Raw genomic sequence first — 211,283 nt, 5'->3', positions numbered from 1 at the left:
AAAACATTTTTTGTTATTATGCATTTAGTTCAGTTTTTTTGTTCTTGCTTTTTACATTCACTCTCAGTTACTGGTTGGTGTTTTGGCACTGAAAAGTAGAAGCAGTCGTGAAAATAGCATTTTCTATGCCTTCGTAATGAGAACAGCCCGGAAATTTACAAGAAAATAAAGTCAATGCAGAAGTGGCAAAAAGTGCAGTTCTATTGACCACTTGAGGCTGGCTTTTTAAGTGACTCATGTTAAAATGCCCTGTTTTACAAAAATCAAAAAGCATTTTTACAGCCTACTAACTAATTTTCCCCTGGCAACTTGCTGTTGGGTTTAGCAATTGAATTCACAGTGACTGTCAGCAACGTTCAGCAACCAGTGGCAACCAGTTGGGGAGTACTCATTTTCCACTAGTAACTAGTGGTTGCCAGGTTACAGCCAAATGGTTACTAGGTCTGTGTGACTGGGCCAAATGTAGACTGACTAGTCAATAAGACAAAAAAAAAAAGTCATTTACCATTCAAGTAGGATTGTTAACTGACACAGAGGAGCACTGGTAATAGTAAGTAGTTTTTTAGTTTTAGTAGAAATATTACTAGGTACAAGTTTGTTGTTGCTGGATATTTCTAAGGACTTGTCCCTGATCTTGCATGAAATGACTTTCAGACTGCCATTTGAGTTCTGTGGAACAACAGTAATATTCTTCCTGTTCTCCAAATTGTAATTGTTTTCAATTTCTGAATGTATTCAATATCAGCCTAAATATGAAGAGGAAGAAAACAAAGAAGGGTATGGTCATTGTCACAGTACGGCTGTGTGCAGGCAAAAGTAGGACCCAAACGCAAACTCACAGAGACAAAAGGTAAACTCAAAAAACACAGCTTTATTGCTGGCGTGGAGTGGGACACGAAAAACAATACAAAATAAACTAAACTGGGAAAAACTAAAGCACAAGGAGCCACAGGGAAAAATCACACAGCTATGATGGAGGACGCAACACTGACAAAGAGAAACATGGGGCTTAAATACACTGAGGGATAACGAGGGGGAATGAGCCACAGGAGGAGAGCACAGCTGAGAGTAATTAAGCAGGACGAGGCAAGGGAAGCAAAACTAGAAACATTAACATAGAACAGACTGTGAAAGTAAAACAGGAAACACACTGACGGAACTCAAGACATGTGGACTTAACAGACTGGGGGAGACAGAACATAGGGATCTGAAACATGGAACAGAAAGGCACAGTAGATCAACATGAACATAACAACGCCACAGGGGAAGAGTAAAACTGAACACGATGAACACAGAAACACCAGACCTCTTCACAATAAAACAGGAAACATAATGAGACGTAGACATGACAACCCAAACTTCACAATGTAAGACACAGACATGAAAGACATGAAGAGCAGGGGAGATTTACCATAGTTGGAAACACGAGGGGAAAATAATAAGAACTAGAAACACTTAAGCATGATAACAAATGAACTTAGGAACCTGAAGGGCTTACATAAACTAAAACATCAAAATGAACTAAAAACTCAAAACACTGGGTCATAAGACCCAGGATCGTGACAGCCATAAAATAAAGGCAAGTACAGCAATACACCTGGGGATATATTAAACAAATACTTTTGAAATCTCAGCTAAGGGCATATCATACAGTAGGTGCGCGATGCTACTCGCTGGCTACCTAAGCTAATCCACAAAATACCTATCAATCAAAAAGCTTTCTTGCTTCCAGTCACTTATGCATAATGACGATTAGATTTGAACTTTATGATTGGAACAGTCTTGATGAAAACATGCAGTCTGTGGATGTCAGTCAGGCTGTTGTGTCCTGCTGAGGTTGTTAATATTTACACGCTTGCATCCATGTGGAGCTGGGTAAAAGCTAATCTAAAGGTCTTCCTCCAACACCGGAGATACACACTGAGAGCAAAATGGAGATCCTGCTGAGACACGTTCAGCACACACACACACACACACACACACACACACACACACACACACACACACACACACACACACACACACACCCGGACACATGCATAATCCCAGTGGAAGTGAGGTAAGAGCAACTAAATAGGTGTCATGTTGAGATATTGAAACAGGAATCTTTCCCTCTGTCATTTAACCAATTGAAACCTTTTTACTTCAGCCAGTATAACTTGCTTATTTAAAAATATTGTAAACGTTCTGTAACGTGTGTGCAGACACACTGAAGTTGAAATGTCTTTGGAAGCTATTGTTTCAAATTGAATTTGACTCTGTAGCAAAACATTGTTCTTGTTACATGAATTTTGAAGACCCTTTGTTATCCATTATACTCATGTCTTGTTCTATAATGTTTTATGGACTGTTTCCTTTTTATTATATAATGATGTAGCTATTCTAAGTAACCTGTAATATGTACCACTGACGTCTTTTATGAACATCTTCTATCTCATATATGTCTCTTATTCCTGGGTCATTATATCACTTTTAAAAGGAGTGACTGATTCCTCTGACCTTACCAGTTTGTATTCTTCTGTCCAGTTCATGGATCTTATAGGTCCTACCATAAACTGCAAAAACTAGAAGATGGTATCACTAGTCCACTTATTATATTATTTTCCATGCAACTTGTGAATATGTCATCCATGAGAGTGGCACAGTACAATTTTTGGTAATTTTAGGGTATAAGCTCATAAGGTATATTATGTTTGGACTATTTAATATATTTTGATATAGTGTTTACCAGGGTTTGGTCTTTTGTGTTTCTAGCGTCCTCGGTTCTTTAGTTTTTTGTGATTCTCAGTTCTTAGCTTTTTCATTTTTTGCCTTTCATGCTTAGTTACTCTTGTCTCCATGTTTCATGTCACTCTAGTAGTCATGTCGTTTGTTTTCCGGTTCTGTGTTCTTTGTCTCAGGTTTTTATGTTTTGTGTTCTGGGTTTCTCATCCCAGGGTTTTTGTTCCTTAGAATCTTTTTTAGTTTCTCACAGTTTAGGTTTTACTTTAGTCTTGTTCTGGGGCATTGGTTTCCATGGGTTTGGAGGTGCTGAAAGAAAAAGGACAGGCTGGTAGTGGAGGAATACAGGGAGTGCAGAATTATTAGGCAAGTTGTATTTTTGAGGAATAATTTTATTATTGAACAACAACCATGTTCTCAATGAACCCAAAAAACTCATTAATATCAAAGCTGAATGTTTTTGGAAGTAGTTTTTAGTTTGTTTTTACTTTTAGCTATTTTAGGGGGATATCTGTGTGTGCAGGTGACTATTACTGTGCATAATTATTAGGCAACTTAACAAAAAACAAATATATACCCATTTCAATTATTTATTTTTACCAGTGAAACCAATATAACATCTCCACATTCACAAATATACATTTCTGACATTCAAAAACAAAACAAAAACAAATCAGTGACCAATATAGCCACCTTTCTTTGCAAGGACACTCAAAAGCCTGCCATCCATGGATTCTGTCAGTGTTTTGATCTGTTCACCATCAACATTGCGTGCAGCAGCAATCACAGCCTCCCCAGACACTGTTCAGAGAGGTGTACTGTTTTCCCTCCTTGTAAATCTCACATTTGATGATGGACCACAGGTTCTCAATGGGGTTCAGATCAGGTGAACAAAGAGGCCATGTCATTAGTTTTTCTTCTTTTATACCCTTTCTTGCCAGCCACGCTGTGGAGTACTTGGACGCGTGTGATGGAGCATTGTCCTGCATGAAAATCATGTTTTTCTTGAAGGATGCAGACTTCTTCCTGTACCACTGCTTGAAGAAGGTGTCTTCCAGAAACTGGCAGTAGGACTGGGAGTTGAGCTTGACTCCATCCTCAACCCGAAAAGGCCCCACAAGCTCATCTTTGATGATACCAGCCCAAACCAGTACTCCACCTCCACCTTGCTGGCGTCTGAGTCGGACTGGAGCTCTCTGCCCTTTGCAGAAAAAGCATGGAAGAGCCTTATTTCCACACTATATGGAGAGAAGGTGGTTCTTAAGCACCCTAGGGGTGATTAACAGAATGAGGGTCGGGAGATGGTGGCAGATGAGCTGGGTTGGGTAGATATGGCTAACAAAAAATACAAAATGTAAACAAACACATACAAAACCATTAGGGAAGTAGATTTTTAACGCCATTGACTTCCTCAGCTGTTGTCCCCATTGGCTACATTTAACCCAGTTTCACCAGTGTGCAAGCTCAGATAGCTGTTTACTGGTCAGCTGTTACGTTCTGCCAGCCAGTTCAGCTGTTGGTCAAGCAGCTTGTTGGCTAATCATTAATTGCCTCTAAAATTCTAGCTTGTGTGACTTTAAGAACACGGACCAAAATTTTTGAAGTTTTAAACGACTTTGGAGTTTTGAAAAATTAAAGCTTCAGACCAGGTGAGTCCGCGGTGGAGAGTGGGCAGGCAGGTAAATAACTGTAGGTATTTCCCCAGGCACATTACGACCAGCTTGAGAATGCAGGTAAGTTGAAGAAACTGTCTTTTCACAGAAGAGTTTCATGCCCTCTAAAAATTCGAAAATTTGACACATGTGTCAAGAGAGAACACAAGTGAGCCCAATTACCACAATTGAGGGGGAATGACAAAATCAGCATCTAGTGTTTAGGCCTCAGGGTGTTCTTTAGGATTGGGCCACAGAGTGCTTTGCACTCCATCTTCTGAAGCCTTATTTGACAGCAATGTTTGACTGTAACATTGGACTGGAAGCCCTTTTATGGAAAAAATTTTTATATTTTCCAGACCGGAAGCTACAACAAGGAATTGATTCATTCATTCAATTCATGGCTGGAAGAAGAAAAAACATCACCTTAATTTTGTAATCACAGCATTGTCATTTTATAATGAGGGTATATTGCTACATTACACACTTACATGTGTCTTGGGTGAAGTTACATGCTAACAGAATTTGGGGAAAAATATAAAACATAACCAGCTTTTGAAATGTGACTCTGTGATCCCAACATATTGCTCTTTCTGCACTTCAGACACACATCTAACCATTACATGGTTACAAGCTGCAGGGCTTCTGCAGCATGGCTAACACAAAGAAAATGTTTCTGTTTTGGGCAAATCAGCTTTTGAAATCACTGTGTGATTCCACCACTGTTACACCTCTGATACACTGAAGTCCCCCCCCCCCCAACACACACAGAATTAAATCTATGCCTGTGAGAACAAAATGTTTGGAAAGTTGACACAGTCATTATTGACCTCTGGTCAACAGGCAGCTTTTTCCAAAGAGCAGGACCACTGTAACTGAAACTCTAGGTTTTCTAATATATTGCCAATATTTCCAGATGCTTGGGGGCTCCCCGAGCCTAGTTTTGCCAAATTACCTGGAACCCTAACAGATCAAAAAAAAACAAAACAAAACCCCAAACAAACAAGTTTTCCAGTTTAATTTAGTAACTTGGTGCTTGTGTAGAAAATAAACCGATGCAACATCCAGCAAATAAACTCTAAAATGAAAATGAACTGCAGTCATTTCTATTGTTTCAAATTGCTACACTGTTTTTTTTTTTTTACTGTATCATTTACATAAAAACTAAAAGGCATATAAGGGGGGGGGGGGGGGGGGGGATTTGCTGACCTTGTGGCTGGTAGATGACCCGCTCTACCTCCTGAGCTGAACAAGCAGCCACTGTTTTTACTTAGGCAAGCGTTAAAAAAGTCAATAATTAATGTAATGACTGATAATAATGTATTTGGATAATTGTTGTCCTTTTAGAATTATATTTTATATTCAAAGCATTTAAAATGTGGTAGTTTGTGTGCCAACAACAAGCTATCAGTCTGAGTCATGGTGTAATAAGTAAGAGCAAAAGAGTTGTTTACACACACACACACACACACACACACACACACACAATAGAAGAGAGATTTATGTGAATGAAAGCACTGAGATATTTATTTATTGCTAGTGGGGGATTTTTTTTGTCGTTCTTTTTAAACCACACAAGCAGAGTTGTTTTCTTTGTGCACTTGCTTTGACTCCAGCTACTGAGGACTGTTGTATTTACTTAGCAACTGAAAAATAAAAGCAAACACGCACCATTCAGCTCAGTGTGACTTCTTAATCTGTCCCTTTTCTCAACAAACAGGAGAAGCCACAAGAACAACAACCTTACAAACCTTACAATTTTGTACAGTGTTGAAAAACATCTCATTTTTATTCACTACATAAATCCGTGTAATTCTTTATAATAACCATCCTTTGCAACCATAGACTGTAAAAATAAATCATCATCATCGTTTATTTATATAGCACTTTAAAAACACACAAGGCTGACCAAAGTGCTGAACAACAGAAACATAATAGATACCATAAGAATAATAAATACGATAAAATAATAAACATAGCGAAAACAATAAAATACAAGTCAGTCAACCACTGAATCAAAAGCCAGTGAATAATAATGCGTTTTCAATCTGGATTTAAAAACCATCACTGATGTCGATTGCCTAATGTGAAGAGGAAGATTATTCCAAAGCTTAGGAGCCACAATTGAGAACGCTCCGTCTCCTCTCAGTTTCAACCGTGATTTGGGGAGTGAGAGCAACAGCTGCTCAGCTGACTGGAGCGAACGAGTGGGGACATAGGGCTTCAGCAAATCAGACAAATACGTAGGTGCCAGACCATTTAAAGATTTAAAAACCTATAAAAGAACTTTTAAAATGAATCCTAAATTCAATTGGAAGCCAGGGCAGGGAGGCCAGAACCGGAGTAATGTGCTCAAATTTCCTTTTACCATATAAAAACCGTGCTGCAGCATTCTGTACTAGTTGCAGGCGTTTCAGAGTGCCCGGTCCAACCCCTATTAAAAGGGAGTGTGATGCCTCAAAGCCATTTATGTCATTTATCTTTAATGTTTGCTTTAAAATAATTCTTTTGTATGTATTTAAGTTAAAAAGAACACTACAGTGAAAAGGCGGCACTTGATGGTCCTACGTGTTCGTGATGGCAGCAAGCAACAAGTCATCGGTATCAAATACCAGGAGCAACGTGACATCAGCATCATCTGTAAGTGCGGCTCGCGCCAGAGCTAAAGCAGAAGCTGCTAAGGTACGAGCATCATATGCTAGCCAGGAGGCTAAATTAAAATTGGAAAAGGCTGCTAGAGAAGCAGAGAGGAAAACTAGAGAAGCTCAAAATCAGTTGGAAGCAGCTAGAATTGATACAGAGCTGGAAGTGCTAACATTAAATCGTGAAGCAGATGCAGCCATCGCTGAAGCACAGGTGTTAGAAGATGTAGCAGAAATGCATGGAAATGTAGAAAATGTGAAATCTGAGTCAGAAGACAGGCTTAGATTGCAACGTACTAGTGAATATGTTTGCTCTCAAAATGATCAGAATCAGTCTACCTTCGCACCAGTATCTGTCCCACCTGTTAAATCTGTAGACCGTGCAGAATCACAAGACAGTTTCAGAACATGGCATCCACCTGTAAGCTTAGCGGAATTCCAACATAGCAATAGCAAGCCCAAGCCTGAAGTGGATAATGGGACGCATCCACCCACAACAAACCTGTCTAAACTGACCAGAGCTGAATTGAAGACCGACGTCGAAAGAACAAACCCTCGCACGTATATAGGTGCTCAATCACAAACACCCCGGCATATGCTTCCAGTGAGCGTGTCACAACCACCAGACCCTCTGGCACAATATTTGGCGCGACATGATCTCGTTACGTCAGGACTGTACCAATTTGATGATAAGCCAGAGAATTTCCGTGCATGGCGGTCCTCATTCACTAATGCTGTGGCTGAGGTTCAACTTACAGAAACACAAGAATTAGACCTCATGACCAAATGGTTAGGAAAAGAGTCTGGACAGCAAATAAGATGCATACGCTCAGTGCATGTGAGTAATGCTGGTTTGGCTCTGCGCAAGGCATGGGAGAGGCTGAATGACTGCTATGGTGCCCCTGAGATGATCGAGCAGTCACTGTTTCAGAGACTTGACAGTTTTCCAAAAATTGCAGCCAAAGATCACATCAGATTACGTGAACTTGGGGATTTGCTTATGGAGATACAAGGCGCCAAGGAGGATGGATACCTCACTGGGCTGTCATATCTAGACACCTCCAGAGGTATTGGACCCATAGTAGACAAGCTCCCATATGGGCTCCAGGAGAAGTGGGTGTCATCTGGGTCGTGGTACAAAGAAGAGAATAAGGGCTGCTTCCCTCCCTTTAGTTACTTTTGTAACTTTGTCTGTCATGAGGCAAAGAAGCGAAATGACCCCAGCTTTATTCGTCAAAGCAACGGCGCAAACCCCACAAAACCAGAAAGATTACCTATGAAGAGCTTTAACACCAACAAGTCTATCGCGGTTCACAAAACAGATGTCTCTACAATCAACAACGACCCTAACAAGAACTGCCCATTGCACAATAAACCTCACCCACTTAAAAAATGCAGGATATTCAGAAACAAGTCCATCGATGACAGGAAGGCCTTTCTAAAACAGAAAGGAATATGCTTCAAGTGTTGTTCTTCAACTTCACATGTTGCCAAAGACTGCAAATCTTCCGTGAAATGCTTAGAGTGTGAAAGCATCTATCATGATGCAGCCATGCACCCTGGCCCACAACCTCAACTCACCAAGGCTCCTCCACCACCACAAGAGAACGGCGGGGAGGGAGAAGATGGCTCTAATGTAACTGATGTTAGAACCAGCTGCACAGAGGTTTGTGGCCCCGGCCAGTAGGGTCGTTCTTGCTCTAAGATCTGCCTTGCAAAGGTCTACCCCAAACATTCAAAACACAAAGCCATTAAAACTTATGTAATTCTGGACGACCAGAGCAATCGCTCATTAGCCAGGCCAGAGTTCTTTGAGCTGTTTGGTGTGGAGAACAAACCACTCTTATACCATCTCAGAACATGCTCCGGCGTCATCGAAACGTATGGCAGGAAGGCAGAAGGATTCCAGATAGAGTCGTTGAACGGCAACGTTCTCATACCTCTTCCACCACTCCTTGAGTGCCCTGAAATCCCTAACAATCGAGCTGAAATCCCAACACCAGGTGCAGTTTTGCATCATCCTCATCTCCACCATATAGATCATCCCTGATCTAGACCCAGAAGCAGAGATACTCCTGCTGCTCGGGAGAGACGTGCTTAGAGCACACAAGGTCAGGCAGCAAGTTAACGGGCCACACAACGCTCCCTTTGCACAACGTCTCGATCTAGGCTGGGTGGTGATAGGGGAGGTGTGCCTAGGTAATGTGCATAAGCCAACAGTTGACACATTCAAGACCCATGTGCTAGACAGCGGTCGCCATTCCATATTTCAGCCCTGTGCAAGTTTCATGCAGGTCAAAGAAACACAGCCAAGCTTCAACAAGTCTAACAAAATGCCAGAGAGGATGCTAGGACACACAGTGTTTAACCAATCTGAACATGATAACAAACCTGCCCCATCAATAAAAGACATCCTCTTCCTAGAGATCATGGATACAAATGTCCACAGAGATGACACTGGTAGTTGGGTTGCTCCATTGCCGTTCAAAGAACCACGGCAACGTTTGCCAAATAATAAAGAGCATGCGGTTAAGAGGTTTGAATCCTTGCAACGCCAATTCAGGAAGAAACCCGAGATGCAGAAGCAATATGTGGCATTCATGGAGAAGATCATTGCCAACGGTCACGCAGAGGTGGCACCACCCTTGAGGGAAGATGAAGAGTGCTGGTTTCTTCCATCATTCGGGGTATACAACCCACAAAAGCCCAACCAAATCAGGGTGGTTTTTGATTCCAGCGCTCAGTACTGCGGGGTCTCCCTCAATGACGTGCTTCTGACTGGTCCCGACCTCAACAATTCTCTCTTGGGTGTCCTTCTACGCTTTCGAAGGGAGAGAGTAGCTATCCTCGCCGACATCCAACAAATGTTTCACTGTTTTTTGGTCCATGAAAGGCACTGCAACTTCCTCCGGTTTTTGTGGTATGAGGACAACGACCTCACCAAGGCAGTTATCGACTATCGCATGAGGGTTCATGTCTTTGGCAACTCACCATCTCCGGCTGTGGCCATCTATGGTCTGTGAAGAGCCATTGCTGAAGGTGCCCAGAAGTACGGTGCCGACACAGTGATTTGTGGAAAGGCACTTTTACGTGGATGATGGCTTGGTGTCTCTCCCATCTGAAGCAGAAGCAATCAACCTTCTCCAACGGACTCAGGCTTCACTTGCTGAATCAAACCTCCGCTTGCACAAGTTTGTGTCGAACAGTCCAGCAGTCACTGGAGCTTTCCTGCCAGAAGATTGTGTCCCGCTCATCAAGGATCTGGATTTGAGCGGAGAGACAGCATCCATGCAGCACAGCCTGGGTTTGCTTTGGGAGATCAGAAAAGACACATTCACATTCTCTGCATCAACTATTATCAAACCTTTCACCCGACGTGGAGTCCTCTCTACCGTCAATAGTGTTTTTGATCCAATGGGTATGCTGGCACCCGTCACAATCCAGGGACGAGCTCTTCTTAGGGAACTTAGTTCGGAACTGACTGACTGGGATGCACCTCTCCCAGAAGACAAGCTGAAGAAATGGGAAACCTGGAGAGATTCTCTTCAAGTCCTAAAGGAGCTTCATGTGCCACGTGCATACACATCAACCTCGCTCACCAAAGCTGTGCGCACAGAGTTGTTTGTATTCTCAGATGCCTCAACTATGGCCATTGGGGCTATTGCTTACTTGAGAGCCATCCAGGAGGATGGAAAAGTGGAAGTAGGATTTGTTATGGGCAAAGCCAAATTAGCACCCCAGTCTGAACCAACAATCCCGAGGCTCGAACTCTGCGCTGCTGTCCTTGCAGTAGAAATGGCGGATCTCATCCGGGAGGAGCTGGATCTGAAATTGGATGCTGTCAGGTTCTACACGGACAGTAAGGTGGTACTCGGGTACATTTGTAACACGACAAAACGCTTCTACACATATGTCCATAACAGAGTCCAACGTATCCGACGATCTACCAGACCAGAACAATGGCATTATGTGTGCACGGAAGCAAACCCTGCGGACCATGCATCCAGATCTTTGCCTGCATCCCATCTGACACAGAGTTCTTGGTTCACCGGACCTTCATTCCTGCATCAGTTATCTGCAGAAACAACACAAACCAGTGAGACGTTTGAGCTCATCGACCCGGGAAATGACTCAGAGATTCGACCACAGGTACGCACCTACACTACTCATCTGAAGGAACCTGTACTTACCCCTGATCGCTTTCGCCGTTTCTCCACCTTTACCTCTCTACTGCGAGCAGTGGCTTTCCTTATCCATGTGGCAAGATCTCACAAACATTCAAACCAAAACAGCAGGTGTACAGGATGGCACACATGTCGCTTACCTCGTACTGTGGATGAAATAGCTCAAGCAAAACATGTCATTCTGCAAGCAGCACAAATGCCAGCCTTTGCCAAGGAACTGTCAGCCCTCCAAGCAAAGAAAGTGGTGCCCACAAACAGCCCGTTGCATAAACTCAGTCCAACTTTGGAGAGTAGTCTCATCTGCGTTGGAGGCAGACTGAAACATTCTCAACTAACGTGTGAAGAAAAGAACCCAGTAATCCTACCCAAGGACAGCTACGTTTCCTTACTGCTCGTACGACATCACCGTGAGACATCAGGGTTGACATCTCACAGAAGGTGCAGTAAGGGCAGCTGGACTGTGGATTTTGGGTGGGAAGCGACTAATCAATTCAGTCCTACACAAATGCGTAATCTGCCGGAAGCTGCGTGGGAGACTGGAAGAACAACGTATGGCTGACTTACCGCCGGAACGTCTCAAGGTTTGCCCTCCCTTCACATACAGTGGGGCAAAAAAGTATTTAGTCAGCCACCGATTGTGCAAGTTCCCCCACCTAAAATGATGACAGAGGTCAGTAATTTGCACCTCTCAACTGTGAGAGACAGAATGTGAAAAAAAAATCCATGAATCCACATGGTAGGATTTGTAAAGAATTTATTCGTAAATTAGGGTGGAAAATAAGTATTTGGTCAATAACAAAAATACAACTCAATACTTTGTAACATAACCTTTGTTGGCAATAACAGAGGTCAAACGTTTACTATAGGTCTTTACCAGGTTTGCACACACAGTAGCTGGTATTTTGGCCCATTCCTCCATGCAGATCTTCTCGAGAGCAGTGATGTTTTGGGGCTGTCGCCGAGCAACATGGACTTTCAACTCCCGCCACAGATTTTCTATGGGGTTGAGGTCTGGAGACTGGCTAGGCCACTCCAGGACTTTCAAATGCTTCTTACGGAGCCACTCCTTTGTTGCCCGGGCGGTGTGTTTTGGATCATTGTCATGTTGGAAGACCTAGCCTCGTTTCATCTTCAAAGTTCTCACTGATGGAAGGAGGTTTTGGCTCAAAATCTCACGATACATGGCCCCATTCATTCTGTCCTTAACACGGATCAGTCGTCCTGTCCCCTTGGCAGAAAAACAGCCCCATAGCATGATGTTTCCACCCCCATGCTTCACAGTAGGTATGGTGTTCTTGGGATGCAACTCAGTATTCTTCTTCCTCCAAACACGACGAGTTGAGTTTATACCAAAAAGTTCTACTTTGGTTTCATCTGACCACATGACATTCTCCCAATCCTCTGCTGTATCATCCATGTGCTCTCTGGCAAACTTCAGACGGGCCTGGACATGCACTGGCTTCAGCAGCGGAACACGTCTGGCACTGCGGGATTTGATTCCCTGCCGTTGTAGTGTGTTACTGATGGTGACCTTTGTTACTTTGGTCCCAGCTCTCTGCAGGTCATTCACCAGGTCCCCCAGTGTGGTTCTGGGATCTTTGCTCACCATTCTCATGATCATTTTGACCCCACGGAATGAGATCTTGCGTGGAGCCCCAGATCGAGGGAGATTATCAGTGGTCTTGTATGTCTTCCATTTTCTGATGATTGCTCCCACAGTTGATTTTTTCACACCAAGCTGCTTGCCTATTGTAGATTCACTCTTCCCAGTCTGGTGCAGGTCTACAATACTTTTCCTGGTGTCCTTCGAAAGCTCTTTGGTCTTGGCCATGGTGGAGTTTGGAGTCTGACTGTTTGAGGCTGTGGACAGGTGTCTTTTATACAGATGATGAGTTCAAACAGGTGCCATTCATACAGGTAACGAGTGGGGGACAGAAAAGCTTCTTACAGAGGACGTTACAGGTCTGTGAGAGCCAGAGATTTTCCTTGTTTGAGGTGACCAAATACTTATTTTCCACCCTAATTTACGAATAAATTCTTTACAAATCCTACCATGTGAATTCATGGATTTTTTTTTCACATTCTGTCTCTCACAGTTGAAGTGTACCTCTGGTGCAAATTACTGACCTCTGTCATCATTTTAGGTGGGGGAACTTGCACAATCGGTGGCTGACTAAATACTTTTTTGCCCCACTGTACGTGGGGCTTGACGTCTTTGGAACTTGGTCTGTTGTAACCAGACGCACCAGAGGAGGACAGGCAGAGAGCAAACGGTGGGCCATGATGTTTAGTTGTTTGAGTTCAAGGGCCGTCCACATTGAGCTGATTAAGTCTATGGACACATCTAGCTGTATAAATGCTCTCAGGCGGTTCTTCGCTCTCAGAGGCCCTGCAAAAGAACTTCAGTCTGATTGTGGGACCAACTTCATTGGAGCTAGCAAGGAGTTGGAGATGGATAATACTGTACAGGGGTACCTCAGTAAGCAAGGATGTAGCTGGAACTTCAGACCTCCACATGCTTCCCACATGGGAGGCTCATGGGAACGGATGATTGGTGTTGCCAGGAGAATCCTTGATTCAATGCTCTTGCAGCAAAAGAGTCGCCTGACCCATGAAGTGCTGTCAACACTAATGGCAGAAATTACAGCCATCATCAATGCACGTCCACTCCTACCTGTGTCTACAGACCAACACCAACCTTTCATTCTTTCACCAGCCATGCTCCTCACACAGAAATCAGGAGTTCCACCTCCTCCAGGAGATTTCACAGATAAGGACCTCTTCACAAAACAATGGAGGCAAGTTCAAACACTCGCGAACCAGTTTTGGGCCTGTTGGAGCAAAGAATACTTACCATCCTTACAACAAAGACAAAAATGGACAGTGACACGCAGAAACCTTCAAGTTGGGGATCTGGTCCTCCTCAGGGACAAGCAGACCATCCGCAACTACTGGCCCATGGCCATAATCACAGCAACCTTTCCTGGGAAGGATGGACATGTGAGAAAGGTTGAAGTAAAAACGACCGACCAAGGTGACACAAGAACCTCCCTTAGTCCAAGTTCAAGTTCAAGGTTCTCTATTTGTCACATGCATAGTTATACAAGTATAACACACAGTGAAATGTAGCCTGACACGCTCCTCGACATGTGCAAAAAAATTGAGATTAACGAGATTAACCTGAAAGCACTAGTGGGAACACAACGAATATGACTGCACATTTACGCCGACATCATCCTAGTGCAAAGACAAAAACAACAAGCATGCTACTAACTTTAGCCGAGTCATTTAGACAGCTGTTAGCACATGATTCTCCTTATGCTGCTGAGAATATAGCCCAGAAGAAGCGGATAGTATAGCTTTTATTTTGGAAAGAGACATTTCTCTGTAATAAACTCTCTTTTCCAAAGATGAGTGATTCCTCAATCAGATACAGGGCTTGCAATATCGCTAGCCTGACATCCTGGGGCTAGCGATTTTTTCAGTCGGGCTACCCTGCCCGTCGGGCTATTGTAGGAAGGAAAAATATATGTCAATGCTTTTGCATTCTTTCAGAAATGTAGCTGGGTAATTATGTCATTTGCATCGGTGAGCCACTGTCAATATGTGACATATTGAAATCGCGTTTGAATTTGCGCTTGTTTTTTTGCTTTCACTTTGCAATCGTGCGAACTGTGTATAGAGAGCGACAGCACTGATCTGTGAGTGATGATAATTTGTGCACCAATTCCTCTGACATCGTCTTATTAATCGTTAGCTTACTATGCAAACATGACAAGTGAAATCTCCCGCAGCAAGCTTAAACATGTGAGAGGCAGAGAATCGCTGAGCTTATGTGAGTGCGTGTGTAAAAGCATTTCAGTTCTGCTGAGCCAAACAAGACAGGTCAGGGTGAAGAAGTGACAGCCAAACAAAAGCTTACCACAAAACGGAGAAGTTATGACAAATCAGACTATAAGGCAAAAAGAAAGTGCAGCTTTATGGTTTCATGGACAAAATAATTTCTGTGGCTGCAATATGACGAGCTAAATAACCAGGGCTGCACATAAGTGGTCCGCAGGTGCGCATTCGCTGTCAAAATAAAAAACACGCACAAGGGTTAGGGTTAAATTTAAAAACTGTACTTTTGAGTTAAAATATATATTTATAATTTTAATAAATGACAAATTAAAAATGCATGAACATTTTTTTGTATCGAAAAAATATCGAACCGTGACACCAAAGTATCGAACCGAACCGAACCGTGAATTTTGTGTATCGTTGCACCCCTAATATATATATATATATATATATATATATATATATATATATATATATAGTGCGGGATCTACCAAGGAGATGCTCTGTCCCCACTGCTGTTCTGCATAGGCCTGAACCCCCTCAGTGAGATCATTAACAAGGCTGGCTACGGATACCGACTACGGAACGGAGCAGTTGTCAGCCACCTCCTGTACATGGATGACATCAAGCTGTATGCCAAGAGTGAACGAGACATCGATTCACTGATCCACACTACCAGGCTATACAGCAATGACATTGGAATGTCGTTCGGACTGGAGAAGTGTAGTCGGATGGTAACAAAGAGAGGGAAGGTAGTCAGAACTGAGGGGATTGAACTACCAGAAGGCAACATTGCAGACATAGAGGACAGTTACAAGTACCTGGGGATCCCGCAGGCGAATGGGAACCATGAAGAGACCGCTAGAAAAGCTGCAACCACCAAGTACCTGCAGAGGGTCAAGCAAGTCCTGAGGAGTCAGATGAATGGTAAGAACAAGATCCGGGCCATCAACACGTACGCCCTGCCCGTGATCAGGTACCCTGCTGGGGTAATAGGCTGGCCAAAGGAGGAGATAGAAGCCACTGACATAAAGACAAGAAAGCTCCTTACCATGCATGGAGGGTTTCACCCCAAGTCCAGCACCCTGAGGCTGTACGCCAAGCGGAAGGAAGGGGGCCGGGGACTGGTGAGTGTCAGCACCACAGTCCAGGATGAGACAAGGAACATCCAAGAATACATTGGGAAGATGGCCCCAACTGACCGAGTGCTCAGTGAATACCTCAGGCAGCAGAAACCCAAGAAAGAGGAGGGAGACGAGGAACCATCATGGAAGGACAGGCCCCTGCATGGTATGTACCACCGGCAGATAGAGGAGGTGGCTGATATCCAGAAATCCTACCAGTGGCTGGACAAAGCTGGACTGAAAGACAGCACAGAGGCACTAATCATGGCAGCACAAGAACAAGCTCTGAGCACAAGATCCATAGAGGCTGGGGTCTATCACACCAGGCAAGACCCCAGGTGCAGGCTGTGTAAAGATGCCCCAGAGACAATCCAGCACATAACAGCAGGGTGCAAGATGCTAGCAGGCAAGGCATACATGGAACGCCATAACCAAGTGGCCGGCATAGTGTACAGGAACATCTGTGCCGAGTATAACCTGGAAGTCCCGAGGTCAAAATGGGAGATGCCCCCAAGGGTGGTGGAGAATGACCGAGCTAAGATCCTGTGGGACTTCCAGATACAGACGGACAAAATGGTGGTGGCTAACCAACCGGACATAGTGGTGGTAGACAAACAGAAGAAGACGGCCGTAGTGATCGATGTAGCGGTTCCGAATGACAGCAATATCAGGAAGAAGGAACACGAGAAGCTGGAGAAATACCAAGGGCTCAGAGAAGAGCTCGAGAGGATGTGGAGGGTGAAGGTAACGGTGGTCCCCGTGGTAATTGGAGCACTAGGTGCGGTGACTCCCAAGCTAGGCGAGTGGCTCCAGCAGATCCCGGGAACAACATCGGAGATCTCTGTCCAGAAGAGCGCAGTCCTGGGAACAGCTAAGATACTGCGCAGGACCCTCAAGCTCCCAGGCCTCTGGTAGAGGACCCGAGCGTGAAGGATAAACCGCCCGCAGGGGCGTGCTGGGTGTTTTTTTTTTATTTTTATATATATATATATATATATATATATATATATATGAACTTCCTCAGTTGTCGTAGGTGATACAGGCGCTGCCTAGCCTTTTTGGTCTGGACCTGAATGTGGGCAGCCCATGTCAGGTCTGAGGAGATGTGGACACCAAGATACTTGAAGGACTGCACCCTCTCCACTGGAGCTCCATTGATGATAATGGGCTTGTAGTCTCTGTGCTGACCCCTTCTGAAGTCCACCACCAGCTCCTTGGTCTTGCTGACGTTCAGCTGGAGGTGGTTGTCCTGGGACCACGATGCCAGATTCTTCACTTCATCCATGTAGGCCGTCTCATCGTTGTTGGAGATGGCACCCAACACCACTGTGTCGTCAGCAAACTTCACAATGGTGTTGGAGCCATGGGTGGCCACACAGTCTGAAGTGTAGAGGGAGTAGAGCAGTGGCGAGAGGACACATCCCTGAGGTGCTCCTGTGTTGATGGTGATGCTGTTGGAGAAGCACCTGCCCACCCTCACCACCTGAGTTCTGCCAGTGAGGAAGTCCAACACCCATGCACACAGACGGCTGTTAAGTCCCAGATCCCTCAGCTTTGTGAACAGTCTGCAGGGCACTATTGTGTTAAACACTGAACTGTAATCAACAAACAGCATTCGCACATAGTTACCCTGTTTCTTGTCCACGTGGCTGAGAGTGGTGTGTAGGACGTGGGCGATGGCATCCTCTGTGGATCTGTTGGATCTGTAGGCGAACTGCAGCGGATCTGTGGTGTCTGGGATGGAGGAGGAGATGATGTTCTTCAGCAGCCTCTCAAACACCTTCATTACTACCGAGGTCAGTGCAACTGGCCGGTAATCGTTCAGGGATGAGGGTTTGCTGTTCTTGGGCACAGGGATGATGGTGGATGTTTTGAAGCATGTGGGGACCACAGACTTCGCCAGGGACTCGTTGAAGATGTAAGTGAACACACCTGCTAGCTGGTCAGCAAAGCAGCGCAGCAGACGGCCGGTGATGCCGTCTGGCCCCGCCACTTTCCTTGTGTTCACTCTCCTCAGTGCCGCTCGGACGTCATGCTCCGCGATGCTGGTCACCGGTCTCTCGCTGATGACGTCACTGTCCTCGGTAGTCAGGCGATAGATAGCATTAGCCGCCTGGCTAACCTCGAAACGGGCGTAGAACTGATTCAGCTCGTTGGTGAATGCAGAGTCAGCGTTGATCAGCGCAGTGTCCCTGGCTTGGCCAGTTGCAGAAGTAGTTCTTCTTCTGCCTAAGGACTGATTTAAGGACTGTTGTTTGGACTCATTCAAGTTCATAGTGGCCTCACATAGGCCAGGCGGGGAGTGTGATGCCTCAAAGCCATTTATGTCATTTATCTTTAATGTTTGCTTTAAAATAATTATTTTGTATGTATTTAAGTTAAAAAGAACACTACAGGAAGTTACAATAATCCAAGCGTGAGGTTATAAAAGCGTGGATAACATCACCAAGTCACGCCTTGAAAGAAAAGATTTAACCTTCGACAGACGCCTGAGTTGATAGAATGACGATTTCACCACCCCATTCACGTGGCCATCAAAGGTAAGTGCAGAGTCGATTTTTAACCCAAGATTGGTAATTGAGCTCTTCAGGTGAGGGGTCAGAGCAGCAAGGTCAACATCAGGGATATCAGAGGAACGATTCGGGCCAAACAGAATTGCTTCCGTTTTACGTTCGTTAAAATTTAAAAGGTTTTGAGCCATCCATGGCTTAACATCACTAAGGCAATCAAGCAGGAGTCTAATTTGGGAGCTATCAGAATGACTGAAAGGAAAATAAAGCTGGCAATCATCAGCATATAGATGAAATGAAACTTTATGTTTACGAAAGACCGCACCCAGTGGCAGGAGAAACAATGAAAACAGTAATGGCCCAAGAATAGATCCCTGTGGTACACCCCATGGCAGAGGGGCCACAGAGGACGATGACGAGCCCAACTTAACACAGAAGCTCTTGTTTGAGAGATATGATTTTATCCACAAGAGTGCAAAGCCAGAAATGCCCACACAATGCTGTAATCGAGAGATCAGCAGGTCGTGATCCACCGTGTCAAATGCAGCAGTAATAGTAGTATAAGCACTACGTGTTTACCACAGTCCGTCGCTACTAGAATATCGTTCATAACCATAACCACCGAGAGCTGTCTCTGTGCTATGAAACGGCCTAAAGCCGGACTGAAAAACTTCAAACATATGAGAGTTGTTTAGATAATCCATCAGCTGAGTGTGAACAACCTTTTCCAAGATCTTACTCAGAAAAGGAAGTTTAGAGATGGGTCTAAAATTTGACATTACTGAAATATCTGAGCCTGGCTTCTTAAGCTTCTCTAGTTCAGGTAGAACAATTGGTTGGACAGCAATAAGCAAATTTAAACAGGGAACATGCACAGCCTGGCCAACAGAAGATAAAGTGGAGGGTCTCAACTGGCAACCTTATCCACAAAGAAATTAAGAAACCTATTACACATAACCTCAGAAGATTGCAAAAGAACATGATCCTCTGCATTCAGTAGAGAATTAATGGTATTATACAGAACACAAGGGTTATGTGAATTAATAGCAATAAGTTGTGAAAAATAGGAGTTTTTGGCGGTCTTTACTGCCCTCTGATAAGCTTTCCAACTCGTCTTAAGAGCTTCCAGAGAAACGCACAGCCTGTCCTTTTTCCATCGTGTTTCACATCTCCTACATTCTCTTCTAATGGCTCGAGTAAAATCGGTTAGCCAAGGGCTGGCCTTGGGTGTACACTGCCTGAGTCTTAGAGGTGCAACAACATCAAGGGAAGATTTACAAACAGAGTCCAGATGAGAGAGTAATACATCTACGGAGGACGACTCAGAGGGACTGGACACAAGTTGTTCAAATAGTGTTGAAAAATCCTCAGCAGTATCTGAGCCGAAGGCACGATAGCATCGCATAGGTGCAGCCCGTTTAACAACAGGACTAAGAGGAACAACGTCAAATAAAATGGGCATATGGTCAGAGAATACAGCATCCTCCACATGTAAGGTACAGACATATAACCCATATGATAACACCAAATCCAATGTGTAACCACGTTCTTGAGTGGCACCTTTAACAGATTGAACAAGATTAAAAGAGTTCACCAGGTCCATGAATTCCTTAGCCAGGGGCTTCCCTGGGCAACAGACGTGTATTTTAAAATCACCGAGTAGCAGGACCTGGTCATACCGGGATGCACAGTCAGCGAGAAACTCTGAAAACTCAGATAAAAACTCCTTGTAATATTTAGGAGGCCGATAAACTATTGCACACAGCAATGAAGGCGAATGGCCCAGTTCACACAGGCAAAGTTCAAAGCTGGTGTGGCGTGTCCATGAGGATAGTTGCTTAAACTCAAAGTGTGATTTAAAAACAACAGCTAAACCCCCGCCACGACCAGAAGCTCTCGGAGCGCTAAAATAAGCACAGCTGGCGGGCAGCAGTTCAGAAAAAACGCTTAACTCACCGGGTGAACTCCAGGTTTCAGTCAAACAGAGGAAATCCAATGCATGGGAAGAAAAGAAATCCTTCAGGATGAAGGTCTTATTCGCCACAGATCTGGCATTTATTAAACCCAACCTGAGGGGAGCTGGTTCGGAGACCTCCACGGCCGTGACAACCAGATCCACCGATCGAAGGTTTGATTGGTCCATTCCCCTCCAACGCAGATGCCGAAGAGGGAATGATTTAACAGGGCTGCTCCCGATAGAGCCGACAACGGGGACCAACCAGGAATCCACAGGATCCAGTGCACGCGATGGTACCAAGAGTCGTGGAAAAGATTGATGAATGGAGCGTAGATCGTGAGGAAGGTAAGAAATCCGGATTCTCAGCTTAACGACGCGACCTCCACCTTCCGCATATCTGGTGGCAGTGGTAGGGGATGCCAGCGCAATGGTACTGCTTCCAGGTAGGGAGGGAGAAAACCCTGGCCATCTTTACCAAACCAAACTGAAACTTATGGTGGATAACCCCATTTCCAATAAAGTCTGGCGATCATACGACAGTGTTGAACTGACATGTTGCACAACATTAGCTAAAAACAATAAAATCAAACAAATAAAAAAGAGTGGTTGACAGCATGCCAAACACACAGGCGCCATCTTCAATTAGCTGTAGAGCTTCTGAGACTTAAAAGTGATACTGGTGGTCAAGTGCCCTAAATCTTTCTAATGTCCTGCAGGGAGTGACTCCTCTGGTTGCAAAAGTAAGTCTGGTTCTAAGTTATTTTTGTTTTGTTTTTTTGTTTTGTTTGTTTCTACAGGCCTCAAGACCTATTTTCAGGTCTTTTGTAAATTGTCTCATTTACAAGCAGCATTAGAGTGGGCCTACTTTGTGAGTGACAAGTTGGTATCCTCTGAGCGTGGAGTGTACCTCATATTCTCAGTCAGATCCCTTACTTGACACACCAACAGAGAAATGCTCAGGTTGAAGCTTCAAAACTATGATAACTATCATAAGCTAACAGGTTACATCACTGTAGCTGCATTTATCTTGTATATAGACAGTCTTGTTGAATTAACCCTAGCAACAACAAGGCCATATAAACCATAGCTTATGTTTATTCATTTCAGAGTTATAAGACAAAAATTTAAGAAAAGAAAAGACAAGAAAAAAGTTTGCCTTATTAGATTTATTTAGCCTTTGAAAAAATGTCTAGGTAGACTTGTACAGATGTTTCTGCACACTATCACAGGCTGGTTGAGCCTGTCAGTGCACACTATCCCACCCTGCACCTTTCATCCCGTTGGATAGTTTCTGGGGCATCTTTGCACCATCTGTAACATGGGTCCTGTATACATCTGGTGCTTAGGGCGTGCAACCTTCATAGACATATCTAGTCACTGGTAGGATTTCTTTTCTTTAGATGCTGACAGCTTGTCTTGGAGGCCTATCTTCCTGATCCATTGATGGATGCATAGATATTTATATACTGTGTGTGCACGTGTACGCTCACCACAATAAATCTACATACGTTACTGGTGTTAAAAACTAATAAAGGAGTCTGTTTGATAACTAATGCAAAGCACAACCTCATGTTTGAAGGTGTTTTTTTTCCCCCTGTGAAATTCAAGAGAAACAGAATCTGTAACAGTAGCATAGAAATGTAGAATAAGCATGAACAGTTTTAGCACTACTCTATGGAACTATAATATATCTTAGGCACAGCAGGGAGCTGACATGAACAACCTCAACCTTATGCTTATGGCCGCTGAGCAGCTTAACAGCAGGTTAAGAGTCTCAGCTGCAGCTGAGGGAGGACCACTTCACGCTGCCCGCCCAGATTATTAATAGGGTTCTGAGATATCTTATGGTATTACAGCTTGAGAAAATATCTAATTATTGAAGTGTAATTCCTTCACAGCAACAATGCTTGCTTAATTGAATGTGTCAGTGGTGCCAGAGGATGAAGTAGGTTGTGAAAGACTGCTGAGGGTAAGGTGCTGCAATAGCTTCCAGCAAACCATTGGGTCGAGTGGCAGAAGAGAGGTCGCTGACTGTGACGCATTACCCAAACACAAAGACACAATTCAATACTCGAGGGCTGGGAAATTGATCGGCAACTCTCTCAGAGGAGGCTTTGTTCCCGGCTCCATTGTATTAGATGACAGAGAAAATACGAGAAAATGATAGGAAAGAGAGAAAAAAGGGCTAGGCAGGATTGGATAGCAGGGAAGAGAGAGAGATGGGCAGAAGAAAAGGACAAAGAGGTTAAGGTACCGCTCAATAGTAGTTTGTGTATGGTAAGTTTGTGTATTAAGATACAATCAGTTCATAAGTAGAACAAATGGCTATCTCATGATATCCTCAACAAGATAACTGAAATTATGGCCCTGAAGTCCTGAGAACGATACCTTAAGTCTTTAATTGTGACTATGGCTCAGACAGCTGACATTAAAGTCACATAGCAAGTGTTTCTTGTGACTGAAAACTTGGAGCGGGAAGAATTATTTCTGAGGTTTTATAAGACAAAAAAATGACTGACCTGCTCCATAATTTCAGGGCAAAGACACACCCTCTCTCAGACCTCTACGCTTGATGCAGTAGAGCTAATGTTTTCAAATGAAAAAGGTGATGCCTAATAAAAAAGTCTGAAATGTTGACTTTTTTCTCCCTGAAGCTCATGATGAAATTCTGCTTCCATTTGGAAACAAGATTTTGACACTGGAAAGAGTAACTGCAAAAATATCATGCAATTCCATGGGGATGATATGGATTCAACTACATCATGATGCATCATGATGTCTCAGTTACAGTAGACTAGCCATTCCTAAAGTCAAGAGTAAAGTGGCCAATTTAAAAACAAAACAAAACAAAAACCCCAAAAAACAGAAAATCCCATGGGGCCCAACCAATATTAAATCTTCACTGTAATCAAAATACACGGGAAAGTGATGTACTGCCTTGAAAATCTTATTTAAAAACCCATAAAAAAACACAGGCTGTTGTCTATAAATTACTAATTTACCCAGCCATATACAAAGTGTTGCTGTAACAAGAGACACTTTACCTTAAGACAGTGGTTCCCAAACATTTTTTTTTGCTAGGCTTGTTTTTGCTTGTTTTACAAGAAAAATCTTTGCCCCCACGCACAAAAACATCCTCCAGCCACACACACACCCATATTTTGTTTTCAAACTCCATTGCAGTTTATTTCACACCTCAAACATTTAGTAAACAATTAAACAAATAAAAGTAAATTGCAATAAATTACAGGTAGCAATAAAATACACTACTAACTCTTTTATGCTATGTCCACATCTACATGGGCATTTTTGAAAATGTAGCTGTTTCTATGCGAAAACTGAGATTTTTTAAAACTCCACTTTTGCGTTTACGTGTGGATGAGGAATACAGAGTTCGTCACGCAATGTCAAAGGTATGTGCCTTTTTTCACATCACACTGTGCGCCACGTTATTGTTTACATGAGATAAATTTCTGCAATGGCAGATAGAGACAAAGTACTGTTATTGTTAATCTTACTATCTGCAGTTTTTACACGCTTACATATACACACGCAATTACTGTCCCTCCATTTAGAAAGGCAGAGGCATAATGCTGTAATTATTTTAGGTGTAGTTGTTTTTTCCTGTGTTATAATATTCAACATTGTTATTAATACATTTTTCAAAAAATGCCTCTCTGTGCAAAATGGGTTTAAAAACATAAACAGCTGTGGGATACTGTTTGTCCGTGATTTGAACCGGGGAACAAATGACGGCAGGATAAGCCTGATATTATTTGTATCCCACTGTAACTTTACTGTTTAAAGACCTAACATCTCCTGACATTTTGGAGAAGTGTTTGTGAACTAAAAATCAAGAATGTAGGATCCTGTTTGTCTGTGATTTGGAGAGCCCAGCAGCAGGGAAAACCAATTCTGCAGGGGAGACCAACCTTGGCACTTGTGCAGGTGAAGCCAAAGGGAAGATATGCTTCACCATGTCTTCTAGTCTTTGGCTTGGAAGGAAGTTGGTTTGGAAACATATTTGGCAATGCTATGCTTCATCTCCTGCTTTGCGTTTGTGTGGGAGCCCCGTCAAAAACCTGTCCATTATGCTAGCAGTGTCCAAGCGTTCTTTTTTTTTTCCATACCACCCCCCTGCAATGGCTCCGCATCCCTCCCCTAGGGGGCGGGCCCTACACTTTGGGAACCTCTGCCTTAAGAAGTAGATTAATTGTAATTGTGTGGTGGCCCACCAGAGGGCTCCACTCACACCCAGGTCGGGAGGAGTGGTTCTGCTGGTTGTTGGCGCAATGTGTCCAGTTGGAGTTTGGAGATGAATAAAGTCACAATGGAAAGTTACAGCTCCTGTGTCGTCTGTACAATACCTCCACAACTGTGTAACTCTGATGTGTTTTTCTGTTAATCAGACCTGTAGTAGTGTCAGATATGGTGGTAATGGACTTTTGTTGTAGTTTGTACTTGAAATTATTTGTATTGGCATTTTCACTAAATAATCTGTTGACATTTCTTATCACGTTCAACTTATGTGGTGCCTCATAAGTTAAAATGTTCATGTCCAATCAGATCTGTTGGCTTGTGAACATCTTTGGAGCTGTGGAGTAGGTGGCTTTGGGAGCATGAATTCAGAACCCACTGGCAGAAACATGTTGTGCTATTTGCTGAACAAGTCGTTGCCACCTGTCAGTAGTATGATGTTGCTGCAATATTATGATGAACTGAGCTGACGGTAATACTGCACTCTTATTTATCTTATGTGTCAGCTGAGCTTGCATAATGCCATCAAGGTTTAGGTGGCCCATTTAAACTAAAGTTTCAAACTCGGTTGCATAATATATTTTCAAGGCTGTAAAAATAGCCACACCACCACTGATTGATGTCACCTTTAAATGATGGTGGCATGGATCCAAGCTTAAAGCCTATAAAAACAGAAAAATAATAACCCTGGATCTGAATACTTCAGCATGGGGTGTACTAGTCAGATGTCAAACCACCTCAACTGGTTCATTTTGAGTAGTGGCTCTGACTTGAGTCTCTCTCAAATGAATGAATGTATTATACTGTACCTATTGCTAAGGGAGGAAATTCATTTCTACAGTTTTCATCGATAATCTCATTCTTCCCAGTAACCATCCAGAGCCCGTGACCATGGGTCACCTAATGAAGCCAACAAAACCACATCATCCACAAAAAGCACAAAGACACTGAATTGTAAACATTGTACCACTTTCCTGTGCCTAGAAATTCTGTCCATCAAAAAACATGAATAAATAAGTTGCCCTTGCTATAAGTTCAGCAGCGTATAGAAACAGGTTATAGGCTGCTGAAACTATAGCAACAGACCTTGTTGCTATATAAGGGGACTTCCCATGATGCAGCGCCTTTTACCCACCATGTGTTCACCATTTGCCACTACTGCACATCATTAACTCTGTAAACTAGTATACGCTCTTCCAGTTTGTGTTTTGTCCAGTTTGTTGACTTGGTGAAACACACAGAGATGAACTAAATGATATTATGTGGTTTTGCCATGGTCTGGGTGAGCTCCAGTGTTTTCCTATGCCCTCCCTGTGTTCCCCGGTATTCGCCACCTGCTCAGCTCACCTATTCCTGATCCACAAGGTGACAGTATTCAAGATCATCGTCCCCATCTCTCTTTCGCCAGTTTGACAGCTAACCTTATGCTGGTATCAGGCCACCTCATTTCATGTTCCTTGTGAAAGACTCCTACTTACCTTATCTTCTCTGTGCTTCTAGTCGCTACATTTCTCCATCATTCTACTACAAGCAGCTCAGGATTTTCTGGACGCTGATCTCCACGACAATGCATCGCTTTGTTGCCGCACCCCTTAGGTTTGCATTGTTCATCATCTCTCCCTCTGCCCACAGTTTAGATCCGCTCTCCTCGTGCCAAGAATCCCTCCTTTTTGTGGCCATTATTTCCTGTGTTTCAGTAAAATAAACTCGTTGAAACCTTACCATTACATCCTGTACTTGAATCTGCTTCAGGTCCAAGTTCTCCCCCTAACCTCTGGGTTCAAGTGACAGGTTTAAGAGGTGTTTACGATAAGAAGGGTCCAAGCTTTGTTGTCATCTAGTGTTATCTGAAAAAGTGTGTGTATACATATGTGTGTATTTGTCTGTGCATGTGAATGCAGAAGGCATAAGTCTGAATGTTCTTGTTATTTTAGACTACCCAGAGGCGAGGTACTTCACACTCAGGCTGCCCAACAATGTGACATGTACACTAGTATGCCTGGAGATGTATATACCTGTTTGTACTATACATATCAGTCTAGAACTACACAATTCAATTCAATTCAATTTTATTTATATAGCGCCAAATCACAACAAAAGTCGCCTCAAGGCGCTTCATAGATACAGAGAAAAACCCAACAATCATATGACCCCCTATGAGCAAGCACTTTGGCGACAGTGGGAAGGAAAAACTCCCTTTTAACAGGAAGAAACCTCCGGCAGAACCAGGCTCAGGGAGGGGCGGCCATCTGCTGCGACCGGTTGGAAGGAAGGAAGACAGGATAAAGACATGCTGTGGAAGAGAGACAGAGGTTAATAACAGATATGATTCAATGCACAGAGGTCTATTAATACATAGTGAGTGAGAAAGGTGACTGGAAAGGAAAAACTCAATGCATCATGGGAATCCCCGGCAGCCTACGTCTATTGCAGCATAACTAAGGGAGGATTCAGGGTCACCTGGTCCAGCCCTAACTATATGCTTTAGCAAAAAGGAAAGTTTTAAGCCTAATCTTAAAAGTAGAGATAGTGTCTGTCTCCCGAATCCAAACTGGAAGCTGGTTCCACAGAAGAGGGGCCTGAAAACTGAAGACTCTCCCTCCCATTCTACTTTTAAATACTCTAGGAACAACAAGTAGTTCTGCAGAGCGAGAGCGAAGTGCTCTAATAGGGTGATATGGTACTACAAGGTCATTAAGATAAGAGGGGACTGATTATTTAAGACGTGTATGTGAGGAGCAGGATTTTGAATTCAATTCTGGATTTAACAGGAAACCAATGAAGGGAAGCCAAAACAGGAGAAATATGCTCTCTCTTTCTAGTCCCTGTCAGGACTCTTGCTGCAGCATTTTGGATTAGCTGAAGGCTTTTCAGTGAGTTTTTTGGACATCCTGATAATAATGAATTACAGTAGTCCAGCCTGGAAGTAATAAATGCATGAACTACTTTTTCAGCGTCACCCTGAGACAGGATATTTCTAATTTTAGAGATGTTGGAAGAACGCAGTCTTACATATTTGTTTAATATGTGCGTTGAAGGACATATCCTGGTCAAAAATGACTCCAAGGTTCCTCACAGCATTACTGGAGGCCAAGGTAATGCCATCCAGAGTAAGAATCTGGTTAGATACCATATTTCTAAGCTTTTCAGGGCCAAGTACAATAACCTCAGTTTTATCTGAATTAAGAAGCAGAAAGTTAGCGGCCATCCAGGTCTTTATGTCTTTAAGACATTCCTGCAGTTTAACTAATTGGTGTGTGTTATCTGGCTTCATGGACAGATAGAGCTGGGTGTCATCTGCATAGCAGTGAAAATGTATGCTATGTCTCCTAATGATGGTGCCTAACATGGATAATGTAAACAGAATTGGTCCTAGCACTGAACCCTGTGGAACTCCATAATTAACCTCAGTGTGTGAAGAGGACTCTCCATTTACATGTACAAATTGGAGACTATTAGATAGATATGATACAAACCACTGCAGCACAGTACCTGTAAAACCTACAGCATGTTCTAATCGCTCTAATAGGATATTATGGTCAACAGTATCGAATGCTGCACTAAGGTCTAGCAGGACAAGCACAGAGATGAGTCCACTGTCAGAGGCCATAAGAAGATCATTTGTGACCTTCACTAAAGCTGTTTCTGTGCTGTGATGAACTCTGAAACCTGACTGAAACTCTTCAAATAAACCATTCCTCTGCAGATGATCAGTTAGCTGTTTGACAACTACTCTTTCAAGGATTTTTGATATGAAAGGAAGGTTGGAGATTGGCCTATAATTAGCTAAGACTGCTGAGTCTAGAGATGGCTTTTTGAGTAAAGGTTTAACTAAAGCCAGCTTGAAGGCCTGTGGTACATAGCCGATCATTAGAGATAGGTTGATCATATTTAAGATCGAAGAATTAATTAATGGCAGGACTTCTTTGAGCAGTTTTGTAGGAATGGGGTCTAAAAGACACGTTGATGGTTTGGAGGAAGTAATTATTGAAGTTAAAGATCAATTGGAGAAAAAGAGTCTAACTTAACATCAATGGTACTAAGAGTAGCGGTAGATAATATTACATCTGTGGGATGATTATTGGTAATTTTTTCTCTAATGCTAAAAATTTTATTTGTGAAGAAGTTCATGAAGTCATTACCAGTTAACGTTAAAGGGATGGTTGGCTCAAAAGAGCTCTGACTTTTTGTCAGCCTGGCTACAGTGCTGAAGAGAAACCTGGGGTTGTTCATATTTTCTTCAATCAGTGATAAGAGATAAGAGATAAGATAAGATAGAACTTTATTAATCCCTCGGGTGGGTTCCTCTGGGAAATTCGACTTCCAAAAAAAGCACAGCAACGACCGAAGTTACAGTTACAGAATTGTTATATATATATATATACACACACACACACATATATAAATACAGAGACAAATATAAATAAAATATACAAAGGGGATAAATAGAATAAATAGGAATAAAAAATAAAAATACAAGTGAATTGCACATTTCAAGTATTGAGTCTATTGCACTGTTGACTATTTACAAAAAGTATTGCACAAGGTATTGTACAGTGAGGTGAAGAGGCACTACAGCTTAGTTGTTCCCCCCTCCTTTGTTCCTTTGTCCTCCTGTTTCCCCTCCCTCTCCCCTCCAGAGAGGAGTTAAACAGTCTGATGGCGTGTGGGACAAAGGAGTTTTTAAGTCTGTTAGTTCTTGTCTTGGGGAGAAGCAACCTGTCACTGAACAGACTCTTCTGATTGTTTATGGCCGTGTGCAGAGGATGCCCAGCATGATGAATAGTAAGATGTTCTGGCTTTGCGGAGGGCTTTCTTATAAAGCAGCAAACTATTTCTCCAGGCTAAATGATGATCCTCTAAATTTGTGACACGCCATTTCCTCTCCAGATTACGAGTCATCTGCTTTAGGTTACCTGTTTGAGAATTATACCGCGGAGTCAGGTACTTCTGATTAGAGACCTTAGTTTTCACTGGAGCTACAGTATCCAGAGTCGTACGTAGTGAGGAGGTGAAATTATTAACAAGATAATCGACCTCTGTTGGGGTAGCGCTCAGATAGCTGCTCTGCTCTGTGTTGGTACAGGGCATTGAAGATGATAACAGTGGGTGGATTATATTCTTAAACTTAGTTACAGCACTTTCAGAAAGACATCTACTTTGATAAAGTCTACTCTCCACCGCTGTGTAATCAATTATTGTAAACATAAATGTTATCAGGAAATGATCAGACAGGAGAGGGTTTTCAGGAAACTGTTAAATGTTCAGTTTCTATGCCATATGTTAAAACAAGATCTAGAGTGTGATTAAAGTGGTGGGTGGGTTCTTTTACATTTTGAGAGAAACCAATTGAGTCTAATAACAGATTAAATGCCATGTTGAGGCTGTCATTTTTAGCATCTACATGGATGTTAAAATCACCCACAATAATTATTTTATCTGAGCTCAGAACTAAATTAGATATAAAGTCTGAGAAATCAGACAGAAACTCTGTGTAAGGCCCAGGTGGAAGATAGATGATAATAAGTAAGACTGGTTTCTGAGTTTCACAGCTGGGGTGGACAATGTTAAGCATCAGGCTTTCAAATGAATTAAAAGTCTGTCTTGGTCTTTCATTAATTAATACGCTGGTGTGAAAAATTGCTGCCACACTGCCCCCTCGGCCTGTGCTTGAGATTTCTGGTAGTTATCTCGAAGCATGAACACACATACTGTATATATCAGCGGTCCCCAACCTTTTTTGCGCCACGGACCGGTTTGTGCCCGACAATATTTTCACGGACCGGCCTTTAAGGTGTCGCGGATAAATACAACAAAATAAAACTAGTACCGGTACCGAAAAAAAAGAATATTTATTCATAACACACGTGAAAAGACCAAGGAAAACAGAGTTAACGAAAAAAAAATGATAACAAAATAACGATAAAAACCGATAAAAACCCTGAAAACCATACATTTCACACCCGAGTCTCACTCTCGCGGCCAGGTACCAAATGACTCACGGACCGGTACCGTATTGTCTTCACTAGAACTGAGCCAAACACTCAATAAACACTTTGATCAGATGATGGATGAAGCAGTACTTAAGCAGAGTTCTGTTCACAGTTGTAACTATATAGGAAATTCTCTCCTAATAATGGTGAATCAATAACAACACTGTAGCCATACAAAGTGTGGCTTATAAAGCTTGGCACACACCCAGCAAAGCACACTTCTAATAATACATGCGCTTCTCATGGAAAATCATAATAGTGTCCTGTGTGGGTGTGTGTGAATGTGTATGAATTTGTGTTTGAGGAATTTATAAACAAAGAATCTAATCCAACTGGCAACTTTAATTTAAATAGGATGAAAACCAACTGTTATTACATTAACTGGAGTCAGCATCATCAACCACGTAAATCAAATTAGTGTACCTTTTATTGAACTCTCTTTATTGAACACCCTTTATAGGAACAAACATGTACGTCCTGTAATATTTTTAGTTAGCTCTGATCAGTCAATGTCATCAGACTAAGAATTTTTGGTTTTTCAGGAAACATACGCTAATAGTTAACCTCTTAAAATCCAGGCGTGGATTGGGTTTGCATTTTTGCCATATGCTAAAAAAAAAAAGAAAAGTTAATGATATTAGAAGATGTAAGTTCTCAAATCACGTCTCTTACATGCACTAGTGTGACACGGAGGACCAACACATACACACTGTTTTATTTTCAGCTTTTCCAAATTTGCTCTCTGCAGCTTTTCAGCTTTGTTCCTGGCGCCACTCTCTGCCCCAATCCCAGATGGCCACTGAAATAGCATGAATGATCACCAAATCAGTCCCAGCTCCTCTGCCAGCCTCCTGGCACTGCCCCCCGGACCCTACTGCACTGCCAGTCCTCTGCAGCAAAGCCATAGACCACACCCATGCCACATACCTCCACCGCCCAACTATGGCCGGGAAGTAATCCAGCCTAGCCTACTCCCTTCGTCCCGACCTGAGGGGGGGGGAATCAGCCACGAGCATTTGCGCTACTGGCCTATGGACCACCTTGAACTTAATGTATTATCATCAATGGAGCTCCAGTGGAGAGGGTACAGTCCTTCAAGTATCTTGGTGTCCACATCTCCTCAGACCTGACATGGGCTGCCCACATTCAGGTCCAGACCAAAAAGGCTAGGCAGCACTTGTATCACCTACGACAACTGAGGAAGTTCAGGGTCTCTCCAAAGATCCTCAGGATTTTCTATACAGGCGCTGTGGAGAGCATCCTCACACAGAACATGACATCGTGGTTTGGGACCAGCTGTGTGAAGGACCAAAAAGCTCTCCAGAGAGTGATCCGTACAGCAGAATGCTGCTGCAGGATTGCTCTCCCCCCGCTTCAGGACACCTACACCAGGAGATGCCGTGCTAGAGCAGCGCAGATACTGAAGGACCCGTCCCATCCTGGCAACAAACTGTTCCAACTTCTGCAATCTGCTAGAAGGTTCTGCATCATCCGGGCAAGGACAGAGAGACTCAAGAGGAGCTTCTATCCCCAAGCCATCCGGGCCCTAAACACCCACACACCCGCCCTCTCACATCATCTATAATTGTCTGAGACAGGACTCTCTTCCAGACACTCTAAACCCAGACACAATGTACATTTCAAATTCCTTTAATTTTAAATATGTTTATATAGTCAGATGTCTATTCTTATTAATGTACAGAATTCACCTGCTTGCTGCTACTACTGCACATTCACCCAATGTATATACTATATATATATATATATATATATATATATATATATATATATATATATATATATATACACTCAACAAAAATATAAACGCAACACCTTTGTTTTTGCTCCCATTCCCCATGGGATGGACGTAGAGACCTAAAATTCATTCCAGATACACAATATAACCATCCCTCCCAAACAGTGGTCACAAATCAGTCCAAATGTGTGGTAGTGGGCACATCTGCTACATTGAGATAATCCATCCCACCTCACAGGTGTGCCACATCAGGATGCTGATCTGACATCATGAGTAGTGCACAGGTGTACCTCAGACTGCCCACAACAAAAGGCCACCCTGGAATGTGCAGTTTTTTGCGCTATTGGGGGTCTGGGGACCCAGAACCGGTCAGTATCCGGTGTGACCACCATTTGCCTCATGCAGTGCAACACATCGTCGCATGGAGTCTATCAGATTGTCAATTGTGGCCTGTGGAATGTTGGTCCACTCCACTTCAATGGCTGTGCGAGGTTGTTGGATATTCGTGGGAACTGGTACACGCTGTCGTATACGCCGGTCAGGCACATCCCGAACATGCTCAATGGGTGACATATCCGGTGAGTATGCTGGCCATGCAAGAACTGGGACATTCTCAGCTGCCATCTGCCCTGAACAATGTGAACCATGATTCATCCGTGAAGCGCACACCTCTCCAACGTGCCAGACGCCATCGAATGTGTATATATATATATAATGTTCTTCCTCTACCCCCCCCATTTTTGCACATGTCGAGGAGCGTGTCAGGTTACATTTCACTGTGTGTTATAAATGGTAAATGGTAAATGGCCTGTATTTATATAGCGCTTTTCTAGTCCCTAAGGACCCCAAAGCGCTTTACATATCCAGTCATCCACCCATTCACGCACACATTCACACACTGGTGATGGCAAGCTACATTGTAGCCACAGCCACCCTGGGGCGCACTGACAGAGGCGAGGCTGCCGGACACTGGCGCCACCGGGCCCTCTGACCACCACCAGTAGGCAACGGGTGAAGTGTCTTGCCAAAGGACACAACGACCGAGACTGTCCAAGCCGGGGCTCGAACCGGCAACCTTCCGATTACAAGGCGAACGCCCAACTCTTGAGCCACGATCGCCCCTATACTTGTATAACTATGCATGTGACAAATAAGGAACCTTGAATCTTGAACCTTGAATGTGACAAAATGGTACAAACTGTACAGAGTGGTGAACTCCAGAGATTGAGGTGATATACCTGTGTGGCCCCTCCCCTATCCTGACCACTTCATAATTGACATCCCCCACTCACCGAGTGACCACAAAGTGTCCTTGCTACTTAGTGAGTAACTTTGACCCAGAAGAAAAGAGTTATACAATCACTTTGTCTCCCGGTGAAAACTGAATGAGCCTAGCCCATCTATTGTACTGGTGACATTCCGGGACCTGGAGCTAATTCTCTCTTGATAACCTCCCCAATTTGTGTAATGTTTCTCTCAGGTCCAGAATGTACTGAATTTCATTTTTAGCTGGGCTTGGACCTTCTCACAGTTGTCTTCAATTAGGATGGGGCACATCCCACACTGCAAATACAGAGGATCTAGCCAGTGATCCCAATTGCTACATCCTGGTGAATGAGCTTATGAATCATGGACTTTAAAGTCTTTAAAGTCCATGATTCTTTAAAGACTTTAAAGTTATTCAGCTGCTCAACCAGCCCGTCAGTCTGAGGGTGGTAGACAATGGTCTGAACAGATTCAGTGCCCAGTAATTTGTACAGTTCTTTTAATGTGCAAGACATGAACGATGTGCTGTGGTCAGTCAGTATTTCCTTCGGGATGCTGACTCAGTAGACGATCTGCAACAGCGCTTGTGCAACACTCTTTGCAGAAATGATGTGCAGCAGTGCTTCGGGAAATCGCATAAAATACCTTGGTGGAAGACAATGTCATATTTTTGTTATTGGGTTCTTGGATAATAGACAGATAATTTCAGCAATAGAAACACTAGTGCAGCTAGTTTGGCTGTCCTGTGTAACTCTGTTACTTGATATTGACCCAATTACTCTCCCTCCCCCTGCACACTGTGCACAAAGTGAAGTGAGTGAGGGAGTTGACTGAAAAATTCAGGGCTCCCAGTCTGGAAGCAGTAACACAGACTGGGTTAGTATATTATTATTTTTTTTCAATTTGACATTTCAAAGAGTTTAAAGCATTTTACCATAGTACAGTGTCAAGGGTGACGACCACCCACCACAACAGAGAAACCCATATACTTGGGTTAGTGAGCAGTTGAACCATATATATAATCAGCTAATCAGATGTTGGCAACTCAGTTATTTAGTCATGTAGCCATGGTCAAAACAACCTGCTGAAGTTTAAACTGTGCATCTGAGTAGGAAAGAAAGGTAATTTAAATGACTTTGATAAACTGCTGATTTTTCCAAAGAACTATCTGTAGGGTTTACGGAGAATTGCCCAAAAAAGAAAAAATAACTAAAAAGCCACAGTTCTGTGAACAAAGATTCCTTGTTGACACAGAGCTCAGAGGAGTCCAGACTACTTCAAGCTAATAGGAAGACAACACTAACTAAAGTAAACTCTTGTTACAGCCAAGGTACGCCGAAGAGCATCTCAGAATGCACACCATAACCCACCTTGAAGTAGATGGGCTACAGCAGCAGAAGATCACACTGAGTGTCACTTCTGTCAGCAAGAAACAGAGCTGCAATTTGCATGAGAACAGAAGAAAAAATCTGCCTGGTCTGATGAAGTCTCAGTTTCTGGTGTGACATTCAGATGGTAAGGTCATTGCTGACCAAGTCCATGCTGCTATGAGCTCCCCACGAGGACTAAATAAATAAACTCTGAATAAATAAATAAATAAATAAATAAATAAATAAATAAATAAATAACACCCCTCAGCCTGTAAGGAAGGAGCCTGTTTATAGGGGTCAGCAGTTCAGTGACTTTTATATTAAGTGTATGCGAGAGCATAAAAATACTAACCTGGAATACCCCCATTCTCCTGAGACATTACTCAGCTACAGTCTGGTCAAAAGAAAAAGGAAGAGCGTGAAAACGAGATTCATGCCGATTCATTTTTGAGTATGGGACACTTTCAAAATCAAATAAACAAATCAGGCACCTGCAATTCCACAGGTTTTCAAGTATAATTTAGTATAGTTCTGAGACATTTATAATGCTTTAAAATAATTATTCTCCACTTTACTCATTTAAAATAATCCCTGCTGAGTCAGCACATGAACATTTCCGTGTGGAGTTTTCATGTTCTCCCCGTGTTCGCGTGGGTTCTCTCTGGGTACTCTGGCTTCGTCACACAGTCCAAAGACAGCAGTTAGTGGGGTTAGTTTAATTGGTAGCACTAAATCTGACAGTACCATATACCAAAGGCATCAAAGTCCCTAACACCACTGGCTGAAATGCAGCTCCAAATCTCGAAAAATCCTCCACCATGTTTTAGAGATGGCTGTGGACACTCACTAGGGATGGGTATCGTTTAGGTTTTATCCGATACCAGTACCAAACCGGTACTTTTGAAACGGTTCCGGAGCTTAAACGGTGCTTGAACAGTGATTAAAGAATGGAGAACACAAAATTGGTCCAAAAACCTCTCATGTTTAGCTGTTTTTTTGTAAAAAGATAACAATGTTAGCCTTTTCTGCAGCTATAGGGGATTTATGGTATCACTCTTGGCTGGAAGCAGTGCTTAATCAATGGAAAAAACACAAACTTTGTCCAAAAACCTCTCATGTTTAGCTGTTTTCCACTTTTTCTTTGGTCATTTTAGCCTTTTTGGCTAGGGTGAAGGGAGTATCTGCCATCAAACAAGAAGACAGCCGCATGTAACTACGAAGGTGTTTGCTAGTTCACCTTACATGTATTAATTTAATAACGTGGTTAGCTTACACACGAACAACATTAAGCTACTCACACAGAGAAGAATGGCTGCTGCTGCCATCATCATCCGTCATCATTTCTGCTACACTGGCAGGGTTACGGGCCAGGACTCTACTCTTCGGGTTTTTGGGGGATGTTGCTAACTCCGGGTCCGATAACAGGCACCACACCGGCAGTAGATGTGCTCGGTGTGAGGTCTTGCAGCAAGCTATCAAATACGGCGCATTTCTCGGCTTTTAACAAAATGCTATACGTTGCTAGGTGTTTCATCAGATTCGAGGAGTTACCTCCTTTGCACAGTATCACCTTAAAGCACTTATTGCAGACTGCTGAGTTTGCCTCTTCTGCTTTGAAGTACAGCCAGAATTTGACCGCATCGCCTTGGGCATTTTTAATCTGTAGCTCTGCTCTAAAAGAATGTACGTACCTGGGCCCGCCTACTATACTTGGAAAGGTAAAATGATTGGCTAGAATCCAAAGTGTATGACATCTCAGGAAAAAAAAGCACCAAAATAAAGCCCTGAAATGTGCGTTGCTTTTCGGTGTGGTTACTACCGTTTATGTCAGAATCTGTGCCATAATGGCACCGGATACTGGTACCCATCCCTAACACTCACAGGCTTCTCAAATTAAAGTTTGGATTCACCACTCCATAAGACCTGTTGCCAATGATTTTACTCAGGTTCTTGTGTAATTTGACATAGTTTAGCCTTTTCTCCTCGCTTCAGTTGATAGACACCTTTCAAATGAGACCATTCTGGTGAGGCTTCATTACATGGATAAACTGAAAGGACAGATGCAGCTCTCAGGTCCCGTGTCTTGATTTGCTGGATTTCCCCTCTTTTTATTAAGGACAAAACTCCTCAGATTTTCTTAAAGACAAACTCCAAACCATGCTGAGATATGAGACGTTTTCAGCTAAGAGCACTTTGAGAATTACCTTATTGGTGCAAAAATGCTATTTCATGCCTAACAAACTGTGGTATCATCTTTGTGCTGTATTTTTGTGACTAGGAATAAAGTGTGAAATATACAATTTTAAATTTTAAATGCCCAGACATCTTTGAGGTGTCCTTTTATGCCTGAATGATTTGATGAAAAAAAGAGTAAAAAAAGGAGTAAAAAAGTAGCTAATATCCAAATAAAACTTTGAAAGACCTCCTGAAAGCCGGATGAAAAATGACAAGATTTGTATTGTAAATCATTTTTTGACTGATTGGTGGAAATACTTTTAAAAAAAATTAAGATATTTAATTTCTGAAAAAATAAAATAAACAAACACTTAAAATATTTCACTTTATATGTAATGAATATAGAATATATGAAAACATATGAAAATATATTAACTATTCATATTTTTTGAGATATACCATATGTGAAGTATTTGTATCTTGGCAGCATAGGCACTCCTATGTTTATTTTTCCAAAGTGAATCTCTTTGTCACTTTGTGTTTTCAAAAGTACATGTAAATACAAGTAAGCACAAGTAAATGTATTACTAGAGGCAGATGGAGAACAATGACCTGGACATCCAAAGTGTTTCCTGTGTTAGAGGCTACAGACAACCAGCTTCCTAACCAAAGTGGAGAGTAACTATTTCTCAGCAGTGATTGTGTGAGCTCTGCCAGGCTTGTGGTTAATGCAACAATGTTGAAGGTCATCTCAGCTTCAAGGAGAGGAACATATCTGGTAATTAGCACTCCCACAGGGAGCCCAGCATCTGTGTCTAACTAAACTACACTCAACAAAAATATAAACGCAACACCTTTGTTACTGCTCCCATTCCCCATGGGATGGACGTAGAGACCTAAAATTCATTCCAGATACACAATATAACCATCCCTCCCAAACAGTGGTCACAAATCAGTCCAAATGTGTGGTAGTGGGCACATCTGCTATATTGAGAAAATCCATCCCACCTCACAGGTGTGCCACATCAGGATGCTGATCTGACATCATGAGTAGTGCACAGGTGTACCTCAGACTGCCCACAACAAAAGGCCACCCTGGAATGTGCAGTTTTGTCTCACAGCAAAATGCCACAGATGCCACAAGCAATGAGGGAGCGTGCAATTGGCATGCTGACAGCAGGAATGTCAACCAGATCTGTCGCCCGTGCATTGAATGTTCATTTCTCAACCATAAGCCGTCTCCACAGGCGTTTCAGAGAATATGGCAGCACATCCAACCGGCCTCACAACCGCAGACCTTGTGTAACCACACCAGCCCAGGACCTCCATATCCAGCAGGTTCACCTCCAAGATCGTCTGAGACCAGCCACCCAGACAGCTGCTGGAACAATTGGTTTGCACAACCAAACAATTTCTGCACAAACTGTCAGAAACCGTCTCAGGGACGCTCAACTGCATGCCCGTCGTCCTCATCGGGGTCTTGACCTGACTCCAGCTCGTCGCCGTAACAGACTTGTGTGGGCAAATGCTCACATTCGATGGCGTCTGGCACGTTGGAGAGGTGTGCGCTTCACGGATGAATCATGGTTCACATTGTTCAGGGCAGATGGCAGCTGAGAATGTCCCAGTTCTTGCATGGCCAGCATACTCACCGGACATGTCACCCATTGAGCATGTTCGGGATGTGCCTGACCGGCGTATACGACAGCGTGTACCAGTTCCCACGAATATCCAACAACCTCGCACAGCCATTGAAGTGGAGTGGACCAACATTCCACAGGCCACAATTGACAATCTGATAGACTCCATGCGACGATGTGTTGCACTGCATGAGGCAAATGGTGGTCACACCAGATACTGACCGGTTCTGGGTCCCCAGACCCCCAATAGCGCAAAAAACTGCACATTCCAGGGTGGCCTTTTGTTGTGGGCAGTCTGAGGTACACCTGTGCACTACTCATGATGTCAGATCAGCATCCTGATGTGGCACACCTGTGAGGTGGGATGGATTATCTCAATATAGCAGATGTGCCCACTACCACACATTTGGACTGATTTGTGACCACTGTTTGGGAGGGATGGTTATATTGTGTATCTGGAATGAATTTTAGGTCTCTACGTCCATCCCATGGGGAATGGGAGCAGTAACAAAGGTGTTGCGTTTATATTTTTGTTGAGCGTACATTCACTACCAGCACAGGCATTACACAAACTTGTGATGTTATAAAAAAAAAAAGCAAAAACATTTTTTTCTTTTTGTTTTTAGAAATGTAAGAAATATACACTCAACAGTTCATTAGGAACACCTTGCTAGTACTGGATTAGACCCTCTTTCTTTCTTTAAAGGTGTTCTATTGGGTTGAGATCCAATGTTTGTGGAGGTCCCTGTCACCTTATCCATTTTATACTTGGTATACTTGGTTTTGCCACAGTAGATCAATTTCCTCCATCTCACTTTATCCCTAGCATCCTCCTTTGTCGCACCTACCCTGCATACTCCCAAAACGAGAGTTAATTAAATATCTTGTATAAATACAAGCTTAGACAAGACAACAGGAAGTAAAAACAGGAAGAAACCTCTGGCAAAACCAGGCTCAGGGAGGGAGGCTATCTGCTGTGATCTGTTGGCGTTGTTATTTATATTGATATTTTTATTAATATGTACTGCCCCCCCCCCCCACCCCACCCCATATTTATTTTTATTTTTTTACAAATGAAGCAATGAAGAAATTACTTATGACACAAAGCGTTTATATAGAACTATTAAGAGTTACACAGCCGGACACTAGGGGTGGGTGGATTGATTCAAATATCCATAGTATTGATACTAGTGGTGCTATTGATATCAGTTTAGTATTAGCATGACAGGATCAATACTTTACTTTTCTGTCCTCTAAGTTTAGTATGTCGCTCTTGTTCATCAGGAAGTAAACATGTCTGTGGAAACACCTTCTCTCATGCCAGCACACTTTTCTCTGCCCCTCTCTGCTGTGTTTAGTTGTTCTGTGGTCACTTCACTTGGCAGCACTGAGGAGAGACATGCTGCTGTGAGTGAGGAAGCCTAGTATCGGATAGAAGTACGTTATAGCTGTAAATGAAATACTGCATACAATGATGCATGTTGCAAGGAACACATGAAAGACCAAGAAAAAGAGAGCTTTGTCCCCGAATGAGCAGTGAAAGAAATAAAGAGAAGAAGAAGGAAAACCATCGGACAGATCCAGACCTCCAGCACAGAGACAGATCCAGCTTTCACATTCCTTTCATAGTGGCAAAGAATAATGAGGTAGCTGAGTGTCGGAGTGGGTTCTACTGATAAAGAATGGTAAATAGAACAGATTCCCAGTCCCTAAAAATGGTGATGTTCTGTAGAAAACTGGTTACAGGGCTGTGCTCAAGTGACTTTGCATGTCCTCATACTGAACTGACCCCTGATTGTTCTAGAGCGAGCTGTGTGATGTTTTTCTTTTGTGTGTGTGTGTGTGTGTGTGTGTGTGTGTGTGTGTGTGTGTGTGTGTATAAACTGTGGCAGACAGGCCCTGACAGATTGGTGACAGTCTGTCTACCCAGGATGCACCTGGGTGCTGTCCACATCACTGCCATATATTTCATGTTAATTAAACTGGGCACACACTGCTGACCTTTTGGCCCCTCATTGTGTGTACTTCTGTGTGCATCTTTGCAGACTGGGACTGATGTATTTGGATTACCCCCCTCTCCTGCACGTCCTCCTCTCACCTCCCTCTGTTTTTGCTCTCTTCCTCAAATCCTTGCCAGCATTCAGCTCTCCTCTTAAAGCTGTGAAATGACACTGAGCTCTTGTCCTGCGGCTCTGGCACACTGTGCTCAGCCATCTGGAACCTGAGGTTTGTCTGTAAAACTCTGTTTCTTCAACTTTTCACAGCAAGGGAGACAATTTTAATCTTCCTCTGCATGGGACAGAAGCTCACTGATGCATATTGCTGTTTTCTCTTTGAGAGGACTTGGCAGAAAAAACCTGTGTGAGTTCATGGTTTCCAAACTGTGAAGATTGGATGGTGAGTCAGCTTTGGTAGAATGGACTGACAGAGGACGCAAAGGAGCTGTACCTTTTCTAGGTCACTGGTTTTTGAGTGTGACTCCTGAGCCTTGACAGTGCAGGTTTTCTTTGTCATAGATTTCCAACACATCTTCGTCCCAAGGCATGAAGCACTGCCAAAGCAACAGCCACATAAATAATGGGCCCAGAGAACTGGCCTTTATGCAAATCTAAAGTCTGTTAATGAGATGGCTGTGGTTTATAACCCATTTAGACAGTATAACCAACAATTTACCTAAGGGTAGGTGCATTCAAATGTCATGCAAAGCAGTCCTGATCATGTGTCTGATAAGAGTTATCATGTTATATGAAAAACCCATTACCTTAAGATGTCTTTGGCTGATGAACATAAATATTAGTTGTTTTTACTTTAAATATCTTAATTAGGGTCCCTGGGCCACCAATGGACAGCCGGACAGCGTAGACAGGGCCCCCATCGATGAACCTGGGCGGGGGCGGGGCCGGGGAGGGGGGCGCCAGCGGGGACGTAACGCGCCGTTTAAGCTGCGAGATGTGGAAAACCGGATGGACCTTCATGGCGGGCGGAAGCCGAAGACAATAAGATAAGATAAGATAACCTTTATTAGTCCCACACGTGGGAAATTTGTTTTGTCACAGCAGGAGTGGACAGTGCAAAAGTTATGAGGCAAAAATTAGAATACAATAAGAATAAATACAGTACACAACTGTACAGAATAGAATAAAATAAAATACTATATACAGTAGAATAAAATAAATATACAATAAGATAAAAAATAGAATACAAATACAAATACTATATACAACTGAGTAAAAATACAACGATGACAGAAAGGATTATTGCACTTAGTATTATTGCATATGTATGGATGTGTGTGCTTGATCAGTTAAAGTCTTTATTATGGAGTCTGACAGCAGTGGGGAGGAAAGACCTGCGAAATCTCTCCGTCCCACACCGTGGGTGCCGCAGTCTCCCACTGAAGGAGCTGCTCAGTGCTGTCACAGTCTGCTGCATGGGGTGGGAGATGTTGTCCATCAGGGATGACAGCTTAGCCGCCATTCTCCTGTCACTCACCACCTCCAATAAGTCACGGGGTTGAGCCGGGCAGTGATCTTGTACGGGCCAACGAACCGGGGAGTGAGCTTCCTGGACTCGGTGCGGAGCCGCAGGTGCCTTGTGGAGAGCCAGACGCGATCCCCCGACTGAAAAGGATGACCCGGGCGGTGGCGGCGACGATGCTGCTTGGTGTACAGAGCGTTGGCTCGGGAAATGGCAGCTCGCGCCTTGATCCAGGCCTGACGACAGCGACGGACCATCCGTTCAGCAGCAGGCACGTCGACCTCCGCCTCCTGATGGCTGAAGATAGGAGGATGAAAACCATGGCAGACTTCAAAGGGCGAGAGACCGGTGGCAGAAGAGACGTGAAGGTTATGAGACAGCTCAGCCCACAACAGGTAACGAGGCCAAAGCGACGGTTGGGCGGAGACAAAGCACCTCAGGAAGCGCCCCAGCTATTGATTGGTCCGTTCAACCTGCCCGTTAGTCTGAGGGTGATAGCCGGATGAGAGGCTGGGAGACGCACCGATCAGGCGGCAAAAGGCTTTCCAGAACCTGGCAGTGAACTGGGGCCCCCTGTCCGAGACTATGTCCTTGGGGAACCCGTGAAGCCGGACGACATGGTCCAAGAAGAGCTCGGCCGTCCGTTTAGCGGAAGGGAGGCCGGACAGAGCGACCAGGTGCACTGCCTTTGAAAACCGGTCTACAAAGGTGAGGATGGTGTCAAGACCATCCACGGATGGGAGGCCGGTAACGAAGTCAAGGCCAACATGGGACCAGGGACATCCCAGCACAGGGAGAGGGCGGAGGTAGACTTGGCCCGAGCACAGGTGTCACAGGCGGAAACGAACTCACGGACGTCCCGAGTCATGGAGGGCCACCAGAAGGCACGACGGAGGAGTTGGAGGGTCCTGTCAGGCCCCGGGTGACCAGAGAGCGGGGAGGAGTGAGCCCAGAGCAAGGCCTCCTGACGGCACCGGGATGGTACATAGAGCCTCCCAGCAGGGGTGTCAGGCGGAGGCAGTTCGGCGGTCAGGGCATCCCGGATGGAGTCCTCCAGGGGCCACCGAAGGGGGGCAGCGAAGCAACAAGAAGGTAGGATAGGACTCGGGTCTGACGTGAGGCCATCCTGGGCGAACTGCCTGGAGAGAGCGTCTGCCTTAGCGTTCTTGGAACCAGGGCGGTAGGCGAGGTGGAAATTGTAAGGCTCAAAGAATAAGGCCCAACGGGTCTGCCTTGGGTTGAGCTGCTTCGCAGAACGAATATGGATCAGGTTCTGATGATCAGTCCAGATCAGAAAAGGGTCTTTTGCTCCCAGGAGCCAATGCCGCCACTCTTCTAAGGCCCACTTAATGGTCAGGAGTTCTCGGTCGCCGACACCGTAGCGTTGCTGCGTGGGAGAAAATTTCCTTGAGAAATAGCAGCATGGGTGCAGTTTTCCATCCGGGCCGTGTTGAGAAAGGACAGCGCCAGCGCCAACATCAGAGGCATCCACCTCCACCACGAAATCTCTGGCAGGATCAGGGTGGAGCAGGACGGGCCCGTAGTGAACCGGTGGATAAGGTCTCGGAATGCCTGTTTTGCACCTGGAGAGAGGCAGAAGGGTTTAGGCAGGTTAGCTGGTTTGGTGAGGGATGTCAGTGGGGCGACAACGGCGCTGAAATTACGGATAAAGCGCCGATAGAAATTGGCAAAGCAAAGGAAGCTCTGTAGTTGCTTAAGGCTGGAGGGCTGAGGCCACTGGGTCATGGCTTGGACCTTTTGCGGGTCCATGGTCAGGCCCTCGGAGGAGATGGTGAAGCCTAGGAAGGTGGTGGACCGCTGATGGAAAGCGCACTTCTCCAGTTTGCAGAACAGCTGGTACTTGAGCAGCCTGCTCAGCACGGCCCTCACATGGCGGATATGGTCCACTTCGGTGCGGGAGTAGATCAAGATGTTGTCTAGATAAGCAAACGCCCACCGGCCTAGCATATCCCGCAAGACATTGTTGATCAGATGTTGGAAGACAGCAGGGCTGTTGCAGAGGCCGAAGGGCATCACCAGGTACTCCCAGTGCCCGTTAGGGGTGATGAAGGCCGTCTTCCATTCGTCCCCTTCCCTGACGCGCACCAAATTGTAGGCGCTGCGCAGGTCCAGTTTGGTGAAGATGCAGGCCTGGGAGAGGGAATCGAGTGCGTTGGATAGCAGAGGAAGAGGATGGTGGTTCTTGATGGTGACTTTGTTCAAGCCCCGATAATCTATGCAAGGGCGGAGCCCGCCATCCTTCTTCTTGACAAAGAAGAACCCAGCAGCAGCAGGAGAGGTAGAAGGGCGAATAAAGCCCTGTTGGAGAGCCTCAGCGACGTACTCCTCCATGGCCTTATTCTCTGCGGGAGACAGAGAGAACAGGCGACCACGGGGAGGGACCGCTCCCGGGAGGAGCTCAATGGCCATGTCGTAGGAGCGATGAGGAGGTAGGGTAGAGGCTCGCCTCTTACTGAAGACCTCAGATAGGTCGTGGTAAGCCGGAGGGATCTTATCCAGATCAATGGGCTCCGGAAGAGAGGCCTCTTCTGACTTAGAGTCCTTTTTGGTCCGAGAGAGAACACTGGGGACCCCAATCCAGGATTTGGCAGGAAGACCAGGAGACGTGGGGGTCATGTTGACGGAACCAGGGGTATCCAAGGATGAGAGGAGAGGACGTGGCCGAGACTACTAGAAACCGGATCTCCTCCTGGTGATCCCCAATAGGCATGCAAACCGGCTGGGTCTGGAACTGGATCGGGTAGGGTTGGAGGGGTCGCCCATCTACTGAGGTCACCGGGAGAAATCGATCAACAGGAGTTAACGGAAAGTCGGGATGCTAGTTTTTGGTCGATGAAGTTCTCAGTGGCTCCGGTGTCCAGGAGGGCTTCAGATGAGAACTGTTGGTGTTTCAGGTGAAATAATACTGGTAACAGAAAACGCGAGGGGTCAGAGGAGTGCGAAGGGCCAGGTGGGACTCCCCCGCAGTCTACCTGGTGTCGTCGTTTCCCGGACGTAGTGGGCACTGGGGACGACGGTGTCGAGCTGATCCACAGTAGGCACAGAGACCCTCACGCCAGCGTCTCGCTTTCTCCTTCTTGGGGAGCCCACCCAGCTGCATGGGCTCCTCGCTGGATGTACTGCTTGGGCTAGCAGCAGCTCCTCCAGAGGGGGGAGGAGGCTGCGAAGACATGGCCCTCTGAGGCTGGAAGGGTTTGAAGGCCCGAGGGGTGTGGCGTGGCCGCGACATCACTCGTTGGTCGATCTTCAGGGCGAGGTCCACGGCCTCATCCAAAGTCTTTGGGGCCTCACGGCCGGCCATCTCATCTCGGATGTAATCAGCCAGTCCCTCCAGAAAAATGGAGCGTAGAGAAGCATCTCCCCATTTTAGCTTACCGGCCAGGGTACGGAATTGGGAGGCAAAGTAACAGACGGGTCGACTGCCCTGGCGTAAATGAAGCAGCTGTGACTCCACTTCCACTTCACTGCTCGGGGGAACAAAAGTCTTTTTTAACTCCTCCACAAACAGGGCATAGTCATTACACGCTGCAGATTTATTGTTGTAGAGAGCCGCGGCCCATTCCTGAGCCTGGCCAGACAAGAGAGAGGTTAACATTGCAACTTTTGCATGGGCGGTGGCGTATTTAGTGGGTTGACATTCAAACAGCATGTCTAAGGTGGCGAGCAACCCATCCGGCCGGCCGTCTACTCCGTTCCACTTATCTGGTAGTCCGATCCGGGGCTCAGCGCTCACCGGCGCTGGCTGATGTTGCAGCGAGGTGACGGAAGAGGAAAGTTGGAGGACAGTTTCGGTGAGAGACTCCATCTTTGTGCTCATCCGATCTATCACACCGTGAAGATATAATACTTCGGCTTTCAGCCGTTCGAATTCCGCTGTTCCGCCATTCGAATTCTGCTGTGACATCCTGTCATGATCGGGCGGATTACACACAGTAATTCGGCGTACCCGTGTGGCGTGCTGGCCAGACCCAAACGCAGCGAAGGCTAGTGGTGGGTTGGAACAGACACGCAGTTATTCTAGTAACGATCAGTGCATGAAGCGGGGCTTCGGAACTGGCGTTACAGACGGAGAGCGAGCGGAGCCGGGATGAGAAAAAGAGTCGAGAGGAAAAACACTCACAGTTGCTGAATCAGGCGGCGACTGATGTCGGCAAGGTTTCGGAGCTCCTGACATGAAGAGAACGATGTCTGAGGGGCGAACAGGTGGGTGACGTCTCTCTTTTAAACCCGGCCCCGTGATCAGCTGATCACCGGCTGACACAAGGATACTTTGGCTGGAGTAAGATAAGATAAGATAAGATAACCTTTATTAGTCCCACACGTGGGAAATTTGTTTTGTCACAGCAGGAAGTGGACAGTGCAAGAGTTATGAGGCAAAAATTAGAATACAATAAGAATAAATACAGTACACAACTGTACAGAATAGAATAAAATAAAATACTATATACAGTAGAATAAAATAGAATAAATATACAATAAGATAAAAATAGAATACAAATACAAATACTATATACAACTGAGTAAAAATACAACGATGACAGAAAGGATTATTGCACTTAGTATTATTGCATATGTATAGATGTGTGCGCTTGATCAGTTAAAGTCTTTATTATGGAGTCTGACAGCAGTGGGGAGGAAAGACCTGCGAAATCTCTCCGTCCCACACCGTGGGTGCCGCAGTCTCCCACTGAAGGAGCTGCTCAGTGCTGTCACAGTCTGCTGCATGGGGTGGGAGATGTTGTCCATCAGGGATGACAGCTTAGCCGCCGTTCTCCTGTCACTCACCACCTCCACTGGGTCCAGAGGGCATCCTAGAACAGAGCTGGCCCTTCGGATCACCCTGTTCAGTCTCTTCCTGTCCCCAGCAGAGATGCTGCCGCCCCAGCAGACCACGCCCAGTAGACAGGGATCGAACCGCAAACCTTCCCACAAGCAGATGAAATGCTGTACCTCCTGAGTTACAGCCACCCAAATTGAGGGACTAAATAAAACTCTACCAATAAGGACGCCGGCTTGCTTAATGAGCTATGCTTCAGATGCTGGGGATCCAGCATATAGCATTGAGAGCTGAGCTACTGGAACAAAACACACATGGAAAAGGACGGACAAAACAGAAGCACTGGAACTATGTCCATGAGTGGAGTGACTCCACTGGAGTCTATGTATTTAAGTTTTGTGCAGATGGGACTTCAAGTGACCTGCAGAATTAACCCCCGAAACCATTATTGAGCTGGCTGTCAAGTGTTGAGCCCATCCTCCAGAAGAATTTTGAATGAATAGATGCCATTTGTACTAAGAAAGGATTCTGACTGGTCCTTGGCTAGATCAATATCTGTTGACCATATTATGCTTACTCTCACTCTAGTGCCACTTGTTCAGATAACAGATGAAAAAGAAGAGAAGGACTGTTCATACTTGTAAAATGCAGTTCAGCCTTTTCTGCTTCCTAAGAAATGTCTCCAACCCAACGGTGCTAACCAGCATTGTGAATTTTTGTATAAAAGCATTTGAGTCAGCTTTTGTTGTTCTTTGAATGCTGTTCTCTGACTCAGCCACTTTGCCCCTGAATTACCTTTTAACAGTTATATCATCTGAACACACCCCTGGGAGGTGGACTCTTGTTTTCCATCTAGTCACACAATTTTCCTCTGTTGTTGTTTTTCTTTTCTTTTCTTTCTCTGCACATCCTTCACCTTTTTTGCTCACTACCTCCTCCTGTGATAGCTTTATCCTCAGACTCAGAGGAAAGGTAGGTGGAGGTGGCTGTTGTACTGTCCTGCAGAGCTGGATGGGCAGTTTGTCATTGCCATATGTGCTTCACAATGTGCAATCCTGTCAAAATGCATTACCCACAAAACCCCTGCTGATACATAGGTTATTCCACGTGCAGTTGACTGTGTGTACACTGAAGAAAAATTATATTTTTTATTTCTAACAGGTCAAATCTCCAGACTCTTTCTACATGTTAAATATGATGCAGACTTATTCTAAACACAGATTAAAATAAATCTGCATGTCTTATGGATTCTTTGAATGCTGACATTTCTGATTACATGTGGCAGGCTTTTTCCTGCTTACTGTCTGTATTTCACATATAAAATTAGCCACCACTCACTTCCTTCTTAATCAGCATTTCTGTATTTTCTGTAGGTATCGTTTAAAAAGTAAAGAGTTGCTTGTCTGTGAAGGTTCTCAGTCATCCAGGTCATCGTAGTCAAAGGAGCTTGCAAAGAAAAGCGTCTGGACTTCTTTAAGTTGCTTGAAGACGTTTCACCTCCCATCCGAGAAGCTTCTTCAGTTCTAAGGTCAAATGGTGGAGAGTCCCAGATATAAACCTAGTGGGAGTAACCCAATGAGAGGACAGATGGTTTGAAAGAGGAGTGAAAGAAGCCATCTATGTCCACTGTGAGCGACCATCTTTGAACAGAGGCGGGGGTTTACGACACCAACTCTCTGCCATCTATAATCCAGTTTTGAGATCCCTTCCCAGACGCCTTAACGCCCACTCACATCCTGGGCCATCTGACCTCAGGAATTCGCATGATAAGGTGGGGTCAGGTTTCACAATGAACACACCCAAAACTCTGGCTGATTGGGACCCACACCCAGTTTCACACCTTGGCTCAGGCGATTAGAGGATCATCAGGGGGTCCTTTTGTCCCTCTGTGGGGGGTTACTCCCACTAGGTTTATATCTGGGACTCTCCACCATTTGACCTTAGAACTGAAGAAGCTTCTCGGATGAGAGGTGAAACATCTTCAAGCAACTTAAAGAAGTCCAGACGCTTTTCTTTGCAAGCTCCTTTGACTACGGAATAGATCCCAACAATGATATGACCCCCTATGAGCAGGCACTTTGGCAACAGTGGGAAGAAAAAACTCCCTTTTAACAGGAAGAAACCTTGAGGAGAAAAAAAAAAGAAAAGAAAATATGACCTCTATATCAGCAGATACACATGTAATTCTAGGCAAGTCAACAGTTTGCCTTCAATGACAACAACCTTTACTTAGACTTAATGTAAATTATTACTATTATCAAATTATCAAATGTTATTATTTGGTGATTTGTATATATTGTACTATTCCTAATATCTTAACATATTGTATTGCTAACAGTCTAGTCTGTTTTTGTTTTTTGTTTCTGTTTTTCTTAATATTACTGTACTGGAGCAACTGTAACCCACATATTTTCCCTAGGGATTAATAAAATATTCTGATTCTGATTCTGAAAAAATATTCACCTTAGCAACTAAACTAAACTAGTTTTGGTTCAAAGAAAGCCACTACTGCTGGAGCCTTTAGACACCAGCACACTGCTGGTGTGCACATTGCACACTGCTTAGAAATGTTTTAGAGGTGAGTCAAGTCTGAAATATCTAAAGCAACAAAATATGCTAAAGGTATGCTACAATCCCAGGACACCGTAATCCTCAAAATGGTTATAGCAATCCTTGAAGAGTCATTAGGTAACACCATCAAAAAATCATTCATGAAGAAGGATTAGGTTGCCAACTCACAGAACATTATTTGGCTGTGATTGTAAAAGACAACAGTGAATATTATTTAGTCTTGGGTAGTTTCCAGAATTGAAAGGCTATAATAGAACACCTGCTGGTAGACGTCACAAGGCTCATTTTTCTTCTTCTTACTTTTGGCAGAAACACGTATAGTGCTGTAACAGGGTTCACAATGGACTAACGTCCCCATGCAATATCCTAATTAATCCAGTCCTTTTTCTGTCTGAGCATCTAGAATAACAATTCTTTATTAATATTCTCAATGAATGAGTTGGATTTATTCTTTAAGAGAGAGAACAGATTAACACTGTTTATAATTCATGGTTTGTTATTTTTGGTTTCCTCTGAAGGGTATCTGGCTACACACATATAGTTACCCTTCCACAATGAAAGGGACAACGTGAGGCGGTACACCTGGAGCAGAACCAAGACACAATAGATCTATCTAAACTATATCTATTTAGTTATAAACGCCTAGAGAGTGGTTGGTGACATGCTGGCAGGCAGCAGCTGCTAAGGAAAAATGTGAAATGTGAAAAATGTCTGACCAATTAGTGAAACAGCAGAACTTCTACTGAGGGATCACAGCTGTACTGAAATGATCCTGAGAAGATGACCTTGAATCTGAGATTTAGTATAAGTTAACTAAGGCTTTGGATTTTTACAACTTGGTCTCAGATTTTGATAATACCCTGTTTATTGAGGTTGTTGCTATTCCCAGGGCATCAAATAATACATTCCTGGCCAAGCCATTTATGGGATATGCATTGGTTTCATGTCACAAATGATACCAATATTGGACATTTTTTTCCCTTTTTTCCCTTGGCAACAAAAACAGAGTACCTTTGTCTTGAGTATTGTTGCACTGCACCTTTTTCTTATTTAAATGCAGGAAATTAAATATTAAATAAGTTATCACTCCGTACAACAAGGTTCTTGTCTTTTCCTCTTTAAAATGTGGTCAGGGAAAAACGAGTGAATTAATGAAAAAATAGAAAGATTAGTGAGTTGTGAAAAGTAATTGTTACATGCTCCCTAATAGAAAACACTGAACTGTTCTCAAGTGACCAACAAAAGAATGTGTGAGCATGAGTAGTGGATATAAATGTGTAAAGTGTTGAGGTGCTTGGGACACCAGAATTTTACTGTTAAATGACTTATACATTAAGGTGATACATTTATTCACCAGAGAGAATTAAGGAGTGTTTATGCATCTTAATTAAATATTTTCTTTCCTTGTTTGTGCTGTTATATGTTAAGGTGCTCACAGTGTTTCTTTGATGAAGGGGGTGGTTTACCGCAGCAAGATGCCAGAAACAGTTTGTTTTATAGTTACGTGCCAGAGATTTTACTGGGAAGGAGGATATTGCTGACTTCAACATTTTTTTTTAAATATTATTATTATTTTCAGTAGAAAAAGAAAATATATCAAGTATCTCCTGTGAACCCAGCCTGGGACACACTCACATAAGCCAGTGTACCCCTTCTGCTATTCCCTGAATAAAATTCAAATTCAAATTCAAATTTTATTTGTCACGTACACAGTCATACACAGTACGATATGCAGTAAAGTGCTTAGACAACTGCTCGTGACCTAAAAAAAAAAGGCTATGAATAAGATAGGAAATAAATAACCATCCATTCGCTTCCGCTTATCCTTTTCAGGGTCGCGGGGGGCACTGGAGCCTATCCCAGGTGTGCAAGTAGGTGAGAGTAGGGACTTTAAATATAGGAACTATGACTGCTAAAGGGAGAAAGCTGTCTAATATTATAGAGAGAGGGAAGGTAGATATATTGTGTACAAGACACCAGGTGAAAGGGAAGCAAGGTCAGGAGCACTGGAGGTCGATTTAAGCTGTTCTACCGTGGTGTATATAGAAAGGAAAAAATGAAGTAGTGATAATCTGGAAAAAGAAGTATGTGAATAGTGTTGTGAAGGTGAAGAGACTGTAAGACGGGATCAGTTGTTTGAAGCTGGAAATCAAAGGAGTTATACTGAAAGTTGTTGGTGTGCATGCCCCACAGGTTGGATGCCAAAGCAAGAATAATTCTAGAGTAAGCTTAATGAAGTGATGCGTCCCCAGGCAGGAGAGAATGGTGATTGAAGCATACTTTTAATGGATACGTAGGTGATAAGGAGGTGTTGGGTGAGTTTGGTGTTAAGGAGAGAAATGCAGAACGACAGAGTGTAGTGGATTTTGCAAAAAGGATGTGGCAAGGAAAAACCTTGGAGAACTTGGTGAAACTTGGAGAAGGAAAAATGCTGCACAGAGTTCAGGAGAAACCCCAGACAGTCTCTGGGTTTTAAGGGAGAGTTATCAGATGAGTGCGAAACTACATCACAAATGGCGAGGGAAACTACTGGGAAGGTGTTTGTTGTATTCTCTGGGAAGAGGTTCGAGGAGAACGAGACTGGTGTGGTGAAATGAGGAAGTGCAGGACAGTATTCAAATGAAGACGTTAGCAAAGAACACATGGGATAGTCGGGGAGATAACGAAAAGAGACAAGCCTGGTGGGAGGTGTACAGGAAAGTGATGTGTAGCAAAGAATAAGGCTTATATATGTATGTGTGGGCTGATTAGCTAGGCATAGATGTTAAGATGGAAAGGATGTGCAGCAGGTTAGGGTGACTAAAGATAAAAAGGGAAATTTGTGTTGAGAAGATGGGAGGAATAGTATTCATCAAGAGCTGAATAAAGCAAATGAGACAGAGGAGAAAAATCAGGAAGTGCAGAGGATTAGGAAGAATGATAAGGCAGATAGTCCAGATGACATACCCATGGAAGTATTAAGGTGTCAAGGAGAGAGTCGGTGGAGGTTTTGACAAAATTGTTCCTCAACCCTGGAGAATGAACAGATGAATAACAAGCATCAAGTGCCAATTTTTAACAACATCCACTAGCTGGGACACATCCTCATTTAAATTTGACAGCATTTCTAGTAGATGATGACAGATGATGTTAGCATGAATTGAGGCCTGGGGAAGGCCTGAGAGGGGACTGGAGGCAGCTCCCTGGCCAGAAGAGGTATCTATGGAGGTGTGGTTCCACTCCTGAAATTCAGGTAAAGGGTGAAGTGCAGAGCTGTAGCAAGAGGGAAAAAGTCATGATACCATGACCATGGCAAAGTTGCTGAATCTAGGTTGAGCAGAGAGGTGATGATTGTTGAGCATTTGTGTGGCTTCATGTTGATAATCTGAACAGATGTGATGTTTTCTTCAAGAGTATTGATGGAGAAGTATAGAAAATATCAGAAGGACTGAGTGTTTGTGCATCCCCCAGGCTATTCGGGGCCTGAACCAGGTGTAGGACTGGACTCTCCCAAGCACGTCACTATAAGACTGGACTCTCACACACGTCACCACACGCACCACCACACATTTCCTATAATCCTATAATTCCTATAATTTATAATCCTTATCTTTATAATCTCTTCTGCTATTTGCACATTCTTTACTGTAAATTCCTAAGTTAATTTGTAAATTTTTGTAGTAAACTGTAAATTGTAAATATTGTAAAACTTTCCTTCTGTCATTTAATGGTCGGGCATTGTACAGCTACAAGCATTTCACCCCCATGTCATACTGCGTATGGTTGTGTGTGTGTGACAAATAAAATTTGAATTTGAATTTGATCCAACTAAGCACAAGCCAAGAGAAGAACAGTTGTACCGCATGAGCAGTTCAGGCGTGGCAGATATGTATGTGAGGGTGGTGCATGACATGTATGAGGGCAAAGAGATTGCGGTGAGGTGTGTAGCTGGAGTAACAGTCAAAATGGAGATGGAATTACATCAGGGATCAGGTCTAAGCCTTTCTTATTTGCAGTGATGATGCAAATAAGGCAGATAAATTCAGACAGGTGTCTCTGTGTAACATGATGCAAATGATACTGATCTGTAGAGAGAGTGGACGAGCAGGTGGACGAGAGCCTGGAGAGGTGGAGGTATGCCCTGGAAAGAAGAGGAAAGAAAGTCAGTAGGAGCAAGACAGAATACATGCGTGTGAATGAGAGGGAGACAGGTGTAACAGCAAAGATGCAACGAGTAGAGTCAGTAAAGGTGGATGAGTTGAAGTACCTAGGGTTGACCACCGGACAGGTTAGAAGAGAGGTTAAGACACTGCCTACAGTCTCTGTAGCCAGTGTGAGTGGATGGAGACAAGTGTCAGGGGTGATTGGTGATAGAAGCATAGCAGCAAGAGTGAAAAAGAAGGTTTATAAGATGCTAGTGAGACCTGCTATAATGTATGGGTTGGAGATGGCACTGATGAAATTATGAAATGTTACGATTTTCATTTGAAGTGAACTAAGTGGATGGAGAGGCAGGGCTCAGACGGATTGGACATGTGCAAAGGTGAGATAGTAGATAAAGGATGTTAAATGAGGAGGAAGATTCATAGATTTGTGAAAGATGACATGTGGAGGATTGGTTTGACACAGGAGGTTGCTAGCGACAGGGAGCAAATCATCTGCTGCTTACACACTCGCAGTGGAGGCAGCCAAAATAGGCATGAGATGGTTAAATCCCTCAATGGTTACCAGTGACATATCTAGGGTTATAACTGAGTTTTGGTATAGTCAGAAGGTAAAATGGTATATTTTCATAAACCAGAACAAATCAAGTGAATTTCTCTGTATTATTGTTTTTCTGATAGAAGGTTTTCATTTGGGTGATCAAACTGGGGTGGGATTCCTGTCCCGATGCAACGAGGCTAAATCAATATGCCAAATGTAACATGATGCAGAGAGGATGCCACAGAAATTATGTTTGAAATAATATTTGAAAACACTGAAACATTGAAAACACTTTAAGTACAATGACTGAGTCTTTAGATTTTAAAATACTTTATTTCATAAACAATATCTAAATTCAACTTGGTTGGTCACATACATACAGGTTACGTTAGAAAACGCTTGACTTAGAAGAAGAGAAAACAACAAGAACGGGGCATTCCTATCTGCTCTTTGCTGCTGCCACTTTACAAAGTGAAGCTCATCAAGCAAAGATGGTGGGGAAGGTTTAACGAGTTTCTTAATAGTTAGAAAACTGTGCTACACATGGATGATGCAGGTTCAACCACCTGCCCTGCTGAATTAATTCTGGTGATTCATGACAGCCTCTTCACAACCTCTTGCCAACATCATTTGCTACAGTTGCTTTCATTCGAACCAGGGAGAAAAACCCAATTAATACCAGGCACCTTTCCCATCTTCTGCTTTGTTTGCTCCTGGCATTAGTTACATTGGAAATTGATGTTTAAAATAAAGCATGGAAATGAGCAGTCACAAAATAAATAAATCCAAATGAAAAAAATACAATATTTTGGTCCAAGGTGTAAAGAGAGCTAGAAAAGATTCACATTGTTTCCCTATCTTCAAATAGGGCTGAAAGGTTCTTTACATGTTGGAAGACCGTCACCTGTGTGGATAGACCATAATAAATGTTCTCTAATATAGCCAAATATTGAGCACATTGTGCAAGATTGAAGACACTAATTGTGTAAAGAATGTGTGCTCCTATCAAAGCTTCGCCAGGTTTCAGTTGTTAGCTTGAGTTTTCGAAAAGTTTACACAATAGAACAACACTAGGACGACACTAAGAAGGCATTGCTGTAAAGAGAATACGTTTGCTGAAGATCAATTTGAAATGCCTTTGTTTAAAGAATACACCAAAATGCACACATCACAAAAGCCATTCACGTATGTTTGAAAGAAAATCCCACAGGCTACGTACAGACCGCGTGTGCTCCTGCTCAACTCCCCCAAAACCCCACCTGCAAGAACTCATCTCTCTTTTCTGTACAGTGTGATCCGTTCATCTATCCCTCGTCCTGAGCTCACCGGTGAAGCTACAGTTGGTGAGGCATCGAAGAGGAGTGACTGAGGGTTTGGTGAGTTGTGCTGGGCCTGACAGTGCTTCACCATGCTGTGCCTGAGACAAACTGTGCAATACTGTGCTCTTCGTCCTCTGGGCTACCATCGCTGTTACCGTACAGCAAGTACAGTAGCACTCCAGAGGAGGCTGTGGCTGTTTGTGTTTGTGTATGTTTGTATTTGTGTGTGTGGTACAAACGTTGGCCAGGCAGTGATTAACTTGGGTCTCGCTATGAGGAGTCAAACTGTAAACAGTAGATTTAGTTTTCAATTTTTATATACAGTTGAGGATAAAGCATGTCCTTTCTTCTTTTGGGTATGAAGCAGAAAACAAGCTTCAACCACGTGTATGTTCGATGTTTGGCTTCACAGCAACAAGGGAAAAAAAGGTTTTTGTTATTCTACTTTGAAATGTATTGTCTTTTAGTGTTCTTTAGTCCTGTCGTATCAAATGCCTCGAAAGGTGTTCCTGTTTCTCCCCAGTTGTTGATAATCAGTTGTTATGAGGTAACCAAGGAGTAGATCATACTGAAACACAAGAGGAAGAAGAAGAGGAAGAAAAAGGACAGGAAGAAATAGGAAGTGAGTCATCATGTTTGTGATTAAACAGGCAGGCAAACAGGAAACTTTCATAAATATTGAAATGATCTAATTTCTTGTTTTGGAATTATTCAGTATTCCAGCATTCCAGTGTGTGAGGGTTTATTAAGCGAGACCACTAATTCTTAATTCTTTTTTCTTACAGCTTACTCTGCTGCTTTTGGATACAATTTGAATTATTTTGGTTGTTTGTCTGAGTTAAGGAGAAAGAGTGTGTTTATTTGTGACCAAAGGTACCTTTTCTAGTCTTCTTTTCAGTTACCTGAACTTTTTTCACCAAAATCTCAAACATCTAAAGAAGACCAACTCAACTGACCATAAATGTTTTATCAATCTCTTAATTTTGTCTTCTGACTTTTGAACGTTTAAGGGCAAAATAACAGTTCTTTTTCAATTTAATGTACACTAAAAAGGACCTAAAAAGATGCAAGTCAATGACAGACTCTTTACTACTGTCTGACTAGCTAATGCCATTAGATGATTTTTGTTGTTTCAATGTTTCTTCCTGAGTTTATGGGCTTAGTCAATCATAGTTGGATAAGGAACGAAACCACTGTCTATTGCTACTGTCTAAATGAGTAGATAGTAGCCTGTGTTTAGCCATGCCTACCCCTCTTGCCACATTTGTTTTTTGTAAACCAAGATACTGATGGTGAAAATGTTAATCATGAAGCTTCAAAATATGACTTCAGAAACTGGATGATGTCACAGTAGCTACGTCCACCTTCTATACTTTCTATGGTTATCAGTCTTTTTATCCACTTTAAGTATGACGTCCTTATTATTTCAACTAAAAAAACTATATAAGGATGACTGTTCTCTCCAGAAAGACTTATGTCCAGGTATTCATACGATGGGGATTTAACAGGTTTAATGGAGTTAGAAAATACCAGCATGGAAAACAGGGTAGACATCTAAAGATCAAGAACAATATTCTGGCTGAAATCTTGAACTTTGGATTAAAACAAAGATGGAAAACTAAATACCAACAATGTTTAGGAGGTTTGTGATTTTGGGCTAGCTGGTATTACATGGGTAGCTACAAAGCTCTGAGTAGGCTAATATAAACAAATACAATTGTGCTTTAGATAACTGGTTATGAAAAAGTCTTGATCTTAAAGGTCCCAGTGAAATTAGACTTTGCCTGAGAGTGGTTGTCTTTTTGAAGTGTTAAATATTTGCTGTCCAGAGACAACGAACCTGAATGCTCTTGTGTACAATGAGTCTCTAAAACTTAGCTCAAAGCTGTGCTATACTTGAATAGTGCTAATAAAAAGCTACACATGGCTAGAATGACAACTGAATACTTTTTGGAGGACCCATTTTCAAAGAAAAACTGACAAATTTAGGAGTTTCTTAAAAAGGCGAAAGCTTTTTGCAGTGTAGGTCCAGGAAATAGGGTTGATATGTCATGACGCAATTAGTAGTGCTAACTGGCCAAAATATATTAGCATTCATCCAAATCCCAGTGAGACCTCCAGTTTGTGTTTCATTAAAATTTGTGCATCGGTTTGAGACCAACACAACACATTTAGTGATAATTAGTGATGTTTAACCTTAATAATGAAATAATAGCAAAAATACATATGTATATTCATGCTATGTAAGAATATCATATTCTGTGGTTTGGGCGTTTTTTTTGTCTTTCAACTACCATCACATAACCTTTAAGAAAAATGGAATTAAAGTATATCTCACAGACAGAAATACAAGAACACATATTTATTTATTTCAAACTGAAAAAAGTAGCTTGTCTTTAAAAGGAGGGGATACATGTTTGACAAAACGCTTCTTGAATGCAGTAATAACATAATGCTTTGCAGTAAATATCACAAATTCACATTTTTAGGTTTTTACCATGACCTAAAAATGTAAAAACAACTATCCTTCCTGGCATGTTTTTTATTATTTCCCAAAAGCCAGCAAAAAAGTTGCCACTGGATGCAAAATAAAAAAACAAAACAAAAACAAAACAGAAGCCAATGAGCATCATGTAATGCAATGAGGATGGGACAAAGAAGCTGTCAAACACACATTTGCAAGAAAGTGGCAAAGTGATTGCACCAAAGTTTTTCTGTAAGTCAGCTAACAACACTGATGAGCTTGTGACCAAATGTAGAGCAGATACAGCACTATGGCCTCATTTGACCACAAAGAAGAAACGCTCTGTTGTGTTTACCTAGAGAAAAGAGAGAGAATAAAGAAGGGCTGAATGACATAACAGCAGCACAAATCACAGATCGGGGGGTTTGACACTTGTCTCATTGAGCTGTGACTTGACAAGAACAGATCAGCACTTTGTTGACAGTAACGAACAACTTGAAACATTTGTGTTCATCTCAGAAGTCTTTGCCAGCTCTCGACACCTCTGTTAATCTCTAGTGGTGAAAAGCAGGCAAGTGTGCTAAATTGACTCATGAATACCCGTGGACAGAGAGAGAAAAAAGTGATTCAGAGAAAACGAGAGACAGGAACAGATATCAAACGTGAAAGGCCTCATTTCTCCTCTTTAATAGTTACCAACTTCCTCCTGTTAAAACCTCTGAGAACTGGCTTCATTATTAATATTTAGACTTTTAGCTCTTTCAATTACAGGTCTTTCCCTTTCACACCCAAAGTAGATGTAAACTGAACATAATGTAAATGATAAAATATGACCTTTTATATTTGTAGCTGCTCACATATGTGTTTTTGGATGATAGATTTACAGTTACATCCCAAATATTTTTTTATACATTTAAATCAATCTGGAAACTCCAGAGCTGAGAAATGAAGCCAATGCTGGAGTGTCAGAAACTGTGTTCCTCTAACAGGTGGGAATCCCCATACGACTACCATGTTAAAATGCCCAGTTTTACAGCATTATATGTTTACAGCCTCGAATACAAAAACTGTTTTGCCCTTTGGAACTATTGTAGACTGGGCGAAAATTTACCCTATATCATTCACTTGGATTTATTTAGGATCAGAATTAAGGGTAGCTGTAGTTTGTAGTGCATTATCACATTAACTTGTGCATTATCACTCGTATTTTCTTTCTCCCATTTTTATTTCTTGCCTCAAAGTTAAAATAAGTTTAATTCCTGGGGGGCAAATCTTCCGTGCTAAAAGTGATTTCACATGAATTTTCACGAGTATTCCATGGACGGTCATTACATACCCCCAGGTCCCTGTCCGTGGGCATCCTTCCAGTTTTTGTTCCAGTCATTGTGCTATACACCATCTGGATATAAGTAGCTTACCAAACTTGATAACTAATCACTAAGCATTCTAATCTAATCTAAAAATGGTAACTTTGGATCAAAAAACAACATCAATGTTCAGAAACCAATTGGCTGCTACATCTAACTTTTACATATAGCCTATGGTTTGTACCTAGAGCAGTGTTTCCCAACCACTGTGCCGAGAAATGATCAGGTGTGCCATGGAAGATTATCTGGTTCCGCTTGATTAGTACTCTAAGCGATCAACGTGAGTAATGGGCAGAACAATTACATTCTCTTCTACTAGGGGGCAGTACTACTAGCTGCTCTAATTAAATTGGTTGCTAACTGCCAGTAAAACAGAAGAAGATGGAAAGAAAATACATAATAGTCATGCTTGTGAGTGAAACAACGCAGCACTTAATAGCAATAGATGAATATTTGAATAAAAAAAAGTAGTCAATCGGACCTGGGTCCTGGAGCAAATTTCGACCCAGATGAAGGCCCTAGTAGGAGTAGTGGTCAGAAGAAAGCAAAAAAGGTATACTGGGGACAAACCGGGCCACTTCTGCTATACCTGGTGGTTTTGTTTGGTGGTGTGCCGTGTGATTTTTCTAATGTGAAATATGGGCCATGATTCCAAAAGTATGGAAAACACTGAGCTAAAGAATAGGAAGAATAATAAGAGTCTAACACTTGCTGTTGGCATATGCTACCGTGCATATGCCAGGAGAGGTGGACTTGTATTATAAATGCCCAATTAATTGGACATTTATAATATAAACTGAATTAGCGGTGAACATGTGCCCTTTGAAAGACGCCTTATTAGACAGGAACAATGTGTGTTAACAAGTTAATGTCCAATTAGTCTGAGTCTAATTAGAGTGTAGAGCAGGTTTGCATATCCTAAGGACAGTTTTATAATAATATTGAAACAGAGATCTCACGCCAAGCTCATTACAAATAGCTGCAATACTTTATTCATATGCACAACATGACTGAACTACTTAACAGGTGACCCCAGAGGTAATTTTTGTAGCAACCTATTATGACCCACAGTTACATTTTACCATTAACTGTTTTAGCAACAAAACACATCTTTTTTCTTGCTGTGAAAATTTAGTGTGACAGGGAAGTCAGTAGATTTAGCTATGTGCCAAGTCAATAAAATGAGGAGGTTGGGATCGATGGATGGCGTCAAGAAAACATCAACAATATGAAAGACCACTTTTTGTTTCACAATTCAAACCAATAATCATTGTTTCTTTGACCTATGACCTTTAACCCTATTGTTCCAACTAGGGCTGTCAGAAAAAAATCCATACTGAGATATTAATCAATACTAAAATTGATTTTTAGTAAAACCATTTTTAAAATATCTTCTTTATTTTAGCATAACTAATACCACAAAAGTTCATTTTTAACTTTTTCATAATGCTTTTCTACTACAAAAATTTCTATGATTTAAATGTGTTATGTATTGTGTTGTTTCATTTCTTTATTAGTTATTACTTATTAGATATTCTGAAGGTAAGATACATTACAGATAAAAATGTCACAGATAATTGATCTAATTTATAATTTTGAAAATTCGTGGAAAATTAACTTATCTTTTTCAAAAAATGGCTTCTTTGCCATTACTTCTCTTGTTGCAGGATGAGGTCAAAAGTTTAGCTGCGATATGAAAAAAAGTACCAATATTAAGTTTGAAATTCTGGTATTGTGACAACTCTACTACTCTAAGTTTCCTTCTCAACCCTCTCAACATTTCTGCGCACAAAGCCCAAACAAGCCATTATTATAGCATTGTTACATCATAAAGGTTACTTATTTATTTATTTTCCAACAGTAATATATAACTGTTGGTGTATGTGCTTTCATGAGTACACTCTTGTGGGTTCAGTTATAAGATAAGATCAAGCTAAAAACATGTTTAGGTTACATAGCATGTCATGCCTCTCTCTAGCATAACAGGAGGTCAAAAAGTCGACTGAGAATGGTATCAGTTAGTTTTCAGCAGTCGGTTCTAATGATATTTGCTACCGAATAGCAAAGACATCACAGCAGCAAACATCAAATCAGTTCTAGTCCACTGGCAGGTACAATTCATTGAACATTGTGACATAAATGTGAATTAACATGTTTTGCTTCTGCTTCATTGAAATGTAGTTTGTTTCCCCGACCTCAAATATCACCCCAGTAGCTAACACAGTAAAAAAAAATACAATATGTAGTTTCTGCTCATCTGCAGTCCTGCAGATAATGGAGTGTTACATCATCTGTGGTAAATTTTCAGTATATTCTCTGTATTAAGGGTTAATATAGTAATATAGTAACAGATGTGGGTCCTATAAAACTCCTACAAACCTGCCATTAATTAATCCTTCAATCTTAAATATGATCAACCTATCTCTAATAATCGACTATGTACCACAGGCCTTCAAGCTGGCTGTAGTTAAAGCTTTACTTAAAAAGCCATCTCTAGACCCAGCAGTCTTAGCTAATTACAGGCCAATCTCCAACCTTCCTTTCATATCAAAAATCCTTGAAAGAATAGTTGTCAAACAGCTAACAGATCATCTGCAGAGGAATGGCTTATTTGAAGAGTTTCAGTCAGGTTTCAGAGTTCATCACAGCACAGAAACAGCTTTAGTGAAGGTTACAAATGATCTTCTTATGGCCTCTGACAGTGGACTCATCTCTGTGCTTGTCCTGCTAGACCTTAGTGCAGCGTTCGATACTGTCGACCATAATATCCTATTAGAGCGATTAGAACATGCTGTAGGTATTACAGGTACTGCACTGCAGTGGTTTGTATCATATCTATCTAATAGACTCCAATTTGTGCATGTAAATGGAGAGTCCTCTTCACACACTAAGGTCAATTATGGTGTTCCACAGGGTTCAGTGCTAGGACCAATTCTGTTTACATTATACATGCTTCCCTTACGCAGTATCATTAGAAGACATAGCATACATTTTCACTGCTATGCAGATGACACCCAGTTCTATCTGTCCATGAAGCCAGATGACACACACCAATTAGTTAAACTGCAGGAATGTCTTAAAGACATAAAGACCTGGATGGCCGCTAACTTTCTGCTTCTTAATTCAGATAAAACTGAGGTTATTTTACTTGGCCCTGAAAATCTTAGAAATATGGTATCTATCCAGATTCTTACTCTGGATGGCATTACCTTGGCCTCCAGTAATACTGTGAGGAACCTTGGAGTCATTTTTGACCAAGACATGTCCTTCAATGCACATATTAAACAAATATGTAAGACTGCTTTCTTCCATTTGCGCAACATCTCTAAAATTAGAAATATCCTGTCTCAGAGTGATGCTGAAAAACTAGTTCATGCATTTATTACTTCCAGGCTGGACTACTGTAATTCATTATTATCAGGATGTCCTAAAAACTCCCTAAAAAGCCTTCAGCTAATCCAAAATGCTGCAGCAAGAGTACTGACAGGGACTAGAAAGAGAGACCGAGTCACGTGGTACGCCCGCCCAAGATGGCAGCATAAGTTGGATGCGCGCACTCCACCCCCCCTAAACCTTGTTAAAAATAAGTTAGAGCCGGTCATTTGTCTTACTTTGGGTCAGCCCTGGCAAATTCTGTGGAAGGAGGCAGAAGAGTCATTACTTTACACGCAACGATCCGACTATGCCGCGAGGGAAAACACACAACACTCAGGCTACTTCGCTAACTACTATGGCGGAGACATCTGATGGTGTGGATGCCAGGTGTCCTTCCCAAGATGGTGTGGCGGCCGAGCTGACTTCTATAAGATCTCTGCTTGAGCAGGTAGCACAAGATATGACGACGGTGAAAGGTGGAATTGAGTCTCTCAAGGAAGCTGGGAATAGCCTAGGCGCGAGGGTGGACGAAACAGAGACAAGAATTTCTCGTTTGGAGGATGAAGAGGCTAAAGCTAGCTCAATAAGTAAGAACTTGAAGATACAGAACCAGCGGCTGCAGGAAAAAGTAACGGTGCTCGAGGGTTTCTCACAGCGCCAGAATATTAGAATATCGGGTATTAGAGACGGAACCGAAGGCCGTAATCTTGAGGATTGCGTGAAGCATCTGTTGTCTGAGGCTCTGGACATTGAGATGGGAGATTACTACGAAATAGATAGAATCCATCGGGTGGGGCCAGCACCTCCGAAGCCAGCTGCAGATTCCAGACCGAGACACATCATTGTTTGCTTCCTATGGGATAAAGCCAAGATGTCCGTACTGGCGGCTGCCAGAAAAAAGAAGCAGATCATTTGGAAAGGCATGAGAGTTTGTTTTTTCCAGGATTATGCACAGGAGGTACAAGAAAAACGCCGGAAGTTTGACGAGGCGCGCCGCTTGCTGCAACAGTGCAATATTGGCTATTCCCTTCGCTTTCCGGCTGTTATGACTTTTTCAGTGGATAACCAGTATCATCAGTTTTCCAACCCAGCAGAGGCTAAGCAATTTCTGAGCGGCCTGGATTCGGCTAACATTCCGGGTGATGTAACTTAAGAGGATTTTATAAGCTAAGGGTTAGTTTACTTCTGTGAGGGTTTTTTTGTTTGGGGGGGGGGGGGGGGGACGTGAGGAGGGATGCCATTATGGGATTTTTGAGTGCCACGGACCAACGATTTCATGGTGTTTTTTTTTCTTCTCTTTTTCTTTTTTTTTTTTTTTTAACTGTGTTTTGTTTTGTTGTTCATTTTGATGGTATGGTGCCAACTGTCCTGTATAGACCTATTTTTTGGACCACTGGGTTGTCTCATGTAACTGGCTTTAAGATTTGTTATATGGGTAAATGGGATTTTCTTCTGGATAAATCTGTACAATAACTTGGCTCGCGTTGTGTTATGGAGTTATATAAAATAATGTTGTGGAATATAGCGGGTTGTCATAATGTTATTAAAAGGAAGAAAATCCTCACATACTTGAAGCAGAAAAAGACAGACATAGCCCTGATTCAGGAGACCCATCTCGATGAGGCGGAATCATTAAAGCTTAAAAGAGATTGGGTGGCGCAAGTTTATTTTAGTGCATTTTCTGCTAGAAAAAGAGGGGTGGTCATATTGATCAGAAGAAACTTGGATTTTCAGGTTTTTAAGCATTATACAGATTAGGAGGGTAGATGGGTGGTTTTGGATGCATGTTTACAGGGGCGGAAAATGACATTGGTCAACATATATGCTCCCAATTCTCCTCAGCCACAATTTTTTCATGAAGTCTGTAACATTGTGCGGACTATAGGTAATACAAATATTGTAATTGGGGGAGATTTTAACCGGGTCAGGGATGTATTGTTGAATAAATCCTCCTGTACTGGACTCAGTAAATGTTGCGGTGGACGTGATGTCAGAGGAATTGAGCCTGGTAGATATATGGAGACTTCTTCATCCTCAAGAAAGAGATTATACTTTTTTTTCACATCCTCACTCAACCTACTCCAGGATAGACTATTTCTTGGTGTCCCGTTCTCTGGTAAGTCAAACTATTGGGTCCTCTATTGGTAATATTGCTGTTTCGGATCATGCTCCCATTGACCTTGTTCTTTCTGGTAGTGATAATATTAAACCGTCACCTAGGTGGCGTTTGAATAACTCATTATTGAAGAATAAGGGTCATTGTGAATGTATAAGGGAAATGATAAAGGAGTTTTGGTTGCACAATGAGGGCTCTATTGATGACGTTGGAATGACCTGGGACGCTTTTAAGGCCTATTTGAGGGGGCGCCTTATCCAGTATTGCTCCTTGATTAAAAAAGTTGAGAGGGACAAGCTGATGAAGCTGGAACAGGATATCAAGGAGCTTGAAAAACAACACATGCTGCACCCAGAGAGGGATTTATGGAACAAATTAATTAAATTTAATTTTGAGATGAATAGTATACTAATGACAAGATGGCGGCGCGCACGGGTGCAGCGGCTCTTAGCTCTCCAGTTTGGTGCTCGTTTTTACTTTTAATGTGGATATTTTTGAATGTTTGCAACGCCGCCATCTCTTACAGTCGCCAGAACCTAATTGACCTAGGTTTTAAATATAGTTTGTCTGTTTCTGGCGACTATCAGCGAACACACAACATCCTGGTGGAGATAGCGAGACCGCCAGGGTAACCGTGGATGGTCTGCCCGCCCAGCAAGCGTAGAAGGCGACGGAGGGAAAGAAAGCAGAAGAGGGGATGCCGGTCGGGCTCAGACGCTAGGCTACGCAAACATCCACACCGGCCAGCACTTCCGAGCCTTTTCCTATCGAACGCCAGATCCATCACCCACAAACTTGACGAATTGGAGCTACAGATAGCCAACACAAGCTTTTCACGTAACTGCAGCATTATTCTTATTACAGAGACGTGGCTTCACCCGCTGATTCCCGACGCTGCAGTCGAGTTAGCAGGCCGCACGCTACACCGGCATGACAGAAACAGCAACAGAAAAAGCAGAGGAGGGGGGCTATGTGTTTACGTGCATAACGAGTGGTGTTGTAACAGCAGGATCATTCACACACACTGTTCTCCTGATTTGGAGGTTCTGGCAGTCTCGTGCAGACCTTTTTACATCCCGAGGGAGTTTACAGTAGTTATTGTGATAGCTGTTTATATACCGCCGGATGCTAACGTTAGCACGGCTCTCAGCCTCTTGCTCAACACCATAAACAAACAACAGCTTGCCCACCCCGATGGGGTTTTTATTGTCGCCGGCGACTTTAACAAAGCGTGCCTAAAGACTGTGCTTCCTAAATTTGTCCAGTTTGTGGACTTTGCTACGAGAGGAGAACACACTTTGGACCATGTCTATTCAAACATCAGGCATGCTTGCAGAGCGACACCCCTCCCCAACCTGGCTGGATCTGACCACCTCTGCATGTCCCTCACCCCCACCTACACCCCCCTGCTGAGAAAAACAAAGCCCCAGACAAAGACAATAAAAACCTGGCCTGAAGGAGCCCTTTCTCAACTGCAGGACTGCTTCTCAACAACTGTATGGGATTTATTCTCCAGCCACAACCTCCAGGAGTACACGGACACTGTACTCTCGTACATCAGGAACTGTGTTGACAATGTCACCGTCAACAAAAGGGTCAGGGTGTTTCCAAATCAAAAACCCTGGATGAATAGCGAAGTGCAATCCCTCCTAAAAAGCCGCAACACTGCCTTCAAGTCAGGGGACAGGGCTGCGTATAGGGCGGCCAGGGCAGACCTGAGTAGAGGCATCAGGAAAGCTAAGGCTGCCTATAGGAGGAGGATTGAAGATCACTTTGCTGACAACGACCCCAGAAAAATGTGGCAGGGGATCAATCACATTACCAACTACAGAAGCAATAACCAGGCAACATCTAGGACTGATGCCTCACTGGCTGAGGATCTAAACCGTTTCTTCGCCCGCTTTGAGACGACCAAGCCCTCAGCTGCCACACCACTTCCACCCGCCCCCAGCACTGGCACACTAACACTTAGGGAGCACCAAGTGAGGTGTGTTCTAAGGTCAGTGAATCCCAGGAAGGCGGCAGGTCCTGATGGAATACATGGAAAGGTTCTCAGAGCATGTGCTGACGAACTGACCGGAGTCTTCACTAAAATATTCAACCTTTCCTTGTCATCAAACACCGTCCCGCCCTGCCTCAAAACCTCCACCATCATCCCCATCGCCAAGAAGACAGCTGTGGCCAGCCCAAATGACTACAGGCCTGTTGCACTTACGCCTGTAGTGATGAAGTGCTTTGAGAGACTGGTCTGTCAGCACATCAGGGCCGGTCTGCCTCCCACTCTGGACCCCCACCAATTTACCTACAGGACAAATCGTTCCACCGAGGACGCTATCACCATAGTGCTCCACACTGCGCTGAGTCACCTGGAGCACCGAGGAAGCTATGTGAGAATGCTCTTTCTGGACTTCAGCTCAGCATTCAATCATATCATCCCGGAGATCCTGGTCCAGAAACTGTCTCACCTGGGACTCTCCACCCCCATCTGCCTCTGGATCAAGGACTTCCTGACAAATAGACCACAGTCTGTCAGACTCGGCCCCCACCGGTCCAGCACCATCACACTCAGCACCGGGTCTCCACAAGGATGTGTTTTGAGTCCCCTCCTGTTTACGCTCTACACATCCGACTGCTCCCCTACCCATCTCTCAAACACCATCATAAAGTTCGCGGATGACACCACAGTGGTTGGACTCATCTCAAGGGGGGATGAGTCGGACTACAGAGATGAGGTCAACAGACTGACTGAGTGGTGTTCAGTTAACAACCTCCAACTGAACACCACGAAAACTAAAGAACTTATCTTGGACTTCGGGAAGGGCAGAGCAGACCCGGCCCCACTTTACATTCACGGGAGCTGTGTGGAGAGGGTACACTCCATGAGGTTTCTGGGCGTGCAGATATCTGATGACCTCTCCTGGACTGCAAATACTACAGCGGTGGTTAAAAAGGCCCAGCAGCGTCTCCACTTTCTGAGAGTGCTCAGGAGGAACAACCTGGAGGAGAGGCTGCTGGTGACATTTTACAGAGCCACCATAGAGAGCATCCTAACGTACGGCATAACAACATGGTATGCAGGGTGCTCAGCTGCAGACAGGAAAGTACTGCAGAGGGTAATCAACACAGCCCAGAAGATCACTGGCTGCTCTCTGCCCAGCCTGGAGGTCACTGCAAACTCTCGGTACCTCAGCAGAGCTGGCAATATCATCAAGGACCACTCTCACCCCAGCAACCAACTGTTTGAACTATTACCGTCAGGCCGACGGTACAGGTCACATAAAACCAGGACAAACAGATTCAGGGATAGGTTCTTTCCCAGAGCTATCACCGTAGTAAATAAGCACAAAAACAATTGAACCTATTCCATACCGTCACTGTCATTATATTATGCTGCTATTCATACTGTCATTATATTAATGCTGCTATCCTGTATATATTGTACATACTATTGTTTGAGTACTTACGATTGTTTTTTTTGTACTTTTTATATTTTACATTTATATTTATTATTGAAACTTGCACCAAGGGAGTGGCACTCCAATTTCGTTGTACTCTGTACAATGACAATAAAGGCTATTCTATTCTATTCTATTCTATACTGGAGAAAAAAGCGGAATATGCAATGTTTTGTCTAAATCAGAAGTATTTTGAACAAGGGGAGAGAACAGGTAAAATGTTGGCACACAGGGTTAAGCAGATAAAATCTAGCAACCTTATACCATCTATTTTTGTTCCTAGTAATAATAATAAGTTGACCACCAGTAAAAAAGAAATTAATGATACTTTTACTAAATTTTATCAGGAGCTTTACACCTCTAATGGATTGGTGGAGGAACAGAGGCTGTCAGATTTCTTCTCTTCTATTAAAATTCCCAGCCTGTCTGAAGATCAAAGAACTGTATTAGAAGGTAAGATTACACTAACTGAAGTTGAGCAGGCAATTGGAAGTCTTAGATTGGGCAAATCTCCAGGCAACGATGGATTTCCATCAGATTTTTATAAGGTGTTCGTGGGCGAATTAGCTCCAAGACTACTGTCGGTATATCAAGATGCATTTCAAAGAGGGAGACTACCATTTAGTATGCGATCGGCAGTGATCACGTTATTACATAAAAAAGGGAAAGACCCACAGTATTGTGGGAATTATTGCCCAATTTCATTAATTAATGTGGACGAAAAAATTATTTCTAAGATACTAGCTTTTAGGCTTGAGAAAGTTCTTCCGTATTTGGTGCATAGGGATCAGGTCGGTTTTGTGAAAAACAGAAGTTCTGCAGATAATCTACGTAGGTTATTGCACATATTCTGGAAGAGCAGGACTAATTTAGACCCTGTCGTCGCGTTCTCCTTAGTTGCAGAGAAGGCCTTTGATAAAGTTGAATATCCCTTTCTGTTTTATACGTTGAAGAGATTCGGTTTTGGTCCCTTTTTTAGGCAGTGGATTCAGGTGGTATACACAGATCCAATGGCTACAGTTACTACCAATGGGATAATGTCACCCTCCTTTTCGTTAAGTCGGGGTACTAGACAAGATTCACCCTTATCACCTCTCATTTTCGCCCTGTTTTTGGAGCCTTTGGCTATTGCATTACGTGAATGTAAGAAAATTAGGGGGGTGGATATGGGTCAAGAAGAACATAAAACTTTTTTGTATGCAGATGACATTTTACTGATCTCAAGTAACCCAGAACAGGCCATTCCTGCAATTTCCTCAATTATTGATTCCTTTTCTGTAATCTCTGGCTACACCATAAATTGGTCTAAGTCGGAAGTTATGCCCATTTCTAAACTGTGTCCGCCAGTTATGAGGAGCTCATGGCATTTCAAGTGGATGCCCGAGGGTTTGACTTACTTAGGGATTAAACTGACCCCTGGTTTAGACAACATAATGCAAGTAAACATCTCCCCAGTGATTCAAAACATTCGTCCGCTGTTGCAGAAGTGGGTTAAAATAAATCTGTCCCTTTTGGGCAGAATTAATTTGGTGAAGATGATTATTGCCCCTAAACTTCAGTACTTTCTTCACATGTTACATAATTTGCTAAAGCTTTATAATACATGTGTGGAGGGTTTTGTGTGGGCAGGCAAAAAGCCATCTTTTAATCGGTCCAAATTATATGCTGCTAAAGAGAGTGGCGGGTTGGCATTGTCCAAGATGGTCTGGTATCATTATGCTTTCTCCCTCTCCATCATGGGTTGCGATTGAGGAAAGTCTTGTGGCTCCTTCGTCTTTAGAGGCCTTCCTTACTCAGAAGGGAAGACCAGTACCGTTTAAAGATCCAGTATTGGCTTTCATGCAAGAGACCTGGTTTAGAGCTCACCAATATACCAACATTAGCCCTTATCTTACCGCTAGAGCCTCTATCTGGTATAATAATAAAATATTAATTGGTAAGAAACCGGTCTGGTGGGAGGCTTGGGCTAGGACAGGTATCAATCAGGTGGGGGATTTATTTGGGCAGACTGGCATGAAATCGTTTGCAGAAATCAGACGAGAATTTAATCTGGATCCAAGGGAAATTTGGAGGTTTTTTCAAATAAGACACTGTATTAAAACCATTTTGAATAATAATCCAGACCCTCCATCTAGTATTCAGAAGATGTTTGCAGCCCCTGGCATTAATAGAATCAGGGCATCCAAATTCTATGGGATCTTCAGAGAGGCACACTCTCCCAATTTGGGGGGACTGAGGCAGTGTTGGGAGAAGGATCTGGGTATCCAGATTTTAGAGGACAGTTGGAAGACGCTGGTTTCATCATGGTATGTTTGCTCACCTGAAACACAGTCTCAACTTATCCAGTACAAGTTGCTTCACAGAAATTACTGTACTCCCAGTAAATTAGTCAGGCTGAAGCTTGTGGATAATGACACCTGTTGGAAATGTCAGGAGGAAGCTGGGACTCTAGTTCATATGTTGTACACATGTCGGAAAAATGATTATTTGTGGGACGGGATCATTAACTTGGTGAATGATATTTTTAAACTTAATCTTTCTAAATCTCCAGCTGTATGTGTCCTGGGCCTGCTACCTGACAATAATATCCTTTCAAAAAAACAGAGACTGTGGATGCGTCTGGCTTTCATAACAGGATGCAGGATAATACTGAGGCACTGGAAGTCATCCAGCCCCTGTTCTCTCAGGGAATGGACTGAACAAATGTCTAAGATGGCATCATATGAACGGGTTATATACAGAATTAAGGGGAGAGAAGATATTTTTGAGCAGGTCTGGGGTCCTTTTTTGTTGTACATCGACAATGTCTCCTAGATATTGTGATAAATGTTCTTTTGGGGGGGGGGGGGGGGGGGTTTCATGTGTCGTTGGTATTTTTGTTGTCTTTTTTTTTTTTACTTTGAAAGTCAGTAGAGGGAAGAAATTGTCTAATGTCATCAGTGGTCAAGGTTATGTTTTGTTTTTAGGCACCCGGGTGTTTTGCCCCCATTGCTTTTGTTTTTGCTGATGTTTCCCAGGAGGCGGTATATTATTTTGTTTCTCCTGGTGTTGTTTGTTTTTTTTGTTTGTTGTTTGTTTTTTTGTCTGTTTGTCTTAGTTATTGTTAGTCCTTATTTGTTGGTTGTTGTTAAGGAACGGACAGAGAACTGACAGTATGATTATTCTAGTTGTATATTTGTTAATGTTTCTGTCCATCCAAAATATGAATAAAAAAAAAGAAAAAAAAAAGAAAGAGAGAGCATATTTCTCCTGTGTCGGCTTCCCTTCATTGGCTCCCTGTTACATCCAGAATTGAATTCAAAATCCTGCTCCTCACATACAAGGTCTTAAATAATCAGGCCCCATCTTATCTTAAGAACCTTGTGGTATCATATCACCCTATTAGAGCACTTCGCTCTCGCAATGCAGGCCTACTTGTTGTTCCTAGAGTATTTAAAAGTAGGATGGGTTTGGGGAGCAGTGGAGAAAGTAGGGTCGCGGAAACAGGTACAAGCTGCACAGATCTGGTTTCAGGCTGTTTCACTTTCAATTCAACCTCATGAATTCTTTATGCAGACCATCACTATAGTTATATAACATTAGAGTTTACTCTTTGAATTTGTTATTTTTAATCATTAAAACAAAGCTGAAGTGTGATTTCTGTTGCAAGGGCCATCCTTTCAACGGGCCACATTGACCTTCCAGTCATCAGCTTTAGCGCTACAGTACTACAAGTATGTAGCAAGAGCTCTAAATGGAAAAAAAATGAAGCTTTATTTGATAAAATTCTCAGACATGAGGAGGAGAGGAGGTAAGTGACGGAAGTGACGGACAAGGTAAGCGACTCATGTTGTAACTGACGTCAGACGCCGGAGATTTTGGCGGAAAATTAAAGCAAATGGTAGTTTAGATTTGAACAAATTCATTTAAGCTTCAGCATTACCAAATACACTTATCAATTGTCTTATAACTAACACTATTTGTCTAAATAATCTCCAACACCCTGGAGAACAACGGGGAGAGTTTAGAGACTCTCCAAGATTATATTGATCAGTGCTTTCAGGATCTCGTGATGAAGAAGACCCCGTGTGCAGCTTCCCCGGCCAAACCTGAGACGCCGTCGTCGAAAAGACAACGCCCGGCAGATTCCCCCGGCTCAACATCGCCAGCCGGCAAAGATATTGCCGACATATTGGAGTCAATCGACAAGCGATTGTCCAGTTTCGACGCAAGGCTGTCCTTGGTGGAGATTCTTCACCGAGAATTTAAATGCTTGCGAGAATCCCTGGAGTACAGCCAGCAGCAGGTGGAAACGCTTGCTGCTGAAAATGCCACGCTAAGGGAGTCGGTGAAATGTCTCACAGATAATGTTACCCAGCTCAATAGAGAAAATAAAAAAATAAAAGAAACAGTTATCGATCTACAAGCTCGTAGCATGCGTGATAATCTTGTATTTTCTGGTATTCCAGAAGCCGCTGGAGAGGACGCGGAGACCACGGTAAAAAGCTTCATCAAAACCCACCTGAAGCTGCCGGAGGACACTGTGAAGAACATCGTCTTCGATCGGGTACATCGCCTCGGCCCAATTCGGGCTACGGCCGGGAGACCACGTCCTATCGTGGCCAAATTCGGCCACTTCAAACAAAAGCAACACGTGAAAAGCCGCGGCAGGGAATTAAAAGGAACGGACTTCAGCGTGAACGACCAGTTCCCCAAAGAGATCTTGGAACGACGCAGGGTCCTCTTCCCAATCCGACGCTGCTTCATCCAGAAGGGCTCCCGCGCTGTCATCGCTGTGGACCGGCTGTACGTGGACGGACAGCTCCACCGAGACCCCAACATCACTCCGTGGCTGTATTAACCTCACACCAGATAAGAATCAGCTACACCATTTCCCTATCCACACACACTAACTTGCATTAACATCTGTTTAACTTACCAGTATCAAATCGCATCTTAAAGTGTGATTTCATAGCAGAATCAACACCGTCACTCTCCGTCAGTGATTTAATTGGAATGTTTACGTTTTGTTTTGTTTTTTTTCTTCTCGTTTTTTTTCTCCTCTCTTCCCCCCCCTCTTGGTTTTATGCTGCTCACCCCTGTCCTTGGTTTCTTTCTTTATTCCTTTCACTGCCTCGATCACCTGCACAACGGCAGCACATTTACATCAGTCAGACAGCGCACACAGTCGTTTAGGATACACACACTTAAGCCAAGCCTACTCATATTAGTAACTATGCATACACAAAGTCAGACCCACGGAGCATCTCGCCACACATTTTTCCTCTCTCTCCTTCTCTTTATTTATGAACAAGTGACGTATTCTCTCCACCTGGCTAAGCGACGCACACAGCATACATCCCTAGTTATACACAAACATCTATGGGTACACTGAGGTTCATTACATGGAATATAAATGGAGCTGGCTCCAGAGTAAAGAGGTTAAAAATATTTAACCAACTCAAAAAACTACAGGCAGATGTTGTCCTTTTACAAGAGACCCACAGACCTCTTAGAGGTTCGAATGAACTTAAAACACCTGAGTTTCCTAATGTGTTCTCAGCTTGTTATAATTCTAGACAAAGGGGAGTAGCAATTTTAATACATAAAAATATTAATTTCACAGTACTCGATACAGTTATAGATCCAGAGGGCAGATTCTTAATCATTAAACTATCTATACTTGATAAAAAGCTATGTATTGCAAGTGTATATGGTCCAAATGTTGATGATCCCTCATTCTTTCACGGTTTTTTCAGTGCACTCTCTGAACACTTAGATGGCACACTTGTTCTTGGAGGCGACCTCAACCTTGGACTAAATGAAGACATGGATAGGCTCAATACAGCGGGAACTCAGCGTAATTGGCAGTCCACAAATATAATCAAACAGTATATGAGCGACTTTGGTCTTTGCGATGCATGGCGCTCCCTTCACCCCACCAGTAAGGAATATACTTTTTTCTCACATGTCCATCACTCCTACTCTCGTCTGGATTATTTTTTGGTCAGCAGCTCACTGCTGAACGACATTTCAGACACTGAGATTCATCCTATAGTTGTCAGCGATCATGGTCCTGTATCTTTAACACTAATGCACAAGAATAATACTACGCCAAGAAAAAACTGGAGATTTAATATATCACTACTTAAAGATGAAGACTTTATTAAATATTTAAAAAAAGAGTGTACTTCATATTTGGACTATAATGACACTCCCGAAACATCAGCTTCTGTTCTATGGGAAGCAGGGAAAGCTGTGATGAGAGGTAAAATAATTTCTTTCTCATCACATAAAAAGAAAAAAGAAAACAAAAATATTCAGGAATTAGAAAAAAACATCAAATCACTAGAAGAAGCCTACGCGTCCCGCCAAGATCAGGAAACATTGAACAAAATACGCAAAACAAAACTAGAATTAAATGAGATAATTGATAAAAAAACAAAATTCTTAGTACAAAGACTACGCCTACAAAATTATGAACATGGTAATAAATCCGGTCAATTTCTAGCAAACCAGCTAAAAATAAATAGAGAAAAAACAACTATATGTGCTGTTCAAGATTCATCTGGGAACACAATATATGATCCGATACAAATAAACAACATTTTCAGGGATTTCTATAAAACGTTGTATTCACCACAAATAAACCCATCTAAAAAAGAAATTGACCAGTTTTTGGACAACATAACTCTTCCAAAATTATTGGACACTCAAGCAATGGCACTGGATTCACCTCTGACACCAGGTGAACTCCAAGAAGCCCTGATAAGTATGCCCAATAATAAGGCTCCAGGTCCAGACGGCTTTCCTGCAGAATTCTACAAAGAATTCTGGTCGATTCTAGCACCAGTTTTCTACAGAACGTTGGTGGAAATTAAAGAAAAGGGCAGACTTCCATCAAATATGAATTCTACAACATTAATCTCCTGCTAAAACCAGGCAAAGACCCTGTATATCCCTCAAGCTATCGTCCAATATCCCTTATAAACGTAGACCTTAAAATAATCTGCAAAGCTCTCTCAAAGAGACTGGAGAAAATAACCCCCCTCTTAATTCATCCTGACCAAACTGGTTTCATAAAAGGTAGGCACTCATCAACAAATACACGTAGATTACTTAATTTGATAGACTACTCATACAGTAAAAACCTAGAAACTACAATATTCTCTTTAGACGCAGAAAAAGCATTTGACAGAGTTAACTGGAAATTTCTATTTGCAACTTTACACAAATTTGGTTTTGGATCCTCTTTCATAAACTGGTTAAAAATATTATATAATTCCCCAACAGCTTGTGTTAGAACAAATGACCAGACATCCTCCAGCTTCTGTCTCTTGAGGGGCACCAGGCAGGGATGCCCACTCTCCCCTTCACTGTTTGCAATTTTTATTGAACCACTAGCAGCAGCAATTAGACAGAATTCAGTAATTAAGGGCATAAAATGCAAGAACGTGGAACATAAAATCAGCCTTTATGCGGATGATGTGTTACTCTTTCTCCAAAATTCACAAACCAATATCTCTGGGGTGATTGAATTGATAAACTCTTTTGCAAGAATATCAGATTACTCAATTAACTGGTCAAAATCTACAGTTCTACTGATTAATTGCTCCCTCCATAATTCCTCTTCTACACCACTGCAATCGGGAAATATAAAATATTTAGGTATTAATGTTTCTCCCAAGCTTGCAGATCTAACTAAATTAAACCATATCCCACTTTTAAAGAAGGTAGAAGATGATCTGGCTAGATGGAAATGTCTACCCATATCACTCATGGGAAGGGTTGCCGCTATAAAAATGATGGTCTTACCAAAAATAAATTATTTATTCTCAATGATCCCAACTAAACCGCCACAAGATTGGTTCAGATCTCTAGATTCATGTATGTCCAAATTCCTTTGGAAAAATAAACCCCCACGTATAAGCTTAAAAACACTACAAAAGACCAAGGATAAAGGAGGACTAGAACTGCCTAACTTTCAGCACTACTTCTTAGCCAACAGGCTTCAGTTTATCTCAGGATGGCTAAAACATACCCTCTTAGATGAACCTTGGCTAGATGTAGAACAAGCACTTTGCAATAATCTAGAGATCTCAGACCTACCATTTATCAGCTCAAACATCCAACGACATGAATGCTTTAAAAGCATCAACATCAGTGCTTCTCTGACAGCATGGTGGGAGTTTCTAAAATTGACAGCGTCTTCATTAATCCCATGCAAACGTACACCTATCTGGAACAACCCTGACATATTACAAAACAATAATATGATAAACTTTTCAGATTGGAGTGGTAAAGGAATCAAATATTTAGAACATATACTAGAAGGAACAGAATTTATTTCATTTGACGGACTAGTTACACAATATGGGATCAACAAGAAAAGATTTTTAGAATATCAACAAATTAAATCCATAGTAAAAAAGAAATTTAAACCGGGTCAAGTTGAACTACAAACACCACCAAGTGTGGTTCAATTTCTTACTCTTAAAACCCCCAAATTACTATCCAAAATATACAGAATGCTTTCTAAAACAGATGAATCAATATCACTTCCTATTGCAATTGAGGCAGAGGCAGCCAGAAGGGGACAGGGGGGGGGGTAGCCTCCTCTGCACCCTGGTGACATACCCCTACTCCAAGGTCCTGCATGTGTGGGTGGTTGTGGTGGAGCGGGAAGAGGGAGGCAGCTGGAGATGGGGAGGGAAGGAAGGGAGCAATTTCCTAATGTTGTAAACCTGCTCAACATTTGGCAATAGACACCATTCTGATTCTGATTCTGATTCTGAAAATGGGAAGCGGATTTATCAGTTAACTTAGACCTAAACATTTGGTCTCAGATTTGCTTAAAAACCTTTAATCTAATTAGAAATCCCAGTCTTCAATTAATTCAATACAAAATATTACATAGAGTGCACTATACAGGTCATCGGATGTTCAAGATGGGCTTTACGTCTACCAACAACTGCTCACACTGCCAAACCAATTCACCGGACAATTATATCCACGCTCTTTGGTTCTGTCCACCAGTTCAGAAGTTTTGGCGCGAGATATGTGAAGACTTATCGAAGTGTCTGAAATGTAACATTCCAACTTCCCCTAGTGTGTTTGTTGGGCAGTTTAGATAATGTCACTTCAGAAAACAATATCGCCCATATGGTTTTCACTGCCCTATGCATAGCCAAGAAAACAGTCCTCATGAACTGGAAAAATAAAAATAATCTTAATTCTAACCAATATAGAAATTATCTATTAGATTACATTAGTCTTGATACAGCCTCTGCCACCACATCAGATCAATTGCTCTGGGCTCCTTTGATCAGCTCCATCACCTAGTGGGGGTGGGGGGTCATAGTCTGGTCCCGCCTTCACTGTTGTGATTGGTGTGGGGGTAGGGACATGCTTAGGGCGTCGGGGGGTTCCCCGGAGGCATCTACCTTGGGGGGCTCAACCCGGGGTAGCGGTCATGTCCCGTTAGGGGCTCTGTTGGCTCTCAGGTGACTGTTTCCTCGCGGCTGCGTACAGCGGGGCTAGGGGAGGGTCTGTGCTGACGGACGTGGGTTACTGACCTGGTAGCCTGGCTGCCCCTGGGTGGGTCCGGGATGGGCGTGAGGTTCTGGGGGCACTCCGTCTCTGGGCTGGGACCTGGACCGGGCCTCGGGGGCTTGGGTCCTGGTTGGTGTGTTGCCGGGGTTGTGGGCGGGTGGGTGCATGGGGGCCCAGCCCTGGAGTGGGGTGCCGCCGGTGCATCGAGCCACCTGGGGGGCTCTTCAACTGGTGGGGGAGATTGTCACATCTTGCAGGAGCTTTCCTCTCTTCAGGAGCTCCCTCTGCAGGAGGGGGAGATACAGGAGAGGTGGAGGAAGATCTCAGCCTGGGTGTTTATTGTCTTATGTAGTCTGGAAGATGAGTGGATGGTGGGGTGGGTGCAGTTTTCTCTGTGGTGGGGTTGGGAGGACTGTCCCGGGCTCTGTGGGGCCGGGAGGCGCTGCTGCACTGGGCCCCGGTCTGGATGGGCCTGGGCCCCCTTTCCCTGGCGGGTCGCGGAGTATGGGGGTGCCTACTGGGGTCAGCGGGGGAGCTGGCCCCAGGGAAGGGTCACTTGCCCCTCCCTTCCTTCCCTCCCCATCTCCAGCTGCCTCCCTCTTCCCGCTCCACCACAACCACCCACACATGCAGGACCTTGGAGTAGGGGTATGTCACCAAGGTGCAGAGGAGGCTACCCCCCCCCCCCCCCCCCCCGTCCCCTTCTGGCTGCCTCTGCCTCAATTTTATCCCGCAACTTAGACATTCACATTACTCACACTCTCATTACACATACATATAGGATCTTGGGGGTGGGCACGATACACGGAGTCCAAAGTACCATCAGGGTGTACACCCCACCCCTGGCATCGTTGCCCACCTCTCAATTTTAAATACACGTAGACATTGAGGGCTAGCAGGAGGGACCATGCGCTTACCTGCTGCTCTCTGGCAGGTAGCTCCATGCCCTCCTGGGTTTTAAATGCACCTTAGAACACACATGCATCAACACTACAATGAGCGGGTGGAGGGAGGTTTGGAGTCTTCTCTCACCCCCATTCTCTGCGACCTGCTGGAGCGGGGGGGCTAGGAGGAGGAGTTGGCCGTCCGACTGCGGTCTGGAGTGTGGGGCCTTCCTGCTGCTGCAGAGTCGGGGCGGTCTGCCTCCCCCCACCGTAGGGAAAAGGGTAACACCACCTGGGTCTGGGTGCAGTTCCCCCCTCCAGGGGCAAGGGCACCTAGACCCGGTTTGTAGAGTACGCTTGGGGAGTGTGATCGTGTGTACGTCTCTTTATGTCTGTCTCCACGTTGGTTGAGTGTGGAGTAAGTGCATATGAGAGCATGAGGGTGGAAATGGATGTTTGTATCTGTGTGTGCCTGTATGTCTGTGTCTATATGTCAGGTTGGGTGTCAGGCGCCACCTCTCTGGGGACATCTCAGGCCCTCCAAGGTATGGAGGCCTATCTCCCCCTACCACCACTTCCCCTGCCAGTGGCGGTCCCCCTCGGACATCGGTGCATTGGTGGTTCTTTGTGTCCGGGGGTGGGCGTCCAGGTACACACCGGCTCACTCCTTGGCGGCCGCTTATCGGGGCCTGGAGCCTGGGGCTCGCTCGGGCCACTTCGGAGGTGGGGTGCCCCCAGGTCACTCAGGCGCGGCTGGCTGCCGGCAGAGCTCACGGGCGCGTCACTGCAACTCCCCCTGGCTTCTGCTCCGCGGCTGCTGGGTGAGCCCTCATCTGGGACTCTCCTCAGCTCTTTCTGGGACAGTGGCGCAGCTGCCCCTCTGTTGGTCTTCCTTGGTCTCTTGTGTTCTGGGGGCCTCTGGATGTCTGGAGTTTTGATCTCCTCCATACCTGCTTCATGCCCTGAAGGACGGGACTGTGGCCCCCCCACACCCTCTAGCAGATTATTACATGAAGGAACCTTTTAAAAAACAAAAAACAAGCGCGTCCATGCTCACAGGTGTACACACGGGTGATCACACCCACAAACTACACCCTTTTTGGCTCCTACCTCAAAGCACACTGTGTTCTGTTGATCTTATGTGCTGCACAATAATGTTTAATATTTAGTATTTACTGTCATATTCCCATATATCATTGTGATGTTGTTTATTCTATTACTCTTGTTCTCTTCTGCTTGTTTTCTTTTTTCTTTCTCAGCAGGTGACCCAGGTGATTGATATATGCATTTTTTTTCCTCTGCCCGTTCTGTTGGTTTTTGTCTTTTGCCCTTCTCCCCCGTCCCTCTTCTCAGCTGTTTCTCTTTCCCTCTTTCTTTCTCCCCTTCTTTCCCCCAGTCAAGTCTGTCCCGTATTCAGTAAGTGAAAATAAAATAAACAATAAAAGGTGAATCAAATAGACCATTACGGCAAGGCTGGGATGGTCAATTTGGTAAAGTAAATCTGTTGGGCATCTTTCTTTGCCTTTAGACAACAATTCTGATGGCAAAAGAGCCAAACGGGACAGGCCAAAAAAAAAAAAAAAAAAAAAAAAGTAGAATGGGTTTGGGGAGCAGTGGAGAAAGTAGGGTCGCGGAAACAGGTACAAGCTGCACAGATCTGGTTTCAGGCTGTTTCACTTTCAATTCAACCTCATGAATTCTTTATGCAGACCATCACTATAGTTATATAACAATAGAGTTTACTCTTTGAATTTGTTATTTTTAATCATTAAAACAAAGCTGAAGTGTGATTTCTGTTGCAAGGGCCATCCTTTCAACGGGCCACATTGACCTTCCAGTCATCAGCTTTAGCGCTACAGTACTACAAGTATGTAGCAAGAGCTCTAAATGGAAAAAAAATGAAGCTTTATTTGATAAAATTCAAACCTCACATAACAAGAAAAAAATTGCAAGATCAAAATAATATTATTGATGTTCTCATTATTGATGTCAGTTCAAGTTAATCCCCTGCTTAGTTTAAGACAGTGTTTCAACATGAGTTTTGCACTTTTTAGTTCATATTTGTGAAAATTTCTCAAGATTATGTATAGGCTTTGCAAATCCCAGCAAGACAATGGTAAACACAATACTGGGTCTATTACAACAGACGAGTCGGTTGCTGAACTAGCCTGCCTACAATCTAGGTTGTCAACCAGTTGAAAACATTTGGGGTATCATGATGTGAAAAATACAACAAAGAAGACACAGGGCTGTTGAGCAGCTAGAATATGATATTGGACCAGAATGAGACACAAGATTCTTCACCCAAAAGTCCAGCAGTCTTCTCAGTTGCCAGATATTTATGGCATTTGTTTAAAATGGTAAATGGTAAATGGCCTGTATTTATATAGCGCTTTACTAGTCCCTAAGGACCCCAAACCGCTTTACATATCCAGTCATCCACCCATTCACACACACATTCACACACTGAGAGTATGTCCTTTTTTTCTGGTAATTTTGAGATTCATAAGTCATAATGAGGAGATAAAACCTTCCTTGGATGGTTTTGTGTGTTGAAATCCTATTTTAAGTGGAAAAAATAAATTTTGTAACATTGTATAAGTCCTGCTTATAGAGTGTTACATGCCACTGTTAAGGCTGTTGACCAGTTAACACCAGCCCTTCTTTTTTGTAACTACAAAAGGGCTGAAAAAAGTCTCCGTTTCAGAATTGCTACTCATCTAATTGACAATGAATTTATGTTACACGCACTCACCTTGTAGGCATGAAGATGTGGAAACTTTATTAGCCTCAAGAATCCGTTGTTGTACTGGGGACTTAAACAAATTAATGTAATAGTTTCGTGAGGTTTTATTCTTTTGGTTGATGCATAATTTGTGCAATTTGATTTCTAATAAGCCAGTGCCATTCAAAATATAGTAACAGATTTCTCCCTCATACATTCCCTCTTAGGCTAGCCATTGGGAAAGGGGTAGCATTTTACCCAAATGCAACCGGATTGAACCTACTCAAATTTGGCTTGCTTTGCTTTCAGCAGAACTTCCTGATGCTGTAACAAACAAACTGTTTAATCCTTGGACCCTTGATCAAGAGTGTAGAAACAGGGAGGATCATAAAGGTCAGCAAGTCGCTACAGAAATCACACAAAAAATCTTGGGCGGAAAAGAGGCAAGGACAAATTCTCTTCAATATGTCTTTGGCTTTAGATTTGAAAGTGAATCCACCATCACCTTGTATTGTAGAATACCTGCTGCTGCTGCAGATCAGTCCAATATGAGCTAGAACAGGACAGGATGAAGTGAGATGAAAAAGCAAGATGATTAAACTTTAAGATGAACACTGTCTTTATAACAATAGGCACCTAATTCAGTTATTTTAAAAATGATGATACATTTTTGATAGCCAACCAATTTTGCTATAAATGTTTGTCCCTATACTGTAATATTATTTAATAAAGACAACCTCTGTTGGTTGAACCTTCCACACAAGTTACTCCATCTACTGACTGATGTAGGCTCTAGTATGAAAATGAATGGGATACATGTGAGCGTAACACATTAGCTCTTTTTCTTTTTCATGCCAGGAGGGAATGCATTACAATCCAACTGCCTTTGTGATCTTGGATATATTTTAAAACTGAAAAAATTTTGAGATTAGCTTTTTCTTATTGGATATAACTAGGTTCATGCCATGTGTCCTGCATTAGGGCAGGAAGGGCAAGAAGTGATATTTAATAATTTCTCCCAAATTAAGCCTGCATTGGCAAAATGCTGCACACGTCCTTAATCCAATTAATCACATGCCTGTGGTATACATTTACCCATTGGTCATGTATTGAAACTTTAAATAGACTGTGTTTAAATAGCTCAATGTGTTTGGAAATTTAAGGACAATAAGTATCGCCTCATATCTCTAAAATATGTTGAGTAATTGCAGCCATTCTCAAAAACAAACATCAGGATTTTGTGCGAGAGTCTAAGTTCAACACTCTCATGATGTTGCTTTTCTACCTGTGTGGTATTGCTGAGATAAACATTGCTGTTAGCAAAGTATTTATACCCCAAGCAGATACATAAATGGCATTTTTCAACAGGATGAGGACCTTACTGCAATGTTAAGTTGCGGCATTATCACACACATACAAGAGCAGCTCCATGTTAAAGTTGCAATCCTTCTTTAGTTGTCATCGAAAACCGTCTTCTGAGTTCTATAACTAGAACTGGAAAAATTTATGTAGTCTGGTCAAAATCATCAAATCCATATAACCACAACAGCCATTCACAGTCCAACATATCAAGATTGAGAAAAGGGCAAATACTGGGGTGGTCATATGGTCAAGATTTCTTCTCAACAATGCTGTTCTGCCTCAATATACTACCATAGAATGAAATATCAAAAAATATAAGGATTGTACCTTTAAGTGTTTCCACTGATAAGACCTATTAGAGGGATATTTCCAGGTTCCACACACTGCAGCACCCACATGACACATGGAACAAGAATCCGTGGTTAATAATAACAGCATCGTTAGACATGAACAAGAAAATTGATTTTAGCAGTAACATCAGGACATGGCAGACAAATTATACAACAATAGACATGTGAATATATCATCAATATTATCAATTATCTTGTTGCACACAAACAACATTTGAACCAGTATGTAGTAGTTTTACCCATCAGCTACACACAGCATTATTGTGGTGCTTGTCAGTGAAGTAAAGAATCAAATTCTCTTAACATCACATGCATTAGCAGTATTACTAGCCTGACATGGCAAACTGGACTTCACAAAGTCATATGAGTACAGGGAGTTGCATGTGATTGCTGGAGAAATGGTTACTTTATTCAGTGATTTGCACTCACATTGCTTCATCAGTTGGGAAATCAAACCAATGTTACATGACCTGCTGATGTTTAGTCTGGGCGGAAGTCAAACACCTCATCAACTGATCCTTTTCTCCCCAAGCTTTTTTAAAAAGTAGCTTCAGTTCAGTTTTACTGCTTATTTATGTGTTGTAATTAGATTAATGCAATCTATTTACATGTAATCCAATTATCTCCCCATACCACCTGCCCTGTGCTCACCAGTAGAGATAGTAGAAGAAGGAAAGGACGAAGAAGGACAGCTTGCACCAGGCCTCCTTCAGGCAGAACTTGAGTGTGTCGCCATTCATCACGGACGCTGGGTCGTACAGCAGCTCCTTAGTGTCCGTTGGGGAATGGAAGTACCTACCACAGAGGGCAAAGACCACACCACGGGTAGTTGACCCATTCCAGACCACGTGAGAAGGGGTGGGACATGTGGGAGAGATGATGGGTGGAAGTGGAGGAGAAGACAGCATGGAAAAAGATGGCATGATGAGTTTTGAGGTACACCATCATGCAGAAGACGTGGGTGAAATTGCAGTTGAATATGTTGATGGAAACAAATCTTTTGATAAACCTTTCCCCTTCATAGTGATTGCTCATGGTTTAACAATTAATTCTAGCTATGAAAAACCTGTCAAGCGTTTGGACTTTATCTGCCCTAATAGCAGCAAATGATACATTCTAGCTTGCTCACAACCTTTAAAAATCAAGGCATTTATCAAAAGGTACCTAAAAGATTAGAAACTAGTCGAGCATGATGGGTCAGAGTTATTTACTGGTCGCATTTTTTCTCTTTTTAATGCTGGAGTTAAATAATAAGATCCTCAAAGTAAAACACATTTATAAATGAGTTTATACAGCTAGCATCCAAAGTTTTTTGAAGAAAACATTAAGAGAATTTTAACAAATGTGCAAATTATCTACTGAGGAAGTCAAAACCACTACTGCTTCAAAAGTCATGTATTTTGCCATTTGGTAATTTTTAAACGACCTCAGAGTGAGCATTTCCAGTGTGATTCATATAGAAATAAAAGATGATTTTTTTTTATAGATATGGCAGAGCTGATACATGATAGTCCAGCACCTAATAATTCAATAAAGAATGCTAACTAGTGTTAATGCTAATAAGCTAGCTAGAAAACAATGATCTGCTATGACGTGATAGTTAACAACATTGACGAAAGCTTAAACGGATGTTCCTAATCACTCTACGCTGGGAAGAAATCTGACCTTGATTTACTATCTGTTATTAATAGTGTTTTTACATATTATTGTAGGAAAGCAGTGCTAGCTGTGAAAGGGAGGCAAGGTTTAGCAGCTACTTGACTCTGGAAATATCCCAGGAAATTTGACTTATCTTGCAGGAATTCCCATTTTCAACAAATGAGCAAAATATGACATCATATTTGAATAGATATCCAAATATATTTTCACCCAGGTCTGTTATGCACTTCTAAAAGTATCAGGGCTGGGGTTTTTCAACTCAGTTACTGTAGCTCATTAAGCTAACAACAAATTCAATAGCAGTAGATTAAATATATGGCAGCACGGTGGCCCGGTGGTTAGCACTGTTGCCGCACAGCAAGAAGGTCCTGAGTTCAATTCCAACATCAGGCCGGGGTCTTTCTGTGTGGAGTTTGCATGTTCTCCCCGTGTTTGCGTGGGTTCCCTCCGGGTACTCCGGCTTCCTCCCACCGTCCAAAGACATGCAGCTTGTGGGGATAGGTTAATTGGATAATCCAAATTGTCACTAGGTGTGAATGTGCGAATGAATGTGAGTGCGAATGGTTGTCTGTCCCTGTGTGTTAGCCCTGTGACAGACTGGCGACCTGTCCAGGGTGTACCCCGCCTCTCGCCCTATGACAGCTGGGATAGGCTTCAGCGCCCCCCGCGACCCTGAAAAGGATAAGCGGAAGCGAATGGATGGATGGATGGATGGATACATAGGTTGGTTTAAGATAGATTAAATATATAAACTTTAATATGAATTTTCCACTAATTTTTCCTTTCTTCAACTGAGACCTACTGACTGATTCACAAAATAAAGAGAAAATTCAACCCAACATCTACACATCCCAATGCTGTGCTTTTAACATAACCAATACTTGTGAACACTAACAGTTCTCTTCCTTAAAGCTATGTACAAAGAAGATGTGCAGTGTAATCAGAACACAAAACTTAGTGTGATAGGGGAATTGTAAGATGTTTCCTGGAGCTTTCCAGTGAGACCTACTTCAGGATGGCTGTTCAAATTATGACATGGAAAAAATATTCTATACAGGAAACGAGACACGAGTAAGGAATTGCTGCCTGTTGCTTTAAGGGAGAGCTATTACTGATGCACATTGTCGATGGGGTAATTTTCCCTTAAACGACACCAGAACTGATATAAATGCACAGCAATCTGTAACATGGAGTGCTGTGTAACAATGCACCAGACCAGTTGCAATAAGAGAGTTGGCTTCAGGTTATTTTTCTGTCTCCTGCTGTGTTTTGCAGGATTTAATGGGAAATGAAGTCCAACCAGGAAGCTGCCATCATTATGTGGCTCAAGAGTTGGGAGTTCGCCTTGTAATCGGAAGGATGCCAGTTCGAGCCCTGGCTTGGACAGTCTCGGTCGTTGTGTCCTTGGGCAAGACACTTCAGCCTTTGTCTACTGGTGGTGGTCAGAGGGCCCGGTGGCGCCAGTGTCCGGCAGCCTCGTCTCTGTCAGTGCGCTGGCTGTGGCTACAATGTAGCTTGCCATCACCTGTGTGTGAATGGGTGGATGACTGGATGTGTAAAGCGCTTTGGGGTCCTTAGGGACTAGAAAAGCGCTATACAAATACAGGCCATTTACCATTTAACTGGTATTTCTGCTTCGAACCAAAGCTAACAGATGGCTTATGTTCATACTTTATGGTAATCCATGTATATTTGCCATTTACAGCTCTGAGATGGTTGTACATTTAGGTGTCAAAATGAATTACATTGTAAATTCACATATTTACATATGTTTGCTGATATGTCATGCATATATGAAATATTCAACAATGCATTTGAAAATGAGCACCACACAAGGGTTCAGTAATGTCCCAACTATACATTACTGAGGATGAGGTGAACATGTCTGGGTAATCATTAAGAGTCTACTAAATAGCTAATTTACATACTAAAAATATCATTAATAATTGAATAATAAATGGAAGTCCCTCGAGTAAAGGTGACAGATGAGACATGAAAACATTTGAGACACACTTCTTCCTTTATGCTAGACATAGAGATGTTTGGTGTTAATAATTTTGTTCACACATAACAAACAGCACTCTCTCGCTTGCTCTCTAACTCACACACACAGACACACTCTTTGGGAAGGATTCAGCTGGCAAGCAAAGAATTTTAACAACAACACTACAGTGGCCAGGCTGTCTTGGAATTCCCTCTACAACTCCCTACATTGATATTATTGCATGCTAAACTAGTTTTTAAATAATCAAGAAAATATCCCTCACGAATGGACAAGTTGTCAGTTACATCACTGCAGGCTGTATGTAATTACGGTTGCTCTACCGAGGCCTTAATGTTCCTTGTAGCATATGTAGATCTACTTTTGTACTGTGACTTTAACATCCAAAGGATAATTTGAAAAGTAGACAGGCAGTCCTACAGATTATTTCAACTAAGTTACAAGAATTCTGACATTTGAAGATTATTTGTTACAAAATTAAACCTTCTCCAGTTATTTCTTTTCTCTCTACAGACTCAGTCCAAGATCCTAGCTAAATACTTTACGCTTTCTGGGGGTTAAATTGCAAATGTTGAAAATTTGTAATTCTCCAACCACGTGACTAGAATAAGATCCAAGATTTTAGAATTTAGATAGACTAATTAGGTTTTGTGAGAATCTCAAAAGAAACTTGAAACTAACTGACATGAAAGTTAACCATGACATGGTTAACTGTTCCAAGCCATCTTTAAGTATTGGTAAATAGCTTACTATCAGCTGTTTTTATGAGAAATCTCATTACAGTAGTTATTAATACATTCACTCCCCCATCCACAGCCTACTGTCCTCTCGCCATCCCTCACTCTCCTCTGAATCACCCTGTCAATAATTGATCTTTCACCCATCACTCACTCACTTTCTCTGTTCTACTTCCTGCCAATCCCTACTTTCTCCCCATCTTCCTTTCCCTGTCTACTCATCTTTCAGCTCACACATCAGTAGCTGGTGGGCATCTGCAAACTCTGCAGTTAATGAGATAGCAAAATGTTTTCTCTTCTTTCCTCCTTTCTTCTGTAACGTCAACCAGCTGAGCACACGAGCTTGAACCAATGATGCTGCCAGCAGTCCATTTCTATCCCACTAACCAGCGGGAGGACCAGCAACAAAAATGACAACAGATAAGAGGGAGCAGCAAAGGAAACATGAAAATCACTGAGTGGTGACTCATCTTTTAGACTCTGCATTTAAGAGTCTTGAAAAGCAAAGAAAAATGTACTTGCAACAAATATGGATTTGCTTATACAAAACCGATGTCCTCAAAAATATGGTCAATTATGCTTAGGCAATATCATGGTATCACGGTATAACATGATTTTTCATTTCTGACTATTAAACTCTGTTCAGGTGATGAAGTGAGGGTTCTGAAGTGTGCTGCAAAAAGCAGTATTTAACCATGGACTAAAATAGAAAGAAAATAGAAAATCTGAACGTAGCAAGCATTATGTTATCCACTAATTTGTGAAGTCCCATACTAGCCATCTCTAAAAATTTGTGACGGTCACTAGCCAATCAGCATACCTTGGTTTACCCTCCTTTCTTACACTCACAATTACCCTTAAAAATCATGCTGTTTTATCAATGACTTAAACTAGCAACTGAGTCGATAAAATCATCAGGAGAGTGTTTAATGTGGTCCAAGAAAAAGGGAGCACAAAGCCGTTTTTTGGCCACAAATCTCAGGCCAGAAATAGCCCCAGTGCAAGTTGGAGGTCATTGCGCAACGAAACCAACATAACCATCTCATCGATAAAGCACAGATATGACCACTGTGATTACTGAACCAGACTCCTTTCACTCATTTTCTGTGTTTAGAAGTTCCATACACAGAAATTATGAATAGAATTAGTGACAGAGAGCAGTCCAATTTCCAGCAGTCCAACTTATTGCTGGCAATACAGCTATAGCTCTGGCCATGGTTGAACAGGGATCGGCTAGCCTGTAGCCATACTCCTGTGACTCCCTCAGGACACCATGGGGGACACAGTTTTATGCATTCTCCACAAAACACATATAAACTGGTTAGGCAAACTCCCAAGCACCCTGAAATATCCTACACAGGATTAAGAACTGGTGCAGTGTTTAATGACCAGCATGCATTGTTCTTCCAGAATTGCTGGTTCAACTAACAGATGGACTCTCCTCACCTGTACCCTAGCATAGACTTTCCCAGTCAAGCTGAGAAGTATGATACACTTAAAGTTGAAACATGCTCTCCAATCCCCCTTCTTGAAGAGGGGAACCACCACCTCAGTCTGCCAATCCAGAGGCACCATCCACACAGTGTTGCAGAGGGGTGTCCGCCCTGACAGTTCACAACATCCAGAGCCTTGGGAAACTCAGGGTTAATCTCATTCACCTTAGGAGTTCATCCACCAAGGAGTTGATTAACTGCATCAGTGACTTCACCTCCAGTGAAGGGTGAATCAGCTTCTTCGTCTCCACACTCTGCTTCCACTACGAAGGAGTGCCAGCGGGATTGAAGAGATGCTCAAGTATTTCTTCAATCATTTGACTATGTTCTTGAGGTTGAGGTTAGCAGAGTCCCATTCCTACTGTATACAGTGTGGATAGGGAGCTCCTTCCCCTTCCCTGAGCTAGTGCCTAACTGGAGTTTTTGCCTTGAGCTGCACTCTGGAATCACATAAGTTGCCATGCTCAACAGGACCACTTCTCCAGCTTGACAGCTCTCTTCACCTCCAGTATCCACCATCTGGAGATTACAGCCAAAACATGGAGCATAACATACAGCCTCAAGTCACCTCTGCAATAGAGGTGCTGAAGATGGTCCATTCAGACTCAACGTACCAAGCTTCTGTCAGAATGCTTTCAAAGTTCTATCAGAGGTGGGAGTTGAAGATCCTGCAGACCGGGGCCAGCACATCCTCACTATTCACATCTGGATGTGTCAGTCCTGTCCAGTATTCTCCCCTGCAGCTGACACCTCTGCTCCTCTCTTCACTCACGTGTCTAGAACATACGCGTGAAGATCTGATAATACAATTACAAACTCGATCATTAACCTTAAGCTTAGGTTCTCCTGGTGCCACGTGCACTTATGAATACTCTTATTTTTGAATGTGGCGTTCATTATAGACAAACTGTGATTACCACAAAAGTCAAACAACAGAACACGATTTGGTTTCAGATCATTGTTAACTGTTTGACTGTTGTTTAAGATTTTTGGGGTATGGGGTTGTGGTTCAAGGTAGTTTTAACTGTGTGGTCAAGGCCACATCTACTTGCTATCATTCCTTACCATAATAATAAGAGGTAAGTTTACTTTTAATTTTTCTTGGATAAATGTATTCGTAATGTGAATTTGCATGGCATTTATTCGGCTCTGGTAGGATGAACTGGCGCTCTGTACTGAGCTGTTAATAAGCAGTCAGGTTTTGAAAACCCTGTATATGTATTTTTTTAATATCCCTGGTGACCATTAAAGCTAAGTTATAGATTTTATGACATTCGTTAGATAGGAGATTTAAAACTGCCCAAACGCTTCACAAAGACATCTACAGAGAAGTACTTTGAGTACATCCAGACAGAAAAAAGGGTTGTAGAATTAAAGTGGTAAACTATAAGACTTCTTCTTAAGCAATGGTTGAAAATTGTGCATTAACATAAAAGAGGTTTATAGCATTAAGTAGCATTTTTATTCATGTTGTATTGCCACTATTGCGCAATACAATTATCATTTATTTTGTTCTCTTTAAAGGCTCGGTATAAGTAGTTTACAGAGAAATTTTGCTCAAATGACAGAAAAAGTACATCTGTTGGTTACTGTTTCCATCTCAGGATTTATACATATATTGTGCAGTAGTAAGTATTTATAACAGCAGGATAAGGGATTCACTTCAAATAGTGCTGAAATAAAACATTAATGTCTGGCTACATACTGTATATTGTATATGTTAGGTGAAAAATTCATTGCTTGAGTCTCTTGCTAACAGATTTTCTTATAAATAAAATAAAATATCTGAATCATAAGCCTCATCTTTTAATGCAAATGTCTTTGGGTCAAAACAACCTTAGCCAATAAGATGCCATCTGAAAAATCAGGGCAAAGTGTACACATTCACACAGATACACACGGGACGATGGATTGGATAGTTACCTCCACGTGTTGTAGAAGAGCAGGGGAATGTTGAGGCCCACAGTCAGCCACTCCTGAGCACACAGGAACATGATGCAGAACAACACATGGATGGAGTACTCTGGCAGCACCAGCTACAGGACAGAGAGAAATAGGAGAAAAATCGATTGCTAAAGTTAAAGACCTTTTCAGCAGGCTTATGTCTCCTTGTTGCATTATTTGGCACCATTGTTATCAGATATTGGGTGAGTGGCATTTGCTTTAAGACAAGGACTGAGTGATAGTCCAGAACTATATTTAATTAAACACAATGGCAGTTGGTGAGCAGATGCCACATTATCATTTTAATTCCCAACAGTGCAGGAAAACACTTCATTGTTAGCATTTAAACCCTAACCCAACATATATTTACCCATTAAAAATCTGCTTATATGCAATTCCCCCAATTCATAATACGGAGAGCTTTGCGTCATAATGGTTATTTCATAGTGATGGCAGAGCTTCGTTGTTATTGTTATTGTCATAATTGTTAAATATTGAAATACATATAAATTTCCTTTTAAATATTAACATGTCAAAGTATCTTTATTTATCCTTTGCTTTTTGTGGTTCAGTTACTTAAGTTACTTTAGGTCAAACTAAACAGATATATATTTGCCTGCCAAAGGAGTTGGCGTGCAATCAGCATGGCTAAAATTGCTTGTCATGCAAATCCCTGTGAACACCTGAATACCCAGTATTTTTGTCCACTGAAATCAGTGGCAGCTTTTTACCACTTTACGAAATATAATTCACAAAGAAAGCCACTTCACTTTTCATGTATATTTAACAGCATACAGGGCGATGAATTCAAAACCGCCTGGCCTTGAACATTGCTCAGTACGCTGCCATAAAGAGGCAGTGTTCAGGATGCATTATTCAGACTGCTACACGTTTCCTAATAAAGGAGAAACACATTTCCATTGAATAGCTCTTTAAGTGCAGGAGACCAGAAATATGCTGCTAAGACAAAACCTAAATATATCGATTCGAGTTCACACATTGGGAAGGGATGCTCCACACAATGCACAACGCACATGCCAATGCAGCATTCATGTTGTACATTGACAACAACACAGACACACACACGCTCCGCTCCCACCTGGGATAACAACATATTAAAATACAAAGAGTGACACTGAGCTGAACAGCAGCCCTCTTGTTCAAATCCTTAATTCATGTTGGTTGACAGCACAGATGACAGTATAAACACAATCCATCAGCGCAGAAGACACGCAGGAAAACTAAGCACTTAAAACTTTTTTCCTGTTCTCTCAATGTTTAAAAGGATTTTAATGTACCTAAAGGCCTTGTTTAATGGTGTGACACTGGTCGCAAAATTGTAAAACAAGAGTAAACTCAGACGAACAAATGTATAAAATATATTATGTGTAATTCTGAATACTCTCAAAGGTATTTAAATGTTTTTTTGTGCGTACAAATGTGTAAATATCTGGGCAAACAGGAATTTGACCACAAGAGGAAAACTACAGGTAACATCAGGAGGGCGTTCTACATGCTGGAAGATTTGTTTGGGATCAAACTTAAGAAAGAGCTCTCTTTCTGGAGAAGGTTGGCAACTAAGTATAAAACTCAGATTTTTCTACTGGGGGAATCCCACTAGAAACCAGTAGCCATGATAGTGTGAACAAGTCTTTTCTTTGGTCTGTTTGTTTTTAATTTCTTTTTCTTACTAGAACACCCTGTTGGCTGCTAAAGTGGCGACATTCTTAAAAAACTGCACAAAAATTGTTTCAGGTGACAACACACATTTAGTTGACCTTCTAACGTCTACAGCTGGAAAAAAAAAACAGCAACCAGGCACTGCAGCATCTGTTTACATTCTTACAAATGGGCATTCAGACAAACAAAAGAGTTAAATCAAATGGTCTGATCACAAACTACTTCGTCAAGGTCAGCTGAGGAGTCAGCTATATTTGTATGAACAGCTGTTTAGGAATTTGTCATCCTAATAAACTACTATTTTTTTTATTGTGTACTGTCACATCCAACTTGGTGACCACATAGTATAGTGGTTTACCCATTTGCATTACAAATAAAAGGTAGTTGGTTCAATTCCAACCAGAGACAGAAATCCCCTCTGGGCCAATGTCAGAAAGGGAAGCAATGACAACTCTGTAGAGCTTCCTGCTGTGATGGTAGCTTCTGCTTTTTCACAATCATAAGTGCATAGAGCTTACTACTGAGATTGCCATTACTGCAACCACATACATGAATCTGTTACAGATTTATAATTTATTTCATGGCTCAGAATGGAAATGCAGAAAAATAACGAGAAATGCAAATAGCGATAATTATTAAACCCATTATAAAGTGTTGGCAACTCTGCTGTGATTAATTTGAATTCAGTGAATGTGTTCACAATACAGAAAGAGTTTGTTTGTATGCCTCAGTGAGGATTATGAACTACACACTGACCCATATCACAGAGGGAGTTTTTCCTTCCCTGTGTCGCCGAAGTGCTTGCTCACTCTCTGTATATATATTATTGTAGGGTCTACCATACAATATAAAGTGCCTGGAGGCGACTGAGGTTGTGATTCAGTGCTGTTTAAATAAAACTGAATTGAATTGAAAAAAAAAAAATCAAGACTATTGCCACCATTTTTGTGTTCGCTATGCACTCAAGGGTTGAGTTTTGTTTAGAATTAGGGTTCAGATATAGAGTTGTGATGGTTAACATTAGGGTACGCTTGAGAACACATTATTCATCAGCCATCGGATGTCTTCACATACACATATAAAAAAAATGTGTGTGTTGGAGCATATGCAATCAAATTACATGCTAATGGGTATCAAACTATATCTTTCTGAAGCTCTGTGTGTCTGTGTATGTGTTGACTGAAAACCCATCTGGGACTGCCTGGCAGGGACTGGAGATCTGTTTCTCTAGCTGTGGAGCCCAGGGGCCACCCTTACAACCATCTGATCCATTGTTTGTCAGTCTTCACATGGGGCTCTAGATTTTACCCCCATGTGAACACTTTGTAGAGCTTCCTCCACACCGAGCAGAGAGCACTCATGACATTTGTACTATGACACTTAATGGATACACAAATGCACGAACATGTTTATTGCTGTGACTAAAATATAACAGGCACAAGTTGAAGATGCAATATGTGACATTACCATTGGTAGGAAACAACACCCCTGTAACACATGTCCAACCAAGCATCCGTCTCCAGGGCTGAAACATGAAGCCATTGTGGAGCTGCCAAGGATTGCACTTCTTCTGATTGCCACTTGAAGTTGTCACCAATAGTGAGTCAGTCACCATGGATTCCCATTTCGAAATGTTTACAGCAGGGGTCCCCAATCCCAGTCCGCAAGGGCCGGTGTCCCTGCAGGTTTTAGATGTGTGCTTGATCCATCACAGCTGATGTAAATGGCTAAATGACCTCTTGAAGTTCTCCAGAGGCCTGGTAATGAACTAATCATGTGATTCAGGCGTGTTGACCCAGGGTGAGATCTAAAACCTGCAGGGACACCGGCCCTTGTGGACTGGGATTGGGGACCCCTGGTTTACAGCATAAAAAAAGCACGTTTGTAGTCTTGTTTAGCCTGGATATTGGAAGTGTTGCCTTTCATGTCAACTATATGTTGTATGTTGATTGATTTTTTTCTTGTATTACTGGAGTTCAGTGTGTAGACACTTTGTTTCACAGGTGTCCTTAAACAGGAAACTGTAGCTGCTAGCTGTTTGCTAGGCCTCACCTTCCACTAACTGGAGCTGCTAACCTGTCCAATACATTTGTGCTGCAGTGTGCGAGAATGCTATCGTAGTATTTGCACAGTTCCTATTAAGCAACGATTTAGCAAGTGTTTGTTGACAGTGCACTGCAACTGTACAGTTTATGAATGATTGCACTAGCAAGCTTCTTAGTCAAGCTCCCTAGAGTTCACTGATAAATCCGCCTACTGTTACTAATAAGGCTGCTTCTAGCGCCAAAAAACCCTAACAGAAAATGTCAAGGTTCAAAATGCTTAGCCATCATGATGCCACCCACTGGTTTCGAAGTTTGTTTTCTATATATACATATACATACATAGAATATCTATGTATATGCAAAGCTACTGCATTGGATTGAATTAGTATGTCAAGAATTCATCATAATTTGCTGCAGCATTTACATCATATTTAGAAAGTTTAAAAACAGCTTTATAGAGTTGCATCAGAAATTACACTCCTTGAAGTTACCACTCAGCTAAACCTCCCCCAGAATGTATAATTATAAACCGTGTGATTTTCATTTCTCAGTTATCCTTAGCTCCAGTATCCCTCACATACTTGTAAAAACATAGGATGAGGATGATCTAAATTAACTCAGATTGATCACATTTTTTCTAGTATCAAAGCGACAGTTATCTATTTATCTATGTAGCTATACATAAAGAGGATTTAGCATGCTTTCTCTGTAGGTGTCAGTCTTATTTTCTAACAGTCAGTACTGAATGACTGTTAAATTAGGGTTGCTGAACCACAAGAAAACTGGTTAAATTGCCACGAAAAAAGATTGTGTTATATCAGGGGTAGGCAACCTTTCTGATGATGAGTGCCATCTAAAATTTCCTCAGAAGTCAATGTGCCATATGATTGCATTAGCAATACATTTAATAACGCTCTATATTAACAGTTACACACTATATAGAACAGCTTTATAGAATTATATTTGTTCGCAGATGTTGGCAGCTATCAGTGAATAGTTATCAGCTATTCTGAAACAAAAAAAGACACTTTTTTATCCATAGCAACTTCATAACAGCAAATTAACTGTACAACAGAAAATGCAAATGCTATTTATGGTCTCCTCACAACAATGATAAGAAAAATAAACTGGGCTAATATGGCATGTTTGTTAATACAGGGATACACGTGTTAATGTGATCTCTGGTCTCCCACTCAGAGACACAGGTCTCCGAGTGTCCAGCATTCAGACGGCTACCTGAGTACACTCATGTGAGAGAAAATCTGCTCACACAGATATGTAGAGCCAAGTACTGTCAATAAGGCCTCTGCAATGTTCTGAAGACAGTTAAACTTGTCAGGTAGTGATGTCCAGCAGGTGAAAAGGCAAGTTCCATGAACACGCACAGCTATGGATTCCAGCTGTGTTCGTAGTTCTGTAAACTTTGACCCCCACAGAGTCGAGCTTTTCAGTTCAATCAGCTGCATTTTGATGTCCTCTTTGTCCAGCCAGTTAATGTGAGACAAACCCAGCTGCTCATTAAAGCTTTCTGGTTTGATCAGTCTCGAGTCTACGGATGTATCAGTGTATTTCTGTGGTGCTGATGCTGCGCTGAGCGGACAGCTCCTGAAGCATTTGAAGGCCGGAATGTAGAAATTTCAACGTCGCTTGAAAAAACTGCCAGCTAGCAACATCCCTCTCATCGGTAGGCTATGTTATTTTTAGCCAATTACAAGTTGAATCTGGTAGTTGGGGTTGTTAGCTAAGATATCGTCATCAAGAAGCGGCATAACTAATGTGTCTATGCGAGCTAATTTGCGATGTGCAACGCTGGCCCGGGTCATTTATTTTTTAATGCACCTTCTCAGATTAATTCACTGCGTGTCGTGCATGCCATCAGTTAACCCAGTCGGCAACCCTGGGCACGCGTGCCGGCTGTGGCACGCGTGCCCAGGGTTGCCGACCCTTGTGTTATATTGATTGTGTAAAAGAGGGATTAAAGGGATTAAAAAAGAATGATAGAAAAATATCATAGGAATAATCACAGTTAGCGGGGTTTTTTTGTAAAGCTTTAGGCTATGTCCACACGTACACGGGTATTTTTGAAAACTGAGATTTTTCGTTTTAAAAAATAATCCCGTCCACACGTAAACGCTGAAATGAAGGAAAACGCTGCTAGGAACATGCCAAAGCAACAGGTGGTGATATATTCCTAACCTGTAGAAATGTTGGCCAATCAGAAGTCTAGAAGCCTCGGTGGGAAATAGTAAACAAGGATGGGGTATAGAAGCAGAACCGAGTCGTGTGGAGGGACAGTAACTGTGTGTGTATATGTAAGCATTTAAACACTGCAGAGAATACAATTAACAGTAACAGAATTGTAGAAATTCATTTCACCGAAACAATAACGTGGCGCACAGTGTGACGTCAAAAAAGGTGCACACCTTTGACGCTGCGTTTTCTCCGTTTTCTCCGTTTTTCTCGTCCACACGTAAATGCAAAAACTGAGTTTTCAAAAATATCCACCCTGGCCGGAGTTTTTAAAAATCTCAGTTTTCAGTGACCAAAAACACCGTTTACGTGTGGACGAAAGGTGCAAACGCATAGAAAAATCTGCATTTTCAAAAATACCCGGGTACGTGTTGACGTAGCCTTAAAGTGGACGTGAAACACTACATGTATAAAGGCAAAGTTACATCATGGAGCCCTGCTCTCAAAAACTAACAGTGATGTAACTCTGTCTGTGGAGCTGGATTTAGGATATAAGGGCTTAAAGTTTTTAAAACAAGTGCCATCTTATATCAGTGGGTTAGTTGGTTGATTGTGGCCAATAGACTTACATTAGTTTATGTCAGCTAATTAGTAACAGACCTAAAAATGAGGACCTAAAAATCAGGGAAAAGTTAACACGCTGGCCACCAAATGCTAATGTTAAATTGAAAAAGGGGAAACAATTGGATTTTATTTATTAACTTTCCAGCACATGAACAACTTTTCGTAAAGACACCACTTGAGTGAACACCACTACTTAGTCGTGGTGATAAACTATGTTGTAGGTTGTGATACGAGTATTATAGCAAAGGTGGTAGTGGTAGTTCTTGCCATCGCTCCAGCTGTTTATTTCTGCATTATTTTCTGTATTGTACTTGTCCTCTTAGAAGTAAGTATTACTGCAAATCAATACTAATCAATGATCTTTATCCTGTGATGAATCATTACTATTCTGATTGGGAGTGGTCTCTTAAAATGGCACCCATTCCCAGGGTACAACTGTCAGTAAATGCTTTGATGAGAATGAATCAAAACACCTATGAGTTCACTGTTCACATCAAATTACCAAATATCTTTGGGAAGAATGGCGAGCCGCTCTTCTCTGGTTTAAGAAACTTGGAGAAACCATGACAAGGTGGAGAGAAGCTGAAACTCTGCTCTGATACAATGTGGTGGCCCAGGGCCTTAACAAGACCTCATGATGTCATTATATTAGAGTGGACATTTGTAAGAAACACATTCATCTTGTGTCTCCATCCATTGTATTTCCATCCACTGTCACTTTGTCCGGAAAACAGCCTATTTTCTTACAGGCGCCATTTCCCTCTCATTACCCCTACGCCGAGGCAAATAGCTCCCAGACGCCTTACTGCATTTTGCCATCCAATGTGGTAAATGCAAACTCCTGCCCACGCTTCTTTCAGAACCCAAGTGGAGCCTGTCAGGGCTCTCTCAAACTCGCCCTCAACCTCTCCTTGTCCAATTAGTGAGGCCACATGCCATGGAGTGTGCTCGCTCACAACAGCTTTTAGAAAATCTGTCTTTTCAGGCAGTCCCACTGAGGGATGCAGGGTAAGAATGCCAGGTCACAGAGCAATACTCACAGCTAATAAGGGAAATAAATCAGAGGATAAAAGACATGAGAACGAGAGGGAAACGATGAAGCTGAGCAAGTATCACCACTCTTCATATCACCTCAGTCATGCTGACGCCTAGTTTGTCACCCGCCTGACTATGCTGAGCAGACTGTCTGAAAGCACACAGAACAGTGCACTTCAATGCGGGGATTTACTCACTGACTGGAATTTGATGCGGTGACTGAGTTCAACCATCTGATCTAGGTAGGTGGGTTGAAAACAGCTCCTGACTCTGATGTTACTTTCACCATATCACATTCTTATATTGTTTTTGCTCTGTTTCACTCTTTGATATTTGACTTTATATAAAAGATGGATGTAGCCACTGTAGCAACACCCATCTGTTAGCAAAAATACTGAAGCAGAAAGATTTAGCTGTTGCCATGTTAGCTTTTTAAAGTCAGTCATCATGAGCATGGAATAGCATGCAATAATGGCACAATAAAACACACTCTACTTTATCATCCAGAAGGGCATGCTTTAAAGCCAATCCAATACAGGTTTATTTTTTACACAATCAAATTACAATAACAGTTGCTTCAAGATGCTTTCCACTGTGAGGTAAAGAGCTTCAATACTGATGGGCACCATAATTTACAAAATACATAATGTTCATTGAATCTAGAGATTAGAGGCAGAAACTCATTAGTAAAATCTTTAATGGGGACAGAGATTAGGGGAGCCAAGAGCTACACTTCCATCTTCAGAAACAGAATGAAAGGAGTGATACAGAACCATGATCATATCAAAAGGGTTATCAGATTTAGTGGAACAGTGAACAGACTCTCAGGCAGTCTACACCAAGGGATCACGGAAGACAGTATGCAGCTATGGAAACTGAAACAGGGGAAATGGCTAAAACCATTTCTTAATTAACCAAAACTCTTTTAATTAGTGATATTTATTATTAAATATTTTTGATATTTCATTTTAATGCAGAACACAAAGGTAACCATTTACTTCCCCCAGCTACCTTTTATGCTGCTTTTTGTCATTCATGACATATTTGGGATTTTTAGTAGGACACATTAAATTTTTGAATAAACACAGCTCAATTTGTACTACAACAGCTCATATACTGTACTTTCCAAAACAAGGGCACAGTAATCAGTTTCTCTACAAACCTACATAACTATGTATACATTTTTGAATGGTGAAATAGTACAAATTCTACTTAACAGTAGCTTATTCATTTGTGACCACTTGGGGCACTTGTACAGTGGGGTGGCTGTAGCTCTGGAGGTAGTGCATAATATATAACTAATGATAAAGGTTGATGGCTCAATCCCTGATTGCCCCAGTTTGCATGAAGGCAGGATAATAACCCCAAGTTACTCTCTCATGCTTCCATCAGTGTGTGATTGTTAGATGTAAAGCACTCACACAGAAAAAGCATTAAAAAAGCGCTTGTGTGAATGAGACATGTTGAGTAAAGTGTTTTGAGTGCTCAGGTAGAGTAGAAAAGTGCTATGTAAGAACAGGGCCATTTCTGACTCCTCATTGAAGAAATTTACACTTTTATTGTTTTCCTCACAATACAATCCATAGAGATGTTCTCCAGTCCAGATGCATTCATTCCTGGATTCATATGATGAAACCAGTACGAAAAAGCTTGCATGAACAGTGCCGAATCATCTCTGCAAGCTCTCGTTCTCCCTCTCTACTGTTGCACAATATGTAATAAAACCACAATTGTGGCATAAAACTGCTTCCATAACACTGAACTATGATAAAGAGACCCATGTTCAGCTGGGTTGGATTATCCAGATGCCATTTTCGGAATATGACCATATAGTATAGTATAGTAAAGTTGGCGGCCCATCCAAGAAGCAAATAGAAAAAAATAAGCATATATTATTCTGAAAACACACAGACACACACGCTCCTTCATTTTCCAGTCAATGTAAGGTTGGCCTACGTGAGAGCAAAGTTTTAATGTGAAGGGTCCTTTTCATATTTTCATTAAGGCACACACACACACACACACACACACACACACACACACACACACACACACATATATATATATATATATATATATATATATGCTCTGTCCCCACTGCTGTTCTGCATAGGCCTGAACCCCCTCAGTGAGATCATTAACAAGACTGGCTACGGATACCGACTCCGGAACAGAGCAGTTGTCAGCCACCTCCTGTACATGGATGACATCAAGCTGTATGCCAAGAGTGAACGAGACATCGATTCACTGATCCACACTACCAGGCTATACAGCGATGACATTGGAATGTCGTTCGGACTGGAGAAGTGTAATCGGATGGTAACAAAGAGAGGGAAGGTAGTCAGAACTGAGGGGATTGAACTACCAGAAGGCAACATTGCAGACATAGAGGACAGTTACAAGTACCTGGGGATCCCGCAGGCGAATGGGAACCATGAAGAGGCCGCTAGAAAAGCTGCAACCACCAAGTACCTGCAGAGGGTCAGGCAAGTCCTGAGGAGTCAGCTGAATGGCAAGAACAAGATCCGGGCCATCAACACGTACGCCCTGCCCGTGATCAGGTACCCTGCTGGGGTAATAGGCTGGCCAAAGGAGGAGATAGAAGCCACTGACATAAAGACAAGAAAGCTCCTTACCATGCATGGAGGGTTTCACCCCAAGTCCAGCACCCTGAGGCTGTACGCTAAGCGGAAAGAAGGGGGCCGGGGACTGGTGAGTGTCAGCACCACAGTCCAGGATGAGACAACGAACATCCAAGAATACATTGGGAAGATGGCCCCAACTGACCGAGTGCTCAGTGAATACCTCAGGCAGCAGAAACCCAAGAAAGAGGAGGGAAACGAGGAACCATCATGGAAGGACAGGCCCCTGCACGGTATGTACCACCGGCAGATAGAGGAGGTGGCTGATATCCAGAAATCCTACCAGTGGCTGGACAAAGCTGGACTGAAAGACAGCACAGAGGCACTAATCATGGCAGCACAAGAACAAGCTCTGAGTACAAGATCCATAGAGGCTGGGGTCTATCACACCAGGCAAGACCCCAGGTGCAGGCTGTGTAAAGATGCCCCAGAGACAATCCAGCACATAACAGCAAGGTGCAAGATGCTAGCAGGCAAGGCATACATGGAACGCCTTAACCAAGTGGCCGGCATAGTGTACAGGAACATCTGTGCCGAGTATAACCTGGAAGTCCCGAGGTCAAAATGGGAGATGCCCCCAAGGGTGGTGGAGAATGACCGAGCTAAGATCCTGTGGGACTTCCAGATACAAACGGACAAAATGGTGGTGGCTAACCAACATAGTGGTGGTAGACAAACAGAAGAAGACGGCCGTAGTGATCGATGTAGCGGTTCCGAATGACAGCAATATCAGGAAGAAGGAACACGAGAAGCTGGAGAAATACCAAGGGCTCAGAGAAGAGCTCGAGAGGATGTGGAGGGTGAAGGTAATGGTGGTCCCCGTGGTAATCGGAGCACTGCGGTGACTCCCAAGCTAGGCGAGTGGCTCCAGCAGATCCCGGGAATAACATTGGAGATCTCTGTCCAGAAGAGCGCAGTCCTGGGAACAGCTAAGATACTGCGTAGGACCCTCAAGCTCCCAGGCCTCTGGTAGAGGACCCGAGCTTGAAGGATAAACCGCCCGCAGGGGCGTGCTGGGTGTTGTGTATATATATATATATATATATATATATATATATATATATATATATACACACACACACACACATAGGGCTGGGCCATATCATACCGTTCACGGTAATACCGGTATAATGTTGGGCAAAGATAAGAAAATGAAATATCGTGATAGAATATGGGTAAAACGCACATGTGCACATGGCGGCGATGGAGAATGAGAAGGGTGAAAGCGGATTGTTGAATGAAACGGATGAACCAGAATTGGTTTGTAAAAATGCTGCAACTTCAGTGGTGTGGAGCTGGTTTAGCTTTCGTCCGTCAGATACACAACAAAGCACTATTTTTGGTAGAGCATGCTAGCGGGCCGTCGTTATTACCATGTTTTTTGGAAAATACGGCACACTTAAAATCAATCCTTTGATTTTTCTGAAAATTGACAGTGTCCCATATAATCCCGTGTGCCTTATCAAGGAATTCTGGTTGTGTTTACTGACCTCGAAACGATTTTATGTGGTACACGGTGCTTGAAAATCTGTCAAATGTTTTAGTACGACTTTGCTAAGCTATGAACCCCCACCGCTTGATAGATTATGGCTATGGTAGGCAGGAACCTCGCGGAGTGATACATACTGTGCTTCAACATAATATTACCGTATTAATAATAATAATAATAATAATAATAAAAATGGATTGGATTTATATAGCACTTTTCAAGGCACCCAAAGTGCTTTACAATGCCACTATTCATTCACTCTCGCATTCACACACTGGTGGAGGCAAGCTACAGTTGTAGCCACAGCTGCCCTGGGGCAGACTGACAGAAGCGAAGCGACCTTCCGGTTAGAGATGCGCTTCCCAACCCCCTGTTCCACGGTCGCCCCCTATTGTACTGTGTGTGCATAACCTCTTTTTAAGTTTTGTGGATATTATACATGGTTATGCTGAGGATATGTCGGCCAATTTCCACTGGAAATGCCTTTTGGTTAAACTGTCAGCAAGGAATTTGCATTTGCACTGTTAAATTTTTATATAACTTTAATGCACATATTAAACAGCTGCTTGTTTAAGTGAAAATACATTGACGGGGCTTTTTTTGCACTAATAAAGTTGTGGAGATGTAAAGTATTTTGTCTAGTGTCAATATATCGTCAGTTATATCACAAATTTTCAAACGTATATCATGATAAATATTTTTGGTCATATCGGCCTGCTCTCTCTCTATATATATATGTAATATATGTTTGCACTGATTGCCAATCACGCTTCAACTGAGTCGTCCTCGGACAGAAGGAATGGTACTCCACAGTGATGTAGTTCAAATAACTTTAATAAGGAGGTGGCAGATGGCATCAACAGGATGAACAGCGTTGGTATGTAGGTAAAAGGGCTGTGAGTGTGTGTATGTGTTTGTGGTCATCTGTAAACAGAAAGAACAAATAGGTGTATTAACCACTATGGATAACCATATACTACTTATACCATACTGTGGGTTTCCAGCTTAATGTTATACAATCTGCCATAACCATATGGCCACTAGATGGCACCGTAAGACCATAACTGAATTGCCGGCCCATATATACATAGGCAAACAGGACGTCTACAACTTACAACTATTCAGATAATAACCATAGTAAAAAGTTACATCCACCTACAACTACAATGCTTGACAGTAAGTTATATATGAAATGAAATCTGGGCTGAAACCAAGGCTGCCTGTAATAGGCCAAAAAAACACATCTTAGCAATAGCAGCGGGACTAGCTTCTTACTTAACAAATAACACGGATAAAGTTAAACAAGCATCACTCTCATCTTACAATACTCACATGGTAAGCACGCACACAGTATTAACTCACACAGGAATGCAAGTAAATACGTTACTCCGCCAACACACCTCTCAACTGTGGAGAACCGCACTGAACACCAACTGGAAGTACAATACAGAGGTGCATCATGGGTAACGTAGTCTAAACAGGTAGAGTAAACAAGCGGATTTTTAACTAATATATATATATATATATATATATATATATATATATATATATATATATTAGGGGTGCAACGATACTCGTATCAATATTGAACCGTTTAATACAGTGCTTTCGGTTCGGTACACATATGTATAGAACAATACAAAACTTTTAATTTATTTTATCAACTTTCCTTCTGATGATGCTGTCTGTGTTGAGCGCTCAGTGGATCTGCGCTCGACAGTGCAGCCTAGGCGGAGCAGATTCACTTAGCTCAGGGCAAGCTAGTGAGACAGAAGTTAAGCTCTCCTTGCAACATGGCAAATTGAACCTCCCCCACCCTCATTCAGAACTGGCGTTCGGAATTATTTTGGTTTTCATGTGACGAATGACCCTGAAGGTAAGCGCGTCATGGACTAAACAACAAGCATGCATGCTACTAACTTTATCCGAGTCATTTAGACAGCCATTAGCACATGATTCTCCTTATGGGGACCTGATATGTTTAATATGCTGCTGAGAATATAGCCCAGAAGAAGCGTATAGTATAGGTTTTATTTTGGAAAGAGACATTTCTCTGTAATAAACTCTCTTTTCCAAAGATGAGTGATTCCTCAATCAGATACAGGGCTCGCAATATCGCTAGCCCGACGTCCTGGGGTTAGTGATTTTTCCAGTCAGGCTACCAAAATCTATCTCTGCCCTGCCCGTAGGGCTATTGTAGGAAGGAAAAATATATGTCAATGCTTTTGCATTCTTTCGGAAATGTAGCTGGGTAATTATGTCATTGGCATCGGTGAGCCACTGTCAATATGTGACATATTGAAATTGCGTTTGAATTTGCGCTTGTTTTTTTGCTTTCACTTTGCAATCGCGCGAACTGTGTATAGAGAGCGACAGTACTGATTGGTGAGTCATGATAATTTGTGCACCAATTCCTCTGACATCGTCTTATTAATCGTTAGCTTACTATGCAAACATGACAAGTGAAATCTCCCGCAGCAAGCTTAAACATGTGAGAGGTTGATCGGGCAGAGAATCGCTGAGCGTTATGTGAGTGTGTGTGTAAAAGCAGCAGGATATATATTTTAGTTCTGCTGAGCCAAATCAGACAGGTCAGGGTGAAGAAGTGACAGCCAAAGAAAAGCTTACCACAAAATGGAGAAGTTATGACAAATCAGACTTTAAGGCAAAAAGAAAGTGCAGCTTTATGGTTTCATGGAAAAAAAAATTTTTGTGGCTGCAATATGATGAGCTATATAACCAGGGGTGCACATAAGTGGTCCGCAGGTGCGCATTCGCTGTCAAAATAAAAAACACGCACAAGGGTTAGGGTTAAATTTAAAAACTGTACTTTTGAGTTAAAATATACTGTATATTTATAATTTTAATAAATGACAAATTAAAAAGGCATGAACATTTTTTTTGTATCGAAAAAATATCGAACCGAACCGTGAATTTTGTGTATCGTTGCACCCCTAACATATATATATATATATATATATATATACATATACATATATATATATATATATATATATATATATATATATATATATATATATGGGTTGGGTTGTCTTAAAGACATAAGAATCAGGCTTTCTGATTCTTAAAAGCCTGGTTTTCCAACAAAGTTGTCTAAATAACTTGTAACTTGATGATCCAGGCATGATTCCTTGCTGCCCTGTCTGCATGGAGCAAGCTGACTGTAGATGAAAACCACAGATGTACAGGAGCTGTCTTGCCAACTGAGAAACATATGGCCTTATCCTTCTTCAATCTGCTACATTCAGCAGCATTACAGTGGGGCAAAAAAGTATTTAGTCAGCCACCGATTGTGCAAGTTCCCCCACTTAAAACGATGACAGTGGTCAGTAATTTGCACCAGAGGTACACTTCAACTGTGAGAGACAGAATGTGAAAAAAAAATCGATGAATTCACATGGTAGGATTTGTAAAAAATTTATTCGTAAATTAGGGTGGAAAATAAGTATTTGGTCACCTCAAACAAGGAAAATCTCTGGCTCTCACAGACCTGTAACGTCTTCTGTAAGAAGCTTTTCTGTCCCCCACTCGTTACCTGTATGAATGGCACCTGTTTGAACTCATCATCTGTATAAAAGACACCTGTCCACAGACTCCAAACGCCGCCATGGCCAAGACCAAAGAGCTTTCGAAGGACACCAGGAAAAGTATTGTAGACCTGCACCAGACTGGGAAGAGTGAATCTACAATAGGCAAGCAGCTTGGTGTGAAAAAATCAACTGTGGGAGCAATCATCAGAAAATGGAAGACATACAAGACCACTGATAATCTCCCTCGATCTGGGGCTCCACGCAAGATCTCATCCCGTGGGGTCAAAATGATCATGAGAACGGTGAGCAAAGATCCCAGAACCACACGGGGGGACCTGGTGAATGACCTGCAGAGAGCTGGGACCAAAGTAACAAATGTCACCATCAGTAACACACTACAACGGCAGGGAATCAAATCCCGCAGTGCCAGACGTGTTCCGCTGCTGAAGCCAGTGCATGTCCAGGCCCGTCTGAAGTTTGCCAGAGAGCACATGGATGATACAGCAGAGGATTGGGAGAATGTCATGTGGTCAGATGAAACCAAAGTAGAATTTTTTGGTATAAACTAAACTCGTCGTGTTTGGAGGAAGAAGAATACTGAGGTGACGGAAGTGACGGACAAGGTAAGCGACTCATGTTGTAACTGACGTCAGATGCCGGAGATTTTGGCGGAAAATTAAAGCAAATGGTAGTTTAGATTTGAACAAATTCATTTAAGCTTCAGTATTACCAAATACACTTATCAATTGTCTTATAAGTAACACTATTTGTCTAAATAATCTCCAACACCCTGGAGAACAACGAGGAGAGTTTAGAGGCTCTCCAAGATTATATTGATCAGTGCTTTCAGGATCTCGTGATGAAGAAGACCCAGTGTGCAGCTTCCCCGGCCAAACCTGAGACGCCGTCGTCGAAAAGACAACGCCCAGCAGATTCCCCCGGCTCAACATCGCCAGCCGGCAAAAATATTGCTGACATACTGGAGTCAATCGACAAGCGATTGTCCAGTTTTGACGCCAGGCTGTCCTTGGTGGAGATTCTTCACCGAGAATTTAAATGCTTGCGAGAATCCCTGGAGTACAGCCAGCAGCAGGTGGAAACGCTTGCTGCTGAAAATGCCACGCTAAGGGAGTCGGTGAAATGTCTCACAGATAATGTTACCCAGCTCAATAGAGAAAATAAAAAAATAAAAGAAACAGTTATCGATCTACAAGCTCGTAGCATGCGTAATAATCTTGTATTTTCTGGTATTCCAGAAGCCGCTGGAGAGGACGCGGAGACCACGGTAAAAAGCTTCATCAAAACCCACCTGAAGCTGCCGGAGGACACTGTGAAGAACATCGTCTTCGATCGGGTACATTGCCTCAGCCCCATTCGGGCGCTGCCGGGAGACCATGTCCTATCGTGGCCAAATTCGGCCACTTCAAACAAAAGCAACATGTGAAAAGCCGCGGCAGGGTATTAAAAGGAACGGACTTCAGTGTGAACGACCAGTTCCCCAACGACGCAGGGTACTCTTCCCAATCCGACGCGGCTTCATCCAGAAGGGCTCCCGCGCTGTCATCGCTGTGGACCGGCTGTACGTGGACGGACAGCTCCACCGAGACCCCAACATCACTCCGTGGCTGTATTAACCTCACACCAGATAAGAATCAGCTACACCATTTCCCTATCCACTCACACTAACTTGCATTAACATCTGTTTAACTTACCAGTATCAAATCGCATCTTAAAGTGTGATTTCATAGCAGAATTAACACCGTCACTCTCCGTCAGTGATTTAATTGGAATGTTTATGTTTTGTTTTTGTTTTTTTTCTTCACGTTTTTTTTTCTCTCTTTTCCCCCTCTTGGTTTTATGCTGCTCACCCCTGTCCTTGGTTTCTTTCTTTATTCCTTTCACTGCCTCGATCACCTGTTTCGACACTCATCCACAAACATCCTTTATTTCGACACATACGCACCATGCGCTCAAGGTTAAGGGTAAGGTTAAGGTTCTTTATTTGTCACATGCATAGTTATACAAGTATAACACACAGTGGAATGTAGCCTGACACGCTCCTCGACATGTGCAAAAAAATTGGGGGGGGGGGGGGTGTAGAGGAAAAAAATTATATATATATATATATATATGTAGTATATACATTGGGTGAATGTGCAGTAGTAGCAGCAAGCAGGTGAATTCTGTACATTAATATGAATAGACATCTGACTATTTTACAGGATAGACAATATAAACATATTTAAAATTAAAGGAATTGAAATGTACATTGTGCCTTGGTTTAGTGTCTGGAAGAGTCCTGACTCAGTCAATTATAGATGATGTGAGAGGGCGGGTGTGTGTGTTTAGGGCACGGATGGCTTGGGGATAGAAGCTCCTCTTGAGTCTCTCTGTCCTTGGAACCTTCTACCAGATTGCAGAAGTTGGAACAGTTTGTTGCCAGGATGGGACGGGTCCTTCAGTATCTGCGCTGCTCTAGTCCGGCATCTCCTGGTGTAGGTGTCCTGAAGCGGGGGGAGAGCAATCCTGCAGCAGCGTTCTGCTGTACGGATCACTCTCTGGAGAGCTTTTTGGTCCTTCACACAGCTGTTCCCAAACCGCGATGTCATGTTCTGTTTGAGGATGCTCTCCACAGCGCCTGTATAGAAAATCCTGAGGATCTTTGGAGAGACCCTGAACTTCCTCAGTTGTCGTAGGTGATACAGGCGCTGCCTAGCCTTTTTGGTCTGGACCTGAATGTGGGCAGCCCATGTCAGGTCTGAGGAGATGTGGACACCAAGATACTTGAAGGACTGCACCCTCTCCGCTGGAGCTCCATTGATGATAATGGGCTTGTAGTCTCTGTGCTGACCCCTTCTGAAGTCCACCACCAGCTCCTTGGTCTTGCTGACGTTCAGCTGGAGGTGGTTGTCCTGGCACCACGATGCCAGATTCTTCACTTCATCCATGTAGGCCGTCTCATCGTTGTTGGAGATGGCACCCAACACCACTGTGTCGTCAGCAAACTTCACAATGGTGTTGGAGCCATGGGTGGCCACACAGTCTGAAGTGTAGAGGGAGTAGAGCAGTGGCGAGAGGACACATCCCTGAGGTGCTCCTGTGTTGATGGTGATGCTGTTGGAGAAGCACCTGCCCACCCTCACCACCTGAGTTCTGCCAGTGAGGAAGTCCAACACACATGCACACAGACAGCTGTTAAGTCCCAGATCCCTCAGCTTTGTGAACAGTCTGCAGGGCACTATTGTGTTAAACGCTGAACTGTAATCAACAAACAGCATTCGCACATAGTTACCCTGTTTCTTGTCCACATGGCTGAGAGTGGTGTGTAGGACGTGGGCGATGGCATCCTCTGTGGATCTGTTGGATCTGTAGGAAAACTGCAGCGGATCTGTGGTGTCTGGGATGGAGGAGGAGATGATGTTCTTCAGCAGCCTCTCAAACACCTTCATTACTACCGAGGTCAGTGCAACTGGCCGGTAATCGTTCAGGGATGAGGGTTTGCTGTTCTTGGGCACAGGGATGATGGTGGATCTTTTGAAGCATGTGGGGACCACAGACTTCACCAGGGACTCGTTGAATATGTAAGTGAACACACCTGCTAGCTGGTCAGCACAGCAGCGCAGCAGACGGCCGGTGATGCCGTCTGGCCCCGCCGCTTTCCTTGTGTTCACTCTCCTCAGTGCCGCTCGGACATCATGCTCCGCGATGCTGGTCACCGGTCTCTCGCTGATGACGTCACTGTCCTCGGTAGTCAGGCGGTAGATAGCATTAGCCGCCTGGCTAACCTCGAAACGGGCGTAGAACTGATTCAGCTCGTTGGTGAATGCAGAGTCACCGTTGATCAGCGCAGTGTCCTTGGCTTTGTAGTCCGTAATGGTGCGTAGTCCGTGCCACATACTCCGTGTGTCGCCCTGGTGGAAGTGGGACTCCACACGTTCCCGGTACCGGCGTTTGGCATCTCTCACCGCGGGCCGCACGCCGTATGAGGCCGCTTTGTAGGCACTCATATCGCCAGTGGCGAGACCCGCGTTGTAGGAGGCGGTCCTGGCGTTTACTGCAGTGCGGATCGATCTGTCCATCCACGGTTTCTGGTTTGGGAATGTGGTGACTCTCACAGTGGGGATAATCTCCTCCGCTAGCATATTGACGAAGCATACTGCTACTTCCGTAAACTCGTTGATGTCAACTGCGCATGCTCTGAACATGTCCCAGTCGACGTCGTTGAGTGCGTCCTGTAGCGTAGCTTCTGATTGGGCAGTCCACCGTTTTACCTCCCTCGTGGTTACTTCTTCCCTCCGTATGCTTTGTTTATACCGGGGGATGAGGAAGATGGCGTTGTGGTCAGACTTCCCAAAAGCCAGGTGTGAGACAGCTTTGTAGCCCTGCTTGTATGGCGTGTAGCAGTGATCCAAAATTCGATCCCCTCTCGTTGGACACGAGACATGCTGGTAAAAGTTTGGCATGACTTGTCTGAGGTTCGCTTTGTTAAAGTCTCCTGCTACAATGAGGGCTGCGCCCGGGTCCTTGTTTTGAAGCGAGCTCAGCACATCATGTAATTCGGACAAAGCCATACCTGTGTCCGCTTGGGGTGGGATGTAGGCCGCCGTGGCGATGACCGAGGTGAACTCACGGGGCAGATAGAAAGGGCGGCACTTAATGCTCAGGAACTCCAGATGTGGCGAGCAGCCGCTGGAGAGAGTAGAAATGCTCCTGGCATCACACCACTTTCTGTTTACCATGAAACACACTCCCCCACCTTTGGTTTTGTTTGACTCTGCCGTTCTGTCCGCGCGGAGCACAAAGAATGAATCCGACGGAGTTACGGCCTGGTCCGGCACGGTGGGGGACAGCCATGTCTCCGTGAAGCACAACGGCAGCACATTTACTTCAGTCAGACAGCGCACACAGTCGTTTAGGATACACACACTTAAGCCAAGCCTACTCATATTAGTAACTATGCATACACAAAGTCAGACTCAGGGAGCATCTCGCCACACATTTTTTCTCTCTCTCCTTCTCTTTATTTATGAACAAGTGATGTATTCTCTCCACCTGTCTAAGTGACGCACACAGCATACATCCCTAGTTATACACAAACATCTATGGGTACACTGAGGTTCATTACATGGAATATAAATGGAGCTGGCTCCAGAGTAAAGAGGTTAAAAATATTTAACCAACTCAAAAAACTACAGGCAGATGTTGTCCTTTTACAAGAGACCCACAGACCTCTTAGAGGTTCGAATGAACTTAAAACACCTGAGTTTCCTAATGTGTTCTCAGCTTGTTATAATTCTAGACAAAGGGGAGTAGCAATTTTAATACATAAAAATATTAATTTCACAGTACTCGATACAGTTATAGATCCAGAGGGCAGATTCTTAATCATTAAACTATCTATACTTGATAAAAAGCTATGTATTGCAAGTGTATATGGTCCAAATGTTGATGATCCCTCATTCTTTCACGGTTTTTTCAGTGCACTCTCTGAACACTTAGATGGCACACTTGTTCTTGGAGGCGACCTCAACATTGGACTAAATGAAGACATGGATAGGCTCAATACAGCGGGAACTCAGCATAATTGGCAGTCCACAAATATAATCAAACAGTATATGAGCGACTTTGGTCTTTGCGATGCATGGCGCTCCCTTCACCCCACCAGTAAGGAATATACTTTTTTCTCAAATGTCCATCACTCCTACTCTCGTCTGGATAATTTTTTGGTCAGCAGCTCACTGCTGAACGACATTTCAGACACTGAGATTCACCCTATAGCTGTCAGCGATCATGGTCCTGTATCTTTAACACTAATGCACAAGAATAATACTACGCCAAGAAAAAACTGGAGATTTAATATATCACTACTTAAAGATGAAGACTTTATTAAATATTTTAAAAAAGAGTGGACTTCATATTTGGACTATAATGACACTCCCGAAACATCAGCTTCTGTTCTATGGGAAGCAGGGAAAGCTGTGATGAGAGGTAAAATAATTTATTTCTCATCACATAAAAAGAAAAAAGAAAACAAAAATATTCAGGAATTAGAAAAAAACATCAAATCACTAGAAGAAGCCTATGCGTCCCACCAAGATCAGGAAACATTGAACAAAATACGCAAAACAAAACTAGAATTAAATGAGATAATTGATAAAAAAAACAAAATTCTTAGTACAAAGACTACGCCTACAAAATTATGAACATAGTAAAATAAAAATAAATAGCTAAAAATAAATAAAGAAAAAACAACTATATGTGCTGTTCAAGATTCATCTGGGAACACAATATATGATCCGATACAAATAAACAACATTTTCAGGGATTTCTATAAAACGTTGTATTCACCACAAATAAACCCATCTAAAAAAGAAATTGATCAGTTTTTGGACAACATAACTCTTCCAAAATTATTGGATACTCAAGCAATGGCACTGGATTCACCACTGACACCAAGTGAATTCCAGGAAGCCCTGATAAGTATGCCCAATAAAAAGGCTCCAGGTCCAGATGGCTTTCCTGCAGAATTCTACAAAGAATTCTGGTCGATTCTAGCACCAGTTTTCTACAGAACGTTGGTGGAAATTAAAGAAAAGGGCAGACTTCCATCAAATATGAATTCTGCAAACATTAATCTCCTGCTAAAACCAGGCAAAGACCCTGTATATCCCTCAAGCTATCGTCCAATATCCCTTATAAACGTAGACCTTAAAATAATCTGCAAAGCTCTCTCAAAGAGACTGGAGAAAATAACCCCCCTCTTAATTCATCCTGACCAAACTGGTTTCATAAAAGGTAGGCACTCATCAACAAATACACGTAGATTACTTAATTTGATAGACTACTCATACAGTAAAAACCTAGAAACTACAATATTCTCTTTAGACGCAGAAAAAGCATTTGACAGAGTTAACTGGAAATTTCTATTTGCAACTTTACACAAATTTGGTTTTGTTTCCTCTTTCATAAACTAGTTAAAAATATTATATAATTCCCCAACAGCTTGTGTTAGAACAAATGACCAGACATCCTCCAGCTTCTGTCTCTTGAGGGGCACCAGGCAGGGATGCCCACTCTCCCCTTCACTGTTTGCAATTTTTATTGAACCACTAGCAGCAGCAATTAGACAGAATTCAGTAATTAAGGGCATAAAATGCAAGAACGTGGAACATAAAATCAGCCTTTATGCGGATGATGTGTTACTCTTTCTCCAAAATTCACAAACCAATATCTCTGGGGTGATTGAATTGATAAACTCTTTTGCAAGAATATCAGATTACTCAATTAACTGGTCAAAATCTACAGTTCTACCGATTAATTGCTCCCTCCATAATTCCTCTTCTACACCACTGCAATCGGGAAATATAAAATATTTAGGTATTAATGTTTCTCCCAAGCTTGCAGATCTAACTAAATTAAACCATATCCCACTTTTAGAGAAGGTAGAAGATGATCTGGCTAGATGGAAATGTCTACCCATATCACTCATGGGAAGGGTTGCCGCTATAAAAATGATGGTCTTACCAAAAATAAATTATTTATTCTCAATGATCCCAACTAAACCGCCACAAGATTGGTTCAGATTGGTTCTGTCCACCAGTTCAGAAGTTTTGGCGCGAGATATGTGAAGACTTATCGAAGTGTCTGAAATTTAACATTCCAACTTCCCCCTTAGTGTGTTTGTTGGGCAGCTTAGATAATGTCACTTCAGAAAAGAATATCGCCCATATGGTTTTCACTGCCCTATGCATAGCCAAGAAAACAGTCCTCATGAACTGGAAAAATAAAAACAATCTTAATTCTAACCAATATAGAAATTATCTATTCGATTACATTAGTCTTGATACAGCCTCTGCCACCACATCAGATCAATTGCTCTGGGCTCCTTTGATCAGCTCCATCACCTAGTGGGGGTGGGGGGGTCATAGTTTGGTCCCGCCTTCACTGTTGTGATTGGTGTGGGGGTAGGGACAGGCTTAGGGCGTCGGGGGGTTCCCCGGAGGCATCTTCCTTGGGGGGCTCAACCCGGGGTAGCGGTCATGTCCGGTTTGGGGCTCTGTTGGCTCTCAGGTGACTGTTTCCTCGCGGCTGTGTGCAGCGGGGCTAGGGGAGGGTCTGTGCTGACGGACGTGGGTTACTGACCTGGTAGCCTGGCTGCCCCTGGGTGGGTCCGGGATGGGCGTGAGGTTCTGGGGGTGCTCCGTCTCTGGGCTGGGGCCCGGGCCGGGCCTCGGGGGCTTGGGTCCTGGTTGGTGTGTTGCCGGGGTTGTGGGCGGGTGGGTGCATGGGGGCCCAGCCCTGGAGCAGGGTGCCGCCGGTGCATCGAGCCACCTGGGGGGCTCTTCAACTGGTGGGGAAGATTGTCACATCTTGCAGGAGCTTTCCTCTCCTCAGGAGCTCTCTCTGCAGGAGGGGGAGATACAGGAGAGGTGGAGGAAGATCTCAGCCTGGGTGTTTATTGTCTTATGTAGTCTGGAAGATGAGTGGATGGTGGGGTGGGTGCAGTTTTCTCTGTGGTGGGGTTGGGTGGACTGTCCCGGGCTCTGTGGGGCCGGGAGGCGCTGCTGCACTGGGCCCCGGTCTGGATGGGCCTGGGCCCCCTTTTCCTGGCGGGTTGCGGAGTATGGGGGTGCCTACTGGGGTCAGCGGGGGAGCTGGCCCCAGGGAGGGGTCACTTGCCCATCCCTTCCTTCCCTCCCCATCTCCAGCTGCCTCCCTCTTCCCGCTCCACCACAACCACCCACACATGCAGGACCTTGGAGTAGGGGTATGTCACCAGGGTGCAGAGGAGGCTACCCCCCCTCCCCCCCTCTGTCCCCTTCTGGCTGCCTCTGCCTCAATTTTATCCCACAAGTTAGACATTCACATTACTCACACTCTCATTACACATACATATAGGATCTTGGGGGTGGGCATGATACACGGAATCCAAAGTACCATCAGGGTGTACACCCCACCCCTGGCGTCCTTGCCCACCTTTCAATTTTAAATACACGTAGACATTGAGGGCTAGCAGGAAGGACTATGCGCTTACCTGCTGCTCTCTGGCAGGTAGCTCCATGCCCTCCTGGGTTTTAAATGCACCTTAGAACACACATGCATCAACACTACAATGAGCAGGTGGAGGGAGGTTTGGAGTCTTCTCTCACCCCCATTCTCTGCAACCTGCTGGAGCGGGGGGGCTAGGAGGAGGAGTTGGCCGTCCGACTGCGGTCTGGAGTATGGGGCCTCCCTGCTGCTGCGGAGTCGGGGCGGTCTGCCTCCCCCCACCGCAGGGAAAAGGGTAACACCACCTGGGTCTGGGTGCAGTTCCCCCCTCCAGGGGCAAGGGTACCTAGACCCGGTTTGTAGAGTACGCTTGGGGAGTGTGATCGTGTGTACAGCGTCTCTTTATGTCTGTCTCCACGTTGGTTGAGTGTGGAGTAAGTGCATATGAGAGCATGAGGGTGGGAATGGATGTTTGTATCTGTGTGTGCCTGTATGTCTGTGTCTATATGTCAGGTTGGGTGTCAGGCGCCACCTCTCTGGGGACATCTTAGGCCCTCCAAGGTTTGGAGGCCTATCTCCCCCTACCACCACTTCCCCTGCCAGTGGCGGACTCCCTCAGACATCGGTGCATTGGTGGTTCTTTGTGTCCGGGGATGGGCGTCCAGGTACACACCGGCTCACTCCTTGGCGGCCGCTTATCGGGGCCTGGAGCCTGGGGCTCGCTCGGGCCACTTCGGAGGTGGGGTGCCCCCAGGTCACTCAGGCGCGGCTGGCTGCCGGCAGAGCTCACGGGCGCGTCACTGCAACTCCCCCTGGCTTCTGCTCCGCGGCTGCTGGGTGAGCCCTCATCTGGGACTCTCCTCAGCTCTTTCTGGGACAGTGGCGCAGCTGCCCCTCTGTTGGTCTTCCTTGGTCTCTTGTGTTCTGGGGGCCTCTGGATGTCTGGAGTTTTGATCTCCTCCATACCTGCTTCATGCCCTGAAGGACGGGACTGTGGCCCCCCCACACCCTCTAGCAGATTATTACATGAAGGAACCTTTTAAAAAACAAAAAACAAGCGCGTCCATGCTCACAGGTGTACACACGGGTGATCACACCCACAAACTACACCCTTTTTGGCTCCTACCTCAAAGCACACTGTGTTCTGTTGATCTTATGTGCTGCACAATAATGTTTAATATTTAGTATTTACTGTCATATTCCCATATATCATTGTGATGTTGTTTATTCTATTACTCTTGTTCTCTTCTGCTTGTTTTCTTTTTTCTTTCTCAGCAGGTGACCCAGGTGATTGATATATGCATTTTTTTTCCTCTGCCCGTTCTGTTGGTTTTTGTCTTTTGCCCTTCTCCCCCGTCCCTCTTCTCAGCTGTTTCTCTTTCCCTCTTTCTTTCTCCCCTTCTTTCCCCCAGTCAAGTCTGTCCCGTATTCAGTAAGTGAAAATAAAATAAACAATAAAAGGTGAATCAAATGGACCATTACGGCAAGGCTGGGATGGTCAATTTGGTAAAGTAAATCCGTTGGGCATCTTTCTTTGCCTTTAGACAACAATTCTGATGGCAAAAGAGCCAAACGGGACAGGCAAAAAGAAAAAAGAAAAAAAAAGAGAAAGGAACTGTAATTAAGTTTGGCAAATAAATGTGTATATTTTTACTAACTTTAAATGATTCATATCCCTGTGAGATGCCATGTAGCAGAGACCTGCATGGATCATTTTAGCTTCTCAAACCGATTTCAGATTATTAAAGCCATATTCAGAACGCTCCTGTTAGGTGGGGATGTACTATCACTAACCTTTATCTGGTCTAGTTAGCAGTTGTATTTGGTAAATTAAACTTAAGATGTGAAATGCCTGCTAAAAGCCAGCAGGTTATTTAAATGAAAGCTTTTACATGTCATATTTCGAGCTTCTTACTTTAGCATCCCCTAGTGTATGTGAAAAAATAAGTGGCTATTGTGTCAGTTAGGCCAAAAAAGCTATGCCAGGCTATTTAATGATGAAATTAGATAAAACTGTAGCAGCAGAATGAAAGAAGGAAATTAACTTAGAGACCCGAGTCAATGGTTTCAGACAGAAAACAGTACAACAGTAATAACAGATAAACACAAGAGGACAATTTGGCTGATATTAAACAGCTGGTAGGGATTTAATTAAATGCATATAAAGGTGAACCAGAAAAGTGTAAATACAGAAAACAAAAAAACAAAAACAAAACAAATAATATACAAAGAGAAATCAAACTTCTGAAATTAACAAAATGAGTAGGAATTGAAAACATGATAAAGACAGATGTAACTGCAACACTATCTGGTCTTTAATTCTGATATCATTAACCATTTCTGGGTCCAAACTCCACTTCAGGTCCCAAAGTCAAACGAACACTGCGGCATCACTGAGTTACAAACTGTCTAAGTTTAACGTCCAGGCATCCATGAAAACACAATTTATGAAGTTTAACGGAAGAAGTTAACAGGGAGTTAGCTTGCTAGTTTCCATCTAAACATAATATACCATGTTCTGACTGAGGGATTTCTGAAAAATTTTAAACATACAGCTCTAGTATCACTTCAGACATAAATGAAGACAGAAAACTAAACAGCAGTGACGTTTGTAGGGTTACTGAAGTTGGACTAGCTGGTATATAATGATGTGCTACGTGGTGGCTAGCTACACAGCTATGGTTAGCATAAAATAAATACAGTGAAGCTGGAGGATGCACGCTAACTTTTTTCCACTTGATAAAAGTTAACGTGAGGTTAAGGACAAATGCAATTGCATGGCAGGATGCTGTAAACAGACCAAACTTCAGTCAGGAGAACAACTGAGATAATACAGCCACAATATGAGGTTAGTCATTAATATACTGCTGCTGGGCTGTAGTTACATCGTAAGGTTTTAAAAACTGAGCTTTAAAATGAATAGCGGTAATAAAAACCGAGGGAGGCCGACAGTGATCACGGACTGTTTTTAGGGCTTGTTCAGATTAAATACAAGATATAAACCATTAAAACATGTTAAAAACACAACAGCCTTAATAAACGCAGAGTAGTTTGGAGTTCATACATCATCACTTAAAGACGAAATATACACACTGGGTGGGCACAGAATCAAATTTTATTTAGAAATGATCCCATCATCCATGAATATAAGCATAATCACAATGCAAGGGAAACATTACAATACAGCATACATTTCTTTTAATCTAAAACACATGCTCTTGGATGAATTACTAAATCTAAATTATTGATACTATTTATACTGATATCATTAATATAAGGACAAGACTATGACAGACCAACCCAAGAACTGCTTTCATGGAGTGCTGGACTGCTGAGAGTCCACTTCCCCTTGAGCTGAAACATCAAAGTGTGCTCTTATTCAGCTTAAATAAACTGAGCCCACTACAGTATTCTGCTGATGCCCTTTAACCCCAAGGGCAGGAATGATAGGCAGGAAATTGGAAGTCTTTCTGCAACTGAGTTGATGAAATTCTCCTTCTGCATGAGTTGGCAAGGAACAGCTGCCCCAGGCCTCTGTATATTCTAAAAACCCTCATATACTCGGGTGGAGTTTTGAGACTCGCGACATATGCGATATTGCCTTCGGCTGGAACAAAAATTAAAATGGTCATTGAGACAAAACTGCACATAGAGAAAAAAAACATCTGTTTATTCCAATTACTGCTTGTCATTTTGAGATTTCCCTATGAAAAAAAGGATTGGATTTTCTTGGAAATACTACCAAATATCTTGGAAACTACAATAAATCCAAGCCTCTCTGTTTTCTTTTCAGACAACAGCAGTGATTTTCTTAGTATGTAACTTAAAGCATATTCAATATCTGGCATGTTGTAATAAAAAATGGCTGAGTGTTCAAGTTGTAAAGATTTTTTTTTGTCTTTCATAAGTCACACACAGACACATATGGTGTTGATACAACGATCGAAAGTTTTTTTTAAAAGAATTTCCTCATATTTTATGTTTTTACTCATCACTGCAAAATGGATTTAGTGAATTTCAATTATACTGATACTGCAGAAAATGATTGCGTGAACATTTATTCAGCAGTAGATGAGACTGGATATTCACACTTTTATTTTTTGCTACCAAACATATGTCATTTTGACAAATGTCAAAATGTGGGCTCGGAATAAAACTAACTACACAGTTCCACTTTATCAATGTTAGTTATGCTGTAGTGACAGGAAGTAAAAGCAAGGACATGTGGACAAAAATGATGAATGAGCTGGAAAAGGGTGTGAAATGTTTTATGTGAATGTCCTACTATGTTTCACTAACAAGCATATAAATTGCTTTTGTATTTGCTCAAACAATTACCGTAATTGTCGGGCTATAAGCCGCTACTTTTTGCACAAGCTTTGAACCCTGCGGCTTTTAGTCAGGTGCGGCTTTTCTATGAATTGTCCATGATTTTTGTCATATCGTAAGACGATTTGTTTTGTTTGTTCCGCTGTTGTACGGCACTACGTTGCCTGGCGGAAGGATCGGGGTTCAAGAGTGGTATGTTAGTCACATGTCCGTCCGCCAGGCAACGTAGTGCCATACGAAGTAGCGCGAAAAACAAACTTCAAAGTAGCGCTACGCGTTCAGCGGGAGGCGTGGACGATGAGCGGCGATAAACTTGCGAAAAGCAAGTTATGCCCAACTCCACCGGTGGATTCTGACAGCGTGGAAAAGTGTGAAAACATCCACGATCACCACCGGATTTTGAAGGGCTGGACTGCTGCATGATGGAGATGAGGACTCCGACACTGACAATGAGGATTTCTTTGGTTTTGAAAGTGACAACGAAGGAGGGAAGCGGAGAGTGGATGACGAAGCCATCCTGAGCCTGTTTGTATCCGAAACTGGAGAAGAGGACTTTGGTGGTTTTAGTGCGCAGGAAGAAGAGAAAGATGGTGGTGAATGACTGACTTTTCTTCTTGTTAAAGCTGTGTCACTGCACCTGAGCCTAAAAGGTAGTCCGAATCTATTTTTCTGGTGTGCTGTAGGTTACTGTTATGTACTACATGTGCAAATATGTACCCATAACTTGTTTTTCAAAATATTAATAAAAGGGGTGTGTCTCCAAACAGCCATCTCTTTCCTGACAATTCCCTTTGTGCATATTCTCTTACATATGATAAGTCAACATTGAAACACCTGCGGCTTTTGGTCAGGTGCGGCTAATCTATGTACAAAACAGGATTTTCCCCTGATTTTAGCTTGTGCGGCTAATATTCAGGTGCGCTTTGTAGTCCGGGAAATACGGTAATTATGTAAACATTTGTAAACATGTGACAGGCCACATGTTTACAAAAACAATAAGCCTACATGGAACTCAATCAAATCCAGCCAGCATCAGTTCTCAGTCTAGAGCTTAGCCAGCCACATCCAATATTAGATTCTAGCTCAGGGTCCAGCTGTTTAGTATCAGCCCCTAGCTTGGAGTTTAGCCACCAACAGCTAGCAACACATTCTTGTATAGATGTAAGCCAGCCACAATCAACACCATGTTCCAGCCCAGAGCCCATCCAGAAACAGCTGACAGAATATTCCAACACTGAGTCTAGCCAACCACTACCAGCAAGGGAAAGGAAGATGGAAGGTAGGAAAGATCAGATTCTGTGGCCCAGATCCAGTGAGAAAAGAGAGTAGGAAACCATTGACTCGGAACTGGCTCTTATACTACAGGGTGGGCCATTTATATGGGAATGGTTGGTGATATTAAAGTCCTGTTTGTGGCACATTAGTATACAGGGAGTGCAGAATTATTAGGCAAATGAGTATTTTGTCCACATCATCCTCTTCATGCATGTTGTCTTACTCCAAGCTGTATATGCTCGAAAGCCTACTACCAATTAAGCATATTAGGTGATGTGCACCTCTGTAATGAGAAGGGGTGTGGTCTAATGACATCAACACCCTATATCAGGTGTGCATGATTATTAGGCAAGGTCCTTTCCTTTGGCAAAATGGGTCAAAAGAAGGACTTGACAGGCTCAGAAAAGTCAAAAATAGTGAGATATCTTGCAGATGGATGCAGCAGTCTCAAAATTGCAAAGCTTCTGAAGCGTGATCATCGAACAATCAAACGTTTCATTCAAAATAGTCAACAGGGTCGCAAGAAGCGTGTGGAAAAACCAAGGCGCAAAATAACTGCCCATGAACTGAGAAAAGTCAAGTGTGCAGCTGCCAAGATGCCACTTGCCACCAGTTTGGCCATATTTCAGAGCTGCAACATCACTGGAGTGCCCAAAAAGCACAAGGTGTGCAATACTCAGAGACATGGCCAAGGTAAGAAAGGCTGAAAGACGATCACCACTGAACAAGACACACAAGCTGAAACGTCAAGACTGAGCCAAGAAATATCTCAAGACTGATTTTTCTAAGGTTTTATGGACTGATGAAATGAGAGTGAGTCTTGATGGGCCAGATGGATGGGCCCGTGGCTGGATTGGTAAAGGGCAGAGAGCTCCAGTCCGACTCAAATGCCAGCAAGGTGGAGGTGGAGTACTGGTTTGGGCTGGTATCATCAAAGATGAGCTTGTGGGGCCTTTTCGGGTTGAGGATGGAGTCAAGCTCAACTCCCAGTCCTACTGCCAGTTTCTGGAAGACACCTTCTTCAAGCAGTTGTAACACTGGTGGTGCAATACTAGACCTGTTAGTGCTACTTCTTGCCTTCTTTGCATGTAGTACGGCAGTATAGTTACCTTTAACCCCAGTACAAGGACAGAAGGGAAATATGGACCAGATCAGACAGGTTCTAGATTCGTAGGAGCCAAGGGTGTATGACAACAGAGGACTTGTACACAGTAGGTGCAGAAAACACAATTGCATTTATTAACAATTATTAAAGTTGTGCACATTTAACAAAAGTAGAGCGCTCTTCTTGAAAACAAAATAAAATGAAATAAACCCCACAAATAGTCGACCTAAGGATATATTGTCTTTTATGTCTTTTTTTAAAGTCAATTTCAGTCTTTCAATGTTCACGAGTCACTCAGTGTGTTTGTAACCAGTCGGGTTACAATCTACCAGTTCATCCGGCTCTTTGGGCTGGGCTCGCCATCCAGTACTGGAAAAGGGATCCTCGATTCTTCTCAGGTCCTCAAAACCAATCCAATCCAAATAAGCAAAGGGAAAAACCTGACCATGCGAAGCAACAAATGCTACACGGGGCTTCACAGTGCTCACGTTGGCTCACGGCCTCTGGAATACAGTATCACTCTTATTATTCTCGCCGAAAAAAGGACTTTCACTATCCAGCTAGCTTCTTCGTCGCACGGGTAAACTGATCTTTCACTGTCTGTGTCTCTGGCGTATCTGACTGGCACACGAAGGCACACACAGGTGTCTGAGCAGCGCACAGACTGGGGGAGGGTCAGACCGGCCAATGATTGGTCGCTCAGTGGATCTGACAAACACACTCTACAGGACTAAGTCCTGCCCCCACACCATTTATACATTACATATACATATGTACATATTAATTAAACTTATGTTTACATGCTTTTTATCAGTATTTATTATAATTAACTTTGTTTTTATCAATATTTATTTATACTTTTAATCCCGTTTTTAACACTGGGTTACACAGTGGTACAGGAAGAAGTCTGCATCCTTCAAGAAAAACATGATTTTCATGCAGGACAATGCTCCATCACAGGCGTCCAAGTACTCCACAGCGTGGCTGGCAAGAAAGGGTATAAAAGAAGTCACCCCATTGAGAACCTGTGGTCCATCATCAAATGTGAGATTTACAAGGAGGGAAAACAGTACACCTCTCTGAACAGTGTCTGGGAGGCTGTGGTTGCTGCTGCACGCAATGTTGATGGTGAACAGATCAAAACACTGACAGAATCCATGGATGGCAGGCTTTTGAGTGTCCTTGCAAAGAAAGGTGGCTATATTGGTCGCTGATTTGTTTTTGTTTTGTTTTTGAATGTCAGAAATGTATATTTGTGAATGTGGAGATGTTATATTGGTTTCACTGGTAAAAATAAATAATTGTAATGGGTATATATTTGTTTTTTGTTAAGTTGCCTAATAATTATGCACAGTAATAGTCACCTGCACACACAGATATCCCCCTAAAACAGCTAAAACTAAAAACAAACTAAAAACTACTTCCAAAAACATTCAGCTTTGATATTAATGAGTTTTTTGGGTTCATTGAGAACATGGTTGTTGTTCAATAATAAAATTATTCCTCAAAAATACAACTTGCCTAATAATTCTGCACTCCCTGTATGTGAGGGGGCAGACTCCTCAAGATGGTTGGTGACCATGGTGGCCATTTAGAAGTCGGCCATCTTGGATACAACTTTTGTTTTTTCAATAGGAAGAGGGCCATGTGACACATCAAACTTATCGGTAATGTCACAAGAAAAACAATGGTGCGCTTGGTTTCAACGTAACTTTTTTCTTTCATGAGTTATTTACAAGTTTCTGACCACTTATAAAATGTGTTCAATGTGCTGTCCATTGTGTTGGATTGTCAATGCAACCCTCTTCTCCCACTCTTCACACACTGATAGCAACACCGCAGAAGAAATGCCAGCACAAGCATCCAGTATCTGTAGTTTCAGGTGCTGCACATGTCATATCTTCACACCATTGACAATTGCCTTCAGATGACCCCAAAGATAAAAGTCTAGGGGGGTCAGATTGGGAGACCTTGGGGGCCATTCAACTGGCCCACGATGACAAATCCACTTTCCAGGAAACTGTTCATCTAGGAATGCTCGGACCTGGCACCCATAATGTAGTGGTGCACCATCTTGCTGGAAAAACTCAGGGAACGTGCCAGCTTCAGTGCATAAAGAGAGCAATTTCAAATATCCAGTGGCCTTGAGGTTCCCATTGATGAAGAATGGACCCACTATCGTTGTACCCCATATACCACACCAAACATCACTTTTGTTGTTCCAACAGTCTTGGAGGGATCCATCCAATGTGGGTTAGTGTCAGACCAATAGCGGTGGTTTTGTTTGTTAACTTCACCATTCACATAAAAGTTTGTCTCATCACTGAATAAAATCTTCTGCGTGAACTGAGGGTCCTGTTCCAATTTTTGTTTTGCCCATTCTGCAAATTCTGTGCGCCGATCTGGGTCATCCTCATTGAGATGCTGCAGTAGATGGAGTTTGTAAGGGTGCCATTTGTGAGTAGCTAATATCCGCCGAAGGGATGTTCAAATAATGCCACTCTCCAGTGACATGCGGCGAGTGATACACTGTGGGCTCTTGCTGAATAAACTAGGACAGCCACTGATGTTTCTTCATTAGTGTCTGTTTGACCTGCTACCCTCAGGCAGGAGGCTCCGGTCCATTCGCACCAGAACCTCTCGCCATAAGAACAGTTTCTTCCCCTCTGCTGTTGGACACATGAACAATAACCATATGACTGTCCCCGCCACTAACACATGACCCTACGCTGTGTCACTGCATCATTCCATGTTTGGCACTGATCACCACCTGCACTCATGTATATATCTTTCTACGTAGCACTCTTAATTCTTATTCTCATGTATATATCTCATGCATATCTCATGCACATATCTTTCTACGTAGCACTTTTAATTCTTATTCCTACTTTTATTTTTTCATGTCTATTTAAGTGCTATTTATGACACTATGTTTGCACTGAAGCACCGCAGCAATTTCCTAATGTTGTAAACCTGCTCAACATTTGGCAATAAACCCCTTTCTGATTTCTGATTTCTGATTTCTGAGTGAGTTTTCTTGCGTCCACATTTTGGCAAATCCAACACTGAACCAGTTTCCCGAAACTTAGCAAGCAGTTTGCTAACTGTAGCATGGGAGATGGGTGGTCTTGTACGGTGTTTTGCATTGAAATTGGCTGCAATGACCCGGTTACTGCGTTCACCAGATTATCAACACAATTTCGATCGGCTCCTCACATGTTAACCTCTTCGACATGTCAATGGCTGTGAACAAAGAGAAACTTGTAAATAACTCATGAAAGAATAAAGTTACGTTGAAACCAAGCACAACATTGTTTTTCTTGTGACATTACCAATAAGTTTGATGTGTCACATGGCCCTCTTCCTATTGAAAAAACAAAGGTTGTATCCAAAATTGCCAACTTCTAAATGGCCACCATGGTCACCTACCATCTTGAGGAGTTTGCCCCCTCACATATACTAATGTGCCACAAACAGGACTTTAATATCACCAACCATTCCCATTTTATTACGGTGTATCCATATAAATGGCCCACCCTGTAGATCAACAAAAGGGTCCAGTTCAAAGGAAGTTAGAGAACCTGGGAACCATCATCTACAGCTATGGGGCCGAGTGGTTTGAGGTAAAGAGCAAGACTCAGAGACAGCAGAAGGCCCTTTAAGCCACTTAAAGTCCAGGAGACAGCAGAAAATTGACAGATTAGTGAAAGAGAGAAGACAACTGATGAAACAGTGGAGGAGGGCCTATGAGACAGAAAGGGAGGGACTTACTGCCCTGCCCTATAGAATAAAGCAACAACTTACTAAGCTACGAAAAAAAGAACACCTCAAATGACAACTTAAGAAAAAAGAACGGACAAGGACCCTGTTCTTCAGCAACCCATAGAACTTTATTAAGGGCCCTTTTGTCGAAGAAAAGAGCGGGTGCCTCAAAATGCCCATAAAAGACCTGGAAGGTCATCTGAGGAAAACTTACTCTGAGGATCAGAGGCATGAGCCAGTTACTATTCCGAGTGATATGCCACCTATCCAGGCACCTGAACACCAAATGGACACAAGACCACCTACATGGAGTGAAGTGGAGAAGGTAGTGAAGCAGGCAAGAGGAGCATCGGCCCCAGGACTTAATGGCTCTATAAAAACACCCCACGAATCTTCAAATACCTGTGGATGCTGATGAAAGTACTGTGGCAGAAAGGAGTGATTCCAAAGGCTTGGCGAAAAGCAGGAGGTATTCTGGTATATTCCCTAAGGAGAAGAACTCCTTATCCATCAGCCAGTTTCGCCAGATCAGCCTGCTGAATGTAGAGGAAGATCTTCAGTGTCTTGGCCCAAAGACTATCTACTTCTTCTCAGGAAGTCTTGAGCATGCCAGCGTCATCTGGCACCAGATTTACACTGCCAAGAAAGAACAAAGACCTTCATGTTGCCTTTTTAGACCTTGGCAATGCCTTTGGGTCAGTTACGCACGAGATCTTGTGGATGGCCTTCAACTATTTCAGCATACCAAACCACATCACAGGTCTGGTCAAGACCTACTTTGGGATTTACAGGTTTGTGTTACAGCTGAGAACACCACCACAGCCTGGCAGCAACTGGGAATTGGAGTTATGGTAGGCTACACGATTTCCCCTCTGTCATTTATCATGGCAATGGAGTTGGTCATGCAGGCATCCCGGTGGGTAGTGGGAGGTGAGAGACTCAAGAGTGGCTTTCGTCTTCCTCCCATTAGAGCCTACATGGATGACATGGCCATCATTACAACAACAAAACCATGTACTGGGGATTGCTACAGAAGCTCCAGGAAAACATCGAATGGGCAAGAATGGAGTTTAAGCCAAGTAAATCTCGCAGCATCTCCATCATTAAAGGAAAATTGATAGCTGAGCAATTCTATATCAGTGGAGAACCAATTCCAACAATCTTAGAGAAGCCCATAAAGAGCTTGAGACGGTGTTATAATGCAGACCTCAATGATACATGGCAAGTAGAACAACTAAGAACAACTTGGCTAATGACCTCAAGTGGATTAACAACACAGCACTCCCAGGGAAACTGAAGCTCTGGTGCTTCCAGTTTGGGTTATTGCCCAGACCATTGACAATGTACGAGGTTTCACTCAATCGTGCCAATCGACTAGAGAAGCTAGTGAGCTCCTACGGTAAGAAGCGCCTCAGACTTCCCAAATGTCCATGCCCGCTGTGTACAGTCCCAGCCACACTCAAGCACATCTTGGTTGGTTGTAGGACTAGCCTCAGGGCAGATACACATGGAGACACAACCAGGTCCACAGGTGTCTAGCCAAGAAAGTTGAGTGCAAAAGAACCAAGAGGAGCGTCAGTTTTCATCAACATTTGTCCGGGAGGGAGACAAGCCGAGGGCAAGCCCCCTCAACCCTGGACCTGGGCCCGCTGAAGGTTGCCAGAGATTGGCAGATGCAAGTGGACTTGGATCAGAGGCTAATTTTTCCCACAGAGATCGTAACAACTACTCTGCGACCTTGTCCTTTGGTCTAATGTCCAAAAACTTGTGTACGTCATTGAGTTGACGGTACCATGGGAGGAAGCAATTGTGGAAGAATTTGAGCGTAAGAAGCTGCGGTATGCCAACTTGTCCGCTGAGGCAGAGGACAGAGGCTGGAAGATCAAGGTGCGCCCTGTAGAAGTGGGCTTTGTTGCCAGTACAATAGCAAAACTGCTTAGAGAGATTGGGATCAGAGGAAAGGCACAACGGCAGGTTATAAGAGAATTAGCTAACACTGCTGAGAGGACCAGTTACTGACTATGGCTAAAAAGGGCTGACATCACTTGGGCAGATAAGGCAGTCAGCTAACCACAAAACACACACTCAAGATTGAGCAACCCGTGGTGGACCTGCCTCAACAGGGGGCGTCAAAAGGGTAAAACATAACATTAGAAATTTCGCTGCTTGAGTGACACAGCTGTCTCAGGGCCTCCTGGGGACTGTGCAGTTAACCTCATGGTAGTGAAACCAAAAGGAGCAATGAAAGAAAAGAAAAGAAAAATGTTCTGCTCTTCTCCCCTCTGCTCTTTTTTCCTTTTCTGGCAGGCAGTGGGGAGGTAGAGTGTACAGCCCGATCCGGCGGAGAGGTGTGGGAAGCCAGATCGGGCGCCCCCTTCCGGCTTTCCTCTCTGCTCTCTATATTGTCCCTTTTGTCTTACTTCTCTTTATCACCTTTTCTATCCCTTTGAAGAAGTGAGGCACCATAAATTTTAAAGAGGTAAGTATAATTTCTTAGTTGCAGTGAAGAGATAGAAGAAAATAAACTGTAGAAAACGAAACAGAAGAAAGAAGAAGAGAAATAACAATTTAACATAAACCAGTGGGACACTCCGGGGCCTGTTCAACCCTGGCAGGGCCTTCTTGGATAAGGGTGTCTAGTGAAAATGGCCGAAACAGAATTTACTTGTAGGAAAAATGTAGGGATATGCTTAAAAGAAAATAAAGGTTATTATTCCTTGTGTGGCCCTCAAACTATAAATAAGTTTAATGCCGTTTCTTTACATTAAAACCCCGGTTTAGTTCTTAAAGCTAGTACTAGCTAGCATTTCACTGCACAGTATTAGTGGAATGACAATAAATATTTACCTTAAAATTAAAATGGCATCGCTTCTTAAACTCGCACTAAACATTTATATTGGAGGTAAACTGTGGTGGCATCATCCATATGAACAGAATTCCTGGTAACATTTCAGTGAGAATTTTCTGTTGATTGAAATATTCTGGAATTTGTGTGGAAGCAATGGGCTTCCTCACAGTGTCAGTGCTTCTAGTCATTACTCTCTCCCTTCCCCCCCCCGCCTAGTCTCTTTGCTCCATGATTCAAAGACTCTCTGACAAGTTAATGAGTCCTCCTCTCCCACTCTTTTCTCTGCACACCCTCGACTTTGGCAGACCTGATTATACCCTGTCATATATTGGAAAAAGTTATGCTGGTTGTTGTTGACGATACTACTTAATGCAGGAAAGGGGATGTTAGGGCATTTAAAAGTGAAACACCTGTTTTTAAGGCATATTTCTAACCGTGCAGTCACAGCAAAAGTTCTACTATTATCCCAACTGTGCAGTGATATTGTTACTTCTATCCATCCATATTTTGCCTCTTAACTGGGTCCAGTTGACCGGGGGAGAGATCCCCAAACCTCCCTTTCCCAGCCATCCTCCTTCCAGTTGGACATGACTAAAACATTTATATCTGACAATCCCAGTGCCCAAACCATCCCAACTGTCTCAGTTCAATATGAAGGACTCTGTACTGGCTTGACTCTGATCCCTTTTTGAATGACAGAGCTCCTTAACTTATCTCTGTGGGAAAGCCCTTTAGAGGAAGCTCATTTCCGCTCCATCTACCTATAACCTCATTCTTTAGATCACCACCACAGCTTGTGACCATAGTTAAGGGTGGGAATGTAGATTGACCAGTAGACCGGCAGCTTTGCTATCATTCGTAGCGCCCCTCACCATAAGTGAATGTTAGCACTTATAATACTGCAGACGCTGCACTAATCTGTTTGTCTGTCACTGTATTTTCAGAGTGTCAGAGTCTATGACCATCCAACCAATGTGAAGGTTTAAGCACGGCATTATCACAGTGGAATTGGTGAACATAGTCACCACTCTTTGAGTCCACTGCTGTTGCTATTTGGGTAAAACATGATAATGATTATAGGAGCCAGCTGAAGAAGACGACCAATAAAGATTCGACTGGGATCTTCAAATTACAGTAATTAACCAGAGCCCAGAGAAACATTGTTTCAAATGGCCCGCATATTCTAGCAGCACCCTTACTTGTGACTTTAAATGACTATGAATATGTTGCTGTTTAAATCAGCCTTGGGATTGTAGCATGGTGAAACAGTAATGCAGCTAAACCTCTGTCACTGAATGCCTTGGCCCTGATCTGAAGCACTGTGTCATTAAGGGAGCAAATTAACTACAAATCGCACATAATGATAATGTTGCTCTCTTGGACCCTAGTTAGGATTTTTTTTCCTCTATCAAAAGTCAGTGGCGGCAACAGAGCTGGACATGAAAGGCATTCAGTGTCTTGCTTGAGGACATATAAGCGTAGAGAAACTCACTCCCCGCATGATCACACAGAATAACACATCTGCTATAGCAGATGTTGGCAAAGGAGTCTGAATGTATGAATGTAACAGTTACAAGGCAAAAGCTCATACGTGCAGACAAAACGAGTTGGTATGTGACTGTTGCTGTAATATTACTGTATGACTGACTAAACATATACAGGGCAGCTTTTCTGTAAACATGCTGTTAGACAGTGAGTGGCTACCTGTACCATCTTCACTGAATACAGTATAAACAATACAACTGTTTTCTAGGCAGCAGCAGCAGCATCCAGGATGCTGTCAGTGTTAGGTTATTTCCCACCATGGTTCGCTGTTCAAAAGCAGAAGGTCATTTTCACACATATTCAAACAGTGACAGCTCTTCCTACTAAATTACATGTTGGGTTATGTGCACACAGCTGAGTAACCCAGAGAATTACACTCGGCATCATGGATGAAACTTTTGACAACCAGCTTACGCTGTTAGAATAAAAAGCTGGCACCGCAGCACAGGGTCTAGTAAAGGTTTAACATAAAGTGGTGTAATAAGCTAAATGTAATTAAGAATCACTGAAGATGTTCTGCTTTTTTGGGGGGATTTTTCCCTTTCATTTACAGTTTTGGATCTAATATTTTTATTCTTTTTTCAACTTCTTTTTCAGAAGTGCACAAAATGCCATAAAATGACATTATATAATTTAGCTATTTTTCCAAACTCCGAAACACAACGTATTATCAAATGACCGCCGTGTATTCTATTTATTACAACAAAGTAACTGTATTCTGATTACCACCTATTTAAACTGTAACTGTAACAGAATACAGTTACTCATATTTTGTATTTTAAATACGCTGGTACATGTATTCCCCAACACTGTTCATCACAGCGTGTTGGCACAAGCAAAACTATTACACATGTACATGAAATGGTCTTTTTTTGTTTTGTTTTCTAGAGAAAGTTTAAGTGAAATCAGCCACCGTAAAATTAAACCAGTCATAATAGGGATGACCAGTTGGAGTGTCAATGAAATTAGCAGTTACATGAGCAGTTGCTTTTTTTGATATACAAAATGTGCATTTCTGAATGATTATTGGTAAATTCAGAATTCTGCCTATCTGTCTAGAATCCGAGAAACAGATAAGTGCAGTGCACCTATCGCTGCTTTGTGTTCAGTCTCTTGACAAACTTGAGAGTTTTATCTGAGTATGCAGGACAGGCCCTTAGTGGCCACACAACAGACATCACACAGATTACAGCACCTGTGTACACAGATGCTGACTTTCATGCCGTGTATATATTTATATATACTCACAAAATTGTGTAGGAGTACAAAAGCAAAGGAGGGCAAGTGTGAGATGTGGAGATGGATGTCACCTGCATGAGGGACAGTGACTGAGTCAAAGTAAGTGAAGAAGAAAGGCATTGTAAACTTCAAAAGCAACATTAGAAGCACACATTGGTTCTAGCTTCATTACTCCTTATCCAGTTTCTCTGCATCACCATTTCCTAACTCAAACGCGGAGCAAGCTTTACCTAGACATCAGTAACATGTAGAAGAGAAGGAAGGCAAGTAGAGATGAGATTATTGATCTATGAAAATCCCATTTTATATTACTTGGACATATTAGGACCAGTCTTCAAGGTGTGGGAAAGTCAACGTGAAAGAGGACCCAATGTAAATTGTACTCTATAGGAAGTGCAAAAAATATCATTTCATTAGGAATAGTTATGGTGTAAAAAAGAAGATTTGGATGGGAGGTTAGTTAGTTTTTAGATCATTCATTTATCACGACAGTCAAAGTAACTGTTACAAACTTTAATCAGTGGCCAGATTTGCTAACGTGATGAGCAAACTGGGTTTTGGCATAAAAAGAGTACTGTCTGTATCTACAAAGACAGCGTGATGACAGGATGGCATGCAAGAGGTGGGAACGCGTAGATTTTTGCAATTTACCTTGTTGCATATGTACTTTGAGTTCCTTTCCTGTGTAAAATATAGGGATGAGAATATTTCAATCAAGCATGCAAATAGATTTGCTAACATAGTTGTACTAACTGACATAAAAGTTACTGATAATTGTGCTGAATGCCAAAACAAGTTTGCAGTATTTCAGTTGGTTTCTGAAATATTAGGCTAGAAATATTATTTCTCAACTAAGATAAAGAAAACTACAGCAAGCCAAAGGGCATCCACATGTCTGTATGAAATGACAAGCTCTACAACATTACAACCCAGCTTTCTGCTAGCCTTTTGTACAGTAGGTAGATTAAAGAGTCCTTTCACAATGAAAGTGTTTTTGCAGCCAACAATAAAGTCTTGCTTTTTGTTTAACCCACCTCATCTTCGTGTATCTGCACTTGGGTCCTGTCACTCCTATTTCCACACAATTTGCATCGCTAACCGTGACAAAGGATCTCATTGGGTTTTAATTTTAAAAATGTTCCCAAAATTTTTAAGTTGCTAGTTCAGTTTGAATATGGCTAGAACCATATTCAAACTTAAATGACACTAGTACCCTTTATTAGCACACAATCTGGGATTGGTCACACATTAACACAATGCCGTTTACAACCAAACACCATCCATTACTTTGAACTTTTTTGACAAATTAAATAACCAGTGTTCTGATTTTCTATACCTGCCATATACTGCACGATATATGTATCAGTAATATGTAACTGGCTTCATGGACACATGCTGTCTTATCAGCTTGACTGGGAAAACAGTAATTTAACTTTAAAAGAAAAAAAGGCAAACCTGCATTCCATATAACTTGCAAATGTGCAGAACTACTAATGTATCTTGTTTCATTCGGCAGATGGAAACTTACTGCCCCACCATATGCCTGCAAAACAGTTAACCAAGCAACCCCCATGATTATTTAATAAATATTCCCAATGCATTGAGTGCTGTTCTGCCTTGGGCTTGAATCCACAGTGAGTTAACTTTCAGCAGGGTGACAGGCAGAGTTGATATTCTTGTTGAGAGTAAGTCTGCAGTGTTCCAGTTTGGAAATCCTGCTTTCCATGCCATTTACAGAAACCTTGTGCTGTGGTTTGGGAAAGGTTCTTTGTAAGAGAACTGCATTCTTATGTACGTATGGAAGGATGAATGGAAAAGGTCTACAAGCTGCATTCGGATGGACAGATGATTGAATCGAGGTTGTACCTCATGAAAGAATTTTGCTACCATGTTTGACTCAGTGGAGGAATCAAACTAAGACGGAATTAAAGATTTCTGAAGAAATGTTCTGTTTTTTTTCTCCCCAAATGTCAATATTTATCACTTTGGGGGGAAAAATAAACAAATAAATCAGATCCATTTTTTAATTGCAATACATTTTTGGTGCCAGCAGGTTCTGTAAATATCTAACAACCCTCATAAATTTGCTTGTGAGGTTGATCTATTCTGATTAGTTATAAACAGAAAGAAAACCACAGTTCACAGGCAACTTGTTGTGGTTCTTGGAATACATTCATATGAACTTTTAGCTACTGTCGTTCAATCCAGTATCCTACCAATGCATATGATCCAAATAACAACAGGACTTGATACAGTGAAATAGTTCTAAAATAAAGGCTGAGAAGCAAAATGGAAGAAATGCAAAGGAAACAAAAACAAAACAAAACAAACATTATCCTAAATGACAATTCTGAAAATGCACTGGCATAAGAATTGTTATACCAGTGCATTCTCAGAAATGCCAAAGTTTGCCAAATTTTACAGAACAAGATCATGGATACAACCAGCAGAAATTAGCTTCCTCCGAAGGGTGGCTGGCTGGATTCTCCCTTAGAGATAAGGTGTGAAGTTCAGCTATTTGGGAGGGGCTCAGAGTAGAGCTGCCGCTCCTACACATTGAAAGGAGCCAGTTGAGGTGGTTCAGGCATCTGACAAGGATGCTCCCTGGACGCCTCCTGGGTGAGGTGTTCGGGGCATGTTCCACCGGGAGGAGGACCCGGGGCAGACCCTGGACCTGCTGGAGAAATTATATCTCTTGGCTGGCCTGGGAATGCTTTGGAGGTGGCTGGGGAGAGGGAGGTCTGGGCTTCTCTGCTTAGACTGCTGCCCCTGCGACTGCTGCCCCAAATAAGACCGGAGGCCGGAAGAAGACCGATGGATGGTTGGCCAATCCTAGCCATATTAAAGGAAGTAATAATTATTTTTTTAATGGGTTGAACCTTTCAAAATCTACCAGCTGTCATATGTATAACATTAACAAAGCTAGATTGATTTACAATTGTTGAATACCAAATACAAATGTGGAATATTCTATCTAATTATAACAGAGAAAAATACAAAACAAAGTTGTGAAATCTTGACTCTTTCCAGCATAAAGGCAAGTGCTATTATGCTAAATTGTTTTCTTCCTCTTATCTCTTACTTCCTTCCCATCCAGGTCTCCACCCTTCTCTCCACCTCCCCAATCTTCCTTCCCGGTGAAAGTGTGTGGGATGCAGGAAGCTCTGCGTTTTGCATATAAGCTCATTATTGTGACTGACAAGGAACTTACACTGTTTCTGCAGTGCTGCCCTGTACTTACAGTGTTTTTCTTCTGCAGAAGACTGGATGGCATTGTTGTTGCTTGGACTTGTTTAGCGTATGGCAGTTGCATAATTTTTCTTTCTTTATTAATTTCCCCATATGTCTCTGTTGGTCATCACATGCTGAGGCAGTTTAAAACTAAGCTAAACTTTAAATATATGTGAAGTTGTACACATTTTTCAGACTGGTCTTTTTTGGACCCCAGTTAGTTGTGTGGGAAAATCCTAGTAGATCAGCAGTTTCTGAAAAACCCAGACCCGCCTGTCCCAGACCTTGAGTATTGGTAGTTGGAGGCCAAAGCAGATTTTAGCACAGACAGGACTGGGTACTATTTGGGAGATTTGTCCACATTTTGTGCTGCTGATATCACAGTAATGATGACATTAATCTATTTAGAACGAAGACATTGTGAAGTGAAGTTTTGAATGCCCTTTAAAATAGTTTTTGTATTTTCCAGTAAAGGAAATCATTGGAGACCAATGATACAATTTGAAGGGACAGAAAGACTGACTGTATCTGCTTTTAACCTTATCAGCCAAGAAATGAACTACTTAATGCTTTTATTGCAGTTTAGATTAACAGACAGTAACAAGTATGTTATGTGTTATGTGTTACTATGTGTGTACAGACGCGGCTATACTGGCTTCATGTATCCGTGTCTGTTTTCTAGGCTGTGGGTTAACTTTCATCAAGTCCAAACCATTTAAATCATCACAGTCTCAGTTTTGAGTTATTCTATGTGAAGCAGCTTGGTGAGTCATGTTAATACAGACAGGATGTCAGTAGACTGCAATAGGCAAATAAGTGCCATCATTCCTTTGTTAGACCACTGACTGATTGACTCTTATGGAAAGTTGCCTCTGGTATTTAACCTACAATATGCTAATAAGCACAAATGGCTTGTGGCAACTTAGCCAAAGGAACTACTCTACAAATACCTTCAACCCAATAACATGCAGAGTTCTTGCAGACAGCTCACCATTTTAGTGATAGAGATAAATATTGGTGGCTTTAGAGAGTGCTTTTGCATAGACTGGATGTCATTATGAGTGAGCTCTGGCACAGTCACTTCTTCAAGAATAATATGCAGTGGTTTATGTGTGCTATGCATTCACATGTAAAAGAAAACATACATACTTGTACTTTAAAAAAACAAAACAAAACATGCTGTGTCTACACCAGCCATTACCCTATCATGACGCCTATTTATTCAATTCTCTCAATTTGAACTCTGAAGCTTTTTAGTAAGTTTGCTCCTGACTGGGTAGTTATTTTCTTCCAGTTGTCCGAATACAGCTTTTTTAGGCATTCCGTAGAACATGTAGATGAACTCAGCTTAAGTACAGGAAAAGTCTTTGTTATTAATGACACCTTTATAATCCAACACCAGATGCCTCAACACTAGGCTTTTAGACAACAACAATATGTAATATATATGTGCTATTCCTGTTTAATGATGTATTGCTAACCTAAATCAGCATCATTTGACTTTAAACAACCCCAAATCCATAAAAGTTGGGACGCTGTGTAAAAATATACACTATGTTGCCAAAAGGATTCGCTTGTCTGCCATTATTCTGAAATTGTTCCACAATTTGTAAATGTTTCTTCCTAGTATCAATTACTGAAATATTTGGTAATATTTTCCTCAGTTTAAACATAAGAATAAAATATGCATTTGTAAGATTTGAAAATCATTGCATTGTTTTCATTATATGTGTGTAAAATAAATGATAAAAATATGCATAAAATATTTGTCAAAAAAGTGTTGCCACAATAATAAGAAAAACAGTTTTGCCTCTTTTGGTGATCTGTCCAATTAAGTTCACTAATTAAATACAGTGGAGTTAATCCATTTCTCTGTGTGCACACAGTTCGCAGTGACTCAGAGCGCTGGTATAACCTTTCTCTTTACTCTGTGAGTGCAAAATAAAGCCCCCTTTTCTCTCTTTCAATCATTCACTGTATTTATACATAAACCAGCTACCGCTACCTGTTTGTCTAGCTCTACCATACAGCTAGCATCATAGTCACAACATCATAACATTAAAGTAGTTCACTAGCTGGGCCCACGTCCTCATTTTAGGTTTGAGAGTGTTTTAGTAGGTAAAGGTGTGTTTGGAGGCGTGGTCGCGCTCCCGAAATTCCGATACATAATCTCCAAGTAAAGGCCAATCCAACGCATCCCTTTCACAGCTATTTAGTTTAACCGCTCCTCTGGTAGGAATTTTTCCACTGTCAGTATATATCAGCACATGGCAAACATTAGCATTAACAGTCTTTACAGTCTAGAACAGCTTATTTTCATCATTTATTCCTTTGCTTTAAGAGCTGTCTCCGGGGTGAACACTATTGTAGAGTTTAGTCATTTGGTCCTGCTTTCGTTGCTTCCGAGCAAACGTTCTATCAGAGAGGTTTTGCTGATGGCAGTAAGTCATTTTCCAACACTTTCCTTTCTTAACTTCCCCATTGACTAGGATATCTCTGTCATTCCCCATCTGCTTTTCCATCGTCATCGTGTCTTGTGCTCCAACAAAATTGGTATTACATAGAATCTGTTCCATCATGTGACAACTAATTATAAAATTTTGAGCCAATCTCAAAAACTGAATGCAGGGCTTTTTTTGGGATACATCACATTCATTATTTCTTCTGATTGTGTTGATAGCATTAGCTATTCCTGGATATTTGTAAACTATCTTAATTTATGATGAGTACCTACTAGAGGGATTGAAAAAATTGCCTTTGCTGATTCGGCAATACCTCACTCATTCTCTCATTATTACACTTGTGAATCTGTGGACTAGGAGAGATGGAGAGGCTAGAGTGAGAGGGATAAAAAAGAGAAAGGTAGAATAATGTTAAAATAGAGGAGAGAGAGAAGAAAGGCCCAAGACAGACCCAAAAATAAAGGAAGAGCACTAATGAGTACGCTCAGGTTTGCTCAGTTGCTGTGACAACGCAGTGGCTTCAAGCCGCAAGAAAGCACATCTAATGAACACCACACACACACACACACACACACACACACACACACACACACACACACACACACACACACACACACACACACAAGAACACAGTACATCCCCTCAAGCTATTGTCATCTGCATGGGTTTCCAGTCATCCAAAACCCATCAAACACAACACACTCCATTGAGAACAAAAATGGCACGTGTCCATGTGCCTGCTTGTGAATGTGTGCAGTGAAAACTGCCAAGTGCATATGCCAACATAAAGAAATACAGCCAAAGCTTTTAGCCAAATCAGTCAGGACCAACATGCTGTGAGCGTGCCAGTCGGTGTGAACTGAACAGTTTTTGAAGGGGAAAGAAGAGCTCTCAAAAAAGGATTTAAAAAGCACCACAATGCAGCAGATCCTCATGCATCAGGACCTTAGGCAATCATGCTGACAGGCACAGTATGCAAGACAGTGAAATATAGTTTCTAAAAGCGTGTAACTCATAATGTGTGATTCTGTCTGAATGTATGAAATCAGAAGCTGTCGCCTGAGGCACTTGGCAGGAATTTCCTCTCCTGCTGCTTCTCTTTGCTTTAGTTCACTAGCCAGTGCATAATCGTCAGTCACCTCATATGCTGAATAATGGTTAGACAAAATGGTGATTAATGTATTGACAGATTAAATACATTTGTTAATCTATGGATTTTACCACTTTTTTGAGGTGGATATCTCTGTTTGTATTAGGCCTCTGTAGCCTTTAAAGGCTTTATACTATGATTCATGACTTTTTATCATGCACCAAGGTCACTAATGGCAGTGTAGGCATTGGATTTAGTTAAAAACAACCCCTTTTATAGAGTTTCCACCTTAAGACTGAAGATTCAACAGTCTTTATTGTTACTATGCTATCATAACAAAATCCTAGCAAGATTAAGATTTATATATTTATATACAAAAAGGGACAATGTGTGATTTAACAGTAGCGGCTTTTAAACCATAGAATAAGCCTGCCCTATACAGCATACCACTGGTTTATTGTCCTTCTGGAAATTAATTGACAATACTGAATTTGACAATCGGAATTTATAAAATATGCAGTTATTTAACAGGATAAATAAATAACAGTGACTAAGGAAAAGTGTTGTACTAAGGTCATTCTATACAACTACACTTGTTTTTGCAACTGCAACATATAAATCCCCTGCTATCCCTTTTAGTTCCACAAGCTACATCCATTTTTTTAAACAGCCTATGGTGTCCAGCAACCTTCACTGTTACCTGCACAGTATGTCACAGCTCCAAGCACAGCATGTCTGGATGTCTGTGTAAGTATGTCAGTGTGTTTATCCATCTCAGCATATGATCTGTAGGGGAAAATGTCCTCTCCGGGGACTAGTGCAGGAGCTGGGTGCTGGAGTTAACAACAATGATGATCAAGATCAGCTGTTCAGCCAGTGAACCTCCAGCATGACACAAACATATGCACAAACACACGCTTGCATGCACAAGTTCAAACAGTATGTGGTTTGCGTTTCAGAGAGGTGGAGGGAGAAACAGATGCCAAACTGAAGCTGGGAGGAGTTCTCTCAACCTCATACTGAGCCCTCAAGGCACACAAAACCTGAAACAGACAGCACAGCTCTGCAAAACACAATGCAGAACCTTTCAATGTGTGTCTACCATTTGATTTCAGTACATTGCGAGGAAAGATAATAAACAAAGCATCCTTGTTCAAATTGAAAAATTCATTTAAAACCTGTAAAACAGTGATGCACAACCCTGGAAACCAAAAAATATATTATATACATGCTCTGACAGGCACTGGCGACTATGGGACAACAGATAGGCAGGTGTGTGGCTTCCCAAATATATTCCAATCTGCTGAATTTATCACATGTGGACATCCATGAAGTTGTAGAAAAATCTGACAGATGATTGGTGGAAACAGGATGTACCTGAGCGTAGTTTAGAGCACAGGTGTTAAACTCCAGGCCTCAAGGGCCGGTGTCCTGCAGGTTTTAGATGTGTCCTTGATCCAACACAGCTGATACAAATTGCTAAATGACCTCTTCAGCATGTCTTGAAGTTCTCCAGAGGCCTGGTAATGAACTAATTATTTGATTCAGGTGTTGCGATCCAGGGTGATATGTAAAACCTGCAGGACACTGGCCCTCGAGGCCTGGAGTTCGACACCCTTGGTTTTGAGTGTCATGGCAAAGGCTTTGAATACTTATGTACACAATTTATTTTTGCTTTCTATTTTCAATAAATATGTAAGAATTTCAAGCAAAGGTTTTTCAATGTGTCATCAGGGGGTATGGCTGATCTGATATCCTCATGTTGGTGTTGTTCCCAGATCATCATACTAAATGTTGTTCCAGGATCAACATTGCAAGTAACCAATCAGAATGCTGTGACGTCATACTTTTGCGACTTCGGGAAAAACTAGCGTAAAACAAAAAACTGTACTTAAGCTGCATGAAACCGCCTCTGTCCACCGATCAACGGACCCTGACCCTAACCCTAACCGTAACCCTTTAATAAACAGTAAGCAGAATTAATATTGTCCTTGCAACATTGGAATTTCATAAATGCACGAATGGCTTGGCGCGCAAAGGAATAACGTCACAACAATGTGATTGGTCACTTGCAATGTTGAACCTGGAACAACATTTTCATGATGGTCTGGGAACAACACCAACACGAGGATATCAGATCATCCCAGGGGGTATTGTGTGTTGATTTTTTTGGGAAAATGAACTGATTCCATTTTGGAATAAAGCTGTTACATGAAAAAAATGTGGAACAAGTCAAGTGCTGTGAAAGCTTTCTGGATACATTGTATCAGATGTCACCTGAAAACGGAATTTTCACTACAAGATGCATTTCTTCTTTCCCTCTTATTCTGTGCACTTCCCTACCAGTCTCCAATCTGCTTTGTTTCTGACCATGTATAGGACTTGCACAAGATGAATGAAAATTGTTGTTCACTGCTTACCTTCCTCAGCAGGTTGCAGATCCTCTCGATGTTTCGCAGTCTCTCCCTCTGTAAGAGGAGCAAACGGAAAAGTTATGATGAAAGACGAAACTACAGAAATACTGCACATTTGTCCTTGCACTGTTAAGTTGCACTTCTTTTGAGAGCCAGTGCTGAAGGTGAAAAATCAATGGTTATCCCAATTTTGCTACTGCACAGAATTTAAGATAATGTGGGGAAGCATGGTGGCATGGTGATTAGCACTGTTCCCTCAGAGCAAGAAGGTCCATTAGGGACTTTCTGTGTTGAGTTTGCATGTTCTTGTTTGTCTGTCTGGGTTTTCTCCAGGTACTGCAGCTTCCCCCTAAAGTCTTTGGACTGCAGTTAGGGGTTAGGTTAACTGGTTATTCTAAATGGCCCATCTGTGTTAGCCCTGTGACAGACTGACAGTCTTTCCAGGGTGTACCCTGCCTCTTGCCTTATCACAGCTGTGATAGGCTCCAGCCCAGCCCACGACCCTGAATTGGATAAGCGGAAGAGGATGGACGGATGACTGAATTAAGATGTGCTCATTTTCCTTCTACAGAAAAATCTGTTGGAGAAAATTATTGGTCAATGAATTTAGCTCTTATGTTGAAGAGAGAGCTGAAGACAAAGTTTTCAATTCACTTATTTCTAATTGCTTCCTCCATCTAGCCTTACCTTAAGAGTATATAACTCACTCATTCAGGATCAGAGGAGAGTCACTGATCCCCCAAATCGAAAGCAGAATGTCTTCTGGAAACTCTCATGTGTTTCAGTCATGTAAAACTGGGAGAAGATCCCAGGGCAGTCCTGGATATAGTGGACAAATTATGTCTTTTATTTGACTTTGGTATCCACCCTAGAAGAACTGGGCGAAGTCTTTGCATTTTGGCTTCAGTTGATGCTCCTGTGATACGTGGTAGTGGTGGGTAACATATAAATTCTGAAAACATTTGAATTTGTACCCAGTTGAACAACAGGAAACATATAGTCTGGAGATCACGTTCTCCTGCACTATGGTCATTTTTTCTCCACATTGATAGAGAAAGTTATTCATTCATACATAGCTGATTTGTGGAGCTTTTTCCCAGCATTAATGGTGGCTGCTACTTGTTTATATAAGTTTTAATATTTGAGTGTTCTCAGCTTGTATATTAAGCTGCAAGATGCTTAAATCAGCACTCACCACAATGCTGACTCTAAAAGCAGCTATTTCACCACTGCTTTTAACATCATGATCAAATATTAATCAATTCCTATGGATGACGCAACCTGCATTTGACTGGCGGTGCTGCAAGTCCACAGGGGAGCAATGCAAAATACCGACTGCTTATAAATCATGTATTGACCCGAGTGTCAGCCCGCTTGTGCTTGTGGACAGTCATTTTGAGTTTATCTGTGCGCCTCATATACCGTCTGCAAATGTCAACAACAGAGGCTCTGTGGGAATGATGAAGTATATGAAAAATTATTTATCCACGTGCAGAACATCAAAGGTAGCATGTCAAAAGCTGAACCGATATTTAGTTACCACATAAGAAAAACGGTAATAAAATGCATGAAAATGAGCTGAAATAACTGGAGTGAAAACACACTCGGGTGCCTATGAATACAGAGTTTATGAACATTGCTCTGCAGCGCTGCTTATTGTCATCCTTCCTCACATACTGAAAGCCACGGGCAGTCTCTGCATCTGTTTACAGCATAGTTTGACCTAAATTTAAGCCCTTTGCGGTTTTTAACCTACCTGCACATTTTTTATACCACATTTTTTAATGCTTACTGCAGGCGGAGAGCACATGAATTAGATTTTTCTGCAAAAATGTGTCAGCGAGAACCCTTCCCTGTGTGTGTGTGTGTGTGTGTGTCTGTGTCAGAGACAGAAGAAGGCTCTCATTGGAAAGACATAGGCTTAGAGAGACAAGATGCTGTGTGTGTGTGTGTGTGTGTGTGTGTGTGTGTGTGTGTGTGTGTGTGTGTGTGTGCGCGCGCGCGCGCGCGCGCACGCGCACAGAGGCAGTGAGAAGTGGCTTCTGTCCGTTCTGGCGGTGAGTTATTTCAAACACACAGCAACACCATGAAATATGATTTGTATTCAGCCCGAGGCTTAACTTTGATTCTTATATTCACTGTAATTTGTTTGAAATGTTGGAGTTTCATTTTGTGAATGTAATTTTAGTTCAGAACTTGAGCTTATCATTAGTAACAACAACATTATTAATAGAATTCTTATTGTTATTATGAATTGCTTATTATTAGAATATAGTCAATGAACAAATTCAAATTCAAATTCAAATTTTATTTGTCACGTACACAGTGATACACAGTACGATATGTAGTGAAATGCTTGGACAACTGCTCGTGACCTAAAGAAAACAAAAAAGGAAAAAGCTATGAATAAGATAGGAAATAAATATGAAAAATTAAAAAGGGTAAATTTAACTAGGAAGGAATAAAATATAAATTAAGGTTAAAAATGAAATAACTGTACAACACAAATTAGAATGAAGGGTAAATTTAACTGGGAAAGAATAAGATAAAATATATAAATTAAAGTTGAAAATAAAATACCTGTACAACAAAATACACAATATAGAACTATATAAGAATGTATGAAGAAATATAAATAAATATATATATATACACACACACAATAACAGCAGCTGTACAAGTATTAACCAGTGTTGTGCAATCCACATTATGTCTTGTGCAGTGCAAATATGCTTAAAGTGATTTAAGTGATGAAGTGAAAACAATGTCCAGAATGTCCAGTGTGTGTGTAAGAACTATATGTGTGGGTCAGTATTGTGTGGTGGTGTGATTGAGAGACCGTATCGCCTGCGGGAAGAAGCTCCTCCTCAGTCTCTCTGTGTTGGTCTTCAGGGAGCGGAATCTCTTTCCTGACCTCAACAGAGAGAACAGTCTGTTGTTGGGATGGCTGAGGTCCTTCACCATCTTTCTGGCCTTGGTCCAGCACCGCCTGCTGTAGATTGAGTGCAGGTCAGGGAGCTCGGAGCGGATGGTGCGTTCAGCTGACCGCACAACCCTCTGTAGAGCTCGTCTGTCCTGCATGGTGCTGTTCCCGAACCAGGTTAAGATGTTTCCCGCCAGGATGCTCTCTATGGTGCACGAGTAAAAGTTCCTGAGCACCTTGGAGGGCAGTTGGAAGTCTCTCAAGCGTCTGAGGTGGTAGAGACGCTGACGGGCCTTTTTCACCATGGTGTTGATGTGACAGGACCATGACAGGTCCTGCGTGATGTGAAGTCCGAAGTATTTGAAGCTGTCCACTCTCTCCACTGGGCACTTGTTGATGACGGGGGTCTGGTAGTTCCTCTCCTGCTTAGTGCTGAAGTCCACTATCAGCTCCTTTGTCTTACTGACGTTTAGAAGGAGGTTGTTCCTCTGGCACCAGTTCTCCAGATTCCTAATCTCCTTCAGGTAGGCCGTCTCGTTGTTATCAGAGATCAGGCCCACCACGACGGTGTCGTCAGCAAACTTGATGATGGTGGTGGAGCTGGTAGTGGCCACACAGTCATATGTGTACAAAGAGTACATCAGGGGGCTCAGAACACACCCCTGGGGGGCGCCAGTGCTGAGAGTGGTCGAGGCTGAGACATGTCCGCCCATCCTTACTGCCTGTGGTCTGCCAGTTAGGAAGTTGGAGATCCACTGACACATAGATGAGCTGAGTCCCAGATGCTCCAGCTTGGTGGTGAGTGTGGAGGGAATTATGGTGTTAAATGCAGAGCTGTAGTCTATGAAGAGCATTTTAACATAATTCCCCCTTCTAGTGTCCAAGTGAGTGAGTGATGTGTGGAGGAGATGAGAGATGGCATCGTCTGTGGAACGATTTGGACGGTAAGCGGACTGTAGTGGGTCCAGTGTGTCTAGTAGTGAAGAAATGATGAAGTCTCTGACCAGGCGTTCAAAGCACTTCATCACTACTGAGGTGAGGGCTACAGGGCGATAGTCATTGAGAGAAGCAGGGTGGGGTTTCTTCGGGACAGGAACAATGATGGACTCTTTGAAGCATGTGGGGATCACCGACTGAGATAAAGAGATGTTGGATATCTACCCACGGCTTCTGGTTGGGAAACGTTGTGATAGTCTTTGTCTCCACGGTATCATCTGCTAGTTTCCCGATGAATCCCACAACCGCTTCCGTAAACACATTGACATCATCATCGGAGCTGTTTCTGAACATGCCCCAGTCTGCGTCATCGAGTGCGTCCTGTAACGCGGCCACCGATTGATCCGTCCAGCACGCGACCTTCCTCTGAACCGGAACTTCCTGTTTCAGCCTTTGTTTGTATTTTGGCATGAGGAAGATGGCGGCATGATCAGATTTGCCAAACGGAGGGCGGGATTGTGCCTTGTAGCCGTCCTTGACCGTAGTGTAGCAGTGGTCCAGTGTCCTTACACCTCTGGTGGGACAGGTGATGTGTTGATAAAAGTTCGGCGCTGCGCGTTTGAGGTTGGCGCTATTAAAGTCCCCCGTCACAATAAGCGCAGCGTCCCGGTGTTGTGTCTGGTGCTGTGTGAGTGCCTCATGCAGCTCGCATAAGGCGGTGACCGTGTCCGCTTGTGGTGGAATATAAACGGCACTTATAATGACCGATGTAAATTCCCGAGGTAGATAAAAAGAACGACACATGATGGACAGTAGTTCCATATTTGGTGTGCAGGAGCGTGTGAGAGGAACAACGTCCCGTGTCCTGTCCATGCGGTGAACCGAGAAGAACTTGGCCGGCTGGATGGCGTGGTCCGGCACCGCTGGGTTCAGCCATGTCTCGGTGAAGCAGAGGAGATTGCAGTCCCGAATGTCTCTCTGGAACTTTACCCTGGCCCTGAGGTCGTCAAGCTTGTTCTCCAGTGACTGGACGTTGGCGAGCAGGATGCCAGGCAGAGGTGTGCGGTGTGCACGAGCTCTCAGCCTGTTCCTGACGCCGGCTCGCTTCCCTCTAGGCCGCCGCCGCTTCCCTTTGTTCTCCCTCAAGATCTCACTCGGCCAGCTCGGATCCGGAGTTAAAAACTTCTAATTGTGAGTACATTGTATACCAATAGAAACAAGAGTGTCACTGTCATACCTAATGTACCCAATGGTGATGATTTTGCCGATTTAGAAACGCTGAAAACTAACTTAAAAAACAAAGACAAAGAAAAAGTGGTCGGAGCAGTCGTGACAGCAGCTGACCTCACCATCTTTCATTCAGAAGAGTGAAATCACTGTAGCTAGATTTGTTGGTAATTTACCAGGTTCAGTGCTATTTTATGTATTAATCCAGTTTCCCATTTCATTAAGCAAGTCACTCTGACATGAGCTCCATATACTTAAAATATGCCAGTGATATCTCATATGTATCAACATCATATCAACATGTAAAAAAATTCTGTGTTATGAGATATTTGACGTAACTATTGCTGTCCAGTGCCAGGACTTAGCTACCTTCTTGACACTAAAACTTTGGCAATGCCCTAGTCTGTAATTGGTTTCATACTAGGGCTGTTCGATATAAGGATATATATCGGATGACGATATAAAAAAGTCTATCGTTTCATTTTACGCTATCGTTTGTTTCGTGGTGTCGCAAAATAAACTGTTTACGGCAATATTTTTTCATCGTTTTGATGGTCACTGTAGTGGCTATATTAATTTCTTAAAGTTCTCTCTTTCTCTTATATTTTATATAACCACACTATGGATTTTTTATGCGTTGTCGTTAGCAATAATGACGGTAAAACCATCGCGTGTCCGGTTGTTTATTTTCCACATAAACCTTTCACAATAAAGCTCAAGATCCTGTTGAAAAATAAACCTTAGACTCAAACGTTAGAACAGGCTTTTCCCCGCAGCACGCTTTGTAATAAATACTCACATACTCAATTCCTACAACTGATGAGGATGTAAAATGAATATTTGATTATTATTTTTAAGAAGTACAGACTGCAACAGAGGTTCCTTCAGGAAAATGATTAATTTATGTCTGCGCTGTAAATAATGAAACCAGAGGTTCCTGGGTTGGAGGCTGCAAACAGCTCTGAGGTAACACCACTGCAAGAACAGCGAGAGATGAGAGTGTAGGACATAAATAAAACATGGTGGGAAAATGAAGGTGGCCATTGTATCTCTTTATAGCATTTAGGTGTTAAGAACCTCATTCCCAAGATTAATGGGACTTTACCTCTATAGATAGATGCTGTTTATACTCATAATTATTTGACTACTCCTTGAAAAACTCTCCACAATCTGCTCATCAATTTAATTCAATTCAATTTCAATCAATTTTATTTACAGCGCCAAATCACAACAACAGTTGCCTCAAGGCGCTTTATAAGGTAGACCCTACAATAATACATACAGAGAAAAACCCATCAATCATACAACACTCTATGAGCAAGCACTTTGGCAACAGTGGGAAGGAGAAACTCCCTTTTAAAAGGAAGAAACCTCTGGCAGAACCAGGCTCAGGGAGGGGTGGTCATCTGCTGCGACTGGTTGGGGTGAGAATTTAACATCCATCTGATTCTGGAAATTAAAAGATCAACAATTCTGGAGTGGCTGCAGCTGAGGAGATCCACTGATTGGAAGGTTGGTGGTTTGATCCCCACATATCCTTGGGCAAGATACTAACCCCAAGTTGCTTTCCGATGCATCCATCAGATTATGAATATGTGTGAATGTTAGATAGAAAGTACTTAGAAAAAGCATGGATGAATGAAACAAGTTGTATAAAGCACTTCAAGTGCTGAAGTGCTTTATAAGAATCAGTCCATTTAACGTGTCTAGGTCTTTGTCATTATCTTGCTGAAATACGCAAGCCTTTCCCCAAAAAGATCTGCATGGGAGCATATTGCTCTAAAAACTGTATATGCCTTTCAGCATTGATGTGCCCTCCAGATGTGCAAGCTGGCAGTTCTATTGGCACTAATGCATCCCCATAACATCAGTGATGGAGGCTTTTGAACTGAACACTGCTAACAAACTGATTGCTCTCCCTCATAGTTTGGAGGAAAATCCTTGTATTTGAAAACGAATTTTACATTTTGATTCTTGTGAACCACAGAAATGTTTGCACTTTGCCTCAAACCCGTTTAAATGAGCTTTGGCACAGAGAAGATGGTGATGTTTCTGGATCATGTTCACCAATAGGTTTTTCTTTGCTTGATGGAACTTTAACACATACTTGTCGATGGCATGGTAAATGACTTTGGAAGTGATCCTGAGTCCATGCAGTGATTTCCATGACAGAATCATTCCTATCAATAATGCAGTGCTGGGTGAGGACATGAAGTAGGGATGCACCGATACCACTTTTTTGGAAACGAGTACGAGTACTTGCATTTCAGTACTCGCCGATACTGATTACTTAATAAAAACATGATTTAAATTTGCAGGTAACAGCTTTAGTCCTATAATTTAACAACAAATAAACAAACAAGGGACCAGTTTGGAATTAAGAACATTTATTTAAAATGAAAAGCATTTTCTATGCAACATATTACAGAATAAATAATTATAAAAAAAACAAAATTTAATTTTAAATTTGTTTGTCTGTTTCTCTGTTTAGAAGTCTCACTAGCACAGTCACAGCTGGGATGACATCAGAGGCTAGTGCGTCGTAGCTGCTCACTTTTTTAGTTAGTTCCTCAAAGGGGGCGAGGATGGCAACAGTCGTCTCCATAAGAGCCCATTGGTGAGCGGTGAGATAGTCAGGGGCTGTATCCCAATTCAGGGTCTGCAGCCTTAAAGGCCACATTTCAAGGCCGATTACGTCACCGCGACGCGACGAAGGCTGTCCCAATTCGAAGGCTGCTCGAAATGCGGCCCTCAAATGCGTCCTTCATTTCCCTGAATTTTAAGAACGTGGCGGTGTAGACTTCGTGACCCAACATATCCCAGAATGCATAGCACGGCGGTGGGTGTGGATAATTTTGCTGAAAAAAACGGTGGACAGGGTCGCCCGAAGAGTAAACTTTAAGTAAGTACTGAATATTATGTCACTTATTTATGTGCAAATGTTTAATAACGAAGAACATTAAAACATTACTGTTGGCCACATGTCGGCAAAGTTATGTGACATTAATGACGTTTGTACAAACTTGGTTTTAAAGCCTTTACTTTAAAATATACGCCGTTCAATAGCTGACCTTAATCTTACAGAGAATGATCAAAGCTCATGTAGAAACAAACAAACAAATGAACAAATGATTTTCTCCTTCATTTCTGTCAAATAAAGCTGTATGAAACGTTTCCAGCTGTTAATATCATGGTTGCTAGGCAACCTGGGCAGCGCAACGGAGGCTAGACCGTCCCATTTCACAAGCCTCGCACTTCCGGCCTTAGCGGTCTTTAAGTACGCGGCCCTTGAGGATCGTTGAGGCTGCGTACTTTAAGGCTGCAGACCCTGAATTGGGATACAGCCAGGGAGTTCGTGCACTCGCTTTTTTTTGCTCAATGAGGGACTGGAGTATGTAATACGTGCTGTTCCAGCGCATCTGTACATCCTGCTGCAGTCTCTTTATTGGCTGGTTGAGCTGTCCCTGAATGTCCTCAAGGCGGGAGTAGGCTAAGGTGGAATGTTTAAAATGCCCAACTATTTTCCGTCCCACTGCTATAGCATCAGCTATGCTCCTCTGTGCTAAAAAGCGTGGGTAAATAAGCGTGGGTAAACTCTTTGTACTCGTTGTTGTGTTGGGATTTTAGGTGCTTGATTAAATTGCTTGTGTTAAATGCGCTACCTTTAGAGCCTCCTCTGGACAATTTCGCTGAGCACAATTTGCAGTCCGCCTTTGTTTTCGCGTCTTCGTTCACTTTGAAATAATTCCACACAGCTGATATGTCTCGCCTCGCTTTCTCCCCGCTCTGAGCTGCAGCCGGGGCGGGCACTCAGGGCCTGGGGGCGGGCACTCGGTGCCTGTGATTAACCCCTTACATGCCGCTCAAACATAGACAGGTCTCAGACCATGGTATCGGTCCTCGGTATCGGGGGACTTTTAACGAGTACGAGTACTTTAGAAAATGTGGTATTGATACCAGATACCGGTATCGGTATCAGTGCATCCCTAACATGAAGATTACGGTCATCCAATAGTGATTTTCAGCCATGTCCCTTTCAGGCTCTTAACATCCATGAGATCAACAGTAACGAGGTGAGGGTTAGGGCTGAGTTTGTTTTAACCTTACATGACTCCATGTCAATGCCAAGATATTCAGAGTGTTCATATTTTTACATTCAGGAATATTATTCTGAAATTCATCCACAATTTGTAGTGTTAGTTTACTGCAGATTGATGAAACTTGTAATGAAACTTTCCATCTATACTTCTGAGAAATGCTGAGATGCTAAGAAATGAATAAAGTTGTGTCTAAGAATCTAGATTACTCACTGATGCTTATCAAATAAACGCCAGGACTTTAGACCCTCCTGGACAACGAGGGTCTGAGGGATCTTCCAGGAATGATGACACTATATTCCGGAGGACTGGTTGGTGATAATTTGATACCTGCTGATCTCTAATCTTGAACGTAACCTGCTCTCAAATACATCTGCACTACAACTTACCTTTCCATAATACTGAAAATGCCGTAAGTTGCCTGGATGAGACAAAATCCCAGTTGATTGCAAAGTCCACTGGTGGACGTTAACAGGTTAATGGTGGTTAGGAAATCGCTTCTAGATACAGTATCACCACCGTCTATGGTAGTAGTGTGTTATCTTCCAGATACAGGCAAAAGCATGGAGGAATCTACTTTTTAAAGGATTTAAAGGAAACTTTAAATATAAATTACATTTTATATAGAGATATAGAGATTATAGAAAATTAATTTAGAAATTTAAAATATAAGATAAAGATGTTTTAGCTGAGGGAACTTTAACTCTGAGGATATGCTGAAAAGTTCTTGGTAAGAATTTATATTAACAGACAATTTGAACTCTCCCTCTGTCCTCTGATGTGACCTCAATCACTAGACTTAGAGACAGTTGCACATAGTCCTATCTTCCTGACATAAACAAGCCACAGCAGCCATGACGGACTCTGTCTGATAGCCAATTATCTCCACTGCTAATGTCCGGAACTGAGCATCTCATCAGGGACCAGTCCAATTCACTTCTGCACCGTCTCCCCTTGCCTTCATCTCCTGCCGGGTGTGAAAGACAAATATATTCTGCTATTATATGTTCAGTAATGTGTGTTTGTGGGTGTATGTGTGCACCCCCCACCCCCCCCACAACTGTCTACTCATTTGCAAGCAATTAGGCTGATGCCTCTTTGAAATGTTACTTTGGTTGACAAGCAAGCGAGCAGCATGGAAGTATAAACAGGAAATGAAAAAGAAGGGGAGAGTGGGTTGGAGAGGGATAGATGGAGTGGGGAAATTAAAGTTACCTTCATTTTAAGAGGCAGAGCAGTTTAAGGTCACCGGCAGTGTTGGGACTAACGCGTTATTAAGTAACGCGTTACAGTAACTACGTTATTATTGTGGTAACGAGTACGGTAACTAGTTATTATGCCAAAATCAGGAACGCGTTAGTCGTTACTGGGATTTAGATAGGCTCGTTACTCGTTACTTCATGTGGTGGCTATCGCGGAGGTTCCACAGATTCAGTAACATTAGCAAGTGGTGGAGGCCAGCAGGTGGATGAAGGAAAGGGGACGCAGAAGGAAAAGAGACCCGAGGCGGCCGCCGGTCCAAGTGTGAACTGAACTTCGGGTAAGAAGTTATGACCTGCAGTCTATCTGGGTCAGATATAAACCAAGTTTAGGTGGAGTTTATTTTCGTTATTCTGACTTTTTCTGTACTGCGTACTAGCTAGCATGACGGAGTTTCTATACAGCTGGGTGGGTGCTATGAAGTTAATGATGTTGAACTTTATTTTGTTCATAAGTTATTAGAGTTGCCAACCGTCCCGTCTGGTATTCAGAGAAAATATTACGCGTTTCTTATTGAGGTGAAAAGGAACAGTTTGTCCCGTAATTCAGCTACAATGAAAAAGGCACAAAGCTGGAGTTATTCTGTGTCTTTGCTGCACAGCTGCCTCTTCTTCTTTCATTCTCCCCCTCCCTCTCCCGTTTCTACTTCAATCATGAAAACTGATCAATGATCAGCTGATCGGCTTTTCTCTGTTGTTTATTTATCGCCCACTTTGCGCCGAAAGAGGAAACCAGCGGATGTCGCGCTAAACAACAGCAGCACGTTTAAGCTTGATCAGCTGTTGTTAGAATTTATTTAATATTAATTTCTAGTATCAGCTGATGTTTGCTGGAGCCACAGCTGCAAAAAAGCTGCTGGTCATGATATGGGTTTGTACAGTGGGGCAAAAAAGTATTTAGTCAGCCACCGATTATGGAAGTTCCCCCACTTAAAATGATGACAGAGGTCAGTAATTTGCACCAGAGGTACACTTCAACTGTGAGAGACAGAATGTGAAAAAAAAATCCATGAATTCACATGGTAGGATTTGTAAAGAATTTATTCGTAAATTAGGGTGGAAAATAAGTATTTGGTCACCTCAAACAAGGAAAATCTCTGGCTCTCACAGACCTGTAACGTCTTCTGTAAGAAGCTTTTCTGTCCCCCACTCGTTACCTGTATGAATGGCACCTGTTTGAACTCATCATCTGTATAAAAGACACCTGTCCACAGCCTCAAACAGTCAGACTCCAAACGCCGCCATGGCCAAGACCAAAGAGCTTTCGAAGGACACCAGGAAAAGTATTGTAGACCTGCACCAGACTGGGAAGAGTGAATCTACAATAGGCAAGCAGCTTGGTGTGAAAAAAATCAACTGTGGGAGCAATTATCAGAAAATGGAAGACATACAAGACCACTGATAATCTCCCTCGATCTGGGGCTCCACGCAAGATCTCATCCCGTGGGGTCAAAATGATCATGAGAACGGTGAGCAAAGATCCCAGAACCACACGGGGGGACCTGGTGAATGACCTGCAGAGAGCTGGGACCAAAGTAACAAAGGTCACCATCAGTAACACACTACAACGGCAGGGAATCAAATCCCGCAGTGCCAGACGTGTTCCGCTGCTGAAGCCAGTGCATGTCCAGGCCCGTCTGAAGTTTGCCAGAGAGCACATGGATGATACAGCAGAGGATTGGGAGAATGTCATGTGGTCAGATGAAACCAAAGTAGAACTTTTTGGTATAAACTCAACTCGTCGTGTTTGGAGGAAGAAGAATACTGAGTTGCATCCCAAGAACACCATACCTACTGTGAAGCATTGGGGTGGAAACATCATGCTATGGGGCTGTTTTTCTGCCAAGGGGACAGGACGACTGATCCGTGTTAAGGACAGAATGAATGGGGCCATGTATCGTGAGATTTTGAGCCAAAACCTCCTTCCATCAGTGAGAACTTTGAAGATGAAACGAGGCTGGGTCTTCCAACATGACAATGATCCAAAACACACCGCCCGGGCAACAAAGGAGTGGCTCCGTAAGAAGCATTTGAAAGTCCTGGAGTGGCCTAGCCAGTCTCCAGACCTCAACCCCATAGAAAATCTGTGGCGGGAGTTGAAAGTCCGTGTTGCTCGGCGACAGCCCCAAAACATCACTGCTCTCGAGAAGATCTGCATGGAGGAATGGGCCAAAATACCAGCTACTGTGTGTGCAAACCTGGTAAAGACCTATAGTAAACGTTTGACCTCTGTTATTGCCAACAAAGGTTATGTTACAAAGTATTGAGTTGTATTTTTGTTATTGACCAAATACTTATTTTCCACCCTGATTTACGAATAAATTCTTTACAAATCCTACCATGTGGATTCATGGATTTTTTTTTCACATTCTGTCTCTCACAGTTGAAGTGTACCTCTGGTGCAAATTACTGACCTCTGTCATCATTTTAAGTGGGGGAACTTGCACAATCGGTGGCTGACTAAATACTTTTTTGCCCCACTGTACATCTGATGAGAGGGAAACATGACGATGAAACCAGGAGATGTCCTTACTGAATCATCAGAGCTGAACAGGTGATGGAGAAACAGGTTTACCTTTTAGCTGACATGAATGAGTTGAAGGGAAGTTATGAACTGTTTCTGAGAGACAAATAACCCCAGGATCCTTTTTTAGGTAGCTGACAGCTGGTAACTGTGCAGGTGCGGATCTAGCAAAGTTTTGCCAGGGGGGCCAGGTAGGGCATTAACAGGGAGAGGTGGGCACAAAGAAATACTTTTCTTTCTTATTCTCATTTAAAATGTCTAGCTTTTAAAAAAGAATTATCTGAATCTTACAACAAACGATTGATAGATTAATGCATATATACCATCAGAACAGTGTGCATCACTGTCACAACAGTGTTTGTTTTTATTCAAAGGCTTTATGATTTTTCCTATAATGGTGGGCCAGTCTCTAGTCAAAATGTCCGGGACGATTTTGTTGTCCCAGTCCAGCCCTGTATGCAGCTCATCTGTTGTTACCTACATCTTCCTATTCAGAAGGCAGAATTTCCGAGTTCTGAGTACAATCGAAAGCACCACGACTGCAGTTTTTGTGTTGGATGTAAAAGGCGCACGTGACACTGTGACGTAGGCTAGAATCATGGCAGCAGTCAATGGCGGTCCAGGCGTGGGATTTCTCTTGTGGAAATATGCACATTATCTTTTCCTTTCTATTGGTAGGTGGCACAGTGCACTTGTGGCATGTAAGCAAGCTAGAAGACTGGCAATCTGGCTGGATATCCAGTTACGGAAGCAACACATTAACAAGAGAATTCTGAGTAAAACCAAAGTTACTTTCCCTAGTAACTAGTTACTTTGAAAGTAACGAGTAACTTGAAGTAACTGAGTTACTTTTGAGAGACGTAAGTAGTAATGTAACTAAGTTACTATTTTAAAGTAACTTACCCAACACTGGTCACCAGTGACCTGTTTAGCATAAGGGTCCTAGTTACATCACAGCTACCCATTTATATGTATTATTCACCTATTTTTCATACTTAAAGGGAACATCTTCTAGTTTCTAACCATGACTTTACCACACCCTAAAATGGTTTTCTTGTAGCCTGAAGGATGTTAAAAGGACCTGCCTAGCGTACACTTAATAAACTGATGAAGTTTGTTCATAATGTTTAAATTCTGCCTGTCACTAGGTGTCTAAAGGTGACAGGCAATGGAGAGAAAGTGTTGGATGGCTTGCGGTAGCATTTAAAGAAGTCTGAAGAGGCTATAGAAGCTGTCATCAGTTTTGCCTGCATGCTTGGTGTGATGCTGACGCTGAGCAAAAAATGAATATTGGAAACACTCAAAAGCCACAAAATCCCAGTTTCTCTTTTTGTCATCTTTCTTCTCACTTATCACTCTGATGTCAACTCAGACAATTTTATCAGTGCCACTGGCTACAGGTAATAATAGTGGATGGGAATATGGTGGCACAAGGAGCCTCACTATAGTCAGTCATATAGGCATCAGAGGCCACAGGGAGGAAATTCCACTTAAGGCAACAATGTAATGAATAGTAAAATGTGTTTTCCTCACAGGACATCTGTGTTTGTGTGCATCAGTGTGCGCACCACTGAAATGTGTGAACTCCTAACAGTAATTGCAAAGCAAGCTGTTTTTTAGGATTGTGTAGAACAGAGTATGTTCTTGTGTGATAATATGTACTCCAGTGAACATTAAATCTTTACAATGTAGTGTTCTGCTCTGGCATTCATGTGGATGTTGCTTTGACTCTGAATACCCATCGAAGCATTGCCTGCAAGAGGTTTTTTATCATGCCAAAAAACTTGCAACTTGCGCATTCAGGTTTGTTGTTGGGACTGTACAATAAAGCAACATCTGAAAATACCCATATTAATTGACACCGCTGTAGGCCCACATTAACTTGATCCTTACTTGAAAATGCTTTGATCTCTATTTAAAATAGTTTGTTACTCTCTAAAAAAAAAAAAAAAAGCCCTCCACAAAGCCAGGACATCTTACTATTTGTCACTGACTCCAGGGTTGTTCCTGTTTTCCTTGACCAAAGATCTGTTGAGCCAATTATTTCTTTGATCTGAACTAGTATTCCAAAAATGTTAATTCTGTTCATCTGGACATAACGTTTTCAGTGGAGAAACTTTTCATCGCTCATACAAGTGACTTCTTCAGTCTCAGCTGTCTGCAGGTCAGCTAATTCAATAAAATCCTAATTCTGGTCTTCCATTTTCACAAGCTATCCTGATTGAAAAACAGCCATAAAATGATAAAAACACACATACAAATTCTGGAAAAAAAAAACTTTAGAAACCCTCCAGTAAAAAACAGTCCATATGTTTTATGGGTAAAAGCCATTCCTCCATGTGATGTGACATTTTTCATAAATTTATTCCTCCAAGTTTCCCAGATTGCTACTCCATATTTGAGTGTGTGTGTGTGTGTGTGTGTGTGTGTGTGTGTGTGTGTGTGTGTGTGTGTGTGTGTGTGGCAGTTAGAGGGGAAACAACAAGAGAGCAACTTTTACATAAAGTTTACTGTGCAGCAGGGATGGATAGACAGTGATGCCGAGAGATAGCACCTGACCATGTGTCTGCATGAAGAATGTGCCCAGTGTGAGGTTCCTCCCTCAGGGAGCAGGCTGACAGCAACTGCTAATTAGACTTGCTGGTTTCAAGCAAGAAAGATGGAGACAGATAGAGCGGAAGGAGGAAAAGAAAACAGAGATATTATGCAAAAGTTAGGGAGAGACAGATCACATGGACAGTTTCAGTAAGAGGCCATGTGTGTGTTAGAGAGATGGAGGGAAAAGTGTGGCTGTTCAGAATGAAACCATCAAACTGCCAGAAAGGTAAATGAGAGAATGTTTTCTTATTGTATACCAAAAACCAAGATGTGTGCAAAATATGTAGGAAATTTGGTATTCTTAGTCCTTTTAATGAAAAAAACAAAACATTTATGTGTACTGTGTAAGTTATTCAGTAAAATTTGTATTGTGTCTTATTGTAATTTCAACCTTTCAGTTAAGGCTTACATGGCCTAGTTAAATTTATTAGTGTGCACACTCACACTATATCCTTGTGGGGACATCTCATTGATATAATGCTTTCCCTAACTCTAACCTAACCATAACCTAACTGATACTTTGACACTCAAACAACATTTTGAGTCTCAAAAATGCCTTCAAACTTGTGGGGACTGGGATCTTAGTCACCCATAACGGCTGTTGGTCCCCACAAGTATCGTAAACCTCCAATTTTTGGTCCCCAGAAAGAAATTAATACACACACTACACACACAGAAAGAAAGAAAAAGAAAGCACCAGATGTCATACAGTGGCTCTTTAACACACTTTATCCTGAAAAGAGTTGAATACCCACTTTGCAACCCACTTCCACTCATCCCCTCCTTTTATGCAGTTCCTGACTTAATCAATTAAATGTAATTTTGAGAGAGTTGCTTTATTTTCTTACAATCTGTTCTGAGGTTTTCCCGTTCCTCCAAAATTTCTAAGATTTTCAAGGCCCCTGGGAACCCAGCAGAAAACTAAAACATCAAGTTGAACTCACCGTAAAAACTTTTACGAGTAGCCAGAACTTTAACAATGCCTTTAATGAATGTGTATTTTGGAAAGAAATCATGCAATTCAAGGCCACATTTTCATGTTAATATTGACTGCAGTGATGCGTTTCATGTAAGGAGGAGGAGAATGGGGGAGGGATGGGTTAAGGAAATGTGGGAGAGTGAGAGAAGAAAGGAAAATGGAAGAGAAAATTAGATGGAACCTTTTGTACCCATTCCCTCGCTGGTTTCTTTGATACGTTCAGCATTGCATAATGATATGCAAATATGACAAAATATGAAAGTGGTACTGAGCGGGGAAATCTGGTCTAATGCACTGTTTTCAGAGTTTTGAAAATGCCTTTCAATCTGAAGAGTCCTTTTCATTTGCCTCTTACGAAATCCTCATTCAGCTATTTCTCCCCTTTTCTGTCTACCAGCTTCCATCTCAAACTCTTTCACCCAGTTTGCAATTTTTTTCGGAAGTCTTGCTCTTTCTGCAACTTTTTCTCCCTGCTTCTGACACCCATCCCCAAGCATGTACGTATAGAAGTCAATAGTCCTAAGAAGCTATACAGTCCAGAGCTTTTAAGTCAATGTCACCTTCAGGCTCACTGCTGGTGCTATAGCAGTGTGCATTATTAAGAGCCAACTGTAAAAGCTCAGAATACTCTGGGGAGAGGGGTTTAGAGCCCTGGAACTGATCCTGAAACAATTTCACCGAGAGTAGGTTTCCCACGCTAACCAACCCCGAAGAACATCTTTCTCTGCAACGTCTCCTGATTGCTTTTGGGAGTGGTAACACTGAATAATTTTATGTTTGGGAGGAAGAAGAAAGAGAAGGGAATGAATTAGATTAAAAAAAAGAAATTTATACAAACCAACCAATCGTAAAGCTTCTGCTGGGCGCTGAGTTCCTAAAACTCTTACCCATATAACTAAATCCGAAAGGGCTATGTTTTGAATATATGTTGCCCTACATGAGATTTTATTCCTGCCTATAATTTTCTGCATATATGTGGATGTAAAAAATGATCCCCTTTAATTACAGCATTGCAGTAACAAAATTCAAACGCGGCACATTTGTAGAAGAATGAAAGCCATAAAGGTTAACATAGATGTCTTGTCTGCACACGTCAGTCTCAAGTCAGGAAGTGTATGACCTTTGTGATCTTTAATCTTGGGATTGGACCAACTTCAAGCTCTTTTTGTGTGTGTTAGTCCAAAAGTCCAAAACAGTTAATGTTTACAGTCAAATCAATTAGTTTCAAACATTGTCAGGGATTGGCTTGCAGCTTCGTATCTTTGTGTCTCCTCGGTTCTCATGAGGGAAGAACCAGTCTGAAATGTGGAGAGCACATCACACTCAAAAAGCAAGATTTCTATCAGTAACAGTAAAAGTCTCATCTATTCAGTTCAGTTTTAAATTAAAGCTATCAGTAGTTTGGAGATATTTTGCGATTGCTGTAACAGTAAGTTCTGGCATGTAGTTTTCCATATTTAATTTGCTAAAATGCCACATGGTGCCCAAGTGAGCTGATGCAATTAAAAGACTAAGCTGAACTTCTCTGGCATCTTCTTTTACACTACAATATCTTTGGTAACACTTCTTGGGATCATGTGTTTAAACACCACTCTGCATTTAGTCACTAGTAATTCTTGTCTTTTCCTGTCTTCCTCCCCTAACCGCCAGTCCATTGTGATGGCTGTCCCTCCCTGAGTCTGGTCATGCCGGAGGTTTCTTCCTGTCAAAAGGGAGTTTTTTTCTTCCCACTGTCACCAAGTGGGTTTTACCTCTGTTATTGTTGGGTCTTTACCTTAAAATACAAACTACCTTGAGGCAAATACTGGGACTATTGATACTGGTGCTATATAAATAAAATTGAATTGAATATTTTCTGCTCTTCTTTAACATAATAAGTTGTTGTCATCTCGTCTGATCTTTACCCGTTTAACTTCTGCTCAAAAACTAAGGTGGATCTGCAGTAATAATAAAACTGAGGGCAGGAAAAAAGAGATTCGCACAAATAAGAGCCATGCACATTAAAGACTTTCACGGTCAGCTGAAACAAAGAAAGTGCAAATTTTTCACGTTATTTATTGTGGTTCTGTTCTCTATTGTTTTTATTTTAAATGTAAATTGTGTACATTTATATATTTTGTGTATTAACTTTTTTCTATTATTATGAGCCTCTATTCATAATTTTTACACAAGACTCTACTGTAGTCTTTTGTAAAAGCATTAATGTGACAACAATAATTTATTATTGTAAGACTTTTTCTGAGTTAAAAGATTGCCTTTGTTATTTTTATGGAAACGTTAGCAGAGTGTACTAATGCGCCATAATGCCAGCACGTTAAACTGCTATCAGAGCACCGAAAAAGCCTCTTTGAAATAAATAGTATCACAAAAATCATTTTTAGAATCTCAACCAACAGATCTGAACTTTACTTGTAAAGTGTAGAAAATGGTTGTCAATGTTTTGCATCTTTGGAAGGTTGAAGTTAAGCTGCTTGTGGAAAACTCTGATAAATGATGCTGCCCTGCTGAAAGGGCTTCCAGATCAGAACTGCCGATGACACAATTTAATGATGTCTCTGCATGCTTTAAAAAAAAAAAATCACATATTCAGCTGAAATGTACATCATATTTCTAAATGATTCAGCAGGAACTTTAATCTATTAAGCTGTGATAGTATCTCCCACAACTTACAAAAGTCCTGCAGTAAAGAAAGAAAATATTTTTGAACAAAAACCAAAAAGTTACACTCAAATAAATTTCTGCCTCAAATGCTAACTTGACTGATTTTGTTACATAAAAAAACTCCACAAATTTGTTACATAAGTGCAAAGTCATTACATTTAGTGGAATATGGTCAAGTGAAATTTACTTGCATTTATTTTCCTTCATGATTAAAAATAAACCCTTGATTATATATATTTCAGTTGCTTTTTACTCTGAATTATTGCTTCATGTTAGTGGAAGGTGAAGAATCATTTGAAATCAGTTGAAAGCTTAGGTAATGATGTCACAAGCTATATAGTTTGATTAGCATCCCTCTTATAATTGTGAGTCAGCAAATATTGCCATAGACATGTGTCTAGCAATGAGCTTGTATTAAACATCTAGGGTTGAGGATTTAGAGTTGACAGTTTAAAAATGGCTTGCATTGTTAAAATCATCATTGGCGGGCCACATTTACCTATGTTTGTGGCTTGTCACTTCGATTTTATTTATAACCATATTCAAGGTTGTTTTTTTGTAAAAGATGAGTCATTCATACTTAACACTTGGGCCTGCAGTCTTATAATAGGAGTCTGCTTGTCAGCCAGGAAGTGAGAAGAGGACGGCATACAAAACTAGAATGTTGCCAACTGCTTGATTTGAAATTAATGGAAAGAGAAACAGAGAAGAAACAGTCAAAATATACTGGGAAAGACTGAGAACCACTTCTTGCAATGTTTTTGCATTATACGGGACTTTCCATTTTTTCTCATAACGCAACACACAGACAGTAAGATAATCATGAAAAGAAATCTGTAAAAGAAGGGTGTATGAATAAAAATGAACAGGGAAAGCAGACCTACCGCATGGAGTGGGTTGCCCTGATCGATTGGCACCTTGAAATCTGCCTGAAGCTCATCAAAAGCTGTTATCTGACACAAAGAGAGGGAAAGAAATGATCACTGTATAACAAGTAAGATAGAGGGACTGTAAAGAGCAACATTTCTCACTTTGAAAGAACATCATTATTTCACAGAAACAGCCTGCAGTGTAGATTTATGTACCGAGCTGAGCTGCAGAGTGCCAATGTTATTAGACTGTCTTTGCTTTATGCTAAATAAGTAAAATTAATCATAACCATAATCATAATCCATAATCATAACCATATAAATCATAAGTACTTTCCAAATACAATGAAAAAAAAATGTAAAGAAAAGTGTATGAGTTCAAAGATTTACATCTCTTTAGTCTGCTTCACCATAAAGCACTATTGCTTTTCAGACAGATAGAGCGAGGTAGAGAGATTCATATCTTCAGCAACCAAGGACTATACAAGTACATTTCCACCAAAAATACTTTGAACTTTCAGTCCTGAACCTTGTTTCTCACGCACACAGACAGAGGACCTGAAAATGTCTTCAGCTCACTGGATGACTGCATTTCCACGTGGTCTAAAACCTCACAGATTAGGCAAATTAGTCCACTTATGTTTAAAATCCATCTGAATTATGTAAGGACAACATGTCAGCAGTTTGATGTTTCATTTGCTGAACAAACTAGTCAACTTGCTGCAATGCCAGAAAAGCATTTGACATGGAGATTATATTCTGTACTTTAAAACCTCATCTCTCTCCAAGTTGCTTTTACTAAGAGCCATTATTGATCCATCCATCCATCCATCCATCCATGAGTAGTAGCTCAGTGTCTTTCCCTCTGACAAACAGTTTGATTACATTCTCACACTGTGGGAGAGATTATTCGCTAAGTGTCCAAGATCAACAATTTTGATCCACTTCAAAGAAAGTTGTACTAATGTCAGCTAACAGCACCTAACAGAGGCTAACATCAACTAACAGATACTAACTGGACCTAACAAATGGTAACTGCCGCTACCAGGAAAAACATAGAAGTGAGCTACACTAACTTATCAACCCGTATCAGACCCTTTCACCAAAATTTACAGCCTCCTCCAGAGTTAATAGACATGGACACATATTGACAGTTGAGGTAAACAGCAGACTGAAAGTCTAAACTCACAACAGAGTTATTTGTCCTACAGCAGCCACCGTACACAGCAAATTCAAAAGTGTTAAATGTTTTGGTGTTAATAGTCTTCTTGCAAAAGTATAGTTAATTTTACTCTAAGCAGAGTCACATTCTTTTAATGTAACTCTGAGGTGTAAAATGATAGTAGTTAAAATCGAGTGTTAAAAATGAGTGTTTCTCTGTCAAATCTGGAGGTGTTACAATGGAAACATTAACTCTTGACCTCTTAACTCTGAACTCCTAGAGGGGCTATGACAACAATAGAGTAAATTCACAGACTCCGCCCCCAGCACGGCTCCAATCGAAGCTGAAGTGAAGCCGTTTCTGAACATTTTGCTCTACATATTTGAGTTGTTTGCCATGCTTGGTAAGTCATTTTTTCAAAGATTGTTTCAATTATTATTATGAGCTTTTACTTCTGTGGCTCTTTGGAGTTGAGACAAAGCTGTGTGAAAGGCATTAGCCATGTTGCTCGGTGATAGCATAACATTCTGTTTTAGCTAGCTGAAAGGTATTGTTTGCGGGCAAATACCACAGCCTTGAGAAAAAGCTTGCATGTGAATTTTCAGTCAAACTTTTGGTCAAATACACCTAAAACAATGTGTAGAATGTGAAATGTTGGTATAATGGTGCTACTTGAAGCCTGAAACCGATCGCCCAAAAAAAAACAAAAAACAAAAAAAAAAACACACGAGCAAACAGCAGTAGCAGACGTCCTGACTGGGTTCTACGTTAGCATAGATCCCTCCAGAGTTTTGTGCACACGGTTTAGGTAAAAATCAAAAAGGTTGAGGTTTTACATTTAGTTCAGTATTACCTGTTGCCTGTGTCCTTGTCTTTTGGGAAAATACTTTACACAAGTAATGGCTCAAAGAGGATTCCTTTTTTTTTTTCTTTTTTTTTTTTTTTTACTGTGCTGCAATTGATTACTGGATTATTTGTGCCATTAATTAGTGTCAACTAATTTTTATTCAATCTCCGCACAGGATATGCTTGTGAAGATGGAATATGGGGGAGAGCAGAAGTGCGTTGAAGTTCCACAAAGGGATGAATGAAGGACATGCATATTGTATTGAAGAAATAAGTGATGAGAATGCTGTTATTTGCATTTACCATGTCAGACCTTTTGATAAACAAAATTCTAATGAAAGTGAGAACATGTATACTGTTACATCTTTCAGAAAATGTTTTGAAATTGTGGTGCACAGTTCAGAATAAATGTTTTTCAAAAACCATTGCATCTTTTTAGTAAATGTTTATTTCCAAAAGAAATTTCTAGAAGTTCAGAACAGTAAAATTCCCGCTTTTTAGAATGAATTAGAAGATAACTCTTACGTAGTTAAACTAAAATACTCTTTGAGAGTTAATATATAAACTCTTAACACCAAGTGTTAAATTATCAACTCCAGACAGATTTGGTGTTTAACACTAAATCAGAGTTAACGTACCAACTCTCCAAAAAGAGTTAAATTAACACTCTCTGGTGTGGACCCGTATAGACACTTTAATAGTGTTGAAATCAAATCCAACAGTGTTAATTTGGACATGCTGGATTTGCTGTGTAGCAATGATTATGCAATTGAATTGGGAGGGTAAGAAAACAGAGCTCAGGTGACTGCAATCTGAAATCTACTGACATCAAGTGGTGAGATTTTACACACTGTAATGAAATATAAAACATTTTGTATGGGTTTGGAGTATTACATCATCTGCCATTTGAAAACGACACTTCAACTTCATCATCATTCACACAATCTGCCATAATTAATCAGATCTACCCACAAGTGACATCAAGCCATTCACCCACCACTGCACTGTAGGTCTTAGTTTAGTTCTTAGTGATAACAATGCTATTGATGAATAGCAGTAAAAAACGATGCAACAGTTCAATTGGTGTTTTGTGTTGCAGTGGAAGCAATTGCACTACAAAGACAGATGCCACTGCTTGACTAGCTGGGCCTCATGAGGCAATGAGAGAGCTAAAGTGACAGTGCTGGAAAAGATTAGTGTATTTCTCAGTGTATCCATGAGATACTCTGTGTCTCCAGTGCGCGTATATCATGGGAGAGCTGTGAGTTGTGAGAACACCAACAGCACACATATCAGTGTGTGCGTGCCACGTTTAGATATTTTTGTGAGGACCAAAACTTGGAATGCTACTACTGGGGACCAACAGTGCCTTATGGGGACAAAATGCTCGTCCTCAAGAGTTTGAAAGAATTTTGGAGACTGAAAATGTGGTTTTAGTGTAAGTTAGTTTATGGTTAGGTTTAGGCTAAGAGTTAGGGTTAGGTATTCAAGTTTGATGAGTTAGCCGTTAAGGAAAGCATTATGTTAAGTACAGGGTGGGCCATTTATATGGATACACCGTAATAAAATGGGAATGGTTGGTGATATTAAAGGCCTATTTGTGGCACATTAGTATATGTGATGGGGCACACTCCTCAAGATGGGTGGTGACCATGGTGGCCATTTAGAAGTCGGCCATCTTGGATACAACTTTTGTTTTTTCACTAAGAAGAGGGCCATCTGACACATCAAACTTACTGGTAGTGTCACAAGAAAAACAATGTTGTGCTTGGTTTCAACGTAACCTTATTCTTTCATGAGTTATTTACAAGTTTCTCTTTTTTCACAGCCATTGACACGTCGAAGAGTTTAACATGTGAGGAGCCGATCGAAATTGTGTTGATATCTGGTGAACGCAGTAACCAGGTCATTGCAGTAGATTTCAATGCAAGACACCCTACGAGACCACCCATCTCCCCTGCTACAGTTAGCAAACTGCTTGCTAAATTTCGGGAAACTGGTTCAGTGTTGGATTTGCCAAAATGTGGACGCAAGAAAACTGTCACTAATGAAGAAACATCAGTGGCTGTCCTAGCTTTATTCAGCAAGAGCCCACAGCATAGCACTCGCCACATGTCACTGGAGAGGGGCATTAGTCGAACATCCCTTCGGCGGATATTAGCTACTCACAAATTGCACCCTTACAAACTCCAGCTACTGCAGAATCTCAACGAGGATGACCCAGATCGGCGCACAGAATTTGCAGAATGGGCAAAACAAAAATTGGAACAGGACCCTCAGTTCACGCAGAAGATTTTGTTCAGTGATGAGACAAACTTTTATGTGAATGGCAAAGTTAACAAACAAAACCACCGCTATTGGTCTGACACTAACCCACATTGGATGGATCCCTCCAAGACTGTTAGAACAACAAAAGTGCTGTTTGGTGTGGTATATGGGGTACGATAGTGGGTCCATTCTCAAGGCTCAACCTCAAGGCCACTGGATATTTGAAATTGCTACATGATGATGTGTTTCCCTCTTTATGCACTGAAGCTGGCACGTTCCCTGAGTTTTTCCAGCAAGATGGTGCACCACCATATTATGGGTGCCCAGTCCGAGCATTCCTAGATGAACAGTTGGATTTGTCGTCGTGGGCCAGTTGAATGGCCCCCAAGGTCTCCCAATCTGACCCCCTTAGACTTTTATCTTTGGAGTCATCTGAAGGCAATTGTCTATGGTGTGAAGATACGAGATGTGCAGCACCTGAAACTACAGATACTGGATGCCTGTGCTGGCATTTCTGTGGTCAGAAACTTGTAAATAACTCATGAAAGAATAAGGTTACGTTGAAACCAAGCACAACATTGTTTTTCTTGTGACATTAGCAATAAGTTTGATGTGTCAGATGGCCCTCTTCCTATTGAAAAAACAAAAGTTGTATCCAAGATGGCCGACTTCTAAATGGCCACCATGGTCACCACCCATCTAGTGGAATGTGCCCCGTCACATATACTAATCTGCCACAAACAGGACTTTAATATCACCAACCATTCCCATTTTATTACGGTGTATCCATATAAATGGCCCACCCTGTAGATATGGTCACTAAGATATGAAAACAAGTGTGTGTGTGTGTGTGTGTGTGTGTGTGTGTGCAGAGTCAGTAAAATTGGATTTCTGTGTGTGTAGTATAAAAATACTATCAATGCATTATATGTTATATGAGCAAGAGACCAATGAAGCAGTTTCATATGTGTTTGCACATGTGAATGTGTGTACGGGGAATTAACAGTGATGACAGAGGTTCACACCAATCTTAGTTATTTCCCTGGGCTCTCCCACACACTGAAAGGCAGTGCTTTACATGTTATTTCCCAGTGGATCCTAACAGTGTTTGTGGCTCATTGCCTTGGTCTGTTACAGCACGTTAGCTTCCCCCAGGCTGTTCCTCATGGAGGACACACACACACACACACATCAATCCAAGCACAGTATGTACTCTTCCACAGAGACTACACATCATGCAGCAGAAAATTATCACCTATGCATTTTTATGAGCACGATATGAGAAGAAACACTCGATGTTCTGAGTGCATGTCATCCTTAGATGATAATTCACAGAATAAAAACCCGGTAGATGCACCAGAAATCAGAGGGTTGTATGCAAAATATAATTTAACGCCTCTTATTCAGGAAGGGGTTGAATTGAAAGCAATATAGCAAACAGACTGTTATATAGTGCTTTTCTATTCTTACCGAGTGCTCAAAACACTTGTACACAACAAGCCATAGCCACCCATTCACATTCATATTAATAAAGTGCTTATCATTGCCTCCATTATCAGATGTGCCTTGCACTCTCCTTCTTTTTGAATCCTCTGGAGATTCGTCCAACCAGTGTCCTATCATATGTCCAAATTGCCTGGAATCGATGGTTCAATGGTTTTCAAACACCGGCACAGGCCAGATTTAAAAAAACAAACAAAAAAAAAACCATTTCAATGGAGAGCAAATGAGGTTCTGGTGCAGCAAATCATTTCACAACAAATTTCAGAGATGTTGATCACTATGTTGAATAATCACTTGGTTTTATGTATTTAGTTTAAAAAAGAAACTATATGAAACCAAACGTTTCAAGGCGACCTCAACCACACTACAAAGAGAACTTACTTTGGTAGCTTGTATCTATGATATAAATCTTTCAGTTTTAACCTGCAGGTACAGTCAAATATAACTTAGACTGAGCTGTAAATCTGGAGTTTCACCTCTTGTACTCCTTCAGCGAATCCTACGTTTACCACGTTAGAAGGTTTTGTGTGCCGGTTTAAGAGGAGAAAATAGCTCCTGGCTGGGTCATTCAAGGTAAACAGTTTGGGCATTTGAGAAGAAGCAATTTATGAAAACTTCAACATCTGAAGAAAGGATAGCACTGTCATTTGCTGAAGCAAACCTGGATAGAACAACTTGCCCTGAGGCAAAGAAGCCTGAGGCATGGGTTTGGAGCAAGACAGCAGAAGAACCCTTGTGAAGTGGCAACTTTCAAAGAAAGCTTAAATTGCTTGGACTTTGTTTACTGAGTACCTTCTCCTGAAGCAACTCAGGGGCAAAAAGGGCTTTGAGTGAGGCAAAAGATCAGAGCAAGAACCCAAACCAAAGCTCTGTTTGCTTGGATTACAGATACCAAAACCAGTACGGCTGCTTTGGTTTCTTCTCCTAACAAACTTATTTTAGCAGTAAAGCCAAATTTTGTTAGTCATATAGCAAAACTGTCATTGATAAAAGGGGCGATTGTGGCTGAAGAGTTGGGTGTTCGCTTTGTAATTGGAAGGTTGCCGGTTCGAGCCCCGGCTCGGACAGTCTTGGTCGTTGTGTCCTTCGGCAAGACACTTCACCTGCCACCTACTGGTGAGGGGCCGATGGCGCAATATGGCAGCCTCGCTTCTGTCAGTCTGCCCCAGGGCAGCTGTGGCTACTACTGTAGCTTGCCTTCACCAGTGTGTGAGAGTGAATGAATAGTGGTATTGTAAAGCGCTTTGAGGGGTCCCAAAAAGCGCTATATAAATGCAATCCATTATTATTATTATTGATACAAGCCACAACATTGGACAAAAGAGTCAGAGCATCAAATTCCACATTTCAAGACTGAGCTTATTTTTACTATCGACTGTTCTGAAACTTTAAGGGAAAACACACCAGAAAACAGAATTCCACCCCCTTTATCTCAGACTGCTCAGTCATGATCAGACACAAACATCTGCCCCTGAGCTGCAGACTACACAACCAAATCTCAAATTTGTCACATGCTCGAAGGGTGATTCCTTTGCAGTGACTGCATGCTGTGTTTTTGAAAATCCAGTTTTATTTTGATGTGGATGTTCACTGTAACAGAGTGCTTTGAAGTTAGGGTTGGCTGGCAAAAACAGCCAAACTGGCACCCTCCGCTCTTCTTTTGCCATGCCAAACTCTCCAGTGTCTTTCATTGCGACTAAGAGACTGACACCATGCTGTGTGTGTCTTTCCTGGGAAAGAGAGCAAAAAAAATGTTTATTTAGCCTAATTTGTTTGCCAAATTAAATTTGCAATTTCAGTTATGCCCGACCAAAAACATGCTTTAATTCTACCATGTAGCCGTTCATTTTAGAAACAACAAAAATCAGTAATAACAGAAATATGAAACGGTGGTTGCTAACAGGTAACAAACAAGCAATGGTTAAAGTGTGCTGCAACAATCCAAAAAGGCCTTCTGGCACCAGTTAATGTGAATTTAAATCAGATAGGCAGTTCAGTATAGGGCTGTGCGATATGACCAAAATCTCATATCCCGATATAAGACATCTATCATCCCGATAACGATATAAATCACAAAGTTTTAACGTTTTCTGTAAATTCTGTGAATCTCGGGCAGCTCGACTTGCGTGAAGTGTTTCCAGCTGGGTGTTGTGTACCTGGAGTTCAATGTTTTAACGGATGCATTAAAGGATGCATTTTTAGACATAAGTTGTAATGGCTGCCATTTCCTTTGTGAGTATTTATAACACAGCGTGCTGCGGGGAAAAGCCTGTTCTAATGTTTGAGTCTAAGGTTTATTTTTTAGCACCTGACAGCTCTTTATTGCTTCTCATCCGTAAATACTCTGCAGACTCTTTCGTGTGATTCAGTTTATTTTGAAAAGTCTCAACAGGATCTTGAGCTTTATTGTGAAAGGTTTATGTGGAGAATAAACAACCGGACACACGATGGTTTTAACGTCGTTGTTGCTAACAACCACGCATAAAAACAGGCGCTTGTCCGTCCGTAGTGTGGTTATATTAAATATAAGAGAATGAGAGAACTTTAAGAAATTAATATAGCCACTACAGTGGCCATCAAAACGATGAAAAAATATTGCCATGAACAGTTTATTTAGCGACACCACGAAACAAACGATAGCGTAAAATGAAATGATAGACGTTTTTATATCGTCATCCGATATACATCGTTATATCGATGTTACGGTTCGGCGTTGGCAGTGTATTGTTTTAGGCGTTTTGTTTTGGCGTGACTGTTATGCGTTTCCTGTTTTACTTTGAAAGTCTGTGTTATCTTAGTGTTCAGTTTACGTTTCCTTGTCTCGTCAGGTCTTATTTGCCCCAGCTGTGTATCCCTCCTGTGGTCCATTCCCTAATTGCTCCTTCTATGTATTTAAGCCCTGTGTTTCTGTATGTCATGGTCGCGATCTTCCCCCCCCCCCGTTGTAAATAGTTTGGCGCCTTGTGTTTGGTGATGTAAATAAATGTCGTATCTTGCTTTAAATCTCGTCTTGGGATTATTTTTGTGGAAGCTGCACGCCGGTTGCCTAGGCCGGGGTGTAACATATGGGGGCTCGTCCAGTCGCTGGGGGGTCCGTGGACCGCTTAAGCCGTCCGCCGTCGCTGGTGGGTCCGAGGGGGGGACCGCTTCAGCCGTCTGTCTTTGCTGGAGGGTCCGAGGGACCGCTCCAGCCTTCATCCGCCGTCGCTGGAGGGTCCGGGGTACCGCTCCAGTCTTCATTTGTCTTCGCTGGAGGATCCGAGGGACCGCTCCAGCCTTCATCCGCCGTCGCTGGAGGGTCCGGGGAACCGCTCCAGTCTTCGTTTGTCTTCGCTGGAGGATCCGTGGGACCGCTCCAGCCTTCTGCAGCTGGTGGGCTGCGTGTCTGTGTTTGCAGCTGGTGGGCTGCGTGTCCGTGTTTGCAGCTGGTGGGCTGCGTGTCTGTCTTCGCTGGAGGACCCGTGGGACCGCTCCAGCCTTTCGTCTGTCTTCGCTGGAGGATCCGAGGGCCCGCTCCAGTTTTCCGTTTCCACTGGAGGACCCGTCCAGCCATCAGCGTCGCCTGCGGGACGGCGGCCGGTGCCATATGGGCTGGACATGGAACAAACATTTTTCGTTGGGGTTGTATGTTTTAAATGATTGTTTTTTTGGGTGGGGGGGTATGTTACGGTTCGGCGTTGGCAGTGTATTGTTTTAGGCGTTTTGTTTTGGCGTGACTGTTATGTGTTTCCTGTTTTACTTTGAAAGTCTGTGTTATCTTAGTGTTCAGATTACGTTTCCTTGTCTCATCAGGTCTTATTTGCCCCAGCTGTGTATCCCTCCTGTGGTCCATTCCCTAATTGCTCCTTCTATGTATTTAAGCCCTGTGTTTCTGTATGTCATGGTCGCGATCCCCCCCCCCGTTGTAAATAGTTTGGCGCCTTGTGTTTGGTGATGTAAATAAATGTCGTATCTTGCTTTAAATCTCGTCTTGGGATTATTTTTGTGGAAGTTGCACGCCGGTTGCCTAGGCCGGGGTGTAACAATCGAACAGCCCTAGTTCAGTAACAAATATTGTCAAGCTAGCTCATTTTTGGTATGCTGCAGCCACATACAGTGGGGCAAAAAAGTATTTAGTCAGCCACCGATTGTGCAAGTTCCCCCACTTAAAATGATGACAGAGGTCAGTAATTTGCACCAGAGGTACACTTCAACTGTGAGAGACAGAATGTGAAAAAAAAATCCATGAATTCACATGGTAGGATTTGTAAAGAATTTATTCGTAAATCAGGGTGGAAAATAAGTATTTGGTCACCTCAAACAAGGAAAATCTCTGGCTCTCACAGACCTGTAACGTCTTCTGTAAGAAGCTTTTCTGTCCCCCACCTGTATGAATGGCACCTGTTTGAACTCATCATCTGTATAAAAGACACCTGTCCACAGCCTCAAACAGTCAGACTCCAAACTCCGCCATGGCCAAGGCCAAAGAGCTTTCGAAGGACACCAGGAAAAGTATTGTAGACCTGCACCAGACTGGGAAGAGTGAATCTACAATAGGCAAGCAGCTTGGTGTGAAAAAAATCAACTGTGGGAGCAATCATCAGAAAATGGAAGACATACAAGACCACTGATAATCTCCCTCGATCTGGGGCTCCACGCAAGATCTCATCCCGTGGGGTCAAAATGATCATGAGAACGGTGAGCAAAGATCCCAGAACCACACGGGGGGACCTGGTGAATGACCTGCAGAGAGCTGGGACCAAAGTAACAAAGGTCACCATCAGTAACACACTACAACGGCAGGGAATCAAATCCCGCAGTGCCAGATGTGTTCCGCTGCTGAAGCCAGTGCATGTCCAGGCCCGTCTGAAGTTTGCCAGAGAGCACATGGATGATCCAGCAGAGGATTGGGAGAATGTCATGTGGTCAGATGAAACCAAAGTAGAACTTTTTGGTATAAACTCAACTCGTCGTGTTTGGAGGAAGAAGAATACTGAGTTGCATCCCAAGAACACCATACCTACTGTGAAGCATGGGGGTGGAAACATCATGCTATGGGGCTGTTTTTCTGCCAAGGGGACAGGAGGACTGATCTGTGTTAAGGACAGAATGAATGGGGCCATGTATCGTGAGATTTTGAGCCAAAACCTCCTTCCATCAGTGAGAACTTTGAAGATGAAACGAGGCTGGGTCTTCCAACATGACAATGATCCAAAACACACCGCCCGGGCAACAAAGGAGTGGCTCCGTAAGAAGCATTTGAAAGTCCTGGAGTGGCCTAGCCAGTCTCCAGACCTCAACCCCATAGAAAATCTGTGGCGGGAGTTGAAAGTCCGTGTTGCTCGGCGACAGCCCCAAAACATCACTGCTCTCGAGAAGATCTGCATGGAGGAATGGGCCAAAATACCAGCTACTGTGTGTGCAAACCTGGTAAAGACCTATAGTAAACGTTTGACCTCTGTTATTGCCAACAAAGGTTATGTTACAAAGTATTGAGTTGTATTTTTGTTATTGACCAAATACTTATTTTCCACCCTGATTTACGAATAAATTCTTTACAAATCCTACCATGTGGATTCATGGATTTTTTTTTCACATTCTGTCTCTCACAGTTGAAGTGTACCTCTGGTGCAAATTACTGACCTCTGTCATCATTTTAAGTGGGAGAACTTGCACAATCGGTGGCTGACTAAATACTTTTTTGCCCCACTGTAGTTCTGTTAGTCGACTAGAATTATCACTAGTGATACGAACTAATAACAATTTATCGATTCCATTATCGATATAATGCATTGATTTGATTCATTATCAATTCTCTTATCGATTCTCATTGGCTCCACTTTGAAGACACCACTGTTGCTAAGTAGCATGTCAAAGATATGACATTCATGCTAATTATTTGCATGCTGTGGTCAAATCTTTGTGCATGTCGGGGGTATTTCCTCTCTTTGTAGGCATCAGTGCTGGGGTCGTCACTCAAAACAAATAGTGATTACACATATTATATGGAACACTTTTCTTAGAAGTAGTACAGCAGTGGAAGTGCAAGTGGAACTGATAAGCGGGATCGATACGCAAGCAGACTTTGCTGGAATTTAAAACTCAATAATAATACCCAGGGAAATACTCAATACTGAATCCAATGCTACATGGAAAATTTTAACCCTATCCTGCAAAAGAAGTAATGGTGAAGAAATCATATCTCAAAAGAATTAACTGTTTACTTGTTAATTTAACTCGTTTTCAACTAAATTTCCCTAAATATGACTTTAAAAAAAAAAGATTAATGTCAAGTCTGGAGGTTTTAATTTGTTTTACAAATTATTTAGATAGTTTCATTACAGATTATGCAGGGTACAACAGATTTCAGAACCTAACAAAAAACAAAAGGGTACAACAAACAACACAATACCTCACACAACTATATGATTAATGGAAAAGTAAAGAATAAACTTTGGGTTAAGTTGGTATAAGTTATACTAAAATAAAGAAGTTCTAAAAGAACACTGTAAAACTGAAACCGTTACTGCCTGCATTTTAAAACTGACCTTGTTGATGCCTACAACAAAATAAGAACCACATTTTATTAAATAGTTGTACAAAGACGTTCCATCCATGACTCTTTCAGCTCTGCAATAATTATTCACAGTTTACCCAACTATACTTTTCATCTCCTAGTTGCTAAGTTATTGATACCAGATGGCTAATATGGCTTTCGGGTAATTGCTTGTAGTGCATGCTGGATAGGTCAACATTTATGATAACTGTTTCAGTAGCTTTACTGACCTCTGAAATTTCGCCTAAACTGTTATGAATGCTAAGTACTTTAGCTCTTAGAGAGAGGAAGATCAGTGGGCCTTGCTTTCTTCATCGCATTGCTGTGTAAAGTTATCAGCAAGAGGAGGCAAACAGGGCACTGTTGCTATCAATACCATAGCAAATGATTATCTTAATTTAGTATTGTTGATTTTTACTATTAATTAATATCTGAGTATCAATTTTGCTGACAACCCATACAGTGCACATCCTGTTTTTTCTTCTTCTCACTGCTGAACTTTCAATAAAGTTATCATGCATCCAAAGTTCAGTCATGCAGTCATTTATGTTCGATTAACAATTGTTATGAAAGTTTAGTTTAGTAACTGTCCAAAAAAAGTTACCGGAAGGATATCAATATGGCTGCTAACTAACAGGACGTGCTTCTAGAAGACTTTGGTAGGAGCCATCACTTTGAATTTAAAGTTATGATGTACTTTAATAGCAGTAGCAGTAGTTTAGTAGCAGGCTTGCTACATCATGTAACACTGTGCATTTTAGAAAATAGTTGCTAAATCTGCAAAGAGAAATAAACCTCAGAACCAGCACAGGTCAGGTGACCACACCCTGTCCACAGAGAAAATAAATTAAAAATGTCTTAATAGAACCTATTAAGTGACTTATTAAGCTCATTAAGTTAGCTATTTTGTGCGACTGCCCTGATGCACCAAAACATAGGGCTTTCCCCACCTGCAGAATAACACTTTAGGTACTTTGAACTCTCAGTGTGTTACAGTTTCTACCACTTGAGCCAGTGGGCCGGTATCTGAACTGAACACCTTGGCATGGCAAGACAGCTGGAAAAGTCAGTTTTGTTGATGCCCTGTGGCCTCATATTTGCACTCGACCACACCTTACTTTGAAGAGATCAAATGAAATTGAGTTTTTCCTTTTTAACCATTTCTACCAGCGTGTTGTTATTTATGCACAGTTCACTTGTCAGGACTTTCTACAAGGTGCCAAAAGCAAACGAACTGCACGTGTGATAGTTATGAAACATATATTGTATCCATTTGTTTACATTAAACCACATGTGTGGCCACACTATTTGAATAGTTCAAGGAATCTGACGTAATTGCAGGCTCATTGAAATTGTAATAATAATATCTTTTTGCCACTCGCAGGGTTCATATTACCATGGCAACACTGATTCCAGCAACACTTGCTTTCTTGGCCTTACAGGCTGTTATTGAGCCACTACTGCAAAGGTTTTTTATTGTGTCACACCCATAAAGCAGAGGCCACCAAAGAAGCATATACCTGAGAGGCAGGTTTACTAAACAAATTGTACCATGCCATTCAATACAGGGCTGCAAATCCTTTTGAAAATTACATGTCAGTACACAACATTAAAAAACTTGTGTCTAAAATTGACCTATTATGCTTTTTCTATGCGTTCTGTATTGTTGTATTGTTCTGTATTGATGAATCTGTATAGGGTTACAAAAGTCATAGTGATAAGGTTTAGGTTGCACATTGGCCAACAACACCTTAGTACCTCAATTTCCTTTTCTGTGCTCCATGAAACAAGAAAACTTCTGAGTGTGAGGCCAGCACACTCACGCTAGCATAATTTCTGGTTGTCGTTTTCCTCAAAATCAATGCTGCTACTACCGTAATACTATAAAGACTAAAAAAAAACTACTAAAACCTAAAACAAAAAAGCAAAACAGAAGCAAAAAACTTAAAAACTCATTATCAATACAACTAATGTTTGTAGGCTACGTACATCATACCACCACTTCAGACTTTCCAAACTGATGTCCAAACTTCACTCCTTTCGCCCTCATATTATATATGAGCTAGGTCCGCGTTTATGCAAGCTCTCCCTGTGAGATTACTTTCAGGCTTTTCCATTTTATTTTTTTAATATCATTTTACAACCCCTTACACGCACATGGGCAAAATTGTTGGTTAAATTCTTTTCTATGAGCTCTGATCTAAATCTGACTATAACATGAAACATGTAGTCTGGAGAAAGCACCTTTTAAACCTGAAACAGCTAGAGCAGTTTACTCATAAGGAGTAGGCCAGGAAATCTGACGACATGTGCAGAAGTCACACTGACAGACAGCAAAAGAAATATTAAGTTAAGGGTACTATAATTTTAATTCTATTGAACCACAATTCAAAAGCAATGTCTGATTTTCATTAGCTAACTTTTAGCAGTTATTTCAGTGACCATTGTGGATTTTTCTTTCTTTAACGTAAGAGTACCAATACAGGTATGAGGTAAGCTCAGCAGTATGGGTAGTGTTGGCCTCAGCTGTCCAATACAGTGGGGCAAAAAAGTATTTAGTCAGCCACCGATTGTGCAAGTTCCCCCACTTAAAATGATGACAGAGGTCAGTAATTTGCACCAGAGGTACACTTCAACTGTGAGAGACAGAATGTGAAAAAAAATCCATGAATTCACATGGTAGGATTTGTAAAGAATTTATTCGTAAATCAGGGTGGAAAATAAGTATTTGGTCACCTCAAACAAGGAAAATCTCTGGCTCTCACAGACCTGTAACGTCTTCTGTAAGAAGCTTTTCTGTCCCCCACCTGTATGAATGGCACCTGTTTGAACTCATCATCTGTATAAAAGACACCTGTCCACAGCCTCAAACAGTCAGACTCCAAACTCCGCCATGGCCAAGGCCAAAGAGCTTTCGAAGGACACCAGGAAAAGTATTGTAGACCTGCACCAGACTGGGAAGAGTGAATCTACAATAGGCAAGCAGCTTGGTGTGAAAAAATCAACTGTGGGAGCAATCATCAGAAAATGGAAGACATACAAGACCACTGATAATCTCCCTCGATCTGGGGCTCCACGCAAGATCTCATCCCGTGGGGTCAAAATGATCATGAGAACGGTGAGCAAAGATCCCAGAACCACACGGGGGGACCTGGTGAATGACCTGCAGAGAGCTGGGACCAAAGTAACAAAGGTCACCATCAGTAACACACTACAACGGCAGGGAATCAAATCCCGCAGTGCCAGACGTGTACCGCTGCTGAAGCCAGTGCATGTCCAGGCCCGTCTGAAGTTTGCCAGAGAGCACATGGATGATACAGCAGAGGATTGGGAGAATGTCATGTGGTCAGATGACACCAACGTAGAACTTTTTGGTATAAACTCAACTCGTCGTGTTTGGAGGAAGAAGAATACTGAGTTGCATCCCAAGAACACCATACCTACTGTGAAGCATGGGGGTGGAAACATCATGCTATGGGGCTGTTTTTCTGCCAAGGGGACAAGACGACTGATCCGTGTTAAGGACAGAATGAATGGGGCCATGTATCGTGAGATTTTGAGCCAAAACCTCCTTCCATCAGTGAGAACTTTGAAGATGAAACGAGGCTGGGTCTTCCAACATGACAATGATCCAAAACACACCGCCCGGGCAACAAAGGAGTGGCTCTGTAAGAAGCATTTGAAAGTCCTGGAGTGGCCTAGCCAGTCTCCAGACCTCAACCCCATAGAAAATCTGTGGCGGGAGTTGAAAGTCCGTGTTGCTCGGCGACAGCCCCAAAACATCACTGCTCTCGAGAAGATCTGCATGGAGGAATGGGCCAAAATACCAGCTACTGTGTGTGCAAACCTGGTAAAGACCTATAGTAAACGTTTGACCTCTGTTATTGCCAACAAAGGTTATGTTACAAAGTATTGAGTTGTATTTTTGTTATTGACCAAATACTTATTTTCCACCCTGATTTACGAATAAATTCTTTACAAATCCTACCATGTGGATTCATGGATTTTTTTTTCACATTCTGTCTCTCACAGTTGAAGTGTACCTCTGGTGCAAATTACTGACCTCTGTTATCATTTTAGGTGGGGGAACTTGCACAATCGGTGGCTGACTAAATACTTTTTTGCCCCACTGTATGTACCTGTTAATTCTTTTTTTAATTCAGTGGAAATATAACATGAAAATTATGAGTACCAGTTACAACTTGTCAGCAGTAAGGCTCCTTTTGGTAGTCCCCTCCAAAAACATACTTGCTGTGCAACCCTGTGATCTGAAGAATAAGTGAGCTGAGTTTTAAAAATAAACACATTAAGAAATTAAATACCTGTTACACATTACAGTATGCACAGCAGTGATTTTTTTTCCTTTTTCATGAAAGAAAAATCAGTACAAGTCAACAAGCCCTCAGAGACTTTACCTTGTCAACTGTGATCACTTTGCCCAGAGAAATATTCACAAACTAAACATACCCACAAAGAGATGATGATTCCTTTGATGTTTAAAGCAGTCTCTCCAGAGGATCGTTTAAGGAAACAGTCAAAAAACTGTGGAAACCTGATCATCGCTAATCAAGACTACATATAAGACTTTCATAATGTCATGGGACGTGTACTGTGGGTTGTGTGAAATTGCCACCAGGCTCCTGTAACATCATCACTGACACAGCAAATGAGTAACAAAGAAAAACAATGAAAGAAGAAAGTCTACTGTTAAAATTGCACACTTTTAAAACCTCACACTACCGACTACCTAAATTTTTTTAAATAGAGAAGTGCCAATAAAACCAAAAAGAAAGGACATGGAATGAAAAAGGAGGCAGGGCGAGGATCACCCCTGAAATCCTCCAAAGCAGGCACTGTGTAGTGGAACAACAGACACAGTGGAGTCAGGATGATGGATGAGGAGCCAGCAGGGGTTAATGAACAGACAGATCGATTCTGAGCAGCCCAGCTATATACTGAACACAACCTCTATTAGCCTTAGGTTCCTGATGCCTGAAAACCATGCTGACTGTTTGCTTCATTAAGATTACAATCAATGGTATCATCCTATGCAGTTTTTCAGTGTGATGTTGTGCCAAGGCACATTAAACATGAAAAAAATCCTCATTTGTCCAATTTACTGGAGCCTGTGCTAAACTCTAAGTGAAATGTACACAACCTGTAATCATTTGGATGATGAGCTCAGCAGTTGAGAAAGGTCATAGTGAATGCCAATAGCTTCCAAATTGAGGCAAATTTTAAGATGTTTTCACGATGTTCAAAATATAATATGTAATAAAACAGTAACCTGTAATGTAATCTGCATCTGAATCAGTTCATAAAAAGACCATGAACAGTTTGAAGGGTGGTTGTAGCGTAAGAGAGGAGGGCACCGCCTAATCGGAAGGTTGGTGGTTCAATCCCCGTCTGCTCCAGTCTGCATGCCAAATATCCTTGGACAAGATACTAACCCCATGTTGCTCCCTGATACATCCACTGGAGTGTAACAAGTTGTATAAAGTGCTCAGAGTAGAAAAGTGCTAATTCAAGAACCAGTCTTTTTACAATATATTTATGCAAGCTCTATAAGTCATAATTATGGGTGTGTTACGGCCCTAGCAGGGCCGCCTCCTGAAGTTGTCTGTGTGGGCGTGTTCGACCATCTCTCCTGCCTTAGCTGCCACCTTTTGTCTTTTGTGCAGCTGACTCTCGTCAGTAATTAAAAGTATTTAAGCCCAGGGACAGGTGAGCTCTGTACAAGAGTGCCATTAGTGTGGTTTTCAGCTAGAGAGCTGCACTCTTTTTGGCTTACTTTGTACTTTATTGACTAATGCTTGAGTTTTGTTTGTTTCTTTAAACGGTAATAGTGGCTTGTCCGTCTCTTTTAGTTAGTATTAATAGAAACTCTGTAATTTAACCTTTATGCCTCCTTGACTCCTTTTTCTGACCTGGACACTTTTTGTTACTTCCCCCTCACCGCCTAGACCCCTCAGGGGAACGTAACAGGTGATATTAACTAACTTTTTAATTGTTGTGTTTCAGGTTCTCTGCATTTTAATTTGTATTAGTAATGTCCACTGTGGTAAGTTATTGCCAGCTTTTAGGATTATCCGAAATTACTGTTGACTTTTTTTTTGTCAGGTTTGGCACTGCAGTCACAGCTTTAAGCCATCCATCTATGCAAAACTCGTTCTGCTAACATCTCTTCCACTCAATGCAATACAATCATATTAGGTGCAAAATACGACATGCCATTTTTTTTGACTAATTGTAGGGCAATTTGTAGTCGAATATTCTCTTCCCAAACCTTTGTGCACAATAAAACGCACATCTTGCAGTACATCTTCTAAATACTGTAGTGGCCTCTGCCATGACATTGTTAAGGAGTAAATGTGGCTGGATTCTCTGCCCTTTTGCTAAATCTTCCTTCATAGTTCGAACAATGTAAATGTTATAAAGTGAAGTGGAGGAAAGTAGGGCATAATTTTTTTTATTTTTTGGACTACTCAGCCATACCCTCAGTCTACTTCACTCTCTGGCATGGAGCCTTTTTGTTTCCCCTGTCTTAAAATTAATTATTGGCATCCTAGGTAAGACTGCTGTCCATAGAGCTGTCCATTCAAAAATCCATTGTGGAACTACTGTTTAAATCGTGAGTACTTTATGAACACTTGCTGGTTCAGCAATTCAAGCTTGCCAGGCTCTTTGGTGCTCAATGAATCAAAAAATAAAAAATCACTCTAATTAACAATTTGTTCAAGATATTTTTCCTCAAAGTTAGAAGCCTTCCAAGTCATAAAAATGTTTTAAAGAAACACCATGCCTACACTGCATTCCTAATCACACAGAAAAAAAGCTGCTTGACATCTAGCAAATGACTAATTCCAGTAGCTTTTTCATTCAGCTTCCTCCATGTTATTTGAGTAGCTAACATGCACAGATTACGGTGTCCTGCAGGTTTTAGATCTCACCTTGGGTCAACACACCTGAATCACATGATTAGTTTGTTACCAGGCCTCTGGAGAACTTCAGGACATGTTGAGGAGCTAATTTAGCCATTTAAATCAGCTGTGTTGGTTCAAGAACACGTTTAAAACCTGCAGGGACACCGGCCCTCAAGCAGGTAAGTCAAATTTGCATGATCTAATGCAAATGTGACAAATTGTTCATTGTTCGGAGTTTGCAAGTTTACGTCTTTGTTAATACTACAATTCACCATTTCACACCTTCGTAAGCCATTACACAGAGTCAAATATGATGACAAACAAAAAAACTATCCAAGTATTTGCTGTGGGAACCGCTTGTCAAGAGCGGAACAGCCAAAAGAGCGTGCTTCTGATTAAGACAACTTATCTATTGGAAGTTAATGTGAATGTCAAGTGTCAGCCGTATAACAAAACGCTTTACTTACTGTGGCTGAATTTGTCTATTTTGTCTCAAGAGGGAAATAATGATCTATTTCTGCATTTTGTCTCCAGTGCTGTCACACTTGTCTTCTAGTAGAGCTTGATAGCCCTCTCCCCCACCCCCTCACTATAGGACACTCAATCTTTTCAACAAAGAACTTTCATTTTATTAACCTTGTTTCCTTTTGATCTGCATTGCTACCTGCTCACTGCTTTGCATCTGCCATTTTCCTTTCTTTTCATGTCTTAGATTAATTTTGCCCCAGTCACCTGACCAGCAGCTGAATTGGGCTTTTGTGTTTGACTGGCCTCATCTTCTTTGTCAGTCCTTCATTGTGTATTTCATTATATATCCTATATCCTTCATTAGACTTTGCCTCATCCCCCTTCCATTAATCTTCCGGTGGTGTTATGGCCCTTTCCTCAAAAGATTTTACCAATGCATCCTCCAGCAAACGTGTGACGTACATGTCAGGGGTGTCATGGTCTGCGGTGGGTGGCTGGAATTTCCATAAGGCTCCTGAACTGACCTGGGATCCGCCCCTGGGCAGGGCCAACTCCAGCTCCCGCACACCTGGAGCCTATTGCAGGCAATCAAGCCAGAGGGATTTAAACCACACGTTGATGTTCATTCACTGCCAGTTCGTCATCAACACATGTTGGTAACAGGCCGTATACGTTAAGTTCTTGCTGTGATTCATCCTGTTAACACAACTCTCTTGTGCTACAGTTGCTGTATCCACCTTGGCTCACACTCCACCTCTGGACTCAGGATACCTAGTAATCATTCTGGAAATCTCTCTGTGCCTCACCTGCCTGCCCTCCTGCCATCACACTCCATCTGAAGCCCCGGATCTCAGGCCAGCTTTTCCACGCCACTCAGCCTCCCCTGGATCTTCATCACCCCCCTCTCAACACTCCAGGTCCCTAACTGCAAGTAAGAATTGCTGCTCTTACAACTGGCCACTGCAGAGCTGCCTTCACTACCTACCTAACTCCTATATCCTCTTCCTTCAGTGTGACTGTTCCCCACTCAGCTCCGTTCCGCATCTCAGGCCTCATTCCCTCGCCATAGCCACGTTCCCCAGGCCACGCCGCACCAAGACTCCACGTCTCGCTGTTTTTTGTCTTTGCCACGTTTTTCTCTTGCACTTAAACCTAATAAATTGTTGCATCATCTGCTGTCTCCGCTCTGGGTTTCTGCACCTGAGTCCTGTTCAGTACCGGCCACCCGGCCACGTGACAAGGGGTATTACAGATCAGTAGAACAAGCTTGGGCTTCATGGAGAACCAAAGTTGGCCAGATATCATTTCCACTTTTTTTCCCTCTACATTAAAACATCTGTGTCTACAGATAAACCTGTCACTTGAAAATCTAATTTCCCACAATTTAATCCAGAGAAAGTAAAACAAACCCTCTCTTCTCGGTGCATTTCATTTCTACTCTGTCCAACACCATTAGCTACTCTCTCCTTCCTGCAGCTTCCCCCAAAAGCTAATTGTTTTGCTCCATCAGTTGAACACCATAGGGACAGTCACAGATGAGGGTGTATTGTGGCTCTTCAGTGTGAACAATTATTCACGCAACACCTGTTAAACCTGTGAATGCCCTGTACTTGTCAAAATCTCAGTGTAATCCAGTGCAGCGGTAAAAGCGCACTGTTAGCTGATCTGCTCCCCTCCAAATCCATCCTGAAGTGTGCATGAAACTCTGTAGTGTCACCTTTTTCTTCAACAAGTATTCTCTTTGTGTGAGGCAGTTTTAAAAAAAAAAAAAAAAAAAAAAGGCTATCAGAAGGCTAAGTGTGAAAAGTATAATGGGTTATAGAAATAAACACATTCCTCCATCACTGCCAGGGGTGCGTTGACCTACAGGAGGACACCCTTAAATATTCAACTGTGCAGCGTTAAGTCTATGACAGTCAGCTTCATCGTGGTTTGCTTTGGAATCACCCAGTGGGGCAAAAAAGTATTTGGTAGCCACTGATTGTGCAAGTTGTCCCACTGAAAAAGATGAGAGGTCTGTAATTTTTAGTCTAGGTTCACTTCAACTGTGAGAGACAGAATGTAAAAAAAGAAATCCAAGATTTTAAAGAATTTATTTGTAGACTGGTGCAGAAAATAAGTATTTAGCGCCTACAAACAAGCAAGAATTCTGGCCCTCACAGAACTGTTACTACTTCTTTAAGAAGCTCTATCTTCCACTCGTTACCTGTATTAATGACATCTGTATGAACTCATCTGTATAAAATACACCTGTCCACACCTTCAGACAGTCAGACTCCAAACTCCGCCATGGCCAAGACCAGAGAGCAGTCTAAGGACACCATGGGCAAGATTGTACACAAGACTGAGATGATCCAATCTCCTATAGGCAAGCAATTATGAGAAAATGGAATAAATACAAAACCACAGAAAATCTCCCTTGACCTGGGGCTCCATGCAAGATGTCACCTCGTGGGGTACAAATGATCTTGAGAACGGTGAGGAAACAGCCCAGAACTACACGGGCGGAACTGGCCAGTGACCTAAAGAGAGCTGAGACCACAATAACAATTTTACTATTAGTAACACACTACATGGTCATGGATTTAAATCCTGCAGCACTCGAAACGTCCCCCTGCTTAAGCCAGTACATGTCCTGGCCCATCTAAAGTTTGCCAGAGACCAACTGGATGATTCAGAGGAGGATTGTCAGATGAGACCAAAATAGTCAAAGTCTTTGGTATAAACGTCACTCACCATGTTTGGAGGGGGAAGAATGCTGAGTTGCAGCCCAAGAACATCATACTCACTGTGAAGCATGGAAGTGGAAACATGTTTTGGGGCTGCTTTTCTGCAAAGGGGACAGGACAACTGATCCATATTAAGGAAAGGATGAGTGGGGCCATGTATCGTGAGATTTTGGGCAAAAACCTCCTTCCATCAGTGAGAGCATTGAAGATGAAATGTTGCTGGATCTTCCAGCATGACAATGATCCCAAACACACCACCTGGCCAACGAAAGAGTGGCTACGTAAAGAGCATTTCAAGGTTCTAGAGTGGCCTAGCCAGACCTCAATCCAACAGAGAATCTGTGGAGGGAGTTGAAAGTCCGACAGCCCCAAAACATCAGCTCTTGAGCAGATCTGCATGGAAGAATGGGCCAAAATACCAGCTACAATGTGTTCAAACCTGGCAAAGACCTACAGGAAACATCTGACCTCTGTCATTGCCAACCAAGGTTACATTACAAAGCATTGAGCTGAACTTTTGTTATTGACCAAATACTTATTTTCTGCACCAATATACAAATAAATTACAATGCGATATCCTGGACTTCTTTACATTTTACACTTTACATTCTGTGTCTCACAGTGGAAGTGAACCTATGCTGAAAATTACAGATCACTCTCATTTCTTTCAGTGGGACAAGATTTATAATTTACTCAAATTCCATCCATCCATCCATTTTCATCCGCTTTGTCCGGGGCCGGGTCGCGGGGGCAGCAGCCTAAGCAAAGAGGCCCAGACCTCCCTCTCCCCAGCCACCTCCTCCAGCTTATCCGGGGGAATACCAAGGCGTTCCCAGGCCAGCCGAGAGATATAATCTCTCCAGCGTGTCCTGGGTCTGCCCCGGGGCCTCCTCCCGGTGGGACATGCCTGGAACACCTCACCCAGGAGGCGCCCAGGGGGCATCCTTGTCAGATGCCCGAACCACCTCAGCTGGCTCCTTTCGATGTGGAGCAGCAGCTGCTCTACTCTGAGCCCCTCCCGGATGGCCGAACTTCTCACCCTATCTCTAAGGGAGAGGCCAGCCACCCTTCGGAGGAAGCTCATTTCTGCCGCTTGTATCCGCGATCTCATTCTTTCGGTCACTACCCACAGCTCGTGGCCATAGGTGAGGGTAGGGACGTAGATCGACCGGTAAATTGAGAGCTTCGCTTTTACACTCAGCTCCCTCTTCACCACGACGGACCGGTGCAGCGTCCGCATTACTGCAGCTGCAGCCCCAATCCGTCTGTCGATCTCCGGCTCCCTTCTCCCATCACTCGCGAACAAGACCCCGAGATACTTGAACTCCTCCACTTGGGGCAGGAACTCATCCCCGACCCGGAGTGGGCACTCCACCCTTTTCCGGCTGAGAACCATGGCCTCAGATTTGGAGGTACTGATCCTCATTCCCGCTGCTTCACACTCGGCTGCGAACCGCTCCAGTGCGAGCTGGAGGCCCTCACCCGATGAAGCCAACAGAACCAAATCATCTGCAAAAATCAGAGATGAGATTCTGAGGCCACCAAAGCGAAAGCCCTCCGCCACTTGGCTGCGCCTAGAAATCCTGTCCATAAAAATTATGAACAGAACCGGAGACAAAGGGCAGCCCTGGCGGAGCCCATCACGAGTCCGACTTATTGCCGGCACTGTGTGCCAAGACTGGCAATAGGGACATTTACTCAAATTTATAACAGGAAAAAAAAGGTAGTAGCCTATGTTCAGAAAAAAAACATTTGGATGGTTAAGACCAGTAAAGATTTTACTGCTTGTTTTTAAGGTTCTTATATTGCCTGTGTTCTATGTTTACATTCAGCTCCCAGGGGTGTGTACTATGAAGTAAGATTAATGGCTTGGCGAGCTATGTCGAGCTTGCTTTTAAATTAGCCAAACACATACAGTAAGATTCAAGATTTTTTTATTTGCCAACAGTCTATGCACATTGGAATTCTTGTACAGAGCTTTCCAGGTCAAGTTACTCTTTTTACAAGATAAAGACAAAGCAACTTAGAAAAGAAAAAAAAGAAATAAAGCAAGGAATGGAGCAATCATAGTATATACTATTTACTATATACAAAAACACTGTACCTAGCTGGAGCAGGTTATGTTCCAAGTCTCGATTTAAAATAATCTGGAAACCCGTTGTTTTCATTGATTTTTTTTTTAATTTTTTTTTTTACAGCATGTTTTAATTCTCTGCTGGGGGAATATGTTTTGTATGTGCAAATTATTAAGCTCTACCTTAGTAAAAATGCTAAATGAAACAAACTGTTTGTTGGATTACCCTAAATTACCAGGAATATTGTGCAGCATGAATCTTTCTTTTTGCAACTGTCTTTTTTTGTGTTCTTTATCAATTTAGAATCATCATAATCATTCTCTGACAACGCCCTGTACCAACACAGAGCAGAGCAGCTACCTGAACGCTACCCCAACAGAGGTCGATTATCTTGTTAATAATTTCACCTCCTCACTACGTACGACTCTGGATACTGAAGCTCCGGTGAAAACTAAGGTCTCTAATCAGAAGTACCTGACTCCGTGGTATAATTCTCAAACACGTACCCTAAAGCAAATGACTCGTAATGTGGAGAGGAAATGGCATGTCACAAATTTAGAGGATCATCATTTAACCTGGAGAAATAGTTTGCTGCTTTATAAGAAAGCCCTCCGCAAAGCCAGAACATCTTACTATTCATCACTGATTGAAGAAAATAAGAACAACCCCAGGTTTCTCTTCAGCACTGTAGCCAGGCTGACAAAAAGTCAGAGCTGTTTTGAGCCAACCATCCCTTTAATGTTAACTAGTAATGACTTCATGAACTTCTTCACAAATAAAATTTTTATCATTAGAGAAAAATTACCAATAATCATCCCACAGATGTATTATCTACAGCTACTCTTAGTACCATTGATGTTAAGTTAGACTCTTTTTCTCCAATTGATCTTTCTGAGTGAACTTCAATAATTACTTCCTCCAAACCATCGTGTCTTTTAGAACCCATTCCTACAAAACTGCTCAAAGAAGTCCTGCCATTAATTAATTCTTCGATCTTAAATATGATCAACCTATCTCTAATAATCGGTTACAGTGGGGCAAAAAAGTATTTAGTCAGCCACCGATTGTGCAAGTTCCCCCACTTAAAATGATGACAGAGGTCAGTAATTTGCACCAGAGGTACACTTCAACTGTGAGAGACAGAATGTGAAAAAAAAAATCCATGAATCCACATGGTAGGATTTGTAAAGAATTTATTTTCCACCCTAATTTACGAATAAGTATTTGGTCACCTCAAACAAGGAAAATCTCTGGCTCTCACAGACCTGTAACGTCCTCTGTAAGAAGCTTTTCTGTCCCCCACTCGTTACCTGTATGAATGGCACCTGTTTGAACTCATCATCTGTATAAAAGACACCTGTCCACAGCCGCAAACAGTCAGACTCCAAACTCCACCATGGCCAAGACCAAAGAGCTTTCGAAGGACACCAGGAAAAGTATTGTAGACCTGCACCAGACTGGGAAGAGTGAATCTACAATAGGCAAGCAGCTTGGTGTGAAAAAAATCAACTGTGGGAGCAATCATCAGAAAATGGAAGACATACAAGACCACTGATAATCTCCCTCGATCTGGGGCTCCACGCAAGATCTCATCCCGTGGGGTCAAAATGATCATGAGAACAGTGAGCAAAGATCCCAGAACCACACGGGGGGACCTGGTGAATGACCTGCAGAGAGCTGGGACCAAAGTAACAAAGGTCACCATCAGTAACACACTACAACGGCAGGGAATCAAATCCCGCAGTGCCAGACGTGTTCCGCTGCTGAAGCCAGTGCATGTCCAGGCCCGTCTGAAGTTTGCCAGAGAGCACATGGATGATACAGCAGAGGATTGGGAGAATGTCATGTGGTCAGATGAAACCAAAGTAGAACTTTTTGGTATAAACTCAACTCGTCGTGTTTGGAGGAAGAAGAATACTGAGTTGCATCCCAAGAACACCATACCTACTGTGAAGCATGGGGGTGGAAACATCATGCTATGGGGCTGTTTTTCTGCCAAGGGGACAGGACGACTGATCTGTGTTAAGGACAGAATGAATGGGGTCATGTATCGTGAGATTTTGAGCCAAAACCTCCTTCCATCAGTGAGAATTTTGAAGATGAAACGAGGCTGGGTCTTCCAACATGACAATGATCCAAAACACACCGCCCGGGCAACAAAGGAGTGGCTCCGTAAGAAGCATTTGAAAGTCCTGGAGAGGCCTAGCCAGTCTCCAGACCTCAACCCCATAGAAAATCTGTGGCGGGAGTTGAAAGTCCGTGTTGCTTGGCGACAGCCCCAAAACATCATTGCTCTCGAGAAGATCTGCATGGAGGAATGGGCCAAAATACCAGCTACTGTGTGTGCAAACCTGGTAAAGACCTATAGTAAACGTTTGACCTCTGTTATTGCCAACAAAGGTTATGTTACAAAGTATTGAGTTGTATTTTTGTTATTGACCAAATACTTATTTTCCACCCTGATTTACGAATAAATTCTTTACAAATCCTACCATGTGGATTCATGGATTTTTTTTTTCACATTCTGTCTCTCACAGTTGAAGTGCAAATTACTGACCTCTGTCATCATTTTAGGTGGGGGAACTTGCACAATCGGTGGCTGACTAAATACTTTTTTGCCCCACTGTATGTACCACAGGCCTTCAAGCTGGCTGTAGTTAAACCTTTACTCAAAAAGCCATCTCTAGACCCAGCAGTCTTAGCTAATTATAGGCCAATCTCCAACCTTCCTTTCATATCAAGAATCCTTGAAAGAGTAGTTGTCAAACAGCTAACTGATCATCTGCAGATGAATGGCTTATTTGAAGAGTTTCAGTCAGGTTTCAGAGCTCATCACAGCACAGAAACAGCTTTAGTGAAGGTTACAAATGATCTTCTTATGGCCTCTGACAGTGGACTCATCTCTGTGCATGTCCTGCTACACCTTAGTGCAGCATTCAATACTGTTGACCATAATATCCTATTAGAGAGATTAGAACATGCTGTAGGTATTACAGGTACTGCACTGCAGTGGTTTGTATCATATCTATCTAATAGACTCCAATTTGTGCATGTAAATGGAGAGTCCTCTTCACACACTGAGGTTAATTATGGAGTTCCACAGGGTTCAGTGCTAGGACCAATTCTGTTTACATTATACATGCTTCCCCAAGGCAACATCATTAGAAGACATAGCATACATTTTCACTGCTATGCAGATGACACCCAGCTCTATCTATCCATGAATCCAGATAACACACACCAATTAGTTAAACTGCAGGAATGTCTTAAAGACAAAGAGCTGGATGGCCGCTAACTTTCTGCTTCTTAATTCAGATAAAACTGAGGTTATTGTACTCGGCCCTGAAAAGCTTAGAAATATGGTATCTAACCAGATTCTTACTCTGGATGGCATTACCTTGGCCTCCAGTAACACTGTGAGGAACCTTGGAGTCATTTTTGACCAGGATATGTCCTTCAACGCACATATTAAACAAATATGTAAGACTGCGTTCTTCCATTTGCGCAACATCTCTAAAATTAGAAATATCCTGTCTCAGAGTGATGCTGAAAAACTAGTTCATGCATTTATTACTTCCAGGCTGGACTACTGTAATTCATTATTATCAGGATGTCCAAAAAACTCACTGAAAAGCCTTCAGCTAATCCAAAATGCTGCAGCAAGAGTACTGACAGGGACTAGAAAGAGAGAGCATATTTCTCCTGTTTTGGCTTCCCTTCACTGGCTTCCTGTTAAATCCAGAATTGAATTCAAAATCCTGCTCCTCACATACACTGTCTTAAATAATCAGTCCCCTCTTATCTTAATGACCTTGTAATACCATATCACCCTATTAGAGCACTTTGCTCTCGCTCTGCAGGCCTACTTGTTGTTCCTAGAGTATTTAAAAGTAGAATTGGAGGAGAGCCTTCAGTTTTCAGGCCCCTCTTCTGTAGAACTAGCTTCCAGTTTGGATTCGGGAGACAGACACTATCTCTACTTTCAATATTAGGCTTAAAACTTTCCTTTTTGCTAAAGCATATAGTTAGGGCTGGACCAGGTGACCCTGAATCCTCCCTTAGTTATGCTGCAATAGACGTAGGCTGCCGGGGGATTCCCATGATGCATTGAGTTTTTCCTTTCCAGTCACCTTTCTCATTCACTATGTATTAATAGACCTCTCTGCATTGAATCTTATCTGTTATTAACCTCTCTCTTCCACAGCATGTCTTTTATCCTGTCTTCCTTCTCTCACCCCAACCGGTCGCAGCAGATGGCTGCCCCTCCCTGAGCCTGGTTCTGCCGGAGGTTTCTTCCTGTTAAAAGGGATTTTTTCCTTCCCACTGTTGCCAAAGTGCTTGCTCATAGGGGGTCATATGATTGTTGGTTTTTTCTCTGTATCTATGAAGCGCCTTGAGGCGACTTTTGTTGTGATTCGGCGCTATATAAATGAATTGAATTGAATTGAATGCCTCTGACTAGAGTAAGCTTTATTCAAGAAGAAGAATTATATGACTTGTGAAACCCCTCTATGTTTATGTGCGTACACAGAGTCTGGAGCAGAAAGCCTGGCTTATCAGAGAAAGTTGATAACCACCATAGTGATATCGGTTCTCTCCATCTGGGTTTCAGGTTTTGTTGAGCCAGATAACACAAAGAAAGGCTGGCTGCTCTAAACTTCGTCGTACTGTAGTGCTCAGGTCTCTCAGATCCACTTGCAAAAATCTCTTACATTTTCAAACAAAATTGTGTCAGAGCCTTTGCAGTCGCTGCTCCGTGGGTGCAGAATTAGCTACGACTTGACATAAGCATGTGCTGCTATTGGACCACCAGAGACCTCTGCTTTTAGTCTAGGCTCAATGCTTGCCTTTACTCTCTGGCCTTTCCAGCCCACCAATCTCTCTTTATCGTTATATCTGTAGCTTTGTTTATCCTCTGCTGTCCTCTGGTTTTGTCATTATGTCTTAATTCTGTATTCTCTACTTATACTTATTACTTTTTAAATGTATTTACATAACTGTGTGTAAATATGTAAACATTCTACAGCACTTGGACAATGAAAGCTGTGTTTAACTGTGCTTTATAAATCAATGTTACATACTTACTTAACCAGAACGGGGTTAGCTTTAGCTGGCACTAGACTGAAAACAGCTTAAAACATGGAGGCCATTTTTGTGCTTATATTTAATTTTAAATCTAATAGGGCCTCTATTTTTTATCAACGAAGTGTATAATAAAAAAACCCCAATTATTTTATAGATGTTTTACAGAGTTGCAACATATATTTTTGTTGTGCCTCTTACATTAAGGGAAAGCTAGTCAACAAATTTACAGGCCATGCCAGGTCATGGAAAACTGATTATGTGTATCTACTCCCCCCTTCTACTTGACATCCTGAAGTATGTTTTTATTACTGATGATCATGCCTACTAACATTTTAATTTTTCCACTAATTATGCTACCATACAACTACAGTTAAATTGTTATAAAGGGTACTTCTGTCAAAAAAGTGTTGACAAAATGAATGAAATTACTGCAAACAGTAAACTATGAGCCTCTGGTGGGTCCCTGGTGCTTCGACAGCTACACACACAAATAAACTAAACTGCTGTAATTTAGTAGAAACCCTAAGTGAGAGGGGAAAATGATGTTAGTTTGACATTCCAACCTTTGCAATACTGCCGGGTAACCTCTCCATCATATCTGCACCACAGGGCTTTCCCATCTATCAAAGGTGCACCAAGGGAGCGCCTGGCCTGTTTCAGGCTTTAATGACTCATTAGGGGCTGCTGTTACATGGGAGGAGAGTCGCTCAAGCAGAGTGGAGCTTGCAGTTCACCTTGTATTTTAATTAAAATGGCTTCATAATCACTTCAGTGAGTGCTCCCATAGGTAACTGTGGAGTTACATTTTATGTGAGAAACAGTTTGATTGCGGTTTGATGTGAGCAGTTCTAAATGTCATTATGCCCCACAGCAACAAGAATAATGGAATCTACTTATTATCAGTAGAAAAATATGTTATTCCAAATAGACAAATGCATTTTTTTGAGTGTGTGTTTCTGACTCTTATTAAATGTGCCATAGCCTTCAAACAGGAGTAAAAAATTGTGGGAATGATTGTATTTAATTAATAATTACATTTAACTAAAATTACATAATTAAACCTGTGTGAGCGTCAACACATGCAAGGTAGCTCAAAGTTTAAGAAAAGAAACATCCAAACTGAGGATCCAGCTTGAAATACATTGAAAAACTGTGACTGATCAGGTAACATGCTTTTACACTTACAACATCAAGCAAAATGAAACTAAACTGAACAAAAGCAAATCAAAGCTCCCACATGTGGGATAAAACTCATCACCTCTTGGTTAACAGCTTAACTTTAGCACTTCTTTAAGGAGGCCATAGGACATGTATGGTAACATTTAACATTTCTTCATCTCAGTCCAACAATGAGAAAGACATGTGACATAGAGGAGGTGAAAAAAAAAAAGGGTAAATACTCCGTTAAAGATGAGAAAACAACTGCCAAAGACACAAAAGTACTACTGGCTGGAGAATAGGTGCAAAATAGCATCAAAGAAAGTAGATAACTGCAATGGGACATTGCAGGAGCCCAGTTGTAGGATATAATAATAACCACTGCAGCCTAAAAGAGTGCCTGAGGAGCCCAGTTGTAGGCTATTAAGAGTCGACTGTACACTTTTTTCGTGTTTTCCTCCAAAACAATAAGTTCCATTGGAGCCTCTTTGTCTCTCACTAGCAAAGTTGACCCAGACAACACAGTAAAGCTAGTTCTCGGCTACGAACCCGACACGATTTGCATTACAGTTACACCCCCCCCCATGGGAGGGGTTTGTTTGTCAGTTTGTTAGCAGTCTAGCGTCCAAAGTTTTCGAGATATCATTTTCAACTTGTTTTCACCGAATGTAAAAATCAGAAAAACTTTATACTACCAACATTTTTTTTATGGATTGTCTTCAAGCTGCATAACTTTATACTAGCCCTTGGGGGACATGAGTACCTAGGTTGGCTAAGCGATCGACCTTTGACATCCATTGTTAGCGCCCAAAGTCAAAGTTTTAAAAGACATTCAAGAAACAAAATTGAGAAATGCATTAAAGAGCATGGAGAGAGCTGTATCACTTTTTTTTTATTTAGTCAATGTCACAATGTCAACATCACAGGCTGACTTCATCATATCGTAATAAAAATATAATTAAAAAAAAAAAAACATACTCTGGGGGGGGGGGGGAGTTGCATGCTCTAAGTGCTCTTGTATTTCAGTGCAGTTATTGGGTGATTTCATAGAGTTACCTCCAATCAATGAAGCACTTATACAGTCTGATTAATGGAACAGTGATCTAACAAACCTGTCAACAATATGTGTCTTTGTCTCACACCGGTTTTAATAGAATTTTGCACAGGCAGGACCTGTTCCTTCTTCATTACCTCTTTAATTTAGCGAACGGTGAGTCCACAGATGGCCATGGAGACGAAGGTGACTAATAATAATAGATATTCCAAAGATAGCCATCATGTCTTTTTTTGTCTTTTTTTTTTTTTTTACTTACACAGATGTTACAGAGTAACTTAGTATGAATATAAATGAGAGTGAATGGAAGAGCACTTATCAGCACCTGTGAATGACTAGAGTAGATATAACTAATTAGCTCTGACTTTACTGGCCAATTAATGACAGAAGTCCATCTGTGTGCAGCTATTTGTCACCGACTTCTGTCTACTTCTACACAGCAAATTCAAAAGTGTTAAATGTTTTTGTGTTAGTAGTCTTCTTGCAAAAGTAGAGTTAATTTTACTCTAAGTAGAGTCACATTCTTTTAATGTAACTCTGAGGTGTAAAATGATAGTAGTTAAAATCGAGTGTTAAAAATGAGTGTTTCTATGTCAAATCTGGAGGTGTTACAATGGAAACATTAACTCTTGACCTCTTAACTCTGAACTCCTACAGGGGCGATGACACCAATAGAGTAAATTCACAGACTCCGCCCCCGGCACCATAGGCTCCAATCAAAGCTGAAGTGAAACCGTTTCTGAACATTTTGCTCTACATATTTGAGTTGTTTGCCATGCTTGGTAAGTCATTTTTTCAAAGATTGTTTCGATTATTATTATTAGCTTTTACTTCTGTGGCTCTTTAGAGTTGAGACAAAGCTGTGTGAAAGGCATTAGCCATGTTGCTCGGTGATAGCATAATATTCTGTTTTAGCTAGCTGAAAGGTATTGTTTGCAGGCAAATACCACAGCCTTGAAAAAAAGCTTGCATGTGAATTTTCAGTCAAATTTTTGGTCAAATACACCTAAAACAATGTCTAGAATGTGAAATTTTGGTATAATGGTGCTACTTGAAGCCTGAAAATGATCTCCCATAAAAACAAAAAAACGAGCAAACAGCAGTAGCAGATGTCCTGACTGGGTTCTACGTTAACATTTAGATCCCTCCAGAGTTTTGTGCACACGGTTTAGGTAAAAATTAAAAAGGTTGAGGTTTTACATTTAGTTCAGTATTACCTGTTGCCTGTGTCCTTGTCTTTTGGGAAAATACTTTACACAAGTAATGGCTCAAAGAGGATTGCTTTTTTTTTTTTTTTTTTTTTTTAACTGTGCTGCAATTGATTACTGGATTACTTGTGCCATTAATTAGTGTCAACTAATTTTTATTCAATCTCCACATAGCATATGCTTGTGAAGATGGAATATGGGGGAGAGCAGAAGTGCGTTGAAGTTCCACAAAGTGATGAATAAAGGACATGCATATTGTATTGAAGAAAAAAGTGATGAGAATGCTGTTATTTGCATTTACCAGCTCACCTATGTCAGACCTTTTGATAAACAAAATTCTAATGAAAGTGAGAACATGTACATTGTCATCTTTCAGAAAATGTTTTGAAATTTTGGTGCACAGTTCAGAATAAATGTTTTTCAAAAATCATTGTGTCTTTTTAGTAAATGTTTATTTACAAAAGAAATTTCTTGAAGTTCAGAACAGTAAAATTCCGGCTTTTTAGAATTAATTAGAAGATAACTCTTACATAGTTAAACTAAAATACTCTTTGAGAGTTAATATATAAACTCTTAACACCTAGTTAGCATTAGTAAGTGTTAAATTATCAACTCCAGACAGATTTGGTGTTTAACACTAAATCAGAGTTAACGTACCAACTCTCCAAAAAGAGTTAAATTAACACTCTCTGGTGTGGACCCATATAGACACTTTAATAGTGTTGAAATCAAATCTGACAGATTTAATTTGGACATGCAGGATTTGCTGTGTATCACTTGTGTTATCTGTTGACAGAGTCTGTAGTGTTTCACTTCTTATTTTATTTCCCTTTTCATTGTACTTTATGTATGGGCTGCTTCACAGCCTCTGTCTTTATCTGTTCATTTACACTAGCTTGTTTTATTTATAGCCTGATTTGACCCTGGGTAGTTTGACTCAGCATGCTTGCTCTTTTTAACAATGCACTGCTGCTCGGGGCTTTAAAAACTAACCTTTTGGCCAAGCAGCAACTGTGGCACCAGGGTTCAGTATTTTTTTTTCTCTTTTGTCTTTGAAACCAGATGAGAACTTGAAAAACAAAGACAGACTGAGAGATGGCCACCTGCCAAAATGATTGATAGAAGTGAAGGAAGAGTTTGAGCCAAATTTCCCTAGCATTTTGGCAGGTGGCTGGTGTTAACATGCAGCTTTGGCTCAGCAACTCCCCACACTGCACAGCCTTTTCCTAATTATGTTTCCTCACAGTATGGAGCCCCAGCTTATTATCCTGCAAGTCTGTATGGCAATGTGAATGGGGAATTATTGGAGGAGGCATCTCCACACTGTTTCTGCCTCCTTAAGCAGAATGCACAATAAGGCAGGCTTCGACTGGATTATTATTGCTGAACGCAAATGTTGAATTGTGATCTTTCTTTTCACTGGTGCAGAATTTACATCGCAGGCAACACACTGAAGGATGTGTTGTGGATCGTGTCCCTCTGTAGACCTTTTTAATGTTTCTAAGTACTAATGATGTGTTTTTGTGGCGTGGCAGAAAGTGACAGCTCTGCAGTTGCATATGCATATAGCTTTAGAGAGCTTTATAATAAGGGTTTCTGCAGGCAAAAACATGGATGTGCCATGGGCTCCCCAGGGTCACGTATAGTAGCCAGCCTTGTAGGAACATGAAGAAAGTGGAAAGTAAAGCTCTTGGCTCTTTTAAAGATGACACTTGGGTCAATATCAAAACCCAAGAAGTAGAAGCCTTCACTGCTCACATACACTCAGTGGATAGAAACATAAAGTTCACCAGCGAATATTTGGACTGTTGAGGAGAATGGAAACTTCAACACTGGAGTTTACAGGAAGCCTGCACGCACTCGGGCCAGTATCTCCTCTTTGACTCCCACCACCCTCTGGAACACAAACTTGAAGTAATCAGGACCCTACAACAATGGGCAGAAAATGTTCCCTCTAAGCCAGAAGGGAAAAAGAGGGAACACACATGTAAAGAAAGCTCTAAGAAAAGAACATGTGATCATCGTAATTGGGCCTTCATGAAATCAGCAAAGATGCACAGAAAAGAAGGTCAGACACCAACTACAGACAAACAGAACAATATTGTCATCCCTTATGTAGCAGATTTGTCAGAGAAATCAGGAGTCCTCTCCAAGCACAAGATCCCAGTGTACTTCAGACCCAGCCACACACTCAGACAAAAACTGGTTCATCCCAAAGACAAAACTACCAAACGCAAACTTAACAACATAGTGTATGCTGTACAGTGCAGGTAGGAATTCTCAGACCTCTACATTGGACAGACCAAACAGCAACTTCATAAATGCATGGCACAACATAGAAGAGCCCCCTGGACAGGACAAGACTCAGCTGACCATCTGCATCTAAAGGACAAAGGTCACTCTTTTGAGGATGCCAATGTTCACATTTTGGGCAGAGATGGTTTGAAAGAGGAGTGAAAGAAGCCATCTATGTCCACTGTGAACGACCATCTTTGAACAAAGGCGGTGGCTTTCGACTCCAACTGTCTACCATCTATAATCCAGTTTTGAGATCCCTTCCCAGACGCCTTAACGCCCACTCACATCTTGCATCAGGTGATCTCAATAAGTCACATGATAGTTTGAGGCCCACTACCGAAGTCAACAACCCTCCCAAGGGACGTCTTGATGCATGCTCAATCATCCAGGTAAGTAAATCTCCAAAAGTTGATTCCGTTCATCTGGACGTAGCGTTTTGTGCGAGAAACGTTTCGTCACTCACCCAAGTGACTTCTTCAGTCTCAGCTGACTGCAGTTTTCCCCAATCTTATAAACAGTACATTTGCATAATGACTGAAACCAGCCCAGTGGAGGAACAATGGTCAGTTCTTTAATTTTAATTATGCAAATTCTCAAAAATGTACTGTTTATAAGATTGGGGAAACCTGTAGTCACCTGAGACTGAAGAAGTCACTTGGATGAGTGACGAAACATTTCTCCCACAAAACGCTACGTCCGGATGAACAGGATCAACTTTTGGAGGCCTCCCAAGGGACAACTCCCACTAGGTTTAAATACCCGGGACTCTCCACCATTTGGTCTTAGAACTGAAGAAGCTTCTCGGATGAGAGGAGAAACATCTTCAAGAAACTTAAAGAAGTCCAGTTGCTTTTCTTTCCAAGCTCCTTAGATTACCATGACCTGGATGACTGAGAACCCTCACATCCCTGAAATGTCTCAATGTAAAATGAAATGCAATATCAAATATCACATGTCAGTTTTTCTACAAGACAAAGAAATGCTGAAGTAAATGAAGACATCTATGGTCTAGTATATCAGACATCTATATCTTTCACCTTTTTCAGAAATTTCTGTATTGGATGGTAAAAAAGAAGGAACTTTTCTGTCATTTATTTTTTATCAATTAGTTAATTACTATGGTTTTCAATCATTCAGAAAAGTTACAAAATTCGTGAAAATACAGTTCACATTTTCCAAAGCCATCAAGTGAACCGGACTGGTGTCTTTATTGGGCCAATTCTTGCCGCTGGGGCCATATGTTTGACACTCCCGATCTATACACAAGAAAAACTAGAAATATCTTAGTTCTTTGAAGTCACATATAAAGCAGTTTGTGTGCTGCACATCACCCAGGAGCTGACAGGTGTGTAGGTAACCCTCCAATGTAAAGACGAAGAAACATCACATTTTGGTGACGTCCGTGGTTTCTAGACTTCAGGGAGACTTTGACAGCAAGTTTTTTTTCATCTGAGTATCAAAGTCTTTACATTTAATCTTTATGTTTATATTAGCCTCTCATCAGTTTTGAGCCTGTGAAATTTGGGTTCTGCTCATTAAAAAAATGGCTGCATCTCTGAAACTGTTCATGCATTACGTTGTAAAACCCGCTTAATCAAAACTGACAGCCTGCATTTCAAAGACATATTGATAGTTGATTTACAGTCCACTGTTGCTGTGGACAGAGGCAAAACTACAAAACTTGTGTCTTTGACCAAAGCATTATGGAGGGCACTGAATGTCACTCAGCAATAACCTATTGGTAGAAAAAACTGACATTGGTAGATGCTTTAGTTGTTTACTTCAAAGCTGAAAGAAAATGAACTTATTTACTTCACCGGAAGAAACTGAATTTCACTAACTGACACACTATGGGGTCTGGTTGCTACATCGGTGTTAGTCTTTTCTGTCTTTACTGAGATCATGTGTTCCTAAGGCATAGTTAAATTATAATTTCAGCTGAATGATATGTCATAATACCCCATTATGAAAAAGTAATAACGTTTCTTTGAAATTCTTGTTAAAGCCCCCTAAATATAACATGTATGTAAATATTTAACCAGTTTTGAAATACGTTTGTAACATGACAAAATGTGGAACAATTGAAGTGCTGTAAAAACTGCCAAATTGCAGTCCAACCATAAGCCAACATCTAAGTGGTTCGCTGGTGACCTGGTGGATATTCAGGCAAAGCCTGGGTACCTCGCCCAGTATGAAATGCACTATGTAGGAAGGATACGAGAGTACATTTCTGTCCATTATGATCCTTTAAAAACTTTGTTTAAATACCTAAAATGTCACACAATTCTGTTTTTGCTTTAAACAATATCTCTGATGAAAGCATTCTATAAAAGCGATAGAACCCTTTTTTTTTCTTTTGCATGTATATCATGACATCCTACATCACATACATTTGCTTTGTTTCACTTGGCTCCTGTTTCTGCCACCATGACATCTACTTCAAACGGGGGAGTACACTTCATTTGTGAGGAATCATAAAGGTGTTTTCAGCATGATCACTTAGTTTTAATTGTGCTACTACGTGTGTCTGTACCCTTACTGTCTAGGACTCTTTATTTCTGCTGACACATGGGTCATTGTCTGACAGACAGACACACCAACTATTAGCTGGAATTGCCAGAGGATCAGTCACCCCAAGTGCATCAGGTCTATGTAAAAGACAGACCCGGGGCAAAAGGCTGGAAGACCTGACCCAAATCTGTCTTTATACAAGGCCCTACATGTTGCTCAGGGAGCAACTAATAAGATTATTCAAATATCACAATGCAGTCAGCCATATTGGCACTGGTGTGTAGCTGATCCGATGCTTGATTAAAAGGATATGAAGAGAGCAGGAAGATGAGAAGAGAGAGAGATAACGTTCTACAAGATTCCCTAATTGATCTGGAAGGGAAGTGTGCTTAATTGATCTGGAGGATGCTGCACAGGGATGCAGGCACTTTCTGTGTGTGTGAAACTGGGTCGCTGGGGATGTGTAAAGTCTGGAAATTTTTAAATTCACATTGTAAACTAAAGCTAAAGCCAACTAGCACTGTTACGTACACCTGCGAGTTCAGTATACACTCACACACCTTGCCATCAACAACGAGTAAGAAGAGCCCCCCCCAAAAAAAAAAAAAAACATCCAGTGATACCCAGTGTAAGGTACTTACATGCCATATTGCGAAGAAAATCAGGGACACACAGAGGACCAGAGACAGCATGTAGCAGAAGGCAGCAAACGTGAACATAATTGAAAAGGGAAACGTGGATAATTTCCCGAGGAAGCACGATCCTGCAGCCAAACATCTAAAACAAAAGACAGGCAAGGGGGAAGAAGAAAGAGGGGCAAGGGGTGTATGAAAAGAAAGTTCTCACAGTGCCATAGAAAGCCGAGGCGGTGCTGGCACCATGACTTCGCCCCTCACAATGTTTGCAACAATTTGTTGCAGAAAGCCCCTCTCCGGCTGATCAGCTGTGCGTCCACCCAGCAGCACCAGCAGCAGCGAGGCGACTCCGAAGTCAGAGCTGCTCGCAAATCAGTGCATGATCAGTGGTCGCAGTCCCGGTGAGCATAGAAATCACAGAAAGGCGCCGAGACGAGGAGGTGTCCACGCAGAGCCACTCGGGGAAGGTGAATAAGTAGGTAATCCATTCAGCGGCGGCAGGAGGAGCCCTGCTGCTGCGGCCTCTGCGCTGAGCTGCTGTTAGAGAAGAGCCCTGCCACAGTGCACAGCACACAGGCGGCAATAAACGCTGCTCTCACCCTGACAGACCTATCAGCAGAAGCGAGCGGAGCGCGCAGGGAAGAGCTGTGAACAGGTGGATTTAAAAGAGCAGCACCCGGTGTGCGTGCACGTGCGCGCGTGTGCTTGCAGATTCCTCTCCGCACACTCACAAACACACATACAAACACATACACATCGTTTTTTGTTTGCTAAATACTTGTGACCGCTGTGAATTGTTAGCTCTTGTTTGGCTGTGTGTTTGTGAGAGTATTTTTGTCCTTCGACCAAGTCTGTAACCAGCTAAGTGCTGCAACCAGATATACATACCAGCAAACAAAAGGACAGGAGCAAAACATCTTCATGTCGTGGACGGTCTTTAGAGAAAAAGAAAATGTGCACATTATTAAAGCAAGTACTGACTCATGCACACATGTACATAAATACATGCAAACACATGTAATAGTGAAAATATAAATGTCTAAAATGATCAATTAATTTGAAATCACAAGTCATTTCTATCGTAAAGAAACTAATGAGGCCACAGCCTGCAGAACTGATAAACTGTGAGACTAACCCCACCGTCTGGCTCCTTTATAGAATGCAAGCTTTAAATCCTAATGGGGAAAAAAACCCTCAACCAGGTATTTTGCTGTCTGCTGCTCTGCAAAAATATTAATAATAATATTGAGAAAACAGACTGACTGTTAACCATTGTTGGATCCAGCTGTTTGGGTTATCCGTTATTTTTTTCTTCATTTATTAAAGCCACAGACAAATAGCCAAAAGTCCAGAGAGCAAGCAAACAACAGGTGTGTGCTCTCTGAGTTGTTTTTAGCAAAATCACATTGTAATGTTTGATAAGGTCCAATGCTGAGAGTTAGTTTTCATTTTTGTAAGTTTCAGTGTTGATTTTAATCTTTTTGAAAAATGATATCATGGTTTAATTTGTCACAGGTGTGTGTTCACATGCTGAAGAATGTGAGTGTTCACAGCTCCTTTATACGCAAGTGTTAAACTCAGTCTGGCACAGAATGGCTGTGACTGGGTGATGACTTGCATGTTATCATGGTTTGTGTCTGTACCAGTTGTACTCTCTGCTGAGTACTCACACTGACAAATTCAGTCCAATTCAATGTATATAGCATCAAATCACAACAAGGCACTTGCTTCAAGGCTTAAAATATGAAGTGCCTTGAAGCAAGTGCCTAGAGACCCTACAATAATACAGAGAAAACCCCAGCAATCATTTTACCCTCCATGAGCAAGGACATGGTGGCAGTGGGAAGGAAAAACTCATTTTTAACAGGACCCAGGCTCAGGGAGGGACAGTCATCTGCCACGACTGGTTAAGACAGGCGGGAGCGCACCGAGAGAAGTCTGCACATCAGCCAGTGATACAGTGGACTGAGCCATCGGCCAATCAGCCACAACATTAAAATCGATCTCATTATAATGCAATGTACTGCTGTGAAACCTTGGGTCTTTGTGGCATCTTTGTTTGAAAGGTTCCAATCAAGCATTAAAAAAAATAACCTGAAAAATGAAGCCAAATGGAGAGTCCCAAAATCTCCAGTTCCTCTAATGGCCACTCTAGCAAAGCTCTTGCTTCTGTGTTTGTGGCTTTGATGCCTTTTGGAGCACTTGGTCACACCAGAACCTTCATTTTGGTGGTTTTGCGCCATTCACAGGTGGATTTGCTAGTGTGTTTTGGACCGTTGTCTTCTTACATAAGTGTAAGCATAAGTGTGCTTGAGCTTGAGCCTGTCAACCACTAGGCATCAGTGAGCTGGGACGAGCTTTTAATTTAAAAAAAAATCATCAGTGCAAATTCTTTGCGTTGATGCTTTGTTTAACGCATGCTCTGTGGCTCTCTGACTTTACCATTTAAATGCAAGCACTTCACCCATATGTGTGACTAAAAGTAGACCTGCAATAGAAATGTGTTTAGAAGCACACATGTTAATACAATGTACTACAATATTAAGACAATGCAGCCTCCATTTTTAACAAAAACGCTGATAACACAACATCAGCAGTGAGTATGATGCTGTCATGGTTTAGCGTGGAGGCGGTGCCTGCATGCCCTGCAAAAGAGTGAAGAGGCGGAGCTGTTGCTGAAAAGGTGAGCTCAGGTGGAGTGAAAAATGTTTTTTTCTGGCATCAAACCACATGATCAACAAATTCATGATGAAAAGTGAACTTTTTAGCTGCTGCATCCATCGTTTGTTTTATACAGCAAAAGTAAATCTGCAGAAGCAAGGCCACATAAATAATAAGCAGATGAGGTGTTAACTTAGGCTACGTTCACACTGCAGGTCTTAATGCTCAATTCCGATTTTTGATCAAATCCGATTTTTTTGTCTGCTTGTTCACACTACAAATAAAATGCGACAGCAAACGTGCTCTAGTGTGAACGCTCAAAGCGGCCCGCATGCGCAAAAGAAGACGTCACACACAACGCGCTCTGTTTAGATCCAGAGCAAACAATATTGTTTGACTGATGGCCCTTAATATAAAGACTTCGGACTTTACGTGTCCCAATTTTTGCTTTAAGTTATTTTGTTTGTTGAGTATTGCAGCATCGACAGCGATCAACTCGAAGGAAAATGACGACGGAGGCAAAAATGTCCTTAATATTTTGGGAACTTTATTCCACATCAACACGCGGCAAAACTTTCCTCATGGGTACCATTTTCGTTGTGGTATACTTTTTTTTTCTTAGGGGCGTGATGACGCAGCATCCGTGCGCTTACAATGAAACAGTGCCTCCTTGTGGTGACAACTAAAATACTGTCTCTGTTAAACCACAGTAACCAAAATGCAGTTAAACACTGTACAACATGAGTACACACAATGAATATCTTAACATTGTTATTTACATAATAATGTAGATAACCTGATAATTATCCTTATTGCTGTTTTAGAGAGGAGCGGTGCTTCAAAGAATAGTTGCAGATATTTGTCAGAATCTGCAGATTATACAGTACAAATAAAATGTTCACGTTGTCTTCCCAATAGTTTCACTAACATCTACACTAGATGGCCAGGAAGCGTTCGCGATGTCTTCTCGGGCGCTTCTCTGGCACTGATAATTGGCGTCTGTCTTGTGTCAGTGACGTAAAAGACGGATTTAATGCGACATGGCCATTCAAACAGCAGTCGCTTTCTAAAACATCGGATATGTATCGGATTCAGTACCACATATGAAAGGCTACGTTCACACTGCAGGCAAAAGCGCATCAAATCCGATTTTTTGACCCTATGCGACCCATATCCGATCATAGTATGACAGTGTGAACGGCACAAATACGATATTTTCAAATCCGATCTGGGTCACTTCCGCATGTGGTACTGAATCCGATACATATCCGATGTTTTAGAAATCAACTGCTGTTTGAACGGTCATGTTGCATTAAATCCGTCTTTTACGTCACTGACACAAGACAGACGCCAATTATCAGCTCCAGAGAAGACATCGCGAACGCTTCCTGGCCATCCAGTGTAGATGTCAGTGAAACTGTTGGGAAGACAACGTTGGAGAAACATGAACATTTTATTTGTACTGTATAATCTGCAGATTCTGACAGAAATCTGCAACTATCCTTTGAAGCACTGCTCCTCTAAAACAGCAATAAGGATAATTATTAGGTTATCTACATTATTATGTAAATAACAAAGTAACTTAAAGCAAAAATTGGGAAACGTAAAGTCCGAAGTCTTTATATTAAGGGCCATCAGTCAAACAATATTGTTTGCTCTGGGTCTAAACAGAGAGTGTTGTGTGTGACATCTTCTTTTGCGCATGCGGGCCGCTTAGAGCGTTTGCTGTCGCATTTTATTTGTAGTGTGAACAAGCAGACAAAAAAATCGGATTTGATCAAAAAATCGGAATTGAGCATTAACACGTGCAGTGTGAACGTAGCCAAAGTGACTCAGATCGGATTTGAAAATATCGGATTTGTGCCGTTCACACTGCCATACCATGATCGGATATGGGTCGCATATAGGGTAAAAAAAAAATCGGATTTGATGCGCTTTCGCCTGCAGTGTGAACACAGCCTTAGGCTACGTTCACACTGCAGGCGAAAGCGCATCAAATCCGATTTTTTGACCCTATGCGACCCATATCCGATCATGGTATGACAGTGTGAACAGCACAAATCCGATATTTTCAAATCCGATCTGGGTCACTTTCGTATGTGGTACTGAATCCGATACATATCTGATGTTTTAGAAAGCGACTGCTGTTTGAACGGTCAAGTCGCATTAAATCCGTCTTTTACGTCACCGACACAAGACAGACGCCAATTATCAGCACCGGAAAAGCGCCCGATAACACATCGCGAACGCTTCCTGGCCATCCAGTGTAGATGTCAGTGAAACTGTTGGGAAGACAACGTTGGATAAACGTGAACATTTTATTTGTACTGTATAATCTGCAGATTCTGACAGAAATCTGCAACTATCCTTTGAAGTACCGCTCTCTAAAACAGCAATAAGGATAATTATTAGGTTATTTACATTATTATGTAAATAACAAAATAACTTAAAGCAAAAATTGGGAAACGTAAAGTCCGAAGTCTTTATATTAAGGGCCATCAGTCAAACAATATTGTTTGCTCTGGGTCCAAACAGAGCGCGTTGTGTGTGACATCTTCTTTTGCGCATGCGGGCCGCTTTGAGGGTTCACACTAGAGCGCGTTTGCTGTCGCATTTTATTTGTAGTGTGAACGAGCAGACAAAAAATCGGATTTGATCAAAAAATCGGAATTGAGCATTAAGACCTGCAGTGTGAACGTAGCCTAAGTCTGACACAGTGCTAAAATTAGGCAGCTTGCTGAAGGTGACAGCTTTTAATTGCAGTGATACCTGCAAGCACAATAACCAGGTCTGAGTCTAAAGGGGGGCATGGGGTGTAGTAGATCACTTTTGTAACCCTATTTTTAGATTTAAAGTAAAATAATATAAAAATACATTAAATCATATTAATTATTGAAAATCTTAAAATAAAAGCTTTTTTGCAGGCCAATAAAAATACACATAGGCCAGTAAAACCCACATGCTCTTTAAGGCTTACAACGACATGCTGACACTCATTCACTAGCACGCTTATTAAACACACATTCAAATACAGATACAGATACACATTCACATGAACACACACCAAACCTACTTCACTGAGCAGATAAAACACTCTCAGAACTCGTTTAATGTAAGAAAGCATCCCAAAATAAAACTAGAGTAAAGAGCATTTTATTTTATACCTTAGTTTAAGTTGCATATTTCTATCCATCCATTCTGTTCTGCTTATCCTTATCAGGGTCACCGGGGGGCTGGAGCCCATCCCAGCTAACACAGGGTACACACCCTGTTTGTATTTAAGAAAGTGTTTAAGACATTAAATGTTAATATGGTACGAAAATACAATAAAACGGTTTTGTTTTTTGGACAGATGTATGCGGTTAATTAGCATTGCAAGTGGATAAGATGCTTTATGCTGAATTAGATTTTTCCTGGCTACCATCACAGACTTCTCACATTTTCAGTTTGAGTAATTTGTATATGAAACACAGTCTTCATTGTTATTTATTTGCTTGCTGTTTTTTTTTTTTGACTGATTATTTGTAGCTGAGCCAAATTTTGACAGTTTTCTTTTCTAGTATTTCACTATCTTCAATGCCACTGTGGGCTGTAGTGGGAGATACATTGCACTCAGGAGAAACTTTATCAGCCTTACAAATTCGGAACCATATTGCATTTTTCTACTTGCATTGAGATGAATGAGATGTTTTACCAGCAGATGGAGCCAATTCTGTTCCTACTGGGGGCAAAGGCAGATTTTACATATCTCAGTATTTCAAAATCTCCACTTTTCTTTGATAACTGATAGTATTTATTCTTTATTTTTTTTAAGACAAGGACACATACCATCATTACTCTGAACCCTTCTGTGAAGGTACAGTGAGTTGAAAACTCATGTATTATATATTTTCAAATGAAGAAGTATTTCTGAATGCAGCTATTTTGTACAGAAAAGCTAAGCCACAGGAATACACCATCTCTTTTTTTTTGTTTCCTCTGCAGTCTGTTCACTATTTAAAGGAAAAAGGAGACTGCTGGACAAAGAAGACAATATTGAGGAAGGAGTGAAACAACTGGATGAGTGCAAAACCTTTCATTAATGGTGCCCTGGTCAGAGAATAAAACCTTTACCATTGCATTGAAAAAAATGAATAATTCTAATGAGTAAATGCTTTCAATAAAAGCAAACAGTTTATAACAGCTGACATGATTGACTGATTGATTCAATTTATTTATACAGCACCAAATCACAACAACAGTCACCTCAAGGTGCTTTTTATTGTAAGGTAGACCCTACAATAATACATACAGAGAAAAACCCAACAATCCTATGAGCCCCCATGAGCAAGCACTTTGGCAGCAGTGGGAAGGAAAAACTCCCTTTTTACAGGAAGAAACCTCCGGCAAAAGCAGGCTCAGGGAGGGGCGGCCATCTGCCACGACTGGTAGGGGTAAGAGGAGGAAGACAGGATAAAAGACATGCTGTGGAAGAGAGCCAGAGATTAATAACAAGTATGATTCAGTGCAGAGAGGTCTATTAACACATAGTGAGTGAGAAAGGTGACTGAAGAAGAAATACTCAATGTATCATGGCCATTATTACAGTATAACTAAGGAAGGATACAGGGTCACCTGATCCAGCCCTAACTATATGCTTTATCAAAAAGAAAATTTTTAAGCCAATATAAGAGAAATATGCTCTTTCTTTCTAGTCCCTGTCAGTACTCTTGCTGCAGCATTTTGGATTAACTGAAGGCTTTTCAGCGAGTTTTTAGGACATCCTGATAATAATGAATTACAGTAGTCCAGCCGAGAAGTAATAAACGCATGAACTAGTTTTTCAGCATCACTCTGAGACAGGATATTTCTAATTTTAGAGATATTGAGCAAGTGTAAGAAAGGAGTCCTACATTGTTTAATATGTGCACTGAAGGACATATCCTGGACAAAAATGACTCCAAGGTTCCTCACAGTGTTACTGGAGGCCAAAGCAATGCCATTCAGAGTAAGAATGTAGCTGGTCTAGCACCTGATCTAGCACTTAACACTCACTGACTGCTTTGTTAGATGCACTTTACTGTCAGGTTTGGCACAAGCAGGACCCAAATGCATGACTTTCTGTATGAACACAATGCATTTACAGCTAAAATTACAACAAAGGTGCCAGTAATCCACAGTGCACATGTTTCTCTGTGTGTCAGTTCCCAATTCCTGTGCAGTGATTTTCCTCTGTGGTGAATGTTCCGCCTCCTTCAGTGTCTATGTACATTAGTGCCCAGCTCCCTCCACACGTTTCCGCAATCCTCCTGGAAACAAGAGACGCTACAGTAAGTACATTCCCAAGACAACCACCCGACAAACACTTTCACCTCACGAGCAGGAGACCTGACTGTGTTCATCATACAAGGACATGTAAATGGAGAGTCCTCTTCACACACCAAGGTCAGTTATGCTGTTCCACAGGGTTTGGTGCTAGGACCAATTCTGTTTACATTATACATGTTTCCCCAAGGCAGTATCATTAGAAGACATAGCATACATTTTCACTGCTATGCAGATGACACCCAGCTCTATCTATCCATGAATCCAGATAACACACACAAATTAGTTAAACTGCAGGAATGTCTTAAAGACATAAAGATCTGGATGGCCGCTAACTTTCTGCTTCTTAATTCAGATAAAACTGAGGTTATTGTACTCGGTCCTGAAAATCTTAGAAATATGGTATCTAACCAGATTCTTAATCTGGATGGCATCACCTTGGCCTCCAGTAACGCTGTGAGGAACCTTGGAGTCATTTTTGACCAGGATATTGTTATGTTTACATACACTGCTAAGATGGTGAAGGGTTGCTTTACAAGGGGGACTGAATATGAACATATACTCAGTTACCAGTAGGGGGCTCTGTGACTAATAGTGATAGAAGGATAGAAGAAGAGAAGTGTATTGTGATATGTTTTGGATGGCTAACTACTGCTGAATACACATTCCATTATAAACCAAGTCGTCTCCGTTCTTCTGTCGAAACACCACAAATTGGCGACGAGGATGAGTATTGCAGTATTGCACTATTGCAGGCCAGGTGGAAGCAGCAGTCAAAAACGCTACTCTACTCTCCACACCCGGCTCGTTTCCGACCGCGCCTGTTCAGACAGTCAATGTGGCAAATTCCCACTCTCACCAGAGGAGAGGACCTCGCCCTGCTAAAGGCTGCACTCCAGACCAACGCAAACGGGGAGGTTCAAAGCAGCAGCAGCGGAAGTGCTTCAGGTGTGGTTCTCACAAGCACTTAGCTAATGATAAAAACTGCCCGGCTGCTTCTTCAAAATGCAACAACTGCGGGAAAAAGGGACATTTTGCCAAGGTATGTAAGTCGTCAGTCAGTGAAGTGAGAGAAGTAGTGGTTCCAGAATTGGCAGTACTGTGCATGCAAGATGCTAAAATGATGGCAGCTATTCAAGATAAGCTTACCTGCACTGTCGACATTGAAACTGTACAAGGTGGTTCTAAGACGGTAGAGCTGATAGTAGAAAATGGAGCTTCTGTGTCTATTCTGCCAGAAACTATCTACAGACAGTATTTTGCAGACTGTTCACTGGTGCGACCTAAAGTCAAACTAGTTACTTATGCTAAAGATGAGTTAGCTGTGATGGGTTGTCTGCCTGCATCAGTTGCACTGCATGCACAGAATGAAAAAGTTCCTGCTTCCTTCTACATTGTCAAAGCTGGTTCCCCGCTATTAGGCCTCGATCTCATTAGAGCACTGAACGTCTGCATCGTCGGAGGCAAAGTGGACCGCATTCAGGATGAAACTGCAGATGAGCCGGATTCTACTAACCGGAAGTCTGCTGTATACAATGTTGATCCTATTCCACCAGCTCAGCTTGGGTGTGTTAAAGGGTTCATCCATAAAGTACAGGTAAACAACAATGTGCAGCCTGTACGTCAAAAGCTGAGACACCTGCCATTAAGTGTACGTACAGAGGTATCAGCAGAACTCTCTCGCTTACTCAAAGCTGGCATAATTGAAAGGATTGATGCAGCTGAGTGGGTGAGTCCTCTGGTCGTGGCCCGGAAGCGCAAAAGGGAGTTGAGACTGTGTGTTGACCTTCGTGAACCCAATAAAAGCATCATTACTGACTGCCATCCTCTTCCTCACATGGAGGATCTGTTTTCTGAGTTGGCGGGTGCCACTCACTACAGCCAGATTGACCTGAGCTCAGCATACCACCAATTACCTTTGCATCCGGAGAGCCGCAAGCTGATTGCTTTCATCACTCATGAGGGACTGTTCCAGTTCACACGTGTTCCATTTGGCCTAGCATCAGCACCTTCGGCTTTCCAGAAAACGATGCAAACAGTCCTGAAAGATCTGCCTGGTGTTCGCAACTACTTGGATGACATCATCGTCTACAGAACATCAAAGGAGGTGCATGATACACGCCTGCAAGCTGTTCTCCAACGTCTCAGAGACGTCGGCCTGCAGATTAATACTGGGAAAAGTTCCTTCTGCCAGTCACACATCACATTCCTGGGCCATGTAATCTCAAAGGAAGGCCTACGTCCAAGCCAACATCACCTTACTGCTATTGCTGAGGCTCCTACTCCAAAGGATATGGCTGCATTGCGCTCATTCCTGGGTTTGTCATCCTGGTTCCGTAAATTTATTCCAGATTATGCTACACTGGTGGAGCCACTGCGACAGTTGCTGAAAACAGACATGAAAGTTGAACTCCAGTGGAACGAGGCAGCACATGAGAGCTTCAGTAACCTGAAAAAACTCCGTCTGGAAAGTCCCGCACTTGCCGTCTATGACCCTGACTTACCTGCTTTTATCACCACAGACGCATCAGACTACGGGCTAGGCGCTGTGTTGACACAGTTACATCCAGATCAAGTGGAGCGGGTTGTGGCATTCGCCTCCCGAACACTGTCTCCTGCTGAATGAAAGTACTCCACTACAGAAAAGGAGGTGTTAGTCTGTGTCTGGGCGGTGGAAAGATGGCGTACATATGTATGGGGCCGCAGATTCACGCTTCGCACTCACCACCAAGCTCTTACTACCCTTCTCAGCACCAAAGGTATGGACAGAGCTGGCATGAGAATCGCACGATGGTCTGCAAGGTTGATGTGTTTTCAGTACGATGTGCAGTACCGTCCTGGGGCCCGTTCTTCGTACGTCGCTTACTACATCCAAGATCAAATAACACATCCAAGACCAAATCATCACGCTAAACGTGAGCTCGCTAATCTGGTTCTCCGAACACACCTGCTGTTGACGATTAGTACAGCTGGATGAAGTAATGTGAGATCACTGGGTGTCGTAAAAAGGGCTACGCATCGATAGTAGAAACATTGATCGGCAACCCTCTGATTGGTCTGCGAAAATGTCGAAGGAGAGCGCTCAGTATTTTTCGGCAGCAGAGCAAGAACTCTTGAGTGAGGGATTTCAGGAGTTTCAGAGTTTAATCAGAACGCAAGGGAACACTGCAAAGGCTGCAAAAGCAAGGAGAGAGGGCTGGCAGAAAGTTGCTGACAATAAATGCGAGGTCCCTGCGAGAAAAGGTAATATGCCTCGCACACGAAGGTCACCAGGGCATAGTTCGCACAAAGCAGCGGCTCAGAGAGCTTTACTGGTGGCCATGCATGGATACTCAAGTCCATGCGATTATGTCATCGTGCTCTGTCTGTCAATCGTGTGACAAAACGGCCAAAACTGCTCCTGCTCCCCTACAGCCGGTTCAGTTTCCAGATGGTCCCTTTCAGCATGTGGCCGTTGACATTGTTGGACCTTTTGACCGTGGGTCGCAGGACTGCAGGTTTGCTATCACACTGGTCGATTACTTCAGCAAATGGCCAGAAGTAGCCTTTACTTCATCAGCTACTACAGACACTGTTATTAGGTTCTTGTCTTCAGTTTTTGCACGGGAGGGAAACCCTTGTGAGCTTACGACAGATAATGGACAACAATTCACTTCATCTGCTTTTGCTGATTTCCTGAAGGAAAGGGGCATCAAGCACATTAGAACAAGTGTGTATCACCCTCAAGCAAACGGGTGTGTTGAAAGATTCAACAGAGTACTGAAGGACTGTGTTCAGGCTGCACAGGTGTCCCAGAAGCCGTGGAAGCCCGCCGTAACAGAATGCTACAGCTCATGCAACAACT

The 211,283-nt window shown here is 42.2% G+C and overlaps 1 protein-coding gene and 1 long non-coding RNA gene across 4 annotated transcripts; one reads left to right on the top strand and one right to left on the bottom strand.

Moving 5' to 3' along the window:
- Positions 1 to 54,957: 54,957 nt before the first annotated feature.
- Positions 54,958 to 200,357, bottom strand: cnih3 (cornichon family AMPA receptor auxiliary protein 3). Of its 3 annotated transcripts, none has more exons than XM_082505401.1 (7): positions 199,481 to 200,357; positions 161,032 to 161,100; positions 140,950 to 140,997; positions 91,379 to 91,491; positions 84,216 to 84,359; positions 83,542 to 83,597; positions 54,958 to 56,503 (listed from the first exon to the last, which is right to left on the bottom strand). In XM_082505401.1, exons 1-6 carry the CDS (start codon positions 199,556 to 199,558, stop codon positions 83,570 to 83,572), a joined length of 480 nt encoding a protein of 159 aa, XP_082361527.1. In that variant the 5' UTR covers positions 199,559 to 200,357; the 3' UTR covers positions 54,958 to 56,503; positions 83,542 to 83,569. The 3 variants fall into 3 exon arrangements, with proteins under 3 accessions (XP_082361527.1, XP_082361529.1, XP_082361528.1); XM_082505402.1 differs by lacking the exon at positions 54,958 to 56,503 and adding an exon at positions 58,207 to 58,754; XM_082505403.1 differs by lacking the exon at positions 83,542 to 83,597 and having other exon boundaries at positions 199,481 to 200,356.
- On the top strand, positions 181,323 to 181,894 carry LOC309689170. Its single transcript, XR_014271290.1, has 3 exons — positions 181,323 to 181,373; positions 181,446 to 181,652; positions 181,733 to 181,894. It is a non-coding gene; the product is annotated as an uncharacterized lncRNA (long non-coding RNA).
- Positions 200,358 to 211,283: the final 10,926 nt, after the last annotated feature.

The sequence above is a fragment of the Aulonocara stuartgranti genome (assembly GCF_965226115.1).
Source record: "Aulonocara stuartgranti genome assembly, chromosome: 15".
Lineage (NCBI taxonomy): Eukaryota > Metazoa > Chordata > Actinopteri > Cichliformes > Cichlidae > Aulonocara > Aulonocara stuartgranti.
The sequence above is the reverse complement of the archived record's forward strand: the minus strand, read 5'-3'. Positions and strand labels throughout refer to the sequence as shown.

Bases quoted from the DNA above. Each gene is read 5' to 3' on its own strand.
- cnih3 (XM_082505401.1), bottom strand. From the start codon at position 199,558: ATGTTCACGTTTGCTGCCTTCTGCTACATGCTGTCTCTGGTCCTCTGT. The intron at 91,492-140,949 runs GTAAGCAGTGAA...TCTGTCCTGTAG, and splicing joins TCTGCAACCTGCTGAGGAAG to CTGGTGCTGCCAGAGTACTC. The intron at 84,360-91,378 runs GTAACTATCCAA...CCTCTGTGGTAG, and splicing joins CTCTTCTACAACACGTGGAG to GTACTTCCATTCCCCAACGG.